General features: G+C 44.0%; 4 protein-coding genes and 1 long non-coding RNA gene across 12 annotated transcripts; 1 reads left to right on the top strand and 4 right to left on the bottom strand.

Moving 5' to 3' along the window:
* The first annotated feature begins 3,083 nt into the window (after nt 1-3,083).
* On the top strand, nt 3,084-52,511 carry XIRP1 (xin actin binding repeat containing 1). 4 transcript variants are annotated; one of them, XM_067566192.1, is made up of 9 exons: nt 4,438-4,535; nt 5,368-5,529; nt 7,754-7,808; nt 9,464-9,865; nt 11,925-12,006; nt 39,635-39,774; nt 41,535-41,588; nt 43,490-48,211; nt 48,699-48,836. In XM_067566192.1, the coding sequence occupies exons 2-9, from the start codon at nt 5,399-5,401 to the stop codon at nt 48,705-48,707; spliced, it is 5,595 nt and encodes a 1,864-aa protein (XP_067422293.1). In that variant the 5' UTR covers nt 4,438-4,535; nt 5,368-5,398; the 3' UTR covers nt 48,708-48,836. The 4 variants fall into 4 exon arrangements, with proteins under 4 accessions (XP_067422291.1, XP_067422293.1, XP_067422290.1 ...); XM_067566190.1 differs by lacking the exon at nt 4,438-4,535 and adding an exon at nt 3,084-3,200 and having other exon boundaries at nt 5,371-5,529; nt 43,490-52,511; XM_067566189.1 differs by having other exon boundaries at nt 43,490-52,511.
* Nucleotides 52,512-73,783: 21,272 nt separating this feature from the next.
* Nucleotides 73,784-102,332, bottom strand: LOC137165093 (solute carrier family 22 member 13-like). 3 transcript variants are annotated; one of them, XM_067566186.1, is made up of 11 exons: nt 101,138-102,332; nt 98,090-98,193; nt 94,825-94,979; nt 93,714-93,882; nt 93,144-93,264; nt 88,921-89,015; nt 88,186-88,400; nt 86,533-86,641; nt 85,448-85,657; nt 75,595-75,688; nt 73,784-74,059 (listed from the first exon to the last, which is right to left on the bottom strand). In XM_067566186.1, the coding sequence occupies exons 1-10, from the start codon at nt 101,507-101,509 to the stop codon at nt 75,613-75,615; spliced, it is 1,626 nt and encodes a 541-aa protein (XP_067422287.1). In that variant the 5' UTR covers nt 101,510-102,332; the 3' UTR covers nt 73,784-74,059; nt 75,595-75,612. The 3 variants fall into 3 exon arrangements, with proteins under 3 accessions (XP_067422287.1, XP_067422286.1, XP_067422288.1); XM_067566185.1 differs by lacking the exon at nt 73,784-74,059 and having other exon boundaries at nt 75,213-75,688; XM_067566187.1 differs by lacking the exons at nt 73,784-74,059; nt 75,595-75,688 and adding an exon at nt 76,603-76,627.
* An 8,272-nt stretch (nt 102,333-110,604) lies between these two features.
* On the bottom strand, nt 110,605-146,233 carry LOC137165094 (solute carrier family 22 member 13-like). Its single transcript, XM_067566188.1, is given in 11 exon segments — nt 110,605-112,459; nt 113,477-113,537; nt 113,540-113,679; nt 115,444-115,552; nt 118,048-118,313; nt 124,770-124,864; nt 127,278-127,398; nt 127,887-128,055; nt 128,669-128,823; nt 135,814-135,917; nt 145,845-146,233. Coding segments are annotated over 11 exon segments (1,689 nt in total). The 5' UTR covers nt 146,217-146,233; the 3' UTR covers nt 110,605-112,362.
* Nucleotides 146,234-149,413: 3,180 nt separating this feature from the next.
* OXSR1 (oxidative stress responsive kinase 1) lies at nt 149,414-264,715 on the bottom strand. Of its 3 annotated transcripts, none has more exons than XM_067566182.1 (18): nt 264,537-264,715; nt 239,145-239,257; nt 228,675-228,783; nt 217,006-217,147; nt 198,381-198,436; nt 179,460-179,569; nt 176,450-176,551; nt 174,150-174,283; nt 172,500-172,548; nt 168,588-168,653; nt 168,179-168,301; nt 162,557-162,592; nt 160,642-160,791; nt 158,276-158,349; nt 156,755-156,807; nt 153,552-153,620; nt 152,515-152,579; nt 149,414-152,086 (listed from the first exon to the last, which is right to left on the bottom strand). In XM_067566182.1, exons 1-18 carry the CDS (start codon nt 264,604-264,606, stop codon nt 152,012-152,014), a joined length of 1,596 nt encoding a protein of 531 aa, XP_067422283.1. In that variant the 5' UTR covers nt 264,607-264,715; the 3' UTR covers nt 149,414-152,011. The 3 variants fall into 3 exon arrangements, with proteins under 3 accessions (XP_067422283.1, XP_067422284.1, XP_067422285.1); XM_067566183.1 differs by lacking the exon at nt 264,537-264,715 and adding an exon at nt 256,765-256,909; XM_067566184.1 differs by lacking the exon at nt 239,145-239,257 and having other exon boundaries at nt 264,537-264,559.
* Nucleotides 264,716-271,940: 7,225 nt separating this feature from the next.
* On the bottom strand, nt 271,941-284,623 carry LOC137165099 (uncharacterized). The gene is made up of 3 exons (XR_010923286.1): nt 284,575-284,623; nt 273,906-274,049; nt 271,941-273,562 (listed from the first exon to the last, which is right to left on the bottom strand). It is a non-coding gene; the product is annotated as an uncharacterized lncRNA (long non-coding RNA).
* Between the last annotated feature and the right edge of the window lie 650 nt (nt 284,624-285,273).

Genomic DNA, 285,273 nt, shown 5'->3' with positions numbered 1-285,273 from the left:
TTCCTAGAGTGAGAGGGAAACCTGTCTTCTTAATGGGAGTCTCCCCTTGGCATCTGGGGGGACTAGGTATCTAAGACAGGCTTATATTGTCATCTTGATATCAGAGACACTATATTTTGTACTGAGAAAGGGATACACCTCTGGCTCTCAATCCCTCCACATGCACATCCCTCACTGCTGCTCAGCTCTTTATCTGCTTCCTGTCACCCATTCCTGATGTCCAAGAAGCAGAGCACAGACGCCAGAATTTAGTGTGCATGCTCAGCCAAGGATTGCTTTGTCTGGACTTGTAAGTGGAACAATCGCACCAAACAGCTGTTGCTAGATTTTTTTCCCCCTGTAAAACTGCTCCAGAAGCTCAACAGTGTGAGAATCATGCCCTCACACAGCACCCAGGTTCATCCATTTCCATGAACATCTTCGAAAAACTCACACAAGGGTGAGACACTCAGCCCCAAAAGACCTCAGTGGCCACTTTCCTTTTTGCATTTTGTTTAGTGCCCCTTCCTCAATCTTGGGAAGAAAAAGACTTTGGAGCTGAAACTATTTACAAGCCACACACAGAGAAACGCAATCATGCTGCCAACGGTTGGGATGCCAGCCACTTGCTGGAACCAGAGAGTTAGTGCCGCAGGGAGAATTTGGCTAACGTTGAAATCTGCTCCACGGTTTGCTACATTCCTAGCACAAGAACTTCCAGGCTTTATGTGAAGTACCGGAGTTATTAGGTTTCATGAAACAGAACAGAGAAGTGAGATAAAAACATAGAATACTCTTGCTAGAAGGTTGGAGTGTAACACTACTCTATTTCTTAGAATTCAGAATGATAACATCAAAACCAGAGAGAGACAAAGCAGGCTGCTCCCTAAATCAGCAAGGCACAGCTAACCCCACCTTACTCTAACCTGGCTGTCTACTGACTGACTGCTACTAGGCCCAAGCAGTGACATGCTTTCCTACAGAGCCCCCTAGCCTGCAGTCAGGACCAGGAAACCCCCTGAAATTTAAAACGACAGCCTACAATTTGAAAGTAGGGAAGCAGATTTTACCCGGGACTTTCTCTGCCCTGTGCTGATTGGCTGTTTGTGCCAATCCTCCTCCTCCCCCTCCACGAGAGGTCCTTCCCCTCAGCTTCACACCTGCTCCTCTTACTTTTTTCTCCCCAACCCTGTCCCCTTCACCTCCCTTGCTTTCAGTGTGCTCTCTCCCTTCCCCTTTCTTTCCTTTTAGCTGATCCCCTCCCAACTAAATCCACCAAAACACATTTTTTTTGCAAGTCATGGCACTAACATGCCATTTGCTGCTACCACATTGAGCACTCTGTATGTGTGTTCTACCCCTCCCAGCACCCTGTGTATGGCTGGTCTATTTAGACCAGAGGCCCCAAACTGTAGGGCGTGCCCCCTAGGGAGGGCATGGAGGAACATTTTATGTGGGGGGAGAAGTGGGGCCTGGGCCAGCCTCCATGGGAGGCAGGGAGGGAGTCCCATCTAGCCCCTAGCTGTGGCCTTGGCCGTGGCCCCAGCCCCAGCCCCCGCCTGCAGTTCCGCTCCTGGTCCCAGTCCCAGCCCCAGGCACAGCCCCTGGCTTCAAGCTCAGCCGTGGCTCTGGCCCCAGTGTCTACACCAACCGCGGCCCCACTCCCAGCTGCAGCTCCAGCCCCAGCCCCACCCCTGGCTCCCGGACCCAGCCTCAACTCCAACCATGGCCCAACGCCCAGCCACAGCCCCAGCCACAATTCTGGCCTGACCATGGCCACACTCCCGGCCCTGGCTCCCAGGGGGGCGCAGACAGGTGTAAGGGGGGGCACAAAGTAAAAAGTTTGGGGACCACTGATTTAGACTGTAAGCACTTGAGGATGGGGACTGCCTACAACTCTGCGTTTGCACAATGGGGCCTCATCCTTGGTTGGCCCCTAGGCATTACTGTAATAAACATGGCTAGCAATAACAACATAAAATGGGTCTAATTGTATTTACCTAGCCCAGGGGAGCTGAGGAGCTAAGTTCATTAATGTTTATAAAGTGTTTTTAGTTCCTTGGATGGAAGCTACACAGAGGCTTTTTCCATTGACTTCAGTGGGCTTTGGTCAGACTCTACAGAAGTGTACAAATGTTATTCTATAGAGTAATAACACACGCAGGAAAGAACTGCTCAGCCTCTCAGTCTGGAACATTTATCATTCTCTCACTGGCTCAAGCCTGGAGGTCAAAGGTTTCTTTTTTAGCTTACACATTTCTCATTAATGATTTTCTAGCCAGAAGAATCTTTTGATGATAAATGTGACAATTCATGTCCATTATAAACTGCCCTCGGCAAATTCAATATTCACTGTCCTTATTCAAGCCCTGGCTTTGTTGTTTGTTGATCTCTCCAGAATGAGAAGAATAAACCCACAGAATGGACTGCACAGGATGTAAATTATATTTTGGGACCAAGGCCGACAGTGTTCATGGTCATCTGAGATCCCATGTTGCTTTCTGCAAGAACAGAGATGTTACCAATGTCAAATCCTGACTTCAGTGATTATATTTTGCCTACAGTTTCTAGTTAGTTGCAGCTTGGTAAACTATTAAGAGTTACACAACCAGTGAACCCAGCACATGGAACTCTGCCCTTGATACGCTTGAGCAGCTCTGAGCAGCACATCACCTGCATCCTCACCTCCTCTCACCCTGCCTTCCCTCCCCTCCATTTCTCACTCACCCAGCTTCTTTTCTTTGACCTTCTCAGCCCCCAACCTCAGCTTCTGCCCACACTTAGACTCGTTGACTATAAGGACAGAAGTGACCATTGTGATCATCATAGCAGGCCAAAGAACCTCACCCACCCACTCTTGCAATAGATCCCTAACCTCTGGCTGACTTACTGAAGATCCTGATTTAAAGACTTCGTGTCATAGAGAATCCACCACTTACTTTGGTTCAAACCAGCAAGTGATCCATGCCACATGCTGCGGAAGAAGTCGAACACTTGTGTTATTCCTGGAGGCTAGACAAAAAGGTTTTCACAGGTGCCATAGCTTGTCCATAGCAGATCACTTCCACTGCAGAAGTACGCAGCCAGGCAAGTCTTGTACACAGAACTGAGCAGAAGGATGGTCATGGGTGTCAGGTATTTCTGTACCCGATATGGACTGGCTGCAGAGCTTGCTTATACACACGAGCTGTGTTCATCATAAGATCCTTCATTGAAATAAGGTATTGTACAAAGAGTGCTACCTAGTGACTGAACAGTATAACACAGCTTAGCACTCTGTTACAACACTCTGTGTTTAAGACCCTAGACTAGGATTCAGGAGAGGTGGGTTCAAGTCCCAAGTTAGCCAAAGACTTTCTGTGTAACCATGGGCAGGTCACTTCATCTCTTAGTGCCTCATGTTCCAATCCATACAATGGAGATGGTGATATTGACCTCCTTCGTGAAGCAGTTTGAGATCTACTGATGAAAAGAGTTATATAAGAGCTGGGTATTATTATTTGTAAAATGGGGATACTATTACTTTCTTTTCTCCCACCTTCTGTCTGTCTGGCCTAGGCAGTGAGTTCTTCTGGGCAGGAGCTCTCTTAGGGTCTCTCTTAGGATACTAGAAAAGCTAGAGCAGCATAGCTACGGTGCTGCAGCTGTGCTGCTGTAAAGTAGGCCATTACTACAGCAATGGAAGGAAGGAGGTCTTCTGTCACCGCAGTGAATCCACCTCTCTGAGGAATGGTAGCTAGGTCAATGGAAGAATTCTTCCATCAGCCTTGTGGTGTCTACACTGGGGCTTTGGTCAGCTTAATGACATTGCACAGGGCATAAAAATTCTCACAGCCCTAGAGCGATGTAGTTAAGCCGATCTAACTTTGTACTATAGACCAGCCCTTTCTATGTCTACATGTAACACCTAGAACTATAGGGGCTTTGATCTTGGGTGGGTCCTTAAAGTACTACTGTAAACAATGGCCAGTGGTTTATTTCCTCCTCCGAATCTTTTTAAGACTCTCTCTTTGCTTTGTATGGCAGAACAAATGCCTATCACCTACTGGATCCACCTGTTCTCGCTGCTTTTGTTCCTCCAATAGCAAGCCGCCTCTCTTCAGTATGTAATTCGGTACCTGGCATTTACCCTCACCACTGGGCTATAGAGTGGCTGAGTGATTCTCTGTCTCTCAGACTGATATATGGCTGCAAAATGCTTCAACGAGACAGCACATTTTGGTGAAAATGTTCCAACCAGCTCTGCTGAAATGTGAATTTGCCCCAGTGTTTTTGTAAGTAAAAGACTTTATGAGGAGGGAAAAGCCTGACAAGGTCTGGTAGGAGCCATGCTCCTCTCTGCTCCTTAGTGCCAGCTCTCTGAGATCTGCTGACCCGTTCTCACCACTAACTTTTAATATTTAATTGGAGCCCTGCTGGGGGACTTTGCCCACCTAAGTTCCTAGAACCAAAGAGAGTGGAAGGAAATAAGGAGTCAGCTGCATGGTACAGAGGAGCATCAGGGAGTATATTATATGGCAGAGTCATATCCCAGGCTGAGAACAGCTTTCTAACAAGTAAGTGAATTAACTCTGAATCCTGCCCAGAATTATTATTCTGTGCTGTGATGGACTGCAGAAAGCAGAATGCACTCCTACTAGAAACTACTGGGTACCCTTGTGAGCTGGGGTCTGCATTGCTCATTGTGGAAAACATTTAGGTTGCTCTGAAAAGATAAGTCGAGTAGCAGTAATGGGTTGAAATTAAGAAAAGGGAAATATCAGCTGAATATCAGGAAAGATGTCCCTTATGGTGAGATCAGGCTGTAGAATAATCTTCCAAAGGACCATGACCGTGAGTCATTTAAAACTGGACATAACAATGCACTGCAAAAATATACGGTATGGCCTAACCCCAAACTAGCCTTCATCGTGCCCCTGGAGAGGCTGGGACACAGTGGGAAGTAACCCAAGGAGTAGGCTGGGTGATACCGTAGCCCAGGTCTCATACCTGCGTCCTGCGTTGGAACCTACAAGAGTGAGAGGACCCAGGTTCCCCTACCATCAACACCCTAGACTTGAACAGCTAGCCAGTGCTGACCGCTAGGGGACATGGTCTAAGGAGATGGTTCCCCTCACAAAACCTCACACACCAGCTGCCCCCATGCAATCCCACTGATTTCAGGAGTTTGTAGAAGTGTCATAGAAGCTAGAGTTTGGCCCATACAGTATACCCTCAGCTGCCCCCATGCAATCCCACTGATTTCAGGAGTTTGTAGAAGTGTCATAGAAGCTAGAGTTTGGCCCATACAGTATACACTACTGCATGGTATAAATGAAATGGAGAGTCTCACAAAGGCTTCCCCCAGACTCACAGTGCATTGACTTTGCTTCTTTTCTCCGCTGCCAGCAGGTAGAGAGCTGGAGCAGGTACAGAGAGCATGGAAAGAGCGGACAAGCTGAGGCAACCTCAGTCCCCTCACACCACCTTTGGCTCCCCGGGGAACGGCCCAGCCCTCCGAGCAGTGGCTCCTAGAAGAAACTCTGTCTCTGTCTCAGAGCTGGTGGCCAGGTGAGCAGCTGATTTCCAATTGCCACGAACCCTTATGTATTATTGATTTATTGAGCTCCAGACTAAATTCATCAAAAAGCCTCCAGCTGGGACCTCGTGACAAACTCTTAAAAACACAGTCCATATGCGGCAGACTCTAACCAACAGGGCTGGTTAGGACCTCTAACGCCCTAACTGGCTGAGGGGGGGCCTACCTAAAGCACCACCTCTTTCCCCAGCCATACTGCCACAGCAGTGGTCAGCAGGGCACGCGAGCTGGGTCTCCCTCATCGTAGCCCAAATTTGGTGACCTTCCGGGCACACTGCAAAAGCCCCCTGTTTGAGAGGGCAAACCGTGTGCTTCCCATGACGAGAAAAGGGTGGAAGAGTCCCTAGGACGCCGGCTGGCCGAGTCCCTGTTAAAATGATCTGTAGAGCTGCTGGGAATGTATGTACAGTGTGCTAGGGCAGCGAGAGCCTTGGAAAGGCATCGCTATTTTTTTCAAAGCTAAATAAATCATACCGCACTCGCCCACGCAGAGCACGCCCCCAGCAGCAACACAAATACAGCGTAATAATAAGCCAGCCCCACCCAGCAGAACCACCAGCAGAGTCCCCACTTGATTAGCGAGGGATGTGTGCGTCCCGGAGACCCCTCTGCCCTCACCTCAGACAGCAGAGAAGAGGTTTCTCTCTTAACTAAGCAATAGGACCTTGAACTAAATCAGGTTTATAAATCAGACCAGGACCTTCTCTTTGAAAGTTCTTTTTAAAATCTCTGGTGTGTACTATATGTTTCCAGGGTCAGACTCTGCCCTCTGACACATATGAGCAACTTCCCCATGAAGTCAAGCACATAGCTGAGAGCAGAATCAGGTCCCCTAGTTGATGTAGCACAGCTTCCACCACAAGCGTTCCTCCACCCTCTTTCTACAACGCGCTGTCTACACATTTTGCTGCAAGATTTCTCCATTTCTCCAGGGCACAGTGTTAGATCTTCACATTGGTGTGTCCTTGTGCAACTGGTTCTCTCACCTGCTGCAGTTTCACTGAAATCTGTGGATTATCAGCACCTACCCTGCTACAGCTCAGTGACACTTTTTCAACTGAAATATTTTTTTTCCAAGGCAAAAAAAAATGCAGATTTGGCAACTCTGATACATTTCACAACTTCATGTTAATATCACCAGTTTGTTTTGATTGAGGGGAAAAAAAAACCTAAATTAAACTAAAAAGCATTCTGACAAAATAAAAACACTTCATTTCAACATTTTTAAAATGAAACATTCTGAGTTTTCAATGCAAAATTTCTTTTCATTGTATTTCATTTCTTTTCAAATGTTAAAAAAGGCTCAAAATCAAAACAAAATATGATGTTTCAGATCAAACACAACACGTTGTTTGACCCCCAATTTTTTCCCCAACTTTTTGATTTACTGAAAATTTCGAAAGCTTTTGTTTTCAGTTCAATCTGAAACAATTAAAAAAATGTTCAGAATTGCCTGCGTACCAAAAATATCCATTATTTACTCAGAACTACGAGCTGGCGCCTTCAGCAGTACAACGTGTCCATCCTTTCTCAATGTACTTGGGAGCATTTAGTCACACACACACTTAGCAGAATCAGAGAGTAAGCCAGAGAAAGGAGGAGAGGAAGCTAAAGAGAGTGAATACTGTGAGGAAAGACTATAAATTATTACGCCCACAGATACAGAGAAAAGTACATTGAGGAATACTTGGAGAGTTGCAGTTCTCTGCCCTGTTGTTCTACTGTTTGTGTGTTCCTGGACACCTCAGCCTTAATAAGCTAATAATGATCTGAGCTGCTATTAATGTTTGGATTACAGTAAAGCAAAACACATTGACTATTATATTTATCTTGCTAAAAATATGTCCCTGAATAGATGTGCAGTATTTTATTTTAGGCTGTCAATTGGCAGACTCCATAACTGAGAAAATGAAGGAGCTCAATCTATTTAGCATATTGAAGAGAAGCTTAAGAGGTGACTTTCTGGGTTGCAATCACAAATTCAGACCTATCCCTTTATCCAAAATTCATATCAAAGCCAGAATTAGTTTTTCATACATCCTGAGTTTCAAAGGTTTCAGAACCTGTCCCCTTCCTCCCCCTCCTTCCCCCCCAGACTTTTGAAAAACTGGGCTTTTCCTGTACATGAAAAAAATGTATTTATTAAATGCACAATATAGAAAGGAAGTAAAGTGCCACATTCTGTCTCTTGTGTAGGTATCAGAACATCCTGGATTGTGAAAGTGCAACATCAAAGCAAGAGAACTGCAAGGTGAGTTACAGGCAAACTGGTTCATAGAAAAGGGATAGAAGAGAGTTCAGAACCTGCCTAATGGCCTTCTGATGAGAGTTCGGTTCAGCTCAGGACTTGGTCACATCATTCGTTTGCCCACGGAGAGTCAGCCTCATGGAAAGACACATAGGCTATGTCTACACAAGAAATGCGACAGCAGCGCAGCTTGCAGCATTGTAGCATTTCTGTGCAGAGGCTTACTATAGCACTGCTGTAGTGAATCCTCTCCAAGAAGCAATAGGTAAGTCAGTGGAAGAAGTCTTCTGGTGGCGTCTACGCCAGGGCTTAGATTGGCTTAATTATATCATACCAGGAGTGACGTTCTTCACAATCTTGAGTGATGCACTTAAGCCGACCTAACTATGTAGTGTAGACCAGCCCTTTAGTATTCTCTAACATTTCTAAAGTTTCCCTTTATAAAATTAAGTTGCTTTTGACTGAATATATCACAGGCTTTAGGACCTTACAGAATCCTAAACTAGTAGCAGAATTTCCTGCTGGCTAGGCAGCTGGTGTGCGGCGACCACTGCTTATCCTGCTATGATGATCATGGTCTGATTGTTGACTTGTTCTCCCCCATCTGCCTGTATCTACAGATTGTCTCATCTTCTACTTCGATTGTAAGCTCCTTTGTTCTGTGTTTGTACAGCACCTAGCACAGTGAGGCCTTGATCCATGACTGGGGCTTCTAGGAGCCAGTAATACAAATAACAAACCCATACCAGGGAAACCATTCAACTCCCACTGACGAGAGAGAGAGAGATTTAACCAATGTATTTTCACATGACTAAATTCAAGATTTGACCCCATGTCTGAAGAGGGTAGTTGCAGATTCTGCAAGCTGATCCATGTAGGAAGACCCCATTGAAATCTGTGGGGCTCTATGCAGGTTAGCCTATGCAGACCAGCTTGCAGAAATGGATGCCTAGCACCTTAACCTGCTGGACCAACCTGGCCTATGCCTGTGTGTCTTTATTTGTCTGGTAACTTAAAAAGGAACAAGAACTAAGAGTTCCCCTTCTCCCTCCCTCAGATTAAGCATCAGTCAGCACAATGCACAGGTCTTTCTGCATTAGGACACAAGCAAAGTGTATTTGAACTCAACATTAAACAAACAATTCTGAAATGAATTATATTAATTCTTATTATCAAGCCTTTAAACAGTATTGTAGATATAGGGTCTGATTCTCTTCTCACATCAGCCTTATAGCTTTGTAATTCAACTAACTTCAGTGCAGTCATTCCTGATTTACACCAATGGCAGAGAGAATATACTGTGGTCCAAACACAGCACTTTACAGACCACAGAATAAGACAGTCCCTACCACAAAAAATTACACTCTAACACAGACAAGACAAAACAATGGACCACAATTCAGGAAAGGAAGAACTGTGTGCAGATCAGCGGCACTAGGGTTTATGGAAGGAGTGATTTTTAGGGAGAAGTCAGAAGGGCAGGAGGAAGGTAATTGATTGAAGCCTGCTCCAAGCCTAGTAATATGATAGAAGGCATGAAGTTGAGAGTGGGTGGTGAGGATCAGGACTGGAAGTAGAGCATTACAATCACCGTGTGCTTCCTATCGACAGAGCAATGTGGAACGTAAAGAGTAAGTCTGTTTTGATGTATTTTTTAGATCATGGTGAGAAATGTTCTGCAGCAGGCTTCAGGGGAAAAACTTGCCTTACTTCCAGGCCACGTCAATGACGGCTTTAGGAGCAAATCCATGGAGAAACTGACCCTCCATCAAACCAGTAGAACTGCAATGAATACTAGGAGACTTCAGACCAGCTTCGACACCAGCAGAGCTGCTCCCATTTCACAGCTTACGGCTTTCCCTTTTGCTACACTCCAGACAGCATCTTTCAGTGGCAGTTTTAGGAAGAGTGAGATGGAGTCCAGCACAGCGACAACCATCCAGCCTCTGACCAAAGGGGCTAAACGCTGGACAGAATTGTCCTTCTCTTCACCCCAGAGCAATAGCAGGAAGCAACAGTGGAACGCTGCAACCACCACAGGGGAAGAGTCAGCCAGAAAGGTTGGTGAACTCTCTTTTTCCAGATCTCCCGAGAAACGTGAACCCTGCTGCTGTTGAACTCAGTGCAATGCAACGCCCATTGAGGTCAATGAGACAGCGAAGCACTACTGTAGAATGGCGAGCGGAACTCAGGAAAGGACTTCAGGTTACAGGAGGGACAGATATTGGTGTGAGACTAGATGCTCAGAAGAGTAGGGGTAGGGGTTGCTCCCGGGTGTGGCTAGGAGACAAACACCAGAGCTTAATGCATGCAACACTGGCTTCCCTGCACGTTCACTCACACTCTGTTTCTTACAACACAGAGTGCCTGACACAACACGCATTGCTAATGAAACAGGCACACGACCAGCTTCCCAAGCATGCACCATGTTTCCTGTGGACCAGTTTTTGCCACTTGTGCTCCATGAGCTGCCCCACTGGGTTCAATGGAACTACCCCTGGAGTAAGGTACTGCTTCATGTGAGTAAACATGGCAGAATATGGCCCTCCATCAGTAACTGGTGGTGTGCGTAAGGGGAAATGTGTTAAATTTTAGCACTAATTCATGTGACCAGTGAATAACACCAAGGAGAGCCAGGAAATATCCACTGGTGAGAACAAACTCATTTCCACTTGTGATTTAAACTAGATTTGAACCCTTGTCTCCAGAGTGTACAAATCCACTAAGGGCCAAAGTCATAGAGTTATAGAAGATTAGGGTTGGAAGGGACCTCAGGAGGTCATCTAGTCGAACCCCCTGCTCAAAGCAGGAGCAACCTCAAAGTCCCCTCTTCCTCAGCCCTCCTAATCTAAACACACTTCCTTCCTGACCCTGAAACACAGTTCAGCCTAAGTCATCCAGACCTCAGTGATTTCAGACTGGCTGTTACCAGGACCAAGGCTCATGTACCCCAACCTATACTAAGTACACTGAAAATCCCTGGGTTATCCAGAAAACACAGTTATCCAAACACACTCAGTGTGCCCTCATGGCAGTCATATAACTGAGATTGCACTAGATCTCGTTCTGCATACCCCCATCCTGAAAGCAACCAACAAAGACCAGAGAGCTGCTTGCCCTGCTTTCTATAGCTCTGAGCAGCAGAGACATTAGAGGAATCAAACGCAAATCAAAAAGTCTTGGAAGAAGGGCGTTAATAAGACTTGACACTTTGACTGCTCTTTATAGGGCTTACGGGGTTCTGCTTCACACCCTGCCCCCCAAACAAGATACTACTGCTAGTTATTAGCAACGTGGTACCTTACTCGCCATAGAACTGCTGGTTGAGGCCCTTTGGAGACCCATCTGGAACAGCAGGTAGCGCCGCTGTAGTGTATTGCATCACTCTTCCACAGGGAGGAGAGGATTTCCTTGCTGAGAAGGCAACAAAGGAGAATAAAGATAATTTCAGGCTTGAGAAATCTCCATGTAGGGACAGGTCAAAGAAAGGGATAAGCTTACCTCTGTCAGAAAGAGGAGACAATGAGGTGACCTTAAAAAAGCTGGCAAACTTTTGTACAGGACTTTGGGTTGATAGGAAAATTAACCTCTCTGGAAATAGCTAAAAACTAAGGGCTACCATCTCAAAGGGCCAGATTTTGATCTCTTTAGTCCCATGGACTCGTACCTCACTCACTAGATATGCTATTGAAATCAATGGGGCTACGCCCGGAGTAATTTACTACTTCATGTGAGCAAAGGGGACAGAAGTGAGGCCAAAATTAAGGGTAAGCGGGATTTGTTTGGGGACATGAGTTGCCCTGTGGTTTTAAGTGGCTCTCGGGCATGCTTACATGAAGCGGTAACAATGGCGGCAGTATCAAGTGGAATCGTTAGAAGTGCCTGGAATCAAGAAACTCTCTGGGGCCAATGCATCCTCTGAGTTATAAAACAATTTGGGCATGAAGCTGGCACACCGAAGTGTCATATGTAGAGGGTCTATCAGCACCACAGTAGGACAATATACTCCATGGCCCAATTGCCTTCTGTACGTGCCAGTGTCTATCAAGGCTCTGAAAATCTGTTTATGGAAATGCAACTATTCAACTAGCAGCTCTGACTGTTATCATTCCCATACAGGAAGCGAAGTTCTGCGGGAAAAGTAAGACACCCGTCTCTAAATTGCCAGATACAGCCTGTGACTCAGCCCTGGGCAAGCACAGTGAGTCTCCGATTTATTTTGGTTACTGGTTGATCTCAGCTATTCTACTGCCATGTCTCCGATTACGATGCTCAAAAAGAGGGGTCATCTTCAGCTCTTGTGCAAACCCACTGATATCGGTTAAAGGGCTGAGGTTGCCCGGAAAGCAGAGTTTGACCTACGTCATTCTTGCCAGCATCAGTGGCAGCTTGGATGGCCAGGAAAGGTAGCTTGATGGCTCTGCCTTCCCTCGGGAGATACAGACACAGACAAAGTCGCTGTTGAGGAGGCAAAGGAAGGGAGTAAATTATCTAGCAAGTAAGACATACTGCAAATTACTCAGCTAAAACAAATCAAATATAAATCTGCCATTTCATTGACTTAGCACAAACGTGTCACAGCCAGGTTTTTATCCTCAAAGCATTAGCCATTATTATAGCCCCAGTTTAGAAATGGGGAAACTGAGGCACATTACTCAAGTGACTTGCTCATGATTACACACTGAGTCCAAGAGAGCGGGGACTGGAATGCAGAACTGCTGGCACCTGGGCCAGTGCTCAGTCCACTAGGTCATGTTGACTCTCTCTATGCTATTAGTCTCTAGTCTAATGCTTAAAAATAGGTGGTATCAAATTAGCCCTCAGCACGTCCATGTTTAGCCTGGATGGGCTTGCACTGCATTCGAGGTGAAATAATTTTCCCATGCTACTCAGTGAGCTAGGAGGTTTATTTTGTACAGAAATAATGATCGAACTGCAGCACTCTTGGCTTGATTCCATTTCAAATCTTGCATGGGTGACGAACCAGATCCAGTCATCATTGGCTTAAGATAGCATATTGTAAGTGATCCCAGCGCTGTGATCTCATTAGACCCTAGCCATTGCTGTTGTACTGTCTTTAGGAATGTAGGCACGGTACTCAACGGAACAGCTATTTGGGGAAAAGAGCAGCTCAGGTGAACAAGGTGGTATCTGAAAGATGCCACAGTTCCCACCAGCTTTCTGGTTGGAATCATCATCATACCTTGCTCAACTGGAACTGAGGTCTTTGAGATACCATTAATGTTAGCTTCATCATTAATTTTACAATGCCAAGTATAGGAGCAAAGCTCATCATCTGGCTGATGAATGATGATGCACTATCTATCTTAGGATTGTATACTGCCACCCACCGTTGTAGTATCTGAGCACCTTCCATGTAAAATCAATAGCAATAGCACAGTCCCTAGTGGACTTCATGGAGTCTCTGGAACTTCTCCATTTATGAGGTCAGAACTCTGCTTGGGGTAGAGATTGGGAGGGGGTTAGGAATAAAAGCGGCATATAAATTGGGAATGACTTACAGTAGACACACGTTCTCAGAAAGGAAGGGTTTGCCACATTTCCTAAAAGTTGGTCAGACTCTGGATTTGCGGCCTCTCCTCTGGGAGATGGTTCCTTCCCGCAACACAGAAAGCCTGGTCCCCAGCTCCCACAGGCTTCATCTGCGGCTTTGTGGTCTACATTGTCTCAAAAGAGCATGGCTGTGTCACTGCTATATTCTTTCAATGGCAGCACCCTGTCAGGATCCTGACAAGGGCAGTCAGGACCAAGGGTCAGAGCAGGAGAGAAGTTCATAGTCAAGTTCCAGGCCAGGGTCAGGACAAGAATCAAAGGCCGAGTCAGGCTTCAGGGTCCAGGTCAGGAAGGTGAGGTCCAAATCAAGCCAAAGCTGAAGCCAGGAGTTCAAGAGCAGAAAGCAAGAATAGCTGTGGCAGCTACAGGAGATCCACACTGTTGCCTAGACACTTCTTGGAACACCCCTGGGGTTCATATGGGGTGGGGAACCAATCAGGCACCCGCTGCAGGCCTGGGGTTGTCTGGAGGGGTTGTGTGGAAGGCATGGACATGGGACGGTGGCACTCAGGATCCCCCTTCTGGGCCATAGCCCTCCCAGACTACAAGGCACCAGAGGGATCTGTGTTTGATTTCTGAGTCCAGTATCTCGTGGATCTCATGCTCATCACGTCTTGGATCTGCACCGGAGAGGGCAGTGGTTGGGGTTGTTGACATAGGGTTTTAGCAAGGAGATGTGGAACACTGGGTGTATTTTGAGGGATCCGGGAAGCTGAAGCCCTCTCGTCCCCGGATTCATTATCTGGCTGACAGAATATGGCCCAAGGAATAGGTAATCCAGTTTATGACATGGCTGGTTGGTGCAGAAATGTTGGGCTCAGAGCCACACTTTTTGCCCAATGGTGCCAGCCCTCCCCAGGGCCGGTAGTCAGCATACCGCTTGTAATCTCCGGTGGCCTTGTCCAGATGTGCCTTGGGTGCTTCTTGGCCCTTGTGGATCTGGCGCACCCAGCTGACAGGCAGGGGATTGGTGAAAGTGACAGGTCCAGCCAGGTGGAGACAGGGATGGAAGCCACAGTTTGCATAGAACAGACTTTGCCCAGTGGAGACAAGACAGGCAATGTAGAAAGAAAACTCTGCTTGGGTAGGAGCCTCGACCAGCTGTCCTGGTGTAAATTCATGAAGCAGTGCTAGTATTGTTCTTACACTTGATTCATTCGCTCGGACTGACCATTAGTGGGTGAGTGTGAGGCGGTGGATGTGTAAGTGTGAACCCTGAGCAGTTGAAGCGTTTTGTGCCAAAACCACGACACAAACTGGGGACGTCGATCAGTTGTGACTCGTGCTGGGAGCCTGTGGAGATGGATGTCGTGAGTCACCAAGCGTGGAGCGTTCTCCTGTGACGGGCAGGTGCGCAATGGAGACAAAGTGGGCCATTTTGACAATTGGTCAACCACCATGAGGACTACAATGTGCCTATTAGCTATGGGGAGTTTGGCTATAAAGTCCAGGATAATGGTTGCCAGGAATCAAACAGGGTCTCAGAAGGCATGAGGGTGCCAAGGGGTTTTGACCGCAGCGTTTTGGTGCAGGCACATACCTCACAGGAATCAACATATCAGTTGAGCGTCATGTACATCTGTGGCCACCAGAGGGAGGGCGGAGCCAAACGGAGGGTCTTGAGGGGACTGGAGCCATAGTACCTATAACCGAGGGGGTCCCGGCAGGACATACAGCTGGTCCTTGACATATAGCAAGCCATCCTGGCTTGCTGCCTCAAGTTCCCTCCCTGCAGCTGAGCAGATCAGTGACATGAGGTCTTACAGAATCCTGGCATCCAAGAAATTCAAGGGCTTAAGCATATATGGGGACTTAGTGAGGGAAGGCGTTTGGCTGGCAAGATATTCCCCTTTTCAGGACACGGCATTGTTGGTTATGTTCTGGGTCCGCAGGTGAATGGGGTGAAATTAAAGCATGTGAAGAACAGGGCCCAGAGAAGCGGCCTCTGGTTCAGCACCTTGGCTTGGCAGAGATACTCTATGTTTTTCTGATCCATGTAGACCTGGATACAAGCCCCCGCCAGACAGTGGCGCCACTCTTCGAAGGTCAGAAGCTCCTTATTTAGAATTCTGTAATTCTGATAGGCTGGAGTGAGCTCCTGTGAATAGTAGGCACAAGAGAAGAGGTGCTTTTAGGACCCCGCCTTTGGGAAAGCATAGCCCCGATTGCCACATTGACAACAAAGGATCATGCTGGGTCCGGATGGGGCAGCATTTGGGCACTGGTTGAATGTTTGTTGGGCCTTCGGAGACCAAGTGAAAGTGGTGTTTTTGTGGAGAAGTGCTGTCAGTGGGCTGATTTGGCCTGAAAGCCACAGATGACACACCTATAAAAGTTACCGAACTCCAGGTAGCTCCTTGATGTTTTGGGAGGGTGCACAAGGTCCATACCACCTCCACCTTCTGGGGTTCATCTGGAGGCCCCGAGGGGGACAAGATGAATTCCATGGAGCACCAATCAAGGCTGCACTTTTCCAGCTTTGCAATCGGATCCTCAGTAAAGATAAGGATATTGTTTAGGTAGATCACGATGCACTGGTCTAGGATGTCATGGAAAACCTTGTTCACAAAGTGCTGGATCATGCGGCGGGCGGGGAGGAGGGGAGTAGCAGACAGGCAAAGTAGGGTGTGACATCAGTTCGGTGCAACAAAAATCAAATTGATGTCTGAGGTGACTACAAATTACAGCATGCTCAGACCAACTGCAAAATATATATCATTTCTCCTCTTTTCCTCTCCATTTTTGTGTTAATTTAAGAATGTATCCACAGGGAATTTTCAAAACTCAAAGTGGGGCATGCATGAGAGAGAAATTGAGAGTGAGAGCATGTATAAATAAATTATATATTTATTTCCCTGGTGTAAGGTTCACACATCCTCGGTAGAGTAGGAACGGACCATAAAATACACAACAATCACTTTATGTTTATATGTGTTAGATTAACACTGGCTTATGAAAGCATTTCTGTTCATGTACCTTCTGAGAGTCTCTGTGATGTGAGGGCTTACACTGCCATCTAGAGGCAGTGTGGTTTTTTCCCTGCACTCCAAAGTCTGGGACTGGACCTTTTGTCACTGTACAAAGTCCTCACCTGTCAGAGATTTATGCTGTTCAGTAGTGGAGCAGCGGAGGGTTGAGGGAAGTAGTTGCCATTTAGGAAGGACTGTCTGGTCTCTCACTCCCTTGGCTGTCTGGCAGAGATGAGGAAACTGTTCTCAACCCCGAGGGAGGAGAGCACTGTGTCACTCTGCTGCAGATTAAGGAGCAATATTGCTGGGCTATGAAGATGTTGCCAAGTCGTCTTTAGCAAGGAGGATGGTGACTGTGATATGAGGCACCAAAGTGTGGGGAGGGGAAAGAAGAGAAAAATAGGAGGGACTTCTCTGGGCTCAAACAGGAACACCTGCCCCACTAAGAAACATATTCATAGTTCAATGGATGTTGTCAAGTCAGGGACTTTTTGTTCTGTGTTTGTACAGCACCTAGCACAGTGGGGTCCTGGTCTAGACTAGGGCTCCTAGTCTCCAAGGAAGGAGGAGGAAGAAGAAAGATATGGTGGGCATCAGCAGCATTCCATTGAAGTCAGTTGAACTACTTTAATTTACACCCACTGAGGATAAAAGCAAAGAATCCTGACTTGTATTACAGATATCTCTTCCAGTGTAATACGCTTCTGATACTTGCAGTAACACAGGTTATTAAAATAGAAAATAATTTTGAAAAACTCATGTTCCTTTCACAAATTTTTCTGTGTTTACCTTGTGCATGTCTCTCTTCTTGGAGAATGATAAACTGGTCAGTTTCAGAGATATCTAGTCTGTTCCTAGTCAATTTCACTCTCAGGTTTTCATACACTAGCACAAAGCTTCTTGGATAGCAAATTCAGGGAGGAGAGCGGGAAGAGGAGGCTAGGGATTTTTTTTGTTTTGTTTTGTTTTAAACAAAACATTTTCTCATGCAGTTGAATCAAAAGGCAATCATGAAAACATTTCTATTGCGTTTCTGTTTATAAACCTGCTTTTTGCATGGACTCTGACCTGTCTGTGTCTTTTTCAGCCTGAGTATTAGCTTTGTGGATAGGTTGGCACCATTTCAGTTAAAGAAATTGTTGCATCATTTCTATTGCCTGAAGAAAATATGTATTTTTAAAAGCCATTCCATATACATGTAATTTTGTGTGATCTGATGATCAGTTGTGCAGAATTTTCAGAGGTTTTGTAGATTGAGTCATATTGTCTCTTTCCAGGGAAATTCAATAAATTCACTGAATGTTGCTTAGTAAAGGCAGACTGTGATATCTTTACTCACATTGGGTAGTACTTTACTCTACAAATACGAGACTACTCATGGTGTGAGGTTCTATTTAGTCATGAGTAAGGATATCAAACTCTGGTCTTAATTTAGCAGGTCAGAAACCTTGGCCAGAGCCCTGGAAAGGAGGCAGTTCATCAGATGAGAAGGGCAAAGATTTGTGACTACCCTTCACACAATCAGGACGGTGCATGTAGCCCAGCAAACACTACTACTTTGCAAACATGACAACAGACAACTGAATGCAAAGGATATTGTAACTAACCAATAGAGCTCGCTTTCAGTGGCTGGTATCTCTCACTCTGTCTAAGTTAGCAAGGACCTAGATCTTTTTAAAATAGGGTGTCCATGATATAATGCTGTCCTGTGGCAAAGAAGAAGGGGAAAGTGGAATAAGGTATCCCCAAACCCAACATCAGACCTTGCCTCTTCTTCAGTTTCCTGACTCTCATAGAAGCTGGCAGGCCAACTCGTGAACCAGTTTGTCAGTGAATCTCCCATCATTGTTAGAATTTTAATCTCTTTTCCCAGTGATCCACTCATTGGTCAAACAGAAGTATGGATCAGTAGGAATCAAGACAGGTAAACCACGTCCTGCCACCTCGCTCACCTAAAATCTTGGCCATTGCCTACACAGCTGATATCCCAGTCAGATCTTTTACCTACCTTTCCCTGACCTGGAGAGGCAGCTGGGAGGCAGCTGACTAGTCACAGGTAGAAGCTATGCCCAACCCCCTTAAAAGGCCATCCCACCCTGTGAAGAAAGGTTTAAGATTACCTAAAATCCCCGCGGTTACTTGTTCTCTCTTCCTACATCTCTCTTCTTAAAGTGCTTCCAACCTGTCCCAGAAAGAATCAACGCCCCATTGACATCTTCAGGTCTTTCTCCACTTCCTAAAGAGTTACTGTCATCCAGTCAGGGAACAGAAACAATACCCCAGAACTTCATTGCTAATAAAACAGCTCGGATCTCAGGTACTTGCCACTGACAGTTCACAAGCAAATCCATAGGCTGAAATAGTTCGGACAAAACTCTCCGAGGTGAACAAACATGTAGAAGCTATAGTCTGCATTTGATCCTGAACTATTGATGGCGGTGGCAGCTATGTCATTGATTTTGGTGGAAGCAGGGCCTCTGCACACAGACAATTCATGACCAACTCTAGCCAGCGATCAGCAAGTGTATCCTTGTGCATTCCTACGGCACATTTCAGTTATCCCACCTGTAGATGCTGTTTGGCACCTTGTCAGCCCAGGCAAGTGAGGCACAGCCTAACCAAGGATTCCCAAAAGCTACAAAATACATCTTGTATATGTACAGATTTAAATTCAGTTAAGGCTGTTAAAGACAGTTAAGACCGTTAAGGCTGTTAAAGACAGTTAAGGCTGGTCAGTGAAGACCTGCTCAATCGATCCAGAAGTCGACGCGTTCAAACCACCCCCTCAAGTGGCGCAGCGCAGTGAAGACGCCGCGTAGACGGGAGTTACACAAGCTACAATTTGAAGGTAAGGATAGACCAGGCCTCGGTCTCTTCAGTAGCGAAACGCAAGCCCAGAAAGTTTGAAGCACGTAGTGCTGCGTGAGGCTCAAAGCTTGGTACAACTAATAGCGCCTCAAGAAGCTGCCTTGTTACCGTGGCAATTTGTCACTTTATAAGGGCGTTGGTGTGGTAACCTCTGCTTGGTGAGGCCGTGTGACACGGCAGGGCCCTCCTCTCCTGCCTTCTCATATAGATGGCTCTGACACCTTTGTCCACTTTATTTGTGTTTTATTAACCACCATCCTCTTGCAGACCCATGCAGCAATTCTATTTACAGTGTCATCCGACCATGAGAGCGGGAAGAGATCTCTCCCACCAGAGATCTCCCTTTACTCTAGCCCTGCTGCCCTTTCTTTCTCCCTCCCTCTCTCTCTCCTCTCCTTCCTATGCACTTCCTTTCTACTCTTGCTGTTAACAGGCTAACTGCTCTCCCCAGCGCCAGTAATTAGCCACTCTTTCCATTAATCAGGCCTTCTCTGGGGGAGCTAATTGGATTTACAATGACCAGAGCCCTGGTTCAGCTGCTGATTCTCAGCACTCCATCACTTGACTGGTTCTGGACTTGGTCACTCATACTGGAATTTGTGAGTAATGGCTTCTGTAGAAAGTAGCAACGTAGGTGACATGAGAAAAAGAGGATTTTCACTATGAACAACTCTCTTTTTGAGATCTATCATTAAGGAGGGCAGAATAACACCAGCACTAGAGGTTTTGAAGAAAGACAGGAAAAGAACGTGACAATTTCAGACATCTTGGTATGAAGTCCATAAATGGCTAGCTGGAAGCGCTGAGCGTAACAAATTATGTTTTTAGCCCTGCTTGCTTCTTTCAATGAAAAAAATACATTTGGGATAATGAAAGTTACTGTGACTAGAAAAATCAGTGACGAAGCACATCTATACACAGATCATCACAAGAGCACATAACAAATGAAGTTTCCTTGAAATACTTAGAGCAGGAAAGCACTCTTATAGATGTGCTGTTTAGTGAGCAAAGGCACCTTGCTATCTTAGAGCACTGTGAAAAATCAGGAAGAACTGAGAGATTTTGAAGCAACTAATTGATTTTCAGCTGTTTTAGTTCATCAAAAACTTGCATTCCTTGGCCACTGTGAGACAGAAGAATCTATCAACTGGGATAATTTCAGGGAACATTTTTATTATTTTTTTCATCATGATGAGGGGTTATAGGTTTATTGGCCAAAAAAAAAAATGCATCCATCTTTTTCTGACCTATGACAGACAATTCAAAATGAATTGATCAAAGGTGTGGCCGAAGAAATAACATCCTACATTGATCATGAGATTCAAGAATGCAGCTTTTTCACTTGCAGAGGAGACAAAATATCTGACATTTCTCACTTAAGCCAGTTTTCACTTGTGTTATGCTACATGGACAAAAAGCAGAAAACACAAGAGAGGCTCACGGGTTTTAAAGATGTCAGTGGAGATTGAAACGCATTTGCTTAGAAGCAGGTTGTGGATTCAGTGATATCAAATTACGACTACAAAATAAAATTTGTCTCAGGCATATGACAGCGCCACAGAGATGACTGGTGAACTGGGAGATCTGCAAGCTCTAATTTATAAAGCAACTACTCCAGCTCTGTTTGTACTCTGAATTGCCACAGATTAAATCTAGTTCTTCAGGAAGGGATGCGGTATATTAAAGAAATGTGTGGGGGGGTTTTGCAATCTTGCAAGGCTTCTCTGCATTATTTACATGCTCAAGCAAATGCAGTGACCTGCTGGACCAAATTGTGGGTAGAAGGATACCTTCCTGGTATGTAGCTTGAGGGCCCGCCAACTGCAGAGTTCTACATGCCATTGCAGTTCCTCTTTCTGAGACAAAGTATTTCATGAGATTGTCAATGTCAGTGGTTGGAGGGGTGGGGGAGAAGTGAGAATCTCAGCAATAAGCGATAGGATATCTTGCAAAACTAAACAACTGCCAGTTTCATCTCTTAGCATAACTCCTACCTATTGTAACGTTTTCAGCATCACTGACATTCTCTAAGATGGTCTTCAGAAAACGGCCATTGATGTAAATGACTGCAATTTGCAAGTTCAATTAACAATCACAAGTATTGATGACTGAGGTAAAGAAGAGCAGTTCAAAAGCATGTTTAATTATTCAGCCACTACCCTGGCTGATTTACCTTCACCTCCAAAAAGGTGTAGGCTGGAATTGGAAGACAGGTTCTCTGAAGATGGTCAGAAAATGTATTTACAACTATACCGTGAAATCAATGATGACATCATTGTGCAGCTCTCTCTCAGGACTCACCAAGATTTCCAGCAAGCAGTTCCCCACAGATGCTTTTACCTCACTCTCCAACTCTTATGGCAGCTACTTTGATTTAGATCATCCCAGGAATAAGGCTGGTGTCATCTTCAAAGATAAGCAGTTTCAGAACCATTCTGTTAGAAACACACTACACTTAATCAATGAAACTGGGCTCTGTGAGGTGCTGAAGGAAGTGTACTACTTGTTTTGCTTAGTTACCACTAGACCAGCAGCAACAGTGAGTGTGGAATGAAGCTTCTCTTGGTTTAAATGCATCAAGACACACTTGAGGAGCGCTGTGGATCAGGGTCATCTCAGTACACTAGCCACAATATTCGATGAAAAAGAACAGCTGTTTTTCCTAGAGAAACAACCAAGGGATGTGATGATGGTATTGCATGTGTTGCTTAAAAAAAAAAAAAAAAGAAAGACAGCTTGATCGTCACTATAAATAAGATAAGCTTAAGTCTCTTTTAATGAATGTAAAACTGTCACTCTTGCCATGACACGACAAACTGCCTTGTTTGTTTTGAATTAATGATTTTTTGATATTGTATTTGTGTCTTTATAGCAAATTTTCCACTAAATAATACGTGATTTTCAGGTTCTGATTTGCCAATTGATGATGCATACTTTAATTTTTAGCAGTTTTGTAAGTTATGTGTTGTTTAGAGTGCTAGTGTGGCTTTGTGTTTTTAAATTGATGGGGGTGTATTATAATTACATAGTGACTGTTGTTTATCATTTGAATGCATGAAAATGCTCTAAGCAGAGGTGTATGAAATTAGCTGAAAAATGTCTATTTACCTTTGGCTTTAACTTAAGCTGAGCCAGTATTTAAATTAATGTGAAAAAATCTCTGAATTTTTAAACTGTCTGTGTTTACTTGGAATTACTCTTCGTCTTACTGTGAACAGATTAATATTAGACTCTTTTCCATGTATATAAAAATAATTGTATAATAATAGCTCTGAGATTATACATTGGGGTAGAATTAACTATTTTGTGATTTGTGTCTCACCTGTCACAAAAGTCTCAAGCCTCCACAGTAAACTTTCTTAAACTGGGAGCTCAGCCAAGCTGCTACTGGCTGCTGTCTAATCCAGCAATGTGAAGCCACCCCACCCGCACCCCTTGGGTGGCTGATGTTGTTGTACCCTGTCCTTGACCTTGTGCCCTTCCAGTGCTCACTGCCTTTTCCTCTTCCCAGCAGACATACCCAATTAATATGCTGCACCTCCACCACGTGTCCTGGGTGCTCCCAAGACAGCCTCTCACTTCATGTGCTGACTCTTGCTTGTTATAGAGGTTATGAATAATCTAGTTAGCTGAGCTGGTAAACATATGACAACCCCTGCCATTTCCATTCCTGTTAGTCAGAACCTGGCTGGTAATCAATGAAATGTATATCACAGGTTTACTCAGAGCCCCTGGCTTTCCCCTCTGAATGTGTAAGATACCCTGTGTGGGGATATTTCATAAGAGACTCTATTGCTGCTTAATAGTGTCTTACTCAGAGACCATCTCGTGCATGGAGTGCAATGTCTTGTTGACATGGGAGATTAATGACTGCGATCTCTGCACTATAGTTTTTCCAGGGCTCTTTTTCTCAGGCAGTTGATTTTCAATCAGTTCTGAGCTACCTTAACTTTCTTCCCTGATTCAAGGCTATTGAGGGAAACCAAAGAGAGGTTCATGGAGGGGGATATTCTTGTGGGACACAGGTCTGGACCCAAACCCCTGGATCTCAGCAAGTGGCTAGTAAGTTGTGGCATAATTTAAGGCACTTGCCAGCAGTTGGGGTGGTGAGGATCTGAGCCACACCAGAAAGCCCAATGGGAAAGGAACAATATATACAGTATTGGAGGGCAGAGATAGCCAAAGATTGTAAAAAGGGGTTGAGCAAAATGGATTGGAAAAAGTAGCATTCGCAAGCTATTAAGCCATTGTCACAGGGAAAATAGGGTTCCTGTCTGGGGACCAAAATCTTTCCTCGCTATAATTCCCACTGAGTTCTTATCCTTATTTATGTTACCTTAGTGCCCACAGGCCACTGCTGATAGCAGGGCCCCACTATGCTAGGTGCTGTACAAACATATAGCAAGACACAGTCACTGCCACAAAGATTTTACAATCTAAATAGCGAAGCAAGACAAAAGAAGTCTGGGGAACTGAGGCTCATAGGATTGGAGTGACTTTCCCAGTGCCACACAGGAAATCTGGGACGGACCTGGGAATGGCACCCAGCCATCTTGATTTCCAATCCAGTGCCTTAAGCGCGAGACCTTCATAGCCTCTACCTTGTTCAAACTTGTCCAGCTCTAGCTGAAGCCCATCACCCCAGCCCCCGGTGGGGCTGAAACCGGGAGCGGAGCTACAGGGACCCGAACCCCAGCACTCTCCCTGAGACTAAAATCCTGAGCCCTTGCGCCCATGGGGCAGAAATTCTGAGTCCTCCCCCACTGCCCGGAGTCCAGAGCACCCCCTGTCCTGCAGCTGAAGTCCAGAGCCCCCAAGCTCCCCCATTTCCCCAGCGGCTGAAGCCTCAAGCCCTGAGGGCCCACACACACACACACACCAGGTGGCTGAAGCCAGGGCCCTGAGCCCCCCTGCCCACTTCCTCCTACTGGCTGCGCCCTGGAGGTTTTTATAGCATGATGCGCAGGGCCTCAGAAAGAAAAAGATTGAGAATTTTAGAGCAAGCCTACACAGTCTTATAATTCTTCAGCGGGTAAATTAAACCAATTTAGACGCCCTTAAAACAGCAGCGGAATGGGTGAAACTAAATCAGAAAGGAATCTGAGTGTAAAGGGGCTAAGCCAGTGCAAGAAGAACTGACTTATACATCACCTCTGAATTTGGCTGACAGACATCATTTTAAGGTGGGCTGAGAGTTGAAGGCACTCAGACCTGCACAGGATTAGCTCCAGTGTTTTTCACGTTGGCCGACAATTCACAAGAAAACATGAAACCCACACAGAGCACTTAGGGCTTGTCTACACTTACCTCCGGGATTTGGCAGCAGTCGACCGGAGTTACGCAAGGTACGCAAAAAACTTGCGTAACTCCCGTCGACTTCTCTGCTTCTCTTCTGCGCGCCGTCTTCACTGCATTGCGCTGACGGGAACCATGTTCCCGTCGACACAGTGCTACGCCACTTCAGAAGGTGCTCTTAGTACATCGATTTCTGGATCGACTGAGTGAGTCTTCACTGACTGCTCAGTCAATCCAGAGAAGTCGATCTGATGGCGGCGAATTTGCTGCCATCAGTGAAGACGTAGTCTTAGATGCAGTTTTGTACTGGGGGGAGATGGGGAGGAATTCCTTGCTGACCTCAGCTAGCGATCAGTTTGTGCCCTGAGGTATGGACACGCTTGCCGTTTGTATCCTAGTTAGGGTAAAGCTAGGAGCTATTGTTATTTATACATAGCGCCTTTCTCCACAGTCTAAGAAGACAAGAGCAAAAATAAAAAGCAAAAAAATATAAACTAAATAAAAAGAAATGCTTTTTAACCAGCGGGACTCATTGTCATATGAAATTATTTAATGCAGGGGGGCCTCTGCTGTAGCATTCCTTATTTTATGTTCCTCTGCCATATCTCCTCTTGCTGTTCGCTCTTCCAAACCAAAGAGTTCTAGAAAAAAATACACATCCACTTAAATGCTAATTGTGTATGGGCTAATATTTGTTGCCTTTCCCAGCTTTGGACGTAGTAAAACTCTTGTGACAGCCGCAAAAGGTGCCAGTGGCCTGGCCCAAGAACCCATGAGTGTGCCTCTTCTCCAACGCACAATATTTGGACGCTTACACATCCCTTTACTGAAGCATAGGGGGGCTTTGTGGAATGACTAAGCCTGTCATCATTCCAAGCTGCAAGCGCCTGCAATGACTTGAGACTGTCAGAGCTGCAGGGACTCTTGATTGACTCAGCCTGATGGAACAGCAACTTCCGTATTCCCTAAAAATAAACCATTTGGCTCATCCTCTCAACTTAGCCCAGCGCCCTGTGATAAAATCAGCTGTCAGAGACCAGTTAGAGGCAGAGAACAGGATCAAGGGACGCAGATTGGAGCAGGGCTTCTTCACAGGATACACTAAGGGCTGCTTCGTTGTGAATTTCAAAAGCAACTGACTTCTGCTGGGACTTTCTACAGAAGAGACACGACTAGCTGGACTGGCAGGAGCTCTCTGTAAGTAATTTGATGCCTGGACAGATTCTAGTGAAGATTTTTCAGGTATTATGCCCAATATACCATGGTAAAGGGCCCAATCCTGAAAGATCAATGGGAGTTGAGGGCAATCAGCACCCCGCAGTATGAAGCTCCAAGTGAGTTTTCTGACATCGGAAAGGAATTAATTGTGTCCGTCTGGAGCCTAGTAAATCCAGATCCCTGTGATCTCTTTTCTTAGGGAAGGTATTGCCTCTGCACTATGGGTTGTATTTTCTGTGTAGGTCAGCAAAACGTTGACTTGTGCATTACGGGATGTTTCAAATGGAGAGAGGGCTTTTAACATGGTGACAAAACCATTCCTCCCCTCCCCCATAGCAAAGCAGCCAAGGTTGTCACAATGTCTAGCTTCAGTGCAGCCATTTTAACCTCATTGGGCAGGATTCAATTACTTTAATGAAGCTCCATCAGTTTATACCAAGGGGCTGGCCCATTGTGGCAGTCAGATCAGGTGTAGAATCTATGCTAGGTCCATGCTTGCTGTATATGAGCTAGCCAGATAGTGGATGGATGGATGGATAGATAGATAGATATTGCATGTGACTTGCTAATTTGCATCTACATGGCATTTGAAGACTGATCAGGAAGCAACAGGTTTCACTTCAGTTTACACCCTTCAGGGGAAAGTGACAGCATAGATTTTGCCAAGGATAGAATTTGATTTCCCTCCTCTGCACTCCTGCACATCAAACAATGAAGAAAGCATTTGTGTTTCCATATCATGGGGCTCCCTCCTGAGAGCAGCACAGTACCTGTCTGAAGTCAATGGGAGCAGCGGCTGCTCAAAATGTCTCAAGATCAGGCTAATAGTTTCTAACGTTTGGAAATCCTTTTGTCACTCCTGTTCACTTGTCCAGCCCAGTAAACACCTTTGGAAAAGCCCATAGATCTCTCAGATTCTTTGCAGCTTCAATCTATCTCCTGCTCTGCCGCAGCTTTTTGCTTATTTGTTTAATGGGCACCAGAGCTGCAGGTCTAAGGTGCATATGTTGTCTAATAGATGGATCAGGGCACTGAGAGTCAGAAATCCTACGTGCGAGTCTTGATTCTGCCACTGACTAACTATATGACCTTGGGCGAGTCACTTAACATCTTTGTTCCAGATCCTCAGCTGGTGTGAAATAGCATAGCTCCATGGATTTACATCAACTGAGGACCTTGCCCTGTGTGTCTCTAAAAGAGGTAGACTACTGTTTATACTGTGATCAAGTAGTTTGAAATCCTCAGCTGGAAGGCACTATTGACATGCAAAGTATGTTTTTCGTTCATATATTCTCTTGCTGTTGTTTCCTTCTGGGATGTACCCACTGACATCCTGTCGGCTCTTTTAAGGACAACAGGGCTGCTTTTCCCCTTCCCAATCTTTGGCTAAAAACATCTTAAACAGCTTCTTTTTAGTAGAAAAATAAAAGAGAGAGAGAAAGAGAGAGGAGATTGTGATTCCATCTGCTATAATAGCTACTTAAAGAGGGATAACATGATGTGAAGACGCTCCCTCAATCCAGCACAAAGCGGTAGACAGTCTGCTAGTCTTAACTAAGTGAGAGCAAAGAGAACCCGAGACTGTGGGTGGGAAATGTTATGAAGAACATTCAGGCCCCATAAGTGCCTTGAATTATTAGTTATTTCTAAGGAAAGGAAACACACTAAGCTCAAGATCATCCCCGGAGCATATTCCTGAAAGCTGAGGCTTGTCTACTCACAAAAGCTGTACCCCTGTAACTGTCCCAGGATCGCTAAAGCAGTACCCGTGCCCCTAGTACAGACACAGGTAGACCAGTCTAAATGTGTTTTCTATTAGTACAGTTTATTTCTGGGTGGGACTGGGAGTAAGCTATACCAGTATTAGGCACCTTTATACCAGTATAACATGTCCACTCTCGGGTTTGTAATGGTATAAATGTAATCAGTAAAACGTCACAGCACTGACATAGAACTAAATCTGTGTGCAGACCAAGACTTAGACCCTGTCTTCACTTACCTCCGGGATTCGGCGGCAGTCAACCGGAGTTACGCAAGCTACGCAAAAAACTTGCGTAACTCCCGTCGACTTCTCTGCTTCTCTTCTGCGCACCGCCTTCACTGCACTGCGCCGAAGGGAACCACATTCCCGTCGACACAGCGCTACGCCACTTGCGAAAGTGGTCTTAGTACGTTGATTTCTGGATCAACTGAGCGGGTCTTCACTGACCGATCCGTCGATCCAGAGAAATCAATCTGACAGCGGCGACTTTGCCAGCGTCAGTATAGCCAGAACCTTAGAGATTGCACAAAGATGTCTGGAAAGTAGCAAAAGATTATTATACTTAAGCACTCAACAATACCAGTAGGAGATTTCTGGCTAACATTGATTTCACTCCACTGATTTTGTCCCCTTTAGCTTGTCCTCTCAAAGAGGTCGTAGATAAAATCCCTACAGGGAATTCCCTCGTGTCAGCTACTAACCAGTAACTCAGTCATTGATGACTCCCTCAATGTTGCTAGGTACCACCCCCACCTACTTTCTGGTCTCTAGAGATGTATTGCCTGGCACAGCTCAGATTCTCGTTATTCTTCCCATCCCCCAGCCCCTCCAAGGAATGGGTATCCCAGAAGAATTTTTATCTCTTCCAGGCAGGAGCTCTCAAAACTGCATTGAGAGCAGCTGGCCTTTGAAAAAGGAGATAAATTTTGGAAGCTATACATATTTGTATAGGTAGCAGTAGATCTGTGTGCATGCACCTTCAGATCGCTATGCAAGAGCCTTTGCTACAACTGCTGTGAGGAATTGGCCGATTCATGATGCCTGAGGTAAAGGGCAGAATATCCTTCATGTGTCACGTTTGATTGAAAACTCTCTGGGGCAGGGATCATGTTTTTGTACAGCGCCTAGCACAACAATGCCCCAACAATCAGTGGTCCTGTGGTAATATAAATATAACAACAATCAGCTTTGGTCTGTGGTTTTGATATGGTGTCACAAACCAAACCCTGTTATCAAAACACATCCCCTGAACTGTGGAGAAGTTTGGGGTCTGGACTAAAAAAATGTGCCTTTTGGTATTACGTTCTAGAACACCGACATGAAAAAAGTAGGATTTCTATCCTCTGCTCTTTTATAAGCAGTCCTCTTCCCCCCTCAGATACTAGCTAACAGTTTGCCTCTCTTAGGAAGAGTGGGAAATGCTTGTGGAATACAAGGGCTCTGTTTGTTTTTTTAAGGATTTTGTTGGGATTTTTCCAGATAGGGTTAGTTTTTCCAGCTCCGAAATAAGCTCTCTTGCCTGTTATTGACTAAGAACAGGCAGTGGTTTCATGGGTCCATGTGATAATTTACCATAGTTAAATTAATAGAAAATATGGAAAAGATTTGAAAGAGTTACTTCTGACTTAATTGGTGAGATACATGCAATAGCAGAGCAAAAATATCCACTCAGCTAACCTTTAAGGTCAATAGCATTGCAAACAATGTGTAAAGTTATACAGTCAGACCCCTTTTTATATGGCACAGATATTTACTTGCCTTTATGTAGTGGGATTTCTTCTGCATCCCAGTACATGCGGGAAAAGGAGACACATACAGTGTTCAGGCCTGTCCCGACATTCTCAGGATGTCACTGCATAGTGATTAGAATGGACCTGCCTTAAAAGGCATGGCATTCTTAGCACGAAATTGAGCCTTCACCCCATTAAGATGTTAAACCAATGGCCAACTCTGTACTACTGTTCTTAGCGATGTTGTCAGGAGCAAAGATATTGCTACAACCCTGTCAGCTGTAGTTTGGCCACAGGGTGGAAAAACCTTTAGGAATCAACTCTTTGCTCATCTTGAGTTCACACCAATGAGTCAGAAAAGCACCGTACAAGGAGAGTGAGAGAATAAGCTAACCAAACAGTCACATCTAAATAGAGACACATTTTTCACAGACTTTCTGCATGACTTGGGAAAGTCACTTAATCTCTCTGTCCCACTTTTATAACACATCATTTGTCTGTCTTACTATTGAGATGGTGAGTTCTTTGGGATGGGAACTGTCTCTCCCTGTGTATACATACAGCACCTAGCACAAAGAGGCCCTGATCTTGGTTGCAGGGTCTAGAGCTAAAAACGATAACAACAATTGGTAGTTAGATAGTAAAGAGATGAGTATGGTATAAAAGTAGAACAAAAGAGGCAATTTAAATAATATTAATAGGACCCATTTGTGATCACACTTTAGATTAAAGTTCCATTTATAAATAGTCCATAAAGGGTTAAGAAATGATTAATATATACAAGCGTGTTACAGACATGAGAAGCTCATGTGATAGGTGGCTCTAAGCATATCAGAAGTGTTATAGGTGGTTATAAGGCATGGTGATCAACAACCTACTGACCTGATGGACTCTATAATAATTTATTACACATTAATTAAAACAGCTGCTAATCATTTATTTCAACCCTTTATAAAAGGAAGCCAACTACAAAGTGTGATTCCATTGGTGAATCAATTTTGAATCTACAGCCATAGCTTCATCCTACTTGCATTAGTCAATTAATAGTCAGAATGCCTGGAAAGCTTTCATGGGCGGGGTGTAAAGCCCTCTCTAAGGATGGGTCTTTCTAACCAATTGCCCTCTTTTCCAGCAACCCCCGCCCCCACTTTCTCCAGTCAGCAATACCACTAGCAGCTGTTACTTGAGGAAGCGCCTTTGCATTTTTTGCACCAGGAATAGCATCTCTGCATTCCATCGAGCCTGAATTTTTACAAAGACCAAAAATAACAGCAGAGTGCTTCAAAGTGACTCTAATGTCAGTCCGGGGCTGCGTTTTACTGAATCACCTCTGGACCTCTTTACATTGCATGGGAGTATTAAAGTGTGATGTGTCACCCGCAAAGAACTGTCAGATTAAAGTTATATGGCCAAGGTTTTTCAGGAGTGACTAATGACTTGGCTGCCTCAGTTCTTGGATATCCAACTTGAGACATCTTAAAAGGAGGCCTTGGTTTTCCAAGGTTGGAAATTCAGGCCCATTTAAGGGGTCTCAAACTGGGCACCCAAGTAGTCACCTTTGAAAATCTTGGCCATTTAAATCCTACCTTGTTTTCTTCATAACACCTTAAATTATTAAACTGCAAGAATTTCCTTTTCACCATAGCTGTTCTGTATTTACTTGTTTTGCACTGCACTCTGCTCTTCTGATTATAGTCAGTTTCACTTTTCAGCTGAGGTATTTAGCCAATGTTGCAATGCGGTTCTCAGGCACTAGCACAAGGTTGCACCATGTAAATTGAAATCCCAATTGAATGTTTAAATCCCATCTTAAGAAAAAAGATGATTTATATTATTTTTTGGTAAAGGTTTGTATTATAATTTGTATCTATGACAGAGCCTAGAGGCCCAAAACTGAGATCAGAGCCTCATTGTCCTAGTTGTGGCATACACACGTTATAAAATACAGTCCCTCCCCTAAAGAGTTTGCAATTTGAAAGCAGTATAACTAGCTCTCTTTTATTGTGGGTCTCGCAATAATTGGTGTTTTCCTTAAAACCCCAGTTGATGGAGTCATGTGAATACATGAGAATCTCAGCTTTCATTTAAAAAATACATTTCTGGCACTCATGGCTGTAGAGAAAAGGATGAAAATGTGACTCAGGTGCACCCTAAAGAGTCAAAAATCAGAAGGGGGAAAAATAACCAAGAGGTTTTTGGGGTTTTTTTTAATCTCATGATTTTTTAAGTCAATCTCATGATTTTTTGGGGAACAGACTAATAATTTTTGAATATTTGTTGGCAATGGTAAACTATCACATGAGATTGGCCCATCCCTAGAAATACCCCAGCTTGAATTTCAGATCCCTGGACTTTGCAAAACTGGCAGTTAGAGGAAAACAGGTGGTTTGCAAACTAGCAAAACCTGATGCAGAAGTCATGGAGCAAGAGAGGGAATAAATAAGAAGCCTCTAGACATCAGTGTTCCAGACTCTTTCCTGCCAGCAGCCTCACTTTAGGCGGCTATTTCCTGCCCTCCCCAAACACGACCCTTTCTTCTCACATTGGTAAAATCAGCACATGGCCTTTTGTTTTTCTCTCATGTGTCCCAAATGCTCAATAGCAAGGTGCAGTTGGACAAGCCAGGCAGAAATAGCTGAGAAAGCACTTTTATCCTGTTCAGCTGGATGAACAAAAGCTGCCTGTCTATCTCCATCGCCACCCCCTTTCCATGGAGAGTCTATCTTTCACACCAATGGAAGGTGGATAGCATTTCCCACTAGTTCCAGAGGTGTAACCCCAGGATCACTTCACCGTTCAGCCCAGCTGCCAGAACCCCATGTCCTCAGAAAGATAGAGAGATTCAGACAGCCTGGTCAGTCCTCTGAGCTTCCCCTGGTCTCCCCCATCTGCTTTCCACATATTTTGCATTCACCGCCGTGACAAAAGCTCTCCTGCAGCAGCTGCTAGGCACTGGCGCTGGATCATTCCATGAGGAATGTGGACCCGGTGCGGGGTTGAACAAGGCCCAGTGGCCTATGGTAAAACTGAGGGGATCAAGGCACTGACAGCAGCACAATGGGCCGTCAGCACACAGAATGGAGGAAGAGATTTGAACTTGTTACCATTGATTTAGCAGGGCCAATGAGCGCCTAGTCTCCCAGATTAAGCTGCCACACTGGCTTCTTCTCCAGCTATTATTAGTGCTTAGCCATCTATGAGAATTCCAGAAGACCAGCTACATGACTGGCGCCAGCAATGAGCACGCCTTTTGTCAGAGGGCTGATTATCAACCAGGGAAGCTGGGAGGAGGGGAAGGGAGTGATTCAGCGCAAGTGACTTTAAATTCCAGCAACAGATACATGATCCATTACAACTGGGCTGAGGGGTGGGGGCAAATTGTGATGCTGACGCACAAACACTGGGGCTGGTGTCACTGATCAGCGCTGACTCCATCTCAGGGGGGCTGAAGCTGCTGCTTAGCTCAGTGCGTCCTCCAGAGACCCCCACAGCTGGGTGACCCAGGCAGCAAAGAATAGCTGGGATTCCAGAGATTCTTGGTAACGAAACCAGCCAGTTTAGACCACCATAGATTGCGTCCAAGAACGTACAACCAGGCGGGTCACTCTCATTCACTAAACTGCTTCAGCCACGGAGTTTAAATTACCCTGTCGCGCGAGGTATTTAAAAACAGAGTGGGCAAAATGGTAGAAAACACACTGGGGTGAAAAAGCCTGCCTTGGCAGGTCGAGTGAGGATAGCTCTTTGCCAGGTCTAACTTCCACAGTCCTGTGAAATGGCAGGTTGCTATGTGTAACCACAACACGTTCAATTTAGTGAGTCGCAGTGCACGGCCGCTACTGACTCATGGTACACTAGTAACTGGCAGAAACGGGGGGTCAGAAAAGCCCACTGGAAACAGTAGGCAGCTGTGCCCCCATTGCTGGGGAAACACCAGCGATACGCGTTCTCTAGTAGCCATCATCAACCACACTTTCTTTAGAGCAAGAAGAGGAAACTATTTTGCCTGGCGTTGCTAGCTTACATAGATGTGAGTTTACTGAGCTGAGAGCCCACCCAAGGTTTGGTTTCACACATCACATCACAGGATGGTTCTACTTTGCTTTGGAAAAACAAATTGCAAACACATTAGCTGCGGCACCCCCACTTTAGCCCACACGGCAGAGCTCAGATCCCGTTACACCATCCCATGGCACAGTAACAGGCAGGGAAATACAGAGGCGCCACTGTCAGAATGGCCACAGTGGGGTTCATATGGTGGCACAAAGGGCTTTTGCTTAGCAGCTGTGTTTGTTCAGTGCAGATGATTTCAGAAGCAAAACTGATGACACGCTGTTGGTCAACCAGCCCAGCTTGACTAGGTGCTGAGCTTGCAGCTTCTTTTTTTAATACGTGATTCAGTCATTCGGTAATTCACTGGGGACGGTCACGCTAGCTGGTCTACAAAAAGTCCTAGCAAGACAGGTGATGGACACTAACAGGTGGGTGGTATTGTTTCCTTACAGCATATAACAGTTTAAGTAGAATGAGAAGCAACCAGGGTTGCTGGCTTATTTAAAGATGGGTTTTTCTCAGCACAAAAGAATTTTGTTTTCCTTTACTGCGATTCTAGCTGCTGGGTCTAACATAGTTATTGTGGATGGATGGATGGATGGATGGATGAAAGAAAGAAAAAAAGAGAAATTTTGTACTGAGCTTTGCACCATCAGTACCTTTTTCCTATGAAGCTATGATGCTTTCTTCATCTCGTAGTATTACCTTCAATAGGAGGCAGTGTGCTCTGGTAGTTTTAACCAAATGGTTAAATGCTTGTTTGTGCTTATGATTTAGGGCACATCACTCCATCCCCCATGAAGGCTAATAACTGAACGATTAGCAAGAATGAATATAATGAATAATTTCCCAAGCAGGGAAAAGTGTAGGTTTCTCATGTTCTGTGTTATGTAGCTTTCCAGGACGCTTGTAACAAAGGGAGATTCTGATTCTAGTTTCAGAGACTGAGCACCAGTCTGGAACCAGCGTTAAACACAAGCTTGACAACAGAAATACACAGTGGATCAAACTCTATCACTGGTGTAATTTACCTGATTTCAGTGGAGTCACACCAGGGATGAATTTGGTCATCTCTTCTGAATTTTATGGTGCAGATTCTCAGCATCTGTCAATCAGGATAACTATTACCATGAATGAGTCAACACTAATTTACCAAGTTGAGATTCCTAGTCAGGGCTGCAGCCCTCATGAAAGCACATTTTTTATGAGCTAGCTAATGAAGATGCCCGTAGTGATCAGAGTTATCAGGTTTAAAATCCCTAGACTCCCTGGGGCCTCAGCTGGTTCTAATGTTTTATTTATGTCCCTATCTGCCCGATACTACTGGGATGAATGTAATAAATAAAATAAAAATTCCAACAGAGTCAAAGCTTGGCCCTTCATCTAACCATATGAACTGAGTCCCAGACAGTTTACTAGATCTTTTAGATGAGACATTAATACCCAGGGTCTCAAACGTTGTAATCAGACATGAGAGACGCCATGGCAGTTTTTGTGATTAGTAGTGGTTTGCCCTGGTGTTTTGATTCAAAATGTTCCCCACCACCTTAGAGGTGGCCGCCCTTGCAGTAGTATGATATCCTTCTAGTTTGTGAAGCGCTGCGGGATTCCAGTTGCAGGCTAAATGTCAAATAATTATACACCGTATAATATGCTGTTCAGTAATTACAAAAAGTTTATAGCCTGGCTTTCTGGTTATCAGAGTGAATTGTTGTTCCTCAGATATGTGGGCTATTATCTATAATTAGCAATTTAGCGAGTGGCTGCTGTGTATGTTGTCATGCACAGCTGTGGGTCATTGCATACTTTCCATGCTTTCAGAGCACACAGCTCATGCCGCTGTTTTTAACTCCCTATATCTAAGGCATGTTATTTTCTGGAAGGTGATAAGCAAAGATCAGGTTTGCAAATACCAAGCACTGGTAAAAGAAAAAGAAAGAAAGAAAACGATAGGGAGAGAGTTGATTGAAAGTCTCATATCTAACAATACACGTCAGTAAAAGAGCAGCCCTTTGGTGTTCCGTTCAGCGGATCTAAATGCTTGAGGCACTCAGGATAAGAATTTCCCCACAAACTAGCAATGGAGTCATTCGTTTCTGCTATGCAAATGATTTAATCTACCATAAATATCAATTAAGTGGTTAAAAAAAATGTTATCTCCATAAACTCTTTAGGACAAGGACTGTCACTTTGTTCTATGTTTGTGCAGCACCTTGCACAGTGATGCTTGGACCTCAGTAGTTTGGGAGCCAAATTAACAAGCAACCCTAAACAGTCATAGTTGTGTGAATTCATGGTTTCATTTACTATAGCACAATTTATATATATTATTCTCACAGCAAATAAGTTAATAACTTAGTGCAAGTTCATAACTTAACTGGATACTAACATAGTAAAAGCATCCTGATTGGTTAATAACTTTGACTGGTTAATGATTAAATCACACAGGGTTTTAACATCATGTGCTGCAAAGAGCCACAGGAGACACATTAAAGAGCCGCTTGGGCTCACAAGCCTCAGTCTGAGAGTCACTAGCCTAGCACAATAACGTCCTGCTCCATTACTGGGACTCATAGGCACTACGGGAATACACATAACAACAACACGATGCCACACCACCAAAATACAAACCTAGACGGCACATGCCTGGATGGCTTCAGGGTAGAGAATATTTATATGACTCCATAATGTTAACTTCTAAAGGGGGAAACCTGGACCCACTCGCTGGAGGCTGCATCCCTGAATGTCACGCACCATGACCAGCCCAGCTATTTTTAAGGCCAGATCTTTTTATCAAGTCTGTTTGAATTGACCGTTTCTGAGATTTCATACGTCTGTTAAAATGCCCACACTGTGTTTCTTTGCACGGGGAGGGGTTAGAGGGAGTGATGAAAATTAAGCTCCACCCCCCAATCCTAAACCCTGTCTGCCCACCTCGAAGAACTGACTGCTTCTGCTCAAAATATTGCAAAATGAACCAGTTAACAATGTTGACAGTTATGCTGTTGTTGGGGTGTCAGTGGCAACACCTTATTGAGTGGGACTGTTCACACCTCGAAGAGCTATTTGTTTAGATGGTGCACCTAGCAACACAGGGCGATGGCATTCCACTGCAGGGGCACCACATCTGGAAGGTTGCCGTTACAATCAAAAGGACTAGAAGCTTTTTTTCTTAACTGAGACGCTACTGGGACCACCACATTAGTGCTAGTTTGGCATTATGGCCAGTGCTAGCTCAATCTGACTTCTGTTTATTCGACTGGGACCATTTAGTCTGGGATTTGCAAAGCAGCCTTTGGACATTTGGAATTCAATGGTGTTTCCTGAACCTAATTCCCTTAGGCTTCTTTAAAGAGCTCAGCTGTAATAGGCATTTCAACACAGAGAGAATAAGAAGGCTAACAAGGGGTTTTCCTGTTGGCCAATGAGTGTTTTAAGAGACACTTCCTGCAGATAATTCAGCAGGCTTCTATGCTGCGCTTTTATAAAATATGGCTATAACACAGAATGTCTTAGGGTGCCATAAAGTGCATAGTCCCTGAACTTGACCAGTCCTACAGGCCAAAACATTGTCATGGTGTCAACCACATCCAGCACTTGCATGCCACAACTCAGAACTGGATTGCTCTGTAAAAAGTATGTTCTAGCTCAAACAGAAGTTGTGGGCTTGATGCAGGAATTACTGCATGTGATTCGCTGGCCTGTGTGGTGCAGACTAGATGGTCATAATGGCCTTTTCTGGCTTTAATCTAGTAATCTATTTTCTGGCTTTAATCTAGTAATCTTAATGCCTTGGTCATAGACTCATAAATTCTAGGGCCAGACGGGACTATTGTGATCATCTAGTCTGACCTCCTGCATAACACAGGCTGTTGAGCTTTCCCAGAATGATTCCTAGAGCAGATCTCTTGGAAAAAACTACCCAGTTGTCAGTGATGGAGAATCCACTACAACCCTTGGTAAATTATTCCAGTAGCTAATTACTCTCACTGTTAAAAATTGACCATGTTTCCAGTCTGAATTTGTCTAGCTTCAACTTCCAGCCATTGGGTTGTGTTGTACCTTTCTCTGCTAGATTGAAAAGCCCATTTTAAATATTTGTTCCCCAGATAGGTACTTACAGGGATGATCAAGTCACCCCGTAGCCTTCTCTTAGTTGAGCTAAATAGAGATTATCAGTGCAAAGCATGTTTTCTAATCCTTTAATTATTCTTGTGGCTCTTCTCTGACCCCTCTCCAATTGTTTGACACTCTCCTTCCCTTTCTCAAACATGGATATGACAAATTCCACAGCTGCTTACATAAGAAAGTATCTACATATCTGGCGTGTTCTGCTGGTGGTACCTATTTCCTCTCCTCTTATGTGCCAGTGACCCTTGGCAGATCCAGCTAGGCTAATTCCTCATTGTTTCCAGCTGCTTCCCAGGTATCCAACCTCCTTTCTGCATTGAAAAGCCTGGGCATCTCTAGAAGCAGCTGGAAGCAAGGAGAAACATCCAGCACCACGTGACCTGCAACCTCTCCATGGACTGCCAGCAAGTGTCGCCAATCATCGCAGTGTGAGATCCACCGTTCTACTGTGTGTGTGTGTCTTAAATTCAGTATTGCCAGCTCGCACAATCTTATCACGAGTTTCGTGTTACCTGATGTTTTACCTAAAGTACAATTTTCTGGGGTCATGTTATGGTGTGTGACACTTCGCTTTCACTTCTTTTTAAAAAGTGCATTTCTAGCACTCATGGGTGCAGAGAAAAGTTTGGCAGTGTGACGTCTGAGGACCAAAACCAAGAAGGAAAAAAAGAAATGAACCTCCAATTTATTATTTTCAGTGTGTCATGATTTTAAGCCAATTGTGTGGTTCTTGGGAACCTGACTCAATGCTTGGGATTGGCAACACTGTTTAATGAAGCAAAAATATTATTAATTAATTATTATTATTTATTATTAATTCATCACCGTAAATATTCATACAGTGGTCACCTATAAAAACCAAATCAACCTTTACTGCATTGCAGTAGTTGGCTTTATCGTGGTTATTCCTATACTGTAGTTCAGGTAGAAAACACTGTGAATACTGCAGTAAATATTGCAGGCTGCAATAGGAATATTCATTTCAATAGCCATCTGTCTGTTAGGGTCTCACCCTCATCTCATCTCAGTCAGTGGTAGATGATTTCAGGATCAGGCCCTTAGCTACAAACACATGCACTGGTTGGGTAGCAGTGACCAGGGGAGAGCGAGCTGAACAAGAACCAGTGTGGGCAAGTGTGCAATCAGTAGACTGTGGCTTTCTCCATAAGGCAATGTTGGAATTATGTTAGCATATGCTTGGGCTGGGTCCTGGTAGCTCAAAAAAGAGCGTGGCTAGATCTCATTAGGTACGAAAGCTAGTCTTGTGGTTAGGACACTAAACAAAAACCCAGGTTCAATTCCCAGCTGTGCCACTAATGTCCTGTATGACCTTAGGAAAGTCACTTAACCTCCTTGTGCCTCAATTCCCCATCTGTGAAATGGGGATTATAATGTTTCCTTACCGTACAGGGAGTTGTGAAGCTAACTGCATTAACTGCTTGTGAGGTGTGCTGGTAGCACAGTGCTGGGGCTATAAAAAGGGGGGGAAGAGAGGGGTGTTGATTAAAGTAAATAAGAGTTTCATTTCCCCGCACCCTCTCATTTCTGACAGTTGCATTCAAACGTCAAGGTGGCATTACACCTTAGCTCTGAGAGGCCAGGACTGGCCTATGTCAGAGCCTTATAGAAATGCAACGTTGCTGACAGGACAGAATGAGGAGACTGCTTGCAAATACGTCTCTTGCTGCTCAGAGGTAGCACCCAGGACGTGGTCTCTCCTTCAAGCATATGGTATGGCATAGGCAGGACCTGGGACTAGATGGCCCATTGCTCCATTCCAGTATGGTCATTCCAGTGTCCCCTGGTTTCCATCTGATCTCGTCACTCTCCCCAACCCATACCTCAAAAGTTAATTTCTGTCCCCCTGAGAGTTTGGAAACTTTCAATGTTTCTTTCACGATCCAAGAGAAATCACAGTTAAGGAGGAACATTGTGATCAGCAAGGTTCCCCATCTGCCACAGCATTTCACCCTGGGCTGCCTCCCTACCCGGTCTCAGAACAGGCAAGCAGGTCAACGACTTGCCCTCGGAGCAGGGTCCCTTAGCCTCAGTGACTGACCACCCAGTTCCCTTCACCACTCGAGACCTGAGCAATTGGGGGCACGGGTTGCTGAGGCCCGGCTCAGGGCCCCATGCCGTCATTTGATTTGCTTGTGTGTAAAGCCAGCCCTCTTGGCTGCCTTTGGCACCCTGGCACATATCTAATGCACACCTCTGTCCCTGTTTCAGATGAGAGGACACGGTCAATTTTAGACAACACTAGCCACTTACTGCACCAAGGACCTGGGAAACCCTCCTCCCCCTCCGTGAAGGAACGGTCAGCTCTCTATCTGACTCAGACAGCTGCCGCCGCTGCTCTCCCAAAGTCTGTAAGTAGCTCGTGCTTTTCATTCCTGGCCCTTGGCTGAGTCACCAAAAGCATCTGAGCAATGTCTGTTCCCAGCAAATGGCCATAACGAGGTGAAAGGGAATATGTTTGTTTTATATAGAGTTAATTCCATATTCCTCCAAATCTTTCTCTTGCTGAGGAGCTGTAAGACATATTAATTTACCATAGATATATTATATATATGTACGCCCCCTGGTAGAAGGGTTCTATATTATACATGCATGTATACACACGTATATTTTATGTACATTAAATACATGCAGATACTCCTATATATTGTGTTTACAGCCAGACACACATTCTATATCCTCTAGATTTAATGGCCTTCTACAAGTACAGGGCCTACGTTAAGCATCTACAGTACTCTTGCAGCTTCTGCTGCATGGGATATTGTTCAGTCCCATCCCTAAAGTCTGGTGTAGTGTTGCTGTGTGCTGTTAAATTGCTGCTGTAATCCACCCCAGGGGTGACTGCATTTCAGCAATGAGAAAAGTCATCCCCTGACCTTGCTGGTCTGATCCCACTTGCACTGCAGCAAATAGCAAAAGTTCAACAGACATCAAAGGGGCAGGATCAGGCCCTGTAGGATATAAACATAGTCATTTGTAATACTCATTGGGGCTTTCAAAACGTGCCGTACAAGGGACTGAGGCTGAGCACCTGCAGTTCCCATCGATCTCAAGGGAAGCTGTGGGTGCTCAGCCCCTTTCAGGATCAGGCCCTAGCTAAATCCTAATGGATAAACCAATTTCGGGATGGAAGGGAAAGATTTTCTGTGACATTTACTAGGATCTGTTTTTCATCAAACAGCTCTATAAAAGCAACGAAATACGTCCTACGAGCACCGGTGCTGCAAGTGCAGAAGCACACGCAAAGTTGTTGCACTCTAACACAAGTGCGAGCAGAGGCTTCACATTTAGGCTTTGGCCACATTTGAGCTGGGCAGTGTGACGCACACTCGTGCAGATGAACCCCTGCTAGCTCTGCTCAAGACACCACCTCAAGTAGCAGGGTGGCTGGGATGGCCTGGGCGGCTTCTCGGCCTCTCCACCTAAATATAAACCCATCCGGACCCCCTGGGACACACAGGGGCAGCCAGCCCAAGCTGCCACCTACACTGCCCCAGCTGCACTTCTATGGTTACAGGCTAGCTTGAGCATGGCCAGCACAGGTACATCTACACACACGGGGAATCACATCTCCCAGTGCCAGTGTTAAGCCCTGGGGCAGTCCTCCATACTGAGTGGCAAGAAGTTTTGAGCCCTCTGCATGTCCATTCCCTTATTCACAAATGGGAAGGGTACCCAAAAGGGGCAGGGGACAGGTAAAGAACGGGTACATCTGAGAACAATAGTTTAAATATGATCCTTCTCAAGCTAATGCTCTGCTTAACTACCTGTTCCCCACTTAGGACTGACTCCCGCTACTTAATCAGAGTATCATTGTAGTCCCACAACAATGCTCTCAGCCGTGCAGGTTCAGATTCCCCGATGCTCCTCGTCCTGTATACTTACGTGTGTTACACTCTGTACCTCTCCTGTAAATGAGCTTGTCCACAATGTACTTATCGGTCCTCAAGGACATTCTTGGTTTTCACTTTTAATTACTTCTTTTGGGTTCTGAAATAATTCTGAAATAATAAAAAGTGTAAGGTAAGAACTAGTATGTTATATACAGAGAGAGAGAGAGCACGTCTGTATGTGTGCAGTTCTGTATCATAACATTTTGTTTCTCTTTCAGAATACCTTCAAGGAGAGCACTGCTCATTCTCTTGGCAGCCAGAAAGCAAGCAAGGTAGGACATGCTAATAACACGTGTGGTTGCCTAACCAAGTCTTTGTGGACTGGTGTAGAGTGTGATTTAATTACTTGCATGTGACAATGAGGACCACTTTCATGTGGAATATGGAGGTCTGACACCTGAACTACCCAGCCATATTTAGAACTTGTTTATGGGGTTCAAAATCACCTCTCATAAAAAGGGTCCAGTAATTTAGAAATATGTCAGCTCATATGAAACTGCAGTGTGTTGCAACTTGCCATGAAATATACTGATTTTGGTCTTTTGTTACTAAGGTTCAATACATTTTTTTTTTAAACTGGAAGTATTTGTGTGTTTAACAGAGTGAAATAGCATTGCACATAACTGATCTTGAATAAAAATATATGCAGTGTAATGGTATGCAAAGGTTTCTGCTTGTGTTGAAAGATGAATTACCAGAATTATGGTCTCTCTTAGGTAATGATTTATTAACATCAGTTATCTCCCATTTCTAAAAATCTCCTGTCTGGTATAGATGCCGGGCGTTCAGCACAACAATATGCTATACAACAATCAAACTTCACAAGCTAAAATACCAGGGAGCAGAGTCAGAGGGGAATCAAAGTACAAGCAGACAAAATTCTAACATCACATGGATGCAACTCCCATTCCCTTCAATATCAATGTTTCCATGTAGCCAAGAGCAGAATTTGGCCCAGTAGGTCTGGAAGGAAACTATTGGCATAACTTACACCTTCTCCTGGCCCCCTCAAAGTATGTATGTTTTACCTGCTTAGATTTCCTTTTCCTTAATTAGTCCCTCTCCTTATGCATCACCTCCAAATTCATCTTACCAAATTTAATTGTGACTCAGCTGGTTTAACCCACATGCTGAGGAGCCGGAAGAGAAGCCTTCATAAGGAAAAGCAGCTAGGAGGAGGGAGGGTTTAAGTCAGTAAAAGTTAAAGGAGACCAAACACTACTTTACTGTACATCTTTGCACATTTTCTTCTGGCTCCATAATGGGTTAAGTTACTCTCCCTTACAGATCACAAGTGGGCATGAGGGGATCTCACTTACACCAACTCTCATTTTGGCCCAATACCGATGACATTCAAGGTTTCCAAGTTAAATGTCACTTATCTTAAGTCTCCCATCTGCGTGAAGTTTTCCAAGCATATTAACTATCATCATCTCACCTGGAGATATGGGACACATGATCAAGCCACAACAGAGGAAATCATTAATCCAGTCACGTTTTTCTTCATGCTGCACAGATTATAACAAAACATTTCAGCACAGATAGAGAAAGGCCATCTCTGATTAAGACCCAACACTTTGCACAGCGTTCCATCCACCCAAATATATAGATGGTCTTCACTCATCATCATAGTCACTGAATTCCGCCTCCTCCATGGGTCTTCTCCCATCTGATTACCAGGTTTCCTGGTAGTCCCACAGGCTTCCTTCTGAATTCTTAACTGGGTCTTCACTCCCCAGGCTCACTGCAGCACTGCACGCCTGGGAGAGATCTAAGCAGGCATTAGCTCCCTGCTATTGAGCCATGCACCTGTTAATGTAGTTCTGATGGTCATCCTCTCTTGCTAACACTATCCAGATCAGGTATCTCGGTCACTCTCTGGTTGACTTAATATGTAGGGGTTCTAGACTCTATCTGCTTGAAATGTATGGATTAGAGGCCTTGCTTTAAACGGTCTTGCTGCGGAAACGGATTTAACACCATAACCCCAAGCCTGGAAAGAGTTTGCTGTGGCGTGATGCTTTTGAGTGCTGTGTGCAGCAGAATCCAAGATAAGGAATTAGCATTCAGTAGGTGCATGGGTTTTCCTCACTTGTTTGCCGTTCTCACTACTAACGAGCGCTGGGCTGGTGGGGAGAGATAATGCTGATGTTTAAAACTGTTTCCCCCAAAGATGGCAGAGGCTCAGAACCAGGTGTCATCTAAAGTGAATGGAAGGAAAATGGAAGAGGACTTACCTCCCCCTCCCCAGCAAGACTCATTCCAGGCCTCGACTTCCCTTGCTGGGAGCCAGGATTCAAACCCTCTGCCTCCACCTCCTCCTAAGGAATCCTTCTCCAAGTTCTACCAGCAGCGCCAAGTGAATGAGCTGAAGAGGCTCTACAAGCACATGCATCCTGAGCTGAGGAAGAACCTGGAGGAAGCTGTGACGGAGGACCTGGCAGAAATGCTCAGCACGGAAGATCCCAGTGCTCCGGCCTCAGTGAATCTGGATGCAGTGCTCCCGGGGGAGGTTCAGTCCATGCGCTGGATCTTTGAAAACTGGACACTGGACTCCATCGGGGAGCATCAAGCCACCAAGAAGTTGGCAGAGGAGGAAACCATCCCAAGCGGGGATGTGAAAAGCACGTCCATGAAGTTCGAAAGCCAGTCATTAAATGGAGACAGGTTGTCTGCATTGGCCAAAGTGCCCGAGACAGACCGCGCAAAAGGGGACGTGCATACGGCCCGGTGGCTGTTTGAAACCCAGCCACTGGACTCATTAAACAAAATGTATTCAGATGAAACAGAGGTGCAGGAGGCAGTTCTCAAGGAGCCCGTTCAAAGAGGGGATGTGAAAGGGGCCAAGCAACTCTTTGAAACCCACTCTCTGGCTGCGTTGGGCCACTGCAGCTCAGTGGAGGAGCAGAGTATCCTGCAGCTCAAATCAGAAATCCAGGAGCTAAAGGGCGACGTCAAGAAAACCATCAAGCTGTTCCAGACAGAACCACTCTGTGCCATCCGAGACAAAAATGGCACTGTCCATGAGATCAAATCTGTCTGCAGAGAAGAAATACAGAGCAATGCGGTCAGGACAGCTCGCTGGCTGTTTGAGACTCAGCCACTGGATACCATCAATAAGGACACCTCCAAAGTGCAAATTATCCAGGGGATTTCATTAGAAGAGACAGGACAGGGGGATGTCAGTGGAACAAGGTGGCTGTTTGAAACTCAGCCACTAGATGCCATCAAAGAATTGACAGTGGAAGAAAAGGATTTCAAGGCTTCCATAGATTTTGTTGAAGGGGCAGATGTCAGTAAGCAGCGTCTGCTTTTTGAGACCCAGCCTCTTGACTCTCTGAAAGGAGATGACTCAGACAGTGACCCAGTCAAAGAAGAAGTCATCGGAGGTGATGTGAAATCCACACTCTGGCTGTTTGAAACCCAACCGATGGAAACCCTGAAAGATAATTTTGAAGTGGGCCATTTAAAAAGAGTGGGGCTTTTGGAAGAGGAGAGGGGGGATGTGAAGCAAAGAAAGCACGTCTTTGAGACCTGTCCCCTAGGCAGCATCTCCAAGGCATCCTCTGAAGACCCCATAGCCTCTAGCGTACAAGAGGTGATGAAGGGGGACGTAAAATCTTTCAAAAACCTGTTTGAAACTCTCCCGTTAGACAGCATTCAGCAGACTGACGCTGAGTCCATCCCCAAACAAGAAGAGGAGATACCAGCTGGGAACGTCAAAGCCAACCAGTTCCTGTTTGAGACAACGCCTTTGTACGCCATCAAGGACAGCTTTGGAAACTTCCACAAGGTCACCTCTGTAAGCAGAGAGCAGGTCATAAGCGGCGATGTCAAGAACTACAAATGGATGTTTGAAACCAAACCTTTGGACCAGTTTGATGACAGCACCGAGAAGGTGGATATAATCAGAGGGATCACAAAGCAGGAGGTGATAGCTGGTGATGTCAGAACAGCGAAATGGCTCTTTGAAACCCAGCCCATTGACGTCATCCATCACCGAGCCAACCAAACAGAAGAGCACTCCTCTGTGAAAAGGGAGGTCTCCCAGCAGGGCGATGTGAAAACCTGCAGGTGGCTGTTTGAGACGCAGCCAATTGACACCCTGTATGAGAAGGTCGAGAAAAAGCAGGAAGGGGAAAGCTCTGTACCGCAGGCTGATGTTAAGTCGTACACATGGATGTTTGAGACCCAGCCCCTGGATTCCCTGAAAGGCCAGGAGGAGCAGTATTTACAGGTCAGCAAAGCATACCGCCAAGATGACTTACAAGGGGTCAACGTCAAAACTGTGAGACATCTGTTTGAGACTGAACCACTGGTTAGCACTGCCTCCAGCGAGATCGACTCAAAGAAAATGGTCAGGTACTCCAGCCACGTGGAGATACAGTCCGGGGAAGTGTCTCGGGTGAAGGAATTCTTTGAAACCAAGCCCTTGGATATACGGGGCAAATTGGCCACAGCCACGAAAGAGAAGGACATCCCTGCAGATGGGAACATAGAAGCTGGATCAGTGCACAAGTTCACCTGGCTCTTTGAGAACTTCCCCATGGATACTATAAAAAACAACACTGAGGGCATCCAAGAAATCCCCCCAGAGAAGGATATTGAAGGGGTGGACGCTGGAGGCAAGAGGTTCATTTTTGAGACCTACGCCTTAGACCAGATTCATGACAAGGTGGACGAGACAGAGATCAAGAGGATCCAAGAGGAGACAATGAACAAAGCCAGCATCACGTCTTGTACCATGCTTTTTGAGAGCCAGCCCCTGTACGCCATCCAAGACAAGGAGGGGGAATACCATGAGGTCACCTCAGTGAAGAAGGAAGAAATAATGAAAGGTGATTTGAAAGGTGCCCGTTGGCTGTTTGAAACCAAACCTCTAGATCAGATCAAGAAGGAGGAGGAGGTGTTTGTGATCAGGGCTGTCACCCAAGAAGACTTCAAGGAAGGCGATGTCCAGTCTGCCCGATGGAGGTTTGAGACGGAGCCTCTTGATTCCTTCTCTGGGGGGAAGAGGCCTGTGGCCAGGACGGTAGATGATGTACAGAAAGGAGATGTCCAGTCCAACAAGCAGCTTTTCGAGTCTCAGCAGGTGAGCCAGAAGAAATACGTGAGGATGGTCAGCGTCAGCGATGTCCAGCATGGCGACGTAAGGACATCCACCTGGCTTTTTGAGAACCAGCCCATCGATTCCCTGAAGGGGGAGTCTGATGGGAGCTCCAGCCTGGGCACTGTGCAGAGAGAAGACAGTCAGAAAGGGGATGTGAAGCGCTGCACCTGGCTGTTTGAAACTCAGCCTATGGACAGCCTCAAAGACCCCAAGGGGTCTGCCAGCCCCAACGCCACGGAGGCAGTCCCTCGTGCGGACGTGAAGAGCACAACATGGCTGTTTGAGACCACCCCTCTGGATAAATTCAGCTCTTCTAAACACAGAACCGAAACGGAGGTGAGAGAGAGGACCGTGAAGGAGACTTTGGAAGGCCTCTGCGCCTGCCAGGCCATCCGGCACGATGGGATCCTCATCGAAGCCAATGATGTAGGGAGCGTGAGGATGGTGAAGTACCAGCTCAGCAGGCCAGGCACTCCAGAGATCCAAAAGGAAGAGATCGTGGGAGGAAATTTGCAAATGATCATGCTGCAGCTACTGCACAGGACCAACGTGGAGGCCCAAGGGATGCTGGTGGAGGGGGATGAGGAGGGCAAGATCAAAGTCAGCCCGCTGCAGCTACTGGACCCAAGCGAAGTCGATAAAAGCAAAGAGGAATTGAGGGGCGACGTAGCTAAGGCTCTCCAAAGTCTCCTTAGCCAAGATGCCTCCATCAAAAAGGGAATGGTCATGCAAGAGACAGAGTCGGGTTTAGTGAAGATGACTATTTACTCTCTCCTGCACCACTCCATCCAGCAGGAAGTTGTCAAGGGCGATGTGAAGTCAACCATAGGGAACCTGCTGGCTTCCTCGCAAGAGCCAAGGATGATGGCGACCATCAAACGGGAGGACAACGAGAAGGGGAACGTCCAGCTCTACACTAGCTGCATCGAGAAGGGAGACCTGGACTATCTAAAGAACCTCCAGCGGGAGTCAGAGATCGAGTCCCTTGTCACCTGTCAGGCAGAACCGGAGCCATCTGAGCCCAGACAGCAGGTGGTGCAGGGGGCTGAGATGCAGGTCTTACAACAGGAGGAACTTGCAGAGAAAGTGACTGCAGGTGTGGTACGAGGGGGCATTCCGGGGGCTAGGCGAGTGCTCATGTGTGAAGGTGTTAGCAAAGAGGACATGTTAGAAAGAGAGGCAGTGCAAACAGGGGACACAGGCTCCACTGCACAGTGTCTTGGGCAACCCCTGAGCCTGCCCACCGTGGTGGAAAAGGAAGATATTGTGTCTGGGGATGTTCAGGCAACCATCCAGTCACTGCAAAAGGCTGAGAACAGCAGCAAGAAGGCAGAGAGAGAAGAGAGAGTCTCTCGAAGTGTAAAGGAAGTGACAATTGCACCCCAGGGAGCAGCCTGCACCAAAGTGGCAGCACAGAAAGATGACATGGCCAGAAGCCAGCGATCAGTGGCCGGGGAAACCCGCCAGACGACAAAAAAACTGGATGAGCAGGCCCTTGGAAGTGATCTTCAAGCTGCAATGCAGAGTCTGAGGCTAGCCACAGCTGAGGCCCAAACCATTCAGCACCAAGTCCGGAGCAAGCTCCACAAAAGCACAGAGGAAATCCAGCTCGCTTGTAAGCAGCCAGCACCCAGCCTTTCGGGAACAACGGCCCCGCAATCAACTGGCTGCAGACAGGAACGGGCATCTGTCAAACAGCTTCAAGCTAGCGCCACCACCAGAGTCCAAGAGTCCTCCAAGTCCCATGCAAGCGTGTCTCAGAAGAGCCTGGCATCACACCAAAAGGTCAGTGCTTCCGAGGAAGTACAGGGAGGACAGCATTTGTGCCAGGAGAGCCGAGTTGTGCCTAGTACAGATGTTAGCGTTAAGGATGATCTGTGTACTGCCGAGCCAGTGAAACCCTGTGTAAACCCTTTGATTGAGTCTGATTACAAAGAGCAATCAGTGCAAGAAGAAAGAGAGCAAGATGTTATGATCAGAGGGGATGTAAAGACAGCTCTCAGAGCACTGCAGAGTGCTGCGACAGAACAGAGGCAAGTAGAAAAGGAGGATGTTGTTCGAGGTAACTTAAAGGCCACGCTTCAGTCGCTGGAGAAGTCTAACGTTAATGTCTCCAAAGGGGATTTTAAAGCTGCTATGATATACAGAAATGCAGGGCAGTCATATTCCATATGTAAAAAGGAAAACGAGACTCAATCAGTTAGTAACGAGACAGCTGTAGTGGCTTCAGGGTCACAGTCTGATAATGACTTTCCTCCTCCTCCTCCCCCAGTTGCTGTGATGAAAACAAAGTGTTGTCCACCCACGACACAAGCAAAAGAAGCTGCCCCTTCCCAGCCAAGCAAAAAGGATGAAGCCCTGGGATGTTCTGAACCCGTGCACAACACTTTCCCTAAGACCCTCACTCCTGTCTCCATTAAAGCCAATGATCAAAGGCCTTCAGAGAAACCAGAGCTTCTCCCCAAACCGGAAATTATTGCCCCACCAAGGAGGAAACCCATCCCCCCCCCCAAACCCCAGCGCTTCTTACAGGAGGCACCTTCACACCCTGCTAGCAACAGCAAAGGGAGGTTGACAAAGCTAGCCCCACCCCCACTGCCTTCTAAACCTGCAGGCCTGAGCGAGCAAAGCAAAGTGAAATCTGCACCCATGAATCAGGCAAAGGACTCTTGTTGTTCTGCTGCCTCGGCACAAGTGGGAGGTGGGGACTATCTGTCAAAGTGCTGCACCCCTCAATCCCCAGTGGCCAATGCTGCTACAGTAAAGAACCAGAGCCCTGAGAAGAAAGCACCCAAAGACATCATCAAAACACCTCTTCAGATAGCAGAGGAAAGATACAAGGCAAGCAAGGAAGAACAGGGCAAGCTAGAGTCTGCAGACTCTAAGACGTCAAAGCCACTTCAAAATGGAGTGGCTGGCTCTGAAACAGAACAGGTGATGACCAAAGAGAAGGCAGCGGCTCCAAGGAATTGCTGCCCGGCTGAGGAAATTCAGGGTCACGGTCCTTCATGTGGCCAAGAGAATGGCTGCACATTGACATCAAGACAAGAATGTCTGGGTGAATATCAGACAGGTCTTACTAACCCAGAGAGTCTGAATAAGCCAAGAACCTCTCCGAAGGGTCAAGACACCCTTCTGAGGAAAGGATCTGCCACAGCACTAAATGCCTCCCCTAAGACAGAAAGTGCAAGCATGTCTAGTACCCATGGGGCCTGGGATAATCAGAGCATCACCCTGAAAACAAATCAGACAAGACAAGAAGAGCCTTCAGCCTCTTCCCATCAGCATTCAAGGAACCTCTTCAAGGAGCAACAGCAGGTAAACAGCAGACAACTGGGACACCTTGAAGTGAAAAGGGAGCAGCTTGCACAGAAGGAGAAGCCATTGGTGGTCATGCGAGAAAAGGCCTGCAGAGAAACGGAGGATGAACGTCGCAAGAGACTGTCTTTCCACAAAGAGGAGATCATGAAGGGCAGCGTTAAGGAGGCCATGGAGATCTTTGAGAACCTGCGGAGGCAGGAGGAGTTGCAAGAGATCCTGACCCGAGTGAAGGAGTTTGAAGAGGAGACGTTTAAGGTGGACGTGAAAGCCCTGAAGAGTTTCTTTGAGAATGTCCCAGAATGGGTGGTGCACCAGAAGGCTCACCAAGTGCAACAGCAGCACAAAGCCGAGAAGGCTGAGCAAATGGTGAAGGAAGACTCTGACAGCGTCTCCTCTGTGGAGCTGGCTTTTGAAGACCTGGAGAGAGCAAGCGCTGAGATCACCCACCTGAAGGAGCAGACGCTAGCCAGGCTGCTGGACATCGAGGAGGCCATTAGGAAAGCCCTCTATTCTGTTTCTAGTCTAAAGTCAGAATCAGACATAGCTGGGCTCTCTGGGCTCTTCAAGGAGACTCTGGGGAATGCCCAGAGCCCTGCAACCAGCAACAATATTCGGAAGATCAGCATCGTGTCCAGCAAAGCCAAGCAAGAGAAAGCAGCACAAGGGACACAGAACGCAGCATCCGTGGGAAGTGCAAATGTATCAGGAAAAACTGAGATAGGCAAAGGAGAGTTAGAGGTCCCCTGCGTCGTTCAGCATCGCGTGAATTCTCCATCCTCTCCTTCCTATATCTCCATTGAGTCTGCTGCCAGGAAGCCTGCAGAATCACCCAGGACAGCATATTCCCCCTGGGATGCCCCTTTACCAGATTATCCCGACATGCCGGGAAAAAGGGATACGTTCACTCAGGACCTCTTTAACTCATTAACTCGCAAGTCAGTGGGGTCCGGTGGATGCAATCTGGCTCCCTTTCAGAATGAACAGGAGCCCATCCAGATGAAGGTAGGTTTGAGCTCAATTAGGCAGCACCGCCTCAGCAACGGCGAGCATCAGCTGAGTGGCAACAGTGACAATGTGAGGTGCTCACCAGACACGTCCAAGGGCAGCTGCCATGGTGCAATCAAAGGAGGCTTTTCTGACTACAGGCCCAAAGCTCCCCTGAACATCTCTAGCCCACAGAATCCAAGGAGGCAGAAAAGCATACTAGAGCTGCAGACTGGGCCAGATGGATCCAAGCTTTATGGAGCCACCCGAACCGTGACCGAGCAGTACGAGGAGGTGGATGAGTTCGGAAACAAGATCATCACTTCGTCCACCACCGTCACGAAGCAAGCAGAGACTCAAAGTTCCTCCACATGCAATGTGGTCTCTCCCCCCCGGTATGAGATAACTGCCTCGCCCCTCCTTCGGAGGTACCTGAACAGCCCAGGTGAAGATTTCCACTCGGATGGCAGCTTGCAGGAAACAGGAGTGGTCTTTGTCACTTTTGGCAACTCCAAGCCAAAAAAATAGGAGGCTTTAGAGAGTGGGAGATGCTAACCAGATAAAGACAAAACAGCGAATTCACCGATTTAATCATGTGACATACAGGAACTCTGTCAAGCCTTGTGATTCTCTCTGAATATTCTCCTAGTGTTTGGGCTGCAGATACAACAGATGCATTCAGGGCCAGCACTTGTGGTAAGCAGCATCCTTCGCCTCACCAACCCGACAGACTTGGAGTTACCACACATCCAAACATCTGAGGCTGCGAGAGAAGCACAAGCAAGAAGATAAACAAATGGGTGTTCTGTGGTGGTTTCTTCTCTCCTGAATAGTGTTTGCGGGTGTGTCCAGGGCATCTCTGAACACAGGCAAAAAAAAAAAAGGACAATTCGAGCCAGCCAAAAGAACCAGCCAGTCTGGGTATTTTGGAAACAGACTCATTTAGCTTACCTTGTCCATCTCTTTCTGATATGAGTGCAGATCTCCCAACAAGCATATTTTTCTCTCTCTCTCTCTCTCTCTCTCTCTCTCACACACACACACACACACACACACACACACACACACTCATGAGTGGGTTGGACTAGTTTTCTCTTAGCTATTAAAAGAAAGAACACCTTCAAATTGCTTTCGGGGGGTGGTGGGAGTGATGCTTAGCAGAAACCAGTACATAGCAAGTATTCAATACTACCTAAAATTGTACAAATGAGGATTTCCAGAATGTTTGTCAGTGTCATTCCCCCTAAGATGGACATGAAGAAAGATGCTCTAGTTAAGACTGGATCAAGATCAACTAAAGAAATGGTTATTGCTATCCTTTCTTTCTTTTTTAGCCCTGTAATTTATTATTCATTATATACCAAATCTTTTATTTTAGACTCCATGCATTATTATGTCTAATGTTTAAATCCATTTTGAAACTTTGTAAAGAAATTTTCTTTTTATTATGAACTTGTTTTGTACATTCTCAGCTCAAGATTTTAGATATTTTGTGCCCCCTCCCCCCCTTTTTTAATTTTTATTGCTGCATTTTGAAGGTAAACATTACCTCTGGAAATACTTTGGTCTGGTTATTTTGTTTTTCCACCTGTTTGATTCAGTTCAAACTACTTAGAAATCCTCTGCTGATAAACTAGTTGAGTTGTCTCTCATGGTCACCACCAACCTTCATCAATGGAAACTAAAAAGAAAACAGAGCTAGAACTGGTAGGGAAAAAATGAATTTTCTACTCAAATGTATTTTTTTTTAACTCTATAAAGAAAAACCTGGAGAATTTTATTCTTTTTCCACATTTTTGCTCTTTTACAACCATATTCTTACAAAAGTTCAAAATTAAAAGAAAAGAAAAGTTCTGCATGTTGGGCTGGGATCGATTCACATACCCACAGCTGGGCATCCAATAACCGTACCAGTGAAGACTAGGATTCAATCTCTTCAATGCAAAGCTATTTATTGGAAAGCAGGTATCACAGACAAACAGAAAAGGCTATACAATGCATCTCCTTAATAAACCTCAATTCCCCAAGCATAAACCCTCAGTAACTGTGCTGGCCCCACATAGTATCCTGATTAGCAAACAAAGCAGGTACAGATACCAATTCTAGATGGAGACTGTTTCCTTCCTTCTTTTGGTTCCTTTAGATTCCTTTAGGTACTTTAGTTCCTTTAGGTACTGTTCCTTTAGGTCTGTTTTATGAGTCCCCCACAGCAGGGTCTTGGCTACCCTGACTTTCTGGTTCTTCTCCTTCTTGAGTGCCTGATCTATTTAATGTCCCTTGTAGTAGGGTGTTCGCTACCCTGTGACCCTTGATTCTAATATCCCTCTTCAGATGTTAATTGGGATGTCTCCATGTCGTGTGATATTCCCCACTGCTTACACCCTTTTCCCAAAGGAGTCACATGTCCCCCAAGTATGCTCTACTGGCACTTATTTAGCATATCATGATTATTTATTACTTGTTTTTCTAATTAATTTTGGGAGGGACAACAGGGATCGGCTGACATGTCCATATCGTCGAATATTCACACGGGCACCTGATGCTGTGCTGTTCCACAGGGTCAGTTAGTCCCAGATCAGTTACTCCCAGATTCACCATTACACACACCCACGTGTACATACTAGGCGAACTGGCCATTGGCTGAGCATGATCATTGGTCTGTCACTTCAGCACAGCTACACACCCAGGGCCTGGATAAATATGCCTGGCTTATGTCAATGCCAAGCGCAAGTTGCTAGTGATTTGCCATATAATTTCTAGTGCTAAGAGGCCTTAATCCCAGAATCCTTTAGCATCCAGATTTACCAAGCCTTACCAGACTCACGTCAACCACAGTGATATTTCGTAATTTAGTACCGTCCCAACACTGCGTGTTTTGACAAGCTATAAAAATATCATTAGGAGGGCAATAAAAATAAGCAAAGACGGTGTCAAACAGTTGATGAATTGATGGGAGTTATTTAGGACTACTTTGTGAATTGGTCAGACAAGAAAGCAAGAACACCTCTTTAGGTAAGTCTTCACTGCCGAGTTAATTTGGGTGATCAGCATCCGGCTCTGCGCCTAGCCTAGGTGTGAGCAGCCACATTACAAAGACACACCCACGTTCGTGTATCCTTACTGGTGCTGCGTTCACTCACGTGTTTCACTAGGACTTCTGGGGGCATAGCCCATGGCTTTCAGTGCTGCAGCGAGTTGAGCTGCGCGGTGGTTCTTTTCCAGTGACCTATGGGAGAACTTGTCTGTTTTTCTGGGCACAATTGTGGGAAGGCATTGGAGGGCCATGAGCACTTGAATGGGTTAGCCTACCCCCTAGCACCAAACTCGGGTCAGGGGGGTTTGTGTGTGGATTGGAGCTGGATTAGGGGCAACACCTGAGTAAGAACCCCCGGGCAGGCTGCTCAGATCTTGAGTCCACATGGACTTAACAGGCCTTTTGTGAAGCAGGCTCCAGACTCATTGGCCAACACCAAGGTGTAGCACTTCACTGCCAGCACAGGTCAGCAGTAAATGACTCCCTCTCTCCCAGAGCAAGGAGGAAGTAAAGGAGTCGTGACATAGATGCACAAAACAGTAAAAGCAATGGGCAAGAGCGCCTAGGTCCATGCAGGACACGGTCCACTGACTGCACCTGGTCTTGGGGGATAAAAAAATCCAAACATTTTAGCTCCTCCGGCGTGGTTCTGTTCAGGGTTGATTCTGTAGACAGAACTAAGGGGGTTTGTCTTGATTCTTTGGAGTTGCTCTTCAAAATGTTTCCACACTGCTTTTCTTATTCCTCCTTGACACCACTTTAATTTGTTTCCAGCTCCGCATGTATCTGGCTTTTTATTTTATTTTATTTTAAAGACAGCTGAAAAGCTATTTCAGCAAACAACGCGTTGCTTGCCTGGGCTGTGCATTCTGGTTCCACAGGAACTCGGATAAACCCAAATATCTACTGCTGCCAGCACTTAATAAGTAATAATCTTATTGTTTGTGTTTCGGTTTTTTTATGGCCTTTTCGAGCGCCTCAGTGAGCCTCTTATGAGGCTGGAGTAATTCGAGACGTCTTCTTTTCATGCTATTTCCACCACCGAGGAATTGAAATATCATGACAAGATACATGCTGCATTATTTCAGCTCTCTACGTGGCTCCTTGAAGCATGAAAAGAGCGAATGTAAAACAAATACTGCAACACAAATACAAGTTGAAAAATCAATATATTCTCACTCCACCGACACCATCTGAGACCCTACAATAACAAACCAGTATAGGATTTTTCCTCTCAAATTCCAAGCAAGTTTGTATAGTGCTTTGGGGGTCTTTGGGTAAAGCACATTATATTGTTCAGAATTTATGCCCTGCTGTGTCTCTCTGCAGAGACTGGGGATAATTGTAATCTTCACTTCATTGTATATTTGCACGCTGAAATTCAATAAAGACAAGTGCAAAGTACTACATTTAGGAAGGAAAAATCAAATGCACACATACAAAACCAGCTAGGCGGTAGTACTGTGAAAAAGATCTGGGGGATGATAGTTGATTACAAATTGAATATGAGCCAACAATGTGATACAGTTGCAAAAAAGGCGAATGTCATTCTGGGCTGTTTTAACAGGAGTGTCGTATGTAAGACACCAGAGGTAATTGTCCCACTCTGCACAGATGAGGTCTCAGATGGAGAATTGTATCAAGTTTTGGGCATCACACTTTAAGAAAGATATGGTCAGATCAGAGACAATCCAGAAGACAACAACAAAAATGATAAAAGGTTTAGAAAACCTGACCTATGAGGAAAGGTTACAGAAAACTGGGCATGTTTAGTCTTGAGAAAGAAGACTGAAGGGGGGAACCTGATAACAATCTTTGGATATGTTATGGGCTGTTATAAAGAGGATGGTGATCAGCTGTGCTCCATTGAATGTAGAACAAGACGTTATCGGCTTAATCTGCAACAAAGGAGGTCTAGGTTGGATATTAGGGAAGACTTTCTAACTAGAAGGGGTAGTTAAGCTCTGGAATGGCCTTCCAAGGGAGGGTGTGGAACCCCTTTACTGGTAGGGCTGGATTTACAATTTACACGCTCCTAGGCACAGCATCTTCAGAGCCTCCCCTGCCTACAGCTGATCTTCGTGTTTTCTGCATGGGGAGGGCGGATGGGAGAGAGAGGGGCTGGCTGGGCCAGCTCCGCACTGGAGGTGGGGGGAAGGGGCTGAGCCAACAGGCTCGGCCAGCTCCAGGCGGGGGGAATACGCTCACTTCTGGTTTCCAGTTTCCAGCCTGGCTGGGGGAAGAGGAGGAGGAGCAGGGCAACGGGACCAGAGTTCCAGCGCATGCAGGACCCCCCAGGCATGGGTCCCATTGGCCTGTGTGATAATCTGCAATTGTTTAGGCGCTTCTAGAATGCCAGCACTCCTAGGCATGTGCCTACTGTGCCTAATTGGAAATCTGGTCCTGGGTACTGGAGGTTTTTAAGAACAGGTTGTACAAACACCCGTCATGGATGGTCTAAGTTTATTTGGTCCTGCGTCAGCACATGGGGCTGGACCAGATGACCTCATGAGGTCCGTTCTAGCCCTACTTTTCTATGATTCTCTGAAAACAGATGGGTGAATTGAGTGGGGCAGAGGAGGAAATGTATCACATTTATTATGCAGACCCAAAACTGCCAGTCATGACTGTGTCCCTTTAAATAATATCACAGCAATGAAACAACTAACGGACGAAAAGAAGAGGCTGAATTTACTCGGTTAGCTAGGCCTACAATGGCTGTAGCAGCATGTATAGAGCATTTCCCATCAACCATTGATAGGATACTCCTGCCACCTTAGAAAACAATAATGAATAGTATAGGTGGAGCCTCTGCCTAAATTTTGACCCTCCCAACTATTACTAAGTTGCATCACCACCTCAGCCTGACTTGGCTGGAATTTTGTCATCTGTGAAATTGGCTTGGGGAAAGGAAAGGGGCTTTGAATCAGGCTCTGACCCCAAACTCAGCTCTTTCTGCTTTGCTCTTCATTGATCAGCCCTTAGAGACTCCGTGTAGCTTTCATATATCATGAAGAATGGACACAGCCCCAAATCCTAAGCCACTAGACTAGTGCAATTAAAGAAACATGCTGCATGCCTCTGAAATTATTATTAAAATAACTTCCCGACTCCAGTAGCCAACCCACAGACCTTCGCTGGAGCCCAACTGAATATATTTGCTGGAGCCCAACTGAATATATTTGCTTCAGCCCAAGGGAAAGAACGGAATGTGAGGAGTTTTTCACACTGTAACCAAGTGCATGGGCATACAGGATTGAGAGGGCCCAAGCGATAATACTGTTTCTCACATACTCATACTCAGGGGCACTTGTGATTAATTGGAGAGGCCAATAACTAATAGAAATACTGGAGTGAGAATCACAGAATCATAGTAGCTGGAGATGGAAACAACGTACTAGTCACTGACTTTTGTCCCCTACAAAGAATGGATCTAGTCCACCAGTAAAGGAGGTTTCAGAGAGTAAAGTGATACCACGCTTGATCTTAGCCAAAAGGCCAAACCACCTGCAATGCAGAAAATCGTAAAAGCTTTGTCCAATTGCTTGCCTGCTCAGAGCACCTGGTGACAACTAATACTGAAGGCGGGCTGCAGACTTGAATTAACTGTCCCAAAAGTTTGATAGCACAGAATAACAACAAATTGTGTTCGTTTGTGTGTTTGTCAATTCTGTTCTTTACTATAGTTTCAACCAATTTGCCTGGTACTGAAGTTAGGCTTAATGGCTTGTAACTGCCAGAGTCACCTTTGCAGCATTATTTAAAGACTAGTGTCACAATAGCTATCCTCCAGTCATCTGGTCTAGAAACTGATTTAAATGCTAGGTTACATACTCCAGTTAGTAGTTCTGCAATTTCCCACTTGAATTCCTTCAGAACTCTTGGGTGGATACTATCTGATCCTGGTGGCTTCTTACTGTTTAATTGACCAATTTGTTCTGAAACTACCTCTAACGCTGTAATGCAGCTGCACCACAGTAGCACTTCAATGAAGACACTAAACCAATGGGAGAGAGCTCTCCTATTGGCGTAGTTAATCCAACTCCCCGAGAGGCAGTAGTTATATCAACAGGAGAAACTCTCCTGCTGACATAACGCTGTCTACACAGGGGTTAACTACACCACAGGGTGTACATTTTTCACATCCCTGAGCGACATAATTATACCAATATAGGTCTGTAGTGTAGACCAGAGCTTAGGAAAGAAGCTGCCAGAAAAATCCTTGTACCAATTCCTCCCCAAGACTTGAGAGAAGTTCCCTGCCTCCAAAGGCCTTTGATTACTATTACTCACCCCTTTACCTCCAAACTCTAGGGATGACATGCCCCGGAGGCTCATGAAAATACTTCTGATGAACAATTGTTTCTCCTTTGAACTACATCAGATAGCAGGCACTTAAAGTAAGTTCCTGGGGGACGATACCCCTGGGCCCCAAAAACATTCACCCTTGCGTTATACATATATGACGAGCCCCACTATCAACATCATTCTGCAGGAATATGTATGATCATTTCCTGCAAAGACCAGATCAGTGTAAGTTTGCTCACTAAGTGACACTGCCTCCTTCCATAGTCATAGTTAAGAGAAAGCATTTTTGTTTATATGGGAAAACAAATTAATGGATACCCCTCTTCTCTGCAAGAACACACACACCCTTCTGATATGTGAGGTTCATCATAACCTAAGGGAATCCTTTGTGGGTCTCTAGCTGTCACTGTTTTCAGTGTAGAAAAGTATATCTGTAGCTTAAAAATACATCTAAGAATATAAAAATGGCCATATTGGGTCAGACCATCAATTAAAACTAAAAGGCACAATGTTTTCCCCCTTATCAAGTCCCATTTCAGACACACGTGCACGGGATGTTGTAATGGAATGGTCCCTTGTGTTGTCCCCAGGCTTGCTCCCCCTAAAGGCAGGAAGCAAACTTGCCTCAGTCGCTTACAGGTTCCCTAGGGAACTGTATTCAGCAAACTGGCAAACCTGCAAGCAGGACAGAGCCAGGCCCTCCGACAGCAATTCCAGGCCCCAGAACAGTCCCGTCCTGCCTCTTCTGCCCATCCACCCTCTGCCCCAGACTCCCTCCTCTCCCCCTCCTCTCTTCCATGGTCCCACTTCTCCCAGGCGGTGAGCAACAGCCGGGGGAGCTGAGCTGGGGCGGGGCGCGACATGAGGAGCAGCGGGGGGGAAGGGGACAAGTGTGGGACAAGAGGAGAGACGCAAGCAGTAATGGGGAGACTGAGCGGGGGAGGGAAAGGAACGATGCGGAGAGCGGCAGGTTGGGGCTGCGGGTGGAATTTGGGCGGAGCCAGGAGGAGAAGCAACCCGGCGCCCGTTTAAATTCCCAGGCCCCTTCGCAATTGCCCCCTTTGCCCCTCCCCTCGTCAGCAGGCCTGCACAGAGCCCACGTGATCAGAGATCAGCAGCAAAAGACACGCCTGAGCCAAATCAAATCAAACATGGAAATTCTTTCAGGAAAAATCAAATTTTCACTCATTTGGGCTGTCGGCCCAAGCTCTGGTTACTCAGTCACTGGTGCGATGGCGCAGAGTTAGGTTTTTCATGAGTTCAGGGGGTCAGCTCCTACCAACCCCTCTTCGAATCTCCATGGGGGCTCTACAGACTAGGCTTAAGGAAGGATTCATCAGGTCAGCTGATCTGCTGCTGAATAATGGCACTGGGAAAACAGCTCTCCATGAAATATCTATTTGCAGACCACCCTGGTTACTGCCTATGCAAACTACTCGTGGCTGCTTCAGCAGCTGGGCTAGGGGCCCAGAAACAAATTGGCTAGAGGTGCTCTAGGGCTGTGCCATGCATTCCAGAGCAATTCACTGGCCCTATTCACGTGAGTTAGGGTTTGCAGAATCAGGCGATAATATGGGGCTTATATTGTAAAATATGGACCACCATAAAACATACTGGATGGATGTGCAACCTGAGTCTTGTAATGTGGGGCATTTACATTTACATTTACTACCTTTGTGTGATTTTAACTGCACAGCTTATGGGAGCATTTCTTAAACTGGGGATTAGTCCATCTCATTTTAATAGGGTTACTCGCTGGACTAAGAATTTGCAGGATCAGGTCCCACCACATGTCCATTGATCTTTTTCCTCATTCCAACTTTTTAAATGGTTCTCTCTGCTTGTGGGCGAAAGGTTCAGGGCAATTCTTGTCTTTTCCAAACTCGTTCACCCGTTCCTAACCAGACCATACCATCAGCTCTTATGCATGACAGCAAATAGTTTGGACCAACCAGGAATTTGAGAGTTTAAGGAAACAATTAGCATCATTTGTAATGTGACAAGGAAGTTCAATGAGAGACGCCGATTCAGCAAATTTATGCTGCATATTTCATTGCAAATGTTGGGGTCAGCGTGTTATTTAACTTTGGGTTTGTCTTGGTCATTTCAGTCAATGATGAAGGAGGTTTGTTCTTCATGCCTCCAGCCGGTCTCGTCCATGGAGCGTGTGGTAGCCAATAAGGTCCTTCTACACCACTTATGTTTCTGCTGCAAGCTCTGCGAGAGGAAGCTAAGGTATGTAGTGGGACCAGGTGCCATTTACTCCTCAGGGATCTCAAAGTGGTTTACGAAGTGTAGGCCCAGCAGTGCCCTCCAGTAACTCTGGTAGGGAAGATCTCTGCAGTGGTCACAGAAAGGGGAGCAGTGTTTCCGTGATATAATTTCTCTCCCCAGCCTGGAGCCTGAGCACTGCTCACCTCCAACCCATGGGGCTAGGATTCTGTGGATCAGGAAGCCTGCTGAAGGCAGGAAGCAGCTGCATCCCCCAGGCATGCTCCCTGAAAGGCCAGGCTGCACCTCAGCAGACATCTGTGCGGGCATTAATGACATTTCAAGCAGCGCTGACTCGTATCAGGTCCCCTGAATGTCTGCACAGCACAACCTGGGGGTTAGCCAGCCAGTGGCAGCACAGCCTTCCCCTCCCCCTCCCCCTCAGCAATCATGCTACCAGGAAAAAGGTCAGCATAGAGAGGCACATCTTCCCTGCGGAGGCTGTGGGAAGTGTGGGGCTTGGAGCAGCATTCCCAGCGGATCCTGGGATCTGCAAACATTCCTCCTGACTTCTCCAAGGTTCCCCAAACTCCTCATCCCTGATGGGAGCATTAGAAGGAAACTGCAGGGTGAACCATGGACTTTCCTGGGCCCTCTCCCTCCTGCACCTGGTTGTACCACAGGAATGCAGGTGACGGCCCTCTGAACTGTCACAACAATACTCGGTATAAAGGAATGCAGCCACCTCTGGAGTGGAGACTGGCAACCAACCAGCACACAATGCATTGCACAATAATGGCAAAAAGGTAAAAGGACAGCAAGATAAATGTTACAAACAATGTCCTGGGATCTTTAAGAGGTGATAGAGCATCAGCTTTCAATGTCTTTCACACACAGTATATTGCTTGCAACTCAGCTTATTGGCCTAGATTCATAGATGTTAATGTTAATGCCAGCTGATAATCTAGTCTGACCTCCTGTATACACAGGCCATGGAATTTCACGCAGTGATTCCTGCATCCAGCCCATATCTTGCAGTTGAGCTAGAACATGTATTAAAGAAAGACACCCAATCTTGATGTAAAGACTTTAAGTGATGGAGAATCCACCACATCCTTTGGTAAACTCCGTGCAGTTTACTGTGTGTGAGAGGCCTTCAAGATGGATGGGTGGAGGATTTAGCTGAACCAATCGAGACTTGAGCCAGTGTGGCAGGGTGCCTCAATATTTCAAAGGCCACTAAGTTAACCCTTCCGGTTGGACTTGTCTTTAAGGATCCCTGAAGAGTCACTGTGAGTTTGATCTGAGATTGCCAAGCCTTAACTCCTGCAATAAAATGCCTGCAGCTCAAATATTACCACAGTGACCATTTCTGGGGCAGAATGGATTGGAACCTCCTCATTACCAGGAATGACACTTATTACTCCAGACTCCTTCATCCCCCACCCCACACAGACCTGCTATTATCCCCACTCTACATTACTGTAACCTATTGACATGCTGAGTTATCATGCAAGGTCACCCTATGCTTCGCCCTGCTCCAGAAAGAAGGAGAAGATGACACAAGGAGCTTTCCCCTCACCTTTATTCTAGCAGGTGTTCATGTGAGATATTTTGACCAGCCTACAAGACACTAATTTGCGGTGGGGGGAATGAGTACTTGATAGGAGGTATCCTCTCCTAGGCATATTTTAAAATGACACCTGCTATTGGATACAACATGGTCATTCCAAAAGTACAAATGTATATATCGATGTGTAGCTGTAAAATCTAGAGGCAAGAGTCAGCCACAGCAGGGCTGAACTAGCAGTATCCAGAAACAAAAAGGGAGGGAGATCACAAACCAGCTGGAACCTCAAGATGGGGATCTGTGGGAACATCTGGGAAATCTCACAGTCATTCAAAAGAGCTGGAGACACCAGTTTGAGAACTTCTGTTCTACACTGTGTGCCGCCTGGGCCAGACCCTGTTACACAATTATAATAATTAGCGTTAGCTGGAAAAATGTTTTTTTTTCTATGGAAAATTCAATGAGAAGAAAAACCATGTGTTTTCATCAGAATTTTCCATGGAAAAATTTGGCTTTTTGGTGGAAAATTGAAAACAAATATTTCAATCTGGAAATGCTGCTGTGGTGTCTCATGGGAGCTGTTGTTTGGGTGCCTCATGCGCCCATTCTCCTCTGTAACCAGGCTCCCTGGTCAGGCTACATCTCCCATGATCCACCGTGGTCCCCCCTCCTGGTGAGGAGAGCCAGTTGTGTCATGGAAGTCCCTGGTCATGGTGCATCAAGGGAAATGAAGCCTGGCTGGGGAGCCTGACTCAGAGAGGAGAGTGGGGACCTGAAGAAACTGAAGTACAATTCCCCTGGTGTACTGCAGCAGGATATCCAAACAGAAATATTTCCGTTTGCAGGTGTTTGGTTTTTTGACCAAAAAAATCAAAATTTTCCTTAGAAAGCAGAAACCTCTAGTGAAAATTTTCATTTAATCAATTTCCATCATAAAAGTATTTTGATGCAAACTTTTCAACCAGCGCTAACAACAACCCTTTCCCTCACACACAGTACTTAACTGCTGTCCTGATGTGTTTTGCAGCTTGCATAACTACACTGCCCTCCATGGTGCGTTTTACTGCAAGGTCCATTACAAGCAGCTTGCCAAAGCCAGGGGAGGAAGTGAGGAGGAAAAGTTTGTTTGCAAACAACAAGATCAGCAGCTGCTCACAATGTTAACACCGGGCCTAGGAGCACAACCTAGGAACAGATTTAATAGGGCAGAACAGAAGATTGTGGTGAGAGAGAAACCGCAACCCAGATCCTTCAATTCACATCCACATCTCAGCTTGGGGCCACCTGCTGGAATGAGACAACTGAGTAGTGAGTTTGTCTCGAGAAACCAGCTCAGCACTAGCTGGCCACCTTTGAAAAAAAGCTCTGCAGAGGCAGACAGAAACCCTGACAAATCTGGAGAGAATGAGGAGCGGGACACTGCATTGAATTTACAAACTTATAAGGCTGCAGGCAGCAGAGCGGATGGGGTCATGCTCAGGAGACATGATGGAAAATCAATAGCAGAAAAAGCTGTGAAAAAGGAACAGAGCCTGTTACCTAGCATCACCTTGCTGAAGGAGGAAGGGCAAGGTTTTTCCTGGATTAAAGCAGGGGGTGGGAAAGGAGAGGTGGAAGGTGGTAGAAAGAAGCTGGAGTTCATGGATGGAAATGTGCCAAGAGTTCTCAAAGAAAAGCAAGGAAGCAGAGTATCAGAGAAAGTTGCTGTGTTCCAGCAGAGTAAACCCAGGTTGGAAAGGAAGAATGTTCCTGCCATCTCTCCATTGGCATTGGTGCCTGTGAAACCCCCTGCCCATGTTAGGTTCATCTCCCATTCAAAAGCACTTAGAGATACTGGAGCTACTAATTGGGCATCTACAACAGCTGTTCAGGCTGGTGCTTTCTGTTCTGAAAAACTCCCGCCTAAGGATAACAAGGTTAGAATAATTCCCTCCAGCAAGGGCTTGTTTAATGAAGGAAACATAAATCTTGACATAGAGAGAGCTGAACCTGTTCCCAAAATGCTAGTTAGTTCCCCTGAACTGACTCTATCCACAGGTTTCAATACACAGCACCAGCAGCGTCCTGAGGCTGCTGGGAGTTGCCCATTGGCCACTCACATACCAGGAGAAGCTGAAACACACAGCATTCCCAACACAGTACCAGAATGCGGAGCTGGGGGTTACATTTCATCCCATCAGAAGCCTGAAGCTCAGATGCATCCAGCTGGACATGATGCTGTCAAAGGCAATGAAACACCTTGCCTCCCCAGTGAGTCAGTGACATCTTACACAGTAACTGATGCACCAGAGCTGGCAGAGCAGACAACTGAGCAAGTAAATGAGGATGCAAAGACAGATCGCCAAGAGTGCTCTGGGAACCTAATGCCAGTAACTTACGAGGAAAATATGCAGGGATGCAGAAAAGACCTCAAAAGCAACGAGGCAGAGGTTGAGAAGGTAAAAATAATGCAGCCAGAGAGCAAAGAGTGCTATGAATTTGTGGAACATGCTCCTGGACATATCTCTCAGGAAAGAAAGCCAGAAGACAGAGCCATCGCTTCAGCTGGACAGGCAGGGAGAACAGATGATCAAACTGGGTCCTATTTACAAGAAATAGAATCTCAGAACGTGTATGATCCATTAGTAAATATCCCACAAGGGGATATTTTGTTAGATAATGTAAAACTATCTACTAGGGACATTCCAGGATCAATGGACACACATCTGAATGCAGCCAGCACTACTGGGATCTCACATGATAAGCCCAGCAGCTCAGAAAATACTAAAATCAAGTCAAAGGGTCAAGATGACACTTTGGGACAAAGCATCCTTCATATTTCTGTGCCACTGGGCAAGAACTTGGAAGCTTTCAGCTCTGATGAATTAGCAGATAAACCTGAACATCACCTAGTAGGAAATGGGAATGTGGATGTGAAACTCCAACATGAACATGAGTCACATGGAACTGCTAATGTTCCCCAAGGCAAAGAGACTGGAGATGGTCATGCTAGGAAAGATACACTACCAAAAGCTTCCAGTCTTGGGAAAAATCCCTTTGCTAGGCTTTTTGCTTCTGAAAATAAAGGTAGCACCTCAAAGAAAGAGCTTGCAGGGAAAAAGAAACCCACTAAGCCCCAGTCTGCCTTGGTGACATTATTTGGCTATTCCTCAAGTAAAGAAAGGAATCAAAAAGAAAGCCTTACAAAACCTTCACCAAAACTTTCAGAGCAAACAAACAATGGAAATCAGCAGGAACCTTCCCAGATCGGAAGCTCCTCAAGCCATTCCATGCAAAAGCCCTTCAAAAAAGAAGACGCATCAGATGCTGTTACTCGGATTGGAAGAGCAGAGGCAACCCCACAAGATTCACAGCAGAATTTTGGGTACCACCTGAGAGATGGACTAAGGGAAAGTTTTTCACCTTTAGACAGCACTGAAGACTTAGGGTCCAATGCACTTTTGTTGGCTCCCAGGGCAGACAGTTTGAGCAATGCTAGAAATTTACATGAGGTACCTCGTCTTGAATTTCATGACCAACGTGATTTAAATGTTCAAACTGTACAACAGGATGATGGCAATCGCTCATCTTTGATTCCATCAAGGGACTCTCAGGAAGAATCTCCAGTAACTAAGCAAGGCAGACTGCCTCCTATGGAACTTGTGGCAGACACTAATATGAGTCTCACCAGTGAAGGAAATCATGATGACACATGTCTATATAAAATGGAACTCCTGGCTGGTCTGGATGATCAAGATTCAAGGATCAAGACTGGAAATTTTTCTACATTAAGTCATTTAGAAGAGTCACACAAAGAAGTTGACCTTCCCTTAGAAGACAGAGATCTTTTAAAGTCCAGTACACTTTTGTTGTCTGCAGGGCCCAATAGTTTAAAAAGCACAAGCAAAAATTTTCCTGGCATAAGTGGCACACACATCCAATTCCCAGCTGATTCAGACATGCAAAATTCGCAAGTGAAGGATCAACCTTCCTCCAATTTAAATTCCTCAGAATTACACAATGCAAGTCCATGCCAGAGACATGACCATCAGCTGTTATTAAAACCCAGCTCCATTCTTCTGATGGAAGAAGACGGTTTAAATATCGAAGATACTCATGGAATTCAGAACTCTGAGCTGATACAGCAGTTTGATCTAGACTCCCAGCTTCAGATGGATACAGATGATCCCTTTGGACTGGGTCTCAACACTAGACAACCAACTACTGATCATTTGCATACTTGGGGATACAACTTTCAACCAGTGTCCACATCTACTCCATACATTTCTGAGCCCCTTAATGATATCCTGGATACCTGGAATACTGAGGCAACAGCAGCACTCCAACAAGCACTGATGATAGGGGAAGAGAGTGTACAAGCACCCGATCTCCCATAGTATTGCATGAAGTCCAGCACCTAATCTAGTTTTGCTTAATGATAGTTTTAAAATGAGAGATTGTTTTATATAGATGTTATTAATGGATAAAAGCACACACACACACACACACACACACACACACACCCCATAATTTAGCTGACACTAGAAGACTTTTGCTTCATAAAATCAGATTAGAAATCAACCCAGGAGATGACATTAGTGCTGAATTTGAATGCTGGTGATAATTTTTGAATTGCATGGAGATCAGAGTTTGAGACCAGGTCCTAGTGGATAAATGCCCATATCACAAAATCCACCATCACAGCTGGATCCTTGTCAGCAGACTCCACAGAGAACCTGAATTGGCCACAAGGACTAACGTACCCTTTCTCACCACTTGAGCAGGGTCTCTTCATTTTGGAGCTGAAGCATAACATCAGAACAGCATGGAGGAAGCTTGCACTGCTGCTTTCTATGTTATAGTGGGTTCATAGAGGAGTTCAAACACCAAAAGATGTAACTCTGTTATCCAGGGTTTTCAGAATCCAAAGTAACAGTAACTTAACTGTTTCACTCCAAGCGGTGTCAGGAATAAATCAATGGGAACACAGCACTTCTGGCTAATGAAGATTAATACAAGCAAGCATGCTGTTATCTAAAACTACTATTTATTAGATTTAAGCACACACAGACATAAGCAATAGGTTTAGAACATCCCAAATAATTACCTAGAATCTGAGATGGTATTAAGTAATTTGCAGTATGTCAGCGCTGGCTGGACGCTTCCCTACTAGAGAATAAGGTGTCAGGAAACTCTCCCAGGATAGCTTCAGAGAACTGCTCCAAAGAATATTCTATTATCGAGCTTTTTATAACTAACTTTCACAAATCACATAGATCAGAGTTATCCTATGGGGTCATCACCTCTTCTAAATTCAATAAACTACTTATTAACAAAACATTCTTAGTTATAATAAACTTCTGCATCAAAGGCACCCACATTCAAGGTCTCATCCACTTATTTTCTTTTAGTCTCAAATTGTTGACATTTTTCTCCCCTCCCTCCTCCCATCCTGAGTAGCAGAAACTGCAAGCCAGGAACCCTGCTTGTTCAAATTAACCCTTAACTATGTGGTATTCTGATCTATTAAGTCGTGGTGGCTGGATGCACACAATATGGTTGCAATTAACTTGAACAAATTCCGGGGTAATACACCCCCTCAAATCCAGGCCAACAATGCTAGTAAGCTTTCATGGGCAACAAATTCAATCAGAAACCAGAAATCAGAAGAGAACAGCACTATCATTTGAGAATCTACTTCTCTTAATAAAAATGACTGCAGTGGAGATGCAAACTGTGCAAAGAAACAACATTTCCCATAGCTTTTCACTATGTTGTTTGTACAGCACCTAATAATAATAATATTTAGCTCTTACACAGCATCTTTTCACCTGTAGATCTTAAAACCCACTTTACAAACTGTATTTCCATTAACCCATCAGTATGAACAGATCATTTGACCTGCTCTAATTATGTCTCCCTGCTTTGGAAAATTCCCAGTGAACATTATTTTGTAGAAAGAAAATAACTTCTTTGTATACCCAGGGTGGCTACAAAGCGTGTTTCCATCTTATGTGCAAAATAATAAATTGATCAAAAGATGGAAGGGATCCAAAAGACATGAATAAAAAAATCAAGGGTCAGATTCTAGGGCTCAGATTCAAATCTGGAGTTTGATATAATGGCAATGCAATGCAGTTGTATACCTGCTCCAGGGGAGGTGGGGGGAGAGAAGAGATCGGACCCAGCAAACACAGTCCTAAAATTGATTTGGCATGGCTAGGACACCTGGGTCCTATAGCACCCCAGACTCTTTAAAACAAAACCTGCTGACAATGCAGCAGTGAAAACACCCGTCTCAGGTGCAGAAGGTTGTAACTTGAACAGCATGGGAGGAAGGGCATGTGACTAACATTCCACTGACTGTTCTCCTTTGCATCTAAGTCACTCCATGGACACCAGATGAAATAGAAAAATGGAATCTGAGCAGCTTTCAGCTCTGTGGAGCTGATCTGAAGCCCACTGAAGTCAACAGGAGTCTTTCCCTGCAATTCAGTGGATTCTGGATCAAATGCATTCCTTACAGACTTGTGTGTGCTTCACTGCTAGTTCACTAGCCCCAGAAAGAAATACTAATAATGTCACCTGGCTCTTATATAATGGTTTTCATCAATAGATCTCAAAGCGCTTTAGAAAGGAGGTTTTTATGATGATAATGGGGAAACTGAGGCATGGAGTGGTGAAGTGACTTAACCAAACGTCACCCAGAAAGCCAGTATCAGAGCTGGGAATAGAACCTAAGTCTCTGGAGTCCCCGTCCAGTTCTCTACCCCATAGGACACACTATCAATAGTGAACTATTAATTAATTATTATTAATGTATTTGCATTACCATAGTGCCTAGGTGTCCTAATTACAGACCAGAGCCCCGTTGTGCTAGGTGCTGTACAAATACAGAACAAAAAGATGATCCCTTCCCCAAAGAGCTTACAATCTATGTATAAGACAAAGGCCAACACATAACATAATGGGCTGCCTGCAGAGCACGCCTTGCAAGATTGGCGTCTGATATGTATAACTGATTATTGATTTGGAAGCTTAATGTTTTTTTTTTTTCTTTTAAAGCTTTTCAATTCACCTTTAAGGCTGAAGTGGTCTTAAATCACTCTGGTGTTCCTAAACACTACGGCACATAATAAATAAAATCACCCACCTTTGGAGGCCCCGGAAATATCAAGGAGCAAGAGCACAGTTTTATCCTTAGTTCTGACTTTCCCTGCTTTTTTTGTCAGCAGGATATCTTCAGAAAAAAGTATTTACCTTCAGCACTAAAGGAGTTACTCCCTGGACCAAGTATTTTCTCTTTCTAATACCTCTGCACCCATCCTTTTGGAGTGTGATTCACTTCAGGGCTTAGAGGAGAGAGGTCAGTGCTAGATATTGCTGTGGTGTGGGTCATACAAGTGCCTGGGTGGTTTCCCTTATGATCCTTCTGAATTGGAGGTAGTGGATGTGGCAGCTCCTACCCATGTATCTGTAAACTGGGGAGATGCAGGAAAGGGGGCCACTTGGCCACAGAAGATGGATGCTGGGATGATGGAGGTGGCATGCAGTAGACACACCAGACTGCAAAGGCATAAGAAGGATAAGAAAGGACATCTGTGGAATTTGGGGAGCCCTTCCATCTGGAGGGTCACCTGAACCTCGAATCTGGCCTGGGCTATTGCCAGACCCTGTAAACCAAGACAAGGGTTTTGGTTTGCAAACCTTAAGTGAGCCCAAAGCTGCCAGGTTTGCCCAATCGCATCAGCCCCTGTACACATGCAAAGGGGGCTATAATGATCAGTGAAAGCTCAGCTTATAACACTTTTCAGGCATAAAGGTGATGGGGGAAGCCCTACTTCCAGCGCATGCCAGGAAACATGGGGACAAATTAGACAGAGTCCAGCGGAGAATAACAAAAATGATAAAAGGTTCAGAAAACCTGACCAGTGAGGAAAGAATAAAAAAAAACTGGGCATGTTTAGTCTTGAGAGAAGAAGACTAAGGGGAGACCTGAGAACAGTCTACAGATATGTTAAGGGCTGTTATAAAGAGGCTGGTGATCAGTTATTCTCTCTGTCCATTCAACGGAGAACAAGGAGTAATGAGATTAATCTGCAGCAAGAGCAATTTAGGGTAGATATTAGACAAACCTTTCTAATTCTCAGGGTGTTTAAGTACTAGAAAAGGCTTCCAAAAGCAGCTGTGGAATCCTTGTCCTTGGAGGTTTTTAAGAACAGCTTGGACAAACAGCTGTCAGGGATGGTCTAGGTTTACTTGGTCCTGCCTCAGTAGAGGGGCTGGACTATGTGAACTCTTGAGATCTCTTCCAGCCCTACATTTCTCTGATTCTATGCCTGTTTAATCACCTGCATTCTTCTATGCCTGCAGTCTTCCTGAGTGCCATTTCAGAGACTGTCAGGATATTTTTAGCCTCTGCCTTGGCAGTTGGCCCATCTGGGAGCTCTGACTTTCTGGACTCCCAAGGTTTAGAATTTCTCAGCTGATCCTTGCTAAATAGTTACACTTTAACTACAAAGACTTGCAGTGTAACTGACAGAAAAAGGAGTGGTGGGGGGAAGCATACTAGGCCTCAGCATAACATCCATGCACCAGTTGCATTGATAAGGCATCACATGGCAATTTGGTGTTAAATGTGAATATTTAGCAAAACCACATTCCCAAAATCCCTTCCACCATCCCTCCATCATATTAACTCACCACTAACTCCCTCTTGGACACACCCCATCTGTATCCTGTTCCCGCCCTTGAAACCGCCCTCCCCAAAAATCTCTGATCACCTCTTCCTCACTGAATTTCAAAGCCTCTACTCTGTCCTTATCCTCCTTGACTTCCTCCTGCCTTCAACACTGTTGATCTCTCTCCACCTCAACATCCTGTCTGGCTCTTGGCTTTCCCAACACTTTTCTCCTGTGGTTTCCCCTTGTCAGTCTAACAGCTGTCTCAGCAGGTCCTTTAGCAGTTCTTCTCCTTTGTCCCATCTCCCCTTCTCAGAGGGAGTCCCCCAAGACTGTACAGATAGAGATAGATAGATAGATATGCATGCATTGCTCCACTCTACTAGGTACTCAGTTCTGTGCAATAGGCCCTGTATACTGCTAATAGTAGTCCTTTTTCTAAAGAGAGAAGGTCCTATGCTCCTGGACAGAAGGATCCAAGTTCTGGCCCCTCCTGCTGCTGTGAAGTTCTGCAGGCCACACCTCTTTGATAGCAATGGTGGATTTGTTATAGGTGTAACCCACCCCACCTCACCCCATAGGGAGTTTGCCAGCTGCTGGCACTCTGGATTGAGCCTTTAGAAGACAACTGTCAAAGCCCGCTGATCCCAATCCCAGCGTGTTTGGAGTCCGGGGTGGAAACAGACAAAACTAGAAGCTGTTGCTGGGACCAGTGCGCTTTTATGCATGGAGTGATTTGGACAAGCAGTCCACTGGGCCCATGGCAACCCAGGGCTGTAAAGCTCTCATCAAGTTCACAGAGGCAGGGCCAGCCTGACAAAGAAAACGTTCCTCCCAACAATGCAGGAGACTACAGTGGGATGGGTGGGAGCCCAGTTGCTGCCCCTGTGGGGTTGGAAGGCCCACAGGGAGTTGCAGAGAAAGCTCACCCCACTCTCACCCCCCCCCCCCAGTGGTAGGGTGAGCACCTGTCCCAAACTGGGTGGGACAGTCCCTGAAATGCAGAGTTCAAGTCCTGGTCCTGGGCTGAATGACTCCCGGACAGCATTTGTCCTGACTTCCCCGTGGTGCCGCTCCGCACCTGCCTGAGGCTCAGGGGCGGTGCTGTCTTTTTCCAGGTGGGTCTTAGCCTCCTTTCACCATGAGGCCATGGCCCCTGCTCCTCCACCCCAGGAGGCAGGGACACAGACTGGGGGCTGCTCTAAGGCACCCCAGACACCCACCCAGGGCAGGGGGAGGATCTGGGACTCCCCACAGCAACTCTTACCACAGCCCGGCTCTGGTTCTGGCCTGGCCAGGGGGTGTGGAATTTGGGGGGAAGAAGAGGAGCAGGGGATTGGGCCTCAGGGGGAAGAGGAGGAGCAAGGGTGGGGCTACAGAGGTTTGGTCTGACAGAGGGTCAGGCTCTGGACACCGACTGCCGAGCAGGCAACTGCGGCTGTTGGCAAAGAAGGGACAGGACTCGGGGAGCTTCCCCACGGCCCCTCTGGCAGAGCTGTGCTGCCAGCCCCATCTCTCTTCCCTGCTCCAGGGCTCAGCGGTTCCCAGGCACGTCCCCCTCAGCCTCACTCAGCCCGACTCCCACCCTGGCAGAAATCTGGGAGGACACATGACCCGGCATGCCCTCCCCCCCCATGCATCACCTCTGGCAGCAACCAGCATGCAAAGAAGGAGAGATCTAACCGACCTCCAGGTGATGGGACTGCAGAGACCAGGGAAACCAGCAAGCCCAGCTGGCCTCCAGAGAGGTCCCTGTCCCACCCTGGGGTAGGATAAAGTAAAGGCAACTTTTGTTTAGGTTACTTTTTTGTTTTGACGAGTGACACAGAGCCACACACAGCCGCAGCCATGCAATCTGTCTTGGGAAGGTGCGAGGGAGGAAGCTGGGGTTGGAGGAGCTGGAGATTATTAGGAGGTGGAGAATTGGGTTACCTATAAAACGTGTATTCATTATTACCCTGTTCCTTCCTATTTTTCTGTTCCCAGTAAAGTCCCCCCCCTTTACTGTTCTATTTGGTGCATCATTCTTTTGCTACAGTTTGTTGTATTTACTTTTTTGTCCATTGTTTACTGGGCTTTTCCCTCCCGGCCAGCTTGCACTATTTACCATGGATTTCTCAAGGGACAGCACCCTTGTGCATCCAGCAGAGTGAGGCGTCGCTTGAGCAAAGACACTAGGTGCAAAGCACAACAAAGCAAAGCAGGCCCCGACCTGCACGAGGAGTGGGGGGAAACCACTCCAAGTCCTGGTGATCCCAAGTAGCTGGGAGAGAAAGATGGGAGGCTACACAAATTTCAATACTCTTATTCCAGATCTTGTCAATACATCTTATTCCAGATGGGCTGGGAAAAACAGCACGAGAACAGCTGTTCCGGGGCTATTTCTGGCCTCATCAAAATCCACAAAGTGCTGTAAAGGCCATGAGATTGCCAAAATAAACAGGCGAAGAGACGTGTGGGTGAGCATCTGAAATTAACTTCCAGTTCTCCTCAGGAGACAGGGATAGCGTGAGCTGAGATGCTGGTTCATTGCCCCCCCCGCCACACTCTGCCTGTGTGACTTTGGGCCAGTCACTTCACCCTCCGTGCTGCATTTCCCCTTCTGGAGAGTGAAGATAACACTCTTTCTCCTGCCCGTTCTCTGTCTTCTCTATAGGTTTTTCAGGGCAGGAACTGCCTGTTGTGTGTTTATACAGCACCTAGCACAATGGGGCCCTGTAACCTATTGCTGCTCAGGAACAGTAACACGGGCTCAGACTTCTAACACACCATGCTGTGCTAGTGAAACACTCCCAATGTGCATGATTCCCACATCCAAATTCCTGAGCCCCCATTAAACATGGCCAGCGTTAGCAGATGTGAAGTCCAGCATCTGTTGCTACAGGCACACGTACAGACTTTTCTGCCACCGTTTGTAATCCTCAGTTGCCTCCTTTACACCGCAGCAAATAATTACCTGAGTTTATACTGTACGTAAAAGAGCGGCGAGAAGGAAGGAACAATACAGCCAACACACACGGATGGTTTTATTTATAACCACAGTTTAAGCCAAGAAGTTTGTAGCTGATGTTGAAAAAGGAGGAAACCCACATCTCATGAACAGCTACACAGACTCTGCTCCAGCTCCAACCCCTTATCCCTCCCCAGCCTTCATCCATGAACTCACCCTCACCCTCTCACTCAAAAGCCTGAGTGAAGAGATGAGCCTTACACCTCACCTGCAGGTCAGACAAGCAGTGGCTTAAGAGATGTTGTCAATACACCTCCCAAGGAATGGCAATACACCAGCACTCTCCACCAAGAAGAGTCCCAGTATCTCCCCACTAGCTTTTACTGGCCATGAGGGGCACAGGGCTCATCTGCAAGTGAAAGGAAGCCTAGGAGAGCCAGAATCTCTGTGAGCAGATGTTATCCTTAGCCCTCCTGATGTGGTTCTGCCATGACGTCTGATGGACTTTATCCACAAAATAAGCAGGAAACTCCTCACCGTGACACAGATTTCACTCTGTTCTATCTGCACAGCACACCTCCCGGAACAGTCCCACCTGTTGGGATTTTGCAGACATTATGATGGAGGAAAATGTAGTCTTCTTGCTAGTTTTATGCAAGGGCTGGGCTGCAAGCAAACATCCTCAGTGCTGCTCTACACAGACACAGAGCGTGAGAACTGCCTCTGCCCTGTGCATTCATCCCTAGCAAGTTATCTGTATAACAAGGTGGCCTGGGAGGATGCAGTGTCAGGAGAGGACAGGTTTCCCTTCATAGTAAAAGGCAAAGAGGATCACAAGCAATTAGAAAACATAGTGATGGGTGTGGCACAGGAAATTGAACAGATCATCATTAGAGCAGGACACAGTCTATATAGCATTTTCTCCTAAGAGTTCTCAAACTCCATGAGGTTAAACAATGTCCTGGGTTGGGCAAATTAAATAAGGTCCTCCCCTACACAGTGAAAACCTACTTCCAAATAGACCCTCCAGAACTCAAAGGATTCTTCACAGGTTTTCATTTTAACAGCCAAGCAAGGGACATCTGAAGGACAATCTGCTCCCCTTTAGATCTGCTGGCCCATTGCTTGCTGTTTGTGCCGCAAAAATCTGGTTAGATTTACTCCCCTGGGTAACCAAGAGCTAAATAAAAGGAGCTGGGTTTTTAGGCGGGTGGAGAGAGAGAATTAGAGTTGAAAACACTCACTACCGGAGTTCTCAACTGTTCTGAATCATAACCCACCTTAGCATATTTTTATTTGGACCTGCCCCATGCTCAACCCTGCCCTACAATAGTGAGACAGACACTAGAGTCACCTCGTGTTGCAAATACATTTCTTCAGGAGATACGAACAAATTACTTACATCAAAGTGCAAGTCAAATGATGCTTTTCAAACGAAGGGTGTTTTTATTGTAAGTGGCATTCTGACCCCAGGCACCAGGCTGCAACACCAGTTCCTCAGATCTGGACTAGTTGCCCCTCGGTTATGCTAGCAGGGAAGAGACTGCCATTATGCCACCCCGCTCCAGTCAGGGGCCAAGGAAAGGGAGCAGGGGCCTGGGCTTCCTGCCCTCCTCTTGTTGCACCCCTGCCGCATTCAGGGTCTCAAAAGTGGGAAGTAAGTTTCTCTGTTTAAAAAGTGGGGGGGAAGGGCCCTTTGCCCCCTGTGTCCAGTATCGCTGCACTCCTCCCTCCGCCCCCCCCCCCCGAAAGTTTGACGGGCGTGCACCCCGTAGTTGAGAACCTATGACTTATTAGAGAGTCTTTTGAAATCTATTCCTCTGAACAGATGGGATTGTTTTCTCAGGCTGTGTCCACTCTTGGTTTATACATTGCAAGTGATTCCAAGGCTACGCCACAGCTGAATAAAACTCACCAAACAGAGCAGGAGTGACTAACTGCAGTACTGACTGGGGAACGCTAAGAGGGAGCAAATGGAGAAGGCGAATGGGAAAGAGGAGAACAAGAGCTGGCAGAGAACCGTTCTACTTAGGGAATTAGTGTAAATAAAAACCAGGCTGAATCCACTGATGGCGTGCAGACCTCATTCCCAGTACAACACTAGGTGGTCTTTGTTCTTCAGGATCTTACAGCTGTTGGCTGGCTCAGTTAAAAGCGCGTGATCCTTGTGTGTCCTACATCTTGGTCGCCATCTTTTAGTTTCAAGTGTCCGTTTTCACTGGACCTAATGAAAGGGAATATGGTTAAATATAGAAGACAGATGCTTTTCAATATGACAACAGCTTTACCACTGGCTTGCTGTGTAGTCTTGGGCAAATCAATTAATATTTATAACTTGGGGATAATGATACTTCTTCTCTCTGACCAGACTGTGGCACCAACTCAGAGACACCAGTTTCTGAGGGTGCTACAAAAAGAAACAGGTGGGATTCTATCAGATTAATGGACTGGGGCGCAGGCAGGGAGTGGCTGTGTAAAGTGGACGGACCTGACTGTGTGGCAGAGACCTTTCTCCTGGGGAGGGCAGGAGAAGCTAGTGGAAGCTGCTGAACATATCTGCCAGTCATCGTACAACCGGACATAGTTTCACAGACAAAAATGAAGCACTAAACGCAGCAGCATTTACCCTCAACTCTTCAGAGAAATTGGCCAGAATATCTGGAATAATATGGAAGCTGAACAACAGAATAAAAGCCACTTTTATTCCAGAATAATCAGTATGCTATTCTGGAATAGTGTTTCCACCCACTCTGAAATAGCTATTCCGGTCAATTTCCACATGTAGACGAGCCTGTCACCCAGCTCATATTCCACTTGCCCCAAGCACTCTGCATGAGCAAATCTCACTTGCCCCACAGCTGCTGAGTAAGCCTGCCTTACCTTGAGCCACTGAGAGCACACATACTTTTTCTTAGTCCCTTTGCCGCTCCTCCCAACCCCTTCATCCCTTCTCCTTTCCCTGAACAAAATTACAGCTTCCGCTCCACCTTTTCAACCCCTCCTACCATCGTCAGAAGATGGTGCTTTCCTCAGCAACAGGAAGCCTCATGCTTGCACCCCACTCAACCATACTGCTGCCCCTGCTTCCTGACACAAGAGTTCCTTTAGTCTGCATGCCAGTTGCTGGTGCGCACAGCATCCCCCTCTAGTTCAAGGACCAATCCTGCATTTGGAGGACAGAATGTGCAATGGAATGCTTAACGGTGTTATACTGTTCAGCCACGGTATTAACACAAGTGGCGCTGTGTGTGCAATATCTTATTTAAAGCTAACCTTAGCAATACCTGGCAGAGTATTAAAAGATCTTATGGTGAACACATCTGGTGTGTATAAGCAAACTCTGTGACAGCCTATATCTGGTACAGAAGAACATGGCATGGTGTCAGGAGTAAACTAAACAGAAACAGTAAGGAAAACGACAACAATGGTTGCAGACTGAAAGAACAGCAACAAAGGTTGCAGGATCTCATCAGCATGTCACTCTTCAATGCTCCCGAGAACTTCAGCTCTGACAAACCTTCAAAATGGACAGACTGGACACAATATTTTGCAAGATTGTGCATTGCTACCAAGCTCCACAAAGAAACTGGAGATATACAGGTATCTTCTTTAATGTATACAATGGGGATGTAGGTAGAGCATATATTTAAAGCCTTTAACTTTACTGAAGACAGTCACAAAGATGACTATGAAAGGATTCTGGGTATGTTTGATGCATACTTTATACCTCAGAAAAACGTGGTTTATGAAAGAGCATGTTTCTACCAGAACATTCAAGAACCAAGAGAAAATGTTGAATATATGTATTTGTAAACAGGAGCTTTGCATACAATGGCTGAAAACTGTGATTTTGGGAATGCAAAACATTAGACACAGGCCAGTTATTGGGTTAATAGAGAAAAAACTTTCACAAAAGCTACAACTGAAGAGAGATTTAACCCTTGCCATGGCTATTCAAATAGCAAAGCAGCCTGAGATGGTGAGACAGCAAAACTCAAGAGCAACTTGCCAAACTTGAAAAACAAAAAACTAGCTTAAAAGCTGTTAACAGATGCAACATGAATGCTAGAAGTTATTACCATAAGACCCCTGAGGCAAGAAGAGAGAACACCCAGGCTGACGCACAAATTCCAGACCCGCTCCTTGCTCTTCTGAGTTACAGATCAACGCCAATAGCAGCTACTGTGTGTAGTCCAGCACATTTGCTGACAGGAAGACAACTCAGAACTACTGTTCTAAGTTTGGAAAAGAACCTCTCTCTTAAGTAGCCAGATGTGAAGAGACTAACTACATTGGATAAAAAGACTAAAAAGAGTCTCTGGACACTTTTACAACAGATGTCACGCTGTTAGAGAGCTGCCAGGTGTCAGGGATCAGACCAGCTAGGAACAGCTGCTGGCCTTCTCCCTGATTGACTGTCCTACTAGGCAGCCAACAAGCCCAGCTGCACTGCCTTAGAATTCAGTAGCCACGATTCCTGATTGGCTGTTGGTTTAGAAGTCCTGCTTATAAGCCTGGCCCCCCAGCAGATGAGCAGCTGCTCAATGCATACCACGCTTGCAGCTGCATTTGTGCCCTTGCTTCAGCCTGCTTCCAGGCCCTTCTCCTGCTCATTCCAGTCTTGCTCCAGCTCCTGTTTCCTTCCAGCTTTGACCACTGGCTCTGTCTCTGGTTTATGACTCTGGGTAACCCTCTGGCTCTGGCATTCAGCTTCTGTCTGTCCGGTAATGATACCTGGATCTGCCTTTTGCTTACAACTCCGGTTTACCTCCCTGCCCCAGGCTCTGGTATTTGGATTCTGTCCCTTGAGTATTTACCCTTGGCTCATTTCCTGGACTTTGCCCACCCTGGACCTCACTCAGCAACAGTTTGAGCAGCCCAATAAAAATGGTAGGGGCCCACCCCGCTAGCATGGACCCCACTTAAGCCAACACTTTCCTGGCAAATCTGATAGGGGCCATACAGCGTTTGCAAACCCAGGTGTCCAGCCTGCAAGGACAGAATGCGGCCCTACAAACCCAAGTGGCTTTGCCAGCAACCCCAGCTTTTGCCCCGCAGAAGCCAAAGATCTTGCTCCCAGACAAATTTAGTGGCGATCATGGCTAGTCCTGAAGTTTCCAAAACCAATGCTGGCTCCTCTTCTTGTTTCTCTCCTAATCATTTCCCACAAACCAGGGCTCATCATTAGTCTGCTCACCAAGCAAGCTATAGCCTGGGCCTCCCAACTCATGGAACAGCTGAAGCAATTGAAGCCTGAGCCAATTGAAGAAGTTCATTCAGGACACGTCGGCTATCTTCAGTGACCCCCCCCACAACACCCAAACCGCTGAAGCCAGGCTGCAAACACGGCAACAAGGGTGCCACTCAGCTGTCCAACATGCAGCCAAAGTCCATTGCTTCTCCATGGACACTGGGTGCAATGATGTAGCATGGCGCCATCAGTGCTGGATTGGGCTGAACGATGATCTAGCGGACAAACTGGCATAGGTCAAGCCCCGTGTCCCATCTCAATGGCCTGATCGACCTACGTATCAGAACTGACGACCGCCCTGCCAAGTGATGCCACAAACGTGGCAGATCCCTTGAGCCGTGACACTGCCCTGGCCTCCCACACCTTGGCCGCACACCCCCACTCCAGGACCCAGCACCCACGCATGTCAACCAGGCTCGCCCATACCTGTCTGAAGTTGAAAAGAACTGATAGTCAACTTTGGGCCCATGTCGGTATTGTGGGGGGAAGAGGACACTTTGCCTTGAGATGCTCTACAAAGATCAGACCAACTCTGGAGCTGAGAAATGCCAACTGCCAGCCCCAGTAAGAGGGTCCAGGCTGGAACAATCCTTTTCCCCCTCCAGAGACTTTCGACCTCCGTGCATCTGTTGGGATGGCAGCAACTGCAAATCTTCCCTTAAAGCTTCTCCGACTGTCATTGCAGCTCTTACTCCCGATGAGCCCTGGAGGCTCTGGTCGACTTGGGGGCCTCCAGTAACTTTATGGATCAGGATTTGGCAGAGACCCAGGGGATTCTTGCCATGTGTAAGAATTCCCCAGATCTGGTGGAAATCATTGATGGGTGCCTCGGGGCCAGTGACCCACCAGACCAGCCCCTTAAGGGTCATTCCTGTTCAGGGTCCCCGGGACACTCTTCAGTTCAGGTTGATTCAGGCCACCTACTAACCGGTCATCATGGGAATGCCCTGGCTCATTGCCCATGACCCCTGTATTCACTGGCAAAAAGGGAAAGCATGCTTTAGCTCCCCATAAGACCAAAAATTCTGCCTTCCCTAGGCCAAAGAGAGAACCAGTATCCTCTGTAGCATGTGTCATCTTTTGGAGACTCCATGTTGCAAGGCAGCAGGCCCAAGGAATTTGAGCACATCTCCAACCTTCCCACCTGCCACCACCGCCCTACCTCACAAGTACCATGACCAATGAGATGTGTTTGACAAGGGAAATACAGACACCCTGTCACCGCCCCACAAATACAGCTGCCCAATCAACCTTCAGCAAGGTGTTAAAATTGCCATGGGACACATATACACGCTTTACAAACCAGAGCTCCACGTCCTTCATATCTATCTGCAGGAGAATCTGCAGACAGGGTTTATCCAGCTGACCATGTCTCCAGCTGGGGCTTCTTCATTAAAAAGAAGGCTGGTTCCCTGAGGCCCTGCATTGACCACCATGCCCTCAATAAGATGACCGTTCTGAACCATTACTCACTTCCCCTCATTCACAAACTCCTAGACTAATTACTCTCTGCCTTAATTTTTACAAAGTTAGACCTTCATGGGAGCTATAACCTGGTCCAAGTGCAAAAAAGAGATGAATGGAAACCATTTGCCACACCTAGTATGGACACTTTGAATACCTAGAAATGCCGTTCAGTCTGTGTAATGCTCCCATGACTTTCCAGCACTTTATCAACAATATTTTCCGGGACATGCTGGATCAGTTCGTTATTATTTATCTCAATGATATTGTGACGCTGTCTGGAATATAAGTGATCATTTATAATATTATTGATATCAATACTGCAAAATTACAAGATATGCTATGTCAGATACCTTTGGAAAGATTATAATTGGCTAAAATGATAATATTGTTTGTGTATGTATCATCTTTGTACTGTAAGTTATGGATATGTGAGATATATCTGTATCCAAAAACTGGTGCTGTGCTACTGGGTTACACCCCCCAGGCAAATTAGTGTCAGCACTGATGACTCATCGAAGGTCATTACCTTTACCAGGAGTCCAAGGAGAGACTCCAGGATGGCACCGATGAGTCATCAGGACATGTCTGTGGTCAGGGGGACTGCAAGTGCTTTTCCCTGCCCCTGTATTGTGAGCTTGTGCTTGAAACAAGCCACATGGCCAACCAGAGACTATAAAATGCAGCTGCACCATCTCCATCTTGTCATCATTCCTGCTTCCCACCTCTGGATCAATTCATCTACAACTGAAGCTGTGGAACAAAGGACTGAGACCCATCCAGGTACTGGATGTACAACAGAGGGACTGTACAAGCCTGCAAACCCCACTGTTCTGCTGAGAATCTGATATATATGGACTTTAAAGTCATTTGTATGTATCTGATTGCTTTGACCATTTAGCATCTCTCTTCTTGTTTGTTTCTTTCCTTTTATAATAAACCTTTAGTTTTAGTTACTAAAGGATTGGCTGGCAGCGTGGTATTTTGGGTAAGAACCAAACATATTGATCTGGCAATGTGGCTGACCCTTTGGGGATCAAGTGAACATTTTGGTAAAGGGAATGGAGTTTAAATAACTAATCTCTTTACTGGACCCAGCTGCTGATTGGGAGCCAGAGACTGAAATGCAATAAAGGGGGCTGTGTATTTCTTTTTGTAGCTTCTTGATAATCGGTGTGGGAAATCAGGAGTGCTGTTTGCGACTGGTCAGAAAATCTAACTTCAGTATTACCCACCAGTTCTGGGAGAATCTGCTCTCCTTTTGCAGCCTGTCCTGACCTTGGCATTTTGAGGTGGGCTACCGTAGGCACAAATGGGTCACAGACATCTTTTATTTTTTCTCCACGACCAAGCATGACCAGTACATATGGAGGGTCTTAGAAAGGCTTTGCCAACACCCCTGTATGCCAAACCAGAGGAAAGCCAGTTTGATCACGATTCAGTAGAGTTTCTTGGCTATATCATCTCCCTTTAAGGGCAGGCTATGGATCCACACAAGATGACAGCCAACATTGACTGGGCAGCACCTAAGGATGCCCAGGGAGTCCAATGCTTTTTGGGCTTTACCAATTTCCATAGATGATTCAGTTTCTCAGGGATGGTTGCCCCAATCCATTCCTCCAGGGAAAGGAGCCCATTTTTCTTGGTCCCCAGAGGTGAAAGCAGCTTTTGAGCACCTAAAGCAGAAAGTCATCACAGCCCCCATTTTGGTTCACCCTGACCTGGTCTGGCCACTTGTGGAAGAAACAGATGCCTCAAACTTCATGCTTCGAGCAGTCCTCTCCCAAACGGCAGCCTCCAATGGTCAGCTTTGCCCTTGCAATTTTTACTCACACAAGCTCATCCCAGTGAAGCAAAACTATGACATCCTCAATAAAGAGCTACTGGCCATCAAATCATCCTTCGAGGAATGGTGGCATCTCCTGGTGGGCAGCAGATTCCCAGTCCAAGTCCTCACCAACCACTGAAACCTGGAATTCATTAATAGAGCTTGGCACCTAAATGGGCCCTGTAGTCCCTCTTCTTCAAACAATTCGACTTCGTGGTGACCTACTGCCCCGGGACCAGGAATAGGAAGGCAGATGGGTTATCCTGAAAGGGGGAATATTGCAAACCTAACCAAGAGACACTATTTCATCTTAGATACCACTGTCTGCAACCTGCTACCCTCCATGTGTGCCCTTTGCAGTTAAGATCCACCAAGCTCAAGACAATAACAACGTCCTGGCTGCCTTGACCTTCACCCTCCATGAAGAAATTCTGTATCGGAAGGGGTGCATCTACATACCCAATAGCCAACGCAGGCTGCAAGTGCTACGAATCTGCCATGATGCTCCCGTAGAGGGTCCCCTTTGGTCAATTCAAGACCCAGGCCTTGGTGTCAAGGAGTTTCTGGTGGTTGTCCTTCAGTGCTTCGGTCCAGTCCAGTCCACTCCTGTGACCTCTGCACCTGGACCAAAACTACCTGTGCAAAACCACTCAGTTTCCTTAAGCCCTTGCCCACTCCACCTTGGCCTTAGGCCATTGTGTCCATGGACTTCATTGTGGAGCTACCACACTCCCAGGGATACACCCCAATTCTAATGATAGTCAATCACCTGATAAAGATGGTGCGTTTTATGCCATGTCACGGTCTCCCCACCGCAAAGAAAATAGCCCGTCTCTTTGAAGACAACGTCTTTCACCTTCATCGATTGCTCACAAGTATAGTATCTGACCAGGGTTCCTGGTTCATTTCCCACTTTTGGTGGGAATGTCTGCATGTCCTGGGCATCGAAACTTGCATCTCAACCACATACCACTCCAGTACCAACAGTCAGGCAGAAAGAGTCAATCAGATTCTGGAGCAGTATCTATGCTGTTTCCTAAATTTAGCGATTGGCAGGCACTCATTTCCCATACAGAATTTGTCTACAACAATCCCACACAAGCTGCAACCCAGCAGACCCCGTTTCTTCATGAATTATGGGTTCCACCCTCACATATCACCCCGAAATCCCCCTTGACTCACCAGTGCCCACCATTGCTGACCTCATCACACACATCCACCAGTATATCAAGAACTCAGGCACTAGTGATATGAAGCTAGGCCAGCGTACAAGTTCCATACCAACCGACACAGTCATCTGACCTCTAACCTCAAGATTAGATATGATAAGATATGACAAAACCGGAGATCCATCTGTGAAACTGGACCACAAATACTTGGGGCCATTTGCAATCACAGAATAATTTAACTAGATAGCCTTTTGACTGCATCTGCCAGAACCCCTCAAGATCCAATCCATGTTCCACATCTCCCTCCTGAAACCTTTCATCAAGAATCCCTTCCCTCAAAGCACTACTCGTCCCCCTCTGCCGATAACCGTACTGGGCCAAGAGGAATATGTGGTCCAGCAGATTCTGGGCTCCTGCCAACTCCAGGGAAGACTCCAGTATCTGACAGGGAGGTCTAGAAGAGCATTCATGGGAACCTGTGGAATACATCCAGGCCCTGGACTTCCTCTGTGCCTTCCACTGGGCCTACCCTAAGATACCTGGTCTCTTGGGTGGCAACTATGAAGGGAGCAGGATGCAGTCAGGGACCGGAACAGCTTCTAGCCTGCTCCCTGATTAACTGTGCTGCAAAGCAACCAACAAGCTCAGCTGCACTGCCTTAGAATTTAATGGCTACAGCCACAATTGGTTGTTGGTTGAGCAGTCCTGCTTATAAGCCTGGCCCCCACAGCAGATCAGCAGCCACTCAACACATACCATGCCCACAGCGGTGCTTGCCCTCATTCTAGTCTTTGCTTCAGCCTGCTTCCAGACCCCCCTGCTCCTGCTCATTCCAGCCCTTGTTTCAATCCTGCTCCAGCTCTGCCTCTGGCTCACAACTCTGACTGACTCTCAGGTTCTGGCATTTGGCTTCTGTCACTCTGGTACTGATCCACAGCTTCACCTCTAGCTTACGACTCTGGTTTATTCCCTTCCTTCTCCTCCCTCCCTTCCCCTCCACCCCGGCTCTGGCACTTGGCTTCTGCCCCTCCGGTACTGACACTTGGCTTGTTTCCTGGACTCCACCCACGCTAGATCCAGCTCCAACCAGTAGGCTGAACTCTCGCTTTCACCACTAGGCCTGACTGTTCAGAACCTGGTCAGCAGTACAGCTTCTAGAGTCTGGTGATTGATTTCATGTCAAGTTGGAAGGAGAAAAAAGGATGGACAACTCCTTCTGTCAAAGAAAAAGAATTCAATGCCCAGATCATATGTGATTGTTTTTTCTGAGGGACAAACTGTAGATGTTGACAGTTTCTGTTGCTCTCTCCACTGTGGGTCACAATCAACAGAGCAAAAACTCTACGGATGTCAGATGCAGAACAAGGTAACAATGACTCAAGAATTCCAGACCAACCACAGCCAGTCATTGCAACTAATGGATATCCAGATGACCAAGCTGGTACGCATTCAGATCATGTAATTAGAAAACCAGTACAATTCAGAGACACTTAGCAGACTGATCCATACCGAACTTCAAAGACAGTGTGATGGCGTATGTTTTGTAAATGGTAGAAATGTAGAAACAAAAGGGGGAAATGGAACGGAATGCTAAACAGTATTATAGTTTAGCCTAGTTTAGCCACTGGGTGTAAAATACCTTATTCAAATTTAACCTTAGCTCTACCTGGCAGAGCAATAACAGATCTTATGATGAACACATCTGGTGTGTATGAGCAAGCTCTACGACCAGTCCTATCTGGTACAGAAGAATATGACAGAATGGGGGTGGATTCCCAATCGGGTTCTGGCATTGGGCCCCCCAGGGTTCCTCCAAATGCTAGAAAGTTAGACAGCGACCAAACGAGAGGCGGCTTGGACGGATATTTCCCTAATGGCTAGTCCCCCCATTTTCCATACACCGGACTCCTTCTCTCAACCCCACAGTCAAATTGTTTAGCCTCTTCCTTTCAGGATCAGATCCTGTCAAGCCACCCGCTGGCCCTGTTGAGAAGTATTGACAGTGCAAGGGGGAAGTGAGTGAGTTGTGCGTTTCATCCACGGATGGGTCTGAAAGAGTTGGCAGCTCAGCTGGAGACAGCTCCTGGTTTCATCTCAATGCTCAAAATACTTGGGCATTGCAGAGTTTTTCGCAAGCTACAAGTCAGGCCTCAGCACTGCCTTGAAGAGGGTCAAAGAGGGAAGTAACAGACCCCACCCGTGCTGCCACTTCGCCACAGGTGAAAAGATGAGGGGTATAGAAACATCTGCAGACTTCTTTTGAGGACTCACCTCTGGCTCTCCTCAGCTTTCTCCATATGATCCTGAAGCTCTTTGCCACACGTCTCTGGAAGCAGGAAGCAGAGGATTCCTGCAATCACTGGAGTGCTTCCAAATATCGCCATGGGAATAGCGGGATGGTACTTGTCCAAAACACCAATCAGAGGGGAGATGATGCCACCCGCTCTGGCTGACATTGAACACAAACCCACTCCGGTCTGCCTGGTAAGAGAGCAAAACGTGGAAGGTGTAAATAGCACACATTAAAGTCTTTGCTTAGGAGGATGTCTCCAGTGGTCTAGATCCTTGTTCTATTCGATAGCCTGGGGAAATCCAAGTTCAAGCCTGGATCAACACCCCACTTCCCACGATGGTAGGTGGTACTGGAGATGAACCTAGGATCTTTAGCCTTTAGAATTTTGCGGGAAATCTCCCATCTTTGCATTATCATTAGAAAGAGCTATAGCATAGATGGGGCTCCAATGTTTGGAAAAAGCTGCTTAGAATAACAACAGGGCTTTAGGTAGTGGATTCTTGATCACTAAGTGTAATTGATTATTGATCTTTCAGCTAAAAATGAGTGGCTTTAGGAATAGTGGCCAAAGGAAGGCATTTTCCAAACAAGTACATTGATTAAACATAACCCAGCAGTGGGTGGATGGGAGCAAAAAGTACCAACAAGTCGATTCTGATTTTAAGGAAAATAGCCAAGTCAGTACCCATGCTACTAGGCCGTGCTGTCTCTTAGGCAGTAAGGGATGCAGTAGTCACCCAGTCTGGTATCTTGTCTCAATCCATAACCATTACTCCAGAGCCTTAACAAGGACCACCTCGCTCATATTAAATTGGATTCAATTTTATTCACTTGATTCTACATCCAAATTGGCAGCTGACCCCTGTCTGTTCTAGAGTTGGGAAGCAGGCAGGAATTGCTGTAGAGGACCTGTAGATGCCGACAGAGCTTCTGATCACAGCCGTCTGTTGAAGAAAAGGCTATTCTTTCTACAGGGCTTTATCCAAATCCTGTTACCATATTAAAAGCTTGTATTAAACTCAGTTCCTGGGCTAAGACAGCACAAAAGGGAAGGAGATGTCACCTGATAATGGTGGGGAACAGCTCTGCAGAATATACGTAGGAGATAGAAAAAGCGGCCGCAGTGGCAAACTTCCCTATCACAGCCAGCGTCGTGACCACCACCGGCAAATCTAGTGGCAAAAGGAGATGCTGTTATACAAAGCCTATACGGGGAGGTGAGCACAATTAGGATTGCTTCATACACACCTGCCAGGAAGCAACGCTATCGTACATGTACAGCGTAGGGCGAGAGCTTCACTAAGGAACCCACCTCAATGGGAATCTCCATAACCAGGGTCAAAGGATGGTTCTGGTCTGAAAAGTGACTCTGTACACGTGGCATCTCAGGGTTGCATGTTCATCATGCCTCACGGAGCAAATGCACTCAGTGTACCAAGAGCAAAGACCTTTCCTCTAACTGCCAGGCCTACAAACTCACCCTGGTTTCTGAAAGGTAAAATGAGTTTTCCCTTCTCATTACCATAACCATTAATCAAAGGTTCCACAGACCAGATTATTCCCTCAGTTACACGCACATAGCCCCATTGCCTTCAGATTATGCTCTCATTTACTCCTGTGTAACCCCCACTGTCTTCACATCACAATTGCACCTGTGAGCTCCACTGCCCTCAGATTATGCCCTTGGTAACATCTGTGAAGTGAAGGGTAGAATCTGACCCTGCAATTACTGCAGAATTTTTGTAATTCCATTTATGAGGATTTATGAGCCCAGTTAGAATCCAGCTACCACCGTCAAGCTAGATCTGCAGAGCTAACAGGCATGACATTTTAGTTTGGGCATTGAAGTCAGTGTATACAACCTGAGATGCGCACAAGGAGCCAGTCCATGGGGTAAGAAGGAATCAGTTGTCCACAGTCACTTGTCAGATCAGAACCATACTCTACAGAATCCCCAAGGTTTCCAGGGCAACATCAGCCATCCTCCAAGACTTACCTTTATAGGATGATGAGTTGCAGCAGCTTCCTTGGACGGTAACCTAATATAACTTACACTGGATACTTTCTAGAAGCCAGACAGAGAGGTGCAGTGACTCAGACAGGTGAAATCAATCAAGTTCCACCAGCAGGTGACTTCAACAGAGTTACGCTAGCATTTAATTTAGCTCATGATGCTTCAGAAGGGGATTTTCAAAAGGTACAAATGAGAACTATGCTCCCAGTTCCAACTGACTTTCAGTAGGAGCTGGGTGCAAAACTGCCTTTGAAAATCTTTCCTTGAATGCCCTTTATTTGAAAAATCCTGTCAGTTAATCCAGCACATGGGAAATCAGATTTTCTAATCTACTCCGGCAACTGTTTGTCACTACTGAAATCTCTGGCTATGCAATGAACCCCAAGCATTGCTCAAGGATGAAGCAGGAACGCAGTGTTGTTAATGGAGCTTGTGTGGATGAAAGGAGGAATTTTGAAGAGCCAGAAACAGAGAGAGAGAAGAAAGTAACACTAAGAAAATTCAGGCTGTCATTCTCCATTCAGGTTTCATCTCCAGAAAAGGTGGCTTAGGCACTGAAATCAAGTGTTAGGAGCCAATAGAGAGAGCCCCAGTCAGTTGAGCTATGGAAGAAAAGAAAATGGGGACAAAGGAACGTGTCTCAGACTTGACTGCTCCATGTACCAGGTAGATTGGGCTGCACTCGGGGTAATTGCTGTGTACCTTTTGGGATGCCAGTGATGATTAGACACATGACTCCACCCAGGAGCAGAAAGAAGCTTTGGCTTTTCTTCCTCCCAAACCACTGCAGCAGGAGGAGACAAAGGGAGCGAGCTGGTATTTCAACAGCCCCGAACACAAGCTGTGTCAGGTAAATGTCCAAGCCGAAACTCCCCACGTTAAGGCTCAGGCCATAGTACACTAGGCTGTTTACAAACCTGAAAGCAAAGCAGAGCAGAGTGTATTTACCTCTGAGGGTGGTAAGCCTTCAGGGCCAGCCTTACATGGGGTGAAAGCCATTGACGACTGCCCAGGGCACCGTGGTCAGAGCAGGGCCGTGGTCAACCTCCAACACACACACCCCCACACCCCACTTCCTGCCCCCATTGCGCCCCAGCCCCGGGTAGAGGGGTCATTGTATGAGGCGATGCCCCCCCTCCCCTCATTCACCCAGGACACAATTTTCTCTAAGGCCAGCCCTGTTAGCTTTAGATGATCCCAGTTTCCATAGGGATGAGAAATACCCACTATCCACATCAGCATTGGTACTTTTAATTTGTCAATGCTACAGCTGTATGGGTTTGGGCGGTGATCTTGGAGATCTCACAAGGTGAGTAGGGTCAGATGAAAGCCCATTAAATGACTACAAAATTTCCATGCACCAAATCTGCACACACAAAAATCCCTTAGTTTTTTAAATAGCTGTTATAAAAATGGAGTAACATTTGGATGACTTACCAGACAAATGCCATAACTAAAGTCACTTTCCTCAAGTGCTTCTTCCTGAAGAGATCCAGAATATTTCCAGACTTAACCTTCTTCTCGGGCGTCAGCTTCAAAATTCACAAAGCAAAAGGGTCAAGACACAAAAGAGAAACCAATGGCCTGATCCAATTCATGCTGAAGCCAAGTGGAAAACTTTCACCAACATCAGTGGGAATGGATGGAACCCGAAAAGTATTCTGGTTGTGAGAAGTAGACAACTGCAGCACAAGACGTGCTGGATTTACATGACCAAAGCCTGTTTTTCCATCTGCAGTGTTTTGGTCACTAAAGGTTTTTCTTATGAAGAACATTTTTTGACAAGCAAGTTTTGGGAAAATGTGATAGAAATTTTGCATTTGTTTATTTGTTTTTGCAATGAGATAAAGAGAAGGAGAACTAAAAACATCCAACAAATCGCATGGCATTCGAGCAAACTCATCTGAAGAAAAGCCATAAGCCTATGTACAAAGTGGTTGGACAGTGTAGATGGGTCACAGAATAGCAAGAGCCCAAGAATGGGCTACAATGTTGCCCTGATCTGCTTTCTACAAGACACAGCCTTGAGTAGTACTGTTCCGTGGTAAGTTCCAAAATTTCAACAACAACAAAAAATAGTTTGAGATGGAATGAAAACTACAATTTCAGAATTTTCTGTGGATCAGGAATTCGAAAATCCCAAAACAGAATTTTCATTTTGCCCTTTTCTGAATATTGCCCCCCAAGCTGCTCAGAGCCTATGAGCCAGGTCTCCCAAGGCTTTGGGGCTGCCAAAAAGAGTGGGGAGCCTGGAAGCTCCCACTCATCATCAGCCAGCGTGCTGTGTTGGCCCAGAGCCAGGGATCTTAGAAGTCCTGGGAGCCCCCACTCCATGGCATTGTGCCTGGCAAGCTGCCAAGGAGCCAGGCAGGAAAGCTGGCAGGTAACCAGGGTGGTGTTGAAACCAGCCTGGCAAGCAGGGTCCCATCAGAAACTCGCCTGGTTTCTGTCAGAGTTTTGTTGAAATGAGGATATTCCTGTGGAATGTTTTGATTTCTGCAAGTCAGCGTTTTCTGAAGAAAAATTTTCTGTCTCAGAAAATTGCTGATGAGGTTTCCTATGGAGACATGACTGCAACTCCAGAATTGAACTCCATATAATAACTTTGATTATGGTGCACGGATTTCCAGAGCAGAAGGGAACATTATGATCTTCTACTCTGCCCTCCTGTATGACACAGGCCATAGAATTTTACACAGGAATTCCTGAGTGAAGCCCAGAACTCATGGTTGAATTTTTTTAGAAAGACACCGAGTCTTGATTTAAAGACTTCGAGTCATGGAAGAGTCCATCACATCCGCTGGTATAATTCTAATTCTTTTAACTTCAAGAGATACCTTAATAATCACCTATTTCATGAAGTATTTATGCTCTAATGGCCACTTTGTGTAAGTTCTGTCACATCTTGTGCATTGTCTTTCTTGCTCTTTTACTGTTGTTAGATGGTAAGCCCTTTGAGTCAGAGTCTGGTTTTATGTCCAGCACTGACCTATGTCAGATGTTATATCTGCATAATTCATTATTAATCATCTGCTAGAGTTGCAACAAACCCTTGGGCACAGACAGACACTGCAGACACCAGCTGACCTGCAGACTTCCTGATCCAAGGAAAGAATTCAAGACTTTCAGAAATATAAGCCTCAACCTTGTGAGCTAAAGGTGAATTCCTTCCATTTGCCGCCACTTGTTATTGAGGATTTCATCTTTTGTAGGCCAGCCACTAGAGGGCAATGGTACCATACACTTGACGAAACTTAGTATTGTATCTAGCAAATGGCAAAGTCACACGAATTCACACTGCGGGGACCATATTAGCTCATGCCCAAAATAAAATCAGGTGATATAAATACAAACGACAGTTGTGAATTTGGGAGAAGTTAAAAATCCTTCTTACTCTTAGGATTAAAATTTAAAAGTGCTATGGGGGTTTTTACAGAAAAGTTCATAGTTTGTGTACATCTCCACACTGTGCTCCGGCCTAGAATGCCTTCCTTGGTTTGGTCTGCAAAGGCCACTTCCTCTCCCCATTAAGACCAGCCTCTGGCATGGCTCCTATATGGAATCATCCAGTTATTGATGGCTTGAAGGCAAGGTGGGGATAGCTAGCATTGTTTTGATTATTGTAAATAAAGTGAAAGCACAAATGTAGGTATAAAGGCCCGCTCATTTGGCCAACACAATTAATTGAACTTGGGACTTCCAGAACTAAAAGCACGAGCTACTACCGCTTGAGCTAAAGATCCAGCCTCTTTACCTGTTCGTGTGACAGGCTCATATTGTCTGTGGATTGGGCATAGAGTACTGACACTGACCAATGGGCTATGAATATATGCATATAAAACTTTTACATTTGTAGCCCTGTTCCCCTCCTTTTGCATGTGATTTATTTTATTTGATAGTAAGGTATTAGATAATAAGGGCCTCTTAGTGCTACTCAAACAGTAACATGAAAGTAAATGCAACATATAAGTTACATTCTCCGAGGGACCAAAATCAATAAAGGAATAAAAATTGACACTGTTCTACCTCCAGCAAAATTGAATCAGCCATTGCAATTTTATTGGATGTTCCATTCTGCTGTTTCAACAGAAGGTCCTGGGTCCTTTGATATTACACGTGCATGGTTTGGTTGATGACCGTGGTGTTCAGCATGGCCGGCCATTAATTTTTTGCCAAGTGCAATGGAATGCACTTGCAGGTTTCAATGACTTTAGTCCTGGGGGAATTCTGCATCACTGCACAATGCAGAATTTGCGCAGAATTAATGTTCTGGGCAGAATTCCATTTTTCCCTGCAGAATTGGTGCTGCAGAGCTGTTGGCTACCACTAGGGGCCGCTGGACCCAGCAGAGCCCAACTCTCCAGCTCACAAATATAGGACACTGCTGGGAAGAGGGGGGGGCGAAGGGGAGGGAACTGGAGGGTTCCGGGAAGCTGCGTTCCCAGCACACCCTAAAGGAAGGAGGTGGCATGCAGAAAACTCTGTACTCTCTGGATCTCTGAGCTCTGGGGGGAGGGGTAAAACGGGGGATGCTGGTGTCTGGGCTAGGGGAACACCCCGCAGCTGGGCTCTGGGGGGTGGGGGGTGCAGCTATCAGGGCTGGGGGGGCAGAGTTTTCCCCCAAGGTATGCCCAGCTAAGGTGACCAGATAGCAAGTGTGAAAAATTGGGATGGGGGTGGGAGGTAATAGGCATCTATATAAGAAAAAGCCCCGAATATCGTGACTGTCCCTATAAAAATCAGGACATCTGGCCATCTTATGCTCAGCTGACACATGACACACCCAGACTGAGGCACTCAACAAAAACATAACAGAGAAACAGGAACTGGGTTGTCATGGGGGTTCTTTAACTCTCTACTCCTGGAGGAATCTTTTTTGTTGTCCATATTATTACAGACATACTTGCTGTCAGGTATTTTGAAATAAATTACCAAACTAATTGAAACTGGTGTGATTATATTGTGTTATTTTGACAAAACATGCAGAATTTTAAAATATTATGCTCAGAATTTTAAATTTTGGGGGGACAGAATTCACCCAGGAGTAATGACCTGCAGGACTTTTAATGGACAGTGCAGTAACTCCCTTCTGGAGCGACTGCAAATGGCACATCATACAAACACAACCTATGAATTCTCTCCCCACTTTTGGTAACCAGGAGAAGGTATCAGGGGCTTCTCTGAGGACAAGAAAAGAACATGAATTCACAAGTGAGGATGGTTTGCTCATATGAGATTTGAGAGAATTAGGATACTTCTGTTTCTAGGGGGAGATTTAAAAAAATTCTTAAGAGATTTAGACACAGAAGTCAAACTGATTTGAAACAAATGAACACAAATCCACCAGGAACTTTTGACAATCTCTTGCCGTATTTTGGGCCATTTGCTAGAAGAAGGAAAAAGAAATTCCCCCAAGAGTTGCTTACCAAGAAAACTTTTTTTCCTTGTCCTATAAAACACTGAAACAACAAGGCCTGAAAATGGATGATCAGTGCTTGAGCAGAGCAAAGGTTTATTCACAGGGCGCACAAGAGTCATTAAAAACATTTTAAAGCATTTTATCCATTTATATAAATATTTATCTTTGTTTTCCCCCAAAAAAATAGGTCTCTGACTCCTACACGATATATTTTGCAAACTCCCATCTCAGCATTTATCACCTGATCAAGCAGTTCTGGAGGGAAGGTCCGTTTATTCACAGATGCTGCTTTTTGAAGCAGTTTTTTGGCTTCCTCTACCTTCTCTTTTGTCATGAGCCACCGAGCAGATTCTGGAAGGACCCTACAAAATATGTGAATTCCAAAGAGTTCTTTGCTGTCAAAACCTCAGTTACCTACTTAACTTCATCCACTTGATGTGTCTTCCATAGCAGTACAATATATCTTATTGTATGTGTTTACAACGGGAGACATGCAATTCTTTTAAGACGCTATGGCTTGGGTGCTTATTTATGGGTTGTTTTGTTTCAATAGAAATAATTTTATTGTAGTGCCAAGATTTTCAAATCTTGGTGCCTAAAGTTAGGTGCCTAAATAAAAGTGGCCAGATAGCCAAAAATGCGAGGGCCCAGCAGATCCCATTAACTATGTATTTACAAGATATGGGCTATATTGAGAAAGAATCAACCCTGCAATGAGTAGATGAATCCACTCTGTAAAGCACGTGTATAACCTGGATCACAAATAACACTGCAATGCTTGAGAAGAGCTCTTTGGCAAATACACACTTACCATATGTAAAAGAAAAGACAAAACACAGGGGCGGATCCAGCAATCTGCAGCAACCTCCAGTTGCGAATGCCATAAGCTAAGCCAGCCAAAACCATCTGTCCAATGGAAAACCAGCAATGGGTGGCAATTACTGCATGTGACCGGTAGGGAATTCCAATCCATTCAGTACCTAGAGACATTAACACAGATTGAACTGCTGAGGATCCTAAGGAGACAGCACTGTTTAAAGGGTTTGGGTTTTTTTTCTATTCCAAACTAGATCAGCTTTCATTTGGGGGAGTGCTATCTAGTAGCTAAAGCAAAAGATCTGGACTCAGTACTTGGGGTTCAGCCAGTAGGTGGCGTTAGATAAGTCACATAAACCAAGGCTTCAAAACTGACTGGTGACTTTGAAGATTTCCATTTCTGAATGCCCAATTGGAGTCATCTTAAAAAGGGTCTGATTTTCAGAAGTTGGGTGCTCAGCACTTTCTGAAACTCAGGCCTCATTAAGTTGACTCTTGCTGGGCACTCAAGATTAACTGGTCACTTTTGAAAATTTCTGACAATCTCTGGGCCTCAGTTTACACATCTGTAAAGTGGGTATAAATAATAATTCCCTATCTCTCAATACTGCTGAGCAGTTTGGTTAAATAACCTTTGTGACTCTCCAGGGAAAAGTGCTACATGCATGTAAAGTATGTTATTAAGAGCGAGGCTTTCCTGTCTGTGTATAGCCAGAGATCCGGCAGCTAATAGCCACTCGTGGGAGATGCTAATGACAAAGGGAGCACACATAAACCAACATTTCACATCTCCAACTAACTAAAACTGGTCCTACACCTTCCAAATGCCTCCCACCAAATACGTAAATACCAGGCCAGATTCTCCTCTTTCCTACACTGGGTGTCACTTCCCTGACTTTAATGCAATTACTCCTGATTTACACCAGTGTGAGAGAAAGATCAGGTCCACTGTATTTAGAGAAACATTAATTTGGTAGTAATTTTTAAAAAACATGTTAGCATGTAACTGCACCGAGCTTTTGTCCTTGGGGGTCTTTTCATTGTCTTTTGTCAGACCACATACTGTGTAGCTAAAACATCTCTAGCAGTGAATGAGGAAATCTTACCTAAAGCTAGGATGCCTATGAAGATTCCAGATACAGCAGAACCCACAAGACATCTCAAGACCATGTAGACATAAAAATTTGGCACAAAGGCTGCTCCAACACCAAATGCTCCCATCATAAGCATGGAAAGCAAAACAATGGGACGCCGCCCAATCCTGGGGGAGGAAACATATTTGTAAATCTCTGAGGCTACTGTCAGCTTTCACTCCTAATACAGCAGGTAAGGCACCTGGATATTATAGTGATAGTCATCAGTGTAAGAACTTGAATGGCTACACTGGTGGTTGATATAGTGCAAAAATGGTGTTAAAATGGTATTGCAGCAAAATCAGCGTTCTGGCCAAGATTATCAGAGGTGACTAGTGACTTTGGGACACCTTTAAAGGTCCCCTTTAAGATGTGTCAAGCTGGCCACCCAAAACTTGAGACACGTAAGGCAGTATGGCCTGGATGACAGGGCATTGGACTGGGAATCAGCTGCCCTGTGTTCTATTCCTGGCTCTGAGACAGGCAGGGTGACCTTGGGCAACTCACTTCACCAGTCTGTGTCTCAGTTTTTTCCATCCATAAAATGGAAAGAATGATACATAGTTTATATTTACAACATCCTCCCCTTCAGATACACATCAAGTTCACTCCACCGCTGAGTTACCCTGTGCATCCTGTCTTTGAGAAGCTTAGCTCTTTGAGGCAGGGGCTCATTTTTATTTTGTGTATTTTATAGTGCCCCTTTAATAGTAAATAATAAAACTTATTGTGGCTTCTCAACCCCATTCTAAACACAACAAAGGGCCAGACCAGTGAGCCCTTTGTCTACTTTGTGTAGGACGGGAACACAAGTAGAAGAATGGGGATGGGGAAGAGTGGGGAGCAGAGAACTGTGAAGAGACAAGTGAGACTGAGGTGTCTGGGGCGAAGGTAGGAAGACATTCAGAGAATGCCTTCTTCCCATCAGTGGCATAACAAGCTCTCAGAGGGACCTGCTGCAAGACTAGGTTAGGGGCTCCCTTTCCATTTCTGAAATCCACCCCAGTGCAGCTTCCCACCCTCCTTCAGCTCCCCCATGCCCCCAATCCATCCCTCCCATCCCCCACCTCCTGCCTAGCTCCCCACAGCCCCTCCAGTTCTGATCCAACCCCTTCCAACTCTCCCTCAACCCCCTCCAACCCAGCCCTCAGCTTCCCCAGTCCCAATCCAATCATCCTCCAGGCCCTTTTAGTTCCCTTTCTACCCCCATTTCCCTGATCCACCCTCCCCAGCCCCATTTCAGCCTCCATGACCCACTCCACCAGATTCCCCCCACTTGACCCCCTTCGGCTTCACTCCAATACCCTCCACACACCCTCAGCCCTGAAGCTTTCATCAGAGCCCCAGAGTTCTGCTCCAACCCCCTGCCCCAATCCAGCCCTCCAGCTCCACCCAGCTATGCTCCAACCCTCCTTTCCCACTCCCCCAATTGCCCCCCAACTTTTCCTCCACCCCACCACCCCATGCAATGTGGCTGATGCTTTTACCTTGCACTCTCTCTTGGGGGGGGGCGCCACATTTCCCATCTTTGTGGGGCCCCCACACACCCCTACGCATCCTGGTGCTACAATCTCCCCACACCTTCTCTGTATGCCCTTGCCATCTGTCTACACTCAGAGCCTGGGAGTTGCCCCAGCTATAGGGCCCCCATCCCAGCCATCCTCTGCCCTGGAGGGGTGCCAGCAGGCCCTAATTTCCCTCAGTGGTCCTCTGGGTGAGTCCCCATAACCTTATGGGCCCTGGTGCAACTGCACCATTGTAGGTACCCCACTGACCCCCATCAAAACAACCTGTAACCTGTGCTTGTCTGCTCTATTTAGATTGTAAGCTCTTTGGGGCAGGCATGGTCTATGTTTGTACAGTACATTTTGGGCCCTCAATCTCAGTTGGGGCCTCTCAGTAATAAGTCGGGATAGTTGAAAATTTTCTGTCAGACTATTTTTTGACAGAAAATTGGGTTTTGGACTATTTGAAATTTGTCACCAAAAAGTGCCTGTTTCCTGTGGAAAACTTTCCCTTTTGTCATACATCAAAAGCCTGAAAAGTCAAAACATTTTGGCCAAAACCCAAGATATTTCTATTTGGATGTGCTGCTGCATTGCCTCGCAGGAGTTATAGTTCATTTGACTCTAGATGATCATATTGGTCCCATCTGACCTTAGTGTCTATGAGACTCACGTCCCTATTAGTTTCTATGGACTGGGCTCCCCAGAGAGACTACAGCTTCCATCATCCACTACAGCCAAGGACTTCCATGATGCACCACCTCCCCCTCTCAGAAGGGAGACCGTGATGACTCATGGGAAATGTAGTCCCACCAGGGACCCAGGCTGTGATGAGATGTACAAACCCTGCATCACCATGGGGTTAAGTAGCCTTGCCCCACCACACCCACAAGGCCTGGAAGTAGGGCCTAAAAAGGCAATGCCCAGCTCTGTCAGTAGCAGCCACGGAAAAGGAAAAGACCTTCAAACTCCAGCTTTTGAACAAGGGCACGGCTGAGGGCAGAGACCAAGTGGAAGGTGGGCTAGACTCCGAAGGGGTCCTTTAAACCTCTTACATGCGAGTCGCCTAAGGGTAATGGACTGCATGACAGCCTGCCGGAGGTGCTTTGCAGGAAGGGAGCCTGCTGCCAGCTCATGTCAGTTGATTTCCTTTTTGGAGGTTTGATCAGAGTCTCATGTGACTCCGCCAGACCTGTGCTGCTCACAGCCCAGACATCAAGTACTGGATGCTGGGTGAGTGTCGGGCCCTGTCACACCCAGGGGATGCTGTGGGAGACCAGGTCCAGGACACTGCCCTATGGAGGATGAGGCACGCAAACTACAATTCCCATGAGGCACAGTGGCAGCAATTCTAAACCAATTTTTTTCTGTTTTCAGCTGAAATATTTCTGGTATTTAAATGATCACCAACCAATCGCAGACTTTCCTGTGGAAAATGCAGACAAAAATTAAATTGGCTGTTTTCATCAGAATATTCAACAGAATTTCCCCCACCCCCATTTTACAACCAGCTTTAATAATAAGCAGCCACAGAAATTACTGAGTAACTTGCCCTAGTCTACAGGCCACATCAATGTCAGCGCCTAGCGATCTGGGTTCCAGTGTTCTAACCTCACCAGCCTTTACACCAGTCTTGTGGTTGAGAGGCACAACAACGACATAATCCACCCCCAAGCCGGGTTATGCTGCTGACTTTCTGTAGGTAACCGCAAGTGGATTTTCTCACTCTTTACCTGTCACTTAATGAACCAAAGACCACGGCTCCAAGGAGAAGTCCCACCATGTAAATGCATTGGGATATGTCATTTAGTTCTTTTCGGTCACATACCAGGTCAAACTGAAAGAAGGAAGCAAAGTAGGTTTCATTTTAAAAGGGCTTTATTTTGACAGCTGGATTCATTACTTGCTAGCAGTACAAGTGTTCCCAGAGAAAACAGGAGATTAAGGTATAGGTATCCTATAAATCCAAACCACCATTGACATACTAGATCAACACCCCAGTCAGCATTTAGGGTACCTGAGAGACTTTGATGCATTCATAAGTAATACAACTCTGAGATGGAACAGACCTACATGGTAATTCACTCCCTCTTCCTATCAGTGTAGGATTACCCCAAAAGCAACCGGGCTTTCAGTACTTCTCTGGAGAAACTATCCCATCACAAGGGATCTCATTGTCAGGAAGCTTTTCCCAGGATTCAACCTTCCATAAATTCATACCAATACCTCTCATTACACTGCTATAATAAGTGCCAGAATAAATGGTTCCCCTCCTTTCTTGGTGTTAGACCCCCTGAGGGGAGCATAAACAGTCTCTTTTTCGTTTTTTGACATTTCCCTTTTGGACTCTCCTTCGACACCTTCAGTCCCCAGATCCTTTTCAGTTTCTCTTTCCTGAGATTCCTGCATTTGCTAACATGATAACAAGCAGAGCTGGTCAAAAATCAAAAACAATCTCATGTATTTTGGAAAAACAATTTTTTTGAAGATTTCAAAAAGCACCAAATTATTTGTTTATCCAAAACTCTGTTAAAAATTGTTAAGCTTCTCCATTTCTTCCTTTCCCCCCTTTCTCCGCTTTGTCACTGAAAAAAGCAAAATTAATCATTTTAGTTAGAAAAGGAAAAGGCATAGCGTACAATATTCTAATTAGTGCTCAATGGATTATCCGTTAGAAAAGTGTTATATAGCGGTCATATAGTTTGTGCATATAGGAAAATATGGAAAGATGATAAAGCACTAACATACAGGTATAGTTTTTACATGGCTCTGGCTAGTCCCTCTTGCTTTGGTAAATCCCAATTCCTGAGTTATATGGTGTGACAGATCTCCGACACATCCTTCCACAAAGAACAGGAACAACAGAGACTATGACTATTTATGGAAAATCCTAGAAGTCACTGTTTGTGTCACAGAAATCATGGGCATGCTTAACATACAGCTTCATCCATCGCTAATTTCCTACAATGGGCATTTGTACAGAACGCAAGCTGAAAACCAACATTGGCTCCATCTATCTACAATGGTTATACAGCCCCATTTCCATAGTAACAGAGCACCTCCCAAGCTTTAATATATGTAGCCTCCTGCCACACCCCCGTGAGGTGTGCTTTTGCCCTGTAGCCGGGAGGTGTGGTACCCCTCGGAGATCGACAGCAAGGGAGAGCCAAACCTCCTCTTGGGGGCGGAGCCTGGAAGTACAACCCCACCTGACTGGAAGCAGAAAGGCAGGGCAGGAAGTATAAAAGGCAGGCCTTCCCGCTCAGTGAGGAGAAGGCAGCCAAGGGAGAAGGACGTCTCTCCCTTGGTGCCGGGGCCTGGACCAGACCGTTACCCTGAGGAGAGGCTGCCAGAGCCGCCATCTGCCTGGGGCCCTGAGGACCTGCCGGAGCTACCTGAGTCCAGCGAGCCAGAGGAGACCCCTGGACCTTACGATCTGGAGGAGCTACCCGAGCTGCTGGCCCCTGCGAGCCAGAGGAGACCCCTGTGACCTAGAGGAGCTGCCCTCCGCGGACAGCTCCAAAGAGTTCTCGAGCGACGAGGCCGAGGGATTCTGGAACTTCCCTCGGGCAGAGTGTCCCCAAGGAAACGGGGAGCGACTCAAGGGACCAGCTACTCTAGGGAAAGGGGGGAAGGAAGGAGCCCAGGGGAGCCAGACACCGTCCGGCTGCATTACGGCCTGTGGCTGGGTCAGCGCGTTTCAGCTGGTGCCCTGCTGATCCAGTGACAGGACAACCTGTCACTGCCAGGGCCCTGGGCTGGGACACAGAGGAGTTGGGTGGGCCTGCGTCCCCCTCCCACCTTCCTACCCCGACCTAGGGATGAGCACCCGCTAAGCGCCAGAGCCTGTTCCCCGCTGACTGCCCCGCCCTGCCTAAGGCCCAGGGCTTTGGACTGTTTACTCACCTTGCTGGGGGCTAGAGACGGTTCCCATTTACCTGGCCCGCCCTGCCAAAAGGCCAGGGCTTTGGACTGTTTGCTTGCCCTACGGAGGGCTAGAAACTTCCCCCTTTTGTTAGAACTCCCCACAGGGCAGAGGCGCCGGGAGGTGTGGCCTTCCTTGGAGATTAACGGCGAGGGAGGGCCGCCAGCCCCGCCCATGCGAGGGGACCTTTTCCCCATCTGCATATAATGGGATTGTACTAAGTATGTCTACTCTGAAAATTAACGTGAAGGGCACACGTAGTAGCCATACCTATGGTAGCTTTAATCTAGCGAAGGCAGATAAAAACAGCAGTGAAGATGGGGCAACACAGAACTTCAGCAACCCGAGTACATACCCATATTCCCCCATGATCTCGTACTGGGGGCGTCTAGCCTATGCCACCACCACTTCATTACTATTGTTACTCTCACTAGGTAGAGTGAAGCTAGTGCAGGCATGCCTACCCATGCTACAATTACACTTTAATTTGTAGATGAACCTTAACTGCGTCTGGGTCAAACCAGATGTTTGTGGAATTGTACCCAGATCTCCCATGGTCCAGAAATGCTCTTACCACTGGACCATGCTTCCTCTCTCCTGGCTGTTCACAAACTGCAAACACTAATTGCTGGTCTACACCTAATAGCTGCACATGGTTAAACTAAATAACCGGACTAAGCTAAATCCATATAAGCCAACTGTTAACCAATCTATTTGCATCCACACAGGGTTTAACTGATTTAAATGGATTTAAAATCCAGCATTATGTGTCAACTATCCCCAGTGCATGTGTACGCTTTCAAATCAGCCTGATCCTTCTTAGCAATAAATGTAGAATCAAAATGCAGTTACAGACCTGTGTCACCAACGTTAGGCTTTGTTCTGAAGAATAGACCCAGCCATCTTGGCACTTCTCAGTGAAATTAAGGCCGTATTCTACGATGGAGTTAATGTCCCTGTTCACAGGAGTATACATGCAGCATTCTTCATAAGATCCCTGTGCGTTCCTAGGGATGGTTAGATTCAGCTGCTGTTCCTCGGTCAGGTTTGGGCTAATGACATAGATCCAGTTTGTCTTACAGTGATGAGGTACATCCATAACCATGAACACTTGCCCAAACATGGGAAAAGCTGTGAGAAAGTTTGCAAGGCTGAGCATCAGCACCAGCCATATTTGAAATGGCCCCAAATCTCCAATAGCCTTGATGACATCTCCAAAGTCTGTCATTGTTTGTCTGTCTCCTGCTGGAGTGTAGCATGGTAGCTTTTTTTATCTGGGATGAAGTTAATGTTTAACACAACGTGCACTCAAAAAAAAAAATCAGCTAAGACAACATGAAATGTTACTGCATGCTCTGTGATCGTGTCAGCCTAATGAATTATGTTTTTAAATCTTCAAGAATGTACTTTGTAATTCACTATTTACTTTCCATACTTCACACGTAACAGTAAAGGATCTGTTAGCATTTCCACTGAAAATAAAACCAAGACACACAAAAGTTTAACTGGTCGTGACTTTAACCAGCTTCTCAAGTCAGAGCTTCAACCTAATGGAGGGTAGCCAGGAAGGGTTGGTTGGGATTTTCAAAGCAAAGCAGGAGATTTACCCACACATCTGGGAGAGTTTGGATCCTGTTTTTGAGCAGGTCTAACTCTGATCTAATTCTAAAGGTTTAAAAAGAGAAAGGAGAGAATGTCTAGTAGTTAGGAACCAGCCTAGGATGTGTGATGCCTGGTTTCCAATCCCTTCTCCTCCACAGAACTCCTGTGTCTCAGAGATGTGTTCAATAAATAGTTGGACAGACAGTATGAGTGTTGTAGGCTGGTCACTTTAAATATACAAACAATGCTGGAGAGTGATTATACTGAGCAGCCTCAAAATCAGATATAGACCTAGTGTGGGGTTTGCTTAAGAATACATTTCCAACACGTCTATTTATGCAAGCCCTAACTCACTCCTCCTCCTTCATTTCTGTGTTATGCCAGACAGCAGAGCATGATTTGAACCAGCAGACAGCTGCCACAAGCTGAATTGTGGCTCTGCACCAAGTTGTTTCTGTAAGAGTTCAAGGTTCTGCTGGCCAGCTTGTGATGATGCCAGCACAGGAGAAACATTTTACAAATGAACTCCCACGCTGTGTACCTTACAGCTGCACGGGTCGACCAATGAAACACCAACACCATGGCCTCGGACATCATCAGGGACTGATACAAAGCCCATTAGAGACAATGGAAGAACTCCTACCAACTTCAGTGGGAGCTGTTGGATGCCAATTTCATTTGAAAATCTGGCCCATAGCATCAAGGAGTCAGGAAAAATGTGCCTTCTATAACGTGCAGTGTTGTTGGAGCAGGGCTGGTCCCAGGATATGAGAGAGACAAGGAGGGTGAGGTCATATCTTTTATTGCACCAACTTCTGTTGGTGAAAAGCAAGCTTTTGAGCTGCACAGAGCTCTTCTTCAGGTCTGGGAAAGGTACTCAGAGTGTCACAGTGTAGATTCTCCCCAGAGTCCCCTCCAGATCCCGCTTCAAGTTGTTTATAATGTCCTTCCCCCCAGTTTGTAGCATATGAGGGGTTCTCTAAGCAAAACAGACAAAAGAAAGGTCCTTTCCTCTCGCTTTCCTTTATCAGAGGGGGGAATCCGAGTGAGAGAAAAAAAAAAAAAAAAAAGGCAACGGAGGCCTGCCTCTCAAGCAGACTCTGGATTTAAGCTTGGCCTGTCAGAGGGTCTATCATCTTTTATTACAGTCTAACTCCAGCCCCTCCTCTTGGGGTGACTTGCAGCTGGTCCGTGCCATTTCAGGGGCATTGAGGCCTACGACTGCCTCCCTCATGGCAGATCTGTCTCTGTGGTCAGCCTCAGCAGCCACCACCTCTGGCTCTGGCAGGATTTTCCCTTTCTAAGATCCCCTCCCCCAAGCAGAGCAAGCCTTACAGGTGCTCTTTGTTGGTGCTGAAGAGACCCAGAAGAGCGCCTTAGTCTCCTACCCACCAGCAGGAGGGTATGCCCCTTCCCACACAGCTCAATAGGAAGTGGAACAGATTGCTAAGCATAAGGAGTTAAGGCATGTTTCAAAAGACCATTCAACACGAAGTGGGCAAGTAACACCTCTGCAGTCAGAGGTCAAAAGAGAGTTGGTAGATTACAGAGAGTTGTAATGAGGCTGTCCAAAGAGGGAAGGGTTGAGTCCAAGGCCAGCAGTACTGCCTCCTGGTGATACTCCAGACTCTTCTCGCCCAGTGGTGAGACTCCATGGCCACTTTGCCTAGTGGCTGGAGTCAGAGGTGGTGTCACCCAGGGGCAAGAGTCCACTGCCGTATTGCCCAGGGACAAGCGACAGTGGCCAATCTGCCTAGTGACTGTAGTCAATGGCTGCGTCACCCTGGTGAGAATCCGCTGCCATATTGCCCAACGCAGGAGTCAGTGGCCACTTTGCCTAGCAGCTGATTCAGAGGCTGTGTTGCCCAATGGCAAATGTCGATGGCTATTTTGCCTAGCGGCTGTAGTCAGCAGCCAGAGGGGTAGGGAAACCCAGGCTTCCCTGCTCGTGCGCCACTGGATCCAATCCAGGGCCCAAAGAAACGATCATTCAAAATTTGCGGTCTAGGGGGTGGGCAGCCCTACTCCTCCTCTATGGGCCACTTCCTACCCTGGGTTCAGTTCCTCGACTGGTGCCACTGGCCTGTCTTGGGGTCACTCTTTAGAGGGTCTCTCTCTATCTGACATGGCTTATCGGTCTCGGCCTCCGCATTTGAAGGGCCTGTGGCAGCTTGATCATAAGACCTGGTCTCAGCTGCTTGGAGCGTCGGCGTCTTCTCTGCAGGAGGCTGCAACACCCAACTACTCTCCTACTCTGTCCACCGAGACTTCGCTGAGCTGCTCCCTTTTAAACTCTGCCTCCACTGTGAGCATGTCCAGCAGGGGCAGGGTCTCCTGTGTCCAGAGCAACTCCTTATCCCTCACTTAACTAGTGCGGGGTTTGCACACCCTATCACACACCTTCCCTTCAGGCTAGAACCCGGCAGTGAATGTTCCTCCTGCTCTCTTTCTGCCTCCCGCAAGAAGAAATACCCATTGGTGGCCACCTTTCCTGGGCAGTGGAGCATTTGAAAGTCATAGGGTTGCAGGGAGAGGTACCGCCTCATAATGCAGGTGTCGGTGTCTTCCACTGAGTTTAGTCAGCACAGAAGGGTGTGGTCTGTGATGAGTAAAAAGCAGTTTTCTACCTAGGGCTTTTAGGGCCCATTTCACCACCAGTGCCGCCTCCTCAGTCATTGAGTAATTTGTTTCTTGTGGGAACAGCTTTCTACTCAAATACAACACTGAGTGTTCTTCACAACCTCTGAGGCCTCCATCTGGAGGATAAAGGGTTTTGCAAAATCAGGGTGAAAGAACTGACCCCCTGAATTAGCTGGTCCTTCAAAGCCCAGAAGGCTCGGTCACACACCTCAGTGCCCTGCACCGTCCTGGGTCAGGTACTTCTCACGAAATCAGAAAGGACGGTGGCTGCTGTGGTGCCTGTTATAGCCCACCAGCTTGAGGAACCATCACACCGGTTTCTTGGTTGAGGTGGACAGGCAGCTGGTCAGTGTCTGGACTTTATCCATTAGGTGTTGTATCCATCCCCGACCCACGGTGTACCTGTGATGTGTTACTGCAATCCACTAGGCCCCTCATTTGGGTGCTGTTGATCCATACTGGCAGCAGCAAGTTGGCCAGGCCCCATTTTCTATCCATAAAAAGTCCATGAAGGGGCACTCTCATCTGAAGTGTCCCTCTTGTCCACACTCAAAGCACTGGCCCTCTGGGATCACTGTCAGATGGCTCGCTTCTGGGGCAGTGGGTCCTCTGAGCAGGGCATATCCCCTTCTTCGGGGGCCAAAGACCTCCTCCCATTCAGCTTTGGTATTCAGGTTTCTCTCTCTGGCTGGGGCATGTCTCTCGGCATCAGTTGGTTTAGCGGTCCTCAATCTTCCCTCTTAGCCCAGCCTCTGCTTGCTTCTGCAGGTGCTCGACTTTGGCACCCGTGCCGGATCCTCAGTGAACACGTAGTTCTCCATGAGGGTCACTGCCCCTGACAGGGTCGATGGTGCCTCACCCACTCCCTCCTTCTGGCTGGGACAATCTGGGTGAATTGCTCTAATACGATCACTTCTGCCACTGGTATTCCTGGCTGCTTTTCTGGGTCTCACCAGCACTAACGTTGGTCCTGCAGTCGTTGGGCCACCACCCAAGGCCAGGCTCCTGGCGGGCGTCTCTCCTAGTGAAACCTCTGATGGAACATCTCGGGGCTGAAACCTAGGTAGTCGAGTGTGGCTATTTTTACTTAGTCGGACACTTCAGCGGGGTCCCAGCTTTGCTACGCAGCTTGTGCTGGGCTGGTCAAGTATGGGGCTATCAGGGTAGCCCAACGTTCTGGAGGCCCACACGCCACAGTGGCCACCCATTCAAAGGTGACCAGAAAGGCTTCAGGGTCATCTCCATGGCCCATTTTTGTGAGCTGTACGGACAGCCCAGCGGGGAAGAGGGGGGTGTCTCCTATACTCCAGGTACCATAGCGTTGGTTGCCCAGTGGTGCTGCCACCTCCTGGATCACTAGCTTCCAAATTAGCCGTTGCTGCCACTGGGCTGCAGTCTGTCGCCGCACTGACCCCTGTTGCTGGTTCTCCAGCATCCATGTCAGCAGTTTTTCTGTATCCATGATTGTCTTTAGAATTGTTCCCTCGGTATTCAGGTGGTCCTTTTCAACAGGACTCGGGCAATGCTCACATTCTTCACCGCATGCCAAAGGGCAGGTTTTGAGTCCTGGCAGTACCGCCTACCTGCAATACTCCAGACTTGTGTCAACCCGTGGTGAGAGTCAATGGCAGCTTCACCTAGTGGCTGGAATCAGTGGCTATATTGCCCAGAGGTGAGAGTCTGCTGCCACATTGCCCAGGTGCGAGAGACGGTGGCCGCTTTGCTCAGTGGCTCAAGTCAGTGGCTGTGTTGCTCAATGGCAAGAGTCCAGCGCTGTCTCACCTAGTGGTGAGAGTCAGTGGCTGCTTTGCCTAGCAGCTGGGATGAGTGGTTGGGTTGCCCAATGACGAGAGTCTGCAGCCGCATCTCACTATTGCAAGTGCCAGTGCGCACTTTGCCTCGCAACTGTAGTCAATGGCTGTGTCGCCCAGTGGTGAGAGTCTCAGTTGTAATGCCCAATGGTGAGAGTCAGTGGCCGCTTTGTCTAGTGGCTGGAGCCTGTGCGCATAGTGTTGCCAAATGGCTAGAATCTGCTGCCATATCACCCAATGGCTTGAGTCAATGGCCACATTGCCTAGCGGCTGAAGTCAGTGGTCTGGGCTAGGGGAACCTGGCGCCTTATCTGCGGCAGTCTGTCAGCCTCAGCTTCTGCGGTTGAAGGGCCTGCGGTAGCTTGACCATAAGGCCTGGTCTTGGCCAGTTGGAGCCTCAGCAGCTTCTCTGCAGGAGGCTGCAACACCCAACTGCTCCTCCTGCTTTGTCCGCCCCAGACTGAGCAGAGCTGCTCCCTTTTGAACTCTGCCTCCACTGTGAGCACGCCCAGCAAGGGTGGCGGGGAGGGGCCTCCTGTGTCCAGCACAACTCCTTAACCCTCACTTCACCAGTACGGGGTTTGTACACCCCATCACAGAGGCATAAAACCAGTGTGTCTATTGAGCCCATGATTGTTAGCATCCAGCACAGTTATGGATATGTTGTGGGAACATTATGGGAGCCCAGAATCATAATTTGCCAGATGCTTAAAGTCATGGACTCAAAATGGACACTGGTTTCATATCTCACTACAACAATCTGTCACTCATTAGCCCTCCTTTGTCCTATGACCACAGCAGTGTTAATTGCCCACTTCATCTTGAATGATCTCTTGCAACACGTGTTAACACCTTATGTTAACACAATCTATTTCTCCGGTAGCAATGATCTGCATTTTTATACCTGGGCCCTCTTCACCACTGCATCTCCTCCCTGCTGCAAGGAGACGGGGTAGGGGAATAGCTGTTCCTCCCCTAGCACAATATCCCTCTAAACTTGCTGGCCTCTAGCTCCCACCATAATATGAACATTTAATTGATATTAAATGTTGTCAACGGAGCTTTTATGAAGTGAAATACCTAGTGCAAGAATACATACGATCCTAGTCCCAAATACTAGTCAGCACAGATCTTTACACCTTTTTAATTAACTGCCTGTGAGAAAGCAACAGAGATGTTAAAGCAAAAAAAAAATTCCCACATGTCGTATGAGTGCTGAAATATATATAGGCGCTGTCAGACCTGTTGAAAGAATAAAGCTGTTTGATGAATACATCTGCTGAGAACTGGTGTGTCAGTGCTCTGTGCAGACAGATCCTTAAATTAATACAGGTAGGAGGAACAGGTATACAGGAAAGCTGTGTGTGAGACTCCAGTACACTCAGAAATGTTTTCCCCCAGCTGTATCTACATATTTGGATGGACCCCATCACTGGTCCCCGTTCGTTATCCTCAATACCCCTGCGAAGCGGGGAAGCATTGTCAATCTCCATTTTACAGATGTGGGAAATTGCGGCACAGACATTAAGGGTTACATCCATGAGATGCCACACAGACCCCACAGCCTGGGTGGGGAGTGGATGAAGGTGGCTTTCAGCAGCATTTGCACCCTCCTGAATCTGACCTGTTCCAGGGGCTGGTTCAGCTGCTGGCATAAATGTAGACAGCCCTGAGATCCTGTCTACGTTCTAGCAGCCTCCCTGGGCTACTGTATGGGTGGCAGTGCTGGTCTCGCGCTCTACAGAGCTGCTCTGCCCCCAATACATCCACTGTGTCAGGAAATCCTCAGAAGACAGCCTGCAAGTGTCATCTGTGGTTCCTGGGGAATTCTGCAGCTGCCAGAACCAGGGACACTACAGCCCTTTCACGCTACTCTGGCCCTTTAAGCCAGCACAAAGGAGCCAGAATCTAGCCTTCAGTGACTTGCCCAAGGACACAAAGACATCAGTAGCAGAGTCAGGAACATAACTGTAGGCCTCATGAGCCCCAGGCCAGCACCTTAACCACAAGACACACTTCCTCTCCAAGCATAGCTACTCGGACAGAAGAAGCACAGTTACCAGACCAGGCACCCACACCCTTACCAGGATGAGGAGGATGGTGGTGATGATGGCGCTGAAGAGAGTTTACTTACCCATCAAAAAATAAATCTCTCACCCTGGGAAGCAGAGATTTGCAAGGCTGAACCAATATTTCTAATAGGCAAAACACAGCTATGGACTCCTCTAATCCACTGGAACATAGGTAACTAATGAATGTTAATGCAGTGACACATTACATTATGTAAGTCATCATCAGCTGAAAGCAGTTATAAAAGCTACCTTAAATATACAGGAAAGCATCTTAGAAAGATAGATTTTTCAGTGGGGCAGGGAGGGATCGAATAATAGCTTTACTCAGCAGTCCTCTTCCATGACTACATCTGACAGCCCAAGAGTTGGGGCACCCTTGTGTAGAGACCCAAGGCAGAACTGGCTGTGTCAAGTCTGGAAGTCAGAGCGAGAACTCCAGGGTGTGTGTCCATCCAGAACGCAGAGTAAAGAATCCTCTTCGTATTTATTACAACCTCAGTCTTGTCTCTTCTCTACTGTGAGAGATACACAGGATCAACAAGCAGAGAAGGGGGCAGAAGGTGCTAAAAGTAGCACCTTTTGAAAAACAACAGTCAAACACAAATAGATACACTCAGGAAAAAAAAAATAAAGGCTGGCCTGCTGGTTAGGATTCTAGCATACAACTCAAGAGACTTCAGTGCAGGTTCCTGCTCCCCCTTCATTATCCTCTCTGTGACTCAACTCCTACTCTCTAAAATAGAGTTATAATAGCACTGTCCTACCACATAGGGCTATTGCAAGAGTAAATACATTAAAGAGTGTGATACTATGGTAATGTGGGGGAGGCATATAAGTAGCTAAGGTTGATACACCCCCTACCGTCTGCATAATTGACACAGTTTATATATATGCCCATTACACAAATATCTACCCAATCTCCTTCCCTTTGGTAGCGTTAAGAGATTCAGCTATACTTTGTGGATTAGGAGCCACAAATCCTCCTGGAGACAGAGCATTCAGTGGTTCTGTGAAGCAGTATCATCATCTGTGTTATGGTAGAGCCTGGGACCTGGGCCCCATCTGCTAGCCATTGCACGCATGCGCACACAAAGATGGTCTCTGCCCCAAAGACTAATGATCTAAGGCCCTGATCCTGCAAGTAAATGAGTTGCCCCATTGGCTTCATCTGGTTCGTGCCGAGTTTGTGTGTGAACGTGTTTGCTGGATCAGAGTGTAAACATCTGACAGACAGGCGAACAGATCATCTGCCATGTCTGAAATATTTCTCCTGCCAAAGAAATCAGCCAGGAGAGCCTTGCCAAATTGTGCAGAAAATCTCAACATCTCAGGGATAATCTGCCCAAGAAACAACCCAGACCTGTAGCTGAAGTCAGGTAAATCTATTTATTGAAACTCTTGAGTGATGTCACAACCTCAGGCTAACCCAGTCTAACATAGTTTCTTACCCCACTTTACTCTTCTATAGTGAATGTATGTATATATGTATGTGCATATATATATTTATTTATTTAAGGAGGTACACTTTTAGAGAGAGGCCTAAACCCAAACTCCATTTGAGCATTCCCCCCAGGACTTAGTTGCAGTTTAAATTGGGTCCAGATCTGGAATTCATGACTGGTCAATACTTCTCCAATAGCCCAAACCCCCGGAACTTGAACACCATGAGAAAAGCTATTCCAGTACTATTTCTGGCCTAGTCAAAACCACAAGGTGCCGTAAAAATCTTATGATTTCCAGATTACACAGGTGGAGAGGCATGCGTGAGAGCATCTGAAATGAACCTCTAGTTCTCCCAAGTGGGGGGAGAGTTAAAATGGGCTGAGAGCCTGGTTCATTGCTAGGCTCTGTTACAGACCTCCTGAATGACCTGGGGCAATTCACCTCACTCTCTGTGCTGCATTTCCCCTTCTGGAGAATGAAGCTAATGCTCCTTTTCTCCTGCCCTTTCTTTCTCTTGTCTCTAAGTTCTTCAGGGCAAGAACTCTGTTACTATCCATTTGCGTGACACCTACCACCAAGGGTCCTAATAAGCTATTGCTATTTAGGAAGAGCAGCCCTAGCTCAGACTCTTCATACATTACATGGTGGACGCCCAACGTGCAAGATTCCCAAAACCACCCCCCACATCCCAAATTCCCAAGCCCCCATTAAACACGGCCAGCGTTAGCAGTTGTGAAGTCCAGCATCTTCCGCTACAGATGCTCCTGCCACCCTTTGTAATCCTCAATTGCCTCCTTTATCCTGCAGCAAATAATTGCCAGCGTTTATACAGTACGTAAAAGAGCGGCGAGAAGGAAGGAACGCCGCAGTCAGAACATATGCATGTTTTATTTATAAATGGAGTGTAAGACGACGTTTATAGCAGATGTTCAAAAAGGAGAAAAGCCAAATCTCATTAATAACGACATGGATTCCACTCCAGCTCCAACCCCCTCCCCAGCCTTCATCCCTCCACTCACCCTCGTCCTCTCACACAAAAGCCTGAGTGACGAGATGAGCCTTACACCATCACCTGGAAATCAGACAGCCATTGGCTTAAGAGATGTTGTCAATACACCTCCCAAGGAATGGCAATACACCAGCACTCTCCACCAAGAAGAGTCCCAGTATCTCCCCACTAACTTTTACTGGCCATGAGGGGCACAGGGCTCATCTGCAGGTGAAAGGAAGCCTAGGAGAGCCAGAATCTCTGTGAGCAGATGTTATCCTTAGCCCTCCTGATGCGGTTCTGCCATGACGTCTGATGGACTTTATCCACAAAATAAGCAGGAAACTCCTCACCGTGACACAGATTTCACTCTATTCTAACTGCACAGCACACCTCCCGGAACAGTCCCAACCTGTTGGGATTTTGCAGACATTATGATGGAGGAAAATGTAGTCTTCTTCGAAGTTTTATGCAAGGGCTGGGCTGCAAGCAAACATCCTCAGTGCTGCTCTACACAGACGCAGAGCATGAGAACTGCCTCTGCCCTGTGCATTCATCCCTAGCAAGTTATCTGTATAACAAGGTGGCCTGGGACGATGCAGTGTCGGGAGAGGACAGGTTTCCCTTCATAGTAAAAGACAAAAGATTCTCACAAGCAATAAGAAAACAGTGATGAGTGTGGCATAAGCAAGTGAATAGAACATCTGCCAAATCGTCATTGGAGCAGGATGCCGTCTGTATCGTTTTATCTTCTAAGAGAGCTCAAACTCCGCAAGGCCCATCAGTCTTTTTGGATGGACAAGTTAAATAGGTCCGCCACCACGAAGGGAAACTCTGCTTTTGAACAGACCCTTCAAAACACACAGGATTCTTGGCAGGTTTTCATTTTATCTGCTAAACCCTGTGACACTTAAAGGAAAAGCTGCTTTAGGCATGCCAGCCCATTGCTCGCTGATTCTGTGAGAAAAATCTAGTCCGTTTTTCTGCTTCTTGGTTAACTCAGAGCTGGATAAAAGGTAAAGGGTTTGAAGTCAGGGTAGATGAGGGAAAGAATTGGAGATAAAAAGGCTTATTAGATGTCTAGTAAAAACCTATCCACCACCAAGGGTGGGGTTGTTTTCTCAGGCTGGATCCAGGCTATGTTTATATATTGCATATGATTCATTTTCTCTGCAAGGCTATTCCATCATAGAACAGAACTCCCACTTGGGGAAAGTGTCCGAACATGGTGCCCGTGGCAGCATTTGAGGAGCGGTGAAGAGAGAAGAGAAGTTTATTCTGTCCTAATTTCAGATTTTTCACCTTCAATTCATAGCTCCAGTTCTCTCCCAGCCAGGGTGTTACAGAGCAGGAGTGACTAACTGCAGTACTGACTGGGGAACACAATGAAGGAGCTTAGGGAAGGCAAATAAGATAGAGGAGAAAAAGAGCTGGTCTACTCGGGGAATTAATGTATAATAAGAACCAAGCTGAATCCACTGATGGCTTGCAGACTTTGCTCCTCAGTGTCTTATGGCTAGCTTAACTAGAAGCGTGTGCTCCTTGTGTCTCCTCTGTCTTGGCTGTCTTCTTTTAGTTTCAAGTATCCAATTTCATAGCTCCCGTTGACATTTTCACCAGACCTAACGAAAGAGAATATGGTTAAGTGTAAGAAAAGGACACTTTTTGAAATTGCAACGGTTGTACCAGTTTTGTCATTGACTTACCATGTAACCATGACCATTTTCCCGACAGCCCAGCTCACAGTCCACTCGCCCCCAACACTTTGCTGTGAACAAACCCCACTTCGCTACAGTGGCTCAGTGAACCCGGACTACTCCGAGCCACTGAGTGCGTGTATATTTTTCCTTAGTCCTTCCGTTGCTCCACTCAGCACCTTCCAACCCACGGAACCACCTCAATTTCATCTCTTCCCCCTTCCTGGAACAAAATTTCATCCCCCTTCAACCTTCTGGACCCTTCCTGCCGCCACCAGAAGATGTTTGCTCACCTCAGCAAGCAGGAAGCCTCATGCTTACATCATATTGACCATGTTGCTGCCCCTACATCCCCGCATGCAGTTACTCTGGTCTCCATGGGAGTTGTTGCCGATGCACATTGCTTCTCCCCTCCAGCTCTCGGCCCAATGGTAGAGTTGGAGAAGGATTGGGGATGGATTCCAGATGGGGCAAATCAAGACTCACTTGGAGCAAGAGTTCCAGTCAGGCCCGGGGGGCCCACGTTGTTTTCCCAAATCCTAGGAAGTTAGTGCGTGGACGAGAGGCACCTGAGGATTGGTTAATCTCTAGGTGCCTCTGGAAATTAGTCTCCCCATTTTCTATACAATGGATTCCCCTCCTCCCCCCCCCCACAATCTGATTGTTTAGCCTCTTCCTTCCAGGATCAGATCCTGACAAGCCAGCCACTAGCACTGTTGATGAGAAGGGACAGTGCAGAGGGGAGGCGGGTGAGTTGTGCGTTTCATTCACAGATGGGTCTGAAAGAGCTGGCAGCTCAGCCGGGGACAGCTTTGGTCTCAGTTGCCTGAATATCACTAAAGAGAGAAGCAAAAGGCACCCCGCCACCACCACCATGTAGCAACGTGTGAAAAGGTGAAGGGGGTGGGTGGGAAGTTCTGCAAATGCATTTTGAAGACTTACCGCTCACTAGCCAAAGATGGCTCCATGTGATCCTGAAGCTCTTTGCCACGTGTCTCTGGAAGCAGAGGATTCCTGCAATCACTGAAGTGCTTCCAAATATCGCCATGGGAATAGCAGGATGGTACTTGGCCAAGAGACCAATCAGAGGGGAGATGATGCCACCCACTCTGGCTGACATTAAACACAAACCCATCCCGGTCTGCCTGGTAAGGGAGGAAAGCATGGAAGATGTGAACAGGATGCAGTAGAAGAACGTCTTTGCTTATGGGGTTGTCTCCAGTGGTCTAGATCCTTGTTTTGTTCTGTAGTTTGGGGGAATCCAAGTTCAAGCCCTGATCAGTGCCCTGCTTCCATCTTTGCATTGCCATCAGTAGGGACAATATTGTAGATGGGGCTCCAATATTTGGAGAAAGCTGCTTAAAACAACAACAGGGCTCAATTCAGTGGGCTTTCGATCGTAAGAATGCCCATACTGGGTCAGACCAATGGTCCATCTAGCCCAGTGTCCTGTCTTCTGACAGTGGCCAATGCCAGGTGCTTCAGAGGAGATGAATAGAACTGATAATCATCAAGTGATCCATCTCATGTCGCTCATTCCCAACTTCTGGCAAACAGAGACTGGGGACACTTCAGAGCATGGTGTTGCATCCCTGCCCATCCTGGCTAATAGCCATTGATGGACTTATCCTCTATGAACCTATCTAGTTCTTTTTTGATTATAGTCTTGGCCTTCACAACATCCCTTGGCAAAGAATTCCACAAGTTGACAGTGTGTTATATGAAAAAACACTTCCTTTTATTTGTTTTAAACCTGCTGCCTATTAATTTAATTTGGTGACCACTAGTTCTTATGTTAGGAGAAGGAGTAAATAACACTTCCTTATTTACTTTCTCCACATCAGTCATGATTTTATAGACCTCTATCATATCCCCCTTAGTTGTCTCTTTTTCAAGCTGAAAAGTCCAAGTCTTATTAATCTCTCTCCACATGGAAGCTGTTCCATACCCCTAATCATTTTTGTTGCCCTTTTCTGTACCTTTTCCAATTCCAATATATCTTCGTTGAGATGGGGCGACCAGATCTGCGAGCAGTATTCAAGATGTGGGCAGACCATGGATTTATAAAGAGGCAATACAGTATTTTCTGTCTTATTTTCTCTCTCTTTCCTAATGATTCCCCAAATTCTGTTAGCTTTTTTGACTACCACTGCACATGGAGTGGATGTTTTCAGAGAACTATCCACAATGACTCCAAGATCTCTTTCCTGGGTGGTAACAGCTAATTTAGACCCCTTTACTAACTGTAACTGATTCTTGACCTTTCAGCTAAAAATGAGTGGAAAATGCCTTCCTTTGGCCAAACAAGTTAACTTGGTGAAACACAATCCATCAGTGAGCAGATGGGAGGGAAAAGCAACAACTAGTGGATTCTGTTTTTGAGAAAAATAGCCAACCCAGTACCCATGCCACTAGGCCGCGCCGCCACTCAGACAGTGAGGGATGCAGGTGATTGTCCAATCCGGTATCTTGTCTCAACTCAAAGCCATTAATACAGAGCACAAGAAGGATCGCATCTCTCTACCTACGTATTTCTGTAGCCCCCATCCCCACAGCATCTTGGATTCAAATTAACCCGTTTGATTTCTAGATCAAAACTGGAGATTGACCACTGCCTGTTCTAGAGTTGGAGAAGATAAGATTGCTGTACAGGACCCGGGGATGCAGAGAGATTAGAATGGACTATAGGAGGAAGGGCTATTTTTCATCGGGGATTGATCCCGATCCTCTGGAATCATATCAAAGATAACTCTTTGGACTTCCTGAGGCAATATTTTGTCCCTAAAAGGCTCCATTACCACTGAAAATAATAAAACCCACTCAGTGGTGAAAATAGCTTAAGGATTTCAATCTTGGAGTAAACCCACTTCCTGGGCTAAGGCATCATAAAAAAAGGAAGGTGATCTCACCTGAGAACAGTGGGGACCAGCTCTGCAGAATACACATAGGCGGTAGAAAAAGAGGCCGCGATAGCAAACTTCCCTAACACAGCCAGCGTCGTGACCACCACCAGCAAATCTAGTGGCAAAAGGCAATGTTGTTATACAAAGCTTATACAGGAGGATGCAGGAGAGTGAGCACAGGCAGGGCTGTCCCATACATGCCCTCCAGCAGGCAAACCTATCAGACATGCACAGTGTGCGGTGAGAGTTGCAGTAAGGATGGTTCTGCTCTGGAAAGTGACTGTAGGAATGGCATCTCAGAGTTTCACATCTATCACGCCTTCTTGAATTGTTGCTCAAACACATTCAGCATACCCAGTGCAAAGACCTTTTCCCTAAGTGCCTGCCCTACAAACTCCCCCTGGATTCTGAAAGGTAAGCTGAGTTTTTTTTCCTTTTCATCACTATCATCAGTAATCAGAGATTTCCCAGACCAGATTATGCCCTTTATTGTACCTTCTAGCCCCATTGCCTTCAGATTATGCTCTTATTTACTCCAGTGTGACCCCCCACTGTCCTCACGTGCTCCCTCAGTGACACCTGTGCATCCCCAGTGACTTCAGACTATGCCCTTGGTGGCAACTGTGTAATGAAAAGTAGAATTTGACCCTGCAATTAGAACTTCTGCAACTGGGCTAACAATTGTTTATCCCAATTAGAATCCAGCTCCCATTGCTGCCCTGGGACCTGCAGAATTAACAGGAGTAAAATCTTATTTTTGGCACTGAAGTCAGCAAATACAACACACCAGGAGTCAATCCAGGAGGTAAGCAGCATCAGTTGTACAGTCGCTTGTCAGACCAGAGCCACGCTTTACAGAATCCCCAAGCTTTCCAGGGCAATGTCAGCCAACCGCCAAGTCAAGACCAGCCTTTATTAGGTGATCAATTGCAGGCGCTCCCCTGGATGGTAGCTTGAGATAAGCCAGAAAGAGAAGTGCAATGAATCATTCAGGCAAAGTCAACAGAGTTTTACCAGCCACTGACTTGACTGGATTAGACTAGTGTTGAATTTATCTCATGATGCCTCAGAGGGAGATTTTCAAAGGTACAAAAAAATAATTGTTCCCTCAATTCTGATTAACTTTCAGTGGGAGCTGAATGCAAAACTGCCTTTGAAAACCTCAGGATTTTTTTAAAATTTTCATTATTTGTATTACGGTAGCACCTAGGAACACTAGTTACAGACCAGGACCTCACTGTGCTAGGCGCTGTACAAACTCAGAACAAAGTGACAGTCCCTGCCCTAGAGGGTGCACAATAAGTGTCAGACCAGAGAAAAAAGACAAACAGGGGAGCACAAGGAAACAATGAGCAATATTGTCTAAATAGACTAGACAGACACAGGGTGGGGGAAGGGATAGAATAGACAAGCAGAGTGATCAGTGTGATGGTAACAAATGGCACATTAGTGCCACAATTTTGGAGGGGGGATGGTTACTTAGGAGGGGGATCAGCTCCATGGAAAGAAAAGGGAAGGGACGGAGGAGACAGGGGCAGCGCAGCAGTGGAAAGGCATCAGAACATAAGAACGGCCACAACGGGTCAAGACCAATGGTCCATCTAGCCCAGTATCCTGCCTTCCGACAGTGGCCAAGGCCAGGCGCTCCAGAGGGAAAGAGCAGAACAGGCAACCATCGAGTGATCCGTCCCCTGTCACCCACTCCCAGCTTCTGGCAAACAGAGGCAGATGTGGAGCAAAGGTGAGATGGAGAGACCGTGAGGCGGGAGGGGGAGAATTGACGCAAACAGCCAGTCAGCACAGAGCGGAGTCGGCCAGAGAACAGTTTAACAGTTTTGACTGCAACATCCTGAAGTCAGAAGGTCCCTGCTAGGGTCCGAGTGCCCCCAGAGTGAGGGCGTCTGCACAGTTCTGGGTCCAGAGAGCTGCTGGGAGAAGGGATGGCCCCTTTTAGTTTAGTTAACCAGCACAGAGTATTCAGATTGTCTAATCGACCCAGATGCCAGCAGGCTACTGCGACTACTCAAATCTCTGGCTCTGCAATCAAGCCCCAAGCATTGGCTAAGGATGAAGCAAGCATGAATCGCATCAGCCTGCGTCAGTCCCTTTGAAAAACGCTAGAGCCGACATATGGCATGAACGAGTTCTAATGAATTTATTTGTGTGTTTCCTTGCATCTTGCACATTGCAGGGAACAGTCAGCACTTCTGAAACAACAACAGGGGAAAGGGGCGAGATGACAGACAACAGGAGAAAAAGAGAAAAGAAGAGAAAAATGAGGGAGGGGGAAGAAAAGAAAAACACTGCCAGCCCTTTAAAACTCTTCCTTGGCCTGCAGGGGGGAAGTGTTTCATTGACAGGAACACCATGTTGTTCAACAGAGCATGCCTGCAAGACCGGGGGAATTTTAAAGAAGCAGGGATGTAATGAGAGAGGAAAGTAACACTTCGAAAATCCAGGTCATCTGCAATGGAGCCACGTGGGTGCCATCTTCAGAAAAGGTGGCTCAAGCACTAAAACCAAATGTTAGGAGCCAATAGCGAGGGTCCCCGTCAGCTGAGCTATGGAAGGGGGGAAATGGAGGACAAAGGAACGTGTCTCAGACTTGACTGCTCCATGTACCAGGTAGGTTGGGCTGCACTCGGGGTAATTGATGCGTACCTTTTGGGATGCCAGTGATGATTAGACACATGACTCCACCCAGGAGCAGAAAGAAACCCTGGCATTTTTTCCTCCCAAACCACTGCAGCAGGAAGAGACAGCTGAAGCGGCCTGGTATTTCAACAGTCCCGAACACAAGCTGTGTCAGGTAAATGTCCAAGCCGAAACTCCCCACGTTAAGGCTCAGGCCATAGTACACTAGGCTGTTTACAAACCTGAAAGCAAAGCAGAGCAGAGTCTATAACATCTCCATGAGTGCAGTCAGCTTCAGCTGTTCCCTGTTTCCATGGGGAGAAGAAACATCCATGAGTTGTGCTAAAGGGTAAGTGCTCAGAGAGATGCCACAATTTCTTGTACACTCTTTATGCAGTGGTTTGGTTTTCCTGTGGGGTATTGTATGCTGAGTAAAAGAAATAAAGGGAAATAACAGGGTAGTTGCTAGCTACAGTTAGAGAATAGTAAGAAATGTTGGTACCCTAGTTCTGTACATAGTTTCTGTTCTTAATACAGGATTTATCTTGGAACCAGGGTTGCTTGTCAATAAGATAATACATGGCACCAGAGGAGGAAGACATGGAGTGCTGGAAAACCCAGTGAGAGATGTAACATCGAAATGGCTACTATACAGCCTGCACAACTGTAAGTAAATCCTCCGCCAGCTGTGAGAATCAGGGGAAGTTCTGAAAATGCCTGGAAAAGGTTCAAACAGCAATTTGTGCAGTATATGAAAGCCATAGGGGAAAATAAACTGGAGAATGAGCAAAAGATTGCCCTGCTCTTAATAGTAACAGTTACAAAAGTCCTAGATGTATACAATGCATTCCATATAAATCATGGTGGGGAAAGAGAGGAAAACTTTGCAGAAATAATGCAAATGTTTGAGGATCACTGTGTCCTTAGGAAAAAAAATGAACTTGTGAAAAATATATGTTCAGGATGAGAACATAGAATAAAGGGAAACAATAGAGAAGTTTGTCATAGACTTAAAATAAAACAATTCAGCAAAGATGGAATATTAAAAGATTCTCTCATTGAAGATCAGATTGTCCTGGGGTGTAACAATAAACAAGTCCATGAATAGTCACTAAGGGAGTTGTATCTGACACTAGAAAGGGCAATGTGTCTATTCCGAACAGCAGAACACACACAAACACACGTACACCCTAGAGAAAACCACAGAGCACATGACTGTGAGTACCAGAGCTAAGCCAGCAAGGGAAAGGGTCACAGAAATTAAAATGAAAAACAGGAACCAATGCCAACGATGTGGCAACCAGCAGAATCACATATTTGGGCAAATATGTAGAAACTGTAATAAACCAGCCATTACGCTAAAGTGCACAGAGAAAGCAGGAAAGTGCACATAACAAATGCAGACTGGGACTCCTCGAGTGAAGAGGAAGAGCTGTTCTTATGCACAGTAACGGAGGAGGCTGCAAACTCAAAAGACTAGCTAATTAAAAAATGTCCACAAATAGCACTTATGTGATATACAAGATAGGCATAAGTGACTGTAATAACAGAAACCGAAACAGTGAGATGTAAGAAGCACATAAAAGTGGAAAAGTCATTAGTGTCTGTGAAAGACTATAATGGAGAAACTATTCCAGTCTTGGGGGAGCACACATTGACACTCAAATACAAAGGCAAAAATAGAAGAGTACTGGGGTGGTACACAAAGAAGCAACCAGTCTTAGGTTTATAAACATGTGAGGTGCTCGGTCTCAAAGGAATATATGCCTTTCAGTCAAAAAGACAACACAGAATCAGATGTTATGAAAGCATTAACAGCATCATATGAAGATGTAATCACAGGAAATGGGTGCCTCCCAGTAGTATACAAGATAGGGTTAAGAGAAGATGTAAAACCTGTTGAACATGTTACAAGAAAAGTTTCATGAGCTTTAAAAAAGAGGCTAGAAGAAAAGCTGTGAAATTTGAAAACACATGGTATAATCTGGAGAATAGAACCACCAATAGATTGGGTTCTCTCCTTAATAATCATAGGAAAAAAATGAAGGGGCACCGTGGCTGTGCCTGGACTCTAAGGAGCTAAATAAAAAAAAAATCTTTCCTTTTGCCCAAAAGGCGTGAAATATTGTCTCAGATGGCCAGAGCCAAATTCTTCAGCAAATTAGATGCATCAGCAGGATTTTGGCAGATCCACTTGGACACAGACAGCTCTGAGCTCTGCACTTTCAACACACCATTGGCAGACACTGATTCCTAAGACTGTCTATTGGAATATGTTCAGCTGCAGAAGTATTTCGCTGTAGAACGAGCTGGATGCTGGAGGGTCTAGCAGATGTGAAAGTGTACGTAGATGACATCATAATTTGGGGAAGCAATGCAAATGGACATCAGAAGCAACCGAGAAGAGTACTGGAAATTGCAAGAGCTAATAATCTTAAACTGTGTAAAACCAAGTGTCGATTTTAAACAATGGGAATAGCATACTTGAAAGAGAGCCTGATCTCTCTTGTCTGATGAATCAAAGACTTGGCAATCCTGAACATGCCAAGACCTCAAGAAAAAAAAGGAATTCCAAGGCTGCTGGGTATGTTGAATTATGTCAGCAAGTTCATACCTAACCACAGAGCTCACTAAAGACATCTCCTCCACACAGTCACTGAACGGTCATAGATCCCTGAGCATGAAAGAACATCTAGTGATGTAAAGCACATCCTGATGTCAGCGAAAATAAAATGCAGGTTTTGACACACAAAGACATCAAACTTTCCATAAATGCCTAGAAAGGAGGACTGAAGGCAGTACTATTAGTGTCATGGAAATGGTCTCAGATGCATCAAGGGCTATGATAACTTCAGAGAGGTGGTATGCACACACTGAAAAAGAGATACCTGGTCTGGAGTATGGATGCACAAGATTTCATGACTTTCACTTTGGGCATAGCTTCCAGCAGAAACTGATCACAAACCACTGACTGCAATACACAAAAAGGGACTTGGATTCACCGTATCCTTGAGGGTGTAAGTACAGAAAGTATGATGTGACCCTTGAGTTCCAACCTGGATGCCACCTAGCAATGGCAGACACATTCTCAAGAGTGCATGCTCCATCTGTCAATACACAGCCTGATGGTCTAGAACAAGCAGCAAACATACCTGTGAACATGATAAAAGCATCGCATCTGTATCTTCAGGCATTTGAGATGAATGGGAGACAGATACGTTAAAGATGCAACACTGCAAGCAGTGATGCAAGCTATAAGCATTTTCCCACTATAAAATGAGCTCTCTGTGATCTCAAGAGTGCTCTTGAAAGATACGCAAATTGTGATTCCCTCAGTAAGGAGAAGGAAAATATTAGAACGAATGTGTGACGGGCCCTTTGGGAAGACCAAATCAAAAAGGAGAGCTAGCGCAGTTGTATTCAGCCCAGAGATGAATAGTGACACCAAAGAAATGCTGGGTAAATGTGGAATATGTCAGAAGTACAGAGATTCCCAGCAGAAAGAATCAATGATATTTCACAAACAACTCGCAGTGCCATGGGACAGTCAGAATTGACATGTTCAGCCTGGGAAAACATAAGCATTTGAAAATAATGGAATTGTATCGATTTCCCAGAAGCATTTACACTCAAAGATACCACAGCCTCAACAGTTGTCAGGCACATCAAACCTCTGTTTGCACATCATGGCATTCCAAGAATAGTAAACAGAACACACCCCTGTATTCACACCCTATACACTATTGTAATAATCTTCCCACAGGGTATTCCTTATAAAGTATCATTTGAAAACTCATAATTTGCTGGTCAATATTGTCCTGATCAAATATGTGTGGCAACACTGTATGCGAACTTATAAGATTTCTCTGTATGATGTTAAGGGTGCTTGATCAAAACTCACATCACACCAAACCAGTCAAATAAGGTATGTTTGACTTATTAAACATTAAACAAGTCATCAAGCAAGAAGGGAAAACAAAGGAAGCTCAAGCAGGTGAAAAAAACAGCAGGAACATCCTTCCACACTGACTCCGTCTCCTAGTTCCCAGCTTGCAATGTTTTTCAAGAGGGGGACAAACTATAAAAAGCAAGGGTAAACAACCCAAGAGACCCGTCTCTCTCTATCTGCTCCTGAGAAGACAAAAGGAAATAACCCTTGGTCTTTGTGGGAGGGGTCCTGATCTGAAGAGTTTGGTCAGTAATCTCACTGGAAGCACTTAGTGAGAAATGTTGCTTGAATCTAATATAGTTTGTTAAGTTAGGCACTAGGAAGCATTTTGTCTTTATTTTTCTTGTAACCATTTGTGACTTCTCTGCCTCATTGCTTTGTACTCACTTAAAATCTCTCTCTGTAGTGAATAAACTTGTTTTATTGTTTCACCTAATCCAGTGTGTTTAAGTGTCTGGGTAACTTCATTTATCATGATAAGTTGGTGTCTATTATTTCCTTAAAGAAATGATGAACTTAATACTTCTGGGCTGTTTGGGAGAGGGCTAGACAGTGCAGGACATACATTTCTGGGGTGAAAGTCTGGGACTGGGAGTGTGTTGGGGTCACTGGTTAAAAGTCAGGGTGTGATTGGCAGGCTGCAGTTACACAAACACATCTGGGAGCGTCCTGCATGCTGGTGGCTGGTTGTGAGCAGTCCAGGTTGGAGGCTACAACAGCAAGGCACTCTAGGTTACAGAGCAGGGGTGACAGCACCCACTGGTCTGGATTGCACCCTGATATGTCACAATTTTCATCATGAGGCACTGGGTCCTGGATATCCTCCGTGCCAAATGAGTAGCAAACATGGAGTATGTATAGTGAAGAACTTGCTAAAAATATAAAACAATGTATGCAATAGACAATCCAGATTTAGCACTATTTGGCTATAGAACTACACTGCTGCAATTTGGAAAGTCGCCTGCTGAAGACCCCTACAACAGATGTATAAATACTCAATTACGGTACAAAAACAAAAGATGACTGAGGTGTCTGTGAGAGGAAAGAAAAGACCGGGGAAGTTTAAGCAGATAAAATATTATAACAAAGGAAGAAGATCTCTTTCACAGTTACAAAATAAAGACCCTTGGAATTTGGCAACATGGGCATTGGCCTATCAAAGCAACAGTGATCAAAGGATCATAGAAATGTAGGCTTGGAAGGGACTTCAACCGGTCATCTAGCCCATTCCCCTGCACTGAAGCAGGATTAAGTAACTAGCCCATCCCTGGGAGGTGTTTGTCTAACCTGGTCTTAAAAACCTCCAATTATGGGAATTCCACAACCTCCCTAGGGAACCTGTTCCAGTGTTTAACTATCCTTATAGTTGGAAAGTTGTTTTCTATTATCTAACCTAAATCTCCTTTCCTGCAAACTAAACTTCTTATTTTTTCTCCTATCCTCAGTGGACATGGAGAATACTTGATCATCCTCCTCTTCCTAACAGTGCTTTACATATCAGAAAACTGTTATGTTCCCTCTTCAGTCTTCTCTTCTCTAGACTAAACATATCAAATTCTTTCAGCCTTTATTCATAGGTCACCATAAAGAGTCACCTTGCTCATACTCAGCGATCAGAAATGAAAGTAAAATGGCAAAGCATCTGCTAAAGATACCTGTGAACATGGGAAGTGAGAGCAGCCATACATATTGAAAATAATCCACAAATGGATCCTGTTATTGACAATGAGAGCGTTCTATACAAGGACTTGCCTAAAGAGGGTTTGCAATCCAGCAGATCAGGGAGATTGCCTAAATGTTTAAGAGACTGCTCGAGGGTTGTTAAGTCAGCTTCTGTATTTGTTATAGTTTTTAAATTAAATTTAATAGCGTTTTAGTTCCACTGGGAAATTTAGAAAGGAATCCGAAAACGGGAAGGGGTGCTAAGTCTTCCCAGGAGTGTAGAGATACCACACTTCCTGTGCATTCTTCATGCAATCATTTGGCTTTCCTGTGAAGCTTTGTATGCTGGGTAAGAGAAATAACAAAAAAGCACAGGACAGGGCAAAGTCAGAGGCTGCAGCCACAGAATAGTTGGGCATTTATTTCTATACATTATTAAATACAGAAACTAAGGGTTTATCTAAGACTGCTCAACTTGTCCCTAAGGTATCACACTAGCCACATCGGCACGCATGCTTTTAATTGATCCTTGCTACAGCCACACAGGTTTAGGCAGTGATAGTGGAGACCTCACAAGGTGAGCAGGGTTAGACATCATCAGTATTCAGGAAAGTCCAGAGGCTGCAGGAAATGGCAATCTTGATATAGCAGGTGGCACTCGAGTCATTGCCAAATCAATGACCCAGCCTGACATTAGCACACTACACTTCTATAGCCCCTTACAAACTTTCCTTTTCACTCTGCCTCCAAGAGATGGGGAACTGAGACAAAGAAAGATTGAGTTACTCGCCCAAGGTAATACAGATAGTCTGTGGCAGAGATGGGAATTGAATCTAAATCTGTGGAGTCCCAGTTCAGTGTTGTAATCACAAGGCCATCCTTCCTCTTTACTACCCATGAAAAAGCATGTTTTTGTTTCACAGAACAGTACATTTGCTCGTTGATTTCTTAACAGAGTAAGAAGATGGCACACATTAATATGATACTGAAAGCACATTAGGGGGCTTTACAAAATGTCAGTATACCATATAAGCATGCCTTATTTTTTTAAGGAGTTACAAAATGGAGAAATATGTGGATGACTTACCAGGCATATAACATAATTAAAGTTGTTTTCCTCAGCTGCTGCTTCCTGAAGAGATCCAGAATATTTCCAGATGTGTCCTTTTTTTCAGGTGTCAGCTTCAAAATGCACAAGCAAAAGGGTCAAAATATAAAAGAGAAATCAATAGCCTGATCCAATTCCTACTGAAGCCCATGGAAGACTTCCATCAACACCAGGGAGAGCAGATGGGTAGCAAAAGGGTTCGGGTGAGGAGAGAGAGATCACTGCAGCATGACATGTTGGATTCACATGACGAAAGGTTATTTTTCTAAAGACACCACTTTGGTTTTTCTTACGATGAACATTCCTGACAAGAGACTTTTGGGAAAATGTAGTAGAAATTAATTTTTATTCTAAAACTGATCCATAAAAATGCCAGTGTCTGATTTAAGACCCTATCTACAAAGAGCTGCAGTGTTGTCCTTTTCTTTGAGTCACTATCTACAATACACAGCCTTAACTGGAGAGTAGCTTGGTGCTACTGAAACAGTAACAGGAAAGAAATTACAATGTACAAGTTAAATTCTCCAGGGCACCAAGATCAATCAGTAAAGGAATAAGATTAAACCTAGTTCTACCTTCAAAGAAATTACATGAATCAGCCATTGCAATTTCACCGAGTGTTCCATTCTGCTGTTTCAGAAGAAGCATAGCTAGGTGGACATGGTTTTCCCATCTCTTGAAAATCATTGAGATTACAGAAAATTTCCTGTTCCTTATTACAACAAAACCGAGAGTGATTTAATCTTTTAATGAATGAAAGGGAGAGAGACCCGATAGTAGCCAATACTCTAATGGGTCTGAAATTTAAAAAGAGAGATCCAAAATGGAACAAAAACTAAAAGAGAACAGAGGGCAGAACCTGGGTCCCTCTCATCCCAGGTGAGTCCCCTGTCCACTGGGCTAAAAAGTCAGTTGCTCGTTGGCCAAACTAATATTTAGTTATTTAATATGAAGTGGAACAGCTCCGCGAGGAGAAATTGAGTACAACCCACCCAAGACTAGCCAGTGGCTTGGTGAGGATGATGCTGATCCACCTGGGGCATGAAAGCTACATAGGTTCAATTCCCAGCTCTGCCTGAATTGGAGCAGGGACTTGAGCCCAAGTGAGTTCCCTAACCACCGGACTGTTCTGGGGTCTGTCTCACACTCACACGTCTCTCCTGAATCTAAGAATTTTTCCTGTTGAAAGCAACCTTTTCATGCAAAAAGTTTCAGTTTTAAACAATCAGTTTCTGACCAAAAAAAGTTTCATTGAAAAATTCTTGCCGAGCTAACTAGAAGGGTCTGGCTAGTATCTTATATGCCACAAGTACATGGTCTGGAAACAAATTTGTTGCCACGGCTAATGGGAGGCAGTCGGAGTTGTCAATGACTTGCAGGACTTCTTAAGGGACAGTGCGGTTACTCACTTATAGGGTGACCAGATTGCAAGTGTGAAAAATCAGGACAGGGGAGGGTAATAAGCACCCATATAAGACAAAGGCCTGATTATCGGGACTGTCCCTATACAATCAGGACATCTGGTCATCCTTCTCCTTATGAAGTGCCTGTGAGAGGCACATCAAAGGAGTACAACCTCTGACCTTCTCTCCCCACTTCTTGTAAACAGGAGTTGGTATGAGCAGCTCCTCTGGGGACAAGAAAATAACAAATCCACAGTGATGAGGCCTTTGCTCAGATGAGATTTGAGAGCATTAAGGTAATGGGGGAGATTTTGAAAACTCCTTAAAGGAGGCACAGAGTCCCACTGACTTGAGACACGTGCATCTCAATCCTCTAGTTGCTTCTGAAAATCTCCCTCCCTACATTTTAGGTCATTTGCGAGAAGATTCAAAGAGAATTTGCCCCAAGAGTTGCTTACCAAGAAAACTTTCCTTAAGAGTCCAACTGAAACAACAAGGGCTCGAAACAACAAGGGCTCGAAACCGGATGTTCAGTGCTGGAGCACAGTAAAGATTTGGGTGGGGTGTAGTGAGGGCTGTGTTGGAAATGCAAGCTATCACCTTAAACGGGCAGGGCTCCTGCATGCAGACTGTGGAGCTCTGTAGAGAAGGAGTACAGCTGGGCCTAGCAGTAGTCAGTCTGCAGAAAAGCAGCCTGAAGTAAAATGGGGTGAATTATGCATCTATATTTTAGGGAGCAGCCTGCTTTGTCTCTCTCTGTTTTGGGTTTCTTGGGTGTCATCACTCAGAATTCTAAGAAATAAAAGAAAATACCTTGCAACCTTCCAGCTTATCTGTTTATCTAACTTCTCTATGTGTATGCTGTGAACATAAGTTTGTTCATAAGCAGCACAAAAGCCATTAAAATATTTATAAAGCTTTTTATCCATTTATATCAATGTTTATCCTCCGGCTTTCACCCTTGCAACCATGTCGCAAGCAAAAAAAGATTGCTGACTCCCCGTGTGCAGCACATTTTTCAAACAGATCACCTGACTCCAAACCTTTTAGGAGAGTGAACAACTCCCGTCTCAACATTCATTACCTGATCAAACAGTTCTGGTGGGATGCTTTGTTTATTTATGGATGCTGCCTTTTGAAGCAGTTTTTTGGCATCTTCTATCTTCCCTTTCATTGCAAGCCACCTAGCGGATTCTGGAAGGAAACTACAAAGTGGTTCAATTCACAAGAGTCCTTTCCTATCAAAACCACAGTTACCCACTTAACTGTAGCCCTAACTTCATCTACCTGATGTGTCTTCAATGCTGCTGCAATCTATCTGATTATGTGTGTTTACGACAGGAGACATGCAGATTTTCTGAGGTTCTCTGGCTTGGCTTTGTATTTGGGGGTTGCTTTGTTTCAACAGAAATAATTTTATTGCAGTGACAAGATTTTCAAACTTTGGTGGCTAGATTTGGGCTCTTAAATGCACATTTAGGCACCTCAATAAAAGTGACTCGATAGTCAAATGCACTGAGCTCCCAGCAGCTCCAGTTAACTATGCATAAGCCTTTACAAGATCAGGGCTATAATGGGAAAGAACCAACCCTTCAATGAGTAGACAAATCCACTCTGGGAAGCCCGTGTATAACCTGGATCACAAATAACGCTGCAATGCATGAGAAAAGCTCTCTGGAAAATGCACATTTACCTTACGCAAAAGAAAAGACCAAACACAGGGACAGATCCAGCAATCTGCAACAGCTTCCAGTTGTGAATCTCATAAGTTAAGCCAGCCAAAATCATCTGTCCAATGGAAAAGCAGCATTGAGTGATAACTACTGGGTGTGTCCGGTAGGAGACTCCAACCCATTCCGTGCCTAGAAACATGAACACAGATTGAACTGTTAAGAATCCTAATGGCACAGCACCATTTAAAGGACTTTTTTCTATTCCAAATTAGCATACATAATAATTCCCTACCATTCAGTACCACTGAGAGGCTTGCTTAACTATCCGTTGTGAATCTCCAGGAAAAAGTGCTCCATACATTTAAAATATGTTATTAAGAAAGGGGCTTTCCTGTCTGTGTGTAGCCAGAGATCTCAGCGATATGACCGCTAATAACCACTCATGAGAAATACTAATGACAAACGGAGCACAAATAAACCAGCATTTCACATTCGCCAATTAACAGAACTTGCTCCTTTGATTTCTGAATGCCTCCCACCACATATGTAAATACTGGGCCAGATTCTCTTCTCCCCTCCACAGGTGCCACTCCCCTGACTTTAATGAGATTATTCTTGTTTTACAACAGTTTGAGAGGAAGATCAGTCCCATTGTATTTAAGACTTTAATTTGGAAGCACCTTTTTAAAAACATGCAGCATGTAACTGCACTGAGCTTTTGTCCAGAGGCCTTTTTCATTGCCTTTTGTGAGACCACAGATACTGCACAGCTAAAACATCTCTAGTAGTGAGGAAGTCTTACCTAAGGTCACTGTGCCTATAATGAACCCAGACACAGCAGAACCCACAAGACATCGCAAAGCCATGTAGACATAGAAATTCGGTGCAAAGGCTGCTCCAACACCAAACACCCCCGTCATAAGCATGGAAAGCAATGTAACAGGACGCCGACCTATGCTGGGGAAGGAAACACATTTGTAAATCTCTAAGGCTACTGTCAGCTTTCTCTCCTAATATAGCTGGGAAGGTGTCTGAATACTATGGTGATAGGCGTCAATGTGAGAGCCTGGATGGACACTCTGGTGGTTGATACGGTGCAGGAAAAGAAATGTTTAAATGGTATTGCTGCAAAATCAGAGTTCTAGCTAAGATTATCGGACGTGACTACTGATTTTGGTTCCCCAATTTGACACAATTTAAAGCGGCCTGATTTTCAGAGGGTGGGTGACTCAGCACTTTGAGAAAACAGACCCCTTTAATGTGTTTTGAGTTGGGCACCCAAAAGGACTTCTTCGAACAGCAGACAATCTCCTTGTGAGGGACAGTGAACGGGAGCTAGGAGACAATCAATGTGTGGACACACCTTCTGAAAAACTCCATAGGAGAGAGGAGGAAGGCAAAGCAGTGGACACATTTGGATTAAAAAAACATCCAATGGACATTTAATTATAGACCACCATAATGGGACACTTTCTGAGGAACTCTCACATCCCCTCTGTTGAGGTAACTGTGGTCACACCAGAAAGATATTTATTGCTCAGTTTATACTTAACACACCACCATACCCACCAAATCTACTTTAGTTCTCCCCATGTTCAGATTGCCCTGGACATTTTGTCTTCTGTGTCTCTTAGAGAAGTCAGGCTACTTGGGGCAAAAACAATTTTAGTTGTGTGTATCATACAGCACCAAGTACATTGTTAGCAGTAAATAAGAGCTTACGAGAGCTCCATACACCCCTTCTTCACATAATAAAGGGAAAGACCAGGAAGTGTCACTGCCCCGCACTTGCCTGCTTTGTGTAGGAAAAGAACACAAGTCAAAGAAAGGGGATGAGGAAAAATGGGAGCAGGGAATTGTGAGGAGACCAGCGAGACTGCGGTGGTAGCGGGAGGGGAAGGAAGAAGTTCAGCAAATGCCCCATCACCATCAGTAACAAATTTGCAATCGCTGTTTTTCTGGTCTATTTACATTGCAAACTCTTGGGGGAGGGACTGTTACTATCTGCTTGTACGGTATATGGCACAATGTTCGACAGAAAACTGGGCGTTTACACATTGAAATGTTTCACAAAGAGTGGCTGCTTCCTGCGGAAAAGGTCGTTTTTTGTCTAAAATCAAACGCCTGAAAAAAAGCCAAAATATTTCAATTTGGATATGCTTATGCAGTGACTCATGGCAGTTATAGGCCACTGACTCAATCCTCATCCCTATTCTTCTCTTCGGGCTGGGCTCCCCAACCAGACTAGATGTCCCATGATGCAGTGTGGGCCAAAGACTTCTACATGCACTGCATCCCCTTCTCCAAGAGAGGAAACAGCAATGATTCATGGGAGATGTAGTCCAACTAGGGAGCGTGGCTGAGACAGGGTGTACAAACCCCACACCAGATGGGCAAAGGTCAATGAACTGCTATGGGGTTAAGCAGCCCGGCCCTACCACATCTACAAGGCACGTCAGGCTTTGAGGTAAGGCGTAAAAAGGCAAAGTCTATCTCTGTCAGCCACTTCAGCACTTGAAGGGGAAACAGACCTTCATAGATTCCAAGGCCAGAAAAACCATTGTGATCAAAGTCTGACCTCCTGTATGACACAGGCCACAGAACCACCCCCCCCCCCCCCAGATAATTCCCAGAGCAGATCTTTTAGAACAGCAGCCAATCTGGATTTAAGTGGTCAGTGATGGTGAATCCACCACAACTCTTGATAGATTGTTCCAATGGTTAACTACTCTGACAGTTAACAATTTACACTTCATTTCCGCCCTGTATTTGTCTAGCTTCAACTTCCAGCCATTGGAGGTGTTATACCTGTCTCTGCTAGACTGAAGAGCCCATTATTAAATATTTGTTCCCCATGTAGACACTAATAGAGTATAAATCAATACACCCCTTAACCTTCTCTCTGTTAAACTACACAGATTGAGCTTTTCAGGTCTATCACTATCAGACAGGTTTTCTAATCCTTTAATCATTCTCTGAACCCTGTCCAATTTATCAACGTCCTTCTTGAATTGTGGATACAGTATTGCAGTAGCAGTCACACCAGTGCCAAATACACATGGAAAATAAATAACCTTTCTACTCCTACTCAAGATGCTCCCCTTTATGCATCCAAGGATTTGGCCACAGAGTTGTACTGCGAGCTCATGTTCAGTTGATTATACACCATGACCTCAAAATCTGTTTCAGAGTCACTGCTTCCTAGGATAGAGTCCCCCCACCTGTAAGTATGGGTGACATTCTTTGTTCCTAGATGTATACATTTAGCCATATTAAAATGCATATTGTTTGCTTGTGTCCCGCTTACCAAATAACCCAGATCACTCCATAACAGTGACCTGTCCTGTTCATTAGTTACCACGCCCCTGATTTTTGTGTCACCTGAAAACTATCAGTGATGACTTTACGTTTCTTCCAGGTCATTAATAAAAATGTTAAATGGCATAGCACCAAGAACCAATCCCTGCAGGCCCCCTTTAAAAACACACCTGTTCAATGATGATTCCCCATTTACAATTACAGTTTGAGACCTAGTAGTTAGCCAGCATTTTTTAACTTTATTTTTATTGGTTTTATGTAAAATATAAGCATAGAACAAAACAAAAATATATAAACATATACACGAAGTGGAAATAGCATAAATAGTAAAGTTCACATTCACTGAAAAACAAACAAAAACTCTGAACCTATAAGGTTAATTAAAGAGTATTAATTAAATGACAATAAATAAATGAGTATCCGGGATTAATATATACTAAGCTGCGAAGATATGCAAAAGTTTCGTGTGTGACCAGACAGCTTTGTATTTTTTCATGTGTTTCTATTAGACAGTCATTTTTTCCATTAATTAAGTTGCAGAAATCTCACTCAGCCAGTCTGTATGCATGACGAAGGAATTGCAGATTTCATGTTTTCAAGATAACTCTTTTGGTCATTAAGACATACTGCAATCAATTTCTTCATGTTCACTAGTAATTCCAACTCATCCAGCCCCCTCATAAACACAAGCTTGGAGAAGGGAAAGTAGTGATGCAGTAGAAAGAAAGAGCCTGAGACATGAGGTCTGGTATAAGGGGCCTGGTATGAAGCATAAGGTCTGAACTAAAGTCAGGCCCTGCTAATATAAAGCAGACTTAGCAAGAGTCCGGCCCTGCCCTATTACAAAGCAGATGCCTGCTTTCAGGTTCACTATCCAATACGTGAACTTGGCAAGAACAGGGCTGGCATTGCAAAAACACAAGCACTCCTAGGCACTAAGTATTCATGTAAACACATCCCAGAAAGGTAGTACCAGAATACCTCAATATAAGGTTAAATACCTCGATAGAAGGTTATGGTGTAAACACACTTCCTGAAGATGATACAAGGAGACACTGGCCCCTCCTAAAGATAAGGTCAGGATGACAGAGTGATGGATAGAGATGCTTTGATCAAAGCAGCAGGTACAAGGTAAAAGGTGGTAACTAACCACGTCAGAGGGGCAATATGTAATTTGTTTGTATCAGTGTATAAAAGAGGGGTCGCGGAGGAAATGTCTGTGTCCAGCTGATGGGGGGGAATGGAAAGTCTCACCATTCACTGAGCTGAGTCCATTGTAACGGGCATACATGTCTTGGTATCCACAGAGTCTGCCGGGCGTTATTACCGTCCTTCATTGACAAACCTGGCCGAGTGCCTTCTCTACAGAACCGAGTCTGTGGTCTTTTTGGGCAGTTCGATCGAGGTCTGCTGCGTCAGCTATCTGCACGGAGCTGGGATAGCGCGCACTGAGAACACATGCACTCAGCCAACAACTGACTACAAGTGCTACTTAGATTGTTTTAAGAGCACTGAATATAGTATTCCGGAGCAGGTACCTTTTTTGACAGGCATGGAGGATGTGTGAAAGGGTGGCACGGGACTGTTTGCATCTGCAATAATCGCTGTGTTGCCTGTCTAGCCTTACAAACACCCCAGCGTCCAGTAGCACCTGTTTAATATCTTGTTCTGGAAGAATTGCAAGGATAAAGAACTTGGAGTATCTTTTACATTAAGTCAGGTAGTCCCACTTTCTCAGCAGACACCTGGGAAGATAATTTCTTTTTCCCATTTTGCTTTGAGATTAAGAGGGTGTTGCAAAGCACTAAGCCATCTATAAGTAATCCCTACAAAGTGACTTCTGTTTCTATATTTCTTAACACATTCTTCTAAAGGAGAGAGCGTTATAAACAGTCCAGTTCTCCCCTATTCATGCATGAATCCTTGAGCATAGTCACTGAAAGAAGGAACTGTGGATATTTGTTGCATATAAAATCGAAGGAGGCCAGTCCATCATCTTGCATTATATCTCGAATGTTTGTTAATCCTTTTTCTATCCAAATTGTCTTAAATGTGGAGTTGGCCTTGATCCTGTGGTGCAAGAGGAGAATTAGTAAAATTGGATGCTGTAATCATCTTAAACACATTCCAGCATGCCTCATGTTGGTGTAAAGACTTGATTTTTCCTTAAGAATATGGGTAGCTTCTTGAGGTATTGAAAAGAAGAGAGTGAACCAGATGGCATAGTTAAGCTTTTTTCAATCTTAAACCAGGCCAGTATGTATACAGAGCTACCAGAGGAAAACCGCCTTACAATAGGATGCATTTGAAATGCTAGATAATATAGATACAAACCTGGCAATCCCATACCTCCAGTTGCCAGGATATTTGAAGTGTCTTGTTTGACAATCCCATATAAATTGCATGATAAGCCTATTTATTTGATCAAAGAGTGTGGAGGAGATTTTGAAAGACAATAGACTAATGATGTTTGTCAATCTTGGGCAGATATTCATTTTGGCTACTTCTGTTCTCCTCGCCACCCTCCCCCCAGGAAGGATACAGGGAGGATTAAATTGGTTTTAATCTAAGATCCACATTAAGAGAAACAATGTGGGGGAAGATTAGGACAATACTTAACACCTAAGAGATTTCCTTGCATTTTTTAAAAGGAAAGTGCTGAAACCAAGAAGGATCTAATCTTTTGGCTACATCTATTACTTGCAATTTATTCCAGTTAATGCAAAATCTAGAGATCTCTCCAAAAATGTCAACTACACTCAATAACGATGGAATTGATGAAGGAGGACAAATATGACAAAAAATGTCATCAGCATATAAACTGATTTTGTATTCTTCCCTGTTTATATATAGTCAGACCTTCAGAGTTTGAGTGGTAACATAGGCACATTATCTCTTGAACCACTGGCAAAGAAGGGGGGAGAGGGGACAACCCTGTCATGTCCCTCTTTCTAGTTGAAATACAGGAGAAAAAAATGCCAGTAGTTGATAGTGAAGTGAGGGAAAAGTTGTATAATACACTGATCCAATTCAGAAATACTGGTCCAAATCTGAATGTCTTTAGGGCAGTCATCAGATAAGGCCATTCAATCCTATTAAAGGCCTTCATTGCATCTAGATATAGAGCTATGGAGGGAAATCTGGCATCTGAGCTGGCGGGATCAAATGAGTGATTTTTCTCATATTATCATCAGCCAGTCTTCCTGTTGGGAAACCAACCTTATCTGCGTGTATAGTTGATGGTGTTCAGTCATATCGCTAAAATGTTTGCAATTATTCTGCCATCTACGTTCAACAGAGCTATAGGGTGGAAGTCACCACAATTGCGAACATCTTTGCTCTTCTTTAATATTAGACTCATGAAAGCTGTTCTGATATCACAAGAATGGTTCCGTTTTGGAATGTTTCAGTGGAGCCCTTGAAAGAATTGACGATAACTGATTACAAAATGAAAGCCATTCATGCCAGAGGCTTTGCTGGAATTCATATTTGTATAACCTATTTAATCTCATGTGCTGAGAAATTTTGTTCCATGAACAGTTAGCTGGTTTTCAATCCATTTCATATGTGCCAGTCTTCATTGTATATCTTCCTAGCTTTTTTTAATCAAAATGTCATGCAGTACCAAGTCAAATACCATACAGAAGTCTAAGTATATTATATCAACATTATTACTTTGATCAACCAAATTTATAATCTCATCAAAAAAGAGATCAAGTTAGTTTGACAGGATCTATATCCCATAGACCCATGTTGATTGGCATTAATTATAGTACCCTCCTTCAATTCTTTATTAATCGAGTCCCATATCAGCCATTCTTAAACTTGCTCTTGATCGATGGCAGACTTACAGGCCTTTAATTACTCGGGTCATTCCATTTACCCTTTTTAAATATTGGAACATTAGCTTTTCTCCAGTCGTCTGGAACTTCCCCAGTCTTCCAAGACATATTAAAATCAACATTAACAGTCCAACAAGCTCCTGATCTTTTAAAACTCTTAGGTGCAATTTATCCACACCTGCTGATTTTAAAACGTTTAGCTTTAGTAACTGCTGTTTAACATCCTCCTGAGACACTATGGGAAATGTGTTATCACCATCATAGGATTAAACTACCTCATCTTTTTTTTTCCCCCAAATACAGAACAGAAGTATTTATCAAACACTTCTGCCTCTTTTGCATTATTATTGATAATGAGACTCAGCCTGACCCGCTGCTGCCATCCACCCAGCCATGTACTGGATGCTGGGGGAGAACAGGGCCTGATTAGACCAACAGGGTACTGTGGGATACCAAGCCCATGACACTGCCCTAGGGAAAGGAAAGGGTACAAGGCACACAAACCACATCTCCCAGGAGGCACAGTGGCAGCCCCCCAATACTTTTCCACCACCACCCCTTTTCAACCAACTTTAATAACAAACAGCCACAGAAAAGACTGAGTAACTTGCCCTAGTCTACAGAGCACATCAGTGTCAGGGCCTAAGGATCTGGGCTCCAGTGATCTAACCTCACCAGCCTTTATACCAGTCCTGTGGCTGAGAGGCACTATGCAACCCACCCCCAAGCAGGATTATGCTGCTGACTTTGTGCAGCTAACTGCAAGTTGATCATTCTCCCTCCTTACCTGTCACTTAATGAACCAAAGACCACAGCTCCAAGGAGAAGTCCCACCATGTAAATGGATTGAGAGAGGTCATTGAGCTCTTTTCGGTCACATACCAGGTCAAACTGAAAGAAGGAAACAAAGCAGGTTTCATTTTAAAGGGGCTTTATTTTGTTGGCTGGATTCATGACCTGCCACAAACATTCCTGCAGACAACTGGAGTTTAAGGTAGATGCTCTATAAATCCAAACCACCATGGACATACTAGAGCAACATCCCAGTCAGCAACTATGTCACTGTTCTCTGATGTGTTCATAGTATTACAGATCAGAAAAGAGTCAGGCCTATATGGTCATTCAGTCCATCTCCCTGTCAGGCCAGGACTGTCCCAGGCAATGGGGCTCTCAGTGCTTCCCTAGATGGACTATCCCATCAGCTAAAGGATCTCACTGTCAGGAAGCTTTTCTCAGTATTCAGCCTTCCATAAATTCATCCCACTATCCCTCGTTACAATGCTACAATAAGTGCCACAGTCAATTGCCCTTCTCGCTTTTTGGTGCTAGGCCCCGTCAGGAGATGTAAAACGTGTCCTCTTTTGTCAGGTGTTGACCAAACAATTTACATTTCTCCTTTTTTACTTTTTCCTCAATAAGGCACCATAAGTTCAGCCCCCGGAACCTTTGCTCCCCTGAGCTTCCTGCACTTTGTCATCATGGTAACGAGTAGAGCTGGTCAAAAAAGAAAAACAACATCTTGCAAACGTTTTGGAAACATTTTATTTTTAAGGGGTTTTGGGGTGGGTTTTTTTGGTTTTGTTTTGTTTTTTTTTAATTATTTCTTCAAAAACACATTTTCCAAAAAATTGTACACTTTTCAGTTTCTTATTTCCCCCTTCTCCTTTTTTGTCACTTAAAAAAAGGGGGAGAGATAGGGGAGAAAAGAAGAAATTGAACATATCTGGTTTTCATTAAAAACCTGGGAAATTTTTAAAACCCTCTTTGTTTTGCAAAATTATTGTTTTATATTTTATGGCAAAAATATTTTTTATTAAAAAAATGTCAACCAGTGGCAGTAACAAGCTGTCAAAAACTGAACACAATATTCCAATTGCGCTGCACCAGAGACACAGGGAGAATTTATCATCTCTCTGACCCACAATTTAATGCCTCTACATATGCAGCTGTATCCTAGCCATCTAGGCTCTTATGAGGTCCACCCATCACCATGACATCCGAGTGCCTTACTAGGGGGTCTCACCTGAGCCTCCATCATCCTATGGTGAACGTAGCAATGGCGGAGCCTTTAATTCTTCAAACCGCTTGTAATAAAAGACTAGAATAGGGCCAGGAAGGGGACCCACCGTTTAGCCTGGATTCAGATGCTTAGAAGGCAATTGGGGAGCATCAGGAGTGAGTATAAAATGTCAGTGACAACACAGGACTCCAGAATACTGACGGAGTCCAGTTATAATGCATAGATTTGGAATCTATGCTTGATTTATGCTTGGCCAGTAACTCAGGCCTGGGCTATGCTCCAGAGTTCAGCTGACGCAAAGCAGCTGACGTCGAGCTAATTATGTCAGCGTCCGCACTACAGCCTTGCTCCCGCCCATGTAAATGCCCTGCTACACTGACATCATAATTCCACCTCCACGAGAGGCGTAGGGCTTGTGTCGGGGTAGGACATGTCCGAGGATGACGGCTCAGGTTGTCACCCCAGGGCAGCAGGGGGACTCCAGCTAAAACCCGGCTGTACCATGGACTCCCCACTCCCCACTGGGCTGCACCCACTCAGTTCCCCATGCTCAGAGCCGGGCTGCCCCCCAGGGTTCCAGCTCTCCGCTCCCAGCAGGGAGCCAAGAGCCCGGGCAGCTGCCATGTTCCTGGTCTCTCAACCTCCCCACGCTGCCCCTCTTAAGTCAATGGAAGCTCTCCTGGTGAGGACGCGCACCCCCGACAGAAGAGAAGACGTGTGGACATGAACCATCGCAGCAATTACTGCAGTGGCTGTACGTCAACCTAACGTAAGTCGAGTCTACATTAAAAAGTTTAAGTTGACATGCCCAGAGAGAAAGGAACTTAGTGACACCGTAAATAAAGTGCCAAGCTGTCCCATCACTGCATTTTACAAACCAGTTTCCCATTGGTGCTTGCACTTGAGAGCTTAAAATCGAACATGAAGGGAAGATGAGGCATGGGCATGGATTGAGCTGCAGTCAATCAGTAGTAGAAGGCAAAACAGAAGAAAGGGTTTTCTAGGAGAACTTAAAATGTGGAGAGGGAAGATGGTAGACATGAGGATGATTTTTCCAAACCTAGTGGGCAGCATGATAAGAGGGCTGGAGTTGTGAGTGGGAGAAGAGGCTGAAAGGAGAGAACATAGGGAATATAACATAGGTCCTGACAAGGGGAAAGCAAGGGTGAGATACAGTTTGGGACACAGCTTTCACTGTATGCTCTTTGAAGCTCAGACCCTAAGAACATAAGAATGGCCACATGGGTCAGACCAAGAGTCCATTTAGCCCAGTATCCTGTCTTCCAACAGTGGCCAGTGTTTATGGTCCTTCCTATTTTCCTCAGTAGGATTTAACTTCCACTTTTTAAAGGATGCCTTCTTGCTTCTAACCATGCAAAGTTAGCTGAGGTTAGTCCTGCTTTGAGCAGGGGGTTAGACTAGATGACCTCCTGAGGTTCCTTCCAACTCTAATATTCTATGATTCTACGTCTTTTACTCGGTTTCTAGCCATAGTGGTATTTTTTTTTTTTTGGTCCTTTTACTGTTTTTTATTTGGAGTGTATATTTATTTGAGCTCTATTATAGTGTTTTTAAATGGTTTCCATGCAGCTTGCAGGCATTTCACTCTTGTGACTGTTCCTTTTCATTTCCATCTACCTAGCTTCTGCATTTTTGTGTATCTCCCTTTTTGAAGTTAAATGCTACTGTGATGGATTTCTTTGGTATGTTCCCCCCTACACAGATCTGTTACTGAATGATTCAGCTATGTTCCTGCATCATTAAAGCCAATTGAAGTCAATGGCAAGACTCCAATTTGTATACTCTGATTGGAAATTACTAGTGTGGTCATAAGTGGGGACCTTTATTCATGAGATTTCATGCATGGTGCCCTATCAGCATTTAGACCTATTACTGGAAAGTTTTCAATTCCTAAGCAAAAGCAGAAGTTAAAATAGAAGCTTATTTGCAAACTGGCTAATAACTAGAGCCAGTGTGGGGGTTTTGCACAAAGTTTTTTCCAACAAAATATGGCTTTTTCAAAAACAAAACATTTTACAACGCTTTTGAAGATATTACATTTTCCAGGTTTGTTGTTTGTTTTTTTTTAAATCAACATTGGTTTTGAAACTTTTAGTTTATGAAAACCAGCATTTCTGATGGAAGACTAGTTTTAGTAAACTGAAATTTGCAAAGACAATTTTGTTACTTTTTTGTGTGGGTGCTGGATCCTTTTCTATCCCTGCAAAATGGAAATGCCTTCTAAATTGTTCATGAACACATTTCCCAACCAGTTTTGCTAGTAATTAAGTGAGAAAGTGGGGCTTCTTTCCAATGACTTTAATCAATCAGTTTTGGATCAGGACCATAGCCTTAACCTGTCCCTATCCACATTTGCATTTCTTGGGCTTAGTCAAAAATGTAAGTGCCAAAATATCTTAAAACAGACCATTCTCTTAGTAATTCTACCCTGATTTCTAGTTGTACGACATTCAGATAGACATGGGAGACATCTGACAAGCCAGCTGGATGCTTCTCCAAATGATATTTTTGCTGTTCAACCATCACTAAGGTTGTCTGTGAATTTTCCTAAGTTTAGTTAGAAAAGGAAAAGTCACAGCATACAACATTCTAGTTAGTGTTCCATGAATTTTTCTTTAGAAATATGCTATATAGCTAGCATTAACAGTATGAGCATATGGGAAAGTATGTAAAAATGACAGCACTAAAACACAGGTACAATCAAGTTTTACAAGGCTCTGGCTGGTATCTCATTTTGATAAAACACATTCTTCAGTATCATCATTTGAGAGACCTCCTTTCATTTCCAAATACATTTTTCCATAAAGAAAAGGAGCAGCAGAGACCACGACTGTTTATGAAAAGCCCTAAAAGTCACGGTTGGCGGTAGGGAAACGATGGCCATGATAAACATACAGCTTTGTTTATCATGGATTTCCCATACTGTACATTCATACAAGCACAGCACACACTAGCTTGGCTCCATTCTGTCTGTCTAAGTTACTTAGATGGCCCATATTACCATCGTATCCGAGTGCCACACAATAGATTATGTATTTGGTAGTAGTTGAAAGCCCTTCGCTGCCACACAAGTGTAAGAGTTGGGCCAAGTAACACACTATCTGTGCAGTCTCCCTCATTCAGCCAATGACATTGTTGCATGCAAATTAGCTGTAGAGTAAGGATGGTAATTGGTTAAATTCTCTCTGCTATTACAGTGGTCTAGGCTTCTTGGCATGGCATGGATACATGCCTTGATGTAGCTGTATGCTACACGGGTGTAATTTGTAAAGCCAAAATGGCTGCAAATTTAAATATTGGGTGGGAACAGACATGAAACCGTGCTGATTCAGCGTGGTGCTATTCGGAGCAAAATGAGCTTGCAAAGCAGGCGTATAGCATTTCCATCACTTCACACTGACTCAACAAACCCACTAGGCTTCAGCATAACCCTGGAATCTTAGTATGTAGATCCCTCAACACCCCTGTGAGATAGTACTCCTCTATTATCCCCAGTATATAGATGGGGAGCTGAAACACAGAGAGGCTGACTTGCCCAGGTCACACAGGATGTTTGGGACACATCGGGAGTTGAACCCAGCTCTCTGGTAAGCCAGGCTAATGCTCTAACCACTGGACCATCATCCTTGATTTCACTCACTTCTTTCTCACTCCTTCTACAGACACCAACAGGTGTACCAATTTAACCAAGAACCAGCTCCTAAATGATTAAACTAAGCTAAATCAGTGTAAGTTAACTGTAAACTGATTTAACTGCATCCAGACAGGGGCTGGCACTGGTTCAAACTGATTTAAAATCCAGAATAACCTTTACTTGTAGACAAACCCACAACACTTGTGTACCTTTCAATTCAGCATAATTCTTCTTAGTAATAACTATGGAATCACAATGCAGTTGCAGGCCTCAGTCACCCATGTTGGCTTTTGTTTTGAAGGACATCTAGCCAACTTGGCATTTCTCTAGGATATTCTAATATATATATTCCATATTCTAGGATAGAGTCAATATCCTGAGTGTCCATGTGACATTCTGCAGAAGATCCATGTGCATTCCTAGGGATGATTAGGTTCAGTTGCTGTTCTTGGTTTGAGCTAATGGCATAGATCCAGCTTGCCTGACAGTGAGGAGTCACATCCATCACCATGAACACTTGGCCAAACATGGGGAAAGCAGAAAGTTTGCAAGACTGAGCATCAGCACCAGCCATTTTTTAAATGGGCCAAAACCTCCCATATCCTGTATAATGTCTCCAAAGTCCGGCATTGTGAAGTTGTCCATGGCTGGACTGTACCACGGTAGCTTTGTCACATGGATTGAAATTAATGTTTAAACACAGTGAGAACTCAGTAAAATAATCAACTAAGATGAAGTTATGTCATGTTCCAACCTCTTGGCAGCCTTATAAAATACGCATGTTGGTCTTCAAGAACGTACTTTGTGCACTGATTAACTTCCACCAGTGTCACACTTGACATGCAATGATAAAGCTGCAGTCAACATTTCCACAGAAAATAAAACCAAGAGACAAGAATTAACTAGCCACAACTTCAACAGACTTCTCAAGGCAGACGCCTTGGTATAATGATTGGCAGTCAGGAAGCCTGGGTTGGGATTGTCAAAGAAAAATGGGATTTGGCCCCACAACCATGCTTTTTCGGTTTGAACTCTGATCTAATTACAAATGTTAAAACAAAAACAAGCAAGAGGAAAGATGGTCCAATGAAATAGCATGGTGCCGGGTAAACAACAGCAACAAAGTTGGAACTCAGGCAGTGTGGAAATCAGTCTGTCCTCAGAAACTATTCCAGGACTATCTGAACAAATTAATCACGTTTATAATGACTACAAGGAGCATAATCTAAGTAACGTGACTATGCCAACAGCTGGTTACGTGAGCTTTGCTACCACCTGAGAAACTGCAAGCCCAGAGATAACTGCCACGGAGAAGGTGTGTAAACAAACCACGCTAGGAAGGGAATAAAGTCAACATGAATTGCATGAGAATTTCTAGTGTTTATTGTATAAACACTGGTTTATTTACTTTTTTTATATTGGGATTCTTTTATTAGTGTTTATTGGTTAAAATCTAACATCAGAAGCCCTAGCCATATGGAACAAGTCCATGGGGAATAAGAACCTTAGAAGCTAGCAAAATAGAGATATTGTGTATACTCAAATTCCCCAAGTCATCACGATGTACAAATTGGAATGAATGAAGTGACTCAGCCCTTGTCAACAATGGCTGAATCACCTATCTGCCAGACCAAGGACAATGGTGGCACGCTAAACCTCATCACCACCTATTCAGGTGGAAACACCTTGGGAGAATGGCTTGGCCAAAACTGGAATAATAGTTCCTCCAGATTCTCTTCAGGGACGGGCACCTGGCAAAGTGGAAAAATTCCTAAACAGGACAAAGGGACAGAGGTGACAGAGCAGAGGGACAGAGCAGAGGGTCAGAAAGGACAGACAGGAGGAACACAGAGATAGCCATTGAAAGAGAGAGCAGACTGACTGAGGGACAAGTCAGGGTCAAAGGGGATGGGGTTGGAGGAGAGAGACTCCATGATTCCAAATAGAAAGGGAGGCTATACAGGATGCTGTGGTGAGGCCAGGGAACCCTGACTACCTCAACCCACACAGACCCCCTAGGACTACCAAAGGCTGGATAAGTCAGCATGAAGTGACTAGAGCATAGATGCTGTATTGTTTTAGCTGGATGTTTCCTGGCCTAGCTAAAGTAAAAATTATATTTGTTTTAGAATCCTGTGCAAAATCTGTGTATGTGCTTCAGCTATGCCATGCCCTGATGAGTTAAACCGTAAACCCAGAATGCCCAGAGGTAGAACCCTGTGGGGGAGAGGGGTGCAGCTACTGGCCATGTGACACTGGTCCCGGGGGCCTAGGGACTCCGTGTCTGTGCCTAGGAAGTGTGCCAGAGAAGCCAAAGGAAAAGACAGTGCTGCAGCCCACTCAGATCAAGGGAAGCTTAATAGCACACAGGTCCAGTGTATTGGGACATAACACAGCCATTTGGAGAGCATCCAGCTAGAGGGAGATCAATCAGGGCTCTTTGTTAGACAAACACAATTCTCTTCAGAAGTCTAGTATTATTTTTAAAGTCTTTGGAACGAGAAGGAGCTTGCACCAAAAAAACCTGGATCCTAACACCCCAAAATCCAGGCCCAGATCTGGGTCCCAACTTGGCTATTTGTTCTTAGCAAGAAGAGGACAAACTGCACAGGATGATAGAATCTCTCCAAAGCATGTCCAAGGGGAAGGTCCCCCGCTAGATTTCTCCTCCATTATGCAGATTCTCCCCCCTCTTTGCCAAGTACAGAACATTGGGGGGTTCAATTCAGCCCCTGCCACTCCAACCCCATCCCTGCTCCCTCTCAGAATCAGTGGAGCAGTAACAGAAAGAGAAACCTAAGTACAGCTGGGCAAATAGATTTCTTGGTTCACTTGGAACACTGAAAAAAAAAACATTTTGAGCTGAATAAAATATAGTGTTTGTTTTTCAAATTTTTGTCAAATTGAAAAGAAATTCAAACAAAACATTCAAAAAAATTCATTTCAATTTTGGCCATTTTAAATATTTTTTTAAATGTTTAATTAAATAAAATTAAAAGGAAATATTGAAAGTCATTTTCAAGTAAAAAAAAAATCAAAACATTTTTCCAGAAATTGTTCCAGAAGTGTTGATTTTTCTTCCAAAAAATTTGTTAGGGTTTTTTTCCCCCCCACCAAAATAATTCAGCAAATTCAACACAAATTTGCAAAATGTTTCAGTGTTGCTCAATATGCATTTTTCACCTAAAAAGCTTTGATCAAAGTATTTTGCCCAGCTCTAAACCTGGCTAAAGCCTCATCTATACTAGGAAAGGTTTGCCCATATAGCGCCACCATTGCCAATTCTCCTTTTATGGGCCAAGAAGCCAATCGGCTGGTAGAGCTGAAAACATTTCCCTGAACAAAATAACTCATATGGGGAGAAGGACTTTGTTGGTATAACTACATCTATACTGGGGCTTTTTCAAGCACAGTTTTGTCATGAAAGAGGTGATATTTTCACTCTCCTAACCAACACAGCTATGCCAGCAAAACTGAAGTGCAGATCAGTCTAAAGGGCTGGAGCTACAAACTTTGCACCTAGTTCAACTCACTTACCGGCAGCATTGAAAAGGGGATATTCACCTCTGTCTCCAACAGAAATAGCAATGCCACTATTTCTAGCCTATTGGAAGACACGACCTTTTAAACGGTTACTTGTGGGATGAGCACTGGCCCATGACATAGGGTCTGTTTATTTGTGTATTTAATGCCTGTTTCACTTCATTAAAGCTTACCTGACATTAAAGCCACCTCAGGGAAAAGAAAGAAAAGAGTTCAGGAGGTCATTGCAAGGGCCTGGGCTAGATGAGGTAGCACCAAAGGTACCTAGACCACCTCTGTTATCTAACCTGCTCTGCAAAGCTTCCAACGACAGGGATTCCACAGCCTCCCTTAGTAACCTGTTCCAACATCTAACTATCCTTATCATTAGAAAGTTTTTCCTAATGTCCAATCTAAATCTCCCTGGCTGCAAACTAAGCTTATTACTTTTTATCTGACCTTCAGCAGATGGAGAAAAATTCATCGCCAGCCTTTTTATAAGTCTTTTACATACTTTTGCACACAATGTGCAATTAATCTGTGGAACTCATTGCCATGGGATGTTGTGACGGCCAAAAGAATAACTGGGTTAAAAAATGAACTAGATAAGTTCATGGAGGATAGGTTTATCAATGGCTATTAGCCAAGATGGTTGGGAGAGGGGAGGAGACACAACCCTAAGCCTCTGACTAACAGAAGCTGGGAAGAGAAAACCGGGATGGATCAATTCAACTGCCCCGTTCTGTACACAGCCCTGAAGTTTTGGTACTGGCACCCGTCAGAGACAGGATACTGGTCTAGATGGACCTTTGACCTGACACAGGAGGGCAGCTGAGATGTTTTTATCATTTTTGCTGCTCTTCTCTGAACTTTCTCTAATTTTTCCACATCTTTCTTAAAGTGCGGTGCCCACAACTGGAGACAGTACTCCAGATGAGGCCTCACCAGTGCCAAGCAGAACAGAACTATCGCATCCCACATCTTATATGCAACCGTTAATACACCCCAGAATGACCTTTGTCTTTTTCATAGCAGCATCACACTGTTGACTCATTCAGTTTGTGATCCACTGTAACCTGTTCTGCAGTACTGCAGCCTCGCCAGGTATGCCCCATTTTGTACTCGTGCATTTGAATTTTTTCTTCCTAAGTGTAGTACTTCAATGTCAATAAATGTTAGTTTCACAGTACACACACAAACCAACCGAAATATTTCTATCAATAATTAAAATTTACAGCTAGGCAAAGAAAGAAAATGCTGGTTGAGAACTTAAGAGTTTGATTTAAGGATATTTACTTTGTATATTTTGACATGTGATGTTGACAATTTGTGTTTTAATGGTTATAAAGTTTTAACTTTCTGATTCTCAATGTCTACAGTCATTAAACGATTGTCTGACACCCCTCCCATAATTTCCTGCAACTGGGAAAGTTTAAACCAATAAAAATAGAAAGGTTTGAAAGTAATCAATATCTGTTAAAATTATAAAAAATAAAAATCAGATTCCACCAAGCCCCCCATAGCCTGACCTCTCCTGAAGCATGGGGACTTCACATGGGAAAGATTCTACCATCACAATAAAGCAATCTGTGTTCGTCGGGAATAAAGGGAAGTTACAAACCTGAGTTACCAACGTTTGCTCTTGCTCTGAAGGATAGACCCAGCCATTCCGGCACTTCTCAGTGGAATTAAGTCCATATTCTAGGATGGAGTCTATATTCTGATCCACAGGCGTGTACATGTGGCATTCCTTGTAAGATCCATGTGTGTTCCTAGGGAGAGTTAGATTCAACTGCTGCTCTTTGGTCAGGTTTGGACTAATTTCATGGATCCAGCTTGTCTGACAGTGATGGGGTACATGCGTAACCATAAACAGTTGGCCAAACATGTGGAATGCTATGCTAGGACCTGCAAGGGAAATGAGCAGCACCAAACGCTTTTGAAATCGCCCAAAAGCACCAACAGCTTTTAGAATTTCTCCAAAGTCTGTCATTGTGAGCTTTATCTGTGGGCAGACAGTACTGAGCCTGCCTTTCATATGGTCTGGAATTAATGTTTAAACATAAAATAAACTCTCCAGAAGTACAGAGCTCTGGCACAGAGCTAATTTTTCATCAGGAGCCACGTTAATAAAACCTAATGCATGCTGCTCTGTATTTCTACAGCCGCACTGGATAACGTATTAATCTTTTATCAAAACAGGCACGAGCCGTTCCCGGAGTGCTGAAGTAAGACAGGCACATGAACTAGTGGTGAAAGGAAAGAACTTGGTCTCAGGGGACCTGGATTCTATTGTGTGCTCTACCAGGATCTGGCTGTGTGAACTTGGATAAAATGCTAAGGACCCATTTTCAAAGCAGCCTCTAATTTTGAGCACTTAAATCCAGACTCCTGGTGCCCGATTTTCCAAACTGCTGAGCACCCGCATCTCTCACTGACTCCAATTGTTCCAAGGGTCTCAGCACCTCTGCAAGTCAAGCACCAGGGGTCTGATTTAGCACACCGTCACACCAACATCAAGCTAGAGTAACTCCGTTGATTTCGGTGGAGTTACATCATTGTAAGACTGGCGTAGGCAGAGAGGATGGTCCAGTGGTTAGGATGGTAGCCTGGGATTTGGGAGACCCAAGCTGAGTTTTCTGCTTTGCCACAGATTTCCTGTGTGACCTTGGGCCAGTCACTTTATTGCTTCTGTGCCTGTTTCCCATCTGTAAAATGAGGATAATAGCACTTTCCCTCACAGGGGTGTTGTGAGAGTAAATACATTAAATATGAAGCACTCAAATACTGCGCTGATGAGGGCAAATATCAGTACCATAGATAAGCAGAGTAACGCAGTGATGAATCAGGCCCTAGGAATCTCAAGTTGAGCACCCAAAAGTTAGAAGTGATTTTGAAAATGTGTGGCTTAAACTGTCAGTTTCACGAAGGTACACTTAAGATTTGTGAAACACCTTGGGATCCCAGGATGAAAGCTGCTACAGGGCAAAATAGTCAAGAGCATGGGCTCCCACATCACATAGGCACTCTTGAAAAGTTCATCCACACTGCATAAGCACAAAATATTTTGTTAGCACTTGAAAAGTGTGCGTATTCCCATCAGAAAGAGAACAAACATTCGTTTCCCAAGAGTTTACAACATGGCCATAGTGGCTGAATCTCCGTTTTGCTTTTTAAATATAACTAACAATTTGATCATTTTCAAAGTCCTGGAAAAAACCGTACCCAGGGAAGAGAAGGAAGATACGAAATTTCAGAGGGACGGGTTTCTTCATGGGACTATGGGGTTGAATGTTTGGAAAATTAGGTTTAAAGCAGGAAACTAACTGCTATCTGTGTTTCATAATATGGAGGAATAATGAATTAGGACAATACTTTTGCGCTTTCAGCCCAGTCGCTATAGGACATTGAGGGAATACAAATTATCTACCACCAGACAACCGGGGTGGGATGCTGTTAAAGACTGACCACTTACATAAAACTATCCAGTCATTCACTCATGACACTGATTGCACACTAGTTAATCTTTGCCACAGTTACAGTAGTTATGATACCACACAGTCGGTTCATCAGCCCCAGGTTACAGTGAGAGTTTAAAGTTCTTACCCTTGGAATTCTATTGGTAACTGGCCAGGACCGGTGCCTTCCTTGAATCCTCACATACAAGACCTTTAACATGAGGCACTGGCCTGCTGAACAATCAAACTGAAGCCACTGCTGACAAAGCGGGGCTTGGAAGAACCCAAGCTATCAGGGTTTGAGAGGATGGGCTGCATGATTAGGGTTTGCTATAGATGTGATACGACATGATAAAGAGACTTGTAGCATCTCACCTCTGCCCGGCCTTCTGTAAAAAGATGTCAGTGCACTCTTGGCTTCTCCTAAAATGTGAAGCGAAGTTCTCACAAACTCCTGAATCAGATCCCCTACTGTGGAGGGTGCCGGACAATATTTTAAGACAGAAGCAGGAAAAAGTTTGGCTCTTTAAAGTGCTCTGCAAGCTTCTAATAGCACTTCAAATCCTCCTTTGTAACAGCCTAGGGGAAACTTCTTGTGCCCCGTCATACAGCATTTTTATAACGAGGACCAATTTATTAAGCATGAGTTTAGATGTTCTGCTGTTATCCTGAACACCATGCTAGATCCCAGCTTGGCAGAGGTGAGACCCTAGCCTAGTGCATTCATCTATCCAGTGGTTCCCAATCTTTTTGGCTTGAGGGCCACAGATACCATTTTTACAACCCTGAAAGGCCACCAGTCTCTGCCAGCTGCCTCCCCCCCTGCAGCCAGATGGCAGGAATTCAGCAAGGAGGCTACTTCATCACTGATTTCCAGTCCCCCTTGCTGCACTTGCAGGGAAACCACAAGTCCTGTAGCCCCGTGCACTCCACCTGGGTCTCTAGGCAGTGGCTCCCTTCTGCATCCAGGCAGATAGGAAATCAGTGCTCCCCTCCCTCTGGCTCCAGCAGGGACCCCAGCACCTATGGACCCAGACGCAGCGCTTTGCTCTCTACTGGAGCCAGGGAAGGGGAGCGCTGATCTCCTGTCCCTGTGGCTGCAGCAGGGAAAGTGCATGCATCCTGTAACCCTGTGTACTCCACCTGGGTCCCTAGGCAGCAGCTCCCTGCTGCAGCAAGCGAGAGGGGAGCAGTGGGCCACTTTGAAAGATCCCACCGGTTACTTTTGGCCCACTGGCCACAGGTTGGGAACCATTGGTCTATCCTCCCCGATTCTTCACAACCCATCCCCATTAATGGTATGTCTACCTGGGGCGTGGCTGTGACTCAATCTCGCAGGGGTTGGGCTACGGGGCTATAAAATTGCAGCGTAGACAATCAGGGTTGGGCAATAGCCCAGCCTGAGTCCCCAGGAGTGGGAAAGGTCTCTGCGCCCAGGCTCCAGCCCAAGACCAAACGTCTGCACTGCAATTTTTAGCTCCACTAGCCAAAACCTTGAAAGCCTGAGTCAGCTGACGGGCTCAGACTCAGTGCTGCAGGTTATTGCTTAAAACAGGTTTCAATTCACAGTGTAGACATACATTAATACTTTTTTCACTTTGAGAGTCAGGGTATGAGCTTCTAAGGTTGTTATGTACATAAATTCTGTTATCTATGATAGCCCCGTATCCCAGTTTTCCAATATGCAATGTCAGAAGCAACTCTGAAAACAAAATGGCTCCTAATGCATGGCCATGGGCAATTTATTCTTTATTGATTAAAAATTAGAGATACATGCAATAAAGTACAAAGTCAAAAGAAAAAAGGTAGAATATTTTACATCTTTCATTATAATCTACAACACAACAAAGTTGTGGAGAGGACCTGGTTTCATTAATGTAGCATTATCCTTAGAGTATCAACTAAATTAAAAAAATACCACCTGGTCCTAGGTTCAGACCAGAATTTACCAAAACCCAAATTCATTAATGACATGTTAAAAAAAATATTTTTTATGAACAGCATTGGCACTTATTTTAATAACCTCAGAAACAAAATTATCTAGCACTGTAGTATCCCAAGCAAAATTTTGAATGACTACCAAAAAGGTCTAGAGATCTAATCTCAAATACACTAGAGTTGCTTTTTTTTTTTTAATTTAAAAAAACGTAGAAGTCTCAATGTCAGTGCGAACTCACTGTCTCTGCTAGTTCTGGATTAGGGAGGGCCAGAGAGAATTTAATAAATAGATACTGCATTGTTTCATTGGAGCAGTTTGAGTCCAACATTTCTCAGCACCAGTGCGCAAATGAACAGCGAGGTATGCATGACATGCAGGCAGAAGAGAAGTAATACTGTACCAAGACTATTTGGTCTCCATATTCTAAGATTTAAAAATGAAAGAAGCTATCACCCACTGGCCTTCATGAATGTGCAGATCACAACTGCTCTTCCAAAGCCAATAAGCACTTTAGAGGATAAGCCATGAGCGTGCTTTGCATCACACAACAAGAAAAGGTGCCAAAACTTTTCATACACGTTTTAAATCAGAACTAACCACCCCATTACTTTAAAAATTGTCATGTGCTTTACATTCCTTTATTCGCTCTCATACTCAGCACTTCAACGCTGCTCAGATTCTCTCACCCTCTTCTCCCGTTCCCTCCCTTTGCACTCATTTAGTGATGGGATTGTGCATAATTGGCAGTCCCAGTAGGAAAATATTAAACTACAGGCTAAAGAAACAAGTGCAGTATAAAACCATGCAAAAGTTAGGAAGTTTCCATAGCTGCTCATAGAGAAAAATATATAAATATATATTGTTCATTACAAGACTTAGAAATAAAAAAGTCCTAATTGAACCCAGTTGTCCCATTTTAACACTCCTTTCTGTATGTTATGCAACTGATGGAAACAGAACATATTTCCATATTCTGTGTTAAATTACAGGCCTACAATTTAATTGTATAAAACACTTCAAAGCCAAGAGCAGATACAAAGGCGAACTGTGAAACAGTAGGAAAAAAAATCAACATCATTTATTATTCACATATTGCATTACAAGTGTCTTTTCTAAACTGAAAGTATAATTTATATTATTTATGTAGAAATTCAAATTAAACACCACATATTAACGAAACCTAAATGTGAGTTACATGGTTTCTGTGACTTCCTGATCAAACTTCGACACTCGGGTTGAGAAGACATCTGAAAACCCAAGCAGTTAGTGCAGGATGGACACAAGGTCCAGAGCTTGCTTGCCTAGTATACATCCACTGGCAATACTTTTATTGCTGTAAAACAGAACAGGGATGGTTCCACATGTACCTGTTTGCAAAGCACATAAGGAAGGATTCTCTCAGCAGGGCAGAGGGATTGGTTTTAAAGAATAATTCAATGCGCCGGCTTTCGAAGAGCACCAGCAGCATGGATTTCCTCTCCTTTGTAAAAATGACTGTGTTACTAATCTACCTGAAAGGTCTGTTCCTGGAAAGCCTCCTAGTTCTACTTTAAGCATGGACTACAGCTGAGGATGTAGAATCAAAGACCAATTTTAATAACCTGATCATGGTGAATTAAGAGGTTCTGCCCCAGTGCCACACTTAGCACTAATGTGGATGGGAGGGGAGAAAAAAGGCTATTAGCAGTTTATCAAAGGGGCAGATGAATAAATGGTTGGCACCTAAGATCTCAGTATCGAGCAACCTCTCAGAAATGTGATGAAAGAAAATTTTAGCTGTCCCACTGTTAAGACTTGGCTCATTTTCTTAGATGTCAGCATTCAAATCCATTGAGTTTTAAAAGCACAGCCCGAAGATAAGTCAGATTCCCCAGCACGCCAGCCTCCATTGCCATGTCAGATGCAAGGTTAAAAGCAGGTCCAAGAATAAAAAAGCTCAACCCAAACAAAAAAAGGCCTTTTAGCATTAAACTTGTGCAAAAACAGCAAGTGTAACAAATGAAACTACATGTAAGCAAACATTTAGGCTGTGATTAGAGTAGTGGAACCCCTGTTTCGTACTCAGTAGTATTTATTTATTTTTTTAAAGTAAGGCAATAATAAAATGACCATGCAGGCAATGAAGTGTTGGGTCTGCATGTGTGAGATGAAGGAGATATAAAAACATATGAGAGTTGTTTACAAAAGCAGTAAACGGAATCAGTAATTTCAGGAAGCTGAATAGGTTTGTGATCCTATTTAGGAAAAACTTTAAAGCTCATAGAACGGGGGCTGTAGTTCAATTCTTTGGCAGTAGTGGTTTTTGTTTTGTTTTGTTTTTCAGGTCAACAGAAGCATTAGAAATATGCGCATGTAGGTTTTCGGTAGGGAAACGTCTCCTGGGATTGCAGTTTAGCTGATGCTGAGCTGTGCAAATCCTATAAGTTTGCCATCATCAGGAATATCCGAGCCTTCAACACCAGATGCCTGGGAACATAACAGAAAAGTAAAACTCAATAGCACTGTGTCATACATTATTTATAGCTTGACCTGTACGAGTTTTAGACTGGGGAAGGAGCAGGTACGGGACAACTTTGCATCATGTTCAGCAGACGGCAGCGTCTGAAGTTTACACATGAGTATTTTTCAGCTATGGAGAGCTGGGCTCAAAAACAGTTTCGCCAACACCTATTCGCTTTAGGGTTAAGCCTACTAACCTCTTACCCAGCCAAAACATTTCTACTCTTCCTGGGCAAGTAGGGTTTTCAAGTCCAGATAATACCACTACCCTATTTCAATCCTCTGATTGAAAAATTCAGGAAGCAAGCAAGGGGTTCAGGAAGCTTGTCGCTAAGGGTGCAGTGTTTTATTTACAAAAATGGCATCTTGCTTAACAAGGGAACAGGAATAAATACCAGTTTGAAAGTGACGGATCTGTTTGTCTGGGGCTCTTCCACAATTTTCTGCAAATTAGCTGCAACTGAAACACACACAAAAGTTATATTAGGACAGTCTAGATAGAGTTAATCCTAAATCCATTAGACTTTTTTTAAACACTACTCATACTGTACACACTCAGAATACTTTAAAAATACAGGTTAATGTATGAAATCCTCATAGGTAAAATAAGTTATGTTTACTCTACACCTTTAAACTGCAAACATAGCTTGATTCTGAAAAGCAACCCCTGTTTATGCAGGTGCCATCTTAAATGCCTGATTGCACCGGCAAATCACGTTAGCTACTAGCTGGCAGCATTTCTGCCTTTTAAGAGGGAGGCTGGGGTGGGCCCCTTTTCAAAACCAGTCCCTGTGAAATACAGTTCAGCATGCTACAGCTGAAGAGAGGTGCTTGTGCAATGTAGATTGTTAGTTTTAGCAGTAATATCCGCCATTTAAGAGGATGTGTTAGTTTAGGAAATGATTGTGGGAGGTAGGCATTTCAGGCTCGTCTATACAAACACTTAGTTTGCAGCAAGCTGGGATGTAAATATACCCCGCACTAGCCTGCCGTCTGTGTGGATCTTGCTACCACATACTAAAAGTTCTGCAGTGCACATGGATCTACTCCTGTTCCAAAATGGGACACTGGCCAAGGACCTGCAGAAGCAAAAGGAGGTGAAAGGCAAGTGTGTCCACTGCACTGACTAGATTCTGTTTATTTTAGCCTGTGTTACAGTTACAGTCAACAGAACCTTTTCTTCACAATTCTTCCAACTAGGACATGTTCTCTATGAAATTTGGAGCCCAAACCTGCATGCTCAGGCAAAACTACTGGAATTAATGACAGTTTTGCCCAAGTATGAAATACAGAATCAGGCCTAGGTGAGCTTTCCCAGGAGAACTCAGTACCTAAAGATCTGGTCATTCTCCACATGCTATATATCTAAATGTGATTATTGTAAAGCATAAATATTCATAGAGACAAATACTACAGCATCACTTGTAATTACCTATTACTAAATCTCTGCCATCAACAAGCCCAGCTGAGATGAGTTCTTGAGACACACCATCAGCAGTATCTGCAAGGGACAAAGATAAGTACTGTTCAGTTTATATTACAACTACTCTGGGACAACCTACATTATTGTCACTCAGACAACTAAGTCAGAGGTGCACCACTGGACAATCAAGTTTCTCACTAACCCAAATGATCCGGGAATCGGACATTGGACAAAAGGTAATTCTTAAAACAAAACTAAAGCCTGCACAAATCGAGAGGCAGAAATTATAGTTTATGATACAATAAAAGTTCGCTGAGCTGGATGAGTTAGAAGAATTACTAGTCACTTTAGAAGGCACTTATAATACGTCATTTACAGTTTTGCTTCTTTTCTACCCTGGGTCTGTATGGACAGGTGGCCAGGCAAATGTAAGGCCACTAGAGACTTCTATAAATATCCACTTCTGCCTCTATCCCCAAACCTGTTGGCCAAACCTAAGAGGTGGATACTATTTAAAATAAGCTATATTGTACCACCTTAATTACCCTATTCTAGCAACACCCAGAACCTTCAGATTGAAGGAGTCAACCCAGCAGCCTGCAAATCCTGCATTCATAGATTCAGAAATTCCAAAGCCAGAAGGGATCATTGTGATCATCTAGTCTGACCTTCTTTACAACACAGGCCAGAGAACTTCCCCAAGATATGTTCTCTTTCAAAGGGAATTATCTTTTTTTTTTTAAAAAAAAATCCGATCTTGAACATCAAGGGACCCTGAGGCCATCATCTTGAGTATGGAGGCAAGAGACTTGTAAAATGCAGATCCCAGCATACTTCGTTCCGGCTTGAGCCAAGCTGCCTGTCACCTGGAGCATTATATCTTGTCACTTGTAGTCTGGAGGCTGTGGATCACACTGTAGAACTCTGAACTGGACTTGGTCTGAGGCAGCACTTTAGCCTTCTCTCCACTGCTGTTTTTCCAAAGGGACGTACTTTAAAAGCATGCCCCCTTGCCTCAGCACCAAACTTCCAAGAAAGCACAATCAGAATGACTGTGCAGCTTGTTCTGAATATCTCAAGCATTTAATAAGTGGAGCCAACTATCCCACTGCATAGGAAAGATGGCAAGAAACCACCCCCACTTAATCCGGAGATCTTCAATGATCTGAAACTCCAAAGAGTCCTACAAAAAGTGGAAACTAGGTCAAATTATAAAGGATGAAAATAAACAACATGAGCACGTAGGGACAAAATTAGAAAGGCCACAGCACCAAACAGATTAAACTAGCTAGAGACATAAAGGGTAACAAGAAAACATTCTACAAATACATTAGAAGCAAAAGGAAAACCAAGAACGGGCCCGTTAATCGGGGGGCGAGCGGGGGGGGGGGCGGGCGCGCGCAGCGGCGCAGAAGTGCTAAATTACCGTTTTGTTTCAGTTTTCACCAAAAATTTTACTAGAAATTGGACAGCTAACTTAATGAACGCCAGTGAAAATGAGGTATGATCAGATGCTAAAACAGGTAAAGAACAAGTTAAAAATTACTTAGACAAGTTAGATGCCTTCAAATCATCCGGGCCTGATGAAATACTCAAGGAGCTGACTGAGGACATATCTGAGCCATTAGTAATTATTTTTTAAACGTCATGGAAGATGGGAGAGATTCCAGAGGACTGAAAAATGGCAAATATAGTGTCAATCTATAAAAAGGGAAATAAGGACAACCCGGGGAATTACAGACCAATGAGTTTAACTTTAGTATCAGAAGAGATAATGGAGCAAATAATTAATCAATTTGCAAACACCTTGAAGATAATAAGGTGATAAGTAACAGTCAGCATGAATTTGTCAAGAACAAATCATGTCAAACCAACCTAATAGCTTTCTTTGACAGCGTAACAACCTTGTAGATGGGGGGAAGAGGTAGAAGTGGTATATATTGACTTTAGTAAGGCTTTTGATACTGTCTCGCATGACCTCAAACAAACTAGGAAATACAACCTATTTGGTGCTACTATAAGGTGGGTGCACAACTGGTTGGAAAACCATTCCCAGAGAGTAATCACTCGTGGTTCATAATCAAGCTGGAAGGGCATATTGAGCGGTGTCCCACAGGGATAAGTTCTGAGTCCAGTTCTGTTGAATAGCTTCATCAATGATCTAGATAATGGCATAGAGAGTACACTTCCAGAGTTTGCTGATGATACCAAGATGAGAGGGGCTGTAATTGCTTTGGAAGATAGGATTAAAATTCAAAACGATCTGGACAAACTGGAGACAGTCTGAAGTAAATAGGATGAAATTCAGTAAGAAGAAATGCAAAGTACTCCACTAAGGAGGGAACAATCAGTTGCACACACAAACTGGCTGCCTAGGTAGCAGTACTGCAGAAAGGGATCTGAGGGTCATAGTGGATCACAAACTAAATATAAGTCAACAATGGAACACTGTTGCAAAAAAAGCAAACATTCTGGGATGTATTAGCAGGAGTGTTTGTTGTACGCAAGACACGAGAGGTAATTCTTCCGCTCTACTCCATGCTGATTAGGCCTCTACTGGAGCATTGTGTCCAGTTTTAGGCACCACATTTTAAGAAAGATGTGGACAAATTGGAGAAAGTCCAGAGAAGAGCAGCAAAAATGATGAAAAGTCTAAAAAACATGACCTATGAGGGAAGAGTGAAAAAATTGGGTTTGGTCAGTTTGGAAAAAAAAAGACTGAGGGGGAACAAGGTGACAGTTTTCAAGTACATAAAAAGTTATTACAAGAAAGAGGGAGAAAAATTGGTAGTCTTGGAGGACAGGACAAGCAGCAATGGGCTTAAATTTCAGCAAGGGTGGTTAGGTTGGACATTAGGAAAAACTTCCTTACTGTCAGGGGTAGCTAAGGACTGGATTAAATTGCCTAGGGAGGTTGTGGAATCTCAGGCATTGGAGATTTTTAAGAGCAGCTTTGACGGACACCTGTCAGGGATGGTCTAGATAATGCTTGGTCCTGCACTGAATGCAAGGGACTGGCCTAAAAGACCCCTCAAGGTGCCTTCCAGTCCTATGATTCTAAGTACACTCCAATAGAGCACATGCCTCAATCTGAACCTCTGCTTGGATTTCCACATGCTCTTCATTTCAATACTTTGACCAAAAAAAACCCCAGAAGGTAGGCTTCCCCCACCACTGCCTATTCAATACATTTAATTTTCACAGCTTCTCACCTCTCCCTGGGGTAAATTCAAACCGGATATCATTAAGTTCTTTCTTTGAATTCCTGTGGTAAGAATACACAGTTTTAACCAATTACAAGGAAGAACAGATGTTTCACAGAGTTTATTTCAGACTGTTTGGGGATTGCAGTGTTCTGGTTGAAAGTACATAAAAATCATTCAAAAATCAGTTTTAAAACGATAACTGGATTTTACTGTTTAAATACCAGCTACTCTAAAAGGGATGCACAGAGAGTTGGATTTGCATCGGGGGGCAAAGCTCTCGGTGGAGGGCTTTCTACTTAGGAATTTGTTCCCCCCATTGGCTTGACAGAGCCAGAGCCTGCCGATACTCAGGATACATAAGGCCCATCTACCCAGGTATTTATGAGGTCCGCCCCTCACCTCACTCCAACATCTGAGCACCTTACAGACATTAATGGATTTATCCTTGAAGCATCCTTGCAGGGTAGAGAAGTATTATCCCCATTTTGCCAACGGAGAACTGAGGCACAGAGATTAATTGACTTGCGTAGGAAGTCTTTGGCAGACCCAGATCTCAGCAACCCAGTCCAGTGCCTTAACCACAAGACCATCCTTCTCCCAGCTCTCAGTCAAGGTACTCCTCATGAGACTCATGAGAGTAGAAGGTTCTTTAGCGGTACTGCTGATATTACCAATTTAGATTGTACTTATCACGGTTTTCTCTTTCTTGTTCCTAACTATGGAAGGGCACTGCACACAGTGGTAAACAGTTATAAATGAGCTGATAAACTTATGCACTGAACTTTAGGAAGGGTTTCCACTCTCTCCCACTCTCCCTACGAAGTTAGCTAATTACACGGTTGTGTTTAAGCAAGCACAACGAAAGGCCATTCAGTACAACAATGTCAAGTTTCCTGTGCAGACTGCTGGCTGCTACTCCATAAGACACTCCCAACATGCCAACACAGAATCCCATTAAAGCTGAGCCAGCTCACAAGAGATCAGGTACCATGTGTGATTTTCGTTGTTTTAAGCCACTTATGATTCCTGAACATCCATGGGGAAAACAGGGATAATTCATTCTTACCTACCACACAGTTTGGTATGCTTTTCACCAAGACTGAGACCTTTCGGGATACAGAATTTGTGAAGCTGCAAGGAGGAGTCTGAATAAAAGAATTTTGGCCTCCTGGTTTTCCTCATACCCTCCAGCTCAGTGTGGGTCCCAGTTAAGGGCCTGGGATGGAAACCAAATGACCACCATCCCTTCAATTCAACAAGGGGAAAGACATGACCATCTATGAAATTAACGACACTTCTAGAACATTCTACAAACATTCATCCTCACAGCATTGCTTTGAGGTGGATATGTAAAGTTATCCGGGTCTTACAAATGGGGAAAACTGGTTATATGGCTTACTCAAGGCAACAATGTTTCAGTGATGAATCCAGGATTACAATTCCAGAGCTCCCTACCCTAACAGACCATGCCCCACCCATTAATTCACACTGCCTTCCTTTCCAACAGTTCCATAGTAGTGCACTTACCTTAACCTTAGGACAAGACTGATGGGGACTTTTATATCCTCCTGAACTGGTGCTGCAGCAGGGGCAGGTGGTGCCTAAAATGGGAATGGATTATTTTAAAGTCAACTAGCACTACCCTGCTCCTCCCCGCATACCCCTGGTTTTAAAAATACAAAACACAGACTATAATTGAGCATAAACACTGAATATCATACAATTATCAAATACCATGCAATGTGTGGGCATATAACCACTCATTGGAATACTGAAAGCACAATGAAAACCAAAACAAGAGGAATATTAATGTACAAGTGAACTATACTATGTAGTAATATTTAGAAAGACAATCCTGTCTGGAATTGTCTCCAGAAGAAATAAATAGTGGAACAATTATTTGCCTTTCAGAGACACTGGAAATTAGCCAGAGGCTTCAGAAATTTTTCAATGCATTTATCAAATAGATTCCAGACAAACCAAATGTGCCCGAAAAATTAGTTGATAGACAAGATATTTGATAAATCATAATAGATTTCCTATACCCTGCCTCAAGATGTCCTACATGGCTTTTTGAAAACACAAGACAAATTCTTCAAAAGCATCTAAGTTTTTTAGGAGCCTTAAGCCCCACTGACTTTCAGTGAGACTCAGGTGATTTAGAACATTTTAGCCACTACCCATAAAACAAGATTAGATTTACAGATTAGTAGGGACTTAGATGTACATTCCTGAATGTCTGGTTGCTTCATGGATCCCTAACTAAATGGATTTTAAAAAGTTCTAGAAGTAGCTTATCTGCCCATTTTCCACTTCTGAATTACTGCTGATTATTTGTGCTTGTAGTCAGATCATGTCTGCTTCATACTCTTCAGCAGTACATTTCCAGATATTTATACTGCTGGTGGTAGATTTTAGTAATGGGATACATTGTTTTATCAAACTCTGGAGGGGAAAAAAATTGATTGCTCTTTCATTGTCTAAATCTTGGTCTGTATTTCACATGCTGCACAAGAGATTTTAACTTGCAGCACTAGGAGACAGTATAGTAGGCTGACAAAGCATGAAACTTTACCCAAGTTCTTTTTTCATCTGAACCACTCTCTCTTTCGAGGAACTTAAAAATTAACAACTTGACTGAGAAAGGAGGTATTTCACTCCATCCAATACCAATTTCATTCTCTTTTCTGAAAAAATCAGGATCTCAATGCTGGCCCTATTTAAAAAGGCATCAAAGATACTGATTCAAGCACAAAAGCTACCATTTAATGCAGCAAAGTGAATATCTACTCCAATGTGAACTCTTTAAGACTTAAAAATTTAAGACTAATATATTGTTAGTAATGGTTATCTTTAAAATGGAAATAAAAATTAAGTGCAATGAGATAGTTCTACTTAAAAAAAAAAGGAAAGTTCCTAGGAATAAATGAAGACCAGAGTTACTTTTACTAGTAGCATTGCCAAACTTCTCTAAGGGGCTATTAGCTAGAGCATGTTAATTCATCATTTCTAATATTCAAATGCCTCCTCCAACTGGAAATATGAACATTAGTTTCTTTTATTTAGAAGTACCAATAGTCTGGCAAATTTAGCAGCATTGTAAGACAGCCAACTGCAAGACCTATTCCAAATATCTTAGGAATGGATTATTTTGGTAATTTCCCTGTCCCCCCTTCAGCCCAAGAAACCAGAGTTCACTTCTTCCTTCCTGGGTAGGCTCTCCTAGCTGGGCTTTGCACTAAAAACAATTCAGAACAGAATTATGATTTGTATGACTTAGCCAGGCTTTAAATTTTCCACAGACATCAATTCTCTTCTGCACCAGATGGGAGCCTGTCAAAAAACAGCCTCAAACTCAAAACCACAGGGAAGTGTGGTTTCTCTACTAGTCTTGTGTTAATACAAAGGCTTTTTCAATGCATGTGTCCTGCATTCCTTTCAGAGCCTGGAAAACCTTCCTCCTCCACCTCTAGCTTCCTCCTACTACTCCTTCTAGACATGCCCTTGAGGCTCTGATGCTGCTGAAAGATCTGGCCAGAACCTGGTTTAGAACCTAGTCCATGTTACTCCCTTGGTCTCCTTTAAACAAGAAGCTGCTGATCTAAGCTAGGCACTCCCCTCTTTGCTTCTCCAGACTCAAGAGTCTGAAAGAAAGTCACTACTGGTTCAGAGAATGAGAACCCAGGAGCAGCAGATCCCTGCAGGACTGTGCACAGCTTTGCACCTCAAGCACCAGGGCCTGCCTTCTCCTCTTACGCAATTGGTCAATTCACCATGCTAATACAACTCACCACAGGCAGCTTTCCTGGCTTAAGTAAATTCTAGTGGGACTGATACTTTAAGGAGGGTCTCCTACAAAACTGAACATGTGTATAAAGGGTGTGTAGCCTTACCTGCCCTGCTGCTGGAGGAACCTGAGTAGGTGGAGGGACAGCAATTTGAGAAGGTTGTGCAGGTGCTTGTCCTGCTGGCTGAGGTAGTTGAGCAGGAGTCTGTGCTGGAACATGGAGTAAATGACCTGTGGGTTCAGCTGGTGGGAACAGCTACAACAAGACGTTTTATGAGAGAAGGAATGTCATTGAGAGGAGGTGGTTAGGCATGAGTGCACGGCGACCCTGCTTGCCAAAACACAACTATTGCCAACTCCACGTCCATCCCCTCAAGCCACTAACTCAGATCCAAGTGGGAGTCAAAGGACTTCGGCTTCTCGTTCTAGAAGATGATTCTTCTTCTCCCCCATCATCCCCTGAAATGCTCATTCTCTCTATTACCATGGATCTTGGACAAGAAACTAAGGACTGAATGCTACATAGTAATACAAACCGAGCTCTCCCCTAGAAGATATTACCACATACTGTAGTCTCCATTCTCTTGGAACATGAGCATTATTGACATGTCTCATTTGCCAAGTCATCAGGTCAGCCTCTTACATTGCTTTAATAAAACTGTCTTGTGATTCCTTTCAGAGGGGAAAGGCACAACACAGTGAAGAATTAAATCTTCGTAGATAATTATCTCTTTCCAAACAAATATGATTCCAGGTATTAAGATGTACTGTTGTCAAAACAGTTCAGCATTCAATTCAGAGGTAACACAGACAGAGTGCAAGCTCTTCAAAGCACACAGCAGCCTGATTGGGACTGGAGATATAGATTTAATGCTCTAGTGGCTGGCCAAAGAGGAAACGGCAAAGAAAGAACCTAATCAGTTCCCCAGGGGAGAAGGATGGGTGAAGTGTGAGTTATTGCAACTATAAATCTTCTGACCTCCATTCTGAGATGGCTTCAGGTCATCTCTCTATAACTAGTTCTCAGTTGCAAACTGAAGGTAGAACAGGACAGGCTAAACCTAGGCAGAATTCTACAAGATATGCCAGTTTAACATCCCATGCGTGTTGGGAAGGAAATAAGTAATACCTACTCACTGAATCAGCAAGCAACCATATGCTAACAGTTAAGAGATACTAACAACATTCTTGTTTAAGATTCGCAGACTGCAAAGAGTTCTAAAGCAAGATTTTTAATTGTCATTCAATTCTTGCTTTGTTACCAACTGTGAAAGACTATTGAAGAGCTAGCTCAGAGGCTTAGCTGAAGGCGGAGAACGAGTCAGACCAGGTCCTGTTAAATGGGCACTTTGGGTATGTCTATACTGCAATTCAAAACCTGTGGCTGGCCTGTGCCAGCTGACTCCAGCTCGCAGGGCTCTGGCTAAGGGGCTGTTTAACTGCGGTGTAGACGTTTGGGCCCACCTCACAGGGTCCTAGAGTCTAGACTCTGGCCCATGCCCAAACATCTACACCGCAGTTAAACAGCCCCTTAACCAGAGCCCAAGTCAGTTGGGGTGGGCCAGCCACAGGTTTTGAGTTGCAGAGTTAACATACCCTTTGACTGAGATGTTTGGAGGGAAGAGATAAGAAGGACTTGACAGATTTTGAAATAGTGGATTCAATCTCAAAGCTGGAGAGCAGTAAAAATCTTCACGATTTTGTTTGACGGGAAAATCATCAGAGAAGATGCCCACAAAGGAGAGTGAACATAGCAACTAATTCACTACCCAGATGAGCCTTTGTCATGATAAACTAAATTGAAAACAACATTCCCTATAAAGCTTTGTTAAGATTAGCGCTAGGATCTCACTCTACGTAGTCAGTGATTCACCTTCTAGGGAGGTTTATTAATAGGAATTAGCTTCCAAGCCCCAGGATATTATTTTTAGAGGCCAATAAGAACATGTTCCTTGTGATATTGACAATGACTGGGAGGTGTCAGATTTAAAGAGAAACAACTTCCAAAAGGCACAACTTACCTCAGAATTCTGTAATGATTCTTTCACTCTGGGAGACTGAAAAGAAAAAAAAAAGATCAGTTATTACTATAAACTGTTTAACAAAACTGAATCTTACTGACTAGCCAGGGTTGCCCCAATCATGTTAATGTCCACTAAATGCACATATATGGGTCTGGTTTTACTTGTATCTACATATTAAAATGTACAATAGCAATAAAGCCAGATAATTTCTCAGCCTAGCCTCGCTATATCCCCTGGAAACACACTGCCATGACTTGACTTACTATATACAGTTTAGATTTATACAAGTAGCATATAAGAACTGCTAGAGTTCTTTACTAGCTGGGAAATCTAGTATTAATGAGGACTGCATTGATAAGATTTGGATTTCATTAATGAGCCGAGACTATAAAATCTATTTTAAAGCCACTCCAACTCTTAAAGAGAGGACAATATAGCAGTCTGTAAAGCAATCAGAATATTAAAAGGGTCATAAGAATTCATTATATTAGAAAGTTGAAGTCAAGCAATGTACTCAACAATGATAAACAATTCCTAAGAACAATAAGATATTATTTTCCATCTACAGTTGTAGCAATGAACAAATAGTCTTTCATTCTTCATTCGGGGAATCACATCACCTTTTCCGATGAGCAATAATTTCTGTTATGTTCTGCCTAGAAACATCCAAGGCCCCATTGTGCTAGGCACATCAGAAACAACAACTCAGAAAAGGCAGTCCCTTAGACCCTATGTGTCAGACAGAAAACAAGGGGAAGACAGGTAAAAGGGAATTATAATTCAACATTAACTAGATTTGGGTTGCCCAGTGCTATATGAACACAGGACAGTCCCTGCCCCGAAGAATGTACCATCTAAAAGACCGGGGTGAGGTTGGGATGGTGAAGTAACACCACACGTGGCATTACTGGAGGCAAGGGGCTAAAAAGGTGACTCTCAGTCTTGGGCACCCCTTCAACCATCACAATGTCTTTGGGATGAGACCCAGAATTGCAGTCCTATACCTCCTTTGTGCTTCTCATAGATGCCACTGTTTTTGCAAGACTGGGTGTTAACCCCCGTATCTTGGCCAAATTCCACTTCGGGGGATTTAAATTCTGCCTCTTTATATTCCTCATGCAGTGTTAAGTGGATACGGGATCTTTACTTCCTGAACTAAACGGTTCAACAGAATTGCTTCTTTTAAATAGCGGTCACATTTCATTCCGGATATGACTGCATGTTAGTGTTCACATTCTGTATATCTGTTTCTTCACTTTGCTAAAGAAGTTTGGGACCCTGTGGGATGAAAGCTTCTACATAAATGATATTCATCTTGGATTTTTTTCTAGTTTCCTCTTTATAGAAAACTAAAATCATTTAGATGTGTTTTCTACAAATCTATTTGCTTAGCCTTGGTCTACATTCACCTGTAAATTCAGCGGCAGTCAACGGGAGTTACACAAGCTACACAGAGTAGCTTGCGTAACTCCTATCGACTGCTGTACTTCCCTTCTGCGCGCCGTCTTCACTGCACTGCGCCGACGGGAACTGCATTCCCATCGACGCAGCGCTACGCCACTTGAGGGGGTGGATTTACTGCGTCGACTTCCTGATCGATTGAGCGGGTCTATACTGACCGCTCAATAGATCCAGAAAGATCGATCTGATGGTGGCGACTTTGCCGCCGTCAGTATAGATATACCCTCACTCATTAAAACTACTTATTCTTACATTTCAACAACAGACAAACTAATGCTATTTCTATTCATTATTAAAAATGAAAACTAAGAAAAATATAACTACTCTCTCACTCAGCAAACTGGCTCAACTTTTAATTTCTGATAGAGAAACTAACTGAGCTGTTTATTCCCTCTGGAGTTTAGACACTCAAATTAGAGACAAAATGCAACACACATGCTCTTAAAAGATTTACCTTCCACTATAAAAATGAATGTATCTTTGTGTATAATGGCACACTGCACATTCATGCTCAAACCACTTCAGTAATTACTTTCACATTCTTTAAGTGAGCTAATACAGTTTAAAAACAAACCGGGTCATTGTATATACAAGATGATACCCCTAACATATAATCCTGTTCTTTAATTCTTGTCCTCTCTCTTCCCTATTCTGTCCTGTTTGTATCCTTATTGCCCTCACCTGCCCCGTGTCAGTTTAGATTGTAAGCTTTGGGGAAGAGGCAGTGTCTCTGTGCAGTGTCTAGCATATTTTTGAGCTCTCAGACAAACAACTCTTCTAAGTTCCACTGACTCATTTCTTGTGGTATTCAGACACTCTTGGAAACGAGCATTTTGCAACCGATGAAGGGCTACCTAGGAAAGCTGTGTGCTACAGATGGGAAGTGTCTATGGGAATAATGCCAAATGGCTTTTCCTACATTTTGCCTGGAAACATGTCAAGTGAGGGCTTAATGGTGGCATGGATTTCAGGTTTTACCTTTTCAGCTGGATTAGACTCTTCCCCATACACCATCCGCATTTGGCCACAGTGGAGAAGTTCCTCCTACACAGTATTCTCTACAACCGGCTGGTCTGGGAGCAAGACTTTTGTACTTTCTTTGGTGGAGAGGCTCTGGTAGTATGTTACAAATTGGCCAAAGGTAGTCTTGGATATTTGAAAATGGTATCTCCCAACACCGTTGCTACCATCTGGCATTGGATCAAGCTAGTGGCAAGATAAGAATTTTGCTCTTCTGTTGAGCTGTTAGTTTTATTATTACTAGGTGCTCCTCGAAGAACTCCCACCCAAGTATTGACCCAGCCTGACCCTGATTAACTTGTGAAATCTGAATGGATCACAGTAGAAGGAATAATATGTATTCAATTATCAAAGAATCTTTAGCTAGTCCAAATATTGGGAATGGAGATAAAGCGTCAATTCTCTCTCTCCCCACCTCAATTGGAAAAAACAAATAAGCCATGTTCAAAACACAATAGGGGCCAGAGCTGAAACAGGGTATCATGATTTCATCAACAAGATATGAGAACTGCATGTTTTTAATTTTCTCAGAAACAACATTAGGGTATTTTGGAATATGAGACTCCTTTAAAATTAGCCTTATAATTTAAAATATAGGGAGACAGTATTTTGTATCTGAGAGTGTCCTAGCGCAAGACTTTCAGAATTATCTATCTGATATGGTAAGATAATCACTGGCAGAATAGTAACAGGCTGAGCACAAAGAAAGCTAGTCAAATTTGTAACTGGAAAGCTAACAAATCAAAACAGAATAAATGTAACCAGCAAGTGTATTAGAAAAGTATGTAACTGCAAATATTAACAGGCACCTTTTAAAAGAAAATTCTATGGTTGAGAAAAACTTGTCATTTTGCAGAGACATAAGAGAATTTCTACACAGTTCATAAATAGAAGAGATCTAATGAAACAGAAGACAGAAATGTTTTAAAGGGGCAAATGTTTAAGTAACTTCCCAAGAGAAAATAACTTCAGTAAAAAAATATTTGAAGAAGTCTGCAAAAGCTCATTCTTTGGTTTTCCTTAATTAAATCTGAGAACCATTAAAATCCATAATACACCGAAGGTTATATGCTGCTGTGAAAGGGAAGAATTAGACAGAGATTGCAGCAGACTTCAGAAAACATCTTTGAAGTGGTAGTGTTTGGAATGATAAGCATATACACTACTGAACATTTAAGATTTACAAAGGCTTCAAGTATTATACCTAAAGATGAGATTTAGTCATGGTTATCTTTAGTAAACATCATGGACAGGTCACAAGCAACAAACAAAAATTCAGAGAAGCCCATGACCTGTCCATGACGTTTACTAAAAATAACATGACAAAATGGGTTTGAGGCAGTGGTCCCCAAACTTGTCCTCTAGCAACCCTCCTCCTCCCTTGGCAGTAACAGAATGTGCTCATGTCCCCCTGGGCCAGGAGTGGGGTCATGGCTGAGTGCAGGGGCCAGAGGCTGAGCTGCGGCCAAGACCCACAGCAGATCCGGGGCCTCAGCTGTGGCCAGGGGCAGAGTGGGGCTGGGGCAGAGTGGGGGCTGGCCCAGGTTCTGACATTCCCCTCCCCCAGATGTTCTTCTGCACCCCCTAGGAGGGCACATCTCACAGTTTGGGGACAAGAGCTGGAGTCCTGCTGCAGGAAAGGAATGGGGGAGGGGCTAGGGGAGGGAGGGTCCAGGACCGCTGCCTGGGAGCTTCACGGTTTCCTGCCGCACACAGTGGCTCGGAGCTGCAGGGGCCTCCGCCACCTGGGATCTGTGGGGACCAGCTTGGAGCTCCATGCTGTTCCCACCGACCACGTTGGCAGGGAGGCTGCAGCAGATCGGTGCTCCAGGGCTGGCGGCTCTGAGCTCCACCCTCCACCTGGGGCCACTCAGAGCTGCCGGGGGGCCCTGCTGCCTATGGTAGCTTGGAGCTCTGAGCTCCCTCTGCTGCCTGCAGCACAGTTCAGAACTCCAGGGTCTGCCTGACACCCACAGCAACTCTGAGCTCTGTGGGCCCCCACTGCCTGGGATGTGCAGGGACCGGCCTTAAAGCTGCAGGGTCTTCCTGTCGCCAACAGGGGCTCCCCCCATTGCAACTCAGCGCGCCAGGCTCCCTCCACCACCAGCAGGCAGCAGAGAACTGCAGGGTCCCCCCCAACACCCATGGTGGCTCAGAGCCCCAGGGGCCCCCACCAGCCCAGGGTTCCCCTGCCACCTGGAACTGGTGACAGGGAGCTCCAGGGTGCCACCTGGGACCGGGGGAAAGCGGGGTGGGAGGGAAGGGAGGAGGCCACAGACAAGTGCCACTCAGAGCTTGGGGGCAACTGCCATGGTTCAGAGCTCTGGGTCCCCGCTGCTCACAGCAGCTGGGAGATCCAGAGCCCCCGTCAGCTGACAGCTCCAGCCCTGCACCCCAAGGTTGAAGGAGAAAATGTCAGAGGTTTCTGGAAGTTACGGAACCTGTGATTTTCATGGCCTCCGTAACAGTCTCACAGCCTTAACTATACCTCAGGTTTTTTAGCCACAAAATATAATACTGTAAAATCCGTAATTACTTAGGACATCACAGATACCACTCGACTGCACCCTGGGGCCATGCAATTCCATGGCAAATGCTGGGATAGAGCTCTGTTCCACCTGCCCAATCACAAGCCCCAGTTACTTGAACTCAACAAGAATTCGTTGTGTAAGACCTATGATGCAGTTGAGCAGTTCTGATTCTATCACGGAGGGGACAGTGATAGCCACAGTAGTCAGGTCAACAGTACTTAAGATATGTTACAAAAAACAGTGTTAGGTAGTCTGTACCACAGGCGTTTTAAATCAGCCACAAGACTATCCTGATTCTCTACAATATTAATCCGCTGGACTGGAACCCAGGAGATCTGGATTCAAATTCCCAGCTCTACTACAGACTTTTGTGTAATTCTGGGCAAGTCACAAGCTCTGTCCCTCAATATCTCCTCTGTAAAATAGGGATACTACTGCTTCTCCTATCCTGTCTCTCTCAGATCTGGTTAGACTGTAAATTCTCCAGGACAGGGACTGTCTTACTGTGTATGTGTAAGATTTCACACAATGGGACTCAAGTCAGCTGAAGCATCTTGGCACTACTGTGATGCAAATAATACAATTGTTGCAGAATCCAGGGGCTCACCCTGAGCTGTGAAATTGCTGCTCTGCCTTCCTCGCTTTCTTCATCTAGTTCATCATCACTCCACTCCCAGCCACCATCTTCAGTCTTATGAAGACGCCCACTGGAACCTGGGACCCTCCGGACCTGTTCAGAGAGAGAGAAACAACTGCTGTATGAAGCAGATAATTCCAATAGTCTTTTTAGGAAAAATGTGTCCAAACATCATCTAAACTGACAGCCTGGATTCTAACAAGGTGCTTGAGGACCTTATAAAGGATTAGTGAGTTTATGTCTCGAAGACATTAGAATACCACAATGCTAACTAAGAATTAGTCCAAAACTTTGTGAGCACAGTGAATTATAAAAACTAGCACAACTGTGACATCCCTGTTAAACAAAGGTGGTCACTGTCCAATCTGCATCTTGGTACCTTTTTAGCTCTTTCAGTGATTGTTGGTGCTCTCTGCAACATCTTTTCTTGCAGAAATTCTTTATTCTGAAAAAGAAAAATATTTTAGTACCTAATTCACTCTTCTACTGTTGAAAGTCATTTTATGGCTCATGAAGCATTTTTTCGGCCATAAAAACCATTATTCAAGCTACTTTTAATAAAACCAGGAAGACACTGTTACCGTTTGGGAGTCAACATAGTTCTTTCTAAGAACATCCGCAAGATGTAACAAGAAGCAATTCATCATTCATTCCCCAGGACTGCAGTTTAGAATTTCTCTAATATGTATGCTAATCCTATATACTTTTTCATCAGTGACAGATTTCCCACCGCAAAATGATGCAGGATTAGCAAGTGAGAAGTGGTATACAAGAAACTTATTTTCCTTAAAATTCTACTGAATCACTGCAAAATATTTAGCCACTGAAAACTAGAAATTGACCTAATTTAAAAAAATTAGGCAGGAAATACAGGCACTGATTTTTGTTTTTGCCAGGGGGTGCTCCTCTCCGGTTCTGCCCCTGAGGCACCCACCACTTGTTCCTTTCTCCCCCGCTCCTGCCTTAAGAGCGAGCAACCGGGGAGTGGGGAGCAGGAAGCAAGCGGCAGGGGGAAGGAGGGGCCTTGGGGGAAGAGGCCGAGTAGTGGTGAAGCACAGGCAGAGCCATGGTCCAGGTACCAGTGGCCCTCCTGCTTCTCAGAGCTTCCAGAGGGGATGCTCCAAAGGTGACAGACAAGCACACCTCCAAAGAGAGATGCACCGCATCTGGCATTTCTTGCCCTCTTATACCCGCCACCCATGCTGTGACTCGTGGATCCTGAGCACCACCACCCCCCTTTTTTTTTTGGTGGGTGCTTGAACCCCTGAGCAACTACAGAGTCAGCACCTATGGCAGGAAATAAGAAAAACTGGCAACTGCAGAGCCTTTTAACAGGCCACTTTATTTGGTATGTCACATACTGTCTTGCTGGCACGCTAATACTATTTAATTCAGTCCTATCCCCCTTTGCTCTCAAACTGGTCCCTTCCCTGCGGTCAGTGGTAAGTCATCTCAGATGCCAGTGTGAGGAGTCAGGAACAGCCAAGCCAATACATGGAAAATGTGATTCATGAGCTGGGGCTAGAGAGAGTTACAGAACAGCACTAGAAATGCACAACACATGTGATTTTCAAGGAGGAAGTCCATTATGTTGCATACAGTGGAATAAATTTCAACATGTGTAAGCAGTATCCCCTAGCATTAAAATTCCCCTGAGACCCTTGTCTATTTCACACACAGTATATAGAATAAGGATCAGACCAATGGTCCATCTAGCTCAGTATCCTGTCTTCCCACAGTGGATGGTGTCAGATTCTTCAGAGGGAATAAACAGAACAGTGTAACTATCGAGTGATCCATAACCTGTTGTCCAGTACCAGCTTCTGGCAGTCAGATGTTTATGGACACCAAGAGACTGGGGTTGCGTCCCTGACCATCTTGGCTAATAGCCATTGATAGACTTGTCCTCCATGATCTTATCTAAATCATTTTTGAACCCAGTTATAACTTTTGGATTTCACAACACCTCCTTGCAAAGAGTTCTACAGGTTGACTATGCCTTGTCTGAAAAAGTACTTCCTTATATTAGTTTTAAACCTGCTGCCTTTTAATTTCATTGGGTGATGCCTAGTTCTTATGTTATGTGAGGGGGTAAATAACACTTCTCTATTCACTCTCTCCACACCATTCATGATTTTATAGTCCTCTATCATATGCCCATTAGTCATTTTTTTTATATGTTGAACAGTCCCAGTCTTTTTCTCTCTTTTCGTCTGGAAGATGTTCCATATCCCTAATCTTTTTTGTTGCCCTCCTCTGTACCTTTTAATTCTACTGTATCTTTTTTGAGATGGGACAACCAGAACCGCACACAGTATTCAAGGGGTGGGCATACCAGGGGTTTCTATAGTGGCATGATGATATTTTCTGTCTCATTATCTATTCCTTTCCTAATACTTCTTGCTGCAGCATATTGAGTAGATGTTTTCAGAGATCTAGCCAATGACTCCAATATCTCTTTTTTGCGTGGTAACAGCTAACTTAGAACCTATAATTTTGTACAGTTGGCATTTTTTCCACTGTGCATTACTTTTACTCATCAACGTTGAATATCATCTGCCATTTTGTTGCTCAGTCACTCAATTTTATGGAGATCCCTTTAATTCTTCGCAGTCAAATTTAGACTTAACTATTGAGTAATTTAGGATCATCTGCAAATTTTGCCACCTCACTTTTTACCCCCTTTTTTAGATCATTTATCAACATGTTGAACCACATTGGTCCCAGTACAGAACCTTGGGGGACACCACTATTTACTTCTCTCCACTGTTGAAAGCTGACCATTTATTCCTACCCTTTGTTTCCTGTCAAGTTAAATTTGTCAGCTTAGCAACTGATAAAAGTATTTAAGTTAATTTCATATGCACAAAAACTTCACACTTTTTACTTCAGCTGTTTAAGCATTGCCTTCGCATACAGTAACATTGTTTTTTATTAAAACATACAGTCCTTTGGGGTAGTTTAATAAAAACGTAGTAAAGGTTTTACAAGCAAAAAGCATAACAGAATATCAATTACTAAACTAATCACAACCAGATAGGGAAGGGTTAATAATACATAAGCAAAAGCAACTAGCAGTTTCAGACAGACAGTAGGCCCCTATATATTTAAATGGTATAACTACAGATGTAATACATAGATCATGCTCTCCCTTAGATTAGATGCATTTATTTTGACAGTTTCACCTGCACTCTGCCCACCAACCCATGTACTTTGAAATTACTAACATGCCAAATATGAGAGCTTAACCCACTAAAAAATAATCAGCCAGAAAAATGTTTCCTCACTTCCATCCAAATATGGAATTCTCCCCTTATCCTTCCCCCACTACCCTTACCCTCCCAAAAAGGTACCTTGGCTCAAAGCTTATAACAAGAGAGAAAGAAATAATCTGCCCTGATCTAGTGACAGATTTAAGGTCCAGTATCTTGCAACCCACCCTCTTGGTCTAGAAATGGGAGTTTTATATCATTTGGTATAGGAGACTCCTAGCTTTCAACATGATACAGCACTTGCTGCTAGTCTTGGAGAGCTCTGAAACACTGGACTTCTTCCAGGTGTTATGCCATGAATGGTATCCTAGGTTGTTTTTGGAGGTTTCTGAGAGGTTAGTTACATTTAGTCCTTCTTAGGCCTGTACAGCTGGATTCCGCAACGTCCTCTACACTTGTGCCAATGTATAGGGTACGCGTAGCTCCCCAAGACCGTGAAAGGCAGGCTGCATCCTTACTCACTGAGGAATGTAGCTACATGGCAGTGAAAGGTTCCGGTGGGAAGAGGCAGTGGAAAAAGTCTCAAGCAGAGCTACTGGAGCTTTTCCCCACTGTCTCCCTCTGCTGGAGCCTTTCTACTCTATTTGCCTAAGTTGCGCCTTACCATCTACACAGCTACTTTATACCTGTGCTAGCTGGGCATGCAGTGTCTAGCTCTACACACTGCAAGCGTAGACATACTTTTAGCTGGCTTTAGAGGTGGAGGATAAAAAAAGTAAACCCAGTGGAGGATAAAAAAAGTAAACTCAGTGAAAGATGTTAAAAACACTCAAAGATTTTTAAAATAGTATCTGTGAAACATGTTTCTTTAACAGACTACATGATTTGATACCATAGAAAAGTTTTAGCTCATTAATTTGCAACAAGCAGTCTAACTCAGATTATCACTAGTTGTAAATAAAACAGTGGACCCAAACTCATGCCTTAAAGCTTCTATACTGTGCCACATATTCCATTATGCATAATTCACTTCCACACAATTTTGGAATGACAAATTGAGTTAGAAAGTTTTATCATACCTTTGCTTTTGTGAAAAATTTGTGTCTTAAGAGCTCTGCTGCTGTTGGTCTATTAACAGAAGAGGGAGAAAAATAGTTATAAATGTTACTTTGAAATGTAACGTATTCTTCCAAGCTGCTTGCCTCATTCACCACAATCTGCCTACAACATGAAAGATGCAATTAGTGAACAATCTCCATTCATAGGTCTCCATTAAGTAACAAGATAACACATTTTGAATCTTAGGCTGCTTATTCAGGAAAGAAAAAAATGAAGAGGGTTTAAATTTTAACTGGTGTGAATGCTTCTGCTTCTTTGCTGCCACTCATGCTAAAAATCAGCTTTATATTTTGGGGGATAAAAAGTTAGCATGCTTCTGATGGAAATACTTCATTCTGAGAGCCTCAATGTATACACCTATACAGTAAAGAAAAACCTGCAGCTGTCCCCTGTGCCAGCTGATTTGGGCTCGTGGGGCTCACGCTACGGGGCTGTTTCACTGCTGTGTAGACTTTCGGGTTTGGGCTGGAGCCCAGGCTCCAGGACCCTGCAAGCTGGGATGGGGTCCCAGAGTTCAGGCTGCAACCCAAGCCCAGTAGTCTACAAAACGGTGGAACAGCCCCACAGCCGGAGCCCCACAAGATCGAGTCAGAGGGCATGGGCCAGACACAGGTGTCTAGTTGCTGTGTAGACATATCCAATAAGGATAAAAGCAAATATAAATAAAAGCAAAAGCAATGGCTCTTCTCCAGAGGTATGCACCTCAGTTCACACTTCTGCTTTAAGGCAGATGGCTACTAAATACTAATACTGCATTGAGTTAGCTATCTTTGGAAAGTGATGTATGGAGACATTACACATTTAGGAGGTGGCACAGATATATTTTAACTTATCTGCTGGCATTATTTGGCTAATACTGGTTTGTGAGCTCTTCTAGTTTATGTTACTGCCTTTGTTTTACTCATCTATACATTTCCTAGCACAATGGAACTCTGTCTGTGGCTTCAAGCCCTTGCCATAGAAGGGAAGGGAAGGGAAGGGAAGGGAAGGGAAAGGGAGGAGTAATGAATTGGGAATTGCAAGTCCATTTGCTTTTTTCAACACACTTAGTAACACTGAACAGATGATCAACTACTTGCAGTGAGAGGATGACTTAAAATCGCTGTATCAGGATATTTTAAAGGATTTGCATGGATGAGAGAATGTGTTACGGGAAATCTGCCAATATTTTATGTAGCTTCCTTTAAAAAAATACTCCTTATAACCAAAGTGAGTCAAGATTGCACTAAGATGTCTTGTATTTGCAAATTTAAAAACAATGTATATTTTAAACACTCCACAGGTAAACACACCTAGTTCATAACCTGTACATTCTGATGTACAAAAAATACAGGGTGCTTTAACCAGAAGTGAGACAAAAATTGCAATGAACTCTCTGCAATTAAGTAGAGTACAACACTATGAGCAGTGAGCTAGATAGCGCTGGTTAACCAGAATGGAAGTTGTGTGTCTTGCCAGTCACATACATTTTTGAACATTTATCCCTATTTTTAAAAAATGATAACTATCAAGAGAATTTACTGTCACACTGCAGGTCCTCTGCAATCATCTTGGCTCGAAGATCGGAGAACTAACTAGGGCTTTTTTTTTAGTGTTGGTGGTAGCTTTACCTTTTTTCAGGGTCTTTCTGTAGGCATGATGAAATCATCTTCCTAAATGATTTCCCATACTTCTTCAGCATTTCTTTATCTTGCACACCAGTCTCTAAAGAAGGAGGATCATTCTGTAGTGTCAGCATTAAAACCTGAAAAAATTAAATTCATTGGAAACATCTAGGAGCACCAAAAATTCTCCACAGAAGTAGGGGCTAGGGAACCCAACACAAATAGCAGCCTGATGCATTCTGCTGATGCTCATCTTTAACATGTTAGGAGTTGCAATACAGGCATCAAACTAAAAGCAAGGTCAGAGTAAGTTTTCAGGTCAGTCATGCCAGCATGATGCAGTCCCAAGGGGAAGAAAAGGGACACAGCATTTCTGCCAAGCCTGCTCATTTTACAGGCACTGGTCATATGGACCTTAGATTCAAATGCTCAGTCCAGATCTCCCTACTGGTATCTCTTAGCCTTTTGGAGAAGTGGGAGTTAGAAAAAAATATGACTAATTATGCATATAAAAACACAAAGGATAATTCACACACGCACTCTCATTCAGTGTACAATTTCTTCAATTGCACCCAACAAAACAAAACCATTCTGAAGAAACAGAAGAAAACTGTTCTTGCTTCCATCTTCAGTCCTTGTCACCTAGATACAGGTTTCACCAACCAGCCTGCAGCATATTTAAAGAGGTTTCCACTGCTCTAAAAATGCAGTGGTCCATTAATTCATGCAGAATTATACAATCAATGTAAATGCAGGTTGATATTTTCATGTCACAATTATGAAAACAATGACAATTTAAGTGACCTTAATACCCCAGGATCTGAACTTGTGAAGTTTGAATACAGTAATCATAGAACTGAATGCAGCCCTCAAAATCTACTGTAAAATGGTACTAAAATTCCATGGTCACATAAGGAAGTATTAGTGAAAACAACACCAGCTAGATCAGTGAATATCTGTCTGAACACATGGTTGCTTTGCATACCAGGTGCATTGTTAACATGCACACTGACTGTATCTGAAACCAACTCAGTTGTTCAAGGCCTTGCGTGCAAAGGAAAGTTGCACCAGTTTAACTAAAGGTGCTATTTTAACTTCAACAAATTAAAACAGCAACTTCAGTTCAACTGGTGCAAGCCGCTGGCTAGACTCTTATTTCAGTTTAAGACAGGTGTATTTCAGGTTAGCTTCAGTCAATAAGAAGTATGCTTAAATTAAATCAAAATTTGCTACTCAAACTGAAATTAGAGGCCACAAAAGGCTTTGCACTGGTTTAACTGAACTGGTTTAAAAATGGATTTAAAGTAAACTGGTGCAATTTCTGTGCATAGACAAGGATTAAGGTGAGTCTCTTTTCAGACTATTTGTCAAGCCCATTAAATGTTTCAGTTCTGAATATAATTGTTCTCTGGAAAACAGGTTTGTTCCATTGATGTTGGCTGGTGAAAACTTGCCTTTAATTCATTAGCAATAGTCAGGGTAAGTGGTTGCAAGTTTTTGCAAGAATTTGAAAAGTAATATAATTCTAAAGCACCTATTTGAAAATCCAGAGTACATAAATCAAGTATTTGAAGAGAAAGGACAAGTCTTCTGCACAGCAAATATCTTTGACAAAACTATTACAACTGGTGCTTATGCAGGTAAAACTTTTGTCACCCCAGGTTGTGGAAAAAACACCCCGCTGAGCGACAAGTTTTGCTGACATAAGCGCCAGTGTAGACAGCACTATGTGGGTGGGAGAGCTCTCCTGTCAACATAGCTACTGCCTATTGTTTAGGTGGTTTTAGGTCGTTGGTGGGATGGGAGAGCAGTCTCCAGCTGATATAACGCAGTTATACTAGTGCTTATGCCAGCAAAACTTATGTCGCTCAGGAACACTGAGGTAGGAGAGGACTGGTCATCTCCTTACCCAGGGGTCTTTGGATACCTTATTAGAGGTTTTGAACCACTGTTTTTTCTACAACTCTAAAAGAAAAGACTGCTATGTTGCTTTTAAATGATCCAGGTAAGATGTATAGCAGACTACTCACGAGTGATGATCTGCACAGGGAAGGGTATATATATTTGAACAGAACTATTTTCTATTTTAAACACAAAAAAAGAGTTTAACTTTTAAAAGGACTTCCTCATAGAGATTTTAAAATGTAGCTGAGTGAGTCTGATGGTATTTTACAAATACAATCACAAAGGGCAGGCAGCTTTTCAACAAGAGAAAATAAGGCTGACCACATTCTTTCAAATAACCTCAGGAAATACTGTTTACCAGTGGGTTTTCTCACCACAAGTATCTGAAGATTACTGCTCACCTTCATTGGTGGGTATTTGTGATAAGGAGCCGCCCCTGTAGCCAGCTCTATAGCAGTGATCCCAAAACTCCAGATGTCTGCCTTGAAGTCATAACCTCTGACCTGAAAAGTAAAAGATATTACTCTACACATTTTTAATTATCCCAACTCTCTCTCTGCCTACAGGCTTTGAATGGGGCTTGTCAAATGTTTGCATCTTTTCTTCACCCTCAAGGACTCTGAAAGATATGCATCTTCCATTAACCTTAGCTGGCACTGTAATTATACCCAGAAAAGAACACGCCTTTCTTTCCCTTTCAGTTCCTTCCTGGCTGCAAATCAGAAAGCATGTCAGGTAGAACAGTCATATCTGAAGATGATCATATGTATGCCTTGTACAATACTTTTCATATGCCACACAACAAGTACTATGGTCACATCAAGATGGCTGGTAGGCATTGGGTTCAACCAGGTTTTGGTTTCCATGCTAACATGGAAAGTCAGACTGCTTGGATATGATTGAAATAGTCAGTTAATGGACTGAAAGGCATAGCCCCACACAGTCATATGTCTAATCAACTACATTGTTAATCCAGCTGCAATCACATACAGTCCTGAAACAGGTTAGCGCTCTACTCTTTGCACTGGGAAGTCTATGCCAGCCTGGAGTTGAGCTTGACCACTGGCAAACACCTCATTCCTGCTTGTAGAACCCTTTGCAGACATTTCATATTTTGCTTTCCATTGGATTATCTTTTGGTTTAATGGGTATTAGTAGTTTTCACACTAGATGTTGCACGGGTAGATTTGTTCAGTAAAGCCGTATAGCACTTTAATCTCCTATGTAAAGAAAAAATATTTCATATGCCAATAAACCTTTTTCCTCATTAACATTACCTAGTGTTTTGGCATCTGAAATGGATAATTTACTTTCTCCACTGCAGGGAAGACACACTGTGTACCAGCTTCAATGAGAACTACAAACCCCCAAGTGTTTTGCCAAAATGAAAATTGTTGGCATTTCCTGCTCTCACTACGCCCATGGAAGAAGACCACAAGAGTTGAATCAGTACAAATTTAAGCAGTACTGCATCATGTAAGTTAACAATTACTTTAGGAGAAGGCCCTAATTGAAGCCAAAAGTTTTGCTCAAACTACCTTTAAGGAATCAGACTAATTGTTCCTTTTTGAAGAACACTTCCAGATTTCAATTTAACTGTTTTATATTCACATTGGTAAATTAAATCTGATAAGTTTACTATACTTTGTTTACCTTGTATTAGTTCCTTAAATTCTGCAGGCAACACTTTTTTTGGTCTCTGGACACTCCATATCTAGCCTGCCTGGGATACTCCGGTTTGATGGGATTTAAGTGATAAACTGCTGGTAGTGATCTCATTTAACTATGTAAACTTGCCTTCCTTGTATTTGTATGATTATATTAATAGAGAAAAAACCTCTGTAAAGCTCAATAAAATTATATCACAACACACTATGTGACTCAATGCTGGAGAATAAATTTAACTATAATCAAAGACAAACAACAGCGAAGCACAGTGTGAGTCTTGTATACAAATACCACAATACATTTTTTCCAATAAACTTTAAGCACCTAATTTATGGCTTCCAATTACACTACAAAATCCTGTTTGTAAATTAAAGTCAGTGAGGAAGCTTTCAATTCCTAGAAATGAGTTGATACAGAAAATGGCTCCCCAGAGGGAAAATAGATCCTCACCTTAATTTTGATGCAGAATACACCAATCACCTTAATTTGTTTATACTTTTATGGATTTAGATCAATTAAATTTCTCTCTTCAATTTGTGCCATAAGTTGTTTGCCAATCAAAATGTGCATAGTATTTAAAGGGATAATGGTGGGATAGGGAGGTTTTATTATCCCAAAATTAAGAAAAGGAATTGGGTCAAAAATAATTTGATTTTCTACTACTTTTTCTATTTATCTTTAACAAGACACCACCGACACCTGCTGGAAGAGAATGGCATGGTATAAACAGCCTTTCAAAATAATTTCCTGCAATAAACTGCACACTCAGGCTTTACGAATCTCTGTAGTCCCCAGAATATATGTCTCAACAGAAATTACTTTATTTATTCGTAATTAAGCCTTTTCTCTGCAGTCACATTTCCCTCCTGGTTAAAGATCTTTATTACCACTTTATTCTTTCAGCATTCCCCTTTCTCAACCCCTTTCTTTGATCTGCTGGTCTTTCATTGATCTAGTCCCCTCCCCTCCCTAATAGCAAATATTCTGGGCACAATCAGCCAGGAAAAGTCCAATAAGGCCCAGCTCAATACTGCTACATCTGCTCTGCCCTTTGTGCCTCCAGTTACATAAGGGAAAAAGAGCAGACATCACTTCCATTCTCTGCTGATTGATAATTCAAGAGAGGAGGAAGAAGCCAAAATCCTAGAGATGGAGCCACTCCTTTGCAATGGATACAAATGCTAACTAGGACTTCAGTAGAGTTGGAAAATTCATCAGGATAATGAGTCATCCCACAGGTCCCATCTTCCGCCCTCCCTCCCTCCCTCCAGTTTTCCTCCACACCAGTTACTAACATTTAGATTTGTTTTGTGTTGTTGGGAGTAGACTGTACTGCGTGTTTAAAGAGTAAATATTCTCTTACCCCTCCCATTATCCCCAATAACCTCCATTTTAATGGAGCACTGCAGCAAGCAACCACCATTGTCAGAGTTTAAGAAACAATCCTGGATCTTATGTAGCCTTTTATCAGAGGCTGGTAGGGATGACAAAGTACCTAACAGATAGATGAAGGGCCTGGAATTGTGAGTGCTCAAAGCTGGTTGAAATTTTAGAGAAAGCAGCCTGTACTATACCGAGCTGTATGAGTGCTGAGCTGTCCTCTGGGACCCTCCGAAAGTCACAATTGGTGGCATGAGGGTCAAGACACCACAGCGACCAAACCTTTTATAAACAAACGGCAATGACTTAACACACTTGCCATGTACAGTTTTCTAACAAGATGCTAGGAATTAAACAGTTTACCTGTTCCATGACTTCTGGCGCCATCCAGCAAGGGGTGCCCACAAAGGTTTTTCTTACTTTGTTTCTGGTAATGTCACCACCAGTGGCTAAAAATGCACTAACACCAAAGTCTGAAATAGCAAAAAGAGCCTGTAGTGAAGAAAATATCCTGAACGTGGGAAAAACACACAAGAAATCCCAGCTATCAGCTATGCAGCAGATGGCCATGTTTCACATGGGGAAGTTTCTGAAGGACTATGAAAGATCAACTAAGGCAAGTTAGTCCTTTGGCAGTGTTCATAACTAAATCCAGCACCATGGATACTATTCAGTTACATCAAAGAGATGTGAAGTGCAGTCCACAGAGGACAAAATTCTAATTTTTAATTATGGTCTTTGCGCCAGAGTGTGAATTAAAGACTACATACACCCTTAATCCACAGCAGATCTCCCATTGATGTCAATGGGAAGTTTGCACAGAGACTAAGGAGAAGATGGTCTTTACGCAGTAACAATAAGAGTTCAGCTAAGTGAGTTACTGTCTCCTTTAGCAACACACTCTTTCCTCTTCCTTCCCGCCCCTCCCCCAATCCTTTTTTGTTTCTCTTTTCTTCCAGTGTCTGCATGTCTTCTCTCTGTGCAGAAGCTCACCACCCACACAGGCTTTATTCACTTCCTTCCCTAAGCCATCTGTTTAAATGATTAGCAATAAATGTTGATGGTAACCTGAAAGCCTAAGGACAATGTAAACACCCCAATGAGAAGAGCAAAGGGCAGACAGGGAGCTCACACCTATCTACTGTCTCAGTGAGGGATGTCCCTTACTTTAGTCCCAAAGTTACCTGCATTCTAACCTGAAGAATGTGCTCCATCACTTTTGTTTCTGATATAAAGAGTTTTCCAACAACAAACAGTCAGAGGTGAGATTATGAAAAGTTATTTATACTCAAGAAAAGAATCCCACAGCATTTTAGGCTTCCTGAAATAATTTGCATCGCTTATTTAGGTCTGTCTCACATTTGAGCCTTGGGCAAATTAAGAGATACCAGTCAGAGCCATTATTTCATTCTGTTTGCAGACTTAGGAAGACTTCATTGCACTGGTTAGTGTTCTGTTTGTTAGGAAGCCTCTCCACCAGGCTGAAAGCGAGAGAGTAAGGTGTTTAAATAAAGAATTAGAGTTCGTAAAATGTGAGAAGTGTAATGTGGACCATGACTGCTTCATGCAGATGGGACGTGTAATATGGTGGGTTTTAGATACTATGCCACCAAGCTAAGTATATTCTGTCAATGGCTCATAACTAGGACACCGTACACTTTAATTGCGTATCTAAGTTAGCAAGCTATTGCCAATCAATGACAAAGTGGTAATGTTACTGGAATCAAGAAGTATGTCATGATAACTGTCTCCCACTGAAGTAGGATGCCATACAGAGGCAGTTAGAGAATGGATGCTGATCTCTCTATTGTATCAGTGTTTTAAATAAGCCCTCCTCCCCTTTGTCAAGCTGAAACATGATGACTGGCTATTCAAAGGCACCACACAATACCAATGTTAGTTCTAGTTAATTCATTAATTAAAATCATGCTTTTAAAAGAAGTTTAAGCTGAGTTTGCAATCACAACTCTGACATTTTGGTGCAACAGGGGAGCAGTATAGTGAATTTGTGAACAGTGACACCGCCATGCAGGAAAGAAGTGTGACACAAACTCTCTGCTCAGAGTGAGTGGAGCGCTATGTCAATAGACATTGCAACATGACAGTCACGGATCTGTGAGTGAGCCAGGGAGAATATTTTCAAGGAAGTTTCTGGGTATAAGTGTAAGTGCAGAGTAAAGGAAGAGAATTACACAAAATGGGGAAGAAATCATAGTAAGACTGCACTGATTTGTGCTGCATGTCAATGGAAAGATCAAAATCAACAAAAATTCAACTGATGGTCCTTTAAGGTTGCTTTTTAACCATCTTCTCCAAGTCCTCACCCCCACTCTGTTCTATTTGTTCCACAGTGCCCCACAATACCCATTTGCTACACAGAGTGCAGTGCTGGATTGCTGAAGGGGGTGGGTCTTGCTGAAGATTTTTGGCTGATGACTCCAAATGTAGCCTCTCTAGCTGGGAGTCTACAATACAATCTATTCTATTTTTTCATCTTTTTATAATTTTTTTATACAGACAATTTATACATACACAGAGAGACTTCCTCCAAGCCTCCCCTGCATAAAGCTCCATTTATCCCAAAGGATCCCAAAGCATTTGACAAACTGGTGTACAAATGATGGGCCTGATCTTGCAAGCTCTGAGTATGCAAGATTCCAAGTAACTTCAGTGGGAGTGTGGGTAGGGCTTGAGGATCCAACACTCAACACAGGAATTATCTCACCCACCAGTGAAGGGCAATTAATCTTTTCTGGCCTGAACAAAGAGCACATGGTAGCAATCAATGACAGTTTAATAGAGGAAATGAAAGAGACCATACCCAATTGTAACTACAGGAAGATTTTTTGGGGGCAAAATAGTTACCCCATGACATCCAGGTTAACAATCCTATTCCTATAAAAAGGATGTCTGTTTCACGTTCGCAAGTTGTCAGGATTTGGAGTTCTAATCTCATTCTGATAACTGGCTCTTCAGCAGCAGGGACCTCTCGTGTACTGGTTCAGCAAAGACTAAGGAAAGCATACCACTTTCTCCAGGAGCCCATATCTACCCTTTGCAATAGCAGAATAAGAGGGCACCCAGTTAAACTAAAGGCACCAACACTAAGACTGAAAAGTAAACACTTAATATGATACAAAATTAACCTAACTCACTACAATCAGAAATTAGAGGACAGGAGCTTAGCAGGATCCAGAAAAGGACTGAACATTTATATGATCAACATCATCCATGTTTCTACTCACTTGGATAAAAAATTGTTTTTTTTTTAAAAAGAACAAACCCCGTGCTTCAGGGCCTAAAACCACCATTATCTGTTGAGGATTCAGTTTCCTTTTATGGACAGGTTATCCTATCATTGTTTATCATGGAATTTCTTGTGCCTTCCTCTGAAGCATCTTGTAGTGGATACAGGACTAGAAATACCATTTTCCTGATCCAGTACAGCAATCTTTGTGCTTCTACAGAATCACTAAATCTGCAGCATCAAGGTTTTCCTTTGAGACCTCCCCATCCAAGTATTGACTAGTTTCATTCCTGCTTAACTTGTAAGATTTGATGAGGTTCCAAAACAAGGTTTGCTAAAATTAGGTGTATTTAGTTGAAGCCTCAGAATTTGTTTGGATAGAAATCATCCTAGTCTCCACTGGCGGTACTAGCAGAAGTCAGTGATATTTGTCCCTCACATTCCATGTATTTTTATGAAACCTCTACTTTCTAAAAATAAGAGCAATTTAAACTCTAGTAACAGATTGTAATTTAGGAAAGTTTTTCAAGTACCATAGGCATATTTTAAATAATGCACTTATCTTACTTCTATGCAGGGTAAAGGAAATGTCATTTGAGGCAAAAATGTGCCAGCATCAAAAATACAAGTCCTTTAAACAGCACACACACCACATTTCAGAAAAACATAAGACAAATGTATAAATTCCATCTTGGAACTCTGGCAATAAAACCCTTGAGCTCTTAATTTGTCTTGAGGTCACCAGAAAGCCTTGGTGGAATTAAACTGTATTCCATTATATGGTTGATTTAGTCAATGGTTTTCCAATCAATTTACTTATTTCCAATTTGCTGAAATAGCCCACTGTAACAGTGTGCATGCCATTGCTTTAAAAAATAGCTTGCCTGTTATCTAAAGAAATATCTGTAAAAAGCTAAATAAAATGCTGCCTACAAGTTTAAACTTTATTCTTACTGCTGAGTTGGATGTAGGGTAAGAATTCCCTACCAGAGGGACAGTCAATGAAAAACAAAAACCGTCTCCCCCTATCTAACAAGTCCCATATAGTAAGTGTCAGCAAAAGACTAATCTCAGCCCTGGAGGAGAGTGTCCTTTAGTTAGCTGGTTCCCAAACCACAGAGCATTGCAAGTTAGAACAACTTGAACTGTTCTGGAAATGAATGGTGAATCACTACGTTATTTCATGAAGTACCAGTGCCTTGCTGACACTGACTCACTCCACCAGATTCTGCATTAGCTGAACCTATGCAGTCAAGGTCTTCAGAAAGTGTTCACTGAAGTGGCCTAATAGCTGGAAAAGGCCTGGGTTGCTGTGGATAGGTCTATATTAAGGAGAACTCAAAATCTTTCCACTGATTGCTGTCTAATCTTTGATACAAGTTACTACAGCTCTCTGGGAATCCAGATGTAGTCAGAGGTCCAGTGTAACTCAAAGATTCCAGAATACTGGCAATGACCCCTCTTGCAAGTCATACTCTAAATCTCAACTAGTTCCAGGACTTGTGGATAAAACTCCATCTATGACCACCATTTCTCTCCATCTGTTCAGCTGCTTCTCTGGAAGCAGTATTGGAATTAGCCCAGTCAAATGGATCTGATCAGTGATATTAATCAGAGACACCTTGCAGCAAGATATGTTGAATGTGTTACTCAGAAGTGGGTGAAGTAATATCTTTTATTGGACCAACTTCTGTTGGTGAGATACAAACTTGCGAGCTTACATAGAGCTCTTCTTCAGGTCTGGAAAATGTACTCAGAGTGTCACCACTAAATACAAGGTGGAAGAGATTGTTTAGCATAAGTAGCTAATGTTTATTTCAAGGAACCATTCATGTTGAAGTGGCAGTTAGCACCCTCCAGTCATAGGAAGGAAGCGGAAGGGCAGGGGAGAGCAGCTGGGAGGGGTTGTTAGTGGGTTACAGATTCATGGTTTATTACAACAATCAAGTATCTCTATTCAGGCCATGATTTTTAGGGTCTAGCAAAGTTATGAGTTTAAGCTCCCAGGCTTGTCTTTTGAAAATTTGGAGGTTTCCTTTCAGGATGAGGACTGAGCGGCCAGATGCAGAGTGACCGCTTTGTGAGAAGTGTTCACCCACAGGTCATGTAGCATTTTGTCTTGTATCTTTTTCCTGGGTGAGTTCATTTGAGAGCATAGTGACTGTCTGGTTATTGGGGCATTTAGGGCACTGGATGAGGTACATGTTGTGATAAGCACATGTAGGACCCATGACTCTTGAAAGGTGTGTTGTGGAGGGTGTTGATCATTGTAGCAGTGCAGATATGTCTGCAGGTTTTGCATCTGTTGTTCTGGCACAGTCTGGTGCTGCTTTGAGTGGGTATGTCCTGGTCCAAGGGGCGCTTGCTTCTGATGAGCTTGGAGAGGTTGGGGGGCTGTTTAAAGACCAGGAGAGGGGGTTCAGGAAATATATCTTTCAGGATGGGGTCCCCATCTATTATGGATTATAGTTTGATGATAATCTGAATGGGTTCCCATGTGGATGGAATGGCAGGTGACAACTAGGGGTGTGTGGTCGAAGGGGGTTTTATTTCAGTATTAAAACAGGTTCTCTCTGGGCATTTGGGTGACCCGTTCTGTGATGCAATCTACTTTTCTGGTCGAGTGTCCATGGCTTGTGAAGATGGTTGTGTGTGTGTTAAGGTGTATATCCCTGACTTTCTCCTCGGAGTATATTCTGCGGTATCTTAGTGCCTAGCTGTAGATAATAACAGATTTCTTGGTATGTTTGGCATGGTTACTGGATCTATAAAGGTAGGTTTCATGATCCGTGGGTTTCTTGTTTATAGTTGTCTGCAGGGTTGAAGCCGATTGTGGTATCCAAGAAGTTGATGCTGGTGTGGGAGTGTTCCAGAGAGAAGTTAATGCAACAACAGAATACAACACTGCATTACGCAGAAGTGAAAGTCCTGATCCATCACAAAGTTCAACACATGAAGCTGTTCTGCTGATAGACTTTGCAGGTGAAATGGTGGATAAAACCCACTAAATTCCACCATTGTCACAGCATAAGCTATGCTGTATCATTATCCTACACAGCTGCTTTTTCTAGAGAGATTGGTCTATGAAACTGTGGCCCTATGTCTGAAAATACCACATACTAGAGAGCAGTTCCTAATATTTAGAAAATCAAACTGTCAAAATATAAATTACTGTGTCAATTCTAGCAATCTAAACTTCTTAAGGAAAACACTTACTATAAGCTGTGAGGAACCAGTTCAGACAATTCATCAGTCCACAGGTGCTGCAGTGTGACTGAAATCACAACAGGTGCCATTGTTTCTGTATAATGGAGTCAGTCATTCAAATAGAGTTTGACAGTATTAGAAGTCAGAATGTCTTTTCAAGGCACGACAGTCAGCTAATAAAAAGATCAATCCCTTGACAAGGCTCTATAATTAAAGAGAGACTCATAGAATCCCTGAAATGTAGGGCAGGAAGGGACCTTGAATTGTTGTGTAGACCTATCTTCAACGACTGCGGCTGGCCCACGTCAGCTGATTTTGGTTTGGGCTGTGGGCATATGAAATTGTGATGCAGACACTAAGGCTCGGGCTGGAGCCTGGGGTCCTTCCCCTTATGGAGTGCCAGAGCCTGAGCTCTGTCAAACTTGAGCATGAATGTCTACACCCCAATTTTACAGCTCTGCAGTCCAAGGCAGCTGACCCGGGCCAACCATCAGCATTTAATTGCTGTGTAAACAAACCCTGAGAGGTCATCTAGTCCAGCCCTTTGCACCGAGTCAGTATCAAGAAAACTTAGGCAAACACCTTTCGGGGTGGTCTAACCTGTTCCTAAAAACCTCCAATGACAGGGATTCTACGATTTCCCCTGGAAACCTAGTCCACTACTTAATCATCATTGTAGTCCAAAAGCATTTCCTAATATCTAACCTAAATGTCCTTTGCCCATTTTACTTCTTGTCCTACTTTCAATGGACATGGAAAACAATCGGCAGTCTGGTATCAGGTCCCTGGTCAGACTAAACTTCCCAGTTTTTATATCTTTCCTCACAGGTCAGGTTTTCTAAACTTTTATCATTTTTGTTGCTCTTCTCTTGACTCTCTCCTATTTATCCACATCTTTCCTAAAGTGTGGCACCCAGAATTGGATACAGTACTCCAGCTGAGGCCTCACCAGTCCTAAGTAGAGCAGGACAATTGCTTTCCATGTCTTACATACGACATTTCTATTAATAAACCCCAGCATATTAGCTTTTTTTTTTTTTTTTTTGCAACTGCATTCTACTTCTGGCTCATGTTTAATTTGTGATCCATGATAACCCTGAGATCCTTTTCTGCACTGACACCATCTAGCCAGTTATTCCCCATTTTCTAGCTGTGCATTTGATTTTTCCTTCCTAAATGTAGTCCTTTGCACTTATCTTTATTGAATTTCATCCTGTTGATTTAAAATCAATTCTCCAATTTGTCAATGTTGTTTTGGATTCTTATCTCATTCTCTATAAAGTCTAGCAACCCCTCCCAGCTTGATGTCATCTGCAAATTTCAAACACATTCTCCACTGCATTATCCAAGTCATTAGTAAAAATACTGACTAATACCAGACCCAGGACAGACCACCTGAAGGACCCCACTAAATATGTCCTCCCAGTTTAACAGCATACCATTGATAACTGCTCTGAATATGGTCTTTCAACTAGTTATGCACTCATCTGATTGCAATTTCATCTAGATCACAACTACCTAGCTTGCTTTTGAGAATATCGTGGGATTGTGTCAAAAGCCTTACTAAAAACCAAGATACATCATGGCCACTGCTCCCCATTCTCTATCTACTATGCCAGTAACCCTTTCAAAAAAGGAAATTAGATTGGTTTGGCACAATTTGTTCTTGACAAATCCATGCTGGCTATTTCTTATAACACTATTATCTTGTAGCTGCTTACAGACTGTTTAATAGTTTGTTCCAATATCTTTCAAATTATTGACGTTAAGCTGACTAGTCTGTAATTCACCAAGTCCTCTTTCCCCCCATTTTTAACAGGTAAGTACTACGTTTCCCCTTCTCCAGTCCTCTGGGACCTCATCCATCCTCCATAAATTCTCGAAGATAATCACTAATGCTTCCATGATTGCTTCAACTCATTCCTTAAGTTCCCTAGGGTGAACTTCATCAGGCTCTGCTGACTTCAATACATTAATTTATCTAAACATTCTTTAGCCTGTTCTTTCCCCATTTGGGCTTGCGTTCCTTCCTCCTTGCTGTTAACATTACTTGTGTTAAGCATCTGGATACAATTAACCTTTTTAGTGATGAATGAATCAAAGCAGGTATTAAACATTTCAGCCTGTCATCTGTTAAACATGTCATCTGTTATTAGCTCTCCTGCCCCCTTCAGAAGTGGATCTATGCTTTCCCTTGTATTTCTCTTGCTCCTAACATATTTATACCCATCCCATGCCTTTTCTGTCTCTTGCAAGGTGCAACTTACTTTGTGCCATATCCTTTCTGATTTTGTCCCCACATGCTTGCCCTATTATTCTGTATTTATCCTTAGCAATTTTTCCACTTTTTGGAGGATTCCTCTTTTTATTTTCAGGTCATTAAAACGCTCCTGATATAACCACATTGGCCTCTTATTATTCTTATCTTTTCTTCGCATCAGGATAGTTTGCTGTTGAGCCTGTAATATTGTCTCTAAGAAACTACCAGCTCTTGAACTCCTCTTTCCTTTAGATTTTCTTCCCATGGGACCTTATCTAGCAGACCTTGGAGACTGCTACAACTGCTTTTTGGAAGTCCATTATCCTTATTCTGCTGCTCTCACTCCTTCCTTTCCTTAGAACAATTAAATCCATCATTTCATGATCACTTTCACTCAAATTGCCTTCACCATCAGATTTGCAACCAATTCCTTCCTGTCAATCAGAATCAAGTCTAAAAAGCCTGTCCCTCTGGTTAATTCCTCCATCTTCTGAAACAAGATGTTGCCTTCCAATACATTTAAATAACTTACTGGAAATGTTGTGTTTTGCCATATTACTTTTCCAAAAGCTGCCTGGGTAGCTGAAGTCTTCCATTACTATGAGGTCTTGTGTTTTGGATATTTGTGTTTTGTTCTAGAAATGCCTCAACCACTTCCTACTCCTACTCTACAGTAACCTCCCCTACCATTAGGTCTCCCCTGCTTTTTCCCTTTTATCTTCACCCAGAGACTTCCAATTGGTCTAACTCCCCCTTCCTTCTGGACCTCAGAACAAGTGTATAGATTTTTGATGTACTATGCAACACTGCCTCCTGTTCCCTTTCCTGTCCTTGCCGAACAAACTATACTTTATATACCAATATTCTAGTAAAGTATTTTAAAAAATTAGTGCATCTATGAATTTTGAAAAGACTCAATTGAATTTAACTAGAAATTTAAGTAAATGCTACGCTAGCTAACTATCTGGGAGAAAAAAACAATGGTCTTAATTATGGACCAGATCAAAACCCCATCAACATAAAAAGACTCCTAATGAATTTAATGAGCTTTGGATCAAGTCCCTGAATAACAATTCCAGCTTCCACTGGGGTGAAATAATGAATGAACATATGCTGTCTGAAAACAATCCAGAGCTGCTTTTAACTCTGACAAACCAAGGTGTTAGGATTTCCCCAAGGGGGAAAAAAAAAAAAAAAAAAAACCACCCGCAGGTGTGCAATGTTAGAAGTGCTACGGTACAGCCAAAGTGCTTTGAAAGAGGGAATCCAAGTGTTTCGTTCTGTGTCGCCTTGCTCTCCCTTCAGTTTTTATCACAACTAGCCTTATACGAAATATGTTCCTGTTGCAAACCACAGAGGTTAATTCACTGGAGATTATTAAACCTGCTGAGCAGAAGAGAAAAGCACCACTAAAAAAAAATTTTCTGAAGGAGAATCAAGTGGGAGATGGCAAAATGCTAATGAAAAGGCTAATAATTTTATATAAGATCCATTTTCATGACTCTAGTTCTCAACTAATATTGCTTCCTTTTAAAAAGAAGGAGCAAAAATGTGTAGTAGGTTTTCCTTTGTAAATAAGAATTGGGTTCCCCAATCTTACAGCTGGTAAGTAGCTATTTGCAAGTAGCTATTTCTACCAATTGTTTTTCCATGTTAAATTTCTAGTAACTTTTACATGCGATATTTCCCACTTGAGCCTTTTTGTAATAATTTCAAAGCACAAATAAAACAAAGTTATTGATCCTTTTCTAAGAAAACATAGGGAGGGCTTCTGATACTTCCAATTCTCAAACAATATGGCAAGAGTGCTTTAAGACATGTCTCAATATTATACAAAACAAGTTTCCTGATTTAGAGAAGGAAAATGCAGCTAACAAAACTCAGGTGAAGATTCTGCCATAGAAAAGACAGTTACTGAGCTTTGTAACTGTTGCCCTTCAAGATGTGTTGCTCATGTCCATTCCATGGTAGGTGTGTGCGCACCCACATGCATGGTTGTCGGAGACTTTTATGCCTTTGTGATATCTGATTGGTCAGCTCTGCCACGCTCTGGAGCCCCATGCTCATTCGGTGGTATATGAGGCAATGCTAGCCATACGCCTCCTCAGTTCCTTCTTGCCATCAATTCTGACTGCATAGACAGATGATGGAATGGACATGAGCAACACACCTCGAAGAACAATAGTTACAAAGGTCAGTTACCGTCTTTTCTTTGAGTGCTTGCTCATGTCAATTCCATACTAGGTGACTCACCAGCTGTGCCCATGGAGGTGGGCTAAGTGTTTATGGAAATGCCGAATATAATACAGCTCTACCAAAGCACTTAATGCACTCAGTTATCCACAAGGAGATCCTCTGCAAGGAGACCGGTAGTCCTTTCATCTGTGCTACCATCACAACGAAAAGCTGCATCAACATACGAAAGGGTTTAGTTTTATCGATGTAGAAGGCCAGAACCCGTCTAACATCTATGGTATGCAGTCTTCACTCCTCACTGGATTTGTGTGGCTTGGGAAAGAACACTGGTAAGAATATATCTTGGTTGATGTGGAACTGCGTCACCACCTTAGATAAGAAGGTTGGATGAGGCCTTAACTGCACCTTGTCTTTACAAAACACCATGTAAGGTGGCTATGAGGTCAGGAAACCCTCCATGCTGAGGTGATCGCCATCAGGAAAGAAAAATCTTCCATGAGAGTAGCAATAGGGAGCAGGTTGTTAATGGCCCAAAGGAAGGGCTTGTGAGCCTTGCAAGAACTAGAGTTAGGTCCTGGGCAGGGTCCCTGACTTGTGGATAGAGCCTTTCCAGGCCCTTTGGGAACCTGACTGTGATGTCATGGGCAAAGTGACTTATTCTGGATTGGGGGAATGGAAAGCTGAGATTGCTGCCAAATGTACTTTCAGCAACGGAAGGGTTAGGCCTTGAAGTTTAAGGTATAGCAGATAGTCCAGTATTGATTGTATTGAGGCTTGGTGAGGAGCAAGGTTCTGGTCCGAGGCCCAACAGGAAAATCTCTTCCATTTGGCTAAGTATGTAGCTCTAGTAGAAAGATTTCTGCTGCCCAAGAGGACCTGCTGAACTTACACTGAACAGGCTCGCTCCTCCATGTTTAGCCATGCAGCAGCAACGCCGTCAGGTCCAGGGATGCTAGGTCTGGATGCAGCAGACAGCCATGGTCCTGATACAGACGTCCGGCCAAACAGGCAGTTCCAGCAGGGTTGCTACTGAGAGCTCTGGCAGTGTGCCAAATCAGTGCTGTCGAGGCCATACCGGGGCTATTTGAATCACCTTCGCTTTGTCCTGTTTAATTTTCTGCAGCGACCTGTGGACTAGTGACACTGGCGGGAATGTGTACATCAGCATTCCCACCCACAGGAGCAGGAAGGCATCGGACAGAGAACCTCTGGCAAGCCCGCAGATGGAACATAACTGGTGACATTTCCTGTTCTGTCTGGATGGGAATAGGTCCACTTGGGGAGTCCCCCACCTTTGGAAAATCATGCTGGCCACCTATGGGTGGAGTGACACTTGTGGCGAGATGAATAAGGACCGGCTGAGGAGGTCTGCCAACGAATTCTTGGAGCTTGAGAGATATGCCGCTACATTGTGGATGGCATTCTGAATGCAGAAGTTCCACAAGTGGAGAGCCTCCTGACAGAGGTGATGACCGGGATGCGCCTTGCCTGTTTATGTAAAACATCGTGATGGTATTGCCCATCACAATTTGAACTACCTTGCCAGTCAGATAGGGAAGGAATGCCTGAAAAGCCAATCATACTGTCTTGAGCTCCCTTACATTTATATGAAGGGCATGATCTTCCTGCGTCCAGAGACCCTGTGTGCTGAGGCCATTGAGGTGGCTCCCCACCCCAGTTCTGAAGCATCAGAAACCAGCGTCACTGAGGGGGAAATCCCCACAAAGGCTACTCCTCGCAACACTGAGCAAGGGTCTGTCCACCATGAGAGGGATGACAGGACTTTATGTGGAACTGTAACCATGTGATCCAGATTGTGTCTGTTGGGCACACAGAACGACGCTAACCATGCCTGCAGAGGGCAAAGGTGAAGACAAACATGTTGTGCCACATATGTGAATGCCGCCACATGACCTAGCAGTCTGAGGCACGAGTGGTGGTTGTAATCAGATGAGACTGCATGTCCATAATAATGCCTGACATTACTTGGAACTGGGAATCCAAAGGAAGGCTCTGGCCTGCGTTGAGTCGAGAATTGCTCCAATGAACTCTATCCATTGGACAAGGGACAGAGTTAATTTTTGCTCATTCACAAGCAGGCCCAGGTTTTGACAGGTGGATCTCACTAGACTGCAGCTGTGCTGGACCTTGGACCGCACTCTGCCCTTGATGAGCCAGTTGTCAAGGTAGCTTTAAATCTGTATCCCCCTGACATCTTAAGTACGCAGCCACTACTGCCAGACATTCTGTAAAAACCCTCGGGGGGGGGGGGGGGGGGCGCGCGCGGCAGGGGCCAAAGGGTAGCACTGTAAATTGATAGTAGCAACCGCCTACCACAAAGTGAAGGAACCTCCTGTGGCCTCAGAAGATCGAGATATGAAAGTATGTATCCTTTACATCAAGGGCGGCGTACCAGTCCGCTGGGTCCAGAGACAGGTTGATGAAGGGTAGGGAAACCATGAAAAACTTCAGCACAGTGCTTCCTGTATAAGTCACTTAGATTTCTAAGCCTTCATACACAAAGTGGGGGCAACGATATTCACCACTTCATAGCTATGAGCTACATCCAAAGGGATGTAGGTACCTGCCACTTTAGGTGGCCAAGTCCAACATTTAGGTGCCACTGAGATTCTCAAAAGCTTGACTCAGCTTCCACCTCTCCCCTGTAAATGCTTCTATTCCCATGGCACTAAGTTTCCGTCGGTGGAGAGGCACAAAACCCACTAAGTGCCGACACCACAGAGCTGCATGGTGCCCTAACTCATGCTAAGCTTTGGCAGGATTCTCAAATTAGGCACTGCTTGTCTATCTAGTCTGTGGTGTCAGACAGAGTAAGTGAGGGGACAGCACAAAAGTGCCGTGGGTAACCAGATTGGGAGTGTGCCCCAGAATACCCTATCGCCCAGTGACCAGGGCACTCAGCTGGGATGTTGAAGACCTGTTTTAAAATCTTAGCTCGGCTTCATTTGAAGCAGGGACTTGAACCCAGGCCTCCCACATCATAGCTGAGTGCCCTGACTACCCAGATATTGACTGGAAATAGAGGCAGGGGTTTTGTGACAAAGATGACCTGGGTTAGGCACCTAACTCCAGGACAGGCTTCACAGCTGTGAACTCCAAGCAGAGATAGGCACCCAAAGATTTTTGAGGGGCGTGGTCTAAGGTCCCACACTTCACCTTGGTATTTCCTGCTGGGTAGCTTAGGCAGCTTCCTGGCTTCTGAGAATCCCATTCTTAGGGTAGATGTGAAAATACCTCAGGTGGACACACCCATGCTAGCCTGTGTAGACATGGCAACAAGTAGGTTCCCAAGGTCCCTGGTGTGCTTGTACAGCCTTTGCCATTGCATCTACACTGTTATTTTCAGTCATGTTAGTAAAGGCAGGGCCATAACCAGGCTGGGGTAGGTGAAGCAGCCATCCAAAGGCAGAAAAATCAGGTGGAGAAATTAAGGGGGAAAAATGATAGGGGGTTCAAATATGCTTGCTCACCCTGGGTGCTAAAATGCCCTAGTTACCGCTAGGAGTGCAGGTATGCCTACCTGAGCTGCCATCACACCCAAGTGAAATGTAGACCTATTCTTTGGCACCTAACTCCCCCCATGCATCGTACAGAGAGCCTAGACACTTAAGTCTGGGCTGAGGATTCTGCTGTGCAGCAGGACACCTAAATCCCTCCGTCCATACAGCCCTAGATATTTATTGCATCCATTTTGCCACAATGAATTAAGAGAAACCAGGAACAGAATGAATTGGTGAGAAGCTGGCATGAATTAGTGGAAAGCTACATAAATTTATTTACATAAATTTTGTCTGGCCCTAACTAGAATACTTAATACTTAGTCCTGCTTTGAGTGCAGGGGACTGGACCAGAAGACCTCTCGAAGTCCCTTCCAGTCCTACACTTCACTGATTCTGTGCCCAATAGATAAAGTAAGAGACAGTAGTAGGCAATTTGTCCAGAATTAGTCAGCAAGTAACTGACTCCCCCTGGGCCTTTCTAACTTCCAAACCTATTTTAACTACTAGACAATGCTGCCTCCCTAGTAAATAATCCAAACACTAAGCTCAAAAGAAAGCAGATGTTGAAAGACACGTCAAAATATAGATTAACCAAAAGTCTTTGTTTACAAACCCTCAACAAGGACAGGATAAGATTTCTCCAGATGGTAAGTATGGTCATTTCAATAAACATTTAGCCCTTCAACAGCCTGCTTCTCCATTACAAATCAATATGAAAAAATGTACAACAGCTTTAAATAGGGTAGTGTCACAATGAATAAGAGCAAGATGAATGACCAGCTCCGCACACAAAAGCCACTCTAGGATGCTAATATACACAAGTTAACACACAGTAAAGGAGTCTCAGTTTTACTTAGGCTTAATCTACACTAGAAAACTGGCTCCTGGTATAGGTATAACAAATTCTCCTACTGTAGATGCAATATATGCTGGCAAAATAGTGCTTTTGTATAGTTTATACCAGTTCCCCAAAAGGAGTCTAAAAGCCAGGGTTTTATGGTCAGATCAAAATACAGTAACTGCCCCCACAGAGGTTGGAATTCAAGAGAGCAAAGCTATTTCAATTTATACTGCAACCATGGTCAGCAAAGCCCAGAACAATGACACCTAGGAAAGGAAAGGCTTATTCTGCTAAATAGATTAACATTAATCCAGTATGCAGAAAAAACACCAAACTCAAAGAGTTCAAGTACCCTTTAAATCATAAAATACCCAAACATTTGATATCAAGTCACAGGGCCAGGCCAATGTCCCTTTAAAGAAATCAACTTCAGTTTGGATCTAATTGGGCATCTTTGCTTCTATTCGTGAGAATTTTATGACTTAGCCAGGTAGGTACACACTTTAGAGAGGCAAAAAGAGCTATGAAGTTGCTAAAATTAGCAAATACACTCCTCATAAGTAAAAATACTGAGTTCTAGCACGTCAGCAGGTGTATTAAGCTCCATATTTGCAGTGGCTGCCAAGGGCATTTTTAAAATTTGTACTTCTAGCAAATGCTTCTTTAATTCCCAAACTACCTCCAATCTATTTCATGGCCTCATTCTATGGCTTCAATTCATGTCACTCTTAAAGTGGTTTTCAAATTCAACACAATTTGGCCATTTAAAACTACAAATAGAATCTAATAAATCAGATGTCTCTTGGCTACCTTAAGAGTTTTGCTCTGTTGTGTAAACTAAATGTGCTTCTACTTTTGGCTGCTGATGTGAATTGCTAGAATGTGCTCCTATGGACCGTTTACTGGATTGTGATTAGTAGTAGTTGTATCATGGTAAAGACTAGGGGATTCTATGAGGATAAGGGCTCCAGTGTGCTAGATGCTTTCCACCTAAGCAGTCTAAAAGTGATAGTTCCCCATCACAAAGAGCTGACAGATCAAACAGACAAGATGCAACAAGTGTCAAACAGTAGGAGGAAAGCATGAACATGAGGGTAACAAAGTAGATATTCCTCATGGTTCAGAGGGTTGTGTTTTTTTTTGGGGGGGGGGGGGAAAGGGGGGTGAGTGGGGGAGGATAAGGATTCATTTAAAAATAATGAAGGTCAATATCCCTGACAGACTCTTATTTTAGGTACTCTGAATGCCCGCTACTTCAGTGGAGCTATACCAATACTCACCAGCTAAGGACCTGGCCCTGCATGCTTCATTCTAGAGCTGATCAAAAATTTTCCAATGGAACAGTTTTCTATTGGAAAATGCTCGTTCAGCAAAACTGAAATGTTTCCCAGGAATTTAAGTGACAATTTCAACAAGGACTAAGTGCTTCGTTTCAACAAATATAGAATATAAAAGTCAAAATGAAGTGCTACGATGGGTTGTTCTGATATTTCCAAGAAGAAATTTTTCAGAGATCGACATTTTATTCCAATTTCCTCTGAAACAATTTGGAATGAAGGGAAATTTTGAAGTGTTAGAATCTCCATTCTATGGGAAATTCTGAGTTTTGATCAGCTTTGCTTCATTCAAAAGTGTTCCCCACCACCCATAAGTGATTTTTTAAAAATAAGATGTTCAAACTAGCAGCTGCTTTTACAAAAGAGAAAGCACTTCCTTCAACTCTTATAAACTTTATGACCTTGCATGGTTTAGCCATTGCCACCAGTTTATCCCATGAAAGTCTGAAACTGATCCTTACATAGATCTTTAGAGCAAAGCCACTTATTATGAAGAGTTGAGTTCATGGTGTATATGACTGGCTAGATTCTATGTTTTAATGCTGGCAATTTAGGTCTCTCTCATTAATATATAGAGTAATCTCAAGGATATCCTACCAGTGAGGTTACACTCAGTCGTTCCTCAAGGTGCAAGACCTTTAATATTCTGGTGTCAACATAAGCAAGAGATTTTAATGCACAACAAAAACATAGATCAAATTACAAGCTTCCTATTACTCAGCTGAGAACCCTCCAGCAGAGATAATAAATATGCATTTTAAGCACCTACCATCCCAGCAGTTTATAAACTTATGAACATAAGAATAAATAATATCCTTATGAGGTAAGAACATAGAAGTTAAGCAACTTGGCATTAGGTTAGTTTGCTGTTACACGGGTTCAGAAATTTAAAAACTGAAACAGCAGCTCAATCCCCTACTGTGACAACTTTATTAATAGTATCTCCCTTAAGAAGATCTAGTGTTCTACAGCTATGAGCCAAAATACTGCATCCTGGACCACTGCTGAAGGATATTGTAGGCTTTTATTAATAAATGGCTTGCCCAGCTGAGAAATTTGGGAAGTCACACATTACCTGCTATCATTACCTGAAACATGATGAATTCTTTACACTTCATTAAGTAACACAACAGCAGGCATTAAGAGCTCTGGGAGCATTTAAGTAAAAGTAAATCTATTCTGGGTTTTATACAGAACTCTTATATCTTGAAGAGTTGGGCCTTTCTGTACCAAGACTACTACTCTTCTGCACACTGTAAGCAGAGCATGCTATACATGGCATCATGTCACTCTGCAATGCGGAAGATTTTAACATTCTTCTGGTGAGACCGCTGAGCATTTCATGGGAGGATGCAAACAGCAGGAAGTTTTGTCAGAAGGGTGTTACACTCAAGAGAAGTCTTAACATTTAAAATCATAATCAGGAATAACCTCTTTCCAAATAAAAAAATATAGGATTAAAACCAGATATGTATCCCTGTTTAAAGAGTGTTCAGCCACCTGACACTAGGATGTGGGGCAAATGACAGAAAGTGAACCATTGATAAATATACTGAATAGACTTCCAGCCAGCTGTGCAGTCACTTTATAGTAATTTCATCTAGACCTCATCTCTGCAGTTTGCTTATGAGAATGTCAGATGTAGAACTATGTCAAAAGCCTTAACAAAATCAAAATATATCATACCTACTGCTCCCCCTCCTCTATCCACTAGGCCAGTAACCCTTCCAAAAGAACGTTAGTTTGGCATAACTTGTTCTTGACAAATCCATGCTGGCTATTCCTTTTAACCCTATCGTCCTCTAGATGCTTACTAACTGATTGATTAATAATTTTTCCAGCATCTTTCCAGGTTGGTCTATAATTCCCCAAGTCCTCTTTCCCTCCCCCTTTTTAAAGATAGGGCTGGAGAAGGGCAAATGTACATCTGGGACCTCACCCATCCTCCATGAGTTCTCAAAGATCACCACAGAGTTCTGAGATTACTTCAACTAGTTCCTTAACTATCCTAGGGTGAATTTCATTAGGTCCTGCTGACTTGAATAAATCTAATTTATCTAAATATTTTAACCTGTTCTTTCCCTGTTGGGCTTTCTTTCCTTTCCCCGTTAACATTAATTGTCACAATTTTCAATTTATCTTTTTAGTGAAGAATGAAGCAAAATAGGCATTAAACACCTGAGCCTTCTTGATGTTATCCATTATTAGCTCTCCTGCCCTGCTAAGTGGAGGACCTACACTTTCCCCAAGAATATGGGCAGCAGCAATTTACTTTGAACAATAGTATATACGTTATACAATATATACTTCAATCCCATGAAGCTGCCATTTTATGGCTTTGACTAGCTCTACAGCAAAAGACCCTAAAATGCTTGATTTAAAAATAATCGTTATCCAGGCAATTGATTTGAAGGTGTTGCTTTTGGTTTATGTTGAAATGATTTAGTCACATTGATACAGACCATTTCCAGCGCCATAATCTTAAAATACCAAAATATTGAGAAAAATATGCCAGAAGAAAATCTGTCCCTAGAAATCTTGTTTCAAATCCATATGGGACCATAGGGCAGTTTATCTACTGGGTTTCTACTTGCCGTTGCAAGTCACTTTGGCCAAACACCAAGCAATGCAGTTTTGTCCATATTCTCTTTACTCCAAGTTGGTAAGAAAGTTACCTGCAATCTGTACTGAGCCATCTTCTCCCAGAAGAATATTCCCAGCTTTCACATCCCTGCAGAAAATAAAGCAACAGTAAATACTACTTATTAAGCAAAGATACCACTAATTATTTCCCCCACACGATGCAAAATTGAAATGTGGGTTTGGCTGGGTGAGGGGATATGTTAGGGCCCTAAAAGTCTCTTTATTCTTCATGACTTGCTCAGGGGCAGCTCCTTGTCATTCTGGAGAAGTCCTGAAAGAGGCAGCAACTGAAGTGTAGATCAGTTCCAGGGCTAAACTCCACGTGCTCAGTCCCAAGTTAATGTTTGCATGGTTCTTCCACACACCAATGTAAAATATTTGCTTACACCCCAAAAAAGCACACATCAGAACAAAATTAAATAAAGACCACCCATGGACAGGGATTCTAAATATATTTTTAGAAACAGTAGATTGGAGTTGACAGCATCATTTAGAAGAATATTTAACATCCTGCCAATTGTGAACCTGTTAGTGGTGGCCATCTTGTGACAACAGGTATTTGCATCAGCAGTGCAAGAGCTAAGTAGAGAGTGACTACACTCCAATCTGCCTGGGCACACTAATATATTAACATTAACTACTATTCTGCATGTTAAGCCAATTTTATAGCTGAAGGGGATTCACATCAATTACTTAGAGGCTGTTTTATTGTGTAGTATCAATGACAGAAAATTAAAGTGTTACTTCTATAAATAACCAATGTCCACGGAACATCCTCAGTACTGTAATACAATAGCTTCTAACATATTAAAAGCTTGAAATATGTTGTGGAAAAAGCCCCACTTAGCTGCATATCAGTGAACAGTGTACATGTACAGTGAATATTAGCAAAGTTGTAATATTACAGCACGTAAATGTGACTTGTTGAAAAAGATCTCTGGGAAGTGAATTAATTACTTGTTAGGGACGCTGAATGGACAGAGTTGGATAATCAAGTGTTGTTCTAGTTACTCACAGGTCAGGGACATTACAAGGCTGCAGCAGTACAAAGATTTGCCACTATTTGACTAAACCCAGGCTTGGGTGGGTTCTCTCCATGGATTATTCAATTTTTAGTGTGTCTGTTGAGACTTCCAATAAGGTGGTATATGCAGTGGTGCTGCAGCAGTGTTGGTCTCAGGATACCAGAGAGACATGGTGGATGAGGTAATATCTTTTACTGGGCCAACTTCTGTTGGTGAGAGAGAAGTTTTCAAGGTGCAGAGCTCTTCTTTAGGTCTGGGAAATGTACTTAGTGTCAAGCACAAGGTGGAACAGATTGCTGTAATAAGCCATAAATCCAGTGCGTCAACTCAGTCAATGATTTTTAGTGTTTAGCAAAGCTATGAATTTAAGCTTATACTAAATGATCCATAAGCCTTGAACAATCCCTTTCTCCCCCACCAACTGCCTTCCACCCCACCTTCCTGTCCCCCCTGTGATTGGAGTGATGATAACAAGCCACGTCACCTTGAATGGTCCCTTACAATGTATTAATTACTTATGCTTAAGGTTAAGATTCTATCACGGGCAGTTTTACTAAAAGTCAGGGACAGGTCACGGGCAATAAACAAAAAGTAATGGAAGCCTAGACCTGTCCCTGACTTTCACTAAAAATACACTGGGGGAGGAGGGAACACAGAGCTGCCCAGGCTTGCAGCTGCTCCAGCAGGCTGGCTGGCTGATCAGCTATTCGGAAGCAGCCCCGGGGCTGACAGCTATTCCAGCCCCGCCCCAGAAGTCATAGGGGTCACAGAATCTGTGACCAAACTGTATCCTTACTTATGCTAAACAATCTGTTCTATTTTATTTATCTGTGACTCTCAGTACATTTCCCAGACCTGAAGAGCTGTGCAAGCTCAAAAGCTTGTCTCTCTCACCAACAGAAGTTGGTCCAATAAAAAATATTACCTCACCTACCTTGCCCCTCTAATATCGTGGGACCAAAACAGCTACAACACTACAAACAGTAAGGGAACTAGCTCATAATTAGGACAACTGTCCACTGCAAGCTACACAGACCATCAACTCATTTCACCATGGCCAAACACGCCAGTTTGTGTGTGTGTGTGTGTGTGTGTGTGTGTGTGTGTGTGTGTGTGTGTGTGTGTGTTTATATACACACCCCTGAGGCTATTATCAAAAAAGAAATCAGTTTTCGTAGTGAAAATGGGCATAACTCATGTACTTTTTCCTATAATTAAATCTCCACACACATTTTAAATGAAGTTACAAAACCTCAAGTAAGCAGTTGAAAAAGAGAAACCAACATCCTTTTGGCCCTTTCCTACAGTTCTCATTCTCCTCCCTCCCTACAGAGCAACAAAGCTCTTGCCCCCAAAAGAATGGCTATGTTTTTGTTGGCTTTGTGGTTCAGAACTGAACTGGGAAGGGAGGCCTCGATTCTCTCCAGATGTTCTATGTTATGCTTCAGAAATTTCACAGGGGGAGCATGTGGCATTACCCACAGTGTGGTCAGGGTGTCCCTGCCCACCAGAGAAGTAGTGGGATAAGTGGGTAGAGATGGAGAGGCCTCTTTCTTAAATCCAATGGCTTTACTGGACTGCAAGGGTATGTCTACACTGTGATAAGAGTCCCACAGCACAGCCACAGCTAACCTGGGTCAACTGACTAGGGCTCCCAAGACTGGGATTATAGGGCTATAAAACTGCAGTGTAGACATTCAGGCTTGGTCTGGAGCCCAGGCTGAGATCCTGTGGGGAGGGAGGGTCCCAAAGCTCAGACTCCAGCTCCAGACTGAATAGCTCCACTGCAATTTTTTGTCCTGCAGCCAGAATCTCATGAGCCTGAGTCAGCTGACTTGGGCTCTGACACCCATTGCAGTGGGTTTTTAACTGCAGTGTAGATGTGCCCCTAAAGACACAAATATTAATAGATCAGTTCTCCAAAGTGTAGTTTTTTCAATTTAACAGTAAACAGAGTCCAAAAAGGTCCATTCCACTGTAGCCAGTAACATGTGCAAGGACTTGAAGAAGAACACTGTACACCATAGAAAGTGTGTTATAAACACACAGTCACATAACAGAAAACCTACTGGAAAGGATTCTTCACTTGCAGCACAAGTTAAAGTTATACAAACAAATCAAATGCTTGTCTTCTTGGCCTCTCCCCCCACTCCACAGATCACAACAGACAGATGGATGAGACCCATCAGAGGAAATAATCAAGCCCATCCTCCCTGCAAAGGCAGGTTGTAATCCCAATAGATGACATACAAGATATTAATATGATGCCAGGGCTTATTTTAGCTGAAATATAATACCTCTTTCACTGGATCCATGCCGTGTTGTACAATGGTCTTCTCTCACACCTTACCAAGAGTGAAGTTAGTGCACAGTTGACTTAAGTTGTTTAAGTACAGAGTTCCAGCACAGGAGACTTTTCCATTTACCCATAGTATTTAGAATAGGCAACGGTATGGAAATTTGAAAAAAATTAAGTAAAATGGAAAGCAGCTGTTAGTCCTTTGTACAAAATCAGGTACTAACAGCAGCCCCAACTAGTTTTATGCCTAACAAGGATCTCTAGTCACAAACTCTTCTACCTATAGAAGGGAAAAAGAGTACCAAACAAAGCAGTTCTAGCCCTTCCAAAATATGTTCCAAAGGCCACACTGCCATCTCAGGATTATTTGAGTAGTTTTAAAGACATAATGAATTGCTGACGCAGTAAAGAAAAAGTTGCAGAAATTGTATAATAATTCACACTGGGCTGCTGCGTCTGTCAGACACAGAAGGTGATGCACCAAGTGGACTAGTAGTGTCTATACCAGGAATTCTAGAATAGAATGACTGCCTGGTCTCACAGGGTAGATAATAAGCTGGGGCAATGGGGGGAGAGGGGAGAATAAAAGGCAAGTAGGTTGCAATTCTATTGTTTAGGGTCTTGCTACACTTACTCCTGTTTTCTACAGAATCTACTCACTCACTTTTTAAAGTTTATTTTTCTTCCATGCCACTTGCTAGTAGCTAACACAAGTGACTGAGAGCTTGGAGGCATGATTTCTATTCCCAGCTCTGAGACCAACTACTGTAGCTGAATGATCTTGGGGAAGTCACAAACCCTGGGTGCCCCAATCTATAAAACAGGGTAAGTTACCTCAGGGATATCGTGAAGCATGATAGCTTAGTTTGAAAAGTGGCGTGTGGTACAAAAACAGAATACATATAATTGACATGCAGGATGAAGTGGAGGGGAAGGGGAGTGGGACGCTTGCTTCCACCATCAGACCCTACTAGAATAATAAGGCTATTTTAAATAAAAGTTTGTCCGACACTCTCCCTGCCACCCAGCAGAGGGCTTTTTGCCCAGGTGTTCCTGAAAGCCGAGTTTCCATGTCACAGTCCGGAGGCTGGAAATAGAGGGGGAAATTCTCCTTTGTGTTCATCCACTGAATTCTTGGATTTCCTGATCTCATTTCCTCTATAGCAATTGCAATAGAGTGCCAGCACAAAACTCCTTTAACAGCTGCTACAAGCTGTTACATAAATCAATGAGAATGTGGAGTCACAACGTCTGCTTCTTACCCCTAGAGACCCAAATCATTTTGCAATGCACAGTCTTAGGCACTAGTAATGGATGAGAGATTCCAGGTTTGAGCTCGGGTTGCTTTTAAAAACCGAGTGTCAGATTTAGGTTACGTAAATGGCCGGATGTAGTTGCTGATGTGGTAATATTGATATACATACTACAGTGCTCCAATCCTCATATATGCTTATTTAAAAACACATTCCTAATGCATATATCCGTTTATCTGTGAAAACGGAGGGACAGGAGCAGGAGGTGGCACTTCCCAGATCTCAGCTTCTTTCCCAAAAACCTGGAAGTAAATAGCTCTCAGGCTAGGCCAAAGTAGTGACAGGGGAAGGAAGTTCTATTGATTTATAATTAAACTGGGTGTGTTTACATGTAAAGGGCCCTTTAAAATGGAAACAGTCATCCTTTGAGCCACTGATCTTAAATCAGTGCCGCTTTCCAGGTTTCCATTGCACGTCATATTTCTCCCTCTGGTACAGCAATCAGAGCTCACTGACAGCTAAAGTTTTATAATCTCAAAACTTTACTAGATTTCTGTTTTGAAAAGAAAAGAGGATACAATATGGCCCATTATACATTTACACCTCCTGTCCAAAACCATCTCTGTCACAGGCTTGCAAAATTTAAAGTATATGTTACTAAGTAAATATAGCACGTGGCCTATTTCTCATGCTTTAACTGAATTCTGTGATGGATGGAATAAAAATACAACCACCACTTTCCCCATCCTGGAAACATTATAGTCCAGAGCCTGGAAAGAACACTGGCCTGGAATAACTCGTGAACTTTTGTTGACTTTGGATATAGGATTAAGTAACTAAATTACACTAAGGCTAGAAAATCTGTTTCATTATAATGAAACATGGGTATTCTCCATCTTAAAATGGTCTTTGAAGTGGTTTATTCACTGTAGACGGAACAATGAAATTAAGATTGCTTTTATTTAATTCACTGCTTCATTGACTAGAATGATGTGAGAAGACTCATCTATAGTGGGTAACAGCACCGACAAGTCAGAAGGTGCCTTAAATAAGGCAGTTATGACATTCTAGACGTGAATGATCTGTCACGTTTCTATACAGTCACAAAAACTGAAAAAAATGGTTGTGTGTTTCATCACACCAGTTGCTGTGATGCACATAAAAGATGAAGATGATCCATTCACATTCTCTCCCAGCCCCAAATAATTCTAACGCAACTCAGGAACTGCTAAAAACGACACTAGGCTTCATATGTTACTTAGTAATCTCTCTACAGACCACTGAAATTCAAGACACAATCGGAGCTGAATCCACACAGCAAGTGTGAAAGTTGTCCTGGTTACTATTTTATAATCTATTTTTCTCTATTCATTACTAAATGGAAACTGCTTGATTCAACAAGCATTGAGAAGGAAATTCAAACAAGCTTTCTTGATTTTAAATTTCCAAGTAACAGGTATGACTAAAAAGAACAAAGAAAAGAAGAATCAATAAGATTAAGATCTTTCATCTCCCTACAAACAGTTTTCAGGCTAAAATTCATGATATAGGTGTAAAGTGGATTAAAAAAGGGGTGGGAGTCCACTTTCTGAACACAAATAATATACTTGATAAATATAGCACTTACAGTAATAGTGAAGCATGTGACATTTAGGTCAGAGATCAGAATGGAGAAGTGGTGCTAGAAGTGGTCAAAGCCTAAAGTACTAAAAAGTGAGATTTATATTGAACAGATCTTTTAGGTTTTATAAACTGCACGCGCGCATGCACACACACCATCAGCCCTCTTTCTTACATGCTTTTATCAGCAGTGTTAATTAATGGGATCATCGTTAGGCTTCAGAGCTAACATTACTTCCCTTGCAGTGAAGGAGGACTCTTGTTACAGAAGCTATTGTTTCTGGCTGTCTGAAGCTGCAGGCAAATGTCACTGTCTCAGGTTTACATATGGTTCATAGTGTGAAGGTTGTCTTTGAAACCATACAGGTGAAGCACTTTTTAAAAATGAATTCCTAGATGATATACTATAAGTTGCAGCCACCAGGACAGAGCACTAGTTCGCCAAGTCACCACAGTATGATCCAGTTCGACTCCTGCACGTAGATACAGACGAAAGGTGCAACTGTGCCATGTGTCCGCTTATGACAGATATTACTCAGCTAGACATTGTGGAAGCTATAAACTTGCTCCACAGATCAAGAAGGTTTCAATCTGTTCTTCCTCACCATGCCTGACCAACCTGATTGCCTTCTATGAAGAAGTGACTGGCTCTGTGGATATGGGGAAAGCAGTGGATGTGATATACCTTGACTTTAGCAAAGCTTTTCATACGGTCTCCCACAGTATTCTTGCCAGCAAATTAAAGTAGTATAGGTTGGATGAATGGACTATAAAATGGATAGAGAACTGGCTAGATCGGGCTCAATGGGTAGTGATCAATGGCTCGATGTCTAGCTGGCAGCCGGTAACAAGCAGAGTGTTTTTGTTCAACATTTTCATTAATGATCTGGGGGATGGGGTAGATTGTACCCTCAGCAAGTTTGCAGATGACATTAAGCTAGGGGGAGTGATAGATACCCTGGAAGATAGGGAGAGGATACAGAAGGACCTATACAAATTAGAGGATTGGGCCAAAAGAAATCTGATACGGTTCAACAAGGACATGTGCAGAGTCCTGCACTTAGGACGGAAGAATCCCATGCACAGCTACAGACTGGGGACCGACAAGCTAGGCAGCAGTTTGGCAGAAAAGGACCTGGGAGTTATAGTGGATACGAAGCTGGATATGAGTCAGCAGTGTGCCCTGGTTGCCAAGAAGGCTAACGGCATATTGGGCTGCATTAGTAGGAGCATTGCCAACAGATCGAGGGAAGTGATTATTCCCCTCTATTTGGCATTGGTGAGGCCGCATTTGGAGTATTGTGTCCAGTTTTGGGCCCCCTACTACAAAAAGGATGTGGACAAGTTGGAGAGAGTCCAGTGGAGGGCAACAAAAATTATTAGGGGGCTGGAGCACAAGACTTATGAGGAGAGGCTGAGGGAACTAGGCTTATTTAGTCTGCAAAAGAGAAGAATGAGGGGGGATTTGATAGCAGCCTTTAACTACCTGAAAGGGGGTTCCAGGGAGGAAGGAGCTAGGCTGCTCTCAATTGTAGTAGATGACAGAAAAAGGAGCAATGGTCTCAAATTGCAGTGGGGGAGGTCTAGGTTGGACATTAGGAAAAAGTTTTTCACTAGGAGGGTGGTGAAGCACTGGAATGGGTTACCTAGGGAGGTGATGGAATTTCCATCTTTAGAGGTTTTTAAGCTGTGGCTTGATAAAGCCCTGGCCGAGATGATTTAGCTGAGGTTAGTCCTGCTTTGAGCATGGGGTTGGACTAGATGACCTCCTAAGGTCCCTTCCAACTCTAATATTCTACGATTCTATGATTGCATAAGACTCTACACAAAAATTCTCAGCATTTTGGATATAAAATTTTCAAACAAAACATAAATGAGCAACTTATAATGAGCTAACTAATGATTACTGCTGTCTCTTATTTTACTGAGAAAGAAGACTAAACCCCATGAGCAGAGTGACTTAATCCAGGTTTCTGTGAATTTAGAGTCCATGAAGGGCACCATATTGACAGCACTGGCTACCAGAGACCTCTGTCTGACCACAGAACAAGTGTCCTCCATGTTGCCTATCAGTATGCCTCACCCTAGACCTAGAACAAAAGTCTTCACGGGTGACAAGGTAGTTCAGTTTCCATTTCCCTTCAGACATTTGTCTCTCTTGAATGTGCTCCAGTAGCAGTAGGTTTCTGACTTGATACCAGCTCATTTCCCATAGGCTACAGAATGGCCATAAGATAGTAACAGCTTTCAGCCACTACCAACTTGGCCTGGTTTCAAACACACAATTAGAAATGAAAGGCTCTGTATCATGTTACCAATCCCTTGAGTTATTCAGTTCCCATAGGGTTTGTCTCTTTTCAAACGCACTCGCTAAAAGAAATTTGAAGTGCTGGAAAAACTGTTACAATATTGTTGCTAAAATAATGAATTACAGTACTTGACAGTCTCCATAGCAATCATGAGAATACTGGAATCCAGTTTTACTGCACCACCTGCCAGCAGACCTGCAATGCATTACTGAGCTTTGGAAATTGAGTTGGTATCCTACAGAACAAAGTTCTACCAATACAGTGCCAGAGCCACCTTCACATTAATCCATAAATGAGCAAGTTTACGGCAATCATCAGCAGTGTAGGTATTTGTCCAATTTATTACAACTGTATTCCCATAGAAAGGTCACTACTATTCTCAGCTACAAGCCAAATTTTTCAGTTGGGACTTAAAATGGGTTTTTAACCTTGCAATGTCTTTTTAACTCCGTCACATGTGTGGGCCCTCACAACCTCCATTCTGTATTCTCCCATTCATCAGCTAAGCAACTATTAAGTCTCCGGTTTTTTTCCACTGCATTTTTCCTCTTCCCTCTTGCACGCTCCCTAAATCAGGAAACCAAACCACCTTATTTGGAGTGAACACCAGGAACTTTGTTTCTTCTTCCTAGCATTCAGTTAGGCACCTCGTCACTCTCCCCTACAAACTGACAATTTTGAAGAGGTGGGATATTTTCAAGATAGAAAGGATTACCTTGCATCAGTGTACAAGCAGCTTCAAGTAAGAGAATACCACAGGTGCTGCCTCTACCGGTAAAGATGAGCCAGCAAGTGAGTATCTAAATGTACTGCTACCTGTTTTTGATGCAAGGCCAATATTTTCAATACCTATAATTTTAAGTCACTTACAAAACCTTTTCATTTTAGGAAAACACTATTGGACTAAAGAATTCTGGGATTCTGAAAAGCCTTATTTTACATATGAGCATATGTGATTCATCATTTCACCTGGACTGAAATTTCAGTTACACAACAGCTAATCATGAACAGAAAATAAGCTCAATTAAAATAAGGAAAAAGACAGAGACCTTGTGGCAGTTAATCAGCATGATTCATTTGTCAGGTTGCCATAAAAAGCGTCACCTGAAAAAACTCTGAACTTACACTGTTAGTCAAAGTTACGGTCAGTAACTTCAAATGCTCTTTGGTTACTTTTGCTTTAGTCACATATTGCACAGAATCATCACCAAACTCACAAACATCTGATAAACCCTAATCAAACACAAATCAGGAGTGGTGCAAAATATCTAACATCATCCTGCCATAGTCAATCATGACAGTGTTATCTGGGAGGGACCCCTTAGTCATAAAATGAGCTTGTCTCACTTGTTTCACTTCTGTGGAAAATTTCATAGGGTGCAATCCTGAAGCCCTGCTCATGAAAGCAATCCCATGGACATCAGATTGCGCACACAATGGCTGCAGAGTTTGGCCCTTAATCCTTAGCGTACTGGCTAGTTCTCAGGTGTTTAATACTTTAGACACTGGCCAAATTCCTAGGGTTTCATATAGTCACTAGGGTCACTGTGCTAGGAAGGGAGGATTGGCTTCTTTCTGGTTATGGAAGTCAGAGGGAGTAGCATGACGACAGACAACGAATGCATGGAGTGAGACATAGCCAAGCGCAGATGAGTGTATAACATAGGAGCAGAGAGTCTTAGTTCTGAGATACTGAAGGTGCCGCATGCTTAGAGGGGGAAACAGGAAGTGTGGCTTCTGCTATTTGACACCTACAAGGAACTGACCAACTAGTAGCATTAAGATTGAGAGGCAACTGGCGATAGGCTGTACTTTTCAAATGCGTTTCTTTAAAGTGTAGCCAAACTTTACTTACATGTTGTACCACTTTTCCCTTCATCTTTTCAGATGGTAAGCTCTGTGGGAAAGGGACTCTGCCTAGCACGTTGTGGGATAAATACACCACACTTCCACTAGAGATGCGGTGGAGGATTTCAAAGCAATATTACTGGCTCTATTTTAGGAATTTACATGGCCCTCATTAATCTATACCTGAGCTCACAATTTTAATGTATTTATCCTCTAAACAGCCTCATGAAGGTAGGGGCAATGTTATTATCCCTGTTGTAGAGATGGGGAACTGAGGCACAGCAAGACAAAGTGACATGGAGTCTGTGACACAGCAAGCAACTAAAACTAGGTCTCCCACACCGCATGCTAGCACCCTAATCATGGGGCATTCTTCTCACAATCTTAAATCTGAGATAAACATGAAGCTTTTCAACAGAGACGCTCGTGCATCACTTCAGCCGCAAATGAGGTTAAACAAGAAGAATTTCAGGAAACAATATTTAAACCATCTCTAGACATTTGCCTTTCCAACTTCCCCGCAAAGAGTACAATCCAACTACTCCTACCTGCCCAAAGCAGCTGCACACTCACTCTACTTATAATGAAGAGCAGGCTCCCCAAACCTTAACTGAAAGCAACGAGTCCATGACAAGTTTGTGTGGAGTGAAAATCAGCAGCAGCATGATTTTATTAAGCTAGTTTTCCTTGTAGTAACTTAATCCCCCATTTAGGAAGGTGCATTATTTAAAACTACAACAACGTCATCAGCATCAAGAGGTTCTATTGCTGTACATATATATTCCACCTCAATGTTGATTTAGAGCAATAGCTCTGTCCCCTCTTTTCAGGTCAAGAGTTTCCATGGTCATCCTTTAGGCTCTGCCAATAGCCAGGTGTCCAGCTCAGCCAGATGTGCTCATTAGATTTATTCTACCATACTGTGACTAAATGCATTCTGCCAGATTTCTACTGTGTGATGTATGATTCAAGTGTTCCAGTTACATTTGTGTCATTGACTGAACAAACATTCATTGTGCTAGCTATGTACTCTTATTTGTTTTTAAATATCTAACAGAAGGCCCCTGACACTTGTACTCCACAACTCTGATCCCATTTCACCCTGCTTTATACCTGCACACAGATTCCGCACATTATAAGCGTCATTCGGGTGGTCAATTACCCCAGATGAATTTCCTCCAGAACCAGTAGATAACTTTGACTCCTTTGGTCAACTTAAAAAGTAATTACATGAAACACTTCCTGTCGGAACATCTGCAGAGAGACTGCAGAGCTTAGGACTTCCACCCACATTTCACATTAGACTCCAGCAATTTGCCAACTCCTTTTGTTTGCTTTTGCCCAAAACACGAGAAGAATGTATATAAGAACTGGAGCTTGGTGAGAATGTTTTTCAATACAAATACCTTGCCTATACTACAAATTCTAACTGGGTTTGTACCAAGCTAGTGACACAGCTAGCTCTCAATAGATGCACGTTACATGGTTAATACTGTCAAGAACTGCAGCCGCAAACCTCTCTCCCTTCACAGGCACATTACCCGTATGGAACCCTTTCTTTACAGAGCAGAGAGGACACTCCCCAAAACCCTGGTAATTGCACTGGTTAGTCATCCTTCCGCCTAGTTCTCGGTATAATAGAACTTGCCAGAATGCTTTGCTCCACATGCTGCTGGTATCTCTCTACTTTCAGCTTGTTTTCTCACGCTGAAGCATTGAGAGAGAGCTGCCCAGATTTTCCTGGACTGTACAAACACAAGCCAGATTATGACTGTGGTTCTTGTGACACATGGTTGTGGATTTAAAGATGCAGCAATGACTCAGTGCAACCAAGTGTGCTGTATTTAATTTATGACACTCACCTAACTAATTAGAAAAGTACAATGGTATTTGTGGTGCAAATGGATCCAAAATGGATACAGCAAGTTTGGCTCAATGCACCTCAGACCACAGTTTAGTGTAAATTACATTTTGGTTTCTTCAAATCGAGCAGTTTAGAATGCCCCCCTCCCCGCAACTAAAATGGCTTTTGACCAAAACAAAGATTTTTATGGAAAATTTTGGTTGAAATTTTTTTTTTCCTACAAAAACCTGGAAACTGAGAAAGACTGTTACTTGCCTATAACTGGTGTTCGAGATGTGTTGCTCATGTCCATTCCAAGTAGGTATGTACATGCCTCATGCACAGTTTGCCGGAAAGTTTTCCCTCAGAAGTACCCGCAGGGACCCTCTGCCTCCTCAGTTCCTTCTTGCCAGTTGGCAACAACAGAGGGGTAGGCTGGTGGGTCCTGGAATGGACATGACCAACACATCTCAAAGAACACCAGTTACAGACAATAACCATCTCTTCTTCTTCAAATGCTTGTTCATGTCAATTCCAAGTAGGTGTTTCCCCAGCCAGACTAAGGAGGTGGGATCGGAGCTCAGAGAACTACAAACTGGAGCACTACACTCTGCTGAACGCAACGTCATCTCTGGCTTATCAAGTGATCGCATAATGAGCAGCAAAAGTAGGGATGGTGGACCATGTGGCTGCTCTGCAAATATCCTGCAACAGAACTTGGGCCAGACAGGTTGTCGACGAGGCCTGGGCTCCCATCAAATGGGCTGTCACTTTCACCAAGTCATAGCAGGTCCTGATGCACGAGGTAAACCACGAAGAAATTCTCTGGGAAGAGACCAGAAGACCCTTCATCCTTTCTGCCAGCACCACAAAGAGCTGGGTGGTCTTTCTGAATGACTTGGTTCTCTCTATGTAGACTGCCAATGCCCTCCTGGTGTCCAGGGAGTGTAGTCTATGTTCCCGATTGTTAGCACGTGGCTTCGGGTAGAAGACTGGAAGGAAGATATCCTGATTTACGTGAAACCAAGACACCACCTTTGGCAGGAATGCTGGGTGGGGACAGAGTTGAACTTTATCCTTAAAAAACACTGTGTATGGTGGCTCCGAAGTGAGTGCTCTGAGTTCGGAGACCCTCCTGGCCGAAGTGATAGCTATTAGGAATATCACTTTCCATAACAGATAATGGAGCACAATGCAAGAGACTCAAATGGAGGTCCTGTCAATTGTGAGAGAACGAGACAGATCCCGTGGAAGGAGTGGTTGGTGAGTGGAAGGGTACAGTCCATCTAGGCCTTTCAGGAACCTGAATACCACGGTGTTAGCAAAAACCAAGCGCCCCGCCACCCCTGGATGGAAGGCTGAGATCATTGCAAGATGCACCTTAAAGCAATGACTGCGCTAGGCCCAGCTGTTTTAGGTCCAACAAGTAGTCCAGGATTGTGGGAATTGGAGCTGACTGAGCCTGGATGCCCCTTTGGGAAGTCCATCTGGAGAACCTTTTCCATTTAGCCAGATAGCCCTTGTGGAGAGCTTCCTACTGCCTAAGAGTACCTCCCTTCCTGGTTCCCAGCGTGCCAGCTCCAGGGGATTTAACCATGGAGCTTTTAGGCCATGAGGTGAAGGAGTGTCCTGTGATCCTGCGTGTTAAGATCTGGAAGCAGTGGTAGTGTGACTGGGTTCTTTATGGAAAGGTTGAACAGCGAGGTGTGCCAGTGCAGCCAAGGCCAGGCTGGGGCTATCAGGATCACTGATGCCCTGTCCTGCTTGATCTTCCGCAGAACCCTGAGAATAAGCGAGGTAGGTGGAAAAGCATAGAATGGTCGGTCCATGGGATGAGAAAGCCATCTGCTATCGACACCAGGCTATGCTTCTGAAAAGAGCAAAAACAGAAGGCACTTCCTGTTGGACCTTGCGCCAAACAAGTCTACCTGGGGAATTCCCCACCTCTGGAAGATGTTCAATACGTCTGAATGGATGGACCATTCATATGTGAGAAAAGACCTGCTGAGGTTGTCTGTCAATGTGTTCTGGGCCCCTGGCAGGTATGAAGCTTCCAAGTATATCAACTGAGCGATGCAGAAGTCCCAAAGCTTGAGGGCTTCCTGACACAGGGGAGAGGAGTGAGCTCCACCCTGTCTGTTTATATAAAACATCACCGTCGTGTTGTAAGGACCGATACTACCTTGCCTTCCAGATGGTCTCGGAAGGCCTAACAGGCCAAACGTATTGCCCCCAGCTCTCTCACACTGATATGGAGCAGAAGCTCTGACTGGGTCCAAAGACCTTGCATCCTTAACTGCCCCCATGTGGGCCCCGCAGCCCATCGCTGAGGCATCCGTCACCAGGCATACCGATGGTGGAGGTGCCAAAAAGGGACCCTCACGTACACATTGTTCAGGTCACACCATCAGGTCAGAGATTCCAGCACTGATGCATGGGGGGAGGGAAGGGAACTACATGGTCTACGTTGTGATAAGCTGGCAGGTACACTGTTGCTAACCAGCTCTGCAGGGGCCTGAAATGTAGTCTTGGGTACGGCACCACGTAAGTACATGCCAGCATGTGCCCTAATAATTTCAGACAGATCCAGGCCGTCATGTGTGGGTACAGCCTCAGGTCCTCTATGTGAGAGCACAGAGCACGAAAGCGAGATTCTGGGTGGGAAGCTCTGGCTAGATCTGCATCCAGTACTGCTCCGATAAACTCTATTCACCTGGTGGGGATCTACGTCAACGTTTGGACATTGAGGATAAGCCCCAACCTGTCGAACATGGTCCTGATGAACGTCACGTCTGCCTATATCTGAGCCCCGGTTTGCCCCTTGATTAAACCAGTCATCAAGGTAGGGAAACACCTGTACTTCTCTCTTCCTCAAGAATGCCACTACCACCGCCATACACTTGTTGAACACATGGGGAGTCGCTGAAAGGGCAACAGGGAAAACTGAACTGGTAGTGCCCTTGACCGACGATAAACCAAAGGAATTTCCTGTGGTCAGGAAAGATAAGTCTTTCAAGTCGAGGGTAGCATACCAATTGCCTGGATGCAGGAATGGGATAATCGAGGCCAGGGTAACCATACGAAATCTCAACTTCATGAGGTTTCGGAGGTCAAGAATAGGACAGAGCCCTCCCTTCGCTTTTGGGATTAGGAAATACTGGGAGTAAAACCTGTTCCCTCTGAGATCCCTGGGGACCTCTTCTACTGCTCTGACTTCTAGGAGCGTCTGCACCTCCTTCTGAAGGAGTTGCTCATGAGAGGAGTCCCTGAAGAGGGACTGAGAAGGGGAGGGAGGGTGGGAAGGGGGAATGAATGAAATTGGAGAAAACATCCCAGTTTCACAGGGCAAAGAACCCACTGGTCTGATGTAATTTGGTACCATGGACTGTGAAATTGGGATAAATGGAGCAAAAACAAGGGTAGATCCAGGGATGTGAGTGCAACGCCATCTTTGGGTGCATCCTCAAAAGTTCTGTTCCCCCCTCTCCCCCCGAGGGCTGTCTGGGTTGACCAGAGCTCCTGCAGAAAGGGGGATTTTGGGGCCACCATCTATTACCACTTCTATCCCTTCGGCAATTTAAGTCCTGTCTGGATGAGCCCTGGTAGAAGCAGGGCATAGGTTGCAGCCTGAATAGCCTCCTCTGCGGGGCTTGTGTATGAAGCCCCAAGGATCTTAGAGAAGCCCAGGGGATCCTTTAAGCTGTACAGCTTTCCATCAGTCTGTAAGGAAAAAAAAAGGCTGGCCCCTCAAATGGGAGGTCCTGGATGGTGACCTGTACGTTGTGTGGAAGACCCAAAGCTTGGAGCCAGGAGCTCTGTCTCATTGCCATTCCTGATGACATTGCTCTCACAGCTGCAGCCACACTGTCCAGGGCCGCCTGCAGTAGAGCTTTAGAGACTGCTTTACCTTCTTTGACTTGCCCCGCAAACTCTGTCTTGGAGTCAGAAGGCAGTGAGTCTGTAAACTTTTCTAGCGACAGCCATGAGTTGAAGGCATACCTATTTAGGATAGCCTGCTGGTTAGCTATCCAAAGTTGGAGAGGTCCAACTTCTTAGCATCTTTCACCTTCGGGGTCTCCACGGTGCCACGTGCAGCACTTGTCAAGTGGGAAGGTCGTTGTCTCATACCCAACGCAAGCGATTGGAATCTTGCTGACAGAGACCCCTGGACCTAATGGTATGCCCATGGGGTCCAAAAGGTGCCACTCCAAGGCCCACGGTATCGCAAATGGCTGCATCTCTTGCCTGTGGCGCCTGCTAGGGTGCCAGCTCCTCCTAGAGTCCTAGAGTCTCTGAGTCAGAAAAGAGCTGCTCACTCCTCGGTGACCATGGAGAGGTGGTGCTGGGCAGTGCCGGGGAGTGGCACCAGGGGGATCTCGACCTCGCCATCATGGCTGGCTTGCCCTTGGATGGTACCGACAGTCTCTTCAGTGCCGACTCACGCTCTGGAGGGCGGCTAGATGGTGGAGGAGATGTCTCCTCAATAAGTTCTCTGGCCACCTCAAATGTCCCTGGAGTGGAAGGAAGCTGGATGTCCTCCTCCTCCTCCTCCTCCCTCTCCCTGCATGAAGAGTCCACTGGTACTGGACTCAACGAGGTTCTTCTCTGGCCCCGAGTCAACAGTACTGAGGTTGAGGGCTGGGGACTCATGTCCTGGCACTGGTCACACCCTGGTAGCCTCTGTAGGCTTGGACTTAGGGGTCGGAGAGCACCCTCTGGCCCTGCTCCTCTTCTGTGTGCCGGAGAATGGGAGTGGTGCCACTTTTCAGAGCATCCTGGGCCCCTCGGTGCTGGGGATTGCTGCTACTGCAGCTCCTTTGGTGCTGGCGACGCCTGTTGGTGCCGAGGCTCCCTTTGCACCATTTATTTTCTTGCCACCAGTTCTTTAGTAGCAGCCGGGGCACTCTGCAGTTTTTAAAATGGAACCCAAGATTCCTGAGTCTCACCATTCCTCACTTTCACAGATATTTGCTGACAACCACTGGAAAAGTGGGCATCTCCTCCCGTTCTAGCGCTGGTCCACAGACAAAGACAACCTACTCTTGCCATCACTAAGTCAGTTAATTCACATGGCAAAGGGACATGAAATGGATCTAAAAGTTCATACCCAGCTGATGACCCATGTGGGTGTCAATATGATGCTACATGACAATGTGTTTTCTCAGTTTGCTTTTTTAATAATCTAGTAACTAAGAGCTACATTAAGGTTGCAAAATTAAGCACTGACAAATTAGGAAATGCCAGAGCTATGGTTGCCTTTGCAACCATAATACTGTCTTTATGTACATGATCACATACTATTTTTTCCACAGGACCCCTACCTCTGTCAGTGCAGACGATGGACGGAGCTCATTTAATGAGCAGCTACTCAATATTTTATTTTAATCTCATTATTCAGTGTGTGGCCTCAGGACTTGTTCACTGAATACTATTCAAACCCTGCTCTGAAAAAAGAAGTATTAATTTCCTCAGTCTTTTCTATAGTGCTCATCACTATAGTACGCAAGTGCTTCACAAATATTCAGTCATTAGATCCACAAAACCCATGTGACATGAGTGGGTATTATCATCCACACTTTACAAATGGGAAGCTCAGGCACAGAAGGTTTAAGGTCAAAGGTATCCAATAATTTTAGGTACCCAAGTTGAGATGTCTACCGCATGATTTTTCAGCACATTTAGCATCATACAGCACTTTATTATACAGAACTCAAGCCTAACTCCCACTCACTTCAGCTGCAGCTGTGAGGACTCAGCACTTCTGCAACCAGACCCTATGGGCTCAAGTTGGATACCCCGTAAATGAGGAACACACAATTTGCAACCAGCTACAAAAAGCTTGATTTAATTGGATATGCCCAGCATCTGTGGCAGAGGCAAGGACAGAATCAAATTCTCCAGGCCAGCATTTGACTGATTTAACCATCCTTTCTCTTTCTGCAATCCCCTGCCTTGTTCACGACACAACTTCGAACTTCTGCAGCAAGTGAGGCCCAACGGACAACGGGTTTCATTTACTACACAACCCTGATTCATACCCACAGGAGATCCATCCTGTGCACTGAATGAGGTAGGGCCCTGTGGAAAAGTCAGTATGTAATCATGTAATTAAGACTATCATAATGCACATGCACAAGGGGATTTCCTAACTTTTGAGTGCTTGACTTTTCAATCTTAATAATGTTCTTTTAACATACACAAAGCTATGTAATTCAAATATATATAATGCCTTGCCGCTCAGGCCAAAATACATGGCAGCCCCTTTCAGTATTGTTCTTCAGCCTTCACATACCATCTTGTTTCAATTCCGACATTTCTGCCAGACACTACATATAGTGTTACAACTGGTTTAGGGGTAGCTCAGAAGAAACATTTTCCACATACATTGTGTGTGAGCAAGCCAAGAAGAACTTCTACAGTACTGAGAAACTCTTGCACTATGGGAAAGCAAAAAGAGTACCTGTGGATTTGTCCATTTTTATGCAGATATTCCAGTCCCTCCAGCACCTCCTTTAGGATTGTGGCTATACTAGGTTCATCCAGGACTCCATTCTTGTGTTCCCCTTTTGCCACAATGTGTTTAATAACATCCAGAACAGACCCTAGGGAGAAAACAAAAGTTAAACATTCTTTAGCTTAAACTAGAAGGAATTATTCCACATGATTAAATGCCATCTACATAGTCATCTTGTGTGTAAATCAAGGAAGCCTGGAAAATAAGTGAAGGGATTAGATTTAAAGTCAGTAGCACCCATTTTATTTCCAGATAAAACAGATAAAATGGCACCCTCTCCATTCCAAAAAGATGCACTGAAGGACTTTTACTTGTGCTTTCTTCATGGTTTTACTGGAAGTGTTTAAGGCCCCCATTTTTATCTAGTCAGTGATGGTGAAGGTCTTACAAATCCTCAATAGTACAAACATCCACAAACACACACCACTAGTTTGGCTGAAAAGTTTGTCAAGAAGTCCAATACCAGTTATAGTTAGGAGCGTGCCTAGTTCTGGGAATAGTTTGTCAGTTGATACAGATACTGGAGCACAGATGTTGAGAAGGCAGATGTTTTGGCACCAATTCAATTTAAGAGCAGGGAGAGGAAATGGAGAAGTAGGAATCGAATTGTTACTATTCAAACTAAAATTCTACTAAATTTTATTTCCCAGTTGCTAATATTGGTACTATTCCTAATAGTTAATCATCAGCATCTCTTTTTAAGGGGAAAAACAGATAGAGAGCGTATGAATTTAAAATGTTTGTAACAAATTACTTCCTCACTATGTACAGAATTGGAGTTGAGCTAAATCCTTCTGGAGATGTATCAATACAGCTCCTCTTCCTGAAGGGGTGTGAATTACATCATCCTGGATGACAAACCATGCTTTACAGACCAAATCAGCTCTTTGAATTGTACCCAAGTATAAACTGGGAATTGGCACAGAGACTGCCACTTCCCATATGTCGTGACCAGCTGATGTGTTTGTGCCAACATTCTCTGTATTTTCATGTGGGGACTGGAAGGCCTTATATTTGGGATTTACTACTCCCATTGGCCAGAGAATTGAACGTCAAAGTATGATGTACAACCTGCCTCTAGTCTCGTGGGCTATACTGTAATAGGGAGTTGAGTATCCAATGGTCAATGTCTGCATATCTGGTTTTCTATTATTTAACCTTTGTATTTACAACTGTAGGGAGCTTTACTGATACAAGTAAAAAACAAGACAATGTCAGCAATAGTAATGGGTTTTGGAAAATTAGAAAACCAGGCGTAATCTCAAAGCATAATCAAATTCTGGTCCTAAGCTATTTTGCTTATGTCCTTGTGTAGTATACTTAGTCAAAGAACATTTCAGTATCAAATTAGCTAGTTATAAGAGTGAAGAGTTCATTCAGTCTAACTTGTGATTAAAATCACAAAAGAAAATAGAACATGTTTCAACTTGTTACAGAACAGTGAAAAGCCAATAAGGGTTTAAAATTGGCATGGATTAAAAACACTAAGACTTACTCATATGTATTTTGATTACTAATGAATTTGAAGAATGTGCCAGTTAACATTTCTAAGCAGATATAGAATAGAACCTTATGGGAAAGAACACAGGGAAGGATTTTTTTTTTTAATTATGTTATAGATGCCTGTGAAATTCTGGGATTTTTTAAAAATATTTTAGGTGTGGTTTTTTTGTTTTTAGGAAATTTTGCATTATTTTGTTTTATCCATTTTATCCACATGGGAGAGGGGAAGTTGGGTCCTGCCTCTGGGGAGTTGGGAGGCCTTGTGTATGGGACGCGGGTATTTCAGAAGGTAGATAAATCTACTAGGGGAGAAGCTGTTCTAGATTTGATTGTGACAAATAGGGAGGAACTGGTTGAGAATTTGAAAGTGGAAGGCAGCTTGGGTGGAAATGATAATGGAATAGTAGAGATCATGATTCTAAGGAATGACAGGAGAAAAACCAGCACAAAAAAAGAATGAATTTCAAGAAGGCAGACTTTAGCAAACTCAGGGAAATTGGTAGGTAAGATCCTGTGGGAAGCATGTCTAAGGGGGGAAAACAGTTCAAGAGAGCTGGCAGTTATTCAGTGAGATATTAAGGGCACAAAAGCAAATCATCCCACTGCGTAAGAAAGATAGGAAGTATGGCAAGACACCACCCTGGCTTAACCACGAGTCTTCAATGATCTGAAACTCAAAGAGAGCCCTACAAAAAGTAAAAAACTAGGTCAAATTATAAAGAATGACTATACAAACACCACAAGCATGTAGGGACAAACTTAGAAAGACCAAAGCACGAAATGAGATTAAACTAGCTAGACAAAGTGTAACAAGAAAACATTCTATAAATATATTAGAAGCAAGAGGAAGACCAAGGACAGGATAGGCCCATTACTCAATTGGGGAGGCATGGGGGGGGAAGGAGGAAACAATAACAGAAAATGTGAAAATGGTAGAAGTGCTAAATGACTTATTTGTTTTAGTTTTCACTGAAAAGGTTAGTAGTAATTGGAAGTCTAACATAGTGAATGCCAGTGAAAATGAGGTAGGATCAGAGGCTAAAATAGGGAAAGAACAAGTTAAAAACTACTTTAGACACGTTAGATGTCTTCAAGTCATCGGGGCCTGATGAAACGCATCCTAGAATACGCAAAGAGCTGACTGAAGAGATATCTGAGCCATTAGCGATTATTTTCAAAATGTCATGAAAGATTGGAGAGATTCCAGAGGACAGGAAAAGGGCAAACAGAGCCAATCAATAAAAAGGGAAATAAGAACAACCCAGGGAATTACAGACCAGTCCAGTCGGCTTATCTTTAGTACCCAGAAAGATAATGGATCAAATAATTAAGCAATCAATTTTCCAAATATCTTGAAGATAATAAGGTGATAAGTAACAGTCAGCATGGATTTGTCAAGAACAAAATCATGTCAAACCAACCCGATAGCTTTCTTTGACAGGGTAACAAGCCTTATGAATAGGGAAAAAGTGGTACATGTGGTCTATCTTGACTTTAGTAAGGCTTTTGATATGGTCTTGCATGACCTTCTCAAACAAACCAGGGAAATGCAACCTAGACAGAGGTATTATAAGGTGGGTGCATAGCTGGTTGGAAAACTGTTCCCAGAGAGTAATCATCAGTGGTTTGCAGTCAAGTTGGAAGGACATATTGAGTGGGGTCCCACAGGGATCAGTTCTGGGTCAGATTGTGCTCAGTATCTTCATCAATGATTTTGATAATGGCATAGAGTTTGTGGACAATACCAAGCTGGGATTGGCTGCAAGTGCTTTAGGATTAAAATTCAAAGTGATCTGGACAAATTGGAGAAATGGTCTGAAGTAAATAGGCTGAAATTTAAAAAGGACAAATGCAAAGGACCCCACTTGGAAGGAACAATCTGTTGCACACACATAAAATGGCTGCCTAGGAAATATTCCAGAAAGGGATCTAGGGATCATAGTGGATCACAAGCTAAATAGGAGTCAACAGTGTAACACTGTTGCACAAAAAGCAAACAATTCTGAGATATATTAGCAGGAGAGTTGTCAGCAAGATATGAGAAGTAATTCTTCCACTTTACTCCACACTGATTGGGCCTCAACTGGAGTATTGTGTCCAGTTCTGGTCACCACTTTTCAGGAAAGATGTGGACGTATTGGAGGAAGTCCAGAGAAGAGCAACAAACATTATTAAAAGTCTGGAACACATGACCTATGAGAGAAGATACATAAAAGATTGTTACAAGGAGGAGGGAGAAAAATTCTCTTTAATCTCTGAGGATAGGACAAGAAGCAATGGGCTTAAATTGCAGCAAGGGCAGTTTAGACTGGACATTAGCAAAAAATTCCTGTCAGGGTAGTTAGGCACTGGAATAAGTTGTCTAGGGAGGTTGTGGAATCTCCATCATTGGAGATTTTTAAGAAAAGGTTAGATAAAACTGTCATGGATGGTCTAGATAATGCTTGGTCCTGCCTTAAGTGCAGGGCACTGGACTAGATGACCTCACGAGTTCCCGTTCAGTCCTACACGTCTATGATTCAATGCCATTCTCTGAGCAATTATAGCCAACTACAGTATACTTATTAGTCCAAGACCACTACTGCTTTAGGATTTAGACAGTCTTCTCACTTTCACTGATGAATACTCGTAAGATCCTTGTACAGTCAGAGATCTTTTTATCTTTAAAGATCCTCTCCCCCACCAGTGGAGTACTCTCTTCCTATCTGAGCTAAATATTTCTAACTCCCTGAAATAAAATAGGCACATTCAATTATTATTTAATCAAAGTCAGCCCTATGCAAGATGGAGAACATGCTCTATAGGAAGGTCACAATATTTTTATATAGCACTACAGATTGACAAGCTGCTTTGCACAACAGCATGCCTCCATCCCAAGGAGCTCACAATCGAGAGGCGTAAATGGGAATAGCCCAGTACACCAAGCCCCGTGTGGATCATAGCTCTAAAGGTTCGTAATACTGGGGAGTTATAAGAAGCTCGTTCAAGTACGCTGAAGAAGCTTGGCAAATGTTAACTGAAAGACTATTCCAAGTGTTCAGGGCAACACGTAAAGCAGCACAAAGTCAGAAGTGGGCACCCAGCAACTGGAGCCTACGAGCATGTCTATACTAAAAACTTAAGTCGACCTAGGTTAGATGAACTTACAGCAACCGCAGTAATTACTGCAGGGGTTCATGTTCACACTGCCCTTCTTCTGTCGGTAGTGTGTGTCCTCACCAAGAGCGCTTCCACCAACTTAAGGGGGCAGTGTGGGGGGCTGAGAGCCTGCACTCTCAGCTCCCTACCAGGCTGCCCCAAGATTCCCCACAGCAACACAGCTGCTGTGTTCCCGGGCGCAGTCCAACTAGGAGCAGAGCCAGCCAGCAGGTGTAGCTCGGCTCCAAGAAGGGAGCCTGGGCAGTAGCCCTGAGGGGGCAGCCAGATTCTAGCTGAAGCCCCACATGCACCTGGCTTTCTTGTCAATTTCACATGAAATGACAATGCTAGCCAAGAGCCAATATAAGTAACTCGCAGTGTCCACATGGACACTGTGTCACCCTAATTACACCAGCATAAGCCCTACGTCTCTCATGGAGGTGGAGTTATTATGTTGGTGTAGCAGGGCACTTACATCAGTGAGAGCAAGGCTGTAGTGTGTCCACTGACATAATTAGGTTGACATAAGGCAGCTTACCTTAACGCTGTAGGATAGACCAAGCCTAAATCTAATTCACTGAAATGTTAAGCATAGATAGAAAGGAAGCTCTGATGAAGAGCCGCCAATGGGTCAGAATCGAAGTCTATAGGAATCCAATACAAAGAGGAGCTATGCTGTTAGGATAGCACGGAACTGTAACATGAAAAAATGCAATAACAAATGTGAGTGTTTCAGTGTGTCTAACGCCTGCAAAGTAGTATACAAAAAGTTGCCACAAGATAATGTGCATTTTGATAAGATGTTCGGTATTACTGTCTGTTCCTCTTGAATTCAAGACTTTTCACTACCATTTAGCCCCAATCACAACCAATTAACAGCTATATTAGCTCTACTTATTTAAGTACAATCCCATGGTACAAATTATACTGTAATTCAAAGTTATGTGGTTTTCTGTTCAAACTTGCATGCCCCATACATAGCTTTGAAAGATACAAATGCACCAGAGTTTACAATATTTCCTAATGATAGCAGAAATCTTCAAGGAAATCTCTGTGGTACACTGATTTTTCCCACAGCAGAAAATACAACCTACAACTACTACAGGTCAAGTCCAGCACAAGCAAAGCAAATTATTTCTTGAGGTCCCAACTTCCCAGGTTAGCTCTGGTATTGTTCAATTTAGAAAAAAAGAGACAACTAAGGGGGATATGATAGAGGTCTATAAAATCACGAATGGTGTGGAGAGAGTGGAGAAAGAAGTGTTGTTTATCCCTTCCCATACCAAGAATCAGGGTTCACCTGAAGAAGTAAATAGGTTTAAAATAAAGAAAAGGAATGAGTTCTTCATACAATGCACAGTCAATCTCTGATCTCATTGCCAGGGGATATTGTGAAGGCCAAAAGTACAACTAGATTCAGAAAAGAATTAGATAAATTCATGGAGGATAGGTTCATCAATGGCTCTTAGCCAAGATGGTCTGGGACACAAACTTATGCTGCAGGTGTTCATAAACCTGCAACTGTGAGAAGCTGGGACTGGATGACAGGATAATTGCCCTGTTCTGGTCATTCCCTCTGAAGGAACTGGCACTGGCCACTATCGGAAGACAGGGTACTGGCTAGATGGACCACTGGTCTGACCCATCCTGGCTATTTTTATGTTGTTTGCAACTGGCAGGCTGGCCTGATCTCTTTCCAGCTGTGGGACCAGAGGAGATAACCTGCAGCTCTGCTACCAGGACAGAAGAGGAAGGTGGCTCCTGGCTCCATTTCTCCTTTTCATAATACGAGTGCAGTGAAGCAGAACCTACAAATTAGGCCAGCTCTGTCCGAATGTAACACAGAACAGCTGTCACACTTTCCATAATCATCACTAAGTATTTATACCTTACCCATGACTCAAATATGTGTAGAGACTGAAGGCACAACAGGTTTAATGGCAAGGCAATATCTGAAATACAGGAAGTGCATGTGTAATGACTCTCCTACCATGAGTCATCTCAGCAGGGATTGAACCTGTGGTCAGCAACATTAATGGGCGTCTACTAATTGAGCTAAAGGAGTAACGCCACTAGCTACTAGCAATACTGTGCTCTTATCTTGTGGCCAAACACTAGAGGTAGGCATGTAATACACAGAACCAATAGGTTACACATGCATCTTTGGTTCCTCATTCTTTTGGACAAACACTCACTGAAGACTAGAGCTCAAGGGAAGGTTATATACAAGAGTTGCCTATAAAGCAACTTGTCTCAATCTGCCTAGGTACTGCAAATGTGTCATGGACTGCTCTTCCCTCAAGCAACCTGCTGCTGCTGCTGCAGCAATTATGATGGATAAAACATCCGCAGGACACCTTTTTAGATCAAAGGGCAGAACATCATACTGACAAGTCCTGAGAACATGGGGAATCTCATGAGAGTGCCTGGCAAAACATGAAAGCAGGCATCATGGAGGCCTTTATGGGTCCGGCTACCCTGAAATTTTATCAAAACAGTACTGAGCGACAGTCGTCACTGAGACAGCAAGTTTCATTCAAGGTCCCAATTTTCTAGTACTTAAGATGTTACTCTTTGGGCTCTAATCTCAAGATTCTCCTCAGCCCAGAACTAATTGTTTTTGAAAACTCAGGGGGAAAAAATTTGGCTCTCTGAAATACTTTGCATTTATATAGCAGTTTTCATCTATACACTGCAAAACTCTTTACAACTACAATTTTACAGATGGGGGAAACTTAGGAAGAGGTAGGCAAGGTACTTGTACCAGAGATCCTGTGTGACCTTGGACATATGGGTACAGATACCAGTTTCCCTCTTTCAGTCTAGTGCTCTATGCACTGGACTACAGAGAATCCCCTAGATACATTTAATATATGAAAAAGAGGGCTAGGGATTTACCAAAGTAATTATTCTTGAACCTTTTGTACTCCTTTGAAAGTCACGCCTTTAATTTAGATGTCTAACTTTAGGCACCTATATTAAAAAAAGTTTGTCTTAGGTCTTGAGTAAGAACCAGTGCCTAGGATGTATGAAACTGCATGTAAACATTTTTCCACAAGGCACTGCTTTCTATTAATTCTAGCATAGAGCAGTTCAATACTTGTTACACACTGAGACAGTGCAAGCCAGTTGAGATGAATCATCCCCATCTCCTGGCTAACCTAGCCTCTTCCTCGTTTCCTCCAAAAACCAGGCATTAAATAGTTGATCTTGTGTACTTTGAAGGTGTGCGCAACACCAAGTATGTAAAGTCTGAAACAGTGCACCAGGTCCATAGCAAGTCTGTCAGCATGCTAAAGGGTGCAGTGCTCTCTTTGATGCTCATCTGCTGAGGGTAAAAAAAGTCTATATTGTACTACAAATCAAACTTCACCAACTTTCATTCCAAGTGCAAGGCACACTTCTTTGACCTCACCTACATCAACATACATACATAGCATACATTTAAGAAATCCTCATGCAATGTTCCTCCTCAGGAGAGGAAGGAAGAAAAAAGAACCACATGTGATAGTCACATTGCTTAATGCATTAGTGAAAGAGGCTCAGATATGAAGCATGTTTTTTAAAAAAAAGGATTAAAGATACACATGAAGCTTTGTGATTGAAATTTTACATGCTCTCAAAAGATAAGAAACGTATAGTTCCAACAGCAACTAACTCAGCCACACATTGTACTCTGCAACCTACAGTAACTGAACCTCACGGAGCATTAAAAATGCACAGGACACACGTTATGTTCTTGAAAAGAAAACTCACTCTGAATTTCCTAACCTATTAGTACAAAAAACCTTCAGCCATGACATGAAACTGATGTAGACATTCCACAGTCAATAACTGATTTCTGTTCATTAGTATGGGGTTTGACATAAGTGATCTGGACATGCTGCTGTTAAAATTATGGATGTTGCACTACATGATTTTTGTAGGATCAGCAAAGTCTTGAATACATGTTCTGATATTGCCCCGATCCTTCCACGGGGTTTGGTGCAGGAGTCTGGCAGCGCAGAGCACTTTGGGGCTTAACCATCTTCAATTCAAAGCATTCTTATCAATTCATGCTTGGGGTAGTGGATCATTCCCCTCTATTCGGCATTGGTGAGTATTGGGGTATTGTGTCCAGTTTTGGGCCCCCCCACTACAACAAGGATGTGGAGAAGTTGAAGAGAGTCCAGCGGAGGGCAACAAAAATGATTAGGGGGCTGGAGCACAAGACTTATGAGGAGAGGCTGAGGGAACAAGACTTGTTCAGTCTACAGAAGAGAAGAATGAGGGGGGATTTGATAGCAGCCTTTAACTACCTGAAAGGGGGTTCCAGGGAGGATGGAGCTAGGCTGCTCTCAGTGGTGGCAGACGACAGAACAAGGAGCAACGGTCTCAAGTTGCAGAGGGGGGAGGTCTAGGTTGGACATTAGGAAAAAGTTTTTCACTAGGAGGGTGGTGAAGCACTGGAATGGGTTACCTATGGAGGTGGTGGAATCTCCATCTTTAGAGGTTTTTAAACTGTGGCTTGACAAAACCCTTGCTGGGATTATTTAGCTGAGGTTAGTCCTGCTCTGAGGGTTTGGACTAGATGACCTCCTGAGGTCCCTTCCAACTCTATGATTTAAAGAGCATCATCATCAGCTCTAAGAATTACATTTACTTGGACTTCTCAGCCTCTGACTACCTCAGAAATACTGATAGATACTGGGCCTTACCAAGCTGAGACAGAATCCAACCAAAAAAAAGGGGGGAAGGAAGGAAATGAGCAAACCAGAGATATACCGAACAGTATCCAGGTAAGAGAAAAGGAACAAGTGACACAGAGAGTGGAAGAAACCATTTGAACAAGTTCCAAGTTCATAGATCTGAAATTTATTCACATCATTGGTAAAGCCATATCACCACAGACAAGATGTTATGGCCAAATTAAAGGAGATTTCTTTCACTTGCCTTTTCCCTTCAGACTGTGACCCATCTGCACAGAGGTGTGTAAGTACACACAAAGAAATAAATGCTTTGTGACAGAGACTGTCTTCTGTGAAACAGCAAGAGTCCTGTGGTACCTTAAAGACTAACAAATGTATTTGGGCAAGTGGGTTTATGCCCACGAAAGCTTATGCCCAAATAAATGTTAGTCTTTAAGGTGCCACAGGACTCCCGCTGTTTTGCTAAAAACAGACTACCACGGCTACCCCTCTGAAACGGTCTTCTGTGAAGTACCCTCCTGGACACTACTCGTGATAACAGAATAGTTCTAATTAAACATAAAGATTTCGTAAGATTGTTTGTCCTTTGATCTTAAAAAATTGCTAGTCATTAGAAAGCCTTGGAAGTGGTTAAATCAGTGATTCTTCCAAATAGATTAAGCTCCTGAAAGGGGACAGAAGCTCTGAGAGCATGACCAGCTGGCAGAGTTTCAGCACCTCAAAGACTTGCACAATTAAAAAAAGTATATTGGAGGTGTCTCGTGCTGTAAGCTGGAATGGCGAGAATTGCTTCTCTACAGCAGAGCTGTCACAAGCAGCTGTTTGACAAGCAAGTGTTTTGTGAACTTAGCCATGGCTTTGTGTCACAGGTTCAAATGATGGTTCTCAATTGAGAGCACATTAAAGGAGCTAGCAGACTGCAAGTCAGAGAAGATCTGAGAACAAGGATAACGGCTCCTTATCTTGACAAATGAACAAGCCACACAATATATACAGCAGAACGGTCAGCAGTTAACTTAGAAAAGGCATAATTAAAACTCATGATATAGATACGTTAGAAGGGTCAAATGCAAATCTGCCCCATTTTAGAAATATCAGACACTGCTGATTTCTTTGGAGCAATATTTGTGCATAAAGGCTAAAATTTCAAGACTGAATGATTAAAGTGGATACCTAAGAAAAAGTGGCCTATTACAGGTGCAAATTGGTTTTAGACTGGTCCCCTTCAGGAATATTTCTACAGCAGTTACATATACTGCTCTTATAAGATTTCAGCAATACTAACGCCCCAGGACTAAGATATTAATCTGCCCTGACGTAATCAGAGAAGTCCCAGTCCTTGCATTCATACTTTGTCATTTTTGTGGGCCAAAGTAAAGAGGAGCCTGAAGTAGGCTAAAATTAAGCTAGTTTCAACCTAAAAAACAGGCCAATGGAGATTGATGCTGTTGAAAAAGGAAGCAATAAGAGTGTGTGCTGTGTCGAGTCAAATCACCTACTGTTTCACCTGAAAGGCTGATGTTAGGGACTGTGGAAAAAAAATGGAAGAAACTCCCCTCAGAAAGCAATTCTGGGAACTCAGCCTTACTTGTTAATTCAAGTACAGAAACAATATTTCAGACCTACCACCCAGGAAGCTTTATATTAACCAGTTCTCAAAAACAAGTATCAGATAATTTAGAGCCCGGTGTAGTAACTGAAGCTATTTATTTATTTATTTTAAGGTAATGTGACCAGATAGCAAATGTGAAAAATCAGGACAGGGTGAGGGGTAATAGGCACCTATGTAAGACAAAGCCCCAAAAATCAGGACTGTCACTATAAAATGGGGACAACTGGTCACCCTATTTTTAGGGTTGCCCATTTTTGTGGTTTAGCAGTCATGTTTTCCTATTTTTAGATGATTATGTGAATCTTTCACACAGCAAAGGGAGTGAGGGGACAGGAAAGAGACTATATTGGGAGAACAGTGACTATGAAGTTCTGTCAAATACACAAAGTAAAACTGAAAACAAAATTTCTCCTCCAATCTTTCAATTACAGTAGTGTTAGTTGCTAATTGCAACAACAGTAGGAAACGTGTTCAAACAAAAGCACTATTTTAAATTTGACTGTATCCTTTTAACTTGGAGAAAATAAAAACGGAATATTTGCAGTTATTTCAGCACCTTTATCTACAGATTGGGGAGAGGGGAGGTGGTAGAGTGGGGAAGGGAGCATTTAAAGCCAACCACTTCCCATACTCTTCCCATGTGGTTTAGGGTAGCTGAACATTGTACCACTCACCTCCACTAAGTAACTTCATCACTAGCCAGAGCTCGTCTTTCACCACAAATGATGTGTAGTAAGATACAATGTTAGGGTGATGGCACTGACTCATGGCTTGAATTTCTTTCTGCAGAGAGAAAAAACAGAGTCATTCTTTAAATGCCTGTTAAATAATCACCATCTACTACTATTATTTCCAGCAAGACAGGGTGTTGGTGAAGAGAAAATGACTCTCAGAAGCCAACAGTGAAGATCCAGAAATGTAACAGTCATGTTTGATCTGCTCAAATTAGGGCTTGAAATTTTTCTAAATACAGGACTAAAGGAGGGCCTCCAGTTAGAAGGGCCAAGGGCAACACCCTGGTGAGAACACAAGCCCTTACTACCAACCCCATTGAGAAGAAAGAGGAGGTAGCTTCTGGGACTTTTACCAGGTTGTTCCCCATAGAACTTGCATAGTGGCTCAATCTCTCTATCAGCCTTTGGTTTCCTGTACAAACTATAGCTTACAATGGGGCTACTATCGTGTTTGAATCCTCAGTAGAGAATATGGTAAAGCACTTAAAATGTATGAGAAAGAAGTCTTCAGAGGATATCATTTCCAGAAGTCACGACTAGGCTGCGCAGTTAAAAAAGTTTGTCACATGCTTGTGTGAATGTAGAGGAAGAAAAAAAGTCACATGCATATGCAACATATACAATCAAAAAAACTATCAGTTATTTGATTTGTAGCATGGGGGGGACTAACAAATGTTCCGTTCCCCACAAAAGGTGTTGAGGCCAGGAATCATTAATGGATGCACAGCCCATTCCTTCCAACGCACTTGACCTCTGCAGTGGTAGAGATGAGAAAAAAGTTAAACTATTAACAAAAGTAGAGCTTCTTCCCCCAACCCTCAGTGACTCATTTTCTACTCTAATCTCTCACTGGCTACATAAGGGCTTCTGTAGTCTCACAGAGGATATCAATATCTTGGGGGCTTGGTACACACAATTGTTTTAACTGATCATTACAAATCACAATGGGCCTTGTGGTAAAAAATGCTTCCTCTCAACTGAAACTAGACAAACTGTTATATGTACAAAAGCCTGTGTTAGAGCAATAGAAATGCAGTACAACTGTCCAAGAGCTGTATTTTAACAGCCAGAAATCTTATTACATACCCATATTGGACCGGGAGAGGAGGAAAATGTAAAAGACTAACAAAAATCCATTCTGTATTTATTGCATCCTCAATTTACAGTAATTTTCCAAAGTGTTCTGGAAATAAATAAGGTTTAAAGAGTGATTTTAAGTGAAGTGGCCTGGGAGTACAATGTTAGACCAGGACAGCAGAAGTGAAAGCTACCACCACCAATCCCATCTCTGTGACCCCAGTCACACTACAGAACCATCATGAGTAAAGGCCCTACTTAACTCGCAATATTGCGGATTCCACAATATTAGGCTTCCACCACAATTTTGACAGTGGGAGCCCCCGCTCAGGCAGTCAACAGCGAAAAAATTGCAGAAAGTAATAATGGACTTTATTACCACAAATAATAAGGTCCATTATTACTTTCCCGCAATTTTCCATAGCTTGTCCACAACTCAGCCACAATGTGTCAACAATCCCACTGCAATTCAAGTAAGGACTTAGTCATGAGTGAATTACACTTGCTGTTTGTCATGTTCCATTTCACCCCTCCCTTCATTTTGGGGAATCCTATGCAGCAGATTGATATCAAGCACCAGGATGTAGAAACAGGAGAGCTGCAGATATGAGTTTCGCATGGTCCCTCTCCTGGAAGCAGGCTCCCATTTCCCTATATTCAGCCTTTGTGGCTATTTTAATTTCAGAAAGAAGCATCTTATCAAGGGTTTCTCAAACTGCAAATAAATGTACTTGGTGCAATCCATCACATCTTTACCTGAACACACTGAAGTAGTTGAAGCTATCCTAAACAAAGACTTCTTTCTGATTCATAATTTGGGAAACAGCATTTAAAGTGCCGCCTGTTTAGCCACTGAGGATGAAATACTTACAAAAATATGTCTGAAAACATGCAGCGGTCTTGAATAGTGCACGTTTCCCTTGAATTGAGTTCTGAAATATCCAAGTTGTCAGACTCCAAAGGTTCGTAGCCAGAGATCAGCTATAACTGCTCTGATGTCTTCCCATTAAGTACCATGATGAATACCTTAAACCACATCTCTCTGCAATATATTGAGCACTTTGAAGCTTTTGAAACGCCAATGCAACTGCTACAAACTATAATTTAAAATCATAATAGATACTGAATAGCCACCTTCTGTAAATAAAAGTCAAACACATCAGAAGACGATAGGGAATAGCATCTTGTTTATTCTGAAAGTGGGTCTACTCACCCACTGATGAGTGACTCAGATTTAAGTGGAGAGGAGATGTGAGAGACTGGCAGGCCAAACATCTGACCCACCAGCTGAATTTGATTGAAGGCATATGTTGGTATGTTAAATGCACTTTCTTGTTCTTACTGTGCCAGTCTGCTCCATCAGTAGTGCTGTCTGGAAGAATCTAGCTCCTTAAAACACTGAGCAGGATCCCCATACATTTAGTTTTCCTTCCTACACGTTAACTCAGTGGACACAGTATAGGGAAAAGCACTGTGCTTACACACTGATACCTACGATTTTCAGAGGAAACCAGGATGCTGTTTACTTAATGAAGGATCAAAACCAGTGCAAAACAAATCTATTCCAACATTGCAACCCTGATTTTGGAGACCCACTCAAGCCACCAGAAGATCTGAAATAAGCTAAAGCAGGTCAGATGTGGTCTCTGATATTGCCTCAAGTATTGAGGGGAGAGTTCTCCTTTAGTTGAAATCCCAAGGCATGTGTTAACCTTTAGAAAACCTCCTTGGTTTTGCTCTATAAAGCATTATTTAGAATAACTGTCTCAGAAGTCACAAGAAGCCATAACTTTTCAAGTTTTGTTATTTGTGAATTCTAATATTTTAGTTGAGGCTATGAATTGATAATATGAATGCACTTTTTAAAAAGAAATCTTAAATCCATTTTCCCTGTATCCTAAAGAATCTAATGTAAACTAGATAAAAGCAGGATTTGAAAAAAAGAGAGCACAGATACGGAAGCCAGGAACTGTTTTAGATTTGAGTTGTCAAAATTAGCCTATGGAACTCATTACCACAAGATATCATTAAAGCAAAGAACTTGGCAGGATTTTAAAAGGATTAGGCATTTATATGGAAAACAAGAACATCCAGAAGCTACTTTAGTAAGGATTAAATAAATAGTTTAGCAAGGATATAAACCTTGATGCTTCAGGGCAGAAGTCAATCTGAAGGGACAGGAAGAAACCATTCCTATGGGCAAATTGTTGCACATATGTCCCCTTTGACATGTTTTGCACTTTCCTCTGAAGCTGGTAGTTCTGGCCCCTCTCAGAGACTGGATACTAAACTAGGTGGACTACTGGGCTGGGCTGGAGTGGCAATAGACATGTTCCTATACTTTATCTGCCACTAACTCACTGCATAATCTTGGGAAAGTCACTCAACATCTGCTTCCATGCTCCACTTGTGTTGTCAGGACTGATGTTTGTAAAGTCCTTTAAAGATATGATATGAAGCAGTAAATGCAAGAATACTAAGAGTGTCTTCCAGCTGGCCAATCTTGACCTCTATGCCTACTGCCACCTCCTGTGTCAATTAGCTTGCTACAGCCTTCATTTTGACTCCCAGTATTGTTCACCATGCTGACAGAAATTGATGTTGATTTACATGCACTCTGAATCAGCTTAAATTAGGCAAGTTATAGCCTTGTAAATAATTATTATGGGCATTTCTTTACTAATATGCCATTTGGTCTGGATCAAATCAACAAGAGTAAGTGGACTGCAGTTTTCTTTTAGAGGCCAGGCTTCCACACTCCCTCAGTACTGACATCCAAACTCAACTATAATATGATCTAACATCAATCGGTAAAGTAATTAAGACTGCTCAGCTTCAGCTCTGATGCTCATGTACCAAGGAATGACATGGCAAAGCACCATGTCAGTTAAAACTAAAGTAACCTTAAGATTTCCATTTTCCATTAGTTGAGGTTCCATCATATGAGAGGTGTAAATCAGTCACATGCCAACTATGGTTATTTGGTATGTCAAGTTGTATATTTATATTTCAGAATCTGGAATGTGGGAATGTTTTGAGGAGTTTTGTACCTTCCCCCCATTCAACCAATTTAAGGGATAATTCCAGTTTCTAGGAACTGTAAGAAAGTAAGCATACTGGTAAAGAAATGGACAGTGATAGGACATCTGTGATGATCCTACTGGATCAATCTGCTGGTTTCATTCCAGCCACCATCTGGTATTGTTAATCCACCTGTGGAACATAGGAATTGACCGACCAGAACAGAGGTTTATCTACTCCAGTATCCTGCTTGACAGTAGCCAATGCCAGATCTTCCAAAAGCAGGTAGAAGAAACCCAACAGGCAATTATAGAACACTCTGCCCATAGGGAAAATTTTCATTCTGACTAAACCCAGGCAGTTAGCAGCTAGTTATGCTTGAAAGGATTATAAATTCTAATGCCTTATTTTTATTTTATCTCATTTAACTTTGGATATTCTCATCCGTATGTCTGATTTTTTTTTTTTTTTTAAATCTTTCACAGCTCTTGATCTCAGTATTTTGTTGCAGCAAATGCCACAGGTTAATTTTGTGCAGTGTAAAGGTATTTCCTTTTATTGGGTTTAAACTTTTTGACAACTGATTAAATTGACTGTTCCGTTGCTTAGGTATTACAAGAAGAGGTAAGCAAGCAAACCAGTTTACTTTTTTCTTTGCTATGTATTATGTATAATCTGTCATGCCCAGTCTATTCCATCACCATGCTGAACTAGACAGACCCAGCTATTTCAGTCTCTTCATATGGAAAACATCCCATGTCCCTGATCATTTGTCACCTGTTTCTAAACCTATTGCATTTCTGTCATCTGCAACCTAGCAATCCATGGAATCATTCTCTGAAAGTCATGACAGGCAGCTGCTCCCATTCAGCAGGAACCCTATTTGGAGTTCAACAAACTCAATGATTTCTCCTCAGTCGTTCAACATTTATCCTATCAGGGGCCATTAAGAAGACAATCCATTTCACCCAGCAATCCCAACATCTGGGGGAAAACAAAGCAGCTAGATGAAAGTCAGCTGGCTTACATTTAACTTAAGGAAGAACAAACTGATGCTGGTGGGCCAGGGAGAAGAATTAAGGCCTTCTAGATTGTTAGCTCTTCCAAACAGGAATGTGCCTTTTTACTGTTTGTACAAGGTCTGAGACATGGAGGACATGAGTAGAAACAGTTAAAATCCATGACTATTTCCTCAGTATAGCCATCAATGTGATTGACAAGGAGATGTCTGTTCCAGGAGCCACTCAACTCAGCTCTGCACTCGGACGTTGGGTTGCATCAATAGACAGAAATGACTTTTCCACCTCAAAATGGCATAACTGCACTCATTCCTGGAGGGCAAAGGCCTTGTCACTGTTAATCCCTCTGAACCGCACCATGAGTGCTATGATCAACAGGGGACGCAGCTGGAGAAGACAAGATGCAGCACAGGAGGCAGAGGAAAGACATTCACAGGGAACAATGCCCAGCTGTGAAATTCTCTTACTGTCTCCTGTGTACCTTGAATAAAACTCTCAAAAGCACTTAAGTCACTTGGCAGCCTAAGTCCCATTCACCTTCAGTGACACCTAGGCTCCTAAGTCACTTTTGAAAATGAGACACAGGCTCAGACTTAGGTGCTTTTGAAAACTGTTGTTCTTCCTTCCAAGTACAATGGAGGACAAGATACTGCCTGCCCTTTCCCCTATATACACTCCTTCCACAAGTACAGTGGCAAAAGGTGGTCTAAAAAACCATTAAGAACTACTTTGAAATCCTCTGGCAATATATGCTGTGTAAGTGCAAAGCCCCCACACTCCTGGGGAAAGTGAGCCCCCACAACCATGCAGGACAGCAGAAGAACAGGAAACAAGCCTCAGGCGCCCTGGTTTCATTCCCTGCTTTCACCACAGACTTCTACTATTTTCTACTACTATTTTCATTGTGGCAGTTAACTCTTTTTTTGCTAAACAGCTAAGGTGTCCTTGAGTTAATTGGTACATATTTCTATGCTAATCCCTAGTGTGGCACGGCATCTTCTAAAATTAAACACAGCTAGTGTATGAAAATATATTCCATTGCCTTCGTCTAGAAACACACATTGTTAATTATAAACACATCACTGTTACAAACCGCTTCCAAGGCGCCACGTGGTGGTGTGAGGGTTACACCAGGACTCCCACATGGCTAAGTATATTTTGAAACATAGGGATCAAGGTCAAATCCCTTCAACCAGCCAAGTCATATCACTGGTCTTGCTTAGTCACCTCTCTCCTGAAAGGAGCCTCCAAGAGCAAGGATCTCTCCCAGCCTCCCTTTCACTTAACCCATTTTCAAAACCCAATGTCACACCACCAGCTGCTACAGTGGCAGCCTGAATGAAGCTTCTAACAAAGTTCATGGCCACAATTTGATTCAGCTGACTGTGTTGGCAAGTAACAAGATTCCTCCCTACCCCGCTCCTCCAGCTTCCCGCTCTCCCCCACAATCCCAGGACTCAGCATGTTAGCTCTGCAGGAGTCCCAGCCCCCTTACTGGCCAAGAGTTTGAAACAAATATTAATTGGGGAAATATTTTACCACCCAAACTGAGGATACAGCCCCTCAGGTCTATGCAATTTTACCCCCTTTCCTAAACAGACTGGGGATAAATATTGCCCACTCACTCCAAAACAATAATCTCCCAAAAAAGTCTATCAGTCTGAAGTGCTCTAGGCAATTAGAATTGATTGACCCCATATGCCATTTTCTGTCCTCGCTCATGATGAGTGGGCAGTGTTATACAAAAGCAAGGATTTTGCTGCTAGTGGACAGAATGGAATGTTTGTTGTAAGCTGGCTATTATGCTTGGAGTCCGTGATCAGCGCAACAGAGGGATAATGGATCTAATAAAGCATGCTAGTTTATCTTTATAATGGTGGGAAATAGGGGTATACTACATGCCAGTGACAATTTCTGGCATTTCTCTTTCAAAATATTTATTCTTGGATTCCATTTTGCCCTTGGTCAAAAAAAGTTTTTTAAAAACCCTATAGATATATGGATGAATGTTGAAGAACTAGACAGGTTTGAGAAAAGGGCTACAGAATGATTAACGGTATGACAAAATTCACATAATTAATTGGACTGGAGAGCTCACTGCCACAGGATGTCACTGAAGCCAAGAACTGAGCAGCATTCAAACAGGGACTGGATGTTTATATGGATAAAAAGCATCCAGTGTTATCACTAATGATAAACATTTGGGAAGGGATTTTAAAACCTCCTGCCTTCAGGGCTTAAGACAGACTATTACAAATCAGGATCAGACCTAAAGAAGTGTTTTAATCCATAAGCGCACCTTCCTATGAAGCATCCGGCATTGACCACTATCAGATAGGATGCTGGACTAGATGGACTCAAGGTCTGATTCAGCCAATTGAGAGAGAGAATTATTGTATTGCTTTACAGAGATGGTGGGTTCATCCACTGGGCAGGAGCAGTGCCATCCTTTGTACACCACCTAGCACAAGGGGGCACCTGAACTTGACTGGGGCCTCCAGTGCTACTGCAGCCGAAATAATTATTGATTTATATTGCAGTCCTGCCCAATGGCCCACACCAAGATGGAGGCCCCATCGTGCTGGGTGCTGTACAAACTTGAAAAATAGTCCATGTCCCAAAGAGCACAGAGTCTAACAAAAGAACAAATGAAGAGTGGAGACAAATAAGCAATCATGGCTAACAAAGTCAGGCCTACATTTTCAAGAAGGAGGACTGATTTTGGCCACCCAACTAGAGACACCTTAAAGGGTCCTGGTTTTCAGAAGAAATTGAGCATCCACCTTCTGAACAAATCAGACCCTTTAAGGTGTCTTCAGCTGGATAGCAAAAAACACTAATCAGTTCTGACCACTCAGGCCTGGCTGTGTTAAACTGAAATAGACCATCCTTACACATGTCATTTCATTGTCATGGCTGATGGACAGAGAACTCTTACTATACTTGATTCTGAAATTAACATTTTAGGACATTTACTGTTCTCAGTGGGGAAATGAATATTTCTTTTGCTAACTCATGCTCCTTTTGTTCTCACCCAAATTACTGACACAACCACACTTAAGCAGCAGACAATGTCAAGAAAATGGTTGTTTTCATTGGCAGTATCCAAATTATTGTCCAGCAGACCCCCCTTACTACCTATTTCACTGATTATTATAATCTATTCACTAGGCTTTAAAAACCACAGAAAGTACATCTTCACACAATGCACAGTCAACTTGTGGAACTCCTTGCCACAAAATGTTGTGAAGGCCAAAATCATAACAGAGTATTACGTAAGTTCATGGGAGGACAGATTCATCTCAGAGATGGTCAGGGACACAACCCCATGCTCTGAGTGTCCGTAAGCCTCCAACTGCCAGAAGCTGGGACTGGATAACAGGGGATGGATCACTTGAAATTTCCCTGTTCTATTCATTTCTCTGAAGCATGTGGCATGGGCCACTGTCATAAGACTGGATACTGGGCTAAATGGACCATAGGTCTGATCCAGTATGGCCATTCTTATGTTCTGATGTAACCTCTAAGAGTCTACTTTTCAGTTTAGTGGTGCAGAAAATGGGCCTTTAATTCTTCTCTTTATCAGCCCAAGAAATTACTGTATGTTTTATTTTAAAAATGACCATGGTTTAGAGTCCTCCTAAAGCATAACTTGACTTTTCTTCTTCACAGCAGTCTGTAATCAAGCCTGCAGAAGGGACCAGCACTAAATCAGGTCACGTAATTGGGACTCCATCAGAGAAGAAAACAGCAATTCATTGTAGACCTATTCAGTATGAAATAAAAGGGAGGTATTTTGAAGAATGGGTCAGCTGGAGATTAAGATATGTAATTAGGAGACATTTTTATCTAAAATTACATGCCAAGTCTCTACTGCAGAGCTTTCTGAATATAACCCTTTTAGCTGAAATTGGCAATTACTCAAATACTAATCATCTCAGTTTGAGTTTGTGGTAAAGCAGTTAGGAGTACTACTGAGGACAGCAGACCACAAACTACACAGAAGGCAGTAAAATGGTGGCAGGATATGCTGTCAAGAGGAAAGTTCATGATTATGGAAGTGAAAAGAGATCCAGATCCCCCTAGACTAGCTAAAGCCATAACGGCGTTTAAATACACTTGGCCAGAGGTAGGGCATAAGACACCTTTAAGCATGTTAAGAATAACTACATGTGCGCAGCACCTTTTCTCCTCTCTACCAGTATAGATTTATAACACTCGATAGTCTGGCAAGTATTTTACCCACCTGACAGATGGCAACAGGAGCTCAGAATTAAGTGCTTTGCCCAAATTCATAGAGTGAAAGCTAGAAATAGAACCCAGGAGTCTTGGCTCCCAATCCTGTGTTCTAACTGCAGGCCACCAAACCACATTCCCTGTTAAAGAGAAGCATCATCATGAAGAAAGATGTTGGCTGATGGTTAAGGCTACCATTACTGGCTGTCAGGACCCAAAGGGAGGGAAATCCTGGCCAGGATTTAAGTTAAAATTAACCCTCCAAAAGGAGAGAATATTCATTATAAAAAAATGCTTACCTTGGCTGACTTGTTTAAGTATTAGATTGTGTATGTATGTAAAAAAAGGTGGGGGAGGGGAAATTGTTGTTACAGAAGGGAATGTGCATGGCTAGAAAGTAAGACCACTGCGAGCCAACCACCATGTGCACTATAGCGAAGAGAGAACAGCAGCAGCAGTCTGATGGAATCAGCAGTTAAAATATTAAAGGGTTTTTGGTAAGCCAGCGTGTTATGGGAGTAATGTAATGCTACTACATCCTGTCCTGAACACAGCGTTGGTGTTACTCTTTACAGGGCTACTAGCTGCCGCAAAAGCTGCTACTAGTTGAGGGTGAGAGAATGTGAAGGGCTGAGGGGAAGTGGAGGAATTTATTCACATATAAGTAATGAATCCCACACTATTTCCTACAAGAGTAATTATGTCCCCCTCATTTTGGTTCAGACTGCAGAGCCCTCAAACACACACTGCTGAGTTCTTACTCATGCGCATTTTGTTCCATTCAAACCAGTGGGACTACCTGAGTAAATGCTCAGTGTGGATAAGGCCTCCTTAATCTGACCCACTAAGTCTTTGGTCACACATTGTATCCACTGTGGCGATGTGGGATTTTATTGATGTGTCTTTGAACCATGCGACCACAAAGGGGGGGGGGGGGGGTGTTCCATCATCTTCACAATCATAACTTTCCATGAGAGGTTGTTAAAGACACCTCAAAGCTGAGCAGGAGACTATGCAAACTGAAATAGGGTATTCCCAAACAAAATTGATAGTGTACCAGGAGTTCATCCATGCTGGTCTGACATTTCTCGAGATTGATCCGTTTAATTGCCACCTTCTCTTTTTTCGGGATACAATAGGCTGCTTGCACCACAGCTGTTGCTCCACTCCCTGGAGGGAAAGAGAAACAAAGAGTTAACACCTGCTGTTCTAGGATGGTTGCAGGAAGGTAGAGAATTTGGAGAAACCAATATTACAAATCTTGGTGGCTGCTAATTGCAAAGCCAGGTGAAAACCTGAGGAATCCAATCCCTTTAAAAAGGAAAGTCCTACCATACTAAGTTCTGCATAGCTCAGCAAACCAAATAGGATGCACATATAGAAGCAATAGGTCATTGCAACAGAAAATGCAGATCTTTGCGAGAGATCATCAGAACTGTGCAGGCAAATATGAGCTAAATCTTGCTCTTCCTCACCCAGATAGCCCTGCTGAAGTCAACAGTATTATTTGTGTGAGTGAGGAGTACAGGATTTGACCCTTATAGAGGACTGATTTTGGAGGGGCAATTAATGTGACTAAAATAAGTTAAACCTGATGCATCTCACCTAATGTTTAAAAACAAAACTGTTACCTGTTTTGCTACCAACTCAGATTATAACTAAAAACACTGGAAAAAGTCTAAATTACTTTTCACATTTCCCTCAGCTTGGACAATGAAGATGCATTAATTGACTTCACTTGAGTCCACTCTTCATGTGTTCAGCTCCAGTTTTCTCATATTAGCACAATGCCTCAGTGTCCAACTCATTTTCCCCATTCTTAAAACCAGCATCAGCTTTCCCCTTTTTCAGCTTTCATCTATTTTTCTCCTCTCCACCAAGGTCCAAATAGAGATGGGGACCCTGGGTAGGGAAGACAGGGATAGCCCACCGTATCTTCCTCCCATTAATGCTGTGAAAAAGAGCAAGGAGTCAGGAGGGAAGCAGCCAGAATTGGGAGCTGCTGAGTGCCCAGCAGTGGGAGAGCGCCATCCCGCAGCAGAGAAAGGCCAAGTCGTTACAAATAGCCCTCAGTCATCACAACTCAGCCCTTGGGACAGATCCACTGGTACAAAGGACACTTGGCGTCTCCAAGTAAAAGAAGCTTCCAAAAGGCCTCAGCTATGCCATTCATTATTTATACACACTTCCTTTCCCAAGCTAAGTCACTCTAGTGTTTAAAAGCTCTCTTCCCACAAAGCCACATTCTGAGGCCCCCTGACACACACCCCTCTGATCTGTTTTTGTTGCCCATCTCTGGATCATTGCGATTTCCACCATGTCTAAGACACAGCAACAATGCTGACACAAACTGAAGCTAATGTCTCTGTTCTAAACACTATCTAACAACATTGTCATTCACAAAGCTAAAAGTTTGAGATCTATGTACATTAAAAAACTGAATTAGGCTGGTGGGTAGGGAGGAAAAGGTACTATGTTAATTTTTCCTATTTGCTTAGCTGCAGAAGAGCTAGAGGCTTCCATTTTAAATACCACAAAATCCACCCCATTGTTCAAGCACAGTTGGGTTTGTCTCCCTTCATTTTTATTTATTTTTAATTAATGAGCTGTATAGAAAGAGAACAAGGGGAGAGCCTGACAGTCCAATTTTTAAACAAAGGCTATTGAAGCTGTACACAAATGACTAACGTCAATATTTTTCTTACAGCAAGTCTTATAAGCCAGAGGCAAATCTTTAAATAAAAGCATTGGTGGAGAAGGAAGGGTTCAAAAACACAACCCTGAGAATTTAAAGGGACAGCTGTGATGAAAGTTTCACTGAAATAAAACCTCTAAGACCCAACCCAGTGATTTCACTCTTCAGATCCTCTCCCGTGCGTAGCATACTGGAGATGCAAGAGTCCCTTTTTCTTTATGTAGTGTGGTACATGTACTCTGTATAATGGGTGTATTTTGCAAGCTGAGTTCCTTAATTTAAGAGCTTACAGCAGGGGTAGTCAATTTTTTGTCAAGGTCCAAATTTCCTGGTAAAGGTATAGTCAAGGTCCAGATTCCAGAGCAAATAATAAAAAGTTTTTGTGGTCTGTTCAAAAGAGTGTGGAGGTCTGGATATGACCTACGGTCCGCCTATTGTCTAGCCCTGGCTTACAGTCTGAAGACACACAGGAGGGAGAATGCAGAACACAAGATTCTGCGGTTATTACAGCTGGACTGTAGCATGCAGCAGCTGGCTTCTGAGAAGTTTTGAGGAAGAGAGTCATTTATTTGCAGGCATTCATTAATTCACAGACCATTCCTAGCACAGAGGGCAACATGAAAGCTGCCAGGAGATGCTTGGGTGGAGCACTGTAGTGGGGGGAAGGGAACTACTGCAGTATTAGCAGGAGTCCCATCATCCAGTGCTTCCAACATGAAGCTCAGGAACTGAATCAGGGGATGATGAATTTGGTGGAGGGGGTGGGGAGAATCTGTGCAGACAGAAAAGAGGCGACATGCTCAGAGATGCAGGAGAGGAAGTCTGTAAGAGCTTTGGCTGGACTAGAGGGAGAAGGGATGTGATGGCGGGAAGTTGTCAGGAGACAGATGCAATAATTAAGATGAGAAAATTAGCTGTGTGACAGGCTTGCACAATGTAACCACTGTGTTAAAACCAGACAGAATTACTATGCCTTCATGGTTCAGCATGAATATAATCTGAATATAGAACTTTTATCTTCCCTGAAGGACAGTTTTCCTGCCCACTGTGGCTCCTTTAACCCTGAGAGTTTTGGGCAGGTTTACCGATTTTTATTTTTAAGTCTGCTTCTTCAGATTTTAGGACTCTGCTCTTCTTCAGAAGCAAACAGAAAACAATAAATAAACTCAAGAGGTCTCAAGATAAAGGGGACAGCACATGTAGCAGTGACAACGAAGACAAGGAAAGTGCGCCGTTTGCATTTCCTGGTACTACCATTCTCCTTAGCACAGCACCTTTTCAGAGGCAAGCAACAAAGCACTTTTGTGCCTCCGCTGTTCCGTTAGCAAGTCCCACGTTCTGGACAAGACTTTCTTGCTGGCTTCTTACACATTAGAAATACAAATGTCATGGCTTCTTTACTGGAGGACTTGAAAAATAATCACAGCTGAAGGTTGAAAACAAAAGTCAGACTCTACCTGAGTAAACCTCAACATTGCTCTGTATATCCTACCGTGCCTACTGCACAGCTCCCAGACACTCTTCACTGAGGCTGGCAGAACTGCAGAGTATGTTTCAGACCATATCACAACTGTAAGCCAAGTTCTCCAGCGAAAGAGTCAAAGCCCAATGTAATAAAGAAGCAGGAAAAACCTATGTGATTCGCATTTCCCCTATAAGCCATTTCACCAGAAACCCTAGTCACTAGCCAAAGGCAAAGCCATGGATGCAACTTTTCTCCCAGCCCCAGTCTGATTAGATAGTTAGCTCGTCACGTAGGGACCCTCTCTCAGTGTGTGTTTGTTCAGTGCGTAGTTCAATCTCCATGGGGGCCTCACCGAAATAATACAATGAAAATCCAAAACTAAATAGCTTTCTGGGTCAAGGAAGGGAATCCTCCAAGTTGAGGGCTCACACAGAGAACAATTCCCTGCTGCTCTCACTGCTATGGCAACTCTCTGCAGCTCAGTCACCACCTGCTCTCTCCCCTACCCCCACCCCAATATTCCTTGCATCTCCTCTTTTCAGCTCCTGCTATAGCAGTTAATTAGAGAGAAACAATGAAATCCCAAAAGCGTATCAAGCAAGGATTAAGCCAAGCTGCAATAGGATGTGCCACAAGTGGACTTGCTCTTTGGTAACGGCAGCAGCATGCCATGCTTTAGAGACCGAACAAAGACAGGTTTCCAGGCTCCTCTAGAGAGCAGTGAAGACATAGCTGCAATTCCTGAAGTGGCTTTGTTGCTATGTGATTTATTTGTGAATTCCTTGGGGGTGGGGGGGAAGGATGGGAGAGGGGAACACAAGAGTCTTAAAGCTGTGGATCAAGGTCAATGCAATATATTTAGCAAATGAAACTGTAAGCTACAAATATGGAGGAAGGGAGGCTGAGGAGGGGTGACATTGCCTGCCTGGGAAGTTACTGAACATTCAGAACCAAGAAGCAAAGTTTTAAAGGGGGTGAGAGGGGAGAGAATTTCCATGGTTGCTTGTTACAAATCTCAGACTAGCTAATACTCCAATCACTTTAGGTAGGGTCTCAACTGGTCCACTCCAGCTCTCTCAATGGACATCAGCCAATTGTGATGAGATCCTACCACGCATCTCATGTGCTGCGAAGCTGCCTAGGTCTGGATAGCACCTGATCACTGTTCCTGGCTCAGGAGCAGACCCCACATCTGACACCCATTTTTAGTGGCGAGACCCACAGACCAACCATCTAGACACTGGAACCAGTCCCACAGCACTCTCAGGCCCCCGAGCACTTAGACACATCCCCCCCACCGACCCCCACCTTCTATTAGCTCTAGTTTCTAGTTAACCCCGTCAGAGACAAAGCAATAGTAAAACAAGGAAAAACAGGCTTAGCAAGGAATTTCTTAAACACGTTTATTATTCTTAAAGGCCATAAGAGATCTACGGAAAACACACTCCTGAGCACAATCCCCTCCAGTCTGACCTCATGTCTTTTGTAAATCTCTAGGTCTGGTCCAAGTCCACGGGGAGGCGAAGTCCCTCCTGCCTGTTCTGTTTCTGGAGATGAAATGGCCCTCTTGCTCACATACACAGCCTCCTTTTTAAAACGGTCATTGTTCCCCTTTTCAGTCGGGGGATAAGCTGCAGCCTTCCCAGCTACATGCTTAGATCAGGGAGGTTCCAGCTCCTCTGCAAAGAGACCATTCAAAGTCAAAGGCCCTACTAGCAAGTGACCCCATTGTTCATGCAGGGGAGCGATGTTCAGTGTTGAAGGCCCCTGACTGCTCCATCACAGCTTTCCAGACAGTCTCTCCACTGTGGCAAATTCATGCTAAAATGGCTGATTAAGCTGTACTGATGGCTATAGTTACAAATGGTGTTCATAAAACCAAATGAATTCATAACTGGACACAAACCTAGTCCCCAAACTATCAGAGGGGTTGAAAAATTCACTCAACTCTGGGGAAGAGGAAGTTGTCCAAACCAGGGCCATCAATTTCTACAGAATTTCAGCTCTCATTTACAAAACATGAAGTCTCTAGCTAGGATAAGCTTCCACTCAGGAACAGAGTAACTGATGCAGTGCTACATACTTGAGTCAGCAGAAAGATAGATAGCTCCATTGGCTGCCTCTGCTGCTGCATGGATCTCACCCAAGCGTGGAGCACTGACCTGTCTTGTCCCTTCTCAATACAGCTACTAGGAACTCTGGGAACAGCAGTGAAACCAGCAAGAAGCAGTTCATTTTCACTCTGCAAATGCTTGGAAAAGCTGTGAGGAGCAGAAGGGAGAGACAGACAGAGCCATTCACTGGGAGAGGTTGACTAAAAAGAAGAGGCTGGAAAAGCAAGGGGACAGAAGAACCCACCACCACCCTCGTTGCAATCAGGAGTCTTGGGAGTGGGGGATTAATGTGAGCAATGTTTCCCATACAGCAGCTAGAGGCATGCAGGCTTCATATTTATCCAACACGTACCTACTAAAAGCTACAAGAGATGGGGCCTCAAACAATAGCCATTGTTCAAAATCCCAATGTTCTCCCCTTTTCTAGCAGCCACAAGGGGATGGGAGAAATCTGGCTCCAAGATGGGCATTGCCCTTAATCTTAGCCTTCTGATGTGGTAATTTGGGGAATCTCTGGACAATTTATGAATTCTGCTTCATTTTATGAACTTGCTCTGATGAGTCAGCCACAAGCTGACAAGGTCCCAGATGGGTATCACCCACCCTATCTGGAAGATGCTACAAAACAAATAAGAGTCATCATTAACCTTAATTATTCTGCTGGTCGAAAAATGGGTATGCTAAGAAGGGTGAAGGAGCTAGAAAACCAGTCTGACCAAATTTAGCTGGGGTGGGGCTGCAGGGGGAGGGGGAGGGGGAGGAGAATGGAAAAAATCCCTAAAATAGAAGGACAGAGCAACAGTTCTAAAAAGACAAAAGAAACCTCAGGCAAGAGAAAGGAATAAAACAGCAAGCTTTCATAGCAGAAGGGATTTTTTCCTCACTGTATGTCAACCCAGGAAGAAGGAAGCTGGCTGCAGGAGAGAAACTATACAACTCAAGAGAAGTCATGTACAGAAGGGGGATCCAGGATGCCCATAGAGCAGTGTTTCTCAAATGGTGTTTCCGCTGCAGGAGAAAAAGGGAAGATGTCCCGGATTTTTCGGTGGAGGGTACAACTCAAAGTGTAATTTAATTGAGAAATGCTGACCCAGTTGTTTGTATATAATTTGCTTATTTCAACATTTTTTTTGGCCCCATATGTAAAAATACTGTTAAGAGTTTGGATCCAGTTCAAAAAGGTTCCGTGGCCAAATTTAATTGAGAAACACTGCCCTAGAGGACTCTGACCAAATCCCCAAGAACACTCAAGACTGGGGAGGAAATGGAGGCAGAGAAGGGTGTTTTATTTTGTTTTTGTCTGTTTTTCTTGTACTATTTAAAATAAAGAGTTGCTGCATTGGAAGTCTTTACAAAAGCCTGTGTGGTACGTGCTTCAACTATCATGTGTCCCTGAAGGGGTCAACTATAACCAGAATGTCTACAAGGCTGAAGCTCTTGGAAAAGTTGTGCTTAAGTCCTTGGGGAAGAGGGGCACGCAACAGCACTTCCTTCCAGAGGTAACAGACAAGGTCTGTGCCCAAGAAGCATGTCAGAGAGGCCTCCAGCACTGTGTCTACCAGACCAAGAGAATCTTAACACCTGGGTCCAGCCTGGTGAGACCCAAACACAGCAACATGGTGGGCAGAAGCTTTCCTAATCTGTGACAATGTGTTAACTTTTTCAAGCCCTTTGTACGAGGTGGTGAGTGAGTAGGGAAAGACTGGAAGAATAAATTAGAAAAGAAAAGTCAGGTAAAGAGAAAGGTTAGGGTCCAGGACTGGAGAAAAAAGAAACAGGAAGGAGATAGAACACAGCATAGGGAAAGAACAAGGATATGGGAAGGAGAGAAAGGGAAAAATATGCTCAAGATATTGCAGGAATGCGATACATGATCTATTATAACAGAGTAGAACTGAGTGAAGCCAGAAAGGGAAAACAAGTTTAACAAAAGACACACATGGGTAAGTTACCTTAAAAAAGTTACAAGTTAAAATTCGATTGACAATGTTCTAATTAAATACCACACAGAACAGGTCTATTCCCTTAAATTGCAGGAGTGTAGCTTTGTTATGGCCTATGGTAAGTGTTTCTCACCCTTGGTACTAGGCTGAGAGTCCTGTGACTACTAAAGGCATGTCTACACTACCAAATTTGTTTGATGCAAGTTACGTTTGGATACCGCCAAAGTTTGTATATTGCATACTTGCCTGCTTGCATCAGCACTGTGTGTATTCACCAGGAGCGTGTGTGTCAATGCAAAGTGCAGAGTGCCACAGGTAAGTATCCCAGGGTGCCATGTGCCACCATCCTGCGCAAAGCTTTTTGGGAAATTTTGGCGCTGCATTATGGGATAGAGATGATTTGACCAGGGACCTCTGGAAGCTAGGGGTCAACTTCCCAACATGCAATGTTCTCCATCCCATTCTGCTATTGATATCCTAGAATTTTCACTCCTTCCCCCCCTCTTTTTTTTTTTTTTTAAAAACAAAAATCCCATAAACCCACACAGCATTTTTCAGGATCTGCCATCTCTGATAGACGCAAGAAGCCCACAGACTTCTGCATTATTCTCATGAACGTTGCAAATAGAGGACGCACTATCCTCCTGATTTGCCGACTCACAGGAGTGCCACAACAACAGAAGACAAGATGACGTCTTTGAGAACAGTCTGCAGAGAGATGTAGCAAAAACACTTCACAGCTGTTGATGGAACTCATGGAGCAGCTGTAGCTGGTCAAGCACCACTTCTAGGTTTGAGAAACGTACACTGACTGGTGGAATTGCGTCACAATGTGGGTCTGGGACAACAAGCAGTGACTACAAAAGGCCACATTTCTGCATCTGTGTGCCAAGTTTGCCCAAGTCCTTCAGCCCATGGACACCAAAACTAAAGCTGCACTGACAATAGAGAACCCAGTGGATTTTGACATTTCTGGGAGTATGCAATGCCAGATTTCCTATTGATCAGTAACAAATTATTTTGGAGTTGGAAAATAAATAGTGGGAGCTGTTGTCATACAAGTGTTTAGGGCCATTAATAGTCTCCTGCTACGTACAACCAATTCTCAGCAACATGCAGAACACAGCTGATGGCTTTGCAGCAATGCGGTTCTCAAACAGCTCATGACCCCCACATAATAACCTTGCGATCCCAAGGGGTCACAAACCCCAGTTTGAGAACCCCTGCAGTAGAGCAACAGATAGCACACACATCCCTATTGTGGCACCATCCCATTTTGCCACAGAGTACACTGACAGAATGTGCTACTTTTCTGTGATTATGCAAGTATGAGTAGATCACCAGGCACCTCACCAACATCAGTGTGAGCTGGTAAGGAAAGGTGCATGACATTCACATCTTTAAGAGCATGGGACAATTCAGAAAGCTGCAAGCAGGTACGTTCTGTCTCACGACTGGCACATTACCATTGGTAACACTGAAATGCCAATAGCAATTCTGGGAAGGATCCAGCCTCTCTCTCACTCCCCTGGCTCATAAAGCCATCGAATGGACTCCTTGACAGCACCAAGGAAAGATTACTGCACACTCAGCAGGTGCAGAATGACTGTCAAATGTGCCTTTGTTAGACTGAAGGGACACTGGCGATGTTCACTCACTAGACTGGATCTCAGTGAGGAAAATATCCCAATGGTGATAGCCGCCTGTTGTGTTCTGCATATCTGAGAGGCAAATGAGGGAAACCTGCCATGAGGCTGGACGTGGAGCAGCTTTCTGCTGACAAGACAAGCGCTATTGCAAGAGCCCTGCATGGCATTATGTGGCTGAGAGAGGCTTTGAAAGAGCACCTGAATGGTCAGCTACAGTAGTGCTCTGTGCCGGAGTGTTCTCTGAGCCTGGAGCTCTGGGTGCTGCTAAGAACTGTGTAGTGCTTGCTGTACACATTTATTAATATGACTGGGTGTTTTCCTAAACCTATGAATTATGTGGTGCTTGGTGTGAATTTGCAATACCGTTTGCTTTGGCAACCGCTACACATTCTGCAATATTTGTTCTGAGCTAAAAGAATTTGATTCTCCAAAAAACAGAACTTTTCTTGAGTGAGAAAAACCAGTGTGAAAAACCCCACAGGGAATGTTATGCACATTTTAAAGGTAACTAAATGGGGTGGAAATATACGATTAAAAAGGAAGTAAACCTTTATGTACATTTGAGTAAACAAATGTAGTCTATTGAGGCTACACATACAGCAACTTTGATTCTCACAGGTTAGTGTATAGGAAGCTGTTTTCTCCGCTGTCCCCCGGCAGGGAGCGGTACAGAGCTTAAAGAGTTGCAGCTATTTATTTGTGCAATTTCTTTGGGGGGGGGGGGGGGGGGGGGGGGGGGGGGGGGGGTGTTGGGAAGCTGTTGTAGCTCTCATCCTGGGCAGCTTATAGCATGCAGGTCACACCCTGAGTGTCTATACAGCCACATTCCTGGCCCAGTAACTCTGACCCCAGCAACCTGTCAGTGACACACCAATCATGCTCTGGCTTCCTGCAGCCTTGATTATTACCTGAAGGGTGACCCAAACACACCCCTAGTCTCAAATTTTCCCCCAAACATGTATTCTGCAATGTCCAACCCTTTCCTGAACAGTTATTAGAGGTATGTTTCCCCTGTAGGGGGTCAATGGCAACTCCACTTAGTGTCAAACTGCTGCATAAACAGCTCAGTTTAAACACAAGAATGGATTAATTTTGATTAAAAAAACACAAAACAAGTTTAATTACTAAGGACAAATTTTAAGTGAGTACTAGTATAAGATACTAAAGTCAGAAATGGTTACAACAGAAATAAAGATAAAACGCATTCTAGTAGCTAATATTTAACAAGCTAGACTTGGCTCAAGATAAAATCCTTAATACATGTTCCCAGCAAAAGGACTGACCAAATTCTCATGACAGAACCACTCCCAAAGTCCAAAGGCTGGTTCCCTTGTCCTCTTGAAAGAGAGACAGACAGAGTCAGGGAAAGAAAAAGAGTACCTGGGGTGTTTTTGCCCCTCACTTTTAAAAGTCACCCTTTGAAATGCATTTTCCTGAGGATTACCACCTATAACTTCCTTTCTACTGTGAAGACACAAACATGAAGTCTCATGGTGAAAGAGGTTCCATGTTGCTGTTTGTTAAAATGCAGATCAATCTGTTCCTGTTGCCAAAGAATGGTAATCACCAGTCAAGTGGACAAATCAACTTTGATGACCCCCACCTAGAGGCATCAGTTTGTCCCTTGTCTGACCCTTCCCCACACTTGTCTGGTAAACACATTTGTCACAATTTCATCTTATGTTCGTAACTTTACATGTAATGTTGCTACACACATTTCACCATATTATTGACCAGTGAGTTATTAGTTTTCAAATGATGCCACACCAAAGCATATTTTGTCAAAGATTATTACAATAGTGTGCACAGAGTGAATAAAGGGATGCAACTGGTCAGACAGATGGACTTGTCTAGTGTTTCAGTACCAACCCAGTGTGTTCAGAGAAGAAATGCACAGAACTAAGATATGCAGAATTCACAAACAACTATAACAGATGGGCTATATATAAAATATTTGAACTGCATATAAACTTGCTGACAGTGAATAATCCACAATCTGGATGACAGCTCTTGCTGTTTACAGTGCCATTCAAAACAAGCACTGAGTTCAGAGCATGGGTGTTTCTGTCCAAGACAGACAATGTTTTTATTCAAGATGCCTGACGTTCAGCATACACAAAGTACCAAGAGGACAGTTAAAAATAGTTTGATGTTGCTAATGCTCATTTAATGATACTTTCTCTCCAATACTTCATATCAATATGGGCTCAAACGGTATTTTATGCATACAACTGGAATTACTGCCCAGCTCTGTAATTTAGTTATCAGATGTAAAAGTGAGCAGACAACCCTTTAACTGTCACTTGGCAAGAGGTCATATTGTCCTCAGTGGCATCAGCTGCTAGAGCTCCATTTTGGTACATTTCCCCCCTTCCACTGTATTGTGTCTTATAATTAAAGAAGACTGTTTATTTATGAACTATTAGGAAGCTGGGGTGGTCAATTCACTTCCCCAGACATGTCAGGGTTTTACAGTGAGGAAGAGGAATCTTCTTCCCCATAGCTGACCACCCCTACATACACACTTTACTCCTTTGCCCATACCTCGTAGTATGGCTTGAGCATTGTTCCAGGAAAATGTGGTGTCACGCTGGCTGGATTTGGGGGGGATGGCGGGAGGGGGCAGCAGCAGGGCATTTATTATATTGTTTAACATCAATACACCAGAATCATAATAATTCATGTGAGATATAGCCTTTCTAACAGTACATGACATGGCATAATGTGCTAAGTAAGATGATGTTTATGTTCATGTGTTATATGTGTAATGGAAGTTATGGATATGTTCGATATATCTGTATTTCAAATTGTGCTATGTCTGGGCGACACCCCAGACAGGATGGCTGCAGCACTAGCCTGCTTAATGGCCCATTAAAGAAATTCACAGGTACAATGGGCCCATGGGAAGAAGCCAGAGATATACCTGATGAGTCACCAGGACCTACTCATGTGACTCTGGACTCCATCTTATTCCTGTAAATTTCCACAAGCAGCATGGCAAAGGCCAAAGGACATAAAAGGAAGCTGCCCCCCATCCATTTTGTCTTCAGCCTCTCTCTGGATCAACTCATCTACAACTAAACTGAAGCTGTGAAACAAAAGACTGAGACCCATCCAGGTACTGGATGTATACCAGAGGGACTATACAAGCCCACTAACGCCACAATTCTACTGGAAACCTGATATATATGGACTTTCCAGTTATTTGTATGTATCTGATTGCTTTAATCCTTTAATATTTCTCCTATAGTTTGTTTCTTTCTTTTATAATAAACCTTTAGTTTTATTTACTAAAGGATTGGCTGGCAGTGTGGTATTTTGGGTAAGATCTAAACTTATATTGATCTGGTACTGTGATTGACCCTTTGGGGTCAGGAGAAACCTTTTGGGTAAAGAGCATAGAGTTTTAAATAACTGGTCTCTTTACTGGACCTAGTGGCCGACTGGGAGCCAGAGACTGAAATGCAGTGAAGGGGGCTGTGTATATTTTTATTTTGGCGTCTTGATAACCAGTGTGGGAATCAGAAGCACTGTTTGGGGCTGGTTGGGAAGTCTGACTTCAGTGTCACCCACCAGTGTTGGGAGAATCTGCTCTCCTTTTACAGGCCGCCCTGACCTTAGCATTTTCAGGTGACTACCCTAGGCACGGACGGGTCACATGTGGTATGTTCCCAATTCCTCCTCTTCTGGGTGTCCTCAACACCTGAGTGGGTTGGGTCCAAAGGAGCAGCTCTCAACCTTTCCGTAGCTGGAATAAGATAGTTTGGAAGGTGGGGGAGTTATGAGTAACCTGCCATCAATACTGTGAAGCTGGCCTATACTAAAAGATAACTGATGTGAAAAAGGTGGTAGCCACTCTCATAAATCAATTTAAACTAATTGTCAGATAAATTGCCATTAAGGCACTCGATTCTCTGGCTTATTTTCCAGGACATCACTCTCTCAACAGTGAACCGTACCTGACTACTGTGCCCATATTAAAAAAAATAAAATGAGTTCCAGCTAATATCACAGGAAGTTGAACAACCTGTTTTTGTTTTTTTGTTTTTTAAAGTTGGTTTCCTGCCTCTAGAGCAGTGGTTCTCAACCAGGGGTACTTGTAACCCTGGGGGTACACAGAGATCTTCCAGGGGGTACATCATCTCATGTAGATATTTGCCTAGTTTTACAATAGGCTACATAAAAAGCACCAGCGAAGTCAGTACTAACTAAAAATTCTTATAGACAAAATGAGAAAGTAAGCAACTGTAACACTTGTGTCTTTTTATGTCGGATTTTGTGAGCAAGTAGTTTAAGTGAAGTGAAACGGGTACAAAAGACAAATCTGACCCCTGAAAGGGGTACAGTAATCTGGAAAGGTTAAGAACCACTGCTCTAGAGGGTGCTGTGCAGAGCAGAGAGGACGTGTCCCCACCCATCCCCATTCTGCTGGCCAGCAGTGGAAGTTTCAGCCGGTCACTATATCTCCCCCAATACTGCAGTGAGGAGAGAAGTGGCGAGGTGCCCCATCTAAAGAATAGGATGTTGACAAATGTTGGCATTGTTGCCTTGTAATCCCCTATCTGTCCACATCAACCTCTTGTCCCTTATCTCATAGGAAGGCAATGCCTACACTGCCCAAAAAAATGTGTTCTTAACTCAGATTAGCTAACTCAGGTTCACAGCAGTGAAGACACGGCATCTTAACTCACATCCACAGCTTGGGTTAAAGCCCAGAGGGATTCTTAGGGTTGCTATTTTAACCCAAGTTAGCCAACCCAAACTAAGAATACTTTTGGCAGTGTAGACATATCCTTAAATTGTAAGCTCCTTACAGCAGAGACAGCTTCTCCCTGTATGCACAGCGACTAGCACAGTGGGGCGCGTGTCCATGTCTGAGGCTCCTAGGAACTGCGGTAATACAAATAATAAAATAAGGAAGAGACCCAATGTCCTTCTCAATCCCAAGAGAAAGTGGCTGAAACACCCTATTGGGCAGGCGCAGGATTTTGGGGGGTATGGTGTAGGGCTTCCATGCATTTGGATAAGCAAGCCTTCGGAGGTTATTACAATCATCCAAGATTCATCAGAGGGTGTACAAGATTCTCCAGATGCCCAAGATGCCTGGGTTATCTGGAGATCTGTCTCTGGAAAAGGTATTCCCCACACTGGCAACCACGGTAAGCATTGAGGGCCAGGTACACAAGTCCTTTGTGACCTGCCATGTTTAGATAAGATGCTAGTACACGTCCACATTAGATTTATTTCATTACTTGCCACCCTCCCTGACTAATTTGAAGGGCACCAAAGTTATGCAGTGATAAGTCTTCAGGCTGGAAGGCAGGCAGAGACATCTTATTTCCAAACCCACCAACACGATCACTTCAAGCTGTCTTGATATATGCTGCAATGTAAATGCCATGCCGAGTGAATCCCTATTGCTAACGCTCAGAAGTCCTGGTACAAAGCACAGCCCTAGTACAGTAGCCATGCCAATATTCTCACTCCTCCCCCTCCCAACCTCTATCTCTGAACTTGGTCTGAAACAGTATTGGTCAATTGTAGGGGATATTTTATTTGGCTGGAATTTCACTAAACAAAACAAGCCGTATGTATACTGTGTAGATGTTTGATAGTAAAGGCAGTGGTTATTTTAGGTAAATAAGCTTTTACATATAGCTACTTAACCATCAGATATGTCCCCTATTGGAAGCTGTTATCCTGTCATTGAAAGGCACAGGCTGGATATAATACGATCTTTTCTGTCTCGCTTAGTGGATTCAATGCACAAGATTAGTTGAATTGTTAGTAACAGTACTACCCAAGCATGAATAAGAAGAGTTACTCTGAATCCTGGCTCCCATATACAGAATGAATAATTTTATGTTAAGGTTACTGGTCCATCATGCACTCTCAGCTGTTTAAAACAAGGTTTGGGTTGGTGACATGGAGAAACGTCAGGATATGTCTATACTGACGGCAGCAAAGTCGCTGCCATCAGATCAATCTTTCTGGATCGACTGAGCAGTCAGTGTAGACCCGCTCAAATCAATCAGGAAGTCGACGCAGTAAATCGACCCCCTCCGCCCCCCCAAGTAGTGTAGCGCTGCATTGACGGTAACGCGGTTCCCGTCAGCGCAGTGCAGTGAAGACGGTGCGCAGAAGGGAAGCACAGCAGTCAACGGGAGTTACGCAAGCTACTCTACCACTGAATTTCCAGGTAAGTGTAGACCAGGGCTCAGTCTAATGAGAATTCTTCTGTTGAAATGCTGTTTGTTGGATATTAATATCAAGCTATTTACTAGACAAGAGTTTGCATCCTCTACTGCTCTACTTTAAACCAGGTTCCAATTGCCATCTTTTTACTAGAGCTATTTGGAAATGTTTGGAGAATCTGACCAATAAAACAGCTCAGTGCTGAAATTCCAGTCTGCAGATCTCCCATCCCCCAAAGAGGGGGGATTTCAGTTGGGTTTCCAAAAAAAAAAAAAAAAAAAAAAAGAGCCCAGCTGCAATATCACCATTCAGATGCTCCAAATATCACCCAACCCCTCCAGCAAAGAGGTGCCAGAAACAGCATCCCTAATGTAAAACAAACAGCAGAAGGAAAGTTGAAGAAACATCAACAGCATCTCTATACATCATAAAGAGGCAGTAGAGGGCAGATTTACTCCAAGCTATTGCAATTTACCTTTACATGTCTATCAAAAGTGTATCTGAACAAGTGATAAGAGGGTAAATAGGAGTTCATCCACCAGGGACATATAACCAACAAAAACAGAGATCTGACTAACAGAATGTATGCATGTAACTCCCACACCCACTACTTCAGAATGGACTGACTAATCAGTCCTCAATTTGATTTAGGCTTTTCGAAATAAGGATGTTTCCCTTTACTTCAATTCTGAAAAGCGACTACAAACAGAAAATTCAAGGCCCCACAGAGTCCATGATTCTGTAAAAACAATGAGAGTCCTGTAGCACCTTGAAGACTAACAAATTTCTGCGGGCATAAGCTTTCATGGGCTGCAACCCACTTCATCAGATGCATGAAATAGAAATCACAGATAAGAGGTGTATATATATACATCCAGGGGTAAGAAACATAACAATGGGGAGGTCAGAGTGCTAACAGAGTCAGTTCAGTTAGGGTAGATGAGGCCTATTCACAACTGTTGATTAGAAGGTGAGAATGTGTGAACAGTGACAATTACTTCTTGTAATGAGATAACCATTCCAAGTCCTTATTCAGATCCAGTCTGATTGTGTCAAGTTTGCATACGAGTTCCAGATCTGCAGTTTCTCGTAGAAGTCTGTTTTTGAAGTTTTTTGGTTGAAGAATGGCAACTTTCAAGTCAGCTACAGAGTGTCCTAGGAGATTGAAGTGCTCTCCTACTGGCTTATGGATGTTACCATTTTTTATATCTGATTTGTGTCCATTTATTCGGTAGAGGTTGAATTTGCTGTTACAGAACTGTTTTCCAGAATCTAGGCTCTTTTTTTAAACCAAGAATTATTTCTAGCCCTCACTGTTGTGAAGAAAACCTTAATCTTGGACTTAACCAATGCTTTGCTGTCTGCATGTGTCTGCACACAGTCTGAAACAATAACTCTGATGTCTGAATTGCACTACTCATCTCAATGAGGTGAACTAGGACACCTAGAGATGACAATATCCACACAATTAGCTATTTCACTGCTGATAATTTTAGCAGAAACACCCAGCTGATGTGTTTACTGCACAATCCTAAATTGCTTCTCATTTCCCCAAAAGCCAGAATTTCCTACTCTTCCAGATTTTTACCTAAGAGCTTCTACTAAACTGTCCAGCACCGTCAGTACAAGACTATATGGCAGATTGTAAACTGACAGCATGGCACGAGCATAAACTGGATTGAATATGAAGAACATAGCACTGCCATACTGATTGCATTTTTTCATGTTTGTATTTAAACTAAAAAAAGATGCAGGGTTTTCAATTATCTGAAACTGCGGCAGAATTTCCATAGGACCTAGGAACTCTATGATATCTTAGAGTTCCATATGTCTTTTCCAGTCATTGCCAGGTGACATCGATCCAGTGACAATGACTTTTTCCTCCTTAACTGCCAAACTTTGCTCTGAGAGGCAATCAAGATTCTTTCCTCTCACACAGTACCTCTAGGAGGAGATACTACAGGCCAAGTTCTGAACTGTTATGTTGGACAACCCCAAATATTCAGTGGGCAACAGAGCAGAATTTGACCCTACAATCTCATTCTAGTTAACTTTTTCATCTATCCATAACGATCTTCCTCCTACATAGATGTACTGATGAGGCACCAGAAGCAGTAAAAACACTTCCACGTGACAAAAGATAGCATTTATGACTGAGGACAGCAGAATTATGAGCAATAAGAAGCTTGGTTTATTATAGCAGGAGATACTGTTAGTTTTTCAATCTCACCTCTTCCATTTGATCATAACTTTCTGAAGCTTTCATTTTTTGTGCTGACACAGGCTTGCTCTCTGATCAAAGAGGAGTTTCTTTTGGGAAGTTTCAGTAAAACCAGTTTCGTCCTTTGAATATCAGGAGAGTGAAAATGGCTAGGGCAGAAAACTGAAGTTAGGCCCTTGATGAGAAGAGCCTTTGCGTGTTCCAGTGAAAACTCATTTTAATTTGATCGAGTTATAAGCCTTTCAAAGTTGCACTTCATGCATACACAAAACAGTTGGTATGATTTCCTTTAAGCAGTGTTTGGAATGAAAGTCAGCTACACTGAGCAGGAGACTGGCGCTAACTTAACAGTGTAGCGAAAAAGTAAATGCACAGAGTGAATCCAGAGCTCTTACCTCATTCACTGTGCATCTTGCAAGATATGATCTATGCAGCTTTTAAGGCCTTGCTGGAGAGAGCTGTCTCCTGCAGACTTCCCAGAGTGCAGAGTAGAAGAGCTCCCTCTAAGAAAACCTTGTAAGGTGTGTGGGATTCAGCATTTGATGTCATGTTGTGTAGCCAAACAGTTCCATATCACAGAATTTCTTTTAATCTCCCTAGGAGATTACAACAAAAACCATGTTAAACACTCAAAAGTCAGGAAGTGACAAAGTTAAAGGACTTTTTTAAAAAAAAGTCATACCTGTCTCAAAGTTACTTTTGAAAAAACATTCCATTGTTAGATCTAACACCTGGTAAAATTACTGTGATTGAGGAATGAAAGATTTCTGTGTAATCTGTTCATGTTGTGGACTTGACAACGCATTTGAGTCTACCCAGCTTACTCAAAGGGTATGTCTACACTGCAATTAGACCCCCATGGCTGGTCCACATCTGCTGACGTAGGTTCTGGCTAAGAGGCCTATTTATTTAACTGTGGTGTAACCGTCAGGTTAGGGCTAGAGTTTAGACTCTAGGACCTGGTGAGGTCAGAGGGTCCCAGAGCTTGGACCTGAGCCAAAATGTCTACACTGCAATTAAATAGCCCCTTAACCCAAGTCAGCTGGCACAGGCCAGCCACAGGTGTCTAATTACAATGTAGACATACCCAGATTGTGTGGGTCTGGTATACAGCAACAGAGAGAAAAAGGGATGTAAAAGATAACAAAACCCATCATTTTAAAACCACAAAAACTATTAGCATTTCAAGACAGGTGTAGGACCAAAACTGTTTCAATTATCTAGATCTCAAGCAGCATCCCTTTAAGGCTGCATATTAAGCCACAGCACTGCCCCCTTGTGTTTATGTGCTATTGAACATACAGCATTTCTCAACACAATAGGGTTTATATCTATCATTTTAGATATGTAGATTTATAGGCTTGGGAGAATTTCATTTGATTTATCTTTTATAATTTCAACTCACAATATCAATGTTTATTTTAAAGCTTCCTTAGATTTTTATCTATTTAAATGTTTATAATAGCAGGAAGTTATTGGAAGCCAGCCAATTATTTAATGATAGGACACACGGAGATCCAAAAAGGTTTATAAACTGTTAAAACACAAACTGTCCTTATTGCATGTCAAAATATATGAAGTAAATACACTTAAATTAACAAATCATACTCGGTTTTACTATTCATTTATTCATCCTTTTGTAACAAGCCTAATTCAAAAGTCAAACATTGGATTTTGACTCTAATAAGTTCACAAGCAACATTTTTCTTCTTTGCTCATCTGTAAATTTCAGTTCTCATCAATGGAAATATGTTTTCATCAGTGTGTATGTATATGGTGAAATTGACATTTACTGACATTTAATAAAAATCTAACCCTTCCAAGTCTACGTTTTCCATTCAGATATACTCAGACCACCTACTGACCTAACAGCCTAACTTCATTCACTCAGATTTTATTTTTAAATACATGTTCTCTTCACTAACATACATATGTCTACCTATTTAGTCAGCAGTCACATACTATGTAGTCCTTTGAGGCACCATTAGTCTTCTTGAAGTACAATTCAAGAGATGGAATGGTGTCCCTGTGGTGAAAGCACTGGATTGATGGTCAAGAATCTGGGTTCTAGTCCTGTCTCACACAAGAAATGTGTGACCTTGGGCAAGCCACACAGGGCTTGATTTTCTGAAGTGCTAAGCATGAACGGCTCCAGATAAAGTCAAAGGGAGCTACAGCAATTTTGAAAGTCAGACTCTTCATCTCTGTGCCTCAGTTGCTCAGCTGTGACAGGAGGGCAGGAAAATGAACTGGACAAATCACTAGTCTAACCTTGTATGGCAATTTCCATTTTCCTAATACAGCAGCAGTCTTTTCTATTGGCAATTATTCTATGATTATTTTCTATACTCACATTGTTCACATCTCTGTGTCTTCTAAGCTTGCAGGTAAAAGTTTAATACTACATTGTAAGTGAAATAGTTTGATCAAGGAAAACACTTTATAAAAAGATAAGTTTTAACAGATTACAGATTCAATATCCATTTGTAATGAAAATATCTAGCTTTATGAAACAGTGGTATTGTTTGCCATTTTAAAGGCTCGGATATTTAAGTTTTATAAGAGCTCAGGTCAACATCTAGAGCCTTAATGGACCAGCTCCTGTTTCCACCAAGAGCTCCAGCCTCTGCAATAAAGTAGTCATTACCAACTTTAAAAAGCTGAATATGCTGGTATGAATTGATTCTCTCAGATTCAGTCAGTTACGTAAGCAATAATATTCCAGGGTGTGCATTTGTCAGCCAATATATATGCCCCATGGGTATGCTGAGGAGCCAAGCACATCCAAATGCCTCAAGCACATCCACGATATTTGACTACTGGCTGAGAAATGTCTACCCCAGTTACTACACTTATAAAGTGGCTTATTGACAATTAATGTATGAAATATTAATCTTTCCAAGAAACTAACTCCACTGGAACTAACTGCCATCCAGCAACAAACCACAGTGAGGCTTCCTGGTGTCTCACTCCCCCCAAAATAGCTAAAGGAAACAGAAGCAGCGACCTTTACCCTCCCCTCAAGTCAGCTGGAAAGGCAGCCAACCTGATTCCATCTATAATGAGGTACTTTTTCCAGCCATCCTCTTTAGGAGAGTGGTATGACTGCTGTTTGATTTTTTTCTTTTAAACACCCTCAGCCTACATCCTCCTTCCATGCCAACTGGAGGGAGCAGGGGCTGGCAACAGAATCAGGGCTGAATAGAATACACCTTTTCCTTCATTTTCCAGATGATCAGGTGAGAGGAAGGATTCAACGACAAATGATTGGCCCCACTTTACTAAGTGGTGGTAACCAGATTCTAAGCATCTAGAAACCCCCACTATTCAAAAGAGGGACATCTAGCTGCTTAAGGGAGTTTACAGTCCATGCACTTGTGTTTGGATTTTATAGCTTGGAGCATAAGTTATGCTGGTGAGGGCTATTCACATAGATACGTAGATATTCAAAGAACTTTGAATCTACTGGGCAAATTTACTTTGTGTTTCTCTTAAATTAACTCAGTTGGTTTTGGAAAAGCTTTAATACAGCCTAAAACCAATAGAAAGTTTTCCACTTTAAAAAACAATTCAGTAAAAAGGTTTGATCTCTTCTTTAGACGTTTCCCAATAGCATTTTAAATCTGAACACTGAGAACTTGAAATGGAAATTGACTTAGCTTAGCCAATGAAAATAAATGGAGAAATGCCAGAAGCAAACAAAGTGAGAGTGTGAAAACTGAACTCTATTTTGTGACCTTCATTTTCCATAATTTATAGCATTAGTAACAAAGGAAAAAATTTGTTTAAATTATTTAGCCATATGCAATTGACTGTAGTTATAATTCAGCAACAGTTACCATACAAGACACACAGGTAAATCATCATTTCTAGTTCCCAAACAAACAGATTCTATATAGCTTATTACTGGATAAATTTCTCCCATTCCCTTTCCTACTCCCTTTACATAAAAGCATTCTAACTGCTATTACAGGAAGTGGATATTTATGAGTACTATTTCATTAAAATTCAGAGAACTAGACTATGTTTTCTGAGATGCTTTTGTGGGTGGCAACAGAATAGTAATCAACCTCTCCCACCCACCCACATTCCCCCAGATCCACTTGAAAATATACTACACACCTAAATGCCACTGAATTAAGCTACAAAAAACTCTACTGTTCAGGGGCAATGCCCAAGTAAAACAGCTATCCACATACCCAGCTGCTAGGAAAGGGGAAAAATCTTAATGTGTGTTAAATTTTAGACTTCACTTCTGGAAGGGAGAAGGAACATGCACATTCACTCTTTGTTTGTCCCCCTTCTACCCCAGAGCCTTCTGACTGCTGTGAAGGCAGCAGTTTGGGGGCACAGGGGTTAAAAGGGAGAAGAGAGGGTATTATCTGCTAGTTTACCTCTGCCCTGCCTCTGGTTTTAGGTTATCCTCCTCAGTTAACAGCTTGCTTCCATACTGCTCCAGAGCTTTCTGAAAATGCGGCAGTATGAATGTGAGAGATCTGAGTATACTCAATTTCATTGTTATCCAGGGGCTCCCAATAGCAATTGTGAGAACCCACAGAACTCTAGTTGGTCTTCACTCTAGCAGATGGGGAAGCAGCAGCAGCCGGCAACAGGGCTATCTTTCTGCAGACTTCAGAAAACAGCATTGCATTATTTACATGTAACCCACATTTGGACAGTTATCGTTACAATCATAAGGGAAAGAGACTACTTTTTAAAATGAAGCCAGATTCCACAGCAGTTGATACTGACCCAGGAAAGATTCCTATTTACAACAGGCACACCCAACAAATGTATCCATTTCAGTTTGCAGTAAATTTTGTTTGTTTGTTTTAAATTAATGTCAAGTTTTGATCCTGAGCAAGATAATTTGCAATATTACATAAAAGGAGTCTATATTTACGCAGTGTAATGAATATAGGCAATAATATATACCTTTTTGAATGAATCACATCCACTGCTGAGAAACAGGTTTTTAATCCTAGATAGAAAAACTATAGGGTGATTCTTCCAGATTCAGAAAATAAGTTCCCTTATGAGTGTATTGTCTCTTAACTGTTGACTAAGATGCTACATTGACCACTGGAGCAATATGAGATTCCTGCATAGATATTTACAGGCAGAGAATTAGTGAGAGGAAATATGGGATCAGAGAAGAGGGTGAAAAATTGATTTCCTTTAGTTGAGCATCAAAAACAGCTGAGTATGTTACATACTGAGTGCTAGGTTGAAAACCTAGAGAACCACATTTGTCATCACCAATAAAGTAAAGTACCTTAAAAGCATTACTTCAAGGCTTAGCACTTTCCATGCTGGATCCCCTCTTTGACCATGACCACAAATTTTAAGCTTATAAATCTGGAGTCATGAGAACCCAGTAAGCCCCTGACGAGAGTTAGAGGGTATGTGGGGAAAAAGGAGGGGAAAAGTTCAATTGCTTAGCCAACCCTGAGACATTTTGTCCCTCAAATTATGTACATGCTATAAGACTTAAATCACATATGCATCCTGGACATTTGCAGACACTCCTACATTTAGAAGGGGTAAGAAAAGAGCAGAGCAATAAAACCATATATAAACACATTTCAGTATGTTCCACAAAAGTATGCAATATAGTCCAGAATCCTGACGCAGTCTTTCAGGGAGCAGTTGGCATCCAGAAACTCAGCATAGAGATTGTGGGGGGGAGGGGAGAAGAAAAAGGAATGAAAAAGCCCACAACCTATCTATGTCCTCCTAGTACTTGTTAGACACTCTTCACACAGTTGTTCGGCAGCTCCCTTGAAAGCAGCTGTTGGGAGTTTAAATGTCTCCCTCAGCCATGTGTGAATTTCCTTTCCCCCCAGCACAGACTAACATCTAAAATTGTAAATAAGAGCAGAACTTTATAAAGGAAAAAAAATCCACACAAGTATTTGGGCTTGTGCAGGGGCACCTCTTACTGGACTCCCACAAGCAAAGCACCTCTTATGAATAGCTGCAATTCCTCCCCAGATTGGGAGATACTGGAACCTAGTGGCAGCTTTTTCCAGCTTTTGCTTCTTCACAGGACAAGCCCAATTTTTGACACCAGCCTCCCAAGGGCATGTGTTCCTGGGAAGGGTTTAATAAGTGCTAATTCTCACAATTTAGTTTCCCCAGCCTCTAGGCACCAGACTCTCCCTCTTCCTCAACACCACTGATCCCAATAGGCTAAAGGAAGAAAATGGAACCTGATCTGATGGACCAGCTATGGGGATTTCCAGTACTTCCAGAAGGATTACACACTTACACACACAAATTCTCTCTCTCACACACACACACACACACACACACACACACCGCTTTAGATCCTGCCTACTTTTAAAACAATGCCAAGAATTTACTCTCTGTAACCATAATTTTCCCAAACTCTCCCAACCTAGGGACAGGAAGCAGGTCTCTGTGTTACAGAGATGCAAGGCCTAAGCATAACAGAATTGTCCTCATTTATAAACTTCAAAAGATACAAGCTTTTATACAGAATAAACTAAAAATTAACTTCTCTTCTAAGACTTTGACTAACAACCCCACCTACCTCTCCACCCACTCCCACTTCATTCTCTGCCTCTCTGGTGAAATGGGACATGAGACACGGACCTTACATTCACCTGTGGCACCCAATACGTAATCTGTTAGATACTCAGTTTGCAGCAATATAACGTCACACCACCATACTACTGACAGAGTGGCTAAATAAGAAAGATTGAGTGAATCAGTACAGAGAGATCTACCACAATGAGGTTTAAATCAAGATTAAGTCATTCAGAAGAGCAAGGGCTGCTGCCTCAAACTGAAGGGAGAATGAATGAGAGAGATTTCAAATAAAGATGCTTAAAAGCAAAATCCCCCCCCCCTTAACAGACCAATATACAGTGCCTTGAAATTAATAATCACTACATGGATGGACTCTCCCTTCTGACTGAATACAGCTTGGAGCAGCTGCTCTATAAAGGAAACGGTATATTCCAGAGTCCAAGGAGGAGGAACTGCCCTTCATTATTTACCTAATCCCTAAAACAAACATCTTACTGCCTCATCCTTCCCAGCAGCCAAGACAGACCACGCACAGACAGCATGACACCCAAAGTGGGCAGGCAACCGCCCACAACTGATACCTCCAACCCCAAAACAGAGACATCCAAAAAAAAAATAAAAATAATAATCAGGAAATATAAACACTCCCTTTTCCAAATGAGAAGCCAGAGAATTTGAAACCCATGAACCCCGACAGAAGGAAAAGAGATATTAGACCACAGGCTACAACACACACCTCTCAGGAGAAAAAATACTGAGTCTCCTAGAGACACTCCCAGGAACACACATATACCGATTAATTTTGAGATGCAAGAACAGAGACACTAGTGTAAAAGTATAATCCCTTCCAGTTTCCAGTTATAACAGAGACATCCCCCCGCTGCTGAAATCCCTACATTACAGGAATAGAAACAGCCACACACGTCTGCCAGAGACACACCCCCCACTCCTGAAATCCCTGCACCACAGGAGCAGAAACACACGGCACGGAGCTGCCGGACCCGCCCCCCGAAAGCTGAGAATCGCCCACGCCCCAGGAGCAGAGAGACAGCTCCCTGCAGAGCCCGAGCAGACCCCGAGACAGCCGCCCGTTTCCTGGTCGCTCACAAAGACCCTCAGCAGGAAGCACCGCCCCAGCCCCCAGCAGGAATCACTCCCCCAGATCCAGAATCCGGATCCGAGCGAGACACGCCCGGCCCTACGCCCCCGGAGCAGGAACAGGGCCAGCGGCCAGCCCGTGTGTGCGGGGCTGGGGCAGACACACACCTCCCGCCCGGCCCGTCTCCAGAGCGGGGGGAGGCGCACCCACCCCCGGCAGGCATAGACACACACACCCGGGCAGGCATAGACACACACACACACCCACCCCGGACCCTTCCCGCAGGAGCCAGAGCCGATCTGGCGCAGACCCGCCCACTAGCCCCTCGGCCCGGGTCTAGCGCAGCCTCGTCCCCCCCTGGCTCCCAGCCCCCCCGGTCCGGTCCGGGTCAGACCCGCCCCAGCCGTCTCCCGGGCTGACGTAGTCACCACCACCGCCGCCGCAGCGGGAGGGCAGCCCAAGCCCAGGCCCGTGCCCAGCTCCCCCAGCGGGCTCCCCGCGCGCCCCACTCACCGATCACCTCCTGCAGCTCGTAGTCATCCCTGTTGATGGACCAGGGCAGGGAGCTGGGGTCCTCGGCCATGGCGGCGGCGGCGGCGCTCCCCGCGGGCGCACCGAGCTCAGCGCCGGGCGGGCTGGCGGGCGGGAGAGCTGGGAAGGACTGAGAGAGGCGCGCAGCCCTGCTGCTGTCCGCGCGGCGCCACCACAGCCGCGGCCGCCCCGCCTCCTAAGCCCCCCCCCTCGCGCGCACCGCCTCCGTCCTCTCCTGCCTCCCCATTGGCTGGGGTGTCAGCCGCCGGGGCGGGGGAAGGGGGGGGGTGTGCGGTCAGTCACGTGGGGCGGGGCCCCGTCGAAACCATAAAAAAAAAAAAAGCCCATAGAAAAAGCGGCACATAGAATTCAGAACCCCCCCGCCCAAACCAGGTAAGCGCTACCATGGCAACCTCTCTCTTCCCCCCCCCCACTATCATGAGCCCTCCCTCCACCACCTGCCCATGCCCAGACGAGGGATGACGTCACCCGCACACGCCTGCCGACGCCATCTTGAGAGAGGTATGGGTCATCCGCCATCTTGAATGAGGCGCTTGCCCGGCCCCGCCCGCATTTGAGACCCCCTTTCCCTCCCCCATTCCCACCATCGCGTGAATGGCTGCTTTTAGCCAGTCAGCCAGCAAAGGATAAAGACTTGGCTGTTCTGTAAGCCGGAGGGAGTTGGGATGAGAGACCTTCCCCCCATGCCACACACAAGATGGCGGCCGCTTGCCTCTTACCCGCCTTCTCAGGGAGGTGCGAAAAAGGACTCGCCCCCTAGTCTCAGCCACCGCCGTTGAGTGGGCCTCGGCTATGAACTCTCCAGCAGCCATTGGCTGAAAGGCTGTCAATCGCTTGTAGCCCCGCCTCCGTCTGTATATGTGCACTGAGTGTGTGAGCAGCTAGTCTTCTCTCTTGCAGGGGGAAGGGACAGGGGGAGGTGGGGAAGAGGCAATAGGCGGGGGGGGGGCAAAAAGGGAGGGACGCAGAGATGGGCAAAGGGACAGGTCTGTGACAGTGTTCCAGCAAGCTCAGCTGTAGGGTGGGGCTCTGTGCAAAGGGAGCCACACAGAGCCTCTGCAGCTGGACTCAGTCTGCACCGCCCAGCTGGGGTGGCCCTGGGGAAGGCCTGATTAGCATCACTTCATGCAGCAGGGCCACCCAGCAGATCACCCCCTAGGCGGGTGTTTCCCATCGGGTGCGCCGCAGCACCCCGGTGCGCCGGCAGGCCAGAGCAGCTGTGCCACGGCGTTTTTTGAAAAACGACTGGAAGAATTCCAAATTGGCTCCTAAATATTCCTGCGTTCATGGGGAGACTATATGATGGTGCGCCTCAAAATAATGAAAGGTCTAACGGTGTGCCATGGCAGAGAAAAGTTTGGGAACCAGTGACCTAGGCCCTGCACGCTAGGAGTCACGTCACCCATCCCCGACCCAATCCTGGTATTTCCAGGAGCATCTGATTTTGCTGCAATGATCCCAGCTAATTCAGGCAATGGTTTGGGATATTGATAGTTCTCCAGCAGTCACTTTCACACTGCAGTGCTGTGACATTTTGATACAGTATATCAAAACTACACTAAATGGAAGTTTCTGCCAGATTGGGCAATCTCAAAGAAGCATTCCCAGGCAAAAGTAAACAATTGGCACAGAGCATCTGAAAAATGGAGGGCAATTCTGGATAAGGCACAACCTAAACCCCTAATGTTAGGAAAAGTACCATAATATTCCTAATGCCTGCGCATATTAGACAGCCCTGTTCCTCAATATTAAGTTGTATGAACATCAACTGTCCATCTTCGAAAAATGAAGGGCAAAGAAATCTTTGATCCCGGGAAACAGGCAGTTCAACCCTGGGGTTTAGATTATCGTGTTAAATTAACTAAACCAGTCTCCCCAGGAGCTGGTGCTTTCTCTTCTTTGTTGTATGCATATTTCCAAAGCTTGGATTAATTCAGTGGGCAGATGCAGTTGTCCACCACAGATGCTTTTGTGTTCCATATTCTGTATTTAAAAACAGGGAGAGGTTATGTTGGGTGTCATTTGGTATAGAAGGAAGGTCACCCTTTTGTCTCCCTTCTAGGTCTCCCAGCTGCCAAAGTCTTCTGCATGCTCCCCTCCCTAATTTCAATATTGAGTAATATGATCAGACTATTTTATTCAAGCCAGGTCAATCTAAGTATTCTGACTGGTTAATAGCCATGATATAATCCTGGCAGTATCTTCTGGGTATCTCAGCATGATAAAGCCCCTACAATTATGACGTAGTACAATAGAACCCAAGGACAGGACAGGGGAATCACTGTGCTCGGTGCTTTACAAACACAGAGTGAAAGATTCTGCCTTTAGACAGCTTGCAATCTGAGGCCTTGAGCCTGCAACAGGCTGCACAGAGGTGCACAGCTGAGCCTGCATGCAGCCCCATTGACCCATGTGCATGGCAGAAGTAGAGCCTAAGGGGAAAAAAAGATGACTCTGAAGGACTGGAGAGAGGAAGAGGATAACCATAATAACATGAATTTACATGGGCTAGAGAGACAAAGTGGTTGAGGTAATATCTGTTATTGGACCAACTTCTGTTGGTGAAAGGACAAGCTTTGAAGCTACCCAGAGTTCTTCTTCAGATCATAGATTAATTATGCACAGCACTGGATGCTTTCAAGACACATAAAATAGATTAAATAGTTTGTTCTTTTTTAGTGCCAGAGACAACTGAAATCAGCTGGAACATTTGGCAAAATCTGGCATTTCTGTGTTGGGTTTTATTTTTGCTTTCTAGTCTACATGGCCACTATCCTTACAGATATTATTGTAAGTCACAGAGAACATATTCCATTAATGTTTTGCATTGTTATTACAGCCGTGTTGGTGCCAGGACCTTAGAGAGACAAGCTGGGTGAGGTAATATCTTTGATTGTGCCAACTTCTGTTAGTTGAGAAAGACAAGTTTTCAAGCTTACACAGAGCTCTTCTTCAGGTCTGGAAAATGTACTCTCAAGAGTGTCACAGCTAAATACAAGGTGGACCAGGTTGTTTAGCATATGACATTAACACATATTTCAAAGGACTGTTCACAGTGAAGTGGCCTGTCAACAACTCTACAGACATGGAGGATGGAGAGAACGCTTGGAGGATATTTATTAGTGGGTTATATATTGTTGTAATAAGTCATAAATCCAGAGTCTCTGTTAAGTCCATGGGAACAGTCATGGATACTAGGATGGCTCCCCAGTATGCCAAACCTCTTCAGGGGCCACCTTGAAGAAGAATTTCTGGACAAATGTAAAACAAAACCAGTGATATACCTGAGATGCATTGATAATATTTTTATCCTCTGGACAGATGACCTAAACTCCCTCATAGATTTCCACCACAACTTCAGCAACTTCACCCATCCATTAAGATCCCCAAACTGTGGGCATGCCCTCCTAGGGGTGCAAGGAGAACCTTCAGTGGAGGCGTGGTAGGACCTGGGCCAGCCCCCATGGAGGGGGCAGGGAGGAAGTGTCACTCAGCCCTGCTCTGCCCCCTTTCTGCTCTGGCCCTGCCCGCAGCTGCAGCCCCAGCCACTGGCCCTGTTCCTGGCCCCAGGGCTGCAGCTCCTGGCCCCAGACCCCACTCCTGCCTGCAGCCTACAGCCAGGGCCCCACTTCTGCCCGCAACCCCCACTGGGGCCCAGCTCCTGCCTGTGACCTGTGCCCCGCGCCTCAGGCCCCACTCCTGGCTGCAGCCTGAGCCCAGACCCCATTCCTGGCTGCAGCCCGGGCCCCAGTCCAGTTCACAGCTCAGGCTCCGGATCCCGCAGATGCAGCTCCGGCCCACACCTCAGCCACAGCTCTGGCCCCACTCTCGGCCCAGGCTCCCGATTGCGGCTCCCAGGAGGGTACAGACCAGGTAAAGGGGCGCGTGACCCCCAAAAGATTGGGGACCACTGCATTAAATTCTAGAATGCTCCCATATTAGCATCTGCTTCCTGGACACCATGATCAGCTTCAACAATGGAGCCCTACAGACAATTATATACAAGAAACACACTGATCACCACACCTGCCTTCACAGTTCAGTAATGACCCCAAACACACCATGAAATCTGTTATCTACAGCCAGGCACTCAGATACCTGTACCACAGAATATGCTCTGAGGAGAAAGTGTGAGATACATACCTTAACACATTTAAAAGTGCCTTCACCCAACAAGGACACTCCACCAGAGAAATAGATCCCATCATGGAGTGGGCAACCCAAATACCCCAAGAGAACCACTTCAATACAGAAATGAAACCACCTCCAACTATACACCTCTAGTTAACACCTTCCACTCCACCCTGGAATCCGTAGGGGAATCAACAAGAACAACAACAACCCATACTTGATGGGGATCACATCCTGAAAGAAATCTTTCCTGAACGCCCCCTCTCTCCCACAGCCTCTCCAAGCTCATCATCAGAAGTAAGTTCCCCACAGATCAGGACACACCAACCCAAATTAACACCAGACCCTGCCAGAATAACAGCTGCAAAACCTGTAGACATATCTCCACTGCTACCATGATCAACACCCCCCACAAGACACCTTTCCAGATCCATGGGCCCCACACATGCCTATCACAACGTGGTGTACCTCATCCAGTACACTAAATGTCCCAATAACAATTATGTGGGTGAAACCAGACAATATCACTACGCTCTCGAATAACCTCATACAAAAAATGATAAAAGACAAAAACTCCATATCACATGTGAGGGAACACTTCACAAAATGATCACTCCATATCTGACCTCTCAGTCCTCATCCTCAAGGGAAACCTACACAACACCTTCAAAAGATGAGCCTGTGAGCTTAAATTGATAACTTTGCTAGACACTGAAAATCATGGACTGAACAGAGACAGTAGATTTATGGTTTATTACTGGAGCTGTTAAACGATTACAAAAATGAATCATGATTAATTGCAAGACTTAAAAAAATTGCGGTTTTAATTGCACAGTTAAACTATAATAGAATATCATTTATTTAAATATTTTTGGATGTTTTCTACATTTTCAAATATATTGATTTCAGTTACAACACGGAATACAAAATGTACAGTGCTCACTTTATATTATTTTTTATTAAAGATATTTGCACTGTAAAAAATATAAACAAAAATAATTTTTCAATTCACCTCATATGTATTATAGTGCAATTTCTTTATCGTAAAAGTGCAACTTACAAAGGTAGAATTAAGGGGCATATGAATGTTTTGCATATCTGGCACATAAATACCTTGCAGTGCCAGCTACAAAAGTGCCATGGAAACGTTTGTTCTCACTTTCAGGTGACATTGTAAATAAGAAGCAAGCAACATTATCTCCCGTAAATGTAAACAAACTTGTTTGTCTTAGAGATTGGCTGAACAAGAAGTAAGACTGAGTGGACTTGTAGGCTCTAAAGTTTAACATTGTTTTGTTTCTGCATGAAATTATGTAACAAAAAATATATACATTTGTAAGTTCATCAGTAATCTCCCTGGGGAGTCCAAAGGACCCGGGAAGCTGAGTAGCAGATATGGCCTCCTCAGCCACCCAAGAAACTGCATGGCACTTATAAATAAGTAAGAACTTCTGGCAGAAGCCCACTCGTAGAGCCCTGCATGGATACACGAATGTGGATTCGCATCCAATCCCCATCCACCCCAATCAGCTTATCTCCAACCGCCATCTGCAGTGTAGTCATCTGTACCCACATGCACCTGCAGCTCTGGGGCCCCCAATCAGCTGTGGAGGCCATCCTTGCTGCAGCCTTCTTTGCTGATCGGGGACAGCCCCTCCAGGCAGCTGCCCAACAGCTGATCGGCGTTAAGGGAAGCCGCACAGAACAGCTGATTGATTGGCAGCCTGCAGGGGAACCCTCCAACCCCCTCCCGAGAGCTATTCTGCAAGGCTTCCCTGCCCGCCACCAATCAGCTGTTCCGTGGGGGCTCCCCTGCCCGCAGCCAATCTGGGAATCCAATGGAACAGCTGATCGGCGGCTGGCTCCCACCCCCAGATCTCAAAGGCGGGGAAGCAGTCTCAAAAGCTATGCGCTGCAGAGAGCTGCTGCCACACCTTTAAGATCCCCATCCAATCCACCCTCTGCTAAAAAATGATCCGTGGATATCCACATCTACATCTGTGGATATAAAGCAGATATCCATGGATTGGCCGGGCTCTGCCCACTTGGACCTCCGCCATCCCTTTCTAGGGGAGCCATTGACTGTTCTGCCCTGGGGCCTGAAATAGCTGTCAATGGGCCAGCAGTCAGTGGTATGGGACACTCTGAGCATAGGGCTGTGTCCTTGACCATCTTGACTAGCTAATTCTTTTTTTAACCCAGTTATAGTTCTGGTCTTCACAACATCCCATGGTGACAAGTTCCAAAGGTTAACTGTGCGTTACATGAAGTACTACTTCCTTTGGTTTCTTTTAAAGCTGCTGCCTATTAAACTCGTCAAATGACCCTTAGTTCTTGTGTTATGTGAAGGGGTAAATAACACTTCCCTATTCACTTCCTCCACACCATTCATGATTTTATAGACCTCTGTCATATCCCCCTTAGACATCTCTTTTCTAAACTGAACAGTCCCAGTCTTTTTAATCTCTCCTCCTATGGAAGCTGTTCCATACCCCTGATCATTTTTGTTGTCCTTCTCTGTACTTCCTCCAATTCGAATATATTGTTTTTGAGATGAGGGGACCAGAACTGCATGCAGTATTGAAGGTCTGGGCGTACCATGGATTTATATAGCGGCATTATGATATTTTATGTTTTATTATAACCGTTTCCTAACAGTGCCCCACATTCCATTAGCTTTTTTTGACTACCACTGCACCTTGTCTATGTTTTCAGAGAATAATCCACAATGACTTAAGGTCTCTTTCTTTAAATTGCCGTTGCATTAGTTCAAATGTCTGTTTTAACCAGAATTGGATAAAGCCTAAAAAAATGGGGGGGAGGGAATCATAACCTTTACGCACCTTCAAAACTTCAAGCAGTGTCCCTCCCTCTCGTCATTAATATTCCCCTCGCTCAACTTCTGCTGAGCTATTATTCGGCGCTTTGTTTGGTCGCCTCTCATCTCGTTTGGGTTGTCAGCTCTTGAGGGCAGGGGAAGTGTCTTTTGTCTCTGTTTGTAAAGCAGCTGGTGATGTTGCTGTGTAAGTGTTTGGTCATAACAGTAATAGCCCTACATCTTAGTAGAAATCTGAAATGGAGTAGCAACCTTCTGTGACTGAACCTCCATTCTGTGCCAGGCTTTTGGGGTGCTGAAGAGTGGTATAGTGCAGCCTCCTTCCAAGGCTGCTGTCATACCTGGGGGTCCCATGTTTACTGATCAACCATAGGGGGGGTCTATTGTTCAGTGATTAGAGCAGAGAACCAAGAGTCAGGACTCGTGAGTATTTACCTTGGTTTGGACACTGACTTCGGGCATGATGCTGGGCAAGACACTTAAGGTCAGCGGCTGGATTACCCTTGCATGGGTGCACAAAGGGAGAATAGAGAACAAGGAGTTCCCCCACCCTCTGTGCTCTCCTGAGGTGCAATGCTTCCTGCCATTCCCCAAGAGGAGGGATGGTTCCACACCAGCTTCAATGCAAGCCTGTGCTTTCATGGCACAATCCAGCCCTTGCCCCACCTTGTGCCTCAGTTTCCCCCTCTGTTATAACAGTGTTAATACCCATTGCAGAGATAATATTGATGATATATTGTAATGATTTTCGTATTTAGCACAAGGATGTTGTAAGAATTAATATCTGTAAAGAACTCTGGGCAGAGAGAACAAGTGCAAGGTTTTATCATCACCAGTGGAGCTACAGGGATGCAACTTCTAGCATGTACAAAGCTAATTTGATGTAACTCCACCTTGCTAATTCAGGTATTTCATACATCATCCTACTATTCTTGTATACGTTATCCTTTAGCTAGAGTTGCTCTTTCAAAACAGCCACGCAGAGGTATCTAGTGTTTACAGTTCAGTCATGGAACTTGCTGCCACATATCTAGTTAAAAGCTTTTTAAGGCACCCTAAACCAATGTTTATAAGTGACTGTGCATTAGGTACCATGATTCCCTCACACAATAGTAGTTAATGTGCTTACTGAACTGCTTGGTATGGTAATGGTTTACTAAAGCAAGGGGGAACCTAACAATGCCTGTCTTACTACATTCATAATAAGTGCAAGTGTGTATTGGCAAGCAGAATGCTTGACCTTGTTTCAGTACAAAATTTGCATGCTGTTCTTCATTGATGGAAACAGTTTCAGGCTATTGAAAGGAATTTACTCCCTCAAATTGTGGATGATTATTTCAACAAATGACATGGCTGTTTGCTGTGTAGCCAGCAAAGCCAGAAATGCACTTTGTCTCCTGGGATCTCTCGTATCATGTGTGCTTTGGTTGTTCTTGAGAAAATAATAAGACAAGGACCATACAGAGCAGCAAAGAGCCTTGGTTTAAAATCCTCCAACCAATGCGCTGTTCTAACAATCAGCTCAGCAAAACCTTTTCAAAACATAAGCCAAATGCAAGTCTATACAATGCCAAATAGGTCTGTACCAATTATTCTGTATAATATTGAGTATCTCCAGTCATTCATTGCTCTCCATGCTAGTACACTCATTTTAAATTCATCTTTGAGGTCACTTTGAATTGAAGTAGCCAAATGCCTGGTTTTAACAGGTGCATTCTGGTTCATAGAGTACGTTTATTGAATCCAAATTTTGCTCTCACTTTGCTCTGCCAATAGTTTCCCCTTATCCCATCTCCACCTCCTCCCAGTTACCAGAAACATTATATTCTCCTAGTTGCTTCACTGAAAATGCTTCCATCGGTTTAAGTGTTAGTATAATAGAGCTTGTTCCTGAGACTGTTTTGTACTTCTTCCTGTATGTTCAATTTTGCAGCTAGAGTTCATTTTTCCTTTCTGAGTGCACCAGTTGGAAGTAGATTAATCCTGTATGAAAAAAGTAGCCTTATTCTTCTCTTCAAACCTGTTATTAGATGCAAAATAAATAAATACAATCAATATCTTCTTTGGTATCATTCACCCGAACTGTCCTTAAATATAGAGTTTTGATTTTGCATTGGAATAAGAATATCTTTTATATTACTTTGTCTTCTAATAAATCCATAAAGGACACTCTACATTTATCCCAGCATGTTTTTAGCCACTTGGGTATAATTGTCTTTTTGGAACAACTTCCCATTGTGGGGTAGAGATGCTTCTCCAGAGCTATTTTCAACAAAGAGGTATTCTTTGTTATGAAATGTTTTCTGGACAGGTGAATGGCTTGGGGAAGGGTGGGGGTGATAATGGGCTATGAAGCTTCTCACCTCTTGGTCACTTGTATGAATCAAACACTGGCAGCGATTGAAGTTGTTGCTCTTTGATGGCCTATGTGCAATGAGTTTGACGGCCTTATTCCAGTTCGTAGTGGGCAAGTGTGTACACAGCAATTGTCACTTCTTTTGTAGTCTCTGTAGAGAGGCCAAAGATTGAATGTCCCTGGGGACTGAACTATCATCATCTCACTCCCCAGGGATCGCCCCCCCAATGAAAAATATTAGTGGGACAAGGTATGGGAAGCATGTACTGCTGCTGCTCAGATGTATGTTACATAAATTAAATTAGGTCTGCACTTTCCATGGCCATGAGTGTGCCTCCTTTTATAACCCTCTGAAAAGAAAAGAAAAGAAAAGAAAAGAAAAGAAAAGAAAAGAAAACATTTTCCAATAGCAAACTCAGAAGGCAGATAAAACTATTTAGAGGGGGACAAGAAATACAGCTAGGAATAGCAGGATGAAGCAGAACAAAGATAATTTTAATCTCACCATCTGGAAATAAGTAGTGGGAGGAGCTATTCTTGTTATCCACATAAATGTCCAATCTAGGGTGATCACATTTATAGAGGCAGTCCCGATATTCAGGGCTTTGTCTTATATAGGCACCTATTACCCCGCCCCCCGTCCCCCATACCCACACACACAACACACACACACACTCCCTGTCCTGACTTTTCACACTTGCTATCTGGTCACCCTAGTCCAATCCCTCTTAAATCTTACTATAGTCTGCCTTGCATACAGAGGACTGGACTAGAAGACCTCTCAAGGTCCCTTCCAGTCCTACGAACCTATAAATTGAGGCCAAGAAAGGTAAGAGAGTCTTCCACCTCCAAACATGCTAAAAGGGTAGTGCTCTTAAGATAACAGATTACGATGATGTGATTTTAGAGTAATAATAGCATGATGGTGCTGGGCGACTGTGTCTCGTTCCGTACTGCTGTTCTGCAAAGACAGCTCATTACAAAAATGCTATTTCGATAGTTAACACCCTTTCCTCCCCACTAATGAACTCCTATTTCATTGATTGCTGGTTACAAAAAATAGGTCCGTTTCAGTGTATATAAAATCTAGGAAGGACTAGAATCAGACAGATAGTAGGAGAAGGAACCCAAGTATTTTGTATAAAGCAGAAGGAGGAACTACCTGTAACTGAAGTCCTCTAAGTAAGAGAATTTAGGAATGTTTCAAACAGGGATGGGCAATCTAACTATAAAAAGACTTTCTGTGGGATTATGCAGAAAAGAGTAAATTATCCCAGAACCAAGTTTTTACATTTTGTTGGGGCTGTCTTTGTGCTGCTTTGCCTTTTGAATAGAGGATCAGCATTCTGTATTTTACCAACCACAACACGAGTCAGCATTCACTTCGGAGCGAAGCTCCCTGGGCCTTGAAATAGGTTGCAGGGATCCCTGTCCGCAGGAAAAGCCCTGCCCGCTGACAAAAAGCCAGAGGAGAGCCAAAGGGAGCACGTAGGCGTCACAGACCAGGCCTCTGTGCGGATGGCCGTAGTTCCTCTAGCAGATTCACAAAATCCATCAGAATCTCAAGGGATCTTGGGGCCTTACACCTGAGCCCCTTCATTCTTCAGGGGTAGGAATCTGCGGTGGCTGCCAAACCTTGCAATTTAACAGGCAATTTAAGAGAAAAGCCACAAGAAACCTCAGCGTTTTCCTCCCGTCGGCAGTGTCCTGAAGTTGCTTGGATTCTTGGAGAATACAGCAGAAAAAGGGAGAGAAGTGTTCACATCTTCCTAGCGGTGGGTCCCAAAAAAACCCCAACCAAACAAAAAAAACCCAGAACACACCATCACGTTGACATCATGGCACATCAGAAGCTAATGGCTAAAGTGTGAAGTCATAATATTACTGGTACCAATATTATAGAATTGCAGTAAATACCATATAGGATATGCCATGCAAAGTACCCTGGAAAAAGTCATGATTCGCTATGATTGATTAGCATTTATCTGTTTGTATCACTCTTGTATTATAAGTTCTAAATATGTCTGGTATATTTGTATTTCAAACTTGTGCTGTGTCTCTGGGTGACACCCCCAGACAGGATGGCAGTCGCACTAAACTTAATGGCCCATCAAGGGAACTCACATGTACAATGAATCCAGTGAAAGAACCCAGTGGCTACGTCTTAGTCATCAGAACATGTAAGAACATGCCTACAGACAGGGGACTCTGCGGCTTTTCCATGCCATGTGCTGTGTGACTGCGTTTGGGATAAGCCTCTTAGCAAAAGGACATAAAAAGCAGCTGCACCATTCCCATCTTGTCATCATTCCTGCTTCCTACCTCTGGATCAACTCATCCACAACTGAAGTTGTGAAACAAAGGACTGAGACCCATCCAGGCACTGGATGTATAACAGAGGGACTGTACAAGCCTGCAAACTCCACTGTTCCGCTAAGAATCTGATATATATGGACTTTGAAGTCATGTATGTATCTGATTGCTTTAATCATTTAACATCTCTCTTCTTATTTATTTCTTTCCTTTATAATAAACCTTTAGTTCAGTTACTAAAGGGTTGGCTGGCAGTGTGGTATTTTGGGTAAGATCCAAACTTACATTGGTCTGGTAATGTGGCTGAGCTTGTGAGGACCAGGAGAACATTTTTGGTAAAGGGAATAGAGTTTTAATATCTTATCTCTTTACTGGACCCAGTTGCTAATTGTGCACCAGAGACTGAAATACAATAAAAGGGGCTGTGTAACTTCTTGTTTTTAGCTTCTTGATAACCAGTGTGGGGGATCAGAAGCACAGTTTGTGACTGGTTGGTGAATCTAATTGGCGTATTAGCCTCCAGTTGGGGAGAATCTGCTCTCCTTTTGCAGCCTGCCCTGACCTTGATATTTTCGGGTGAGCTACGGTAGGCACGCACAGGTCACATTGGCATAGTCATAGCAGGATTCACAGAACCAGATCATTTGATTTTTGGATCAGAACCTCACGCTATTCCAAATTTTAAATTTGATACCGAGAGTGTTAACGGTTAAAGTTATTCACAATGAGTGATCCGCGATCATATGAGGATATAAGCGTGAAACAATTATGTAAAGAAAGAAAAATAAGCCTTAAGGGGGTTGTATCTCAGAGCAGAGAATGAGAGATTTGCTCATGGACAACAATGACCAGAGAGAAGGGGCTCCACTCTCACCTGCCCCAGATGCAGCTGCTGAAGCAGAAGCAGTGAGAATGCGAGCAGTGAAAAATGAGGAACAGTTTGAACATGAACCAAAAATGGCAGGTCTTCAATTGCAGGAAAACCAAAAGATAGCTGATGGCAAGAGACATGGATGAGAGAGCCCATCAAAGGTGGATAGAACTGCTGGCTGCCGAGCAAAGGGCTCATCAAAGACAGATGGAAGCAGCCAGAATCCAACTCCAGGTCCTGAAAGAGAAAAAAAGTCTGTCACCACCTGAAAGTTCTCCTCTCACCATCAAAGATTTGGAAAGGATTTGTCACATTTACAAAGATGATAAAGATGTTGAGGAATTTCTGTCTACATTTGAAAGACTCTGTGACATTCATCAAATTCCTGATGAAAGAAAAATGCCTGTTCTCCTTGCCAGATTGACTGGAAGGGCCAGGAATGTATTTAATGAAATGGAATTAAATTATGTAAAGTTTAAAGAAACTGTATTGCAAAGGTTTAAAATTACTCCTGAGTCTTATAGGCTGAAATTAGAAATGTTAAGCTATCTGATAATGCTACCTATGTTGAAACTGCTCAGAAACTGTTTGGGTATATGAAAAAGTGGATTAAGGCTTGTAATAGTTATGGTAAAGTTATTGATTTATTTGCTAGGGAACAGCTCTTGGAAATAGCTCCTGTCCATATCAGGGCAGCAGTGCTTGATAAAAACTCTGATTTTTTTGGAAGCTGTACAAATTGCTGATGCTTTCACAGAGAATGGGAACCATGAAAGGCATATGACTCAAAGGAAAAGCAACCCCTATTCATCACAGGTTAAGAAGGCGGATGGGTTGAAGAATAAGATTAGCCCCAACCTGGCAAGGAAATCCTATACAAACCCAGAATTTATAAACTCTCAACTTGAAGGAAAACCTGTTACATGCCATCTGTGTGGATTCATTGGCCATATAAAGCCGAATTGTCCAAATCATAGGAACAAAAACGCCCCAAGACCAGCAACGTCCCAGTCCACAATCAATTCGAATGAGGTTACTTTAAGTAGAGACTGGCCATATAGATGCTAACACTGCCACCTTGTGTATATACAAGAACACTGCAGGTGTTAATGCAACCACTTTAGTAATCCCCAGTGAGAGGGATGAGTGTAGCCTCACTAATTAGGTTAGGATTGAGACGTGGAGGGGCAATGAGAAGTTCATAGAGAGTGCCAGAAGCGGTGGGATTATGTGTACTGGATGGAGAGATTCCACCTCTGACATTACCTTAGTTACAAACGAATTGGTCCAGGGGAAGGATTATTTGCCAGATCAAAGCGTGAACCTGGCAGCACTTTCTGAGTATGTGGTAAAGGTGCCCTTAGCAAAGATCTTAGATTTTAGGAGTGACATGGTGATTGGAATGAGAGAGCTCCTCCCAGTGGATGTTTTAATTGGGAATGATATTGTACTTATGAATAAGAGTATCAATGTCATAACCAGATCACAAAGGAAATATGGCCCTGATATGGATACCTCATCTTGTCTGATTTCTGAGGATTTCTCTCAACTGGTGCCAGTTGAGGCTGGGTTGGATGTGCCTAAAGTGGCTCTGAATTTAAGTGAAGTTCAGAAGGAGTCTGTTAGGGCCCAACAAGAGAGCGTTTCATTAGAAAGAGCCAGAATTGATGCTCAAAACCAAACCCCAGCAGGGGAAGGAACAGGCATGTTTTTCATGCAAGGTGGCTTACTATACAGAGAATCTTTTTCCTACAGGGAAAAAGCAGCCTCATGGTAGGAAGTGCAAGCAGCCTGTGGTACCTGAGGAATATAGAAATGAGTTGTTAAAGTTGGCTCATGATGGTCCCTTTGCAGGACATCTGAGCACAGAAAAACTTGTGACAGGCTGAAGCAAAACTTCTATTGGCCTTACATGTGTGACACAGTGAGGGAGTTTTGCAGAAGCTGTCATTTGAGTCAGAAGCGCAAGAGTGTTAAGAGTCCGAAGAAGGTACCCTTACAGCCTCTACCCATTATCAGGGAGGCAGTTGCCAGAGTGTCTGTGGATATTGTGGGACCACTCCTTAAACCTTTCAGGAATAGGAAGAAGTATATTCTGGTACTGATGGATTTTGCCACCAGATACCCTGAGGCTGTAGCTTTATCTAATGTTGAGGCAGAGAGAGTGGCCACAGTTTTGTTTACTATTTTTAACAGACTGAGTTTTCCCAAGGAAATCTTGTCAGATCGTGGTGCCAATTTTATGTCAATTGTATTTAAGCAGTTAAGGAGATATGTGGAGTAAGGCATCTAAAAGCTGCCTCTTACCATCCAGAAACCCATGGTTTGGTAGAAAGGTTTAATGGAACGTTGAAGGCTGTGCTAAAGATGTACGTGGACAGACGTCAGAATGACAGGATGTCTTGTTGCCATATTTACTGTATGCATACAGGAGTGTACCCCAAGAATCTACAGGGTTTGCTCCCTTTGCGCTGCTTTATGGGATGCAGGTCAGGGGACCCCTGGATCTGATTTGTGATTCTTAGGAGGGCAACGTAGAGGTGACAAAACAGCCAGGGCTGGAGTATGTGTCACAGTTTAAAGAGAGCTTGCAGGACGTGATGGATCTGGTTCAGTAGAACCTTAAGAGAAGTCAGGAAGCTCAGAAGGTCTGGGATGATGGACTGTGATGGGGTGGCCTTCGTGCTCCCCTGGGCACACTGAGGAAAGGGCATTTGAAATTGGAGATCTGGTGCTTGTGCTAAATTCTGTGAGAAAGAACAAGGTGCAAGATATATGGAATGGACCTTTCAAGGTAGTGGAGAGAACTCATGAAGTTACATATAATGTGAAGAGACCCCATGGCAGGGGGGATGTGCAAATGGTGCATATTAATTAGAAGGCCTACCAGGAGAGGGAGGTAGCTGCAACCATGATTTGCTGTGCTCAGTAAGAAAATTGGTCTGTGCCTTTTGTCAATCTGATCACAGAGAGCCGAGAGGAATCGCAGCTGGAATCCATTGAAATGGGACTGGATTTTTAACTCCAGCCCAAAGGAATGAAATGTTAGCTGTATTGAAGGCACCACGGGCAGGTGTTCTCCAACCAGCCAGGACTGATGGACATACTAACGCACTCCATTCAAACCACAGGTCCCCGCCCAGCTCCTAGCCGGGCACCCCAGAGCCAAAGGAGAAATGCAAAAGCAGATTCAGGAGGAGGTGGAAAGCATGTTAGCCACGGGAATAATTTACTAGATCTGAAAGCCCATGGGTGGCCCCTATTGCTTTGGTACCCAAAAAGGACAAAGCCATGAGGTTTTGCGAGGATTATAGGCAGTTGAATGCTATCACACACCTTGACCCTTACCCCAAGCCCAGAATAAAGGATCTGCTAGATACACTGTGGAGGGGTGAGTGAAGTTCATAAGCACACTGGATTTAACTTGAGGGTATTGGCAAATTCCCTTAGATGCTGATGCCTGAGAAAAATCCACTTTCCTAGTGGAGTCTGGCCTGTATGAATTCAAAGTCTTGACATTTGGGTTGCGAAATTCAGGAGCCACATTCATGAGGCTTATAAATTAAGTCTTACAGGGCTTGGAATCTTTTGCAAGGGCGTTCACAGATGATCTGGCCATCTTCAGCGGCTCTTGGCAGGACCATATAAACCAGATGGGAATTGTGTTGCAAAGGCTTAGAGAGGTGAATTTAACTGTCAGGGTTTCTAAATGTAAGATGGGGGCCTCAGAGGTGTCCTACTTGGGACACAAGGAGGGCAGTGGGTTGTTTCGTCCTGAACCCTCAAGAGTGGAAGCCATAAAAAGCAGACCTGCCCCTAAAACAAAGCAGGTCCAATCCTTTATTGGCCTGGCCAACTACTACAGGAGATTTGTAAAGGGGTTTAGCAACATTGTTGCTCTAATAAGAGACCTTACCAAGAAAGGGAAGCCAGAACAAGTTGATGTGGACGGAGGCCTGTGAAAAGAGCTTCCAGAGCATGAAAGAGGCCGTATCTAGAGCCCCTATCCTAGCCAGCCCTGATTGTGAGAAACTATTTCTGCTGTGCACAGATGCTTCCAATATTGGGTTGGTGACAGTGCTAATGCAAGAAATGGAAGGTGGGAAAAGACATCCCATTGTGTACTTAAGCAAGAAACTAACACCCACTGAGCAAAATTACGCTACCATTGAAAAGGAATGTTTCGCCATAATGTAGCTGAATTGGGCTAAGGGAACCAACTCTAGGGTACTTTGATGGATCTTAGCTCTCCAGGTGTATGAAACTGATATAGTCCATATTAAGGGGAAGGAAAATATAGTAGCAGATGCGTTGTCCAGGATGGGGAATGCTGACGATGCATTCAGCAGTGTCTAAGGACACCCCTTTCTGCATCAGTTTTGCATAGAGGGTGTGACACTGGGTGGCACATGAGTATCCATTTATATTATTGATACCAATATTGCAATAAATATCACAGAGGATATGCCATGCAAGGTACCGCTGGAAAGGTCATGATTCGCTAAGATCAATAAGCATGTTAATATGTATCACTTTTGTATTATAAGTTCTAAATATGCCTGGTATATTTGTATTTCAAACTTGTGCTGTGTCTCTGGGTGACACCCCAGACAGGATGGCAGTAGCATTAAGCCGGCTTAATGGCCCATCAAGGGAACTCACATGTACAATGAATCCAGTGAAGGAACCCAGGGGCTGCACCTTATGAGTCATCAGGACATGTAAGAACATGCCCTATGGACAGGGGACTCTGCAGCTTTTCCATGCCATGTCCCATGTTTGGGACAAGGCAAAAGGACATAAAAGACAGCTGCACCATCTTGTCATCATTCCTGCTTCCTACCTCTGGATCAACTCATCTACAACTGAAGCTGTGAAACAAAGGACTGAGACCTACCCAGGTACTGGATGTACACCAGAGGGACTGTACAAGGCTGCAACCTCCACAGTTCTGCTAAGAATCTGATACATATGGACTTGGAAGTCATTTGTATGTATCGGATTGCGTTGACCATTTAACATCTCTCTTCTTATTTGTTTCTTCCCTTTATAATAAACCTTCAGTTTAATTGCTAAAAGATTGGCTGGCAGTGTGATATTTTGGGTATGATCCAAACTTACATTGGTCTGGTAACGTGGCTCAGCTTTTGGGGATCAGGAGAACATTTTGGTAAAGGGAATGGAGTTTTAATAACTTTTCTCTTTACCAGACCTAGTGCCAATTAGCGGCCAGAGGCTGGATTGCCATAAATGGGACTGTGTAACTTCTTGGTTTTAGCTTCTTGATAACCAGTGTAGAGAAGCATAAGCATGGCTTGTGACTGGTTGGTGACTCTAACTGCAGTGGTGGCCACCGGTTTGGGAGAGTCTGCTCTCCTTTTGCAGCCTGCCCTGACCCTGGCATTTTCAAGGGGGTTACACTAGCCATGGATGGTAACAAGTCTTAGAGCAAAAGGAAAACCACAGCCCACCAACTGCAGCATGCTCGTCAGCAGGGATATCTGAGAGCTAAGATCTCAAAAGCTTTCATTCCCACTGTATAGTAAAAGAGTAAGGATAACAGATGCATTGCCAAGGGAGGTTACATCGTAGACATGAGGCTGAAGAATGGCTGTATTAGGAATAGGGTGTGTTCGCTATTATGGTACACCATTCCCCTCTGCAATCTGGACTGGTATATCACTGTGTCACCCCAATCCCTCTCTCCTGAAGCCTGTCTTGCACTTGCCTTGCTGTGTGAACCACCCAGTCCTGGATCGGTTCACTCATAGCCTCTTGCAGATAAGCGGCTCCTATTTTAGTGAGTGAGTGCTTTTGGCCAGCCACTTATGGGATTCTGTAATAGAATGACCCCCAGTCAATATCCCCAGTCCTAGATGCAACTCTATTGCTTCCCATTGAACTCTGCAAGCTCATAGGTTAGTCAATTTATCAATTAAATTGATATGCAGCAGCTCTGTCACTCTAAATGAACTCTCTATACACACAAACCACATGCACTGCTTTAGATAAAACAAACAAATACATGTATTAAGTACAGGAAGATTGTAAGTGATTATAAACCAGAATAATATGAGTCAGCTTGATCAGGAAGAAATAAATCGCATTCTGAACTCAACTTAATACTTCTGTAGCCTTACAGTCTTTGCTGTTATCTTACCACAAGGCTGGCTAACCCCCACGGGCAGTCTGTCAGTTGCGTGATGTTGCTTTGTAGATGGATTCCAAGGGAGAGCTCTGGAGACAAAAATGCCTCTGCCTTTAACATGTTTCCCCATCACCCACTGTGGTCAGGTGATCGGCCATGTCCGGCAATGGGCCTGGTTTCCTCCACTTCAGTCAAATGAGCGTCACCTTATCATGTGCTCAGGCCACTCTATTGTTCCTGTATGCAAGGCGTGAACTCTCACTTTGCTTTGTGTTTGCCTGGATCTATTCAAGCCACGTGACACACACATTTGGGGATATTGCACAGCAGAGTTTCATAACGACGCATTGCAAGAAGCTTACTATCATAGCAGTAATGTCCAGTAGGTCATGAGCATTCCAAAAACACCGTACATAACACACTTTGCATTAAACAATACAGTTACACGCTAAGGGTGAACATAAACGATACACAAACCATACCCTAAGGGTGTACCTGGGGTACAGCATGTCAGAGACGGTGAATAGCTTTATTGCAGTATCGAAAAAATTATAACTGCACTTCTTTAGTTCCTTTCATGTAATGAAATCAAAGCATTTTACAAATACTGATAAATTAGGCCTCATGATACTCCTGTGAGGTTGGTTTTGTCTCCAATATAGAAACAGGAAAACCAAGGCACAGACATGTTAAGGCCAACATTTTCAAAAGCATCCATTAATTTTGGCAGCCAACTCAAGACTCTTAAGGTTTCATTTCCATGCATTCTGAGTACTCACCTCTCCCTCAGTGGCTTCAGTTGCTTAGCAGCTGTGAAAATCAAGCACTCCCTCTTACACTGACTTTGAGTCAGGTCCTACATCTCAACTGGACCCTTCTGAGAACTTTGGCCTAAGGGACTTGCTGAAGTACACACATTTTGTTGGAAAACTAGGAGTAAAAAGCAGATATTCCACCTCCCTGGCCTACGCTTTGACCACTGCACTAGTGAGGAAGCTTGGTATGGTATCCTTGCATAAATCAACTGGCACAAAGACAGTGTTTAAGGATCTATATTATGAGACAAGGCTGCAGCTCTCAATTTGGTTCAGCCAGTGAAGACAGAGGAAGAACCTGTCTAAGGACTAGAACTGGACAAATAATTCCCAAAAGAGTTTGTGAACGCTCATTCAGATACGTTTCACAGCTTTGCTCTGAGAGTATTTGCCATGTGCAAGCAGGTACCTTTTCCAACTTGATCTGCAATCACAACCCATGCAGTATGTAAAGTGCAAACTCATCCCTGTCCTGGGTTTGCCTTTATTAACAAACCAAACACACAAAAATCAGCTAAAACCTACTCACCAGGTTTAGCAGCAATTGCTAGGATTCCCACAACCTAAATGGTAGCTCCCCATAAAGCTCATCACAACTCCCTTATATGGAGGCTGAATAACTTTCAATTGTCTCAGGTGGACCCATTTAACCTTTCCCAGCAGGATCAACACCAGCTAACATGGCGGGGTGTTTCTCACAGGAAAGAGTTGTTTTCAGAAATGTCCATGAATCAACGTGTCACAAACCCTTCAGCAAGGATGCATTGCAGGAAGGTTGATGGCATAAGTATTTGAGTGGCCATATTTCAATCACTTTGATATCCCACCTCTGGTTTACAGAGGTTTAAGTCATCCAATCAGGCAGCAGAAACAATGCTATGTGACTTAGGTTGACCTATCGCACACCACCATCAAAGCTGCAGTTGCAGCAACTATTTCATGCACAACTAATAGTCTGTAATACCGTCACATCCAGTATTTGTTGAGATAAAAATGCAGGTCCCAATCCTGCACTCCTCGGTTAGCAATAGCACCACTGCAGTTCCATTTAATTCACTTCATTTCCTGCCCGCATAAGGCGAACGGATTTGGGGGCTTACTTATAAAAAACAAAAGAATAACAAAAGTCTAATTAGACGAGATTACACCTCCCCCCCCAAAATCAGTGGTTCTCCAACTTTTTACACATACACACACTTTTATCCAAGCAAATGAGCTCAGGCCCACA

The sequence above is a fragment of the Emydura macquarii genome, unplaced genomic scaffold (genome assembly GCF_026122565.2).
Source record: "Emydura macquarii macquarii isolate MOO-44397 ecotype Brisbane River unplaced genomic scaffold, CSIRO-AGI_Emac_v2 contig_2742, whole genome shotgun sequence".
Lineage (NCBI taxonomy): Eukaryota > Metazoa > Chordata > Testudines > Chelidae > Emydura > Emydura macquarii.
Note: the sequence above shows the minus strand (reverse complement) of the source record. Positions and strands in the feature narration are given on the sequence as shown.

Coding starts and splice junctions, on each gene's coding strand:
- OXSR1 (XM_067566182.1), bottom strand. CDS start 264,606: ATGGCCGAGGACCCCAGCTCCCTGCCCTGGTCCATCAACAGGGATGAC. Junction 162,593..168,178: donor CAGCAATTTCACAGCTCAGG/GTGAGCCCCTGG, acceptor TTTTCTTTTCAG/TCTCCCAGAGTGAAAGAATC. Junction 152,580..153,551: donor TGGCAGAGATTTAGTAATAG/GTAATTACAAGT, acceptor TGTGTGTTTCAG/TTGCAGCTAATTTGCAGAAA.
- XIRP1 (XM_067566190.1), top strand. CDS start 5,399: ATGGAAAGAGCGGACAAGCTGAGGCAACCTCAGTCCCCTCACACCACC. Junction 7,809..9,463: donor CAAAGCAAGAGAACTGCAAG/GTGAGTTACAGG, acceptor TGTATTTTTTAG/ATCATGGTGAGAAATGTTCT. Junction 12,007..39,634: donor CTCAGCCCTGGGCAAGCACA/GTGAGTCTCCGA, acceptor TCCCTGTTTCAG/ATGAGAGGACACGGTCAATT.
- LOC137165093 (XM_067566186.1), bottom strand. CDS start 101,509: ATGACAGACTTTGGAGATGTCATCAAGGCTATTGGAGATTTGGGGCCA. Junction 94,980..98,089: donor TTTGGTTCATTAAGTGACAG/GTAAAGAGTGAG, acceptor TTCCTCCCCCAG/GATTGGGCGGCGTCCCATTG. Junction 93,265..93,713: donor TGTCTTTTCTTTTACATATG/GTAAGTGTGTAT, acceptor CATATTTTGTAG/GGTCCTTCCAGAATCTGCTC.